The sequence below is a fragment of the Macaca nemestrina genome, chromosome 16 (genome assembly GCF_043159975.1).
Source record: "Macaca nemestrina isolate mMacNem1 chromosome 16, mMacNem.hap1, whole genome shotgun sequence".
Lineage (NCBI taxonomy): Eukaryota > Metazoa > Chordata > Mammalia > Primates > Cercopithecidae > Macaca > Macaca nemestrina.
The window spans coordinates 102,739,310-103,027,667 of record NC_092140.1 but is presented as its reverse complement, the minus strand read 5'-3'; the positions used below and the strand labels follow the sequence as shown (position 1 = coordinate 103,027,667).

The window sequence follows — 288,358 nt, the reverse complement described above, 5'->3', positions numbered from 1 at the left end:
TCACCTCGTATAGTTACTTGTGTGTGTGGTGAGAACATTCCAGATCTACTGTCTTAGCAAATTTCAAGTATACAGTACAGTATTGTTAACTACAGTCATGCTGTGTATTGGATCCCCAGAACATTCATCCTTTACCTGTATTTGGTACCCTTTGACCAACACCTCTTCATTTCCCTACCTGTACAGTTTTCATTCTAGGGAATTAGTTATTTTAGCATTACCTTTTGACTAACGACCAGGTTTAGTAATTTTGTTCTTCTTCTAAAGCGTCTGAGGCAGAATAACCATCAGGAAGGGTAAAGGAGGGTGTCTGCTGAAGCTGAGACAACTGGGTGTCCTCAACAGTCAAGGCCCTGCAGGAGGAGGAGGCACTCAAGGGGGAGCGTCAGTTCTTTCTCTTCTTTCTGAAGGAGGTGGCTGGGGAAACCACTGTGGTTTGTTTCAGATGCAGGCAACAAGAGCACAGAAACTGGTATCTGTTGATGAAGTGTGGCTATATTGGGCCTGTGAGTCAGGAGTGTTCCAGAAACTTTGAACCACAGAACCAGTGTGACAGTGACTCAACTCGATTAACTAGGAGGAGTCTTTAAACTGTAGGATGTGGGTAGGGAGATTTTATCCTTTTTTATTTTTTAAATGCTCTATGGGAAAATACTGTTTTGTAGTACCGCTTTTAGAATAATATTTTACAAAATTATATAAATTTCCAGTTTATTCTGTTGAAATGGCCTAGTGACATATCCCCCTAACTCCAAGAAATATTTGGGTAGCTGTAGCTCAACCCAAAGCTAAAAGTTGTTGGAAAAATTAAAGTGATGATTTCTGTCCAGATAGAATAAATTTTAAAGAATAACTTAAGAATTTTTTTCTGGAATAGGTTAGAGAAAAACAATGTTTACCTAAAGTGTGGTTTGACTCTAGAAATCCTAGGTATCACATAGCTAAGATGAATGAGATAAAGTAGATAAAATAATGTTTCAAGTCTTATTAAGTATAGTCACATGACCACTTTTGGGGAAAATAAAAAAAAATGCACTGCATATAACTTTTAAAATAAATGTATTGAAAAGAGAACTTTCATAGTTCTAGAGAGAAGACAGAGCTTGACTTTAATTCCCAAGGCATTCTATTTGCCTGAAGAAGAGGCAAAATTATTGCTAAGTTTCGTTTTTACATAAATGGTTCTTGACCTTGGCTGCATAAAGTAGCTACCACCAGATCCAGTCATGAGAATCTCTGGGAGTAGGAGCACTGCAGCCAAGGTTAAGAATAGCTGTTTTAAACATCCTAAATTAACTTTTAATAGAAGTGTTATATAATTTATTTCAAAAGTAGAAAAGAATTTTAAAACATGATATAAAAGCTTGGTCAATTTTTTCCTCACTAGGGCTGAGGTTATCAGAGCTGTAGCTTTAAGGTAAACTTTTGATAAATTTGGATAATTCATTCAATATTTGAATGATGACTAAATATGTTACTAAATTTCATGAGGCCCTGGTGGTAAAGCATTTCCTGAACATACCTGGGATTATCTAGATTTTACCATTTCAATTCAGATAGAGAAAACAAGAGATATCATCAGTGGCCTATGTTCTTTCATATAAAGAATAACAAATTGTAAATAAATGTAAAATAATGGTAAACCCTAAGACTTATTAAGATGTCAGAGTCATTTTTGAAACACATTTTCTAAGGCTAAAGACTATATATATTGTGCGGGGAGCAGGGTGTTTACCAATTTATGACTATAAGAAAGTCATTTTTATTTCACTTTTTGTCTTTAAAAGTTTTACCTTTTTTCGTTAAAAATTTTTATTTATTGGACGGGCACAGTGGCTCATGCCTGTAATCCTAGCACTTTGGGAGGCCGGGGTGGGAGGATCTCTTGAGGTCGGGAGTTCGAGACCAGCCTGACCAAAATGGAGAAACCCTGTCTCTACTAAAAATATAAAATTAGCCAGGCGTGGTGGCTCATGCCTGTAATCCCAGCTACTTGGGAGGCTGAGGCAGGAGAATCACTTGAACCTGGGAGGCGGAGGTTGCAGTGAGCCAAGATCGCACCATTGCACTCCAACCTGGGCAACGAGTGAAACTCCATCTCAAAAACAAAATTATTTATTATGGTACATAATGGTTGCGTATATTTAAGAGGAACGTGTGATGTTTGATACAAGCATACAATGTGTAATAATCAAGGTTATTGGAGCATCCAGTCAGGGTCACTGGAGCACCCATTATCACCTCAAGCCTTTATTATTTATTTGTGTTTGGAACATCCCAATTTCACTGTTCTACTTATTTTAAAATATGTAATAAATTATTGTTAACTATAGTCACATTATTGTGCTACCAATTCCTTCTATCTAACTGTACTTTTTACCCATTAACCATCCCCATTTTATCCCACCTCCCCCCATTCCCACCCTGCTGCCATTTCCACATTCTGGCAACCATCATTCCGCTCTCTATCTCCAAAAGTTCTTTTTAAATTAAAACTCCCATGTGTGAGTGAGAACATGGGATATTTGCCTTTCTGTCTCTGGCTTATTTCACTCAATATAATGGCCTCAGTTCCATCCATGATGTTGCAAATGACAGGATTTTATTCTTTTTCTAGCTGAATGATATACAGCTGTGTGTGTGTGTGTGTGTGTGTGTGTGTGTGTGTGTGTGTGTGTGTCTCATTTTGTAATCATTTATTCATTGATAGACACATAGGGTGATCCCATATCTTTGCTATTATGAATAGTGTTGCAATAAATGTGGGAATGCAGATATCTCTTCAATAAACTGATTTCCTTTCATGTGAGTATGTACTCAGCAAGGGGATTGCTGGATCATATAGTAGTATAGTATATTTTTTGCTTTTTGGGGAACCTTTATACTGTTCTCCATAGTGGCTTTACTAATTTATATTCCGCCAAACAATGAACAAGGGTTCCTTTCTTCACATCCTAGCTAATACTTATTATTGTCTGTCTTTTGGATAAAACCTGTTTCAACTGAGGTGAGAAGGTATCTCATCATAGTTTTAATTTGCATTTCTCTGAAGATTAGTGATGTTCATCTGTTTTACTTATACCTGTTGGCCATTTGTATGTCTTCTTTTGAAAAAGGTCTATTCAGCTCACTTGTCCTTTTTTAATTGGATTATTTGTGTGTTTACTTAAAAATTTTTTTATTGAGTTGTTTGAGCTCCTTATATATTCTGGTTATTAATCTCTTGTGAGATGAGTAGTTTGCAAATATTTTCTCCCGTTCTGTGGGTTGCCCCTTCACTCTGTTGATTTTTTTTCTTTGTTGTGCACAAACTTTTTAGTTTGATATTATCCCATTTGTCCATTTTTGCTTTGGTTCCTGTGTTTTTGAGATCTTACTCAAAAAATCATTGCCAAGACCAGTGTACTAGAGTGTTTCTTTATAGTTTTTTTCTAGTAGTTTCATAGATTGAGGTCATGGATTTAAGTCTTTTATCCATTTTGATTTGATTTTTATATATGATAAGAGAAAGGAAGCTAGTTTCATTCTTCTAGATGTGGATATCTAGTTTCCACAGCCAGTACCATTTATTGAAGAGATTGTCCTTTTCTTACTGTATGTTATTGGCACCTTCATCAAAATATGTTGACTATAAATGTGTGGATTTATTTCTGGGTTCTCTGTTCTGTCCAATTTGTCTATTTGTCTGTTTTTATGCCAGTATCATGCTGTTTTGGTTACTATAACTCTGTAGTATATTTTTGAGTCAAATAATGTGATTTCTCCAGTTTTCTTCCAAATGTTCAGCATGGCATTGGTTATTCTGGTTTTTCTTTCTGGTTTCATATAAACTTTAGGATTTTTTATTCTATTTTTGTGAGGAATGCCATGGGTATTTTGATAGGAATTGCATTGAAGCTGTAGATTGTTTTAGGCAGTATGGTCATTTTAACAATATTGATTCTTTCCATTCATAAACATAAACTATCTTTCCATTCTTCTGTAATTGCTTCAATTGCTTTCTGTAATGTTTTATTTTAGAGATCATTTTAGAATTTTCATTTTTGAAATCTTTCATTTCTTTAGTTAAGTCCATTCCTATGTATTTTATTTTATTTGTAGCTATTGTAAATGGAATTAGTTTCTTGTTTTCTTCAAATTGTTTGCTGTTGATATATAAAATGCTACTGATTTTTGTATATTGATTCTGTATCCTGCAACTTTACTGAATTTGTTTATAAGTTTTAAAAGTCTCTTGGTGGAGTCTTTAGGTTTTTTAAAATATAAGACCATATCATCTCCAAACAAGGATAATTTGGCATCTTCCTTTCTAATCTGGATGCTCTTTATTTCTTTCTCTTGTCTGTTTGCTCTGGCCAGTACATGTTGAAGAAAAGTGGTGAAAGTGAGCATCCATTTATTCTTCCAGATCATAGAGAAAAGGCTTCGGGTTTTCCCTGTTCGGTATGATACTAGCCGTGGGTTTATTGTATATGGCTTTTTTTTTAAATTCTTTATTTATTTCTTTAAATTTATTTTTTATTATTATTATACTTTAAGTTCTAGGGTACATGTGCATAACGTGCAGGTTTGTTTTATGTATACTTGTGCCATGTTGCTATGCTGCACCCATCAACTTGTCAGCACCCATCTTTTATTGTGTTGGTGAGAGTTCCTTCTATACAGTTGTTTAGAGAGTTTTTATTATGAAGATATGTTAAATTTTATGGAATATTTTTTCAGCACCAGTTGAAGTTATGATGTGATTTTTGTCCTTCATTTTATTGATGTGATGTATTACATGTATGGATTTGCATATGTTGAACCACACTTACATCTCGAGGATAGTTTCCTCTTGACCATGATGAACGATCTTTTTGATGTATTGTTGAATCTGGTTTGCTATTTTTGTTGTTGTTGTTGAGGATTTTTGCATCTGTATTCATCAGATACATTGACCTGTAGTTTTCTTTTTTGGTGTGTCTTTGCCTGATTTTGATAACAAGATAACATTAACCTTGTAGAATAAGTTTGGAAGTATTTCTTTATCCTTGATTTTTTGGAATAATTGAATAGAATTAGTGTTCTTTAAATATAGATAGATACATTCCTGGACTGAGCCAGGAAGACATTGAATCCCTAAATGGACCATTAAAGAGCTCTGAAATTCAATCAGTAATAAATAGCCTACCAACCAAAAAAAAAAAAAAGACTGAGGAACAGACGGATTCACAGCTGAATTCTACCAGATATACAAAGAAGAGCTGGTAGCATTCCCAATGAAACTACTCCAAAAAATCGAGGAGGAGGGACTCCTTCTTAACTCATTCTATGAGGCCAGCATCCTCCTGATACCAAAACCTGGCAGAAACACAATAAAAAAAGAAAACTTTAGGTTAATACCCTTGATGAACATTGATTCAAAAATTATCAACAGAATACTGGCAAATTGAAATTAACAGCACATCAAAACCTTATTCACCATGATCAAGTAGACTTTATTCCTGGGATACAATGCTGATTCAACATATGCAAATCAATAAATGTGATTCATCACATTAACCAAACTAAAGACAAAAACCATATGATTATCTCAGTAGATGCAGGAAAGGCTTTGATAAAATTTCATACCCTTTCATGTTAAAAACTCAATAAACTAGGTATTGAAAGAATGTACCTTAAATTAATAAGAGCCATCTATGACAAACCCACAGCAAACCATCATACTGCCTGGGCAAAAGCTGGAAGCATTCCCCTTGAAAACTATCACAAGACAAGGATGTACTCTGTCACTACTATTCAATATAGTATTGGAAGTCCTGGCCAGAGCAATCAGGCAAGAGAAAGAAACAAAAGGTGTTCAAATTGGAAGAGAGGAAGTCAAATTATCCCTGTTTGCTGATTACATAATCCTATCTGGAAAACCCCATAGTCTCAGCCCAAAAGCTTCTTAAGCTGATAAACAACTTCAGGAAAGTCTCAGGATAAAAAAATCAACATACAAAAATCGCTAGCATTACCATACACCAACAACAGTCAAGCTGACGGCCAAATCAGAAATGAAGTCCCATTCACAATTGCCACAAAAAGAATAAATTTCCTAGGAATATAGCTAAATAGGGATTTAAAAGTTCTCTACAAAGAGAACTACAAAATACTGCTCAAAGAAATCAGAGATGATACCAACAAATGGAAAAGCATTCCATGCTCATGGATAGGAAGAGTCAATATAGTTAAAATGGTCATGCTGCTGAAAGCAATTAATAGGTTCAGTCTTATTCCTATAAAATTACTAATGACATTCTTCACAAAACTAGAAAAAAACTATTTTAAAATTCACATGGAGCCAAAGAAGAGCCTGAAGAGCCATGATAATCCTAAGCAAAAAGAACAAAGCTGAAAATATCATGCTACCCAACTTCAATCTATACTACAAAACTATAGTAATCAAAACAGCATGGTACTGGTACAAAAACAGACACATAGATGATTGAAATAGAATAAAGAGCCCAGAAATAAGACCACAAATATACAACTACCTGATCTTCCACAGAGCTGACAAAACTAAGCAATAGAGAAATAAGTCTCTGTAGAATAAATGGTGCTGGCACAACTAGCTAGCCATATGCAGAAGATTAAAACTGAAGCTTCCTTACACCATCATATACAAAAAAATAACTCAAGATGGATTAAAAACTTAAATGTAAAACCTAAAACTATGAAAACTCTAGAGGACAACCTCGCCAATAAAATTCTGAACATAGAACTGAGCAGAGATTTCATGGCAAAAATGCCAAAAGCAATTGCAACAAAAGCAAAAATTGGCACATAGGATCTAACTAAACTAAAGCACTTCTGCACAGCGAAAGAAACTATCAACAGAGTAAACAGACATCCTACAGAACAGGAGAGAATTTGTGAAAACTATGCATATGACAAAGTTCTAATATCCAGCATCTGTAAGGAACGTAAACAATTTTAAAAGAAAATATAAATAACCCCATTAAAAAGCTGGGAAAAGACATGAATGGACACTTTTCAAAAGAAGACATATATGTGGCCAACAGGCAGCTGAAAAAAAGCTCAACATTACTTATAATTAGAGAAATGCAAATCAAAATTACAATGAGATACCATCTCACACCAGTCAGAATGGCTATTACTAAGAAGTCAAAAGAATAACAGAAGCTAGTGAGGTTTTGGAGAAATTTACAGTCCCACACTTGGGCATGTAAATTAGTTCAACCATTGTGGGAAACAGTGTGGCAATTCCTCAAAGACCTAAAGACAGAAATACCATTTGAATCAGGCATCCCATTACTGGGTATGCACCCAAAAGAATATAAATTGTTCTGTCACAAAGACACATGCACATGTATGTTCACTGCAGCACTGTTCACAATAGCAAAGACACAGAATCAAGCTAAATGCCCATCAGTGAGACTGGATAAAGAAAATGTGGTACATATACACCATGGAATACTATGCAGCCATAAAAAAGAATAAGATCATGTCCTTTGCAGGAACATGGGTGGAGCTGGAGGCCATTTTCCTTAGTAAACTAATGCAAGAACAGAAAACCAAATACCACTTGCTCTCATTGTTAATAAGCGGAAGCTAAAAGATGAGAACACATGGACACATAGAAGGGAACAACAGACACTGGATCCTACTGTACTGTGTAGGGGTGGGAGGAGGAAGAGGATCAGAAAAAATAACTAACAGGTACTAGACCTAATACCTGGGTGATGAAATAATCTGTACAAAAACCTCCATGACACAAGTTTACCTGTATCACAAACCTACACATGTACCTCTGAATTTAAAAGTTAAAAAAAAATATATCAGTAGTGTTTCTATATGCTAATACTGTACTATCTGACAAAGAAGTAAAGAAAACAATCCAATTTACAATAACTACAAAAGGCACCTAGGAATAAATTCAACAAAGGAGGTAAAAAATCTCTATAATGAAAACTATTAAAATATTGATAAAAGAAATTGTGCAGACCCATACAAATATGGAAAGACAGCCTATGTTCATGAATTAGAAGAATAAATGTTAAAATTACCATACTACCCCCCCAAAATCTGTAGATTCAATACAATCCTGCCAAAATATCAATGACATTCTTTACAGATATAGAAAAAAAATCCTAAAATTTGTGTGGAACCACAGAAGGCCCCAAATAGCCAAAAACATCCCCCCCTCCAAAAAAAAAAAAAAAAAAGGAGGGATCACATTACTTAACTTCAAATTATACTACAAAGCTGTAGTAACTAAAACAGTATGACACTTTCATAAAGACTGGCAGATAAACCAGTGGAACAGAATGGAGAACCCATAAATCTGTGTACAATAAGTCCTCACTTAACATCGATAATTCATTCTTGGAAACTGTGACTGTAAGAAAATCATTTTTTTTCTCATCAATGTTATAAGAAAATGACATTGAATCAAACAACATTTTCCAAGGACTTGCAGCATGTTGTTTCACTTAAAGTCACAGTTTTTGAGACCCATTGACAACACTGTGGGGACTTAATGTATTTACAGCTAACTTATTTTTGATAAAGATGCCCAGAACGTAAACTGGGAAAAAGATAAGCCTTTTCAATAAATAGTGCTAGGAAAATTGATATTCATATGCAGAAGAATGAAACTAAACTCGTATCTCTAGCCATATACAAAAATCAACTCAAAATGGGTTAAAGACTTAAATGTAAGTCATAAAACTATTAAACAACTAGAAGAATACATATAAGAAACACTTCAGGACATTAGTCTGGGCAAATATTTTATGAATAAGACCTCAGAAGCTTAAGCAACCAAAGCAAAAATACACAAATGGGATTACACCAAACTACAAAGCTTCTGTATAGCAATGCAAAAACAAACAAACAAACAAACAAAACCAAAGTGAAGAGACACCTCACAAAAGGGAGAAAATATTTTCAAACTGTTTATCTGATAAAGGATTAATACCCAGAATATACAAGGACCTCAAGCAACTCAACAAAAATGAAAAAAAATCTAGTTAATAGATGTGCAGATGATCTGAATAGACATTTTTCAAAAGAAGACATACAGTGGCCGACAAATATATTAATAAATGCTCAACATTGCTAATCACCAAGAAAATGCAAATCAAAACCACAGTGAGATACCATGTCACCCTAGTTAGAAGGGATATTATCAAAATGATAAAAAATAACAAATGATGGCAATGATGCAAAGTAAAAGGGACTCTTATGTGGTGTTGGTGCAGATATAAATTAGTACCACCGTTATGGAAAACAGTATGGTGTTTCCTCAAAAAATCAAAAGTATGACTATCATATGATTCAGCAATCCCACTGCTGGATACAAATCCACAGAAAAGGAAATCAGTATGTCAAAGAAATATTTGTACTCCTATGTTTATTGCAGCACTATTCACAATAACTAAGATGTGTAATCAGCCTATTCGATCAATGGATGAATGGATAAAGAAAATGTGGTATATATACACAATGGAATACTTTTCAACTATTAAAAAATGAAATCCGGTCATTTGTGGCAACATGAGTAAGCCTAGAGGACGTTATGTTAAGTGAAATAAATCAGACACAGAAAGATAAATACCACATGTTCTCAGTCATATGTGGAACCTCATAAAATTTGATCACAGAAGTAGAAAGTAGAATACTAGATACCAGAGGTGGGAGAGGGTAGGGGGAGGAAAAGATGGAAATAGATTGGTTGTATAGCACTGTAGGGTAACTACAGTTACAATAGTTTATTATATATGTTCAAATAGCTGGAAGGGAAGATTTTGAATGGTTTTTAACGCAAATGATAAATGTTTGAGGTGATGGATATGGTAATTACCCTGATTTCATCATTTCATATTGTACTAAAATATTACACAGTATCCCATAAATATTACATTTATGTAATACATTAGATAAAAAATAGGTAAGAGAACTTCTTCAATCCCTAATGTGTGACTTTTCTGTTATTTCCTAACGTAATATTGTTAGTAATATTGTCACATTGTCACAATATCTACTTGGTTGTCTTATATAATCGTACATCACATGTAAGCTCTCTCTATATGTAGGGCATATATTATTACATATTATATATAATAATTACGCTTACAACTCCATTTAAAGGTAAGATTACTCCCTCATCCTTTAGGGCAAACCTGCCTTGAGGCAGGAGTATTGGTTTTCCCTCTTTCTTTCTCATTTCCTTCTCTCCTGCCTGACTGCTGTTTGCAGCTCTTCTAGGGGATGAGGGGCAGAAGTCCATAGGGAGCATCTCTGCCTTGTCTTGGCTTTGTCTAGAACTGTTGTGCCTGGTTTTGTGCCCTCAGAGCCAGTAGAGTTTAGAAGGAGGTCGTGGACTCCCTCTTGTGTTCTTTGAGGACCTCTGATCTCTGGGACTTTGGTATGCAATCTCCTGATTCAGTGAGTGCTGCTTCTGGCTGGGCTTGTTTACATGAAGATCCTGGGAATCTGAAGTCCACCTCCAGCTTCTGTTGAGATTACATCTCTTTTCCAGATGTTTTTTGGAAAGGACTTAAGACAGTCCACAAGGAAATGTGTTCTTTGTCCCAACCTGACCAAGTGCAGCCGAGGCCAGGCCCTGCCCTGTTGCCTACACCTGGGTTCACCTAGTTCTTTGTATCTGGAGTTTCCAGTCAGGGCCAGGTGGGGATCACCCTGTCTCATAGCTGTAAGGATCACAGAAAATCTTCCTGCAAAGTGCCACTGAAGCTGTTTTCTCTCGATTTAAGTTGCAGGAGGAAAATACCTCTTCTCTAATAAATCCTCTCAAAAAAGTCTTCCTCTTGGATTTGGACTTGTACCTTGGCAAGTTTGTGAACTGGTCTTGAATTTTATATATTTGTATTTCAGTTTCTCAGAAATGTCAGTTAACTATCTCATTGCATATTGTCTGTGTGTGTGTGTATGTAATCAAAATTGCAAGTGTCTAAATAAACCAAATTATCTTTTCATGTAATGCATTATTTAAAGCAGAAAATAACTAATGTACAATGAATCCTATTGAGAAAATTATATCAACTTCTTATCTAGTTACTGTCTGATAAATACTTAAAGGACTACGTTCTTATTCTAGTTAGTAAATGAAAAATCACTGGTGAGGTCTTGCAATGAAAACAGTATGAGATAAGCCACTGTTAAAATTCCAGCTTACTTCAAATATTATAGCCAAAGCCAAAAGAAGAATGAGCTCTTGTTAACCTCAGTGCAATTTTATCTTGAAGGTATTATATTTCATCTTTCTCCTTTTTATTCACAAAAATGTCAAGAAAACATCTATAAGTAGATGAAAATATAAAAATATGCTGCTTCTCCTATCTCCATAGATTTCTACACAAATCCCATCTTATTCCCAATACAGCTTTTCATGTTAGAGTGAGGTTCACTCAAATGTTTGAGTAGCAGAAGCTGCTCTAACATCACGTGAAATCCAGATCTCTTTATAAGAAATAATGGAGAAAATATTTTTTAGAAAGACCAAAGAACAAGAAAAAAAGAAGTAGAATCAGCATGTCAAAAAGAGACCATGAATAGTGATGAGAGATAAAAGACATGTCTAAAAAATATGTAATGAATAACTCCCTTTGACTGATAATGTAGACATTATTAGTGAAGGAGACATTCAAGGGAAGAGAAAAAGTCCTGATTCCCATATTTAAACTAATTGGAGTAAGTCTGTGAAGCGATTTCCAAAGGTCTGCTGCTGTGTGTACAAACCTGTAGGGTCTTTAAAGGAGCCAGAGCTCAAAGCTTTGTGCATGATGTTTGCGTTTTGTTTTGTTTTCATTTGTTTTGTTTCATTTCTTTTATTCATTATGAGATGGTGAAGGCAGCATATTAGGCTGGAAAGGGTGATTTTCAAGAACTCTGGATAGAAATCATACTATTATCATGAAAACTCTACTTGGCCCCGCAAATCTGATGGGTGCCAAACAAAATAAAACAGGACTATTCAGTAAAATTTACTCTTTATCACCATTTTCCCTTTGCAAGGGCCACAGGAGAGCCTTCCTCCTGGTCCTCTGAAGGTTTGCTGAAAAATAAATTCACAAAAGGCAGATGAATAGAAGAAAAGGTGTACAAATTTATGTAACATGTGTACACAGGAGCCCTCAGAATGAAGACCCAAAGACACAGGGGAAAGTGTCTAGTTTTTGCTTTGGTTCAACAAAATATGGACAGCCATGTAGAAATATGACTGGACAAAAAGTGTGTGATCTGATACTAATAGTCTGAGTGGGGATCCCAGCAAGGTGTGTCCATCTAGATTCCCGCTGGCTGCTCTGAGCAGTGTTACCTCCCTCTGGGTGCGGGGCAGGAACCTCTCTGGAATGGGAGTCTTATAACCTATCATCAAACAACCTAGGTCAGAGGATTTCTTTCTGGCCATTTTCACACGGATAGGGCGAAGGAACCTCTCTGGAATGGGAGTCTTATAACCTATCATCAAACAAGCGAGGTCAGAGAATTTCTTTCTGGCCATTTTCACACGGATAGGGCGAAGGAACCTCTCTAGAATGGGAGTCTTATAACCTATCATCAAACAAGCTAGGTCAGAGAATTTCTTTCTGGCCATTTTCACACGGATAGGGCGAAGGAACCTCTCTGGAATGGGAGTCTTATAACCTATCATCAAACAAGCTAGGTCAGAGGATTTCTTTCTGGCCATTTTCACACGGATAGGGCGAAGGGAAGGTTAAGGGAGGAGACCACCCCTCATATTTTCTTATGCCCAATTTCTGCCTCCAAAGAAAGAAGCAGTAAAAACTACAAGGCAGAAATGAAATGCACAAGCAGACAGCCCAGCACCACACCCTGGGCCTGGTAGTTAAAGGTCGACCCCTGACCTAATCAGTTACGTTATCTATAGATTACAGACATTATATAGAAAAGCACTGTAAAAATCCCTGTCCTGTTTTGTTCCGATCTAATTACCGGCGCATGCAGCCCCCAGTCACGTACCTGCTGCTTGCTCAGTTGATCACGACCCTCTTACGTGCAGCCCCTTAGAATTGTGAGCCCTTAAAAGGGACAGGAATTGCTCACTCACGGAGCTCGGCTCTTGAGACAGGAGTCTTGCCGATGCCCCTGGCCAAATAAACCCCTTCCTTCTTTAACTTGGTGTCTGAGGAGTTTTGTCTGCTGCTCGTCCTGCTACAAGGTTAGATCAATAGTTTTAGTTTTGTGGTTGTCTTTGGAGGAAAGGAGTTCTGGTTTCTGTGACCTGCCTTGGAGAAGAGTGTTTCTCATTTCTATGGCTAGCCTTGGGGAAGAATGGGACTGAGAGAAAGGAGGACAGGAAGAGGTCAGAGAAAAAAACCTTTTGCTTCTGAAGGTATTGCAGTGGCCTTCATTTTGGGATATTGTTTTCTGAGCCCCAACACTCTGAATGGTAGACCTAAGAAGGACAAAAACAAGTTCTAGGTCAGAAAATACTTCCTTGGTATTGCATTTGTTGGAATCCAAAATATGCCTCCTCGAAGTATACTTTTTTGGTATATTTCAAGTTGTTTATTCAGAGAAGCTGAATAGTTTTGAAAAGCTATTACTTTGTAAAAAAAAAAAAAAAATTATGTTTATCTATGTTAGTAAAGCAAACAGGAGATAAAAACAGAGGCTTTCTCTTAGGTCACCTTATCCAGATCTAGGAAAGATGAACTCACAGAAAAAGGAGATACCCCAGTTCTCAACAAGTTCCTCATCTCCATCTGAGACCACCTTAGCCTGGATTTCACTGTCTATATCATTATGAGCATTTTGGCCAAGTCATTCAACAATTCTCTAGGAATTTCCGAACTTTCCTACATTTTCCTGACTTCTTCTGAGCCCTCCAGACTCTTCCAACCTCTGCCTGTTATACAGTTCCAAAGTCACTTCCACACTTTTGGGGTGTCTTTTTACAGCAGCACCCCTCTCTACTGGTACCAGTTTACGGTTTTAGTCTGTTTTCATGCTGCTGATAAGGACATACCTGAGACTAGGCAATTTATAAAGAAGAAGAGGCTTAATGAACTCACATTTCCATGAACGGGGAGGTCTCACCATCATGCCGGAAGGTGAAAGACACATTTACATGTCGGCAGACAAGAGAGAATAAGAACCAACTGAAAGGGATTTTCCCTTACAAAACCATCAGATCTCATGGGACTTCACTACCACAAGAACAGTATGGGGGAAATCACCCCCGTGATTCAGTTATCTCCCACGGGGTCCCTCCCACAACATGTGGGAATTATGGGATCTACAATTCAAGATGAGATTTGGGTGGGGAAACAGCCAAACCATGTCAAATGTAATGTCTAAAATAATATGTCACCAGAGTTGCCAGTTTATTATGAAAATGTTCAATCTTCTAAGTATTTTTAAATTATTAAATAATATTTTATATTGCTTTTACCTGTTTATATTAAGCAACAAAAGTAAGTGAGCATATTTTAAAAATAGGAGAAATCTGAATTAACACACAAAGTGGCCAGAAAGGAGTTGCAGTTTTAACCCTACAGGGGAGAGTTCCAACATCAGGAATATGTTGATATTGAAATGACATGGGGAGACATGCATAGAACTAGTCCTCACACAAATTATTTTTTTCATATCAAACAACTTTTTGGGGGCCAATAGATAATATTTTATGACTGACTTTTACATTCCAAAGTAGTTTCCCTTTGCTTTTAAAGCTCATGGGTATAGCACTAAAAAAGTAACTCCATTCTTCTCTTAAGCTTAATTTAATATTTAGAAAGAACACCAGGTAGATGAACACATAAGAAGCTGATAAAAACAGCACCTATTTAGAAAAGTAGCACTGAAAATATTTTCATTTGTTAAAGAACAGTGTTAAATTACTAGTGCTAAAATCAAAGCTATGTGCTCACCAGGTCCTTTCTTTTCCTCCTGGACACATAGCCAAACTACATTTCTAGTCTCATTGTGGTTACATGGGACCATGTAACTGAGTTCTGACCAGTGAAACGTGGGCAATTATAATGTATGCATTTCCAGGGCTTGCCTCTCCTGGAAACATCTAGAGGAAGAATCCACATCCTTGCAGGACTCCCAGATTTTAGGAGGTGGCAAAAGCATACATAAAAGTATCCTGAATCCCTGCATCATTTCATGGTGGATGTTGTCAAAGGATGCCACTCACACTGGAACACCTGCACTAGATGTTGTATGAATAAAAAATTAAACAATTACTATGATAAGCCACTGTGATATTGGGTTTGTTAGAGGGGTTAGCCAATATAAAACTAGCAATTTCTTTTTGCTGTCTTGATATATTTACAAGAATGACTCAGCTTTAAAAAGAAACTAGAGATATGTATCTCAAATGGAATGAATTACATGGGGAGACATACACATATATGTGTATTATTATTTAATACAAGGCTTCCAGTATTATAATTTTTCTTATTTTGCTATTGCTCATCAACTTTTAAAAGTCTTAGCTTATAAGACGAGACCCAGATTTTTGATAACTATGTCTATGCACTCCCAAATCAGAGTGGCATAAGGTGCAAAAAGAAGGGCCCCAGTTGGATTATCTAATCAATTATTTTCAAAGAAGCAGTCTGTGCACTGGCACAGGATTATACCCAATTGCCAAAATTATTGCACAAAGGAATTATTTCTCTTCTCCCTTGAATTCTGTGTCTGGTCACAATCTTAGACTATCCAGAAAGTGGCATGGTGACCACTCGATTTAATTAAAGAAAACATTCTAATAAAGTTCTCAAACATTCCAGCATCTGCCACTCATACTTCTAACAATAGTGGCAGAGCAGAGAGATTAACAAACTGCCCAAATTGTATCATGTCTCACATAATACATGATGCAATACACTGAGATCTGATGTATGTTTCATTTTTAACTACTTAATTTCTACAATTTCTACGATATTTTGTGATGGTAAATATGTCTGGGGAAATCCTCCTGAATTGGATACGAGGAGTTGGCTCACAAATCTGGGCCTGCATCTGTGTGATGAGTACAGTTCCTCTTAAGCATAGAATAAGGCTATTTAAATGCAAGCTTGGGTTTCTTATAGGAAAACCAGGACTGCTTGGAAAAGTGTTTTGATGACGTATGCTCCATGAATCCATCAGGGCAGCCTCGAGTAGGGTGAAGAGTCTGGATGAGATGAATAGCTTGTTGAAGCATAATGCCTGCAGCTGCTGTGGTCTTGGTCTTGGTGGTTGGGTCTCCTCATTAGATGGCTGGGAGCATAAAACCTGCCAGTCTGACCACTGCTAGCCTTATACTTCTTAATAGGGGGCTTCTCCAGAGGTCTTTAAGTGGAAGTGGTTATAATCCAATTGGAAGTTAAGAGTTGTGTCTCCTATTTTTTCAAACTCTTAATTACTAAACTGTTTTCTTAAAAATATGCTTGTGAGGCCGGGCGCGGTGGCTCACGCCTGTAATCCCAGCACTTTGGGAGGCCGAGGCGGGTGGATCACGAGGTCAGGAGATCGAGACCATCCTGGCTAACACAGTGAAACCCCGTCTCTACTAAAAAATACAAAAAATTAGCCGGGCATAGTGGCAGGCGCCTGTAGTCCCAGCTACTCGGGAGGCTGAGGCAGGAGAATGGCGTGAACCTGGGAGGCGGAGCTTGCAGGGAGCCGAGATCCGGCCACTGCACTCCAGCCTGGGTGACAGAGCGAGACTCCGCCTCAAAAAAAAAAAAAAAAAAAATACGCTTGTGTATATACAAGACACCTCCCATTTCACAATGACAATGCATTACTTTATATCGTTACCTTGTTAGATCTTTGTCTTGTTGGCTAGATTATAATTCCTTTAGATTAGGAACTATTGTATATATTACTTATGCTCTAGGGTTTTGCAGAAATTTAGTGATTAGTATAGATTCTAGTTTTGGAATCAACATAGCAAAAATAATAAGGTCTAAATTAGGAAAAAAATAAAATTGGAAGAAAATTTAAAAATTAAAGTTATATAATATCACACCATAGCCTTTCAAAATGTAATCTACTAAATGTGAATTTAATATACAGTTTAAAAAGGGGACTAAATATGTTTGGATAGAGCTTAAAGAGAATATGGGATATTTGATAGATTGACAGCAAATTATGTATTGTTTATGTTTGGTTTTCTTTCATTTCTTCTGTCTGATACAGGTTTCCATATTTGAAAGAAAATGTTTGCTTCCTTTTAGCCAGTTGATGGGGTCAGTAGAATCTAAAAATTATAGCTGCATCTAAGGATAATAACTAAGAATGAGAAAATGACTTTGAGAAACATTTGTGTATAATTTTGAAGCCTATTTCTAATGTAAGATATATACTATAAATAGAATTTCTTTTTAGGTGAGTACTATATTTCTAAAAGGAGTACTGATAAATGTGTGTTAATGCTTTAAAATTTTCAGTTTGAATGAAACTTATATCTTACAATGGTTGTCCAAATGAAATCAGAGAAGACATTCTATAACCAATCATTTAATACTCCTCTATAAAGTGTTCTATCCTTTTCCACTAGTTTTCCTATCATTACACATTCTTTGCTGTCATATACTATCAAAATATCCTCTTCTAAAATTAGGATTTTCTAAATTAATTACAGTATTAATTGCCATAAGGTGTTTAGAAATTATTAATAAATAGAGAGATTCTTTCTACCAAAAATGTTGAAAGCACACTCAAAACTTCAAGTAGCTCAAGGACTCCCACTTAACTAAAGCACACTTTTCTCTGAGTGAATCCTAACTGGACACCACGTGTCTTTGCCATTCCTCTCTGTAGGAAGACAGTTTCCAGTTCTGGCAACTCCTCTGCATATAAGAGTAACAGAAGTATGCATCCATCAATGTTTAAAGAACAAACATGAATCTGAGTGTGTGAGTAAAGTGGGTGCTTAAATATCTTAACTAAATGAAGGAAGTAACTTTTTACTTATTCTGAAGCATCCCAATGAAATCTTCAGCATGAACTTTACCAGAATTCCTTTAGAGAGAGAGAGAGTGTGTGTGTAGGTATATCTTAAGGTAATATTAAGACTAGCGTTTTTTCCAAAAAAGTATATAGGATGAATTAAGAAGCAACAAGACAGTTTTCTCTATTTTCAAATGGCTTCTTATTCAAGTGATTTCTTGATATGACTTTCTAACTTACTAATATTCAACTTTTTATGACTTCTCTTTTAAGGAGGGCATAGTAGATAGTGAAAAGCTATCATTCATAGTCCAACAAATGGAAGAATATAAATGATCAAGATCGTATTTTGAAACACAACGGAGAGGCATGAAAATAAAAAGGACTAAGTAAATAGATAGAAATTTCCGAGAAGATCGAGTTCTTCCTATGTGAGCCGCGATTGGATACCACTTTTCTTCTAGGGACAGGTGCTGATTCTGTGCATGGGCTGAAGATTAGGCTCGCCATAGAAAGGAGGACTCCATTCGGACAAAGAGAAACCAGTGGAGACCTTGACAGCCACATAGGCTGACACTGACCAGTCAAAACTAGATAAACTCCAAACACACGCCTAGTTTCTTGTATGGGCATTTGCTGGATTTTGAGATAGCCTAAGAGTATAGGGGCTGAGTCAGAAAGCCTCAGGACTGCAATCAACTGAAGCCTGTCAGGGCTTAGGAGACAGTCATGCTACAGGAAGCGATAAGTAACAAGTATACAGTTCAGTTTCCCCTTATAATAGCTGCTATATCTCAAATCTGTGTGGAGTAGAATGCCAAACAACTAAACTCTCAATTTCCAAAGGGCAGTGATTTCATGGTGGAAGAGAGACAGAACCATCTGACTCCTCAACAAAGATACAGGAGGGCCAGTCCCAAATGGAAGAGAGAAATTGATGGATCTTGAACTTAAAACATTTGAAAAAAAAGGCCAAGGTTTTAATTAAAGGTGAAACCCAGCCCTGTCCCAACTTAAATTCTGAGGGACTTGTGACTGGTGGTCATCCCTTCACATTATCTGCCTGACAGAGGGAGGGAGAAAACCAACATCGTTTCTGTCCCTAGGAAAAGAACAACATCACTTTCAGCCTCTACACTTATTTTATCCACAATGTTGTCCAAGATATAATAAAAATTGACACTTGCAAAGGGAAAAGAACATGTGACTGGTAATCAAGAGAAAATACAGACATTAAAAGCAGATATGAAATGAGGCAGATACATCCCACTACTGGGGATATACCCAAAGGATTATAAGTCATGCTGCTATAAAGACACATGCACATGTATGTTTATTGCAGCACTATTCACAATAGCAAAGAGTTGGAATCAACCCAAATGTCCATCCGTGACAGACTGGATTAAGAAACTGTGGCACATATACACCATGGAATACTATGCAGCCATAAAAAAGGATGAGAGTCCGTGTCCTTTGTAGGGACATGGATGAAGCTGGAACCCATCATTCTCAGCAAACTATCGCAAGAACAGAAAACCAAACACCGCATGTTCTCACTCATAGGTGGGAACTGAACAATGAGATCACTTGGACACACGAAGGAGATCATCACACACCGGGTCCTATTGTGGGGAGGGGGTGGGGGCCAGCATTAGGAGATATACCTAATGTAAATGATGAGTTAATGGGTGCAGCACACCAACATGGCACATGTATACATATGTAACCAACCTGCACGTTGTGCACATGTACCCTAGAACTTAAAGTATTAAAAAAAAAAAAAAAAAAAAGAAATGAGGCAGATAAATGTGACTGATAATAAAAAAGACTATAAATGAAGATGATTCAAAGGAGGGAATAAGCAAATAAGAACTTCATAAATATGTGAATGAAAACAGAAAAATTTAAGAAAATGAAAGACAGAATTTTAATGAGGAATTGAGATAAAAAAAATGAATTAAATAGAATATTGTAGAATTGAAAATCCAACATTTAAAATTAAAAAGTCAATTGCTGAAGGTATGTAATCACATGTAGAATGTAGAAAAAAATCCAGAATAAAGAATTAAAACAGATGAAAAATACAAAAGCTCCCAGCTACCTATTATGGAGGCTAAGTGCTTGGGTAGTGTAGTTGAGAGGTAGGGATCCTCTGCTTCCACCCAGCTCTTATAACCCACTAATAAAATAGGGATTCTATCTTGTATGCAGTGTGTTGAGGATAATGGAACCCTGATCACTCATGTCCAGACTTGTGAGGCAGTGGGTTCTATGCCAGGGGAGGGAAACAGAGAGGATCCCAGTCTTCTGTTTTTCCCCTAAAAAATGCTCAGCTAGTAGAACAGAGATGTTTGCCTGGTGGTAGAAAGAAGCCGTAAAACACCTCCTAATTTCTTCTGAAAGGGACTGACTTCAGTTGCATCAGAGATTAAAACAGGTACTCAACCCTAAAGGTACTCTCAAGAACAGTTGAGATTTTGGCCAAAAGGTAATTGAGAGGAGGCTCAAGATACTGGTGAAACTGGAGGTCTGTGAGTTTGCAGGAGAGAACTAGGGACTGAAACAACTGGGAGGAGTTCTGCTGGAACCAAAAGAAAGAACAAACACTGACATAGAAACCAGTTCTTCAAGGGAGCCAGAATTTGATTAAATTAGTTTGTGGAGCAGTTTGTGTCCCAGAGCAGTGTTGAAAACAGCAGAGCAATTGGCTGGCAATTAGTAGAGTTTAATAGCTTGGTGTGGCCAAGAATCTAGAGGAAGGGAGTCCTACCAAAACCACTGCAAGGGGCCCGTGGGCTAAACAAAGCTACATTCCCTGAGAAACACCAAAGACTGAACACGTAGATGTCACTGAAACAATCCAGCTGGTCTCTGCTGTGGTTTGAATGTGTCCTGCAGAGTTCATGTGTTGAAGCTTAATCCCCGATGCAACAGTGTTGAGAGGTGGGGTCTGTAAGGGTTGGTAAGTCATGATGGCTCTGTCGTTGTGAATGGATTAATGCCATTATCACAGGAGTGGTTTCCTGATAACTGGATGAGTCTGGTTTTCTCTCTCAGGCACACTCTCTCACCATGTGATATCTCCTCCTATGTTATGAGGTAGTAAGAAAGCCCTCACCAGATGCAGCTTCGTAATCTTGGACTTCCCAGGCTCTAGGACTACGAGAAATACGTTTCTTTTCTTTGTAAATTACCTTGTCTGTGGTATCCGGTCATACTAGCACAAAATGGGCTAAGACAGGTGCCTACTTCACAGCTTTGCTGGCCCTGGAGAATAGTATAATCTTCATCCAGAAGCCATTACAATGGCAATATGGAGAGAGATGAAATTTCCATGCACACCTGCTTTCAAGAGTTTCTAGAAAGGCATCTGCCTTGCTTTCAATCAACCTTTTTCTCTCAAGAGGGATCTTGCCTAGCCTTCAGTAGTAATAATGACTGATACTAATCAAAAACGGTGACAGAGGTTTCCTAAGAGAATTTTTCAGTTTATATGCACATCTCAGCAACCACTATTTATTATAATTCTGGCTTCTTTTCTTTAGATACACAACTGTATGAAGTCTGGCAGAGTTATTACTGCTGTTAGGTAGGAGTGGTGAAATATTGACTTTACCCTGGAGACATACCTCATCTTTACATTATTCAACATCTTGATAATGCCATTTGCCTAGATAGATGATACCTAGGTCCTGACATGATTAAGCAGAGCAGAGCTGTTTCCGTGGTACAGGTGATAAGTTTGTATTGATCTGTCTCATTTTCTCAGTTCTGACAACCATGTACATCAGCATGAGATTGCTGGCTGCAGCCAGTGCCATCTGTGGCCATGTAGCAGCAAGGATCTTGAAAATTCAGATATGGTTTGTGTAAAAGGCTCTGTCTTGTTAATCCCATCCTCCCATCAACCGAGCCAGACAACGAGAAGTAAGCGGTTGGACCCAAACATCTAGAAACTCTCCACTGTAATCATACACTTTCCTCAAGAAGGAACAATGGTTACTGTTTGATACAAACAAAAATAAAATAAAATTTGAGCTGTCAAATTTTATGTAGGCTTTCACAGAAAGAAAATGTGCTCTTTGTCTTAAAGTAATGCTATACTAGGAGATGTATTATGGTCCCACAATATAGGTGAAGTAGGATGACAGTAATCATTGCTGACTTTAATAATTTGAGTAGAACCCCTAAATCCTTTATGCTAAATTCTGCTTTGTAATCACATGTAGAAAAACGAGGTGATTTTGACAAACCAGTTCTCCATTTGGGAACCTTATTCATCATATAATATTCTTGTGAGGCTCTTTTTGAACGTGAGAGAGTTTTAACAGACAGGTGACAGACACAACAGCGTATGGGAGAGTGGTATTTTCTAGGTGAAACCCTACCCTGCAGGGGTAAAGTCTAATACTGTGAAGGTTTCATGGGATTGTTCCATGATGAACATGTTTTTCGTTCTCAAAAACTTAGTTACCACACAGGAATTTACCCATTAATTATAGTGTAAGTGCATGCTGTTTCCTGATGGGGCTGTAGATAACACAGTTGGCACACTAATACACTCGAGCTCTCTGCCAGATACCTACACAATAACAAAAGAATTGTAATGACAAAAAAATTGCATTATTTTGTTTTCTGGAGAGCTATAAGGAGATCTGAGAACGTCAGGTAATGTGGTAATTATGTTTCAAGTAACTTGATAATTAAAAAAATATTATGAAGTAATCTGCTGAAACATGCAGTTATTCTGTGGCCACATGTTCCATTCCCATTATGTTACACAAAATTATGGGTTAGAATTCCTATAGCTTACCTTTCGTACTCTCTCAACAAAAGATGCCAGCCTTAAAACACTGAAGAGGAGGATGAGAAGTTCTTCTTTCCATGCTACAGTTGACAAAAGAGGAAAGTTTCTAGCACAACGAAACATGTAATTTCTTTCAAATTTCTTCTTAAGCCAACATCTAAGCAGGGCAGGAGGCTCTCTGGGAGACTATTTTTCTCAATTTGTAGCTGGCATCATGTTCTGCTGATGGAAGAAGAAAGGAAGAGAAAATGTCATTCAAAGCACTCTTTGTAATGGCCATCTGGGACTTCATCTGAATGTTTTCAGGAAAAAATTCCTATGGCCATCCTGAGAGACTCCAGTTCAATCGGGCCTTCTAGTCACCATGGACACTTGCAGAAATACTAGGTCACAAAGAAATGCAAACTGAGTTTATTGTAAACTGTGATAACACGTGGTAAGGGGATGAATTAGAATTGCATTTGGGAAAGCAGAGTCAAAGGTATTACTATAGACACTCAGGAATTCCAAGGCTGGTTTCTGGGAAAGAATGTGGAAGGAGAGGCAGGTAAAGTCACTTGTAAGAATCTGTGTTCTATTTCGACGTGGCAGGTCAGACGTGTAGCCCTAAGCACAGTATGTGTGCTCGATATCATTGCTGGTCTCGTTTCTAAGGAACAGAAGTATTGGGCGTTTTGGGTTATCTGTTCAGAATCGAATTTCAATTAGAATAGAAGGCTAACACCTGTAATTCCAGCACTTTGGGAGGCCCAGGCAGGCGATCACCTGAGGTCAGGAGTTCGAGAACAGCCTGACCAACATGGAGAAACCCCATCTCTACTAAAAATACAAAATTAGCCAGGCGTGGTGGCGCATGCCCGTTATCCCAGCTACTCAGGAGGCTGAGGCAGGAGAATCGTTTGAACCCGGGAGGCGGAGGTTGTGATGAGCCGTGATCGTACCATTGCACTCCAGCCTGGGAAACAAGAGTGAAACTCCGTCTCAAAAAACAAAAAGAAGAATGTAATTTAACATTAAACACAGGAGAGAGAAAGGTAAATTGGCATGGAGGAGCAAAGCGAAGTCACGCATTTAACAAGGACAACAGAGAGAAACATGCACGAAGCACAAATTTTCTTATAAACGAAAAAGGGATAAATACATCTTTATGTCAGACCCTCGAAGTCCGTGTTTCTGTAGCCCACTGGTGGTGGTTGGTTTTCTGCGAAGTAGTCCTTAGACAGTTTGAGAATGGAAGCAAGTAAATGAGTTTTAATTTTTGCTTCCTATATTTTACAAATGTAAAAGGTCAGATCAATTATGATTTTCACATAAATCTCATTTATTTCTAAAAACATTATGGCACTAAAAGTTTTACATATGTATACATATATACATATGTATGTGTATGAATATATATATAATGTAATTGTATGTATTTAAATATACACACGCATATATACACACACATACCCAGCAGGTTATTCAGTTATCAGGGAATTAGGTTGATGTGGTCACCAATATCTTGATGGTGTTCCCTGCTATTTATAGTTATTACATTTGCTGTTTTCCATTGTTGTGGTTATGATATATTTGTGCCCCAACTTTAATAATATGAATTAATGGCTTAAGATTGTTCATTGCAGCATACAGCTTATTTTTAAAACTAATACTTTTTGAGTATCTATTTTGTGCCAAGCATATTTTTATGCCCTGGCGATAGGTGATGAAGAGGTCAAAGAAGGCATCCACACTAGTATGTTCTAGTTTTATGGTGGTTGGAGACAGATAATAAGTTACAAAGAAAGTAAAAATATTAGCCGGCAGTATGTGTCAAGAAAAAATAAGAAATCATTATAGGTTTAAGTTCTTAGGATTGTGGATAGCCTTAGAGTGGTGAACGAAGGCTGCATTTAGAAGGAGAACTGCGGTGTGGATATGAGGAAGGAGCCCGCAATGGCAATGGCCAGGAAGGTACACCTGACAGAGGGAATGACTAAGAGTTTGGAGGCTGGACCAAAAAAATACACAACCCGGAATTTGGCCGCAAATATTGACACAGCAGAGGACTTCAGTAGAAATACAGAATGGAGATCTTTAACTAAATCTAGTGAGATGTTTTGCAATAGTGAAAAAAATGAAAAGTACAAATGCCAGGATAACAAAATTGGAGAAAAATTAGTGTTGAAATATGTTTGATATTCTATTTGAATATTCTATTTGATATTCTGTTTGCATCACTAGATGACATTAATAGAATTCTTGCATCATTGAACTATTTATAAGATCCTTCTGCTAAGAGTCAACACCTGATCAACGATCAGCTCACTTTCTGCATAGTCACAGAAAAATTACATTAGAAAGCTATTAAGGAGAGCAACAATTTGGTCTAAATGGCAAGATTTGTTTTATAAAATCATGTGTGAACACAGCTGCTGGGGAAAATGGTCATTTGTGACAAAGTGTTTCTAAAAACGACTATGAATTTTGAAGCAGAAGCTGATGTTTCATGTCTTCTGCTATTTGTGTGGTCATTGAAACTGTACTGCTCCCAGAGTAAACTTTAAATGCCAGTGAATATTTTATGCAAGTTAAATGTTGATCACCCTCTTTCTGAGAAAAAAAAATGCAGTACCTTAAAAACAGTTATTAGGTATTTATTATTCTCTTGCTCTCTCATTGCTGCTGGATAAGCTTACTGCAAACTATAAAGGCATCTCTGCATAATACAATAAAGAAATGTATGTCTATGGGTTCCCATGTCCTTGCACAATTCCCTCTACTTTGACCCCGGACTTGCCCTGTGACTTGATTTCACCAACAGAACGTGGTGGATGTGATGCCATGCTGTGTCAATTTCAGGCCTAATTCTTAAACAGGTTTGAAGGCATCCTCTGTGACCTTCGTGGAGTTCTGACACATAAATAGTTCAGATGAGCCTGCTAGAGAAAGAAGCCGTGTGGAGAGGCCTTGGGGAATGAGACACATGAAGAGAGAGAGAGCTTGGGGGAATACCGAGGGGCCATGCATGTAGATGAGAGATCCATCTTGAATATTACAGTGTCCATTCACTTAAATGTAATCATGTGACAGATGCCAAGGAGACCAGCAGAAGACCCCATCAGCTAGTCCCCAGCCAACCCATATAATCATGAGACAGAATAAAATGATCATTGTTTCAACCATTAGGTTTTGGATAGTTTGATCTACAGCATTAGATAATAGAAACAGAAATTGGTACCCCAAAGTGGCGTGCTGCCATACCAGAAATCCAAAGTGTGTAGTGTTGTTTTAGAAACCAGGGGGCCGATGGAAGCTAGAGGTCTCTCAAGAAAACTGTGAACAAGGGTTGAAAGGACAGGGGAGAAATATCAGTGAAAAAAGACCCATTTTATGCAACAGTGGAAAGTATGAAATAATGTCGTCTGTGCTGATATGATAAAAGGAACCTAATAAAATGGTGGATCTCACTTAAAAACTTACTTGTCTTACTGGTCTCAAGTTTTAGAGACGTTGCTATAGTTTCTGTATTTTTGAAATCTTAGGAACAGGTATTTGACAGAGCCTCCTTACAGAGCTGCATCTGTTGAAACCATGTCCCCAGAACATGTTAATCGGAGTATCCTTTATGGTGGCTCCATTTGTAGTCATATCCATGTTCATCTGTGATGCCTGTGAATATATATAAGGAATATCTTATGTAGTTTAAGCTGAGGGAAGCAGCTATTACTGTAGTAGCTAATCCATAGGGATGGAATCAAGTATACCAAAGAGTAGAATTCTGGAATGAGATAATAAGCAGAATTAAAGTCTTGAATTGAGCTTTCAAATCTTATTTATTAACGGAATGAGACAGTCATGTTGCCCAGCAGTTCTTCTCTCTCCTCTCTCTCTTTCTCTGCCTGTCTCTCTCTCCCTCTCTCTCTCTGTGTGTGTGTGTGTGTGTGTGTGTGTGTTGAAGGAGGAGGATAGTAAAGCATTGGCTTCTATTTTTGGTTACCCATGAACTTAAAAACAATGAAAACAGTGACATTTCTTTTAACTGTAGTAACAGTCTCTGACTGTGCTAATAGGCTGTGAAGGCTACCTCAAGGAAGGTGTCATGGCACTGTTTTCAGCCCTGGTCAGATCTGGGACACAGTGTTCAATCTGGCGAGCACCATTTCAAAGAGCTGTTTACAAAATGAGTGTAAGGGATGTGAAAATTACAAACACCATATAGGGGACACGCCATACAGCTGGGGGTATTTAGACAGGATAGGAGAAGACCCCTGGGGAAGATGCTCACTGCCTTTTATGTAGCTGAAGTCCTGTCATGCTGAAGATGTCATAGAATTGTTTTGCACTCTTGGAAGGCAGCACTATGAACAATTGTCAAAAGTCACAAAAGAGCAAACTGGCTTAACATGAAATGGACATTTCAAAGTCTTAGTGCTTCTCCATCAAACAGACCTGAGTGGCTGTTTCTCTAGAATAAAATAGAATGTTTTCCTGTCCAGGTAGGATGTTGGAACTGTGGAGTTTTCTTCTTACCCAGAGTCAGTGGTTTGAAGTCATCTCGGCTTACTAGTGCAATAAGTAATATTTCGTAGTGCATTTGTTGGTAAATAATTAATGATTATAGCTGCAAATTAAAACTACTGCTTGCTTCTTCAAATGGGTTCAACTCAGCTTGATTACTGATAATAAAATCTGCTTCCATATGTGATGGGATGGGCATACGAACCTTTGCTGGAGTTTCCTAATATTTTCTTTTAAAAACTACTACCTAAAAACTTAACAAAATAAACTCGTATGAGGCATTTTATTAAACTTCACCATTGTTAATAAGCATGCTGGCATTTCTTTGAGTATAAAAAGTTGATCCATGAGCTTATGAAAAGTGTCACCACAACTTTATTTGCCCAAGTAAGTAGGAGTCAAGGCAGTTGCCAATGGGAGTATTCGTACTTTTTGCCATGCAGTTGGGTATCTGAAGAAATGTTCTAATGAAATGATGAAAGAAATGCAATGAATTTGAAAGATTGGAAAGTTTCATAAAGGAAGCATATAAAAATATTTTCATATGGTGATGAGGCACTAGGCATCATGTGGCTTCTTTGTCCAGTTCGCCTTGTCTGAGTACTCATCAGAAAGAGAGCTCCCTGTGGAGTTACTGCAAGAAGCATCCCTCGTATCACAGAGAGAGCTGGCTTGAACCTGGAGGATATAACAAATGGCTGTTCCTGAAAATACACTCAGCTAAACATGGAATGAGAGAGTCATGTTGCCCAGCAGTTCTCTCTCTCTCTCTGTTTCTCTCTCTCTCTCTCTCTCTCTCTCTCTCTCTGTCTGTCTCTTTTTCTCTGTCTCTCTCTGTGTATGTGTTGAAGGTAGAGCCCATCCAGGCGGCTAAATATGAGAAATAAAGGCATGCTTAAGACAGTAGAGCTGATACCACGTGATGAAAAGAGTCAATGAAGTATGTGAAGATGATGGTACAACATAAGGAAAAGATGATATACTGGGCAGTGTGACTTTTGATCTGGGAATTCGCTAAAATGACCGTGGAGGTTGGGGGGAGAGACAGTGAAGGGCTCATAGAGCAGTGACCCATGCAGGTCAGTCCTGGAGCAGTGATAGTTAAAGAAACGCACGCCAAGCTCAAATTCCAGTCTTTTCTCGTGTTGTCTTCGAGTATTTTTGGGGGTCAAATTAAGCAGTCCTTGAAAACTCAAAACTCGTTACTCACTTTTCCTTGATCTTCCTATTATTTCGCACCCAACGTCATTCTCCTAAGGCAGGGAAGAAAAAAATAAAATTCTCATTGATGCAGCCTCTTACCTTTCATCCCACCCTATCCCTTATCTCACCTCTCCTTCCCGACTCAGCTTCTTCCCTGTGCTACTTCACACTCTGCTGCGGCACACACAGCACTGCTACACTGTCTCCTTCCCGCACTGGACTTCCGGGTTACCCACTTCCTCTGCCCTTTGCTTTGATCGGTTTCTCATAAGATTTGATTTATGCAAAATCCTGCCGTTGTTTTTCTGCTAGTAGGGAAGGACAGGTAGAGCCCATCCAGGCGGCTTCACTGGTGGTGGTGGTGGGGAATCCATAGATGCTTATGCTGAATAATTCTTGTTTTGTCAGAGGAGAAATGGAACAGCTAAGGTTGGTGCATTTACAGATTGTTTTATGGAAACCTTTGTATATGCTGCCTGGTGTGATTGCACACCAGGTTACAGGCCACAGGACAGAAGTTTAATGTCCTAGATTTTCCATTAACTAGTGGTTGTCCAGGTCTCCTAATCACTCAGGGGTCAAGTTCCCTCTTTATCTGCAAAGAAAAACAAATTTCTAAAATGATCGTGCAAGTTGAATTAGGTTATCAAAAGTTGAATATTCCTTGTAAACAGTAAAAGAAAAATGGTGGTTGTTTTCTTAACGGTCTCAAGTCATTGACCATTCCACATTTCCCTTCCAATATACCCAATGGTACCTGTTATCTATGACCTCCCACTTGTTTTCTTATTCCTGATTATGAGAACAGAGCTTCAAAGTAATAAAATTTCAAAGTAAAGGGGTATGCAATAAAGAGGATTTGGGGTGAAAGCATCAAAACTAGGATAAAATCAAGAAACTTGCGGCTGATATACTGTAATGTAAACTGATCATAAAGCGTAGGTGAGCAGCATTCCTCTATTCATCATTCATGATGTGGCCAAGAAACTAAGTGCTGATTAAACACCAGCTGCTTTTCTGGAGAGAGAATCCCCTTTTCATCCTCTTTGTGCTGTCATGAAGAGGGGATCCCATCTGAGTCATGTATGACCCTCTCCTCTTTCTCCTAGTTTCAATCAAGTGACTTACCAGATTGCCTGACTCAAGTTTCTTCTCTTCTGTGCACCCTGTTTATCCTATTGAGAAAGACTGTGACTATTCAGGGTCGTAATGAGGTGGGCACATTCAGTTCAGAGGAACAATATAGCCAGCTCACTCAGTTAACAGCTCCAAAGACACACTGTTTCACTTAGACTGTACCAGCAGTGAAAGTGATATTTTTAATCTCCATTTGACTGACTGAGCTGGTTCCCTACCACATAGGGAGGGAAGCAGTGGTTTTTTAAATTGGATACCCCTTGCCTTACATCAGGTACTATTCAGAATAAACGTAACAAAATTTGACCTTAAAATATTTTTAATAGGTAAGATGAAAGAATGAACACAAAGATAATTTAAGATAGATGATTCAGAAACCTTGGTTTTGCGTCTCAACTTTACCATTTATGAGCTGTGTGCTTTGGGGAAAGTCGGCTTAACCTCTCTGAGATTTAATTTCCTCATTTGTAGAAAGCGAGTCATAACCCCTGCCTCATAGAGATAAGACGAGGATCAACTGTAATACTGATGCAAAAAGTTTTATAAACTCTAGAGCTAAATAAACTCTTGTGTTTTTATTATTACTATGGGAACTAGGTTCCCAGCTTGTCTTCCTCCTACGCCCACCTGCTCCCCCAGCTCAGCCCCTGTTCTGATTATTTACCGGGAATACCACAACGTTTTTCTTGTCTCCAAACACGCATTGGGCCAATGGCCATGACTTCAAACACCACAAGCTAATGTCCGTGCTCAATTTCATCTCGCATGAATTATCTGTTGCTGTCCTCAGACCAACTGTTGGGTTCTTCCCAGAGAGGTTCCGTGATTAACCGTGTTTCCTTTAGCTTTTTGCCTATAGCTAATTGCCGCATTTCCTGGCTTTGTGCTTTCTCTATCGTCCTAAACGTACCCCTGTTTTCTCTTACTGAGAACCTCATTAGTTACTTGCTATGTATTGGTAGCTGTGTCTAGGATCTCTGTGTCATAGGACTCCTGCTTGTCTTGCTCTTTCTTGAACTCTTAGATTCCCTGCTGGTCACAAAGCCCTGTGGTGGACACGGACCATCCACATTATTTAGACCTCTAGTGTCTCTACCATGAAGGATGGCTTTCATAGAGGTTATAGGCCTGGGCTCTGCAGTCAGACAGCTCCTCCACTTAAAACTGTGCACTCTTGGTTACGTAACTAGCTTTCTATACCTTACTTTCCTCATCGGAAAATAGGGTAATGGTAGCTAGAAAATATTAGAGTTATCATTAAATGAAAACAAATGGGCTAATAATTAGTATAACACCTGGCATATATTAGGCACTCAGTGACATTATTTGTTGTTGTTGTTTTTATCATCAACTAAAATAAAACGTCTTAACAACTCTGTGTTTCTTCCAAATTAGTAGATTAAAAACAATAATGTTCTAAGGGGAACAAAAAATAAGAGGAGCGAGGAGGTTATTAGTCTTTTTTTCAGCCTGCTGTAAATACCTACTCAACAGAAATGAATATGAATCTATAAGATTGGGAGAGATAAATGCACAAAAAGAATAGATGTACACACACATATGTACATATATACATAACTTATATATACCTGCATATAAACCCACACAGGTGTGTATGTGTGTATATATTCATCTATAAATTTATATATAAGGAAGAAATAGGAAGAAACCTCAACATTTTACCTTCTGCACATTATGATACATTGTAATATTCAGAAGATAGACTGTTGAGCTCTCTCCTTTGCTTTTTAAATAGGTGATATATGATGCTTAAGTCATATGAGTTGTAGCGTGAGTTAGCTCCAAATAAAAATTTGTGACCTTTAGACCTTATAATCCAAGTCACTTTTGGTAAAAGCAGCTGAAAGTTACATTTATAGAACTTATTTAGAGATTTTCCAGATAATAAGGATTGAAGAGAAACACCAAAGACGGCCCCAGAATAGCAACTAGGGCATTTCCTTTGACAGCTGCAGCAGATCTAGTGGAACTTTAAATTAGTCTCAAAACTGAATTGAGACTCTGAAACTTGACTAGCTTACTAACAATAGTGTATGGTGCTGAGCAACTACCAAGGGGGGCAAATATATAATGGAGGAAAAAAATCATAAAGCACATTATTCACATAATTTAATGGCATTTATGACCTATTAGAGCGAAAATCCACCAGAAAACAATGTTGTACATTTCAACTCCTTTCTAGTTACAGTCACAATTGTGCTTCTATTATTACTGAAAGTAGGTGCAATTGCAAATACATTTTGAGAATGGAACTACTATTTCTCTTTGTAAACTCTTTTGGATAAAGATACTCATGCCCCATCTACATGAGCTCAGTTATTCCACCTTTACTGTATAATTTGGCTCTGACATCTTCTCTCTTATGTGTCGTTAGGCAGGGTGAGGGAGACGGTTATTGATGACAGAGCGATAACAATCTCTGGATCCACTATGGAAAAAGATTCCATCCTTGACCTTGGTAATGTATGCCAGCATTTATCAATCCTCACTGCCAGGTTTCCCAGCCAATTCCTTTGCTCTGCACCCAGGCCAAATGGGGGTTGGTTAGATGCCACCCTGGGAGTGGGGCCTACAATCCTGGAGCAGATTCCCAAAGACATACATGGGCTCCACCAAGTGGAGGAGCTGACTGGAAGGCGTCTCCAATTTCCCTTATTTTGGCAGTGTCAGTTAGGGGATATTGAGGTTATGTGCAGAGGTATTGTTCAAACAGAATCCAGAAATGAGGTTTCAGATTAGATGCAGAGGTACTGTTGTTCAAACAGAATCCAGAGATGAGGATTCCAGGTTTTAGGAGTACTACAGAGGGAACTGGATTCACTTGATTTTCAAAATATGACAGAAGAAAACATAGGAGAATGTGTTTACGGTTCTGGGCTATGGAAAACTTTGTGAAGAAAGGCTTAAAAATCAGAAGACTTCAAGAAAAAGAAAGAGTTATCTACATCAAATGCAAAATTATTGTTGGGAAGATATACCATTAATAACATTAAAACTTAAGAGTCACTGGCCGGGCGCGGTGGCTCACACCTGTAATCACAGCACTTTGGGAGGCTGAGGTGGGTGGATCACCTGAGGTTAGGAGTTTGACACCAGCCTGACCAACATGGAGAAACCACATCTCTAGTAAAAATACAAAATTAGCCAGGCGTGGTAGTGCATGCCTGTAATCCCAGCTTCTTAAGAGGCTGAGGCAGGAGAATGGCTTGAACCAGGAGGTGGAAGTTGCAGTGAGCCATGAGCCAAGATGATGCCATTGCACCCCAGCCTGGGCAACAAGAGCGAAACTCCGTCTCAAAAAAAAAAAAAAAAAAAAAAAAGAGAGAGAGAGAAAAAGAAAAAGAAAAAAAAAAACTTAAGAGGCATTGTGAAAAAAGTATTTGCAACACAGGATATACATATGATTCATATTGCTAATACTCAAATGGCAACCACAAATCAATGAGAAGGATAAATTGCTCCATAGAAAAAGGAACAAGATAAGAACATGAAACTAATTCAAAAAAGAAAAAAATATATAAAATGTAATAAGCTATAAAATGCCAATTGCAGACAAAGGCAAATTAAAATAATGGGATACCATTTTTATTCACTACATTTCCAAAACTAACAAATAAACAGAGTGACTGTAACATGCCTGTTTGTCAAGGGTATGGAGAAAACAGAGTATAAGATAGTATTGGTGGCACTATTTTTTGGCATAACTTCTTTGGAGGATCATTTGGAGGTTTTTTATAAAATAAATGAACAATCCTATTATTCAGCAATTTTAGTTCTTGACTAAAATTATGCAGAAATATCTACTCATGTGTATAATGATACATACACAAGGGTGTCCAGTCAATACTATTCATGAGGTCAAATGGAGACAATCTAAATATACTTTGTTTTTGTTTTTTTTTTTTTTTGAGACGGAGTCTCACTCTGTCGCCCAGGCTGGAGTGCAGTGGCCGGATCTCAGCTCACTGCAAGCTCCGCCTCCCGGGTTCTCGCCATTCTCCTGCCTCAGCCTCCTGAGTAGCTGGGACTACAGGCGCCCGCCACCTCGCCCGGCTAGTTCTTTTTTTTTTTTTGTATTTTTTTTAGTAGAGACGGGGTTTCACCGTGTTAGCCAGGATGGTCTCGATCTCCTGACCTCGTGATCCGCCCGTCTCGGCCTCCCAAAGTGCTGGGATTACAGGCGTGAGCCACTGCGCCCGGCCGACAATCTAAATATACTTAATGAAGTTATAAGTTAATATGGTAAATCTATACAATGTAGTTCTATGCAGCATTAAAAAGGACCATGGATCAAGGCAAAATTTTCAAGATATATTTTTAAGTTCAAAAAGCAAGTTACATGGCAATATAGTAACACGTTTATAAAATGAATTGTGAGTGCATGCAAATGTGCATACAGAGTAGAAAAAGTCTGAAATGATATCGGCCAAACTTCCAATTCTGGTAACTTCAGTTGGATGAAAATACGTATCTTTCTCTCCCTGTCTAACTGTATGTAAAATAAGAAATATTTTGATGTTTTTCTTCTATTTCTCATATATATAATATATTCACTTCAAATGTGTAAAATATGAATACTTATAAGCTATGAAACTATGAGGTTTTAAAAATTGCTTTTTATAATTAGAGAAAGCATCTCACTGATATTTCTAATATCAGGGTAGCTTAAAAAGGTCTTTGGCGTGATACATACTGCATTATAAATGTATTAAACGTTAAGTCAACAACCATCAAAATAAATAAGAGTTTCCTATTGCGATAATATTATACATCATTTATATAGGACCTATTCATTATAAAATAACTAAAATGGTGTACTGTGAGACATTTAAAAAAATATCTTCTGAAATCAGAAGAAACACATTGAAATATTTTTAGAAATTACTTAGTATTTTCCATTTTGATGATGACAACAGTAGTTGTGTTTGTAGCACAACCTTCTTAAAAAGTTTTATATACATATTGTGGATGCTCTTTTGTTCCCCTTAAGTTCTAAACAAGCATAGAAATGAACTTCACAGGCTACACATGGCAGAACCTTTCCGTGTATCTCTGCCTCATTTCGTATCAATGAAGGATCCAGAGGTGGAAGGATTTTCAGTGAAGGCATAACCTTCACTGAAAGGTCTAGAGATGAGAAATACTCACTGAGGATGAACATGTTTTAACTTCACTAGCTTTACAATATAGTTTACTATCTGGATAGTCGAGTCTCTTCATCCTTTCTAGAATTTTCCTGGCAGTTATTTCACACAGTGAAGGCCATTACTAAGCCTGTGGGAGAGCTGGAGAGGCTGCCCTTCTGTGTCTTCTTAATGTCTAAGTTGCTGTAGACCTCAGTGTTAAAATACTACACCTCTACTCCTAGGAATGCAGTTCCAGAGGAGTAAAGACCTTTTATGCCCCGATCAAAAGGCTCCATAAAGATGCGTGATGGCAACGGAGTGTTAAGGTCTCTGTGGCAGCCTGGGCTGCACAGCTTTGAGGGGCTCACTGGGCTGGGCCAGGCCTGGACGCTCAGTGGCCATGTGGTTTGCTGAGTACTTGTTTTTCTTCACTAACACACGAACTCCTGAGAAGCAAGAAAAATACAGGCAGGCCGGGCGCGGTGGCTCAAGCCTGTAATCCCAGCACTTTGGGAGGCCGAGGCGGGCGGATCACAAGGTCAGGAGATCGAGACCACAGTGAAACCCCGTCTCTACTAAAAATACAAAAAATTAGCCGGGCGCGGTGGTGGGCGCCTGTAGTCCCAGCTACTCGGGAGGCTGAGGCAGGAGAATGGCGGGAACCCAGGAGGCGGAGCTTGCAGTGAGCCGAGATCGCGCCACTGCACTCCAGCCTGGGCAACAGCGTGAGACTCCGTCTCAAAAAAAAAAAAAAAAAAAAAAAAAGAAAAATACAGGCTGAAGCCCGACTAGTCACTGCTACATGCTTTAAGAATATTCGCTGCCCCATGCAAAAGAGAATTGAAATTTGGAAGGTAGTAATTTATATTTATACTCTTTATTCATGAAAGAGGTTATTTGTTCGTAAAAATAGTTGTCAGAGATGAATATATTTACATAAGAATATAGTTTAAAATCACAAAGGATTGCAACTTTCTGGATCATTCTGCTGACGGACAATTTGAAAAAAAATACTTGATTGTGCACACAAATGAGCTTTGGTTTATTGCCACTTGCAGCTCTTACTTAAGTGGAGAAAGACAATTTCCTCACCCCATTTCCTAGTGTTCCAAGCTCAATAGGTCTGCCTCTTGCTCTACTTTTATCATTATGTCACGTATTTCAAAGTTATGTAGTTCCTCTTTGAATGCATGTTTTCCATTTTTCTTCTTATATTATGTTCATCCTATTTCTTACTGTAATGCAAATAAAAATGTATATTCAGGTTAAATTAACTTCTGGTAAGTGTAAGGACCATGTGAGACTCATGTTTTGTATCATTGAAGCTGCAAAATTATGTGAGATATGTGTTACTAGTTTCAAGATGGGAAAATTGAGTCTCATAAAGCAGAACGATGTCTCCAAGTCCAAGAGCAAGTTCATGTTGGAGAAAGACATTTAGGTGGTTCTGAATGAGCTGTGTCTTACTTATCCCTCTGACCTCCTCTCATACCACTTTTCTCTTTCCCCACTAAGCTGTAAGCATAATGGCTTTATTTATCTTTATCAAATACTCGAAGCTCTTTCTCATCCTAAGAACTCTGCATTAACTCTCCCCTCTGCCCGATAATCTTTTCATGATGATCAACATATTGGTGGCCCCTTCCTTTCATTTTGATTCCACTGTAAATATCGCCTCCTCCAATAATTCTTTCTAATCTAGTGCAGTCAGCCACACAGTGCCTTTCTCACACCAATGTACTTTAACTCTCAGCATAGCCCTAAGAAATATCTACTACTATGTTTCCTGCCTATATTTAAAAATAAATCTCCTTTTATAAAAGTACAAGCTCCACAAAGCACAAACATTCTCTTGTTTCTCACTGTTTCCCTCGGCACCTAGAGCATCACCTAGATGGTACCCAGGAGAGGTTGGATGGCTGATTGGTGACTGTCTCTAACTTGCTGAGACCAAGGGGAGGGTGGGCACATGAGAAAAGTTTAAACCCTGGCTCTTGCCCTCAGGATTTGTAACCCAGCACCTGGTGTGTCTTCAAGCAGAAAAACTCCTATACAATTAGATTAAGACTATGGTGTAGATTTATCAGATACTAAAAATAAGTATCTGTATGTAAATTTTGAGGGGAGAAAATTTATTCCAGATATTTAAACTAATTTTATATTGATAACCTAAACTTATGATAATATGTGTCTTTAAAAATACCACATACCAAGGACTTATTACAAAGTAAGTATGGAAGAATAATGTGCCCACGTTTTGAAACCTTTTTTGATATGGAAAAACATGATTATAGCAAGATGCCCAGGAGAAGACTTAAAGGAGTTTGTGATAAAGAGTAAGAAATAGAGACCAAGAGAACAGAGGCCAGAGATCTCAGGCAGTAGACTGTGGTCTCCTTGAAAGTAGAGATTATACAGATATTTCTGAGTCTTCCCATTCCTTGTGATTATACCTCTGGTTCTCACCTTCTCGTTACCCGTGGAAGACAAAATACACATCTATTGAATGGTTGAGAGCCTATGGAATTCAAATCCAAAGGAGATGACATGGTTCTTACCTCCTAAGTAGTTTTCTGTACAAATGATAGAAACAGCATCAATTCCAAATGGAATGTGTATTAGGCACATTAAGGCCTGGGACTCTCCAGGGTCAGTTGGAGCTTATCTGGGGACAGATCGGAAGGGCCCCATTAGGATTTTGCTTTCCTTAGCATGAGTTGGTGGCATGGTTAAATCGAATTTGTGGGAGGCCATTGCTTGGCCTGAGCTTTTGGACTCAGCCCCAGCAGACCAGACCGAACCAGAATAAAGTCATTCATGCCAGGTGTCACATCATCAAACTGGACTTTGAAACAGGCCTGTTTTTCCCAAAACAGTAGATTCACAGCAACCGATCAGACTAGAAGGGCCTAGTCTTCCTGAGCTGGCATGATACGGAAGTCCTTTTGTTGTATCTCTGTAAGGAATGTGACTTGGAAACAGCCAATCCGCTTCGGTTGCCTCTTTCTGCTTTCTTCAGTACTTTACAGCTTACAGAGCCCGTCCCCTTTGCTCAGCTCATCAGAGTGCTTGTGGATCCACAGCTGGAATGCTGCTCAGTTCATGAATTGTGAATAAAAGACAGATTTTAAACTAAACTTGTTGAAATTGTGCTTTTTGAGAGTACTAAAATTGTATTTTCATAATCTTAACATGAATCCAAAGACTAGTGTGAAATTGGTTGTCATCCATCATCATATACTGTCCTATACCTTAATTTATCCACATTTCAGGAAGAAATGCAAAATAAGAATAGTATTTTTTTCTATTTTTTACTAGTCTTATATAAAAGTATTTTGCTTCTATTCTATTTGGATATAATTGTTGTATGTTTGGATTTCTATGTTTTCTTACCATTCTTTTAAAATTATAAGTTTTTCTTGATTATAACTTTTATAATCATGGAAAACAGAAATGCCTTTCACATATTTGCCACCCAAAGAGAACAACTATTTTGGTGTATTTCTTTATATATTTGTTTTACATATGTAAAATCATTGCAAATATTGAATTTTAGGTACTGAAGTCAGATAAATTGGTTCATAAATTTTCAGTTTATAATTAATGCCAAATATTCCCAATAAGAGGAGAAAACAATTTACTTAATTAGTTTGTCAACACTGAACATAGAATAGGTTTATATCTTCCCTTTTTTCACATAAAGCTGTTTTATATTTTAGATTATTTTTAATCTGAATATATGTTGTAAATTTTTTTTTTTGAGACGGAGTCTTGCTGTGTTGCCCAGGCTGGAGTACAGTGGCGCGATCTCAGCTTACTGCAACCTCCACCTCCCGGGTTCACGCCATTCTCCTGCCTCAGCCTCCCAAGTAGCTGGGACTACAGGTGCCCGCCACCATGCCCAGCTAATTTTTTGTATTGTTAGTAGAGACGGGGTTTCACCATGTTAGCCAGGATGGTCTCGATCTCCTGACCTCATGATCCGCCTGCCTCGGCCTCCCGAAGTGCTGGGATTACAGGCATAAATTCAGATTTTTATTGCAGATGATTGCCTTATTGAACAGGGAGAAAGGGTGAGAAAATTTTAAGTTGCTTACATAACTATTTCCAGACTCTTTTCAGAAGTTTGGGACATATATTGCCTCAGCATCGCATACATAAAATTTCTATTTCACATACACCCATCAGCATTAGATAACATGTTAGAAATAGAACTCTAATTTTACGAGTGAAAAAATAGTTTTCTTCATGAATTTCTTTTTTAACATTTCTTGTTTACAAAATGAGATAAAATATTTTCAATATGCATAGTGGACACTCTTTGTTAATTGTTAGTCGCTTTTTATAAATATCAGCACTGCCATTTCTATAGTAATAATTCTATTTTTACTATGAGGATGAAGCAACTAAAGGCCCAGCCTCTTTCCAGAACTTTAACTCATTGAAATAGATAAGAGCACCTCACAGCAAAGACAGCAATGAACTATGCAATTTTACATTATCATCTGAGTTGTGCTTAGGCAAAATATTGCAAGAGTTTTTATTTTTTGTTTGTTTGTTTGTTTGTTTTTAAGAGGGAGAAAAGGTTCGGGGAGTTGCAACAATTTGTCCGTGGTCAGACATCTAGTAAATACTGTACTTAGAGTTTTAAGACTGTAATTTCAAAATTTTCCACTGTATCTGAGGTTCTCACTGATGACATGCAAACCCCTAAGAGAGACAATCTGGGGAGGATGGTGAGCTTTCAGAATAATCATCGCAGTTTTCCTGCCTACCAGCGTATGCATTTTCATAAAATCAATCATCCAGAGCTATGCACCAAAGCAAAAAATATAGCCACAGGTGGCATTAGCTTTCACCTGTTAACGGGCACCTTGGACTAACCAGCAAAGACGTCTTCCAATTACTTGTACCATCTGAGCCTAATGGGATTCTTAGAAGAGAAGCTCATGTATAAGGCTCTGCTCTTCTTCAATCCCTTGATCTGTGTCCGAAGTGCAGAATGCCATCTCTTGCTGATCTCTGCTTATGGAGCTGGTATTTGCTACACATGTTTCAAATGCACATGGTATTTGAAAAATGATCCTTCATCTGAACCAGCTTTGGAGAACTCATTCCACAGGCTGCACACAAAGCTAGGGATATAACGTAGGCCTGGGAGGCACAGGAAAAGAGCAGATGGTTTTTGAGGATCTGATAAAAGCCAGCCAGCCAATGTGTGTTTTCAAATGCTGAGATGACTTTTGTTTTTGGTTGACATCACTTGGACCTTCCCTCAGCAACCTATCATTAATCAAACAATTTGCCCTGCTTATAACTTCATGGGTCTGAGTTGTAAACATTTATGAAATTGTAATGTTTGAAAGTTAACGATTGGCCAGTTGAAGGCCTCTGAAGTTCATAGCATTATTACCAGATGAGAAATTTTCCACAGCTACTTGTGAATATGCTGAGCTGTTTGCATTCACATTTTCTGGGTATCCTGATTTCGAAATGGAAATTATTACGAAAGAAATTGATTTCCAAGTTCGTTGCTCTCAGAGCAGTGTAGCTGATGCTCAAGTTCCATTAGAACGAGGCTATTTAATACATGAAACTCACGGAGAAGGGCATTAAGTTTCAAAAGAGCCACTTTGTCCTCAGTTTTCATTCTTGTTTGGTAGGCGTCCCTCCTGGCGCTGTCTCGGGGTCTAGATTGGACGGGAACTCATATGTCTTGGATAAAGCATTTTTATTGGTTTGTTGTTTTTTGGACGTCTTTATTGAATATAAAAGGGAGACTGGGAAATGCCAATAAAGGGAAATTTGTTAATTGTTTTCTTTCTTTTAAAACACATTTTTTTTTTTTTTTTTTGAGACCGAGTCTCGCTCTGTCGCCCAGGCTGGAGTGCAGTGGTATGATCTCAGCTCACTGCAAACTCCACTTCCCAGGTTCCTGCCATTCTCCTGCCTCAGCCTCCCGAGTAGCTGGGACCATAGGTGCCACCACCACGCCCGGCTAATTTTTTTGTATTTTTAGTAGAGATGGGGTTTCACCGTGTTAGCCAGGATGGTCTCGATCTCCTGACCTTGTGATCCGCCAGCCTCAGCCTCCCGAAGTGCTGGGATGACAGGCGTGAGCCACTGCGCCCCGCCTAAAACACATTTTTAATGTCTTTTAATCTCTTCCATCTTTCCTTCCTTTCCTCCTTCACGTCTTCCTTCTAATTCCACATATCACAGACATTCTTACAGGATGCAAAAACCTGATGATAGTATTAGTGATGACCTGGCTAACTGACAGCAGGCAACCATATTCCTAACAAGCAGGGCCTGAGTGAGCAGAGAACTGTGAGGCTGAGTCTGTCAGTACAGGGGCAGATCCAGTCTTTATTTAAAAGTGGAGCGTTTTCTTCATCATAAACTTTTTTTTTTGCATTTGATTCTTGTAAATGTTGTATTAAATACTATGCGTTTTGATTACCGAATTTACTGACGCCTCTTAAATTCTGTGCTAGCAGCAAATGCCTCGCTTGTCTTACCCTACCATGTCTCTGTTAAGGAGTATGATAAACCCCTGTAGAAACAGGAATACGGTAGATAAAAGCTAGGACAGTCTCTCTATACAGAAATTAAACTCATCTGCTAGAAGCTGCTAGAGAAAAAGAAAAGAAAAAGCATTTCTCCCAAAACCACTTTGGATCCTGGGAGAATAGTGGTGCCATCCAAGTCTCTAGCTAACACTTTAGCCATGGTTACATTTGCATTCATCTCTTACTTTTGAACAGGTTCTATGCCCATTCTACTTCTGTGCTTTTAAATGATGAAATAATTTTTATTCTGAAGTAGCCTATTAATTCAAATTATTTTTCCTTAAGAGATTATTTTGAAATGCGAGGTTGATATTTTTATCAAAAGCGACTATTATATATACACTATCCCCTTAACTATGATTTTCCAATGGCTCAAATAATTTTCAGAATCACATCTTGACTTTTAAAAATCACATTTGTTTAAAAATACCTCTTAATTTCTCCCTCCTGGAGCTATCTCAAGGTCTAGATTGGATAGGAACTCGTATGTCTTGGATAAGCCGTTTTTATTGGTTTGTTGTTTTTGGACACCTTTATTGAGTATAAAAGGGAGATTGGGAAATGCCAATAAAGGGAAATTTGTTAATTGTCTTCTTTCTTTTAAAAGAAGTGTCTGTGTCTAAGATTTCTGTGATGTATCTAAAGCCTTTTTCTTGTTAGCTGTGTGAAGTTTAAGGAGTGAATTGTATCATTACTATATATTCTGCTTAGTTAGTTATCAGAGACTTTTCACTGTATTTGTATAATTCTTCACAGGTTTGGTTGGTGGTATGATTACCAGGCTGAGAGGGTTTTAAATACTTTTATTTCCAAGTACACATCACACCAAATATAACACCATGTACCTGCTATCCCAATTATACACATCTGAAAGGAGGAGTTTCCCGAGGCATAAATCTCTCTCTATAAGTAGTTCATCTTATTTCAGAGAATATCTTTGAGTAATTACTACTTACATTTCTCCAGTAAAGACAATACTCAGTTTATTGGAACAGCTTATTTCTCAGTCACGTAACCCCTTCAGTCTACAGTACTCTCATTTATTCTCTCCCTTACTGCGGAAGAAGTCACAGGATGTGCAGTATAATTAAATATCCTCACGATCTCCAGTGCTAGGATTGAGAAAAACTGGAAGAAACAGAAAACTGGTAGATGGCTCTATGTGGTTCTTTTCATGTAACAGTTCACGGTATCCTTTTTTTTCTTCTCTTTTTTTTTTTTTTTTGAGACGGAGTCTTGCTCTGTCACCCGGGCTGGAGTGCAGTGGCCGGATCTCGGCTCACTGCAACCTCCACCTCCCAGGTTCACGCCATTCTTCTGCCTCAGCCTCCCGAGTAGCTGGGACTACAGGCGCCGCCACCACGGCCAGCTCATTTTTTGTATTTTCAGTAGAGACGGGGTTTCACCGTGTTAGCCAGGATGGTCTCGATCTCCTGACCTCGTGATCCGCCCATCTTGGCCTCCCAAAGTGCTGGGATTACAGGCGTGAGCCACCGTGCCCGGCCCAAGGTATTTATTTTTCTTTAGGGTCTATGATTTGTTGTTAGTTTCCCTACTGTTCCAAATTTAAATTAATTTAAATAAGTCCCATTTGGAAATTCGCAGAGAAGTGAGTCTGAATTGTTTCTCCCAGAGAGGAGTAAACATCTGTCCTTGATCAAGCTCATAATTAGCTCAGCTAAGGCAGAAGATGAAATAAGGTGAAGACGATAAGTAGAAAACAGAACTGGGGTGTGGAGCAAAGGAGGAGAAAAGAGTAAAGATTAAGCAAAAATCCACACTAAGGGCTTAAGGTTTATATACCCCTGGTCCCTTGGTCCCCTTCCTGATGGCCCAGCCAAGAATACTCATGGAGTCTGACTCCATGCATCATGCCACACTGGCAGCTGCACTTTGAGCCCAGATCACAAAGGCATAATGCATGTCGCCTCTTCATGGAGAAACGTCTGCATCTGGCTGGGTCTTGCCCTGGCAGAGGGCACATTCATCATCCCTGGGGAAGTGTGTTTGTGGGAGCAACTGTGAGAGGACACTGCATAGAAGGACCGAGGGGCCTGTTGGTGCATTTGCCAGCTTGGTCTGCTTTGTGGTAATAAACTCCAGGAATGTCTAAACCTGGACTTGTCAAAAAGAAGAAGGTTGTTTTTGTTGGAATGTCTGGGGTTTTATTCATGTTCCCCAAGATTCCCATTTCAGAATCTTTAAATTTTATGAGTATTTTTAAAGCAATAAAACAGTGAGTTCTTAAATATGGTTCTAGGACATAGAACCTCCCAAAAGTCTAGATTTGGTTCACCAGGACAGTCCACGCCACATACTTTGACCGTCATCTGAACCTCTCCCCTCCCCGTCCACCACACTTCAACATTTTCCACTCATAACATCATGACATTGTAACTGTGCTCTCTGGCAATTGTGTCATTGGTGATTAGTAAAACACTGAAACAATGACATCATGTCTATAAAATAATCACAAAAAATGCTGAATATTAGTGACTAAGTCTCAGAATGGAATTTCAGCAACGCCTGTGGTGACTAGGTTCACTTTGTATATTCTGATCTTGCAGAATTCGAAGAGGTTTACTTTCTACCTCCTTCTCTTTCCTAATTTTGCCCTTCCCCCATTTCTCCACTTTCTCAGCTCCTTCCTTTCCCAAGGAGTTTGCAATAAGAAGACCTGTTAAGTTTCAAAATCACCCAGTTTACCCTCTGATCTTTATTGGAAGCGTTTCTTCATTTCCAACTAGAAGCACAGATCTTCTGTAGATACAGGTACTATTTGAGCTTCCAGACACTTCACAGTTCACAAGCAGTGCTTGAGGTATGGAAATTTTAAAGCACACACATTGTCCAGATGAACTCAAATAAAAACCTGTCTTGCCTACTTGGATCATGGAAACCAGAAATACAGATCACAAAAGTTACTGGTATGTAAGAGTTGGAATTCAGTCCAACACCTTCACTGACTGTCTTGAACATTTTAAAAACACAGTAGGCTTTTAAGCTTAAGCCAGAGTGAATTGTAAAGGAAATACCATCCATGTGGTAAAACATCAAAAATGCCCTGCACCATTTGCTACGTCACTGGCTTCTCTCAGTTCATTATTGTTGCTGGGTCTTCAATTAACCTCCAAGTTTCTATCTGTAGAAGAAGTGCATGTACATAATTACAAATATTAAGAACATGTTCTTTTTCTATGCTCATGATAGTACTCTCTTACCATTAGTAGTCACTTTTTTAAAATTTTATTTTAGCAGTGGTCTAGCATTTATGCTCTAGACATATTTTTTGAAGTGGGACATGAAACCCAGGGGTTGCTCAAATATGTTTGAAAGTCTGTCTTGGAATCAGAGCTGGTAAGGAGATCTCCCACTTCTCTTTATTTCACAAGAACTCGCTTGTTTGGATATAAATTTCCAGAAGACAGGAACCTTACTGATGTACCACCCTGTTCTTGGTGCAGAGTAGATGCTCAGTAAACATTTGTTGGAATGAATGGTGAATAAATGCTGTTCTGTATATTTTATTTTTTAAAATAAAGTTTGAAAATCACTATCATCTTTTCATCTTTCACTTCTGTGATGCCTTCACATGATTGCTAAGAGTATTTCGGCTGGCTGTGAACTCACCTAACTCCCCATCAAGATTTCTGAATGTGAGGCACCAACACCCAAAGCAGCCTCATTACTACCCCATTGAAAGGGTTGATTCCTTGACTCTTGTGCTCGTTTTGCATCAGCGAGTCCTGCTACAAAGATCCTTGAACACGTGGTGATTTTAATGGGGCTAATAGATTTTGAGATTTCAAATTAAGCACCTAGAAAAGGACCCAAACTGGGCAGCCTTTTTAACAAGTCTTCCCTGTTCAGTGGTCCGTTTAGCAGAGAAACTTTCTGTGAACTCTGTAGGTGACCTTTTCCCTTTCTTTGTTTCCACTTAATCAGATTGCATGCGACCTTTGGGAGCCCAGGGCTTGGATGTTGAGAAGAGTACATGAAAGGATTAAAAAAAAATACATTTTTTGGTACATTGCCTTTGGAGGCATATTAAAATCCTCTTGAATGCTGTTGTCTTTTTCTCGTTGAAAAATACCCAGTCTGTTTTCTATATAAACAGGCCTTTTCTTTTATCTTGGTGATACTGTTTGACAATCCAACCTTATGGCTTAACTATTTTATTTGTCTCAAAATCATTTTTTTTAGCATGGCCTGATTATTAGAAACAATCTCACTCGTGTTGGAAAAGAATTGTTAGTGATCTTTCTTTCAACTAAGGAGAAAAACAGATACACAAATAGCACTGTTCCCCTGTAGGATTTGCATTGGTTGGTCCGACATACTTTCTCTGATTGTTACCTGAAACTGAAGGGGAACTATGGTGATCTGAGTGTTCCTCCCATCTATCATTTGCATGAGGACTCTTGCCTAGACCACCAACTTAAAAAAAAGAAAAATAAAGATTGCTGCATTTTGGAGACTAGAACAATGCTGCATTAGAACAACGCTGCATTATTTTATATCTTTAAATGAAGGTGAATCAGGAAAAGGCATTAGGACTATAAACAAAAGATCAGGTGATGTATGTTTGCGAATTGGGTTTTGGCGAAATTACGGAGCAGATGATGTTTGCTTTTGCTGTCACTGGGGTCCTAAATCTCCCAGTTTGCTCCTGCCCTGCTTTTTCTTCACTCTCCCTGCCTCATTATCTCATTCTGTAGAGAACTCTTCTCAAATCTCAGTCAATAATAATGTACACTTGGAGTCGGGAAACTTTTTCTGTAAAGGCCGAGATAGAATGCACTGCTGTTAGAGATTTTTCTGTCTTCGTGTTTGTAGTATTTTGTTAGAGACAACACCTTCCCAAATGCAGTGCCTCATTATGAATCCATTTCCTCTGCCTTCAGTTGCTTTCTCTAAGCCAGAGACTTGAATGAATATAGGAGGAAAAGTACTGGTGCAAGTGGAAGAATTTTGATACTCTGGAGGCCTCCCATGCCTCCCCTCGCCCAAATTTACAACCCACAGCAAGGTGACAATCGCAGTACCTCTCTCACATTTCTGAACCATGGGGTTGACAGCCTACATTCTGGCAGCATGATTCCCCTGGTTTCTGGCAGGAAGGCATGTTAGCACACTCTATATTTTAGTAGTTGAGAATTTCTCTTAGATTCTGGCACACCATTTGATTGTTGGCCCTCATTTACAGTGAGAGATGTTAGAAATGTATATTTGCCAGTGTGTCTTTCAAGCTGCTTTGCTGGGAAGTTGAGAGCACAGCTGCTAATCACACCTAACCTGTATTCCTAGATCACGTTTCCAGCTGATGTCATGCCTCTCTGTACTAGATGGTCCAGTCATGCAAATGGAGTAGAAGCTTTGGTGTTGCACCCAAATGGATGTCAGATAGTGTGGATCATTACCTGTAGAGTTTACTGAGTACTTTTTCCAGATCTTGAGTGCCACAATATAGTAATTTTTCTGCAACCTTAAATGGAATAATTACAAGACATTTTTGATGGAAAATTAGCTATGAGGCCGTAAGGTCTTGCTGCAGAAAGATCATTTATCACACTATTTGAAGAAATTTTGAAAACTAGATTTATTTGGAAAGCAGTTTTATCCATCAAATGCTATATGCTTGAATAAAAGCTACCATAACCTAAGTTTTATAATTAGACAGCTGGAAACTCTACATAAATATTTGACATCCCTGGCAGATTAAAATGAAACTGGGTCACTCGGAAGACTGGTAATGGAATCTTGGACCTAACTGAGCCAGGTTCTTTCACATAAGGGAACCTCAGTTCACCATTCAACTTAATTTAAAGATTACTGGCTAATTTGGTTTTAAAGGTACTAAAGGTGAGGAATGGAGGTATCAATTAAAGAGGCTCATGCAAGATCACAAATTAGAGTCAGAGTCTGAACCAGACCCTAAGTGAACTGGATTCCACTCTCTCTGTCCTCCTTTTGCGCAAGGTCTAAATTTGACTCATCCCTTGCTAGTGTAATTCTCTCAGGAAAGGTCTTTTGTTCATAGATCTTTGTAAGTGTACTCAGAATCAAACACAGAACATCAGACACAGTGATTGCTCAAACAATAATTTGTGAGGGAATTTAATTAATTCTATCATGAGCATTTCCTGACCTCCAGCATCTCATACTCCTTTGTTTGCTCATGTACCTGCGTCTAGGTAAGACCTTATGTCTCTGATTCATCCGCAACAACTTTCTTCACAATAGAAACTGTCAAGGTCAACTGTGTGTCACTTAGGTGTTTTAATCTTTGCACAGAAATGTTATTTTTTCTTGCCATTCTGGAAGAATTTCACAAGCATTTCAGAGACTGACTAAATGATTACAGAATTTGTGCATTTCTGCCAAATTGTGTTGAATAATAACAACAAAAATAAATAGCATTAGTCCTGAAGTCATGCAGGAGCAGGTTTAGACAGAGAACAAAGCACGGTATGTGTGAATTGGCTAACTAACATGCTTCACACAACACTGGCTGTATTGTCAGCAATAATAAAATCTGAGAAAAGGTCTTGGCAAGAGTGCTGTACATTTCTTTGTTTTTAAGCTTTGATAATATGTTGGCTGTGATGTGATCTTTAATACACCGAGACATGTAAAATGCAGCTTGTTTTTAAAAGTCATTGCCAATGGCTGACAGATATTTGTTTCAATGGCAGCCATGATCTGAATGTCTCATGTCATTCTGTACTTGCTCACTTTTCCATGAATAACTTACCGTGTAAAGCAGACATGTTTGGACTTATTTGAACTCATTATATAACCCCAGGTTAGTGAAGGCTGTCTTGGAAGACTCAGGGAGAACTGCTGTATCTCTAGGACATTTCACTCTGTTTCAGTTCTATGATTTTGTTCTTCCTATATTGACAACCAAAGCACTTCAGTTTTGTGATAAACTATCCAACAGATCAGCATTCAAAAGTTTGTCCTGAGGCGTTTTTGTGTAAGTTCCACCTATTATAATGGTTTATTTGGCAATTGAGTATTTTATGTGTAATTTTGTTCATGAAATGAGAACCATAAGGACATCCAGTTTTATCATTACATGCAGGAGTCAACTTATCAAAGCCAAAGTAACGGATGCTTAATGCACCCTCAATAGAGCTAATTCCTTAAGGAAAGTCCCCATAAGGAGTCATAGAAGTTACATTTTGATGTAACTTCTATGCATTTTAATGAAAAACCTCCTGGGAAAATTATGGGTTATAGATAATTACCAATATCCTAGGTTTTTATTTCATTAACTCACATTTATCTTTAATAGTTAATTTACATTATTGCACTGAGGGACTGAGTTTCCTGGGGAAGAAAAGAGAGGGCAAAGTCATTTAGGAACATAGTGCATTATCTATGAGGAGCAAAGCAGTGGGGAAAGGTGGAATGAGCGGGTAGTAGTATTAGGATATTGAAAGAATACAAAGAGAGAGGGTCAGTTCTTTGGTTCAGATTCTACTAATATTTCTTCAGAAGACAGGAGTCTCTAAACTCGTGTTTGAAAACTGGTAGTCATGTTTTCTTGAGCTAATAAAGTACTTTTAAAAGCTTTGAGTTTGAATGCTTTTAGGTGAACATGCTGTCTCTGGTACCAGAAACCCTAGTGTTTTATAGTCCAAGGCCCTGAAGACTTTGGAGTTTAGAAACTCAAATTTACCATGCTTGATCTGTAGAGCACTATCATGCAAAGTGCTGTGGAGTTTTAAACAGTATGTGAACTCTGTGTAAAAATATTATCTAAGCTCAGCAGAAAACTTACAAGCCGGAAGGAATTTGGGTCCTATCTTTAGTAGAAACCTATTAGCCGGAAGGGATAGGGGTCCTATCTTAAACAGAATAACTGTCTGCCAACAATTTTGTATCCAGGAAAACTATGTTTCATAAATGAAAGAGAAACAAAGTATTTTTCAGAAAGCAAATGCCTATGTTTACTAAAATCTAGGATAATTGTTGCTTTCTTCCTTCAAAGAAAGTCCCAGCATAGGCCAGCAAGAAAACCTAGGAAAACCTCTTCTGGACATTGGCCTAAGCAAAGAATGTGTGATGAAGGCCCCAAAACCAAGTGCAACAGAAAGAAAAATAAATAAGTGAGACTTAATTCAACTAAAAAGCTTCATATAAGCAAAAGAAATAATTATTAGGGTAAACAGACCACCCACAGAATGGAAGAAAATATTTGCAAACTATGCACCCAACAATGGACTAATACTCAGAATCTAGAGGAAACTGAAATAAGTCAGCAAGAAAAAAATAATAACCATTAAAGAGTGGGAAAATGACATAAACAAACATTTTTCAAAAGAAGTTATACAAATGACCAAGAAACATGAAAAAAAGTCCAACACCACTTCGTTAGGGAAATGCAAATTGAAACCACAATGAAAACAGCATAGAGATTTCTTAAAGAACTAAAAATAGGTCTACCATTCAATCCAGCAATCTCACTACTGCGTATCTAACCCAAAGGAAAAGATATCACTATATGAAAAAGACATCTGCATGCATATTGTTTATTACAGTCCAATTGACAATTGCAAAGATATGGACCCAGCATAAGTGCCCATTGACCAAAGAGTGTATAAAGAAAATATTATATATATACACACACAGCATGGAATACTGCTCAGCCAACAAAAACTGAGATAACATGCTTTCCTGCAACTTGGATAGAGCTGGAGACCAATGTTCTACGTGAAGTAACTCAAGAATGGAAAACCAAATACTGTATATTCTCACTTATAAGAGGGAGCTAAGCTATGCGTATGCAGAGGCATACAGAGTGGTATAATAGACCTTGGAGACTTAGAGTGGGGAGGATGGGAAGTGGATAATGGATTTAAAAAATGACATATTGGGTACGGTATATAGTACTCTGGTGAAGGGTGCACTGAAATCTCATCTCACCAGTATATAATTTGTCCATGTAACCAAAAACCACTTGTACCCCAAAAGCTGTTAAAATTTTTTAAACATCTAAAAATAAAGCAAAATAAAAATGGAAAAAATATATGTAAGAAAAGTTATATTGATGTCCAAGGATTAATTCTAAACACCTGGATGTCAATGAAAAGAATTAACAAGTACATGGTTAAGTTTACCTTCAAAGTTGTAACCCTTTGACCACAGGTCTCCCGTATACAAACTACATTTCCTTTTGTTCTCCCTGGACTCTTTGACAATGCCATTCTTGTCTATTATCTTCCTTTCATCAATTTATCTTCCTTGTCCCAAAGATTTACTATAATATAAATGTGTATGCTTTTAAAATGATAAAACGTAAGTAAAATTTTAAATAAATTATATTTATTTTATTTTCTAAAATATATGAAGTGATGGAATAGTAATAACTATTAAGTTATTACTATTAGTAATTAATATTCCATCACTTCATACATTTTAGAAAATAGAAGTATTGCCCTGCAATTTAAGATTGCACATTCGTATACACATAAACATCCACATTTATATGTAAGCTGCATCAGGGCCGAGACTATGCATCTGAAATAAATCCACTGATTATTTCAGACATTTTCTCATATGTTGCAATTATCATGTAATAAGCACTAACTTTAATGCAACAAATCTTCTTAAGAAAGCTGTCTATTGTATTCTCTAGTTTTTTTCCTCATGCTTATTCTATAATCTACTTAGGGCTAGCTTCTTTCCTCATCATCCTATCTATACAGTTCTGCAAATGTTAATAACCTATACACTACTAAATCTAATGGTATATTTTAAAAATTCTTTTTGCTTAATCTCTTAGCAACATAACACTTGACCAACTCTCAAATCTTTGGAAATGTTTGTCTCTTGTCCTTTGTGACGTTATAATTTGTTAATCTTCCACTTCTCTGATCACTTCTAATTTTTTTCTTCACCATCTCATTCTGTTCTTCTGGAAGCCAAATGTTTAGAATTTATCTTGGTCCAGTCCTGGGTATTGTTTACTTCTTTATATGTACATATCTTTTGGACTTAAGCATGCACAATATTGATTATCAAATTTGAATAGCCAGCCTTGGACATTCGTTTGTTTGAAACCAATATTTCCAACTGTATACTGAAGATTTCTTTTCGGATATCTCAGAGGCATCTAAAATTCAGTATGTCAAAGAAAACCATGTTCAACCCCATACTTGAAGCCAGTGCTGTTCACTGTTCTCAGTAGAAAGACACTGCCCTACATACACTATACATGGTACATGCCAATTCAAAGGTTTTTGGTATTCGATATGTATCTTTTCTTATAAATTCAGCTGGAAATTTTTGGAATTGCACCACTATCTATGCACTGTTGAGCACTGAAGAAATATATAAGCCATTTATGCATTTATTTTAAAAATATTTATTGAGTACTTTCTGTCAACTATGAATTGTTCTGTGTAAAGGGTTATAGTAGTGAACAACATACATCAAAGTGTTTCCTTCATAGAGCTTATAGTCTGTGGACATTTTGCTTCCTACACAATTATATCCAATCCATCATCCTAAACGTTTGTGATTTTACCCCTAGAATTACTCTTTTTTTTTTCCTTTGAGACAAATTCTCACTCTGTTACCCAGACTGGAATGCATTGACACAATCATGGCTCACTGCAGCCTTTATCTCCTGGGCTCAAGCAAATTTGATAAATTTGTAGAGAATTTTAATTTATGGTGTAAGGTAGGGATTAAACTTTATATTTTTGCAAGTGGATGTTCAGTTATCTCAGCACCATTTATTGCAAAGACTCTAATTTTTCCCAATAAATTATCCCAGAAACATTGTGAAAAATAAATTGACCATAAATATTTAAGATTGATATGTCTTTTCATCCTTTAATGGCAATCTGCTTGTGTCTTTGGATCTGAAGTGAGTCTCTTGTAGATAGCATACAGTTTGATCACTTTTTAATTCATTCTTCCAATCTCTGTCTCTTTACTGGAGACTTCACTACATTCACATTTAATGTAAATGGTGAAAATCAACAATTTACTTCTGTGATTTTGCTATTTGTTTTCTATCTGTCTCATGCCTTTTTTATTCCTCAATTCTTCCATGATTGGTTTCTTTTATGTTAAATAGGTATTTTCTAGTGTTCCATTTGATTCCCTTCTTGTTTCATTTAGTATCCATTTTTAATTATTTTCTTAATAATAACATCTTAATATATACTAATCTAGTTTAAATTAACACCAAATTAGATTCCATATTATCCTGACACTTTGGTTTTATATAGCTCTGATACCACTCCCCTCTTATGCTGTAATTGTTACAAATTACATCTTTATGAATTGTATGCCCATCAACATAGATTTGTAATTATTGTTTAACACATTTGTGTCTTAAATAATATAGCAAAATGACAAGGGATAAACAAAAAAAGTATTAATATTGACTATTACATTTACCTATGTAGTTATCTTTACTGGTATGTTTAATTTCTTCATGTGGATTAGAGTTACTCTTTTCCTTCTGTTTACACCAGAAAAACTCTCATTGGAATTTCTTCTAGGGAAGGTCTGGTAGCCCTTGAAGAAAACTCTACAAATCTCTCATTCAGTTTTTGTTTACCTGGGAATGCATTAATTTCTCCTTAATTTTTGAAGGATAGTTTTGCTGGATATAGAATTTTTGATTGACAATTTTTTTTTTTACTGATTCAGCATTTTAAATACCTAATTCCACCACCTTCTGACCTTTATGGTTTCTGATGAGAAATTAGCTGTCAATCTTATTGAGGGTCTTGTATACATGATAGGTCACTTCTCTTTTGCTATTTTTGAGATTCTCTGTTTGTCTTTGGAATTCTACAGTTTGGTTATATGTGTTGGTGTTAATATCTTTTATTTATACTACTTTGAGTTCAATGAGTTTCTTGGATGTGTACATTAATATGTTTTATCCAGTTTTGGAACTTTTCAGCTGTGCCTTTATCAAACATTCTTTGTTTTCTTGTCTTTTCTTCTTCTGAGACTCTCATTGTGTATATGTTGGTGTGTTTGAAGGTGATTCACAAGCCTCTGAGATTGTTAATTTATTTTCATACATTGTTTTTCTTTTCTTCAGACTGATCATCTCAGTTTATCTAATTCAAGTTTGCTGATTCATTCTTCTGCCTGCTGAACTAGCCATTGCATTCTCTGTAAATTTTTCATTTCAATTATGGTACTTTTCAACACTAGCATTTCTATTTGGTTCCTGTTTGTCATTTCTGTTCCTTTATTTATATTCTTTGTTTGGTAAGATATGATTTTCAGTGTTCCTTTATCTTTAAATGGTATCTTTCAGCTCTTTTAGAATACTTTAAATGGTTAATGTAAAGTTATTGTGTAATTCCTCAAAAACAGTTTCTATTAATTTATTTTATTTCTTGCATATAGGCCATGGCTTATTGTTTGTTTGCATGTCTTGTAATTTTATTGGAGAAAGTACATTTCAATTGTATAATATGGCAACTATGAATATCAGAGTCTGTCCTATTTTTTCCTACAAAGTATTTTAGTTATTGTTAAACTATTTTCCTTTGTCTCAGGTGGAAGTAACTAATACATTTGATTTTAAATATTGAAGTGCCTCTGTGGTAATCACTTCAGTCATTGGAGAGTTATGAGTGAAGCAAGCAACTATAGTTCTCTGAAAATAAGATCTCTTCTGTTCTCTGTGATACAAGGTAACCGTATGAGTGATGCAGACTGATTTCTCCAAAACTGCTGCTGAGCTGGGGAGTGTAGGATGAAACCAGAGTAATTTAAAACACCACAAACTCTCTCACAAGGTTCACTGGGTTTTGTTAATGAAGCCAAATTATGGATGCTGTAAGCTTTATTTTTTTTTTAAATTCTGAAAAATTCGATTCTAACAGTTTATTCTGGTTTATTTATTAGTTTTGTGGAGGAGCAGAACTGGAATTCACTCCTTTACCATTTTCACTGATGTCACTCAAGAGTTTTATTTCTGGACTCTTATTTCTATTCCATTAATCTATATGACTGTCTTTTTTTTTTTTTTTTTTTTTTTTTGAGACGGAGTCTTGCTCTGTGCCCCAGGCTGGAGTGCAGTGGCGCGATCTCGGCTCACTGCAAGCTCCGCCTCCCGGGTTCATGCCATTCTCCTGCCTCAGCCTCCCGAGTAGCTGGGACTACAGGCGCCCGCCACCTCGCCCGGCTAATTTTCTTGTATTTTTAGTAGAGACGGGGTTTCACCGTGTTAGCCAGGATGGTCTCGATCTCCTGACCTCGTGATCCGCCCGTCTCGGCCTCCCAAAGTGCTGGGATTACAGGCTTGAGCCACCGCGCCCGGCCTATATGACTGTCTTTATGCCAGTCTTTACTACTATCTTGATTACTGTAGTGTTGTAATAATTTTTGAAACTGGTGTCAGTCCTACAACTTTGTTTTTCTTTTTTCAAGATGATTTTGACTATTACCATGAATTTCCATATGAATTTTAGTACCAGCTTTTCCATTTCTGCAACTAAACCAGCTGGGACTTTGATAGAAATTGTGTTGAATCTTTATGTGATTTGGGAACTATTGCTATATTAACAGTATTACATCTTCTGATCCATGAACGTGGGATTTCTTTCCACTTATTTAGGTCTTCTTTAATTTCTTACAACTATGTTTTGAAGTTTGCAGAGTATGAGTGTTCTACTGTATTTGCTAAATTTGTTCTTAAGTATTTTTTTCATATTATCGTAAACAGAACTATGTTAATTTCACTTTTAGATTATTTATTGCAAAGGTAGATAAGTGTAGTTGATTTCTCCATAAAGTAAATTTTTAAAAATAAAAACATGGTGACACCTGTCTCCCTAAAACATTTCATTATCTTCCAAATGTTCTCAGAATAATAACAGAAATCTTTAATACAGTGTAAAAGTGCCTCAGTGCTCTGGTTTCTATTAACTTCTCTTATCACATCTGTCCCTGATCTTCTCCTCACTATCTGAGCTACACTGTCATGCTTTCCATCCTCAAAATCCAACATAATTATTTCCATAATAAGGTCTTTGCACATACTACTTCCTCTACCTGAAATTTTTTCTCCCTCTCCTGCCACAAAACCAAACAAAAGAAGACTTCTGATTTTCAATTTTGCAGGTAAGGAGATTGGAACTCACCACTGCATCCTAACAATAAATAAAAAGCTAAACAGACTGAAAAAAGTCAGTAACTTTTTGTGGATCCAAAAAACATGAGGACACACAGCAAACCTCTGACCCTAACATTGGCGAGACAGGGAAATATATGAAATTCTGGCATACCAGAATAGGCAGTCATGAGTGGAAACCAGTGCTGGGGTCAAAAATAACTGATGTGTAATTGAAGAATTACTGGAGGCTAGATGTGGGCAAGTCTGACAGTTAAAAAGTCCAGCAGGACTCAGTCATAGAGCCCACTCACACTTTTGTGAATTTTACCTCCAGGAGCTCAACCAGGTTCTTATGGTAAATATCTGAGAAAAAAAAATCGCTTCATGCTTCCAGCAGGGGGAGGAAAATAAACAACCATCTTGAAATATGTTAGAGCACCTGTTCTTCATAACAATACCTGGTCTCAGGAGAAACTTGTTAACAAGAGCCTGACTTGCTGGAGTAGTGTCTGAGCTTAGATGATGGGAGAAAAATACCCAACTTTAGCCAACTCTAGCATTCCATGTAGGAGAAGGAAAATACCTAATCTGTCCAACCCCAACCGTTCTGTTCTACCTAAAACGGGGAGGAAAAATACAATCTACTTCTAAATAACACATGGTTAAAAGAAGAAATATAAAAAAAAAATTTAAAAATATTTTGAACTAAATGAAGAGAAGAACACATGTCAAAATTTGTGGAATGCTGCAGAGATAGTGCTTGGAAGGAATTTTATAGCATGTGAATGCATATATTAGATGACAAGAAATGTCTGAAATCAATAATTTAAGTTTCCACCTTAAGAAACTTAAAAAAGAAGTAAAAATTTAACTCAAAGTAAGCAGAAAAATATATAATAAGTAGATGAATTAGAGCAGCAATCAATAAAGTAAAGAAGAGAAAAATCAATAGAGAAAACCAACAAAACTAAAGGCTGATTATTTGAAAAGAATAATAAAATTGACATACCCTAGCCAGGCTAATTTGAAAAGTGAGAGAAAGGATACAAATCACTAATATCATAAGTGAAAGACGGAGCATCACCACAGATCCCAGGGACATTAAAAGAATAAAAAAGGACACTATGAACAATTCTATGTCTGCGAGTTAAATAATAGGTAAAATAGACCAATTCCTTGAGGACACAATCTGCCAAATCTTACACAAGAAGAAATAGTCAATTTGAATAGGTCTATATCCATTAAATAAATTGAATCAATAATTATTACTTTTCAAAATAGAAAGCACCAGGCTTAGATGGGTTCCCTGATGAATTCTACTAAATATTTAAAGAAGAAATTATACCATTTTTCTACACTCTCTTCTAGAAATAAAAGCAGAGGGAGTAATTCGTAACTCATTCTATGAAGCCAGCCTTAACCTAATACCAAAACCAGCAAAAGACATTACAAGAAGCAAAAACTACAGAACAAGATCTCTCAGGAATATTCATACAAAAATCTTCTATAAGATATTAGCAAATTTGATCCAAAAATGTATAAAAGATTTATCCACCATGGGCCAGGCGCGGTGAATCACGCCTGTAATCCCAGCACTTTATGAGGCCGAGGCAGGCGGATCACAAGGTCAGGAGATTGAGACCATCCTGGCTAACACGGTGAAACACTGGCTCTACTAAAAATACAAAAAGTTAGCCGGTCCTGGTGGTGGGCGCCTGTAGTCCCAGCTACTTGGGAGGCTGAAGCAGGAGAACGGCATGGAACCGGGAGGTGGAAGTTGCAGTGAGCTGAGATCGCACCACTGCCCTCCAGCCTGGGCGACAGAGCGAGACTCCATCTCAAAAAAGAATAAAATAAAGAAAAGATTTATCCACCGTGACCAAGTGGGTTTATTCCAGGTGTGCAAGGCTGGCTCAGCACTCAAAAATTAGTTAATGTAATCAATCACAATAGGATAAAAAGGAAAAATCATGATAATATCCATAAATTTAAAGATGACAAAATCAAGTACCTATTCATGACAAAAACTCTCAGAAAACTAGGAATCAATGACAACTTTCTCAACTGGATAACAAATATCTACAAAAAAACTTATAACACCATTTGTAATAGTGAGAAACTAAAAACTTTCCCACTAAGATCAGGAAAAATGCAAAGAGGTCCCCTCTCATGACTCCTTTTTGAAATCATACTGAAAATTCTAGGTAATTCAATATGACAATAAATAGAAACAAAAGGTTATATAGATTGGGAAGAAATAACTAAAATTGTGTTTGTTCACATATAATGTGGTCGTGTATGTAGAATATATAAAAGAATAAGCCAAAAACCTTTTGGAACTAATACACTATTATAGTAAGGCTTCAGAATACAGTGTTAATATACAAAAGTCAATTGCTAACAAAATACATTCCAAAATAAGATCACACAAAAGTGCAAAAAATAAGATATATATGAGGAAAGCTACAAAACACTGATAAAGGAAATCAAAGAAGTTAAAAAATGAAGAGATAGTCCATGGTCATTAATAGGAAGACTCAATATTGTCAAGATAACAGTTCTTCCCAACCTCATCAATAGATTCAATGCACTTCCAATAAACATCCTAGCAAAATAGTTTGTGGATATTGAAAACCTGATTCTACAGTCTATTAAGAGGCAGAGACCCAAAATAGCCAATACAGTGTTAAAGCAGAAAAACAAAGTTGGAAGATTGACATTACATTACTCAACCTCAAGACTTACTATAAAGCTACAGTAATCAAGACAGTGTGGTAATATCAAAAGGACAGACCAATAGATGAATGGAACAAAATAGAGGTCCCATAAGTATGCCTACATAAATATAGTTAACTGATTTTCGATAAACGAGTAAAGGCAAAAAATACAATGGAACAAAGATAGTCTTTTCAACAAACGGTGCTGAAACAGCTGGACATCCATGTACAAAAATCTAGAAATGGATCTTACACTGTTCACAACTATTAACTCAAAATGAATCATAGACCTAAATGTAAAACACAAAACTATAAAACTTCTGGAAGGTGACATAGGGGAAAACCTAGATATCCTTGTATATGACGATGACTTTTTCAATACAACACCAGAGGCATACTCCATGAGATAAATAATTGATAATGTGGACGTTATTGAAATTCAATTTTGGAACTTTTGACTTGCAAAAAACAATATCAAGACTTGCAAAAAAACATATCAAGATAATGAAAAGACAAGTCGTGGACCAGAAAACAATATTTGCAAATGATATATCTCGTAAGGGACTATTACCCAAAATGTACTGAGAACTCTTAAAACTCATCAACAAGAAAACAACCTAGTTAAAACTTGGACCAGAGATCTTAAAAGACCCATTATGAAAGAAGATAGACAGATGGCAAATAAGCATATGAAAAGATGTTCCATATCGTATGTCATCAGGGAAAGGCAAATTACAACAACAATAAGATACCTATTAGAATGGTCAAAATTCAGAACATTGAAAATGTCAAGTACTGGTGATGATGTGAAGCAACAGGAACTCCCTTCAATGCTGATAGAAATGCAAAATGATAAAGTCACTTTAGAAGACAATTTGTCCGTTTTTTGTAAAACTAAACATATTCTTTACCAAAGGATTCAGCAGTTGTGCTCCTGATATTTACCCAAAGAGTTGAAAACTTTTGTTCACACAAAAACTCATACAAGGGTATTTATAGCAGCCTTATTCACTATTGCCAAAAACTTGGAAGCCACCAGATGCCCTTTAGTTAGGTGTCTACATCCAAAAAAATGGCATATCATTCAGCACTGAAAAGAAATGAGCTACCAAACCATGAAGAGACATGAAGGAACTTTGATGCATATTACTAAGTGAAAGGATCCAGTTTGTAGAGGCTATATACTGTATGATTCCAACTATAATGACATTCTGTAAAAGTCTAAACTATGGAGACAGTAAAAAGATTAGTGGCTGTCAGGGTTTGGGAGCTGGAGGAGAAGGATGAATAGGCAAAACACAGAGAATTTTTAGGGCAGTGAAACTACTCTGTAGGATACTATAAAGATGGGTACATGTCATTACACATTTTTCCGAACTCATACATAGAATGTACACCACCAAGAGTGAAACAATGTAAACTATGGACTTTGGGTGATTATGAGGTGTCAGTGATGCTTGTTTCATCAATTGTAACAAATGTACCACTCTGATGAAGGAGGTTGATAATGGGGTAGGCTGATAGGGGCAGGGAGTATACGGGAAATCTCTGTACCTTCTGTCAATGTTGCTGTTAACCTAAATATGCTCTAAAAAGTAAAATCATTTTTAAAACAAAAACTAAAGCTCTTTATCTAGTGCCTATTACATCTCCAGATTGGCTCACATGTCTTCTGTTTGGTAAAGCCCTTGTGAATAACCAGTCTAGGTCAGCTTCCTTGCCACCTGCCTATTAAGCCCATCTTTCCTTTTCTTTAGAGTCCTTAAGTAGTTTTTAATTGCACATTTCTTAAAGCAATTATGTGATTAATGAATATATATACATTATTCAATATGCTGTTTAGTGAAGGGCCTTCCTTGTATTTGCTGCCTGGGGATTTTCTTCTGCCCAGTGCAATATATACTCAGTATTCAACAAATCGGGGGGTATTGAAGAAGTGAACGAATGAATGACATGTCAAGAAGTTTTATGTATTTTCTCATTCAATCATCTGTCACTCGTTTTAGGTAGGTAATACTCTCTCCAATTTAGAAGTGGAAAAAAATGAGGAGGGTTAGGTAATTTTTCCAAATGATAACAGGGAATCATGGTTATGCCAGGATTCCAAACCAAATCTCTCTTCCTACACAATCTATACTTTCAACTAAACTATTAGATTACCTCATTCAATTCGGGATGATTGTGTACTGTATTTAAAGAAGGCTCGTAATAGAGTAGCTAACGAATCTAGCAAAGAGGAGAAACGTTCACCATCCATGAAAGAAATGTTTGATGAGCTATGAAGGGGATACTGTAATCTCACACAGCATAGTAGCAGGATTTAGGACGGAGAGTAAGGCTACGAGACATTTTCCAGTGTCTCAGATGAAGTAAAGGAAAGGCTCAGAGTTTGGGAAGTAGCATTTGTGAGGAGGGGAAGGAGAGTGGTAGAGTAAGGTGGTACAAATGCCCAAAGATTGTGGTTAGTGGGAAAACAGTTGGAAGCATCAGTGAGAGGCAAAAAGAACACCTACTTGACCTTCTTTTCTTAGAATATTGAGCTGTGGGAGAATGAGCTGATGTACTAGAGGAGAGGTATAGAGAAATACTTTCCTCAGTGAAAAGCTGAAGTTAGTTAAGTCCAGGAGATCAAGGAAATCTCTAAGAGTGTGCATATGGACGGTAGATCATTGGTTCTCCAAAGGCAGTTCCCATAGCTGTATTTGAAGTGTTTGGGCAGTGAGGACTGGAGGTCTAAGTCACAAGTCAGGAAGTGCAGGACATTACAGAATGGACTCATGAAGAGGGATGCAGACCCTCATGGATTTTGTCCTAATGGTCTATTGGAGATTGCTGGATGCAGAATAGTGGACAGAGGTCTTGGCTTATTTACCTTGAGGTTGAAGAAAGCCTTAGCATCTTCAGTCTGAGGTTGCTTGGCCTGGAGTGATGGTGACTCAGTGGGCACAGTGCCCACACATTTTGAGGAGGGGTGACAATTGAAGGGACTACAATCCTGCAAACATTTTGAGTATATCTAAATCTATAATAGGCCTGGTGCGGTGGCTCACACCTGTAATCCCAGCACTTTGGGAGGCCAAGGCAGGAGGATCATCTGAGGTCAGGATTTCAAGATGAGCCTGGTCAACATGGTGAAACCTTGTCTCTACTAAAAATACAAAAATTAGCTTGGCATGGTGGTGCACGCCTGTAATCCCCGTTACTTGGGAGGCTGAGGCAGGAGAATCACTTGAATCTTGTACGTGGAGGTTGCAGTGAGCCGAGATCATGCCACTGCACTCCAGCCTGGGTGACAGAGTGAGCTATGTCTCAAAAAAAAAAAATCTAGAATATTCCTATATAATGCACAGCATTTTTAGAGATTTATTTTTACTATTGCTAGGATACTGGTACTCTTAAAAACATGGGCATGGTGAGATGAATGGAAATTCACTTTTGAGAATACCAGTATGGGGAAATGGGGGACTACGAAAAACAGAATGAAGTATTCAAAACAAATGACTGGTTATAGATGAGTTTGCCAAGCTAGGAGGGAAGGCCTGGGAGAGAGGCATCCGGGAAGACAAGAGTATGGTGCCTGGGAAAACAAGGAAATGGTGAGCTCAACTGAGAGCAAATCAGAGGGGGGAACATTCAGTAAACTGGGCAATTGGACTCAAGTTTTTTGGAGAAAGTTGGTAACAGCAGACAAACTCTCTTTCATTTATGTATCAAAATCATCTTTTGGTGAGAGAGAGAGACTTTTTCCTCATTATATTCATATTTCAAAATGTGCCTTGGAATCTAGTGCAACAATTTCTAAAACCATATTTATCCTTCATATATAATGAAACAGTTTGGGTCAATCTTTGACCTAAAACTTTCCAGTTTACCCTACTTTCAAATTCAAAAATCTGCCACTTCTCCTCACCCCCATACCAAATTCCAGTGGAAATTTTTCATTTTAGACAATGATCCTGTTGCCTATCAGAAAAAAGAGTAAAGATAGTAACGTGTTGTTTTGCTATTTTTACATCAAGGTTCCCAGTTAACTTTGTGACATTTAAATTATAACGTTCTTTAAAAATGATTTTATTTGGTCCAAGTGTGTGTTGTATAAGCTGGTTATCTCTGTCTTCTCTCCCTTTAAAGATTAAAGAAAGGTAGTAATAGTCTTAAGACATTGGGGAAAAGATACAGTTTATTTTGTTTCATCCCCGGTGGCCCACAAAATACCACACAGGGTCACAGAGTGGCAAAAATCTCCATTTCTCAATCCCACAATAATTTGAAGATAAATTCTCCTATTCCTAGGTAAACATGAATACTGCTTACCCGTGTAGTTTATGATCAGCAGAATGGGTTCTAGAATAGTTTAAAATTGAGATCATGTCTACAAATCCAAAGCATCAAATACTTCTTTCAGGGATTTAGTGGTAAAAGCAAAGAAAAAATGTTACCAGATCCCTTTTCTGATCATAGCAGCCAACTATAAAATCCCTAGTCTCTTTTTTCTTTGTTCATTTCCCTTAACGTATTGCATTTTAATCCTGTAAAACGTTGTTTCATGTAAGCCTCAATTCTAGGCATAGTTATTTCTCATTCTCAACTCTCATGATATGATGACTATTACGCTATTGAGGAGACCTTCATGAAAAAATGATAGCTCTACTGTTGAACTGTGTGAAAATGATTCTAAATATATTTTGATATGGCTAGAGTGGAATTTGAGGTATGAAGTTTTAACTTTATGACTGATTCAAACAGCTTTTTACATACATGCAGCAAGTGTTTTTGAGCTGTGAAAAAAAACATTTTCCTGAAGAAAAGTGGCGGTTTAGGTATTTTTTGCTGATAAAATAAAACGATGAGACTGGAAGTTTAGTATTTAAACATCATTAAAAACCATGAGTATTTTTTTTCATGCTAAGAAATTGCAAAGCCAAAGTACTTTTTCCAATTAAAACAGTAATTAATAACAGACTAATTTCTAATTTATGCATTAGACCATGCCAAATGGAAAATTAGGGAGAAAAATAAACAGTGTCCATGCAAACTATTTGAAAAGGCAAAGTAATGCATTTCTTGTTTCTTTTCCACCAAGATTTTATTATCAATTTCCATTATCTCTAGCTGACTTGTTCAGGTTCTGACTCCAAGTCCAATGACTTAAATTGTTTTACCATTACTTCTACTCCAGTGTTCCAAGGCTTCTTGACACCACATTAGAATGTGGCTACCAGATGTTGGCAATGAGCTGCAAAATTAATCTAATTGGTTCTTAATAATGCCATGGTATATTTGAACACACTTGATAACTGGGCCTCCGATTCCCTTTTTTGTTTAATGAAGAGCTGCTGTACTTTGATTATAGGTGATACTAACCTGTAACCTGTCTCATGCGCTTGCTTTGCCTTTCTACTCAGCTGCAAGCAATCTAGATATTCAGATTAATTAATAAACTCTGTAGCCGTATCATCTTCTCCTGCTGCTCTGGCCTTGTTCTCCGTGCTGAGGCCAGAATGCAGCTCTGGAAGCTTTTGAACATGACGTGCACACTCTGACTCTTGGCCATGGTACTCCCTCTGCTCCCCCACGCCCCACTCAATGACTCAATGTTCAGCTACATTTTTTCCTCATGCTTCTTTGATTCTTTTCATCTCCCGTCTCCACTCTTCCTAATTTTTTATCCATCACCTGTGTCCTCTGAGTGCTCCCTTTCAGAGGTGGTATAAATTCCTCTCTTACACCACCAACCTTTCACCGATGTTCCCTCCGACTCTTAAAGAAATCCTGGCTCTATGCGGAAATGTTTCCTTTTCTGTTCCTCTCTGAAAGGAAGGTTTTTCTGGTCTACTCAAAGCCTAGAAGAGGGATTGGTCTTCCTTGGACTATTTGATGCCACTTACAAAGAATTTTTCTTGTGCCTTGATGCCGAGCTGCTTTCCTTCTTGGTTCATGCCACCCAATGTTCTCATCTATAGCCCTTCTTATTGTTAGGATGAAACAACCCATATTGTGATGGTTCTCCTGCAAGTACTGATGACCTTAGCACACAGCTCACAGTCATCCCCTACAGCCCATGTTGTGCCTTCAGACTGAACAATTTCAACACACGGGGCCAATGTAGCCAACACTTCGGCCTCAAGGTTTTTTGACACTGTCAGGTCTGTTGACCTTCAGCATACTTCAACTTCCTACTCTGACTCAATACCGCAAAAAATTTAAACTCTCCCATCACTACTGTTCATCCTCCTATCTTTCTCCTATTTTAAGGTTCACTATACCTGCTCACTGTCACTTGGAGTCCTTCAGTTCCTTGATTCCTCAATTATCCCTGCTCTATTAGTCTGTGCATATACACCGAGCCTCATTCACTTTCTTTCTTCTTGACTGAGTACAGCTGGTGGTCGGATGCTTCCTCACTGAACTCTCTTGCATTCTTGCCATTTCATTGTATCCCATTCAGGAACATTCATCCAGGGAACTGAGGCCTGATGACATGAACAATTCCAAACTCCCCTTTCTCTGAAGCCAAGGTAGTTATAGCTGCATCCATTATAGCTGCATCCGTTATTATCTCCTTGTCATCTCAAGATCAAGCTCTCCTCCTCTTGACCCTATTCTCTCTGGTTTCTTTTAGGATCTTGTTCCATCAAGTAGGCATCTTCTCTACTATATGGTTAATGTTTTCTCCTGCCTCTTTTTTTTTTTAATCTATTCTTATTTTCAGTCATTGATGCCATTATTTCCAGAGTCATTCAAGTTAGAAATTGGGAAGAATTTTGCCTGTTTTTATCTTTCATGCCCATATCTACTTAATAATAGTAGTGGTAATTATTTTCAGTCACAGAGTGACTACAACATGCCAGGCACTGTTCTAAGTGTTCTCTGTGTTAATTCATTTAATTCTCAAAATTATTCTGTGAGCTAGATATGACTCTTATTACCATTTCACAGATAAAGACATCGAGGCACAAAGAAGCTGAGTAGCTTTCCCAGGAACACCATGCTGATAGGTGGTGAAGCAGAGATGAAGCACGAAATGCTGGTTGTAACTCCTGACCGTATTACGAATTTTCCCACTGCAGTCCTGCTGCCCAGCTCCAGGCCCTTACAACTCTTACCTCCATTGCGGTAGCTCCCCAAATGGCCTGTCTGGCTCTGGTCTTGTGCTCCTCAGAGTCCCACTCTGTGACATTTCCCCCATAGATGGCCTTAGCAAAAAAATCTTAATTTGACTTCACTGCTTAATAACTGTGAGTGAATGAAGGAAAAATCATGACTGTTTCATTGGAGTTAATTCTGTAACTGTTTGTTTTTTAAAGATTTGACTTACCAATTTTGAATGGGGCTGAAGAAGGGAATGAAGTAGTTACGTCTCAGATTGAGACTAATGGATTCAAATCCTGACTCCAGCACTCACTGGCTATTAGACATGGGGCAAGTTACTTAACTGCTCTGTGCATCAGTTCCCCATCTTTAACGTGAAATCATAATAATATTTACATCATAAGGTGGTTGTGAGGAATAAATTAAATGATATATGTAAACTGTTTTTAAGTGTGCCTGGTATCGCATAAATTGCTATATCAGTGTTAGCTATTATTACCAACATGTGGAAGCTAGGCAAGCTGGTTGGAGAACAGGATTAGAATGCAAAATAGTCTTGATAAACTGTCATACTTTTCATCAGGAGACAATCATAGTGTGCCTGCCAGAATTCATTATAGTACATATCTGTGATGAGCTGCATAACGTTGCTTTGTGATGGAGATATGAGCTGCAGAACGTTGCTTTGTGATGGAGATATGAGCTGCAGAACGTTGCTTTGTGATGGAGATATGAGCTGCAGAACGTTGCTTTGTGATGGAGATATGAGCTGCAGAACGTTGCTTTGTGATGGAGATATGAGCTGCAGAACGTTGCTTTGTGATGGAGATATGAGCTGCAGAACGTTGCTTTGTGATGGAGATATGAGCTGCAGAACGTTGCTTTGTGATGGAGATATGAGCTGCAGAACGTTGCTTTGTGATGGAGATATGAGCTGCAGAACGTTGCTTTGTGATGGAGATATGAGCTGCAGAACGTTGCTTTGTGATGGAGATATGAGCTGCAGAACGTTGCTTTGTGATGGAGATATGAGCTGCAGAACGTTGCTTTGTGATGGAGATATGAGCTGCAGAACGTTGCTTTGTGATGGAGATCTTGCACTTGGGTTCTGAATCATGCTGAAGCTGTCTTTTGTTATTTGAAGTTGCCCTCCTTGATTTGGAAGCAGAAATAAAGGCCATTGCCAAAGTAATTCCATATAGACATGTATCCTCTTCCAAACACGTGTAAAGTTTCTTTTAGACAAGCATAAGGACTGTAGTCCACATGACATAATTTTCAAGATACTCTGTTAACACCCCAGAAAGCCAAGAAATCAATCTCCCTGCCACCACAGCCCTCTAGGAAACATCTGTTGGACTATTTGCCATGAGAAAGAATAAAAGAAGGCCTGGTCGCCCCAGCTTAGTGGGGGAATCAATCTAGGAGGGTTGATGGAGGTGGCCTGCTGGCTTGGGAATGGAACTTCACTCCAGGTTTTTGAAAGCATAGAAGTATTGTAAAAGATGGTACAGACAATGGTGGTGGTTCATGTTGACTTGTCCTCCAAATCATTCAACTACTGGGAATAGTTATTGTTCAAAACCTGTCTGTTGCTCAAATGCCTATTCCACCTTCTTTGGACTCTAAAAAAACCAGGCCCACTGAACATGTGATTTGTACAAAATTTGTACAAATGTTTATAGTCCAGTAATTTATATTCTGGTTAAAACTGGCCATATTTGGCAGTCAGGTATATGAAGCAGTGCTAGATTTTGAAGTGCCTGATAAAGAAAGAAAACTAAAGTTCAATTCCACCTGACCTTAGAAATAAGTAAGTACCTTACAAAAAGAGGAGGGGGGCATGGGAACCAAAAGAGATGGCTTGACAGCAGACAGAAAATGATTTAACACTCAGACAGGGTAGAAAATTGAGATCCACAACTATGGCCAAAAGATACAACCCGAACGAACTGCTCCGAAATGAGAGCTAAAGGACACGAGCATTACACAGACTTTTCCCATCACAAGATGTAAGCTAATCTCCTTTGCTAAAAACAAACACATTTCACCCCTGAGAGTGTATTAAGAGCTCTGAAAAGAGTCTGAGATTTAATTTGCAAGACACATTTCATCAGATATTCAGCATTTTCACTGTAGAGTTCCTGGCCTCTGGTGTTCTTTACTTTCTGATTCCTGTGAGTTAATGAGAACCACGTTCACTCAAGGAGAAAGTCACAGCCTAACATTTTCCTAACCCTTCTGTTTGCCAACAAGTAAAAATGCTTTTATGTCATTTTTATTTTCTAAATAAAGGTTTCAAAGAATTTAACAACAAACTACCCACATCTATTTTTTATAAATAAAGCAATGAGCCGAACAAGTTAGAAAGTGCTTTATCAATTTCCCTTTCTGGGGTGGAAGTGGTAACTATTGCACCTGTTTTTCTCTAATGGTACCATTGTATGTTCAACTTTACAACATTGAAGAATATATTAGAATTTGAAGAAAACGTCAACAAACGTTTGTTGAGCACGGGTGCAGCCAGTGCTGCTAATCATGTAACATGGCATAGCTATACCGTATTTAGTGTTCCTGCTGATATCGCCGATCATTCAGCGTCTGTTTAAAGGAATTGTGTGTTAAAATGTTGCTTTAAATGACCTCAGAGCGAATATGATTTTGTCTGTGCTCCACAGTCAGAAAGTACGTAGCAATTAGAATAATGGTGAACTGCAAACTCACCGTGTTGATGATTTGCTGTATGCTGACAGAGGTACTAAAAATATTCTGAGGAAGACAATCCGATTATTTGATAGGCCTGTGGTTAAAAAGATGAAAATGCTGGGGGTAGGGAATTAGTGGAAAAACGAGTCATGTTAATCTGAGTGGTGTTTGAAATAATACACATGCCATTTTAAACGGACAGTCATTGACTTACGGCATCATGCTTCACTTATAAGGCCTGTTATAGAGACAGTCTTAAATGATAGCTCAAATTGAATGTGGAATCTGAAAGTTGTCTTTTTCTCTTATTTTTAATTCTTTCCACCTTATCAAATATTGTCCTTTCTAGAAATCCTTTCTTTGGGTGCCTGATCTCATCGCTTGCTTCTGCATGCCTCCTTCAGCTGTCTGTCGTAAGCCCTCATCCTCGCCTGCCCAGACACAGGCAGTAGCTTTCACCCTGCTCAGTCACCCTCCAAAGCCATAATCCAGACCCACCTGAAACATTTCTATGACCACATCATTCTCTTGCTCAAAGTCTTCAGCTATTTTCTAAAACCTGATGATCTAATCTAAGCTGAACCCAAAGCACAGGCATCTCCCCAAAACTGGAGTTAAGGCTGAAATATTGAAGAAAGGGTAATGGATATATAAAAAGTTGGGGCTCAAAGGGTTGATGCGTTGAAGTGTTTAGTACACAACTAAGGCATCTCACTCAATTTGATAGGCAACAGACATCTATCAGTTGGTTTTTTTTTTCTTTAGATCAGTAGTATGCTTTAGGAAAATGAATCTTGCTGTGATGTTTAGCATGAACTGGAAGGAAAATTGACTAAACTACTGCAGTGATTTTAAGCAATAGATAGTGAGGCTCTGAGTAAGGACGATGGCAGTGAAAATGGAAAAGAGGAGAGAGGTATGAGTGGAGCTATCATAATTTGTCACTGATGGTAGGGAAAGAATCAGGAAACAATGAAAAATACAGAGTCAAGCATTTGTAACAATTGCTTGGAGAAATCTTTAATTGCTTAGTTTTACCATCAAAGATTTAGAAATAAGTTTCTGTTCAAGCCTTCTTGGAAGACAGTGATAGTGAGTTTGATTTTCCAAAAGGGTCAAGTAGAGCAAAGAGAGATGCTTGGCGATAGGCCAGCCATAGTCAGAGGGAGCTCCCGGACGCTTTGGCCATGAACTCCTGGCTTCAGCTTCTGTCCTGTGGCCTCTGCAACTTTCCTGAACAAGTACCAGTCGCAGCACGAGAAAGACCTTACTTACTGTCTACAAAGGTCACACCCATCAAAACATTAAAACACTAGTGTTAAGCAAGAAAAGGCACGAGCAGAGAACTGCCACGCATCGGCGACGGTGGCTGAGGGTCTTTCCCATTACAGTGGGCACCAGCGACCACAACAGGCTGGCTCCTGCAATCTCAAAACCCCTCGCCTCAGGGAGGACATTGCAGGTCGCCTTATCAGCTGTGCAGCACTGGGCTAGAATTGCATCATCACCACAAGATAATCTCCCAGGCTACTATCCTAGTCCACATTCTACCAGAGCGATAAACAGCACAAATAAATACCACAGCCATTTACTGAGTTTGCTGTTTCGAAGGGTTTTCAGCTGGGAGAGGACCACATGACCTCTGTACCGCTGTTTATGGGTTCTTTCCGACTGGATGTGAAGCACTGAGTTCTAGAATTCTTGGAAGACTGCCTTTTCCTCTAAGCCTGACTAAGGTCAAGTCCACCTATAACTTCATATAAACGTCTTTGGGCCACGTTTACAGGAAAAGACGATCCACTGGTTGGAAGGAACAACTGAAACTTTTGAACCGTTTCCACTCATAGCAGAATGTGGTTTGCTGGGATTCGCCCACTTAGCAGCCGGTCACTAAGGCATTCGTTGGAAATGAGTAAGTTGGGAGGCAGGAAAGACTGGCAGATTCTGGCTTTCTATCTCCCTCTCTGCTTTTAGACTCAAAGAAACCGTATGCATGTGGACAGAGGTGCCAAGCCCTATGGCACTTGTGGTGAAGGAGGCCATTCTTTGGAACACTTAAAGGCCAAAGTGCTGTTTTTAGAAGGAAAGTACTTCCAGCACTATACTGTGGCCTTTAACTTAATTAGTCAATTAAAGCAAGAAAATCTCTCAAAAGAATCATGCAAATAAAAGGAAGTTGCTTCCAGGGAAAGCAAAGTCTTTTGCAATGCCAGGACCAGAGGTGTGTCTAAACATTTTCCAAAGGGTATTGTTATGTGCTTTAAAAAATTCGTTCTAGGTTCTCAATGGGCTCCTGTCTTGGGATCTGCAGGTACCTGCATTACAGACTTAGGAGATGGGCCCTCAAAAAAGTCTTGCTATTGCAAGTAAAAATGTCAATCTATATTATTCCCATTTCAAAACTTAATTTTTGGTTAGATTAAATAAGCAACACAGTTAACAATATCATCTAGAGGTTCTTTTGTTGTCATTAAGTTAGGACAATATGAAATTTTAAATATTGAAATATATGGTATTTTAAGTTCTGGGATACATGTGCAGGATGTGCAGGTTTGTTACATAGGTAAACGTGTGCCAGAGTGGTCTGCTGCACCTATCAACATGTCACCTAGGTATTAAGCCCAGCATGCATTAGCTGTTTATCCTGATGCTCTCTCTCCCCCCAACCCCGATATTCCCAACAGCCCCCAGTGTGTGTTGTTCCCCTCCCTGTATCCATGTGTTCTCATTGTTCAGCCCCCACTTACAAGCAAGAGCATACAGTATTTGGTTTTCTGCTCCCATGTTAGTTTGCTGAGGATAATGGCTTCCAGCTCCATCCATGTCCCTGCAAAGGACATCATCTTCCTTTTTATGGCTGCATAGTATTCCATAGTGTGTATGTACCACATTTTCTTTATTCAGTCTATCATTGATGGGCATTTGGGTTGACTCCATGTCTTTACTATTGTGAATAGTGCTATAACAAACACACATGTCTTTATAATAGAATGATTTCTATTCCTTTGGGTATATGCCCAGTAATGGGATTGCTGGGCAGAGGGCATTTCTGGATCTAGGTCTTTGAGGAATCACCACACTGTCTTCCACAATGGTTGAACAAATTTACATTCCCACCAGCAGTGTAAAAGCATTCCTGTTTCTCCACAGCCCCGCCAGCATCTGTTGTTTCTTGACTTTTGAATAATAGCCATTCTGACTGGCATGAGATGGTAATTCACTGTGGTTTTGATTTGCATTTCTCTAAGGATCAGTGATGTTGAGCTTTTGTTCATATGTTTATTGGCCACGTAAATGTCTTCCTTTGAAAAGTGTCTGTTCATGTCCTTTGCCCACTTTTTAAAGAAGTTGTTATTTTAAAACTAATATCTTTGCCTTTTTAATGGCACTTGTAAAATGTGGGGATTCCATAGTGCTTTTAATCAGTTCTAAAATTCCTCTACTCTATTGGATTTAGGCACTAACTTTTCCTAAAACACATCTTTAATTGAGAACATTTTTCCAATAATTACACATACTTCTATATTCTAGCTTTTGTTCTCACATAGAACTCGTATTCTAGTGGGGGAAGATAGTAAAGTACTAAGATACATAACATGCCAGTGTTTAGTGCTTTCAAAAAATAGAAAGGACAGGAGAATGTGAGAGGAGAGAAGAGGGAAACTTGTGATGATATCTAATGATGATCGATATATCATATAATAAAAAGGTAAAAAATTAATAAAACATGTCAGGCTATCACCTGAATTATTCAGGCTCTTTTGAACCTGCTACTGGCAAAAACAGAAGACAATTTGTCTTCCAGTTTGGTTTTCTTCATTGATTTAATTCATAAAATGATTAATTAAACTTTTCATTTTGTTTGATCTCATGTGACCTCATGACTTTAATTTCTTCAGCCAAACTTGAGAGTGGTGACAAAATCTCATTTGGAAAGTATTTGGAGAAAATTGTTATTCTCATATGGAAGATGTTTTAATGTCAGTTGAGCAAATACTTCTTCCCTTCTAAGTTTCATTTACTCATTGGGTCTTTCAGACCTATTTGATGTATTTACCAATGCAGTTTCCCATCATACATTTTTCTTTCAGTACTGATACTTATTCACAGTATAAGACAATCAAGCCATTTTGTACCTAAATGATGTTGAGGACTGCCAGGTATTTTTTCAGATATGTGGATATAAAATATAGTTTTTTGTGATACCCTTCTCTCTCACTGAGTATATGGTCACCAGACTTTTTGGGGATAATTTAAGTGGAATATTTCTCACTTATTAACTCAATAGATGATATTACAGAAAAGCTAATTTCCAAGGAGTTGACTAAAATATATAACTTTTTTTTACAGAAATAGAAAAATTTTGGTTAGAAATAGTAAATATTCTCACATGTTAAATGTTATTAACTATTCTTCAATACTGAATTTCTGAAAAATAATTTCCAGATAAGCCAAAAAGCACAGTACACTGCTACCTCTGTGTTCCGTACTTCATAAACTTTCTAAGTCTTGCATTTACTTTTGTGATAATGATTCGTCAATGTCCAAATTTTTTAATTAAAAAAAGTTATTTACCTACCACATGACCTCATAAATATTTTGTAGAAAGGATGTTCTAATCTACTTCTGCACTCTGATTTTGCAGAATCTCTTTCTATGCATTTTATGTGTTTATTTTTTAAAGTATATTTTATGAGTTTTTCCTCATCCTAAGGTAATTTCATGCTTATTGCAGAAAACTTGAAGAAATTATTCAAAACGTTACTCTGTAAGAAAAAAACTTTTAAGGGATGTATTCTTTAATCTTTTGCATAAACGTTTGCATTTAGGGTTTGAAATTTTAAAGTCTTGTAAATTTTCCTGTGTCATTAGGTCTGTATGAATTAAAATAGTAGTCAGCAACGAAGACACCAAAGGGGATAGTTTTACAGGATGTTTTACATTCATTGTGTTTAGTTAGTAGAACACTGTTATCATCCAATCATTCATAGCCTCTCTGATTTTTTTATTCTTTTATTCATCAATTTCACCATAAACTTGACTTGTTTGAACTGTCATAATAAACATTTATTGGTATTTAATCATTAAATTAAATTTCATTGATTTCTACCTCATCTTTATTGTTTTCTTTTTACTTATTTTCATTTTTCCCTTTATTTCTTTTTTTCCAAAGCACGAGGATGCTGAAATAAACAAAACAAAAATCTTCTGTGTATTAGTTTGCTAAGGCTGCTGTAAAAAAGTGCCAATGACTGCGTGGCTTAAAAGAGAGAAATGTGTTACTTCCCAATTCTCAAGTCTGAGATCAAGATGTCAGCCTCTTGGTTCTTTCTGAAGATTGGAAGGAAAGGACGGTTCCAGGCCTGTTTCCTTGGCTAGTAGATGGCCATCTTCTCCCCGAATCTTCACATCATCTTGCCTCTGTAGTGTCTATATCGAGCGGTCCCATTCTGATATACTGAGGATTAGGACTTCAAAATATGAATTTCTGCCCAGAACACAATTCTCTCCATAACACCCCATCATGGAAGCATTTACAAGCTAGTGGGGAGAGGCCTTTGATAAATAAGGACATCAGATAACAATAAATGATATAACAAAACATAAAAGCAGAGGAAGAGTGAGGGCCAGGGCAAAGGAAGTGAACTGGTGCATATAACGCTTTGGCAGTGGGTTAGACATTTCTCTAATGTACAGAAATGTAAGTAGCCAAAGTCAGGGCCACACTGGATGGGCAGTATTGCCAATAGATTGTATAGTTTGTGCTTTGTGGGATGGCAATAACTGACCTTTTTGTGAAGACTTGTCTTTTTATTTGGTGCAGTGGGGGCAGTTTAGAGGGCCCTTCTTTGTGTAAAATTAAGGCACTAAGTCTACTCATGAAAGGAGAGGCTGAGACAAAATAATGGTAAATTACACAAGCAGGAGGCCATGGGCCTGAGGCTGTCTTTGCACTTTGAGTGCCTACGTTACAAACTACAACCTAACTTAGTGGATACACAAACTGAAAACCTATCTCAGGAGTATAAAAAACAGCCAAGTCTTGACCAATCGTGAGCAGCCAAGCTTCAGCCAATCACAGGCAGCCAACTATATCAAATCATTTCCAAATAAGGCAAATGCATGGCTGTAGCCAATCAAGTTATTTTTGTACTTTACTTCCTTACTCTGTCTGTAAATACGTCACTGTTGCAGAGGGGAGTTCTCTAAACCCCTTCTGGTTCTGAGTGCTACCTGGTTCACGAATTATTCTTTGCTCAAAAAAACTTTGTTAAATTTAATTTGTCTGAAGTTTTTCTTTTGACAATGGCTATACTGTTTTTTTAAAAAATAATATTATAAAAGTCTATTTTGAAGGTTAGTAAAGCAGTGGCTCCAGATAAATTATGATAATGTTATGTAATTTATTTTATATCTTTATATAATGGGACCAGTAGAAGGAAGTTGAGGCTATGAGACTCTGGGAAATGAGATGAGAGAGAGGACTCAGGTTAGAAGAAGAATAGTCCCAACACTTCTGAGCTAATGAGGGGGTAGCCTATGGGGGAATTACCTGGGAATTGGTCTTTTATTGGATTTTGGAAAAAGTGATGCCTGAAAAAGAATTTTTTTCTTCTCTGAATTGTGCTTTTCATATAGTATTCACAGGTTTTCAGAAGCTCTTTGGAGAACTGTTGCAGTCTGGCCTTATTTTTTTGTGACAGTGGCTCTGTGTCTTCTTGAACCCAAGTTTTAGGGACCTCATTGACTCAAGGGAGACAAGGCCCTGAGAATGCAGTAGTCCCTGGAGGACCTTGACCAACAGCAAAGGTCAGCGTGGCTCCTTTGCCTACAGGGCAAGCTTCGTAGATCTCTTGCAAAGGAGGAGGGGAGTTCTGAATACTAAAAGAAAGGAACCTTTATTGACTAGTTCACCAGGATGAAAGTGTTGGAGTATTTGTATGTGGTAATAGATTTATCATGGAACATGTGGAGTCTTGAAGACACATGATCGTGCTCTGGAAAGACGTGGAACAAACCATTTCCTTGGCATTCGATTTCCCCGTTGACCTACCAAAAAATACCTTTATGAAATAGCAAAATGACATCCCCAGTATATTCACAAACATTGTTTTTTTAAATCTTATTAGTAAGTTTAAGCATATCTGTCCCATACCAGTAAATGCTTATACAAATTTGTTAATAAATGAATACACATTCTCATTAAATATATGGTTGTAAAAGTCATGAGGAGTCATACTCAAAATGTATATGCAATTTTAGAAATATATTTTTAAGATACTTAGGAGCTGATAGATTTGTTAAAATTTATCAGGTTTATAATTTAAGTGAATGCAAAGCCCTAAAGCAGCAAGCCAAGTGCTGAAATAGCCTTAACCCGAGAGTATTTGCTAATATAGCTGAGACTACGTTTTTGTTTTGAAGGTCTCTTGGGACAAAGGGAAGGAGTCTAAGCCAAGAGCCTACCATCATGGTCAATCTAATAGGAAAAGTGGCTCCCCTGAAGGGAGGATTTCCCCAAAGCCAGAGCTTCAGGGAAAAGGTGAACTCAAAGTAAATGCACCCCAAGTGGCCACGTTTCGGGGGCTGCCCAGAGGCTGCCTTGCTGCCAGAGTTAAAGAACACTCTACAGACCTTGAGACCCAGACTGGCCTTTCACATGCCCGGAGAGTCCGAGTGTACTCAACCTTAACGTCAATTTTAAGGCATTTTAGACATTTTTCCTAAATGCCTTTTAAAATCAAAAGTAAAACTCATCTGTAGGAGTGTACCTTTATTCAAGGTCTTAAATAAATTCCACGAATTTCCTGGAAAAAAAAGGCAGAAGAGTCAACAATAAACATGCAAGAATACAAGGCAATGTAAGAGAAATTTTTTTTGAAAAAAAAAAAAAAATAGAACAAAGACTTTTACGTTAAAATTATTAGGCACATTATAAATCGACTATATTTCTATATTTTAAAGAGTGCTAGGCTTTAAGGATTTAAAGAAACTTCAGGGAAACAGAAAGCTGTATAAAGCAATGTAACAGATTTGAAAAGGAGCCAAATGGAACTTTTAGAAATAAAAAGATTAAACATACAAAATGCTGAAGAGAATAAACAAAGAGTGGTGAGCACGTGGGGGAATCTGAACAATGACTATAAAACTGCAAAAATCATCATGTCCCAAGTTGTTTTAGAAAAGATAGAAACAATGACAGCCAAAATAACATATAAACCAAGGGGATGCATGGAGGTACATTGTTTTAAGGTTCTTATTGTTATCTAGTTGGAGATTAAAAGTATTAATAAATTTTAGATTTTGACAAGTCAATATATTCCTTAGGTAACAAGTAATAGGGAAGGAAATAACTTCCAAATTAAGAAAGAGAAAGCACAAAAGGATACAAATTAATCAAAAAAGTTAAGAATAGAGAGAAAACATAAAAAATAGGAAATTAATACAAAAATACAAGACATAATAATATATTTAAACAGTTATTTTATTAAATGCCATATGGCAATTACATTAAATATAAAGGAACTGAGTACTATAATGCAAGTATTTCCAGACTAGACTTTTAAAAATTTAATTATATACTGTTATAGAAGACATATCTAAAATATATATAAAATATAACATGTACCATGTAAATACCAACTACAATTTTATAGACTATCAATAGTCCTTATATGAGTGGACTATCACATACACATTGATTTGCTGCTGCAATGACAATATACATTGATATAAGCTATATTGATATTAGAAAATTATACTTCAGAGGGACATTCCTTGAGATGAAGTACAGAACTGTATGACCCACTTGCTGAAAGATAACATCATTCATCCTGCATGTAGCATTCCCTCAGAATACACATACAAAATCTCTCATCCACAATGATGAAATTCACAAAGCTCTGAAAATTGAAAGACTTGCAAATTTGCTGCCAAAACCTGAGCTGAAATTATGTAAGGTCATTTATAGTCTTTATTTCATTTCACATGAATAGTGGTGGCTTTGCTGTAGAATATTAATGTGTTTCAATACAGGATGCTGCTCTGACCCTTCTCCACAGGTTACATAATTTGCAGTACATGCTCTGTATTTCAAAATTGTTTTTTCCCTTTTATTCACAATCATGATTATAGTGGCAGATTTTTAACCAATCTATTTGGGTAATATATAGAGTCTTCAAAGAAAAATTGCCATTAACGAGTTTGGCCAAGAGAGAAAAAAGAGAGAGACAGAAGGGGGGACATGGGGGGAAGAGAGAGAGAGAGAGACCACTGAAAGAAGAAACAGACAAAGATAAACCCATGATCATAATGATGGCAAAAGATTTTTAACCTATCTCCCTAAGTAATTGATAGAAACTTCAGACAAAAATTATGATTCACAATCTTGGTTGAGTATATAAATGGCATGTAAATGATATGGTGCCCAACTACTACCGAAAAAAATATTCTTTTAAATGAACATGGAACATTTTTTCAAAACTGAATATATAAATCAAACTTCTACAAAGTTTATAAGATTGAAATAATACCGAACATGTTTCAAAATGGAAATATAGGTTACAAAATGGCAAGAGAAAAAACTAATTATTAAAAAAGTAGGGATGGTGGCCCCTTCAGAGGGTAGAGGGATCCATGCTGAGAAAGGAACGGGGGAACTTTTGATTTACTGGTAGGAGAAAAGGTAAAGCAAGTCCTACATCTCAGGATTTTCATATTAAAAAAGCCATAAAAGAAGCATTGGTGATATCATCAATGGTTAACAAAGGGTCAGTTGTTTGCTTGAATCAACGCTATAATATTTTATGGTATACAATAATCACTTAGAAGCAACTTTTGATTATAAGGTATCACTGTGTAGAGTTGACTCAAAAAGCATTCATGTACACATTGCGTTCACAGTCCTGCACTAGATTCTTTCCTATATATGAAAGCACAAGTCATTTTTTTTTTTTTTTTTTTTTTTTTGAGACGGAGTCTCGCTCTGTAGCCCAGGCTGGAGTGAGCGGCGCCATCTTGGTTCACTGCAAGCTCCGCCCCCCGGGTTCCCGCCATTCTCCTGCCTCAGCCTCCCGAGTAGCTGGGACCACAGGCGCCGACACCTCGCCCGGCTGATTTTTTGTATTTTTAGTAGAGACGGGGTTTCACCGTGTTCGCCAGGATGGTCTCCATCTCCTGACCTCGTGATGCACTCGCCTCCGCCTCCCAAAGTACCAGGATTACAGGCGTGAACAAGTCAGTTCTTTAAGGAGCTTAAAACTTATGAAAGAAAACACATGAAAAGATAATCTGAGCACAGAAAGCAAACATAAAAGCTGTTGAATATATAAAGCAGCACCTACTGTTTCTGGGAATAGCAGCACAGAATTGATCATATGAATTAAACTAACGGAGACGAAGTAGTTTAAGGAGAACCAGAAGTCACACTGGACACTAAGAACAGGAGAATTTTTGCAGACAGAAAGGAAATTACAAAGGTGACGTTGTGGACAAAAATAACCTGAGCAAATGCAGGAAGTAGAAACCTAGAAGTCTTTTATGTGAAGAAATTCATGTTGGAAATAGTAGAGAAAGAAAAGAAATCGATTGTTGAGTTGGTTTTTATGTGGGTTATATATTCTTAAAAGGCTGGATAACAGTCTAGATGGATTTAGATGTTATACTATCTATCAAGAAAAGACTGGGTTTTTTTCAGCTGTGTAATTCTATATATATTGAGAGAAAAGTAAAAACAAACTACAACTAATAATTTTAACTCTTCTGATTTTTTGCTGCATAGGAGGAAGTACTATTAACTCAGGATTTTGCAGAGTTTTAGTTGTTTCTAGAACCAGGCAACAAATTAGACAGGGTTAAGTATGTCTTCTAAAAGTTACCCGTTGCATCATCATATCACTAGCTATGTCATTTTGCTAGTAACATTTTTTATTGTTAGTATTTATTAGCAAGTTCAAACAAAAGGAAAACTAAAATCTCAGGTTTGAAGATTAATTCCTGAGGCCCCCCTCCACCCATGGAAAAAAAGAGAGAGTAGAGAGGGAAAGAGAGAAAGAGAGTGAGAGAGAAGGCAAGGGGAGAAATAATTAACTTCCTCTAAATTTATTTCTGCGAGTACTTACCAACACTTAAGGAGGTCCCTTTTATACTGGAGTTTCACAAAACCTCAGAGAACCTGAAGTCAGATCCTCCAGTCAAGCCTTTCTACAGTCCCTGTATAGCTGTGTGTTCTTTTAATTTATCTGAGGCACATTTTTCCTAAAGACATTCTCACATGTCTGTGTGAGCAGAGAGCCTGGGTTCAAGTCCTAGCTACCTCTACTGTTTGTTAGCTGTATGATTTAGAACATGTTTTCTCATTGACAAAATGGAAAAAAAAATAGTATCACCTACTTCCTTAGAGTTATTGAGAAGACTAGACTTGGGCCTGGTGTATAGTAAGTACTATTTATGTTTCAGCCATTATCCTTTTTTATTCTTTGAGATGGAGTTTCGTTCTTGTTCCCCAGGCTGAAGTGCAATGGCGTGATCTCAGCTCACTGCAACCACCACCTCCTGGGTTCGAGCAATTCTCCTGACTCAGCCTCCCGAGTAGCTGGGATTACAGGCATGTGCCACCACGCCTGGCTAATTTTTTGTATTTTTAGTAGAGACTGGGTTTCTCCATGTTGCTCAGCCTGGTCTTGAACTCCCAACCTCAGGTGATTTGACCACCTTGGTCTCTCAAAGTGCTGGGATTATAGGTGTGAGCCACCATGCTCAGCCTCAGCCGTGACTATTAAAGAAGATTATGGGTAACATCCAACATGAAATTGTGAGTAAATAAGATATAACATATACCACCTCTATGAAAGCAAGATTCATTCATTTTATTTATTATTTTTTAATTAAAATATTTGAAGAGTTTTATTTTGAGCCACATCTGAGGACCGTGGTCTGTGACACAGGCCTCTGGAGGTTTAGGAGGTTCTGAAAACCCAAGGTAGTTGGGCTATAGCTTTGTTTTATACATTTTAAGGGGACAAAAGTTACAGGTGAAGACAGAAATGCTGTAGTTAAGATAAAAGGAGGTTGTGGAAGCCAAAGTTCAGAGAGAATAGATGGTAAATGTCACTCTTTGGACCTTAAAAGGTGTCAGACTCTCAGGAAAAGACCTGGTAAGGGAAGGGGATTCCCTACAGAATGCAAATTTTCCCCACAAGAGACAACTTTGCAGGGGCATTTCAAAATGTATCAAAGAAATAGATTTTGGGTGTAAAATATTTGGTTGTGTTTTATTTCTGGTTCACCACTTATAGCCAAGCTGGCCTGGCAGGGGCTGGGACCAACTTAGCTGCACACGTGGTCCCTCGGGTGGAGGACGTCCTGTCACACCACGATGTCGGAGTCATTGCAGGAAACTTCGGGTTGGACCGTGGTAAACAGAGCCCCAGGAGATGCTCAGCGTCTGCACACATTGCATTGCTCACATCTCATTAGCCAAAGCAAGTCATGTTGTTATGCCTCATTTCAAACGGTGTTCTAAGTATGGATAGTTGGAGCAGTGCGAGGAGAATGGAGAGATGTGTGATAACTGGGAATGCTATCCATAATTACCACAGAGGCTAAAGCCAGATATACTCAGGCTCTCACAGTTTATTTTGTTAACTTTATCATAGCAAAGTGTAAGTCATGACTTCTTTAGACAACTTTTTCTAAATTTCAATCAACTGCTTGGTAAACATATTGGGAAATATGCTGGTACCTTTGTGACTTTAAGATAGCTGATTGTCCCCAGTGCTTCACAGGTACCATCTGACCACCTAATACCCTCTCAGTATTACGTTCCAATGAGAGATTCATTGAGGCTCAGGTAAGAACTAGTTAATGGTTCCATGGATTAATTGAGATTTTGGAGTCAGATTTCATGAACTCAAAATTCAGATGTTTTTCTGTTTTTGAGACCCCAGGCTGGAGTGCAGTGGTGTCATCTCGTTTCACTGCAGCCTCGACCTCCCTCCCAGGCTCCAGTGATCCTCTCACCTCAGCCTCCCAAGTAGCTGGGACTACAGGCGTGTGCCACCACACCCAGCTAAGTTTTTGTGTTTTTAGTAGAGATGGGGTTTTCTCGTGTTGCCCAGCCTGGTCTCCATCTCCTGAGCTCAAGCAGTCCACCCACCTTGGCCTCCCAAAGTGCTGGAATTACAAGTGTGAGCCACCATACTGGGCATCAGATGTGAACTTAATAACTGTGATTCTAGGTATTTACTCCCTACTCCAGGGAGGATTTCCATATTGGATATAGTACATACTTAAAACACAGGATGTTCGGAGGATAAAGCGAGATGGCTTTGGAAAGTGCTTAGTAAATTGTCCTTATGGACAAACACTAAATGCTCCTTATTACTACCGCCACTTTGAGGCCCCTGGAAAACAGGACATTTTTAAATAGAAGCTTTATTTTTCATATAAGAAATAGAAATTGGTATGTCAAATACTACTCTGAGTTTAAGGATTCTGCAAATTCTTAAAGACAAGTCATTTCAGCAATGATGCAGTGTAGTCAGTCAGCCCAAAGAAAGACACAGGGAGAGGAAACTGAAATTAGATTTGAGGAGGGGGGACATTATTACATGTGTATGTGTATCACATGTATATATGGACATGTGTATATATATAATGTTTCTGTATTATATGAATCTTGGCATGAATAATATATTCATCCATTTTTATGTAATCCAAATAACAAGTTCTGTACAAATTAGTGGCATATGTTAGTCTATCAAGAAATGGAAGTAGTTTTTCAGGATAAGCATTTTAACGTACTTTTTAGTGAAGTTGGTGACAAAAAATTGTATGTTCTCACTTATGTTGTTAGTTTAACAATTAATAAAACTCTTCTTGTGAACAACATATGAGACTCAGCAAAGTTAAGGTAATAGGAGAGAGTGAAAAAAAACATAAACAGATAATCTACTCAGGATCAAATATAATTTTGAAGGCCACTTCATGTAGATTAAAATCCATGAAAACTCATTTCATGCTTCTATAAAATTGCTTTCAATTATTTTGAAGGATTAGTAAATACTGAGAAAAGTGAATAGAGCAGCCCAGTGTAACAAAGATTTAACAGGATGACTAAAATTAGCTTTTAAAATGAATACTGCATTTTTGAATTAAGAATTTGGACAAAGTCCTACTGAGGCTTATCTGGGTTTGGCTTTGTGCCTGCAAAAGTACTTATTATGGTCAACCTCTGCTACTGAAACATTTATTACGGCTGGATGGAGTTGAACTTGGTCAACGAGAACGATGCTTTTAATTGCATTCACTCATGATGCTTATGTTTTTCACAGTATTTTAATTCAAAATAGTCCATTTTACTGCAGGACAGATTTTTCTATCCCATTTACCATGTGTAATTTTTTAAATAACATTTTTATTGAGGATGTGTAGAGCTAGATTAAGCTTTAGAAAATAAATGTTTATGTACCAATGGTCAGATCAATACATAAAATAGACATTAGTTGCACACAAGAAGCCCTCCTCATGCTCCATTCCTCTGTCTACTCCTGAAAGTAACCACTATCATGGTTTATAATAACATGTATTAATTTACCTGTCTTATAACTTGGTAGAATAGAATTTTATATTATAGACTCTTTTGTTTCAACATTATATTCTTAGATCCAGACATGTTTTGACATGTAGCGATACTTTATTCGTACTCATTACTGTATAGTATTTATTCCATCAATATATCACAATTTATCTATCTGATAGTCTATTGATGGGCATTGGGATTTCAAGTCTAGGCTATTATGGATAGTGCCACTATGAATTTTTAAATATCTTTTGATGAATATGTGTATGCCTTTCAGTTATTCATAGTCTAAAACATATCCTAGAACTTGAATTCCTGTACCTGTTGACCAACTTCTCCCCATTTCTCCCACTCCCAGCCCCTACTAACCACCATTCTATTCTTTCCTTTTTTTTTTTTTTTTTGAGACGGAGTCTGGCTCTGTCACCCAGGCTGGAGTGCAGTGGCGCGATCTCGGCTCACTGCAAGCTCCGCCTCCAGGGTTTACGCCATTCTCCTGCCTCAGCCTCCCGAGTAGCTGGGACTACAGGCGCCCGCCACCTCGCCCGGCTAGTTTTTTGTATTTTTTAGTAGAGACGGGGTTTCACCGTGTTCGCCAGGATGGTCTCGATCTCCTGACCTCGTGATCCGCCCGTCTCGGCCTCCCAAAGTGCTGGGATTACAGGCTTGAGCCACCGCGCCCGGCCCATTCTATTCTTTCTATGAATTCAACTTGTTTAGATTCCATATATAAGTGAGATAATGCATTATCTGTCTTTCTGTGTCTGGCTTTTTTTCACTTAACATAATGTCTTAGGAGTTTTCTTTATACATATATATTCAGGAATATATGTATATTCAATAACATATATATGTTGTTTTTTAAATAACATTTTTATTGAGGATGTGTATTTTTAGTAGAGACGGGGTTTCACCGTGTTAACCAGGATGGTCTCGATCTCATGACCTCGTGATGTGCCCGCCTCGGCCTCCCAAAGTGCTGGGATTACAGGCATGACCCACCACGCCCAGCCAAGTATTTATTTTTATACTGTAGTAAATAATATTTTTTAATTTCATTGTCTATTTATTCTTGAGATGTAAAAAAAATTATTTTTATTAAAATATGCTGGCAATTTATCCAGTAATTTTGCCAAATTTACTTTATTTAATTAAAATATTTAGCTATAGATTTTGGGAGGATATTCTGTATATATAATCATCTTAACTCTGAATAATGATATCTTTTTATTTATATATATACACACACATAAATATATATATATATATTCAGACTTAATACATACCGCCAAACAGTTTTGCAAAGAAGCTATTACAATTTGCACTCCCATCAACAGAGTATGAGTTCCTATTATTTAAATTGTTGTCAGCACTTGTCACTGTCTTTTTTTCAATTTAACCATGTAAGTCCTTCAATTTTGTTTTTCTCTCTCAAAACTGCCTTGGTTATCCTTAGCCTTTGCATTTCCATGTAAATTTTATGATTAAGGTTGCAAATTTTCACAAAATCTGCTGTGATATAGATTGGAATTGACCTGAATCTATGTATTAATATAGAGAGAATGAACATATTTCCAATAGTGAGCCTTCCTGTTCACAAACATGGTGTACCCTTCCAGATACATTGACGTCATTTACAAGTGCTCTTAATAATGTTTTCTCGTTTCATTGTAGAGGTCCTCCACATTGTTTGCTAGGTTTATTCTTAAGTATTTATTTATTTATTTATTTATTTATTTATTTAGAGACGGAGTCTCGCTCTGTGGCCCAGGCTGGAGTGAGCGGCGCCATCTTGGTTCACTGCAAGCTCCGCCCCCCGGGTTCCCGCCATTCTCCTGCCTCAGCCTCCCGAGTAGCTGGGACCACAGGCACCCGCCACCTCGCCCGGCTGGTTTTTTTGTATTTTTAGTAGAGACGGGGTTTCCTCGTGTTAGCCAGGATGGTCTCGATCTCCTGACCTCGTGATCCACCCGCCTCAGCCTCCCAAAGTGCTGGGATTACAGGTGTGAGCCACCATACCTGGCCAGCATTCTCTTTCCTAACCTTCAAATGGGAACTTAGGTTATTGATTTTCTATCTTTATTCTTTTTCTTCTATATTCCTTCTGTATACTTCCTTCTAAGTAGTGCTTGATCTGTATACTCCATATTTTGATAGATATTTCATCAGTTAAAATATTTTCTAATTTTCATTTTTAATTCTACCTTGACAGAGGAGCTATTTGGAAGCTTCCAGCTTACCCTCTGAATAGTTGGATATATTATATTTAGCATTTCATTATTTACTTCTATTTTAATTACAATGTGGGAAGAGCATATACTCTGATTTATCTGAATATTTGAAAGTGTATTAATATCAGTTTTGGTAAATTTATACATGCTATTGAAATGAAGTTTTATTCCATTATTGTTAGTTGTAGTATTCTGGTAGTATTCTGTATGTTACAATTAGAATGAGTCATTTAATATTGGCCAGTCTTTTGGTTGCCCTTCTTTTATTACTTATTGAGAGAGAGATGTTAAATTCTCTATGATTGTAGATCTTTCTCTTACTTCCGTCTATCTTTACCTCATATTTATTTATTGTATGATTCATTTTATTTACAGAATTTATAGCCTATTTATATTATTTATATTCTATATATTTAAAATATTAACTGGTACATAGACATTAATATTTGTTGTACTTTCCTGTTTATCATAATAAACTATCCTTCTCTATCTCTGTTTATGCACTATTACTGTTTTTTGCCTTAAAAAAGCAGTAATTTTTCTACTTTGCCTGATACTATATTGCGACACAAGCTTTCCTTTAGTTAGTGATTGTATAGTATACCCTTTTTCTATTCCTTTACTTGCAAACTTTTGCATGCATCTATTACAATGATTCTCCTATAAGCAAATATAACTAGATATTGTTTATTTTATCCACTCTAAGAATCTTAGATTTTTAATTGTAATATTTAGTCTACTCACAATTAATCCAATTGCTGATATATTTGGGTTTATGTGCATCATCTTACTTTTCATTTTTCTGTGTGACCCATCTGCATATTGCTATTCCTTTTTCTCTTTTTCAAGTGTGTGAATCAACTACTTATTAATTTTCCTTTTCCCCTTTATTAAGTGGTTACCTATGATTCTCCAAGCTTACTATTCCCTGAGACATGCGATCCCTGACATTTTACCACCTAACAGGGTTTAGGAACTTTTCCCTTTATCTGACCCTTTTGCATTATTGTTATCTTGTGTTTTAACTCTATTATTTTTTAAACTCCAGAAGACTTATCATTTATTACTGTTGTATAGGTCATAGGTATTTATATTTACCCACGTAGTTACTCTCTCATTATTCCTTATTCTTTCTTGCATTTCCATGTTCCCATCTGAGGCCATTTTTCTTTTTCCTGAAAAACTCATTTTATTATCTGAGTGCAGTTGTCCTTTCTCCATTATGGCTTTTCTTAAAATGTCTTTATTTTGTGTCTATTTCTGAACGATTTTTGATGGATATAGAATTCTAGATTAGAAGCTGTTTCAGCGCTTAAAGATAACTGTGTTTACACGATGAAATGGAAGTCTTTTTGCAGTTTTAGTTGCTTCTGTAAAAAAAGTTGTGTCTTTTTTTCTGACTGCTTTAAAACTTTTTCCACTTTGTCTTAGGTTTCTAGTGTGTTCACTAAGATCTGCCTTATAGTATCTTTCTTACTATTTCTTCTGTATAGGTTGCCTACACTTCTTGAATCTGAAAGTTGATGTCATAAATCACTTCGGCAACAGTCTCAGTTTATCTGCTTTTATATTATTTTTGTCTCATTTTTCTCCTTTTGCTCTTTCTGAAACTGTATGCGTATTAAAACATTTCATTAAATTTCATGCATCTCTTTTATTTTGTTCATTTTTAATTTTTTTGGTCTTCTCTTTGATTCAGTTTTTCTGATTCAGCTCCTCTCTATGATTCAGATCAATTTTCTATTGATCTGTCTTACAGAATCCTCTTTTCTCTTATAAACCAAGCTATCAATTTATTGATTTTGGTTATTTTGTTTCTTTTCATCTCTAGGATTTCTACTCAATTCTTATTACAGATAGCAATATTCTGTTAAAATTGCAACCTTTATTATATTCTTTATCTATTTCTCCATCTTTCTCTTTATTTCCTTTATTTTAAAAACCAGAAATATTTGCAAAACTTTGTTTCCAACTCCGATATTTAGATCACCTGTAGGTCTATTTGTTTCCATTAATTTTCCCCTTAGATTTTGTTCTAAGGTTCCCTTTCTTAAATTTTCTAGAAATTTTTGGTTAAATATCAGTGTCTTTACAAATATTTATAGTCTCCTAATTATTTTACATCCTGCAGAGAACAGTCACTGTTTCCTTGGCAAGGTAATTGAAGGAAGGAAAGATCATTTTAATTTAACTCAATTTGAGATTAAACTGACTCTCAACTGGACTGCAGACTCCTAAGTTTTCGTCTGCTTTTGATGTGATCATACTCTTGGCAGAACCTGCTGAAGGCTTCCAACTCAGAGCCTGGAGAATTTCCTGGGGCCTTTTCTCCTGGTGAGGTCTCTACTGCAATTCCTAGACCTGCACTGTTCTGCCTTTCAGAGGTTCTCTTCTGCTTAAACTTGCTGCTTCAGAATTCCTCAAATGTCTTTAGGGAAAAAAAATACACAGGGGATATATGGAAAACGTATGTATCTTCTGCTCAGTTTTGCTGTGAATCTAAAATTGCTCTTAAAAATAAAGTATATGTTTTTTAAAACCCCCAAACAGTAGCAGGCTTAGTTTTTTACTCTCCTTCCCACTGACATGCTGGCCTTTCAGGTTTCTAAATTTGTCTTTCCAGCTGAGCTCCATCAGACTACCAGAGTCTCTGCAGGTTCCTGTGTACTCAGTGGCAGTCCTCTGGCAGGGAAAACCCTGCATTTTTACCTCCTTCCCTTCGTCTAGATAAAGCTAATGCCTCCAGAGTAAAAATGTTGCAGAACGTCCGTCATCCAGCACCCCAGCAGCGTCACGTCCCTGGGATCTTAATCCCCGGTGATGTCTGATTTAGTAGCTCTTCCCAGGCTTTACACAGATTTATCTGTGTGTATTTCATCCAATTTTTAACATTTTGCTTTTCTTGTAAGGAGTATAGGTCTTATCCCAAGCTATTCTGTTATACTTGAAAATGGAATTTCTCCTAAGTAATGTCATTATGATTATTATCTAATACACAGATCTGTTATAAAGCTTTTTTGTTGTTTATGGAGTTAACCTTGTTTGTTTAGAGGTACATAGATATAGTTTAACATGAGATTTCCCCTAAGAATTTTACCCATATAAATAAGCTGCAGATAAATACTCTTCTTCTTGAACAACTAAGAATAAATTGTGAAGTACATGAAAGAGAGTCATAAATTACAAATATTTAGTATAATTAATGTTTAAATGTTTTGGTAGAGATTTTAACACTAAAGAAATTTAATTGATCTTGTAATTTTTACTTAGCACTGTGCATAGGTTCTAGAAGAAAACTCTAACAAAATGAATAAACAGTGAATTCTGATTAGTTTTTTTAAATGTCATTAAATTTTTTTTGTGGGCTGGGTGTCTCGTGCCTGTAATCCCAGCACTTTGGGAGACCGAGGCAGGTGGATCACGAGGTAAGGAGTTAGAGACCAGCCTGACCAACATGGTGAAACCCCGTCTCTACTAAAAATACAAAAAAAAAAAAAAAAATTAGCCAGGCATGGTGGCATGCTACTCAGGAGGCTGAGGCTGGAGAATCGCTTGAACCCAGGAGGCGGAGGTTGCAGTGAGCCGAGATGGCGCCAGTGCACTCCAGCCTGAGAAACAGTGAGACTCCATCTCAAAAAAAAAAAAAAAAAAAAAAAAAAAAAAAAAAAAAAAGGCCGGGCGCTGGTGGCTCACGCCTGTAATCCCAGCACTTTGGGAGGCCAAGGCAGGTGAATCACGAGGTCAGGACATAGAGACTGGCTAACACGGTGAAACCCTGTCTCTACTAAAAAAATGCAAAAAATTAGCCGGGCGTGGTGGCGGCGCCTGTAGTCCCAGCTACTCAGGAGGCTGAGGCAGGAGAATGGCGGGAACCCGGGAGGCGAAGCTTGCAGTGAGCTGAGATCTTGTGAATACACTCCAGACTGGGGGACAGAGTGAGACTCCTTCTCAAATAATAATAATAATGTTAATAATAATTTATGAATACTGATTAGGAAACAAGATTTTGACTGAGAAAAATAAGCCAATAACTATGAAATAAAATACTTTGGTTCCAATTTGATTGACAAAATAAATAACGGTATTGCATTATTACTCAAAACATAAATATCCATGAGTCCGTACTCATAAATAAATGATAGAATAAATAAATAGGAAGTGGACAAGTATCCTGTGCAGAAGAATCTCAAATACTTTATACAGATACCCTTAAAGAAGCAGACTGTATCTCCCTATTCCTGAAATGTGGGCTGTGCAGAGTGAAATCATTTTTTCAATGAGTACAGTATGGAAATAGTGAAAGAGTAAACCTTCAGTGGAAAAAATCTGACAAATACCACCTGAGCCGGATGATCAGAGTCAGCCTCGCCAGTGATAATTCATATTGACAGCATGTACTATTGATCTGATATAAGGAGAAGGGCACTTTACTTCTGCAGTCTTCTTCCCAAAATACATGGCCCCAGTCTTAGCATAAGAAAAAGATGAGACAAACCCCCCAGAATGGGCATAGTACAAAACACCAGGACTCCTAGAATATGTCAAGGTCATCAAAAACGAGCGATGTCTGAGAAAGTGTCACATTGTACTGGGGCCTACAGAGACATAACAACTAAATGTCACACAGTATCCTGGATGGGATCCTGGGGCAGAAGGACGACATTCGGTGAAAAATCAAGGCTATATGAATAAAGCATAACTTTGGTTAATAATAACATATGAATATTGTTTCAGTAGCTGTGACAAGCATACCCTAGTAATGAATGATGTTAATTATAGGGAAAAACTGGATGCAAGGTATATATATGAGGGCTCTGTACTGTCTTTGCAACTTTGTTGTCAGCTAAGAATATTCTGAAGTTTTTTAAAAGTTTGTTTTAAAAAAGTTTGCTTTCACTGTGTAAGATAATGGCATATTATGCCAGTTTTCCCTATTCCCAGTACACATAACGTAACTTAAATTTCTGAACAGCTAGTTGCAAGACTAAAGTGAGTTTCTCATTACAGGTTGAAGTAGTCATTTACTAATTGTCAGTAACTCTGAATAAATTATATAAATATAATGTATACAAGACCAAAGCCAAACAAAATTGATTATATTTTTACTCTAAATTTAACCTATAATTTCATGAAATATTCTTCATACCCTGAGTATGTAGGCAATTAGATAAAAGTGATACTTGGGTTGAGGAAAAATTTATTGAAGTATGTTAAGTTTGCAAACATTTTTAATAGAGTCCTACCTAGATGCTGTTTCTAGCCTGGCAATTATTTATCTCACCATATCACCTCGCTTCACAGTACACTTTGCTATGTAGAATGAATAAAGTTTTTGGTAAAAATTCCGTTTGTCTTTTACAAATGTATAGTATATTCCAAGAGCAAAATCTAAGTTGATTACTTATTTACTTATTTATTGTTTATTAAAACAGCATTGTTTTGAATTAATCACTCAACTGTAATGACAATTGGGATGACAATTTTGTGACTAAGAATTTCAGCACCATTGTTCTTAGTCTAATCACTTACTTTAATAATTAGTAAATCATTAGATCACTTCCTTGTCCAGTTAGATTTTTGTTCATTTTTATAACTTACAAATGCTATTTCAATAAAGATTATAAAACTACTTGAATTTACAATACACATTTGACATTTAAAAACACAGAAAATATTTATAATTTTTACTACACGTGCAAACTGCCTGGCTGAATTTGCACAAATCTGATATTTTCTGTCTTAGCTCTATAGTCACTTGTCTCCAAACTCTCATGACCTTCTTTTTATAGATTATGCCTAAGATACCATCTCTAATTAAATTTCTGTGTAGTGTGAATAATTCAATTTATCAAACTCTTGTCATTGAGACAACCAGTTCCCCATATTCGATGTAGTTATTAATTTCAATTCCTCTCGATAACATCTTCATTGACAGACAGCATCCCTTCATTTTTGTGGACCTCACAGATAATTTACACAGGAGAATTTGATATGTTTTTGTTTATTTTTTCCTCCAGAAAAAGAATCCTAAAAAAGATCCTTGTGAAAGCACTAGACACAAAGATGTTGACATGTTATGCCTCTAAGCAATGTAATTTATGTTTGGGGGAAACGCCCAGTGTTGGGTTCTGACCATCAATATTTCTGAAAAAAAAAATATAGACTTTACAACAAAACAGTTTACTTTTTTAGTATAGATTATCAAATAAAAAGGATGGGTTGAGCAATTACGCAGCCTGTAGCAACTTATATCAGAAATAGAAATAACCCAGATTCAAAAATAACTTACAGGCCCATCAGTCAATCAAATAAGGGTGCTACTGAAAAAAGACCTAAATATCTCAGTCACAACAAGGACAACTATTTTCAGAGAGGGCACTGTAGACAAAAACACTGTTTGCAGCTGCAACCCAGCCCTACGGAGGGCTACAGACTGGGTTGGGAGAGAGGCCGGTAATGAGCAAAACGAACTCTGTCGCCTAGCTCTCCAGTGAGAAATGCAGGCCAATCAGACCATTTTTAGCCTGCCACAATTGTCCAGGGAGCCTCAGGGCACAAAGGTTGCACAACTGCACCCTTGAATAAACACATATTTGGATTAGTGTCATAAGAGCATGCACGATTGGCTTTTCTCCAAAGCCCCACATTTTGACTGCTGGGACAGGGAATAAAGCAATGTATTATACGGTAACCAGTGGGCCCAGGGGAAAGAGAAAGAATCCATCCAAGCGTCTCAGACCACAAGCCATAAACCTGCCTGCTGGAACTGCAAGCATCCACAAAGAGCCCATCACTCCTTCGTCTGCCTGAGAAAACTTTCAATGCCTGGTGCTAAGAAGCAGAAAGAGCCACACTGGCTAGGAGGGGGCTAGTGATAGAATCGGAGGAAGATGAATGAACCACATGTTAAGCTGCTTCACTGTGGAGCCCAGTTTCAAAGCCCTGGTAAATAATTTGCCATCCACTGTTACCTGGAATAGGATGAAAGGCACTGTGTGAGTCGATCCATTACACTACTTAAGATAACTTTGAAAACATGGGAAAACAAAGTGATTCCATTGCCTTTGAAAGTAATATAATCTTGCAAAACTACTTTGGTTCTTAAATAAAATATAAATTGGATGTTGGCATTTGCAATATGAACCGAAGAATTATGATGGGAAGAGTTCACGTGACTGCATGCATCATCAGTCATGGAAGAATAGGAACAGCTTTGGAAGACAGCATGGAGAGGATGAGGCGCCAGTGCTTTCCCATCGTCAGAGCCCTCAGGCTCTGAAAGAGTGGCCCTGGGAGCAATCTGGAGAAAGGTGGCACTGGCATGGCAATGTCATCTGTTTTTCATATGCCCCTAAGTGAGCTCCAAGGCTGGAAAACCATAATTTGGGAACTTCTCCAGGCCTTCTAAAACCATGGTGCATAAGTTTCTGAGAGTATTTATAAGTGACAGTCATACTTCCAAGTACCATTAACTAGAGTACTCTATTCATGACATATCCTACTTGGTTTAGATATGATAACTCACTCAGCAATTCATTTACTTATGCACTCATTTATTCACCTAATGTCTATTGATTATTTAGAATGCATCAGGCACTTGATCCAGCTGCTCAGAATACAAGATATACACCTAAAGTCTGACTTTCATTCATTAACAACCACATGGATGAAGAAAACATAAAAAAAGAAACCATTAAAATATAGCTGGATTATAACCTAGCTCGCATTTGCACAGAGAGCTATAGAAGTCAGCAGCTAACAGTTAGCTTTGGGACAAAATTCATAAGATGAATGCTTCTTAGGACATGTCACTTATGCAAAGGTTCAGTATTAAATACTTCAAGTCTTGAAACTTCTGAGGACCTCTACAGTTGCTTTACAAAGCAATATGTGGGCTCTGTTAGTAGAAATATTTATCAGTTACTAGTTTATTGGCCCATATACTTTGTACCTCATCCCAGGCCATTCTTCTCAGCCTGGAGGAAATTTGATAGTTATTAAGGACATACAATGTAATAAAGTGTATATAGGTGAGAATGTATTTCCTTTCTCTGTCAGCTGAGAGGATCCAGAAGCAGTAACACTCCAGTAGCAATTAGCACAGCTCCTGCCCAGATCATGGCTTCTAATACCATTCTCCAACAAAGGAAGCCTAAGCCCCTTGCAGAAATAGGTGATTCTAGGGCTAAGGCAGAAAAAGGAGGATGAGCCTGGGGCATCTTGTAGTGTCAGTAAGTAAGGCAGCATTTAAAACAAACAAAACACCCCAAAAACCCACCTGACGACGATGGGGGTTATGTCCAAGGGACACAAGAGCCAACTGAAAGAGCCCAAATTGCCACATACACAGCAATTTGAGCAACCGAAAACTAACACAGGATTGGATCATAACCCAGAGTTGATTACCCATATCCACGTGTCCATATTGTTATCAATTAATGGTTGAATAAATAAATACCTGAGAAAGAAGAGATGCAAATCCTGTGCAGAATCATTCCATTTAATGTATAATTTACATTCTCTTCTCCCTCCAGGAAGTGGAGCATCACATCTCACCCTGCTGTAAGTGTGAGCTATACAGAGTGCCGTTCTGCTGAGGAGTGCATGTGGAAAGGTGAGGAAAGCAACCACAGCGGATACAGTTGAGAAACTCTACCTCAGCCCCGCGGCCAAGGGCAGCATGAACAGTGACACATTACGTTGGTGGCATATACTCACATGATGTGGTGATGAGAAGAGCATTTCCTCCCCCAAACCCGTAACCCCATTCTAATAATGAGAAAACTATCAGAAAACCCCAAACTCAGGCACAGAGTGCAAAGTGCCTGACCAGCACTCCTCAGAACTGTCAAGGTCGCCAAAAAGATGGACAGACCCAGCAACTGCCACAGCCCAGAGGAGCCTAAGATGAGATGAATAAATGTCGTATAGTATCCTGAATACCATCCATGAGCAGGAAAAGGACATTGGGTGAAAACCAAGGACATCTGAATAAGGTATGGACTTTAGTTAATAATAAGGATCTGTATTGATTCGTTGGTTGTGACCAAAATACCGTAGTAGTATATAAGGTGTTAACAATAGGGAAAACTGGGCACGGGGCAGGTGGGAACTCTTGGTATTAATTTTGCAACTTTTTTGGTAAATTTATAACTATTCTAAATAAAATATTTATTCTAAAAAAGGTAGAAACTTAGAATTCCCTCTGGTAGCCTCTCTGCTGTCCCCTTTATGACAAAGGTGAGAAGGGAGGAAGGAAAGGGAGGTCCTTGGATGGCAAAGGTGAAGGGAGTGAAAGCTCCATTCCTCCTTCGTCCGTCTGTGAGAGTAGGGCCTCTTACCGTCCGGGGTGCCTGAGTCTGAAAGGCACTGTGGCTCTGAGAGGGCATTTGGCTTGTACACAGCAAGCAGGGAAGTGGGAATTCACAGGAGGAGCCCTGAATCGGCTGCCGGAGCTGGGGTGCCTGTTCCTGTAATGATTGCACTGAAATTACTTCCATCCCGAATGGAATACACATATGCTCTCCCCAGAGAAAGGGGCTGGTTTTTTATGTGAGACTTGTTTTTAAAATCATCACTTGCTGTTGATGCGTATGCAGTGACATCATGGTGCTGGTCATAAAAATATAGTGAAAGCAGGAGAGACATATCATCTTTTGTCCACACTTAGACAAACAACGAACATTTAGAAAATTCCAGGTTGTTGCTGTCAAGTACCAAAGCCACCACCATCTGCAGAAGGCATGGCAACCCAAGGTGAAACCCTAAAATGGAATCTCTCTGAGTCAGGGTCTCTGCCCACTGAACCAGCCTGAAGGTTAAGCAAGGTCAAGAAGCAGCTGCAGGGGATGAATCACCAGCTTCCTCCTCACCAGCAGGGACTCCAGCCTGCTCGGCATCTGATGTTATGTCTGTGTACCTGCTTTCTGGTCTCAGGCTACCTCTGCTAGCCGTGACATCTTGAACTCTCTTGACATGAGTGTGCCTCTTTGCTGGTCCCTGTCCGAGTTTGTCCTCTCACATGAAGGGTGATTCTGTCCTGGCAAATCAATCTTTTCAGGTTTGATTGCCGGATCCTCTTTTATTAGGAAGTATATGGCCTGAAAATGCATGGATTCAAGCACTTTTCAGAATGTTGGACAGATCTGCAGAGATTAAAGGGCGGGTGTCCACACTCAAGGGGACAGTTGTTTGCAGAGCTGGATGTCCTTACTGAACTCTGGAGGGTTGGCAGCAGGTGAGGTTTGGTGGAGAGAGATCAGGATCATTTAGAGTGCCTTATACTCCCTGCACATGCTCTTGGAAATAATGCTATACTCTCTCCCAAACAGTGGGTGTTCAAACCCCCCACATAGGGAATACTGTTGATGTGAGTCGCTGTTACTTGTGACAGCTTCTTACTCCACAGAAGTGCTGAACACAGGTAATCGGGCCACATTCCTTGGTGCAGAGTGATGCTTAAATATCACAGTCCCTCCATCGTGGTTGGTAACCAGCCACTCTTCTGAGCCTCGATGTGACTGGACGCTCCCCCTTCTCTCCCAGGCCCTGCCTCACCCAGCCCTCCCCAAAATTCAGTGGCAACAGATGCCTGACACAGGATGCAGTTGCAAGGGTGCTGAGGGTCCCTGCTTCAGTGCCTCAGCCGCTGCTGTCACTGGGATATCTCAGCCGCTGCTGTCACTGGGATATGCCAGAGCATATGCCAGCATTTAGGGCGTCACTGCTGGCTGTGCTGAAGGTAGGGAGCTGCTGCAGATAGAATGAACCAGAACCTTTGAGGGGGCTGGAGCTTCTGTATTTTTTGATGACTTGTCCAATTGGGAACTACTAACCAAGGCTTCACTATTCCTGTTTGCTGAGTATTTGTTGGTAAAGGGCTAAGTAATTGTGTGTGTGTGCGTGTGTATGTGTGTGTGTGTGTGTGTAATTGCAGATTTTTACTGTGTGTGTTGAAGTAGGAGGAGGTAAGGCAGTTGCAAAAAATATAACATGCAGACATCAAGAAAGATGGCAATTTACCTGAAGCACATTTTATGCCATCATTGAGCTTATCCCTGCCTTTTAAAATTTGTCATTAGCTGAACAGACACAGTAAACATCTTTGATCCATTCTTTCAATTATTTGGCTTCCTAAGTATGTTTGCAAACTTGCCGCCTCATCTTCATTCCCTTTGTCATTGATTTTTGAAGCAAGGGTGGCTTCAATAAATTTCTCTTTGCATCTCTATGTCCAATGTCTCCCTCCCCGAGGCCAATCTCCTCCACAGCCATCAAAGTGATGCTTACAAGACCCAAAGCTGATCAAGCCTTCGGCCGCATAGATTCTCCAGGCACTCTCTATCATGTCAGTGTAATGCATTAGTCTCTCAGCGTAACCAGGAGGTGTTGATGATGTGATGTGTCTGTTCTTATCTCTTAGCACTGCCTTCGCTCCGCCCACATATACAGGCCTCCTTTCAGATGTATCAAATATTTAAAGTTGTCTGAGCAAACCATGGTCTGGTTGGGGACCCTCTCCCTGCACAGACCACTCCCTCTCCCTGGGAAGCCTCTTCGGCCTTTCTTTCCTTCCTGCTGCCCACCCGTGTCCCCAGTAACTGTGCTGATCCGGTTGACCACTTAGCTTCAGCCTGAACCCTTGGTCACTTCTGGTGAAGGCCTGCTCTTGAAAAACGCAAGGCCTTCTTGTCTTTATAGGCCAGTGTATGTACAACTCAGCCATGCAGTCATCACCCAAGTGTGTCACACCTTAAGGGAATTCCAGGCCCTCTGTACAGCACACGGCAGGTAATCAGCTGGCGATCATCGAATACACAAATGAATGGTGAGAACAGAAGGAGCCGGCTGGTGGAACAGGCCCAACACCGTGTGGAAGTTGCCAAGGCTTGGGCCTTGCACCCTCTGAAGCAATGGCCCAAGCTGAACCTTGGCCCCTTTCAGTCACGGCTGTAGCTGGAGTGTCTGGGTCATGGAGCACCAAGTCCTGAGGCTGAACAGAGCAGCGGGACCCTGGGCCAGGCCCACAAAACTATTTTTTCCTCCTGGGCCTCTAGGCCTGTGATGGGAGGGGCTGCTGCCAAGATCTCTGACATGCCCTGAAGACATTTTTTCCCATCGTCTTGGTGATTAGCATTTGGTTCCTCATTACTGATACAGATTTCTGCAGTGGCTTGAATTTCTTCTCAGAAAATGAGTTTTTCTTTTCTATCACATTGTCAGGCTGCAAATTTTCCAAACCTTTATGGCTGCTTCTCTTTTAAACATAAGTTTCTATTTCAGATGACCTCTCCCGAGTTCAGAGTTCCACAGATCTCTAGGTCAGGGCCAAAATGCCACCAGTCTCTTTGCTAAAGCATAGCAAGAGCAACCTTTGCTCCAGTTCCCAAGAAGTTCCTCATCTCCATCTGAGACCACCTCATTCTGGATGTTATTGTTCACATCATTACCAGCATTTTGGTCAAAACCATGCAACAATTTTCCAGGAAGTTCCATACTTTCCCACATCTTCCTGTCTTCTTCTGAGCCCTCCAAACTATTCCAATCTCTGCCCATTACCCAGTTCCACAGTGACTTCCACATTTTCAGGTTATCTTTATAGCAGTACCCCACTCTCTGTGGTACCAATTTACCGTATTAATCTGTTTTCACATTGCTATAAAGACCTACCTGAGACTATGTCATTTATAAAGGAAAGAGGTTTAATTGACTCACAGTTCCGCGTGGCTGGGGAGGCCTCAGGAAACTTACAATCATGGTGGAAGGGGAAGCAGTCACCTTCTTCACAAGGCGGCAGGAGAGAGAAAAGCAGGGGAAACCACTGCTTATAAAACCATCAGATCTAGTGATAACTTACTCACTATCATGAGAACACTGTGGGGGAATCTGCCCCCCATGATTCAGTCAGCTCCCACCAAGTCCCACCAGGTCCATGACCTATAGCTTTATCATCCCTCTATGATGTGTGATGGGCAAACATTCTTTAGAGATAAACGTTTCCTGTTAAATATTTGGAAATATATTTAGGAAATAATGCTGGTGCACCTGAGAAATAGGTGCACTGTTTAGTGACTTCATAGCCCGTGTCCCTCCTGGAACACATAACCTCACTGTCTCATTCTAGACTAGGGAAAAGCTGACCCATCCCCCACACAGCTGCAGAGGGATCTTCCTAAATAAGATGTTATCACCCCTCTGGCTTAGGAGAAACAAAACAAACTTCCTATGACTCTCACTACTTTGAACAAATGCTTCACAAAGCCTTTTGCTGTGGGGCTCAAGCCTGCTGCTCCAGAGTCATCTCCTTCTCTTTCTTCCCTTCTGTGCACCTTCAATTTCAGCAACACTGAACAACTAACCTTTCCCAGAACATTCTACATTTGGCCATGTCTTTGTGCCATTGCCTAGCAAGTTCCTTTTGCCTGGGTAGCCTATCTTTACCTTTTCATTTACTCAGGCCGGCACCTTGATCTTGGACGTGCAAGCCTGCAGAACCATGAGAAATAAATTTATGTTGTTATAAGCCACCCACTTTATGTCATTACAGTAGCCAGAATGAACTAAGACGTGTGTGAATGTCAAAATTTTGCTCTGCCCCTTACTTTGGCATTTCAATAGTTAAAATGAATAAAAGGTAGGCATGCCTCATCAGCTTGTGTAACAACTTAAAATGTTTTCAAACAGGCCTTCCAATCCTCCAATCTAGTTCCATTCCTCCCACTTCCAACAATTTCTGGACTCTCCAAAGAGAGGATCAGCGTGTAGCTCAGGGGCCATTCTGCCGACTGCAGCACTATGCAATATATGCCCTGGTTATTCTCTCCTGCTTTAGTTTTAACAGAAGCATCACTGCTGCCACTAGCAATGGTGCACTCACACCATGTTGGCATCTCCTAAGAGCCACAAAGCCATGTTCATCAGGATGTGAGAATGGGATGGGAGGTGGCATGTGGTTGCCTGTGTCCCAAGGTGGGTCGGCCTGTGTTCAGGATCTCACAAAATATCTCATGAAAATAGTTGTGGGCTTCAGACTCATTCCTTGCTCCCAAATCAAAGTTTAACACAAATCATGGGCTCTTGTGTGGCTCTGGCATGGTTCGTCCTTTGACCCCAAAGCCAATGTTCTTTCCACCATCACCTACTGCTTTACACATCCACAAAGGAAGTGACACACAAGTCTGTCTAAATACAAAACCACAAATCTGTGATTCTTGTTTGTTTGACCTGAGAGCATGCTCAGTAATACTTGCCCTGGATCATCCGTTCCCTAAATTGTCTATACCCAAAAGCGTCATAGGCAGAGCTCTGGTGGTTTTAGGAACTTCTCCCAAGTCATCCTTCACCCCACTGACTTGCCATTGTCAAGGTTGCCTGTTACCTTCCAGTGGCCCATCCAATGGGCGCCCTGGTCCTCCTCCCATTGCCTCACTTCTCAGCATCCCACACAGGTGGTTATGCTCTTCCTCAGAATACTGGCTTTCATGACACCGTAGCTTTCCCCACCTTTGTTAGCCTTACCTCTGAGCTCCACTGAGTGCTTCTCAGGAGCTTTTCCTTTGGGTTTCTAATAAAAATCAGATTCCCCAGGATTGTCTGTGTCCCCATTACTTTCTTTCTCAGACTTCAGCTGGATGTCTGCACTCCCCCTCTCGGCTCTGATACCCTCTGCCTGTTGAGAGCTCCATATTGGTGTGTTAAGTCCAGGATTTTCTTCTATGAGCAATCGTGTCTCATCTACCTTGACACCCTCAAAACCGAGCTTCCCGTCCCACCCTTCTAATCCTGTTGCAAGAATAAGCAAGACATCATAAGCCACAGTCTGAGATGAGATTTAACTTAGAGAGTCTTTCTTATCTGTTTAAATAATGTCACAATCTTCAACTTTCACATTCAGTTTATGGTAAATTCTGTGTAGTGAGTCTTCTGAACATACTTTGAACCCACCCCACATTTTCTATATTCAGTGCTTCTACCTAAATCTGAGCCATTATTATCAGATGTCTTCTTTTCTCTTGGCCTGACCCCTAACCCCATTCAAGGTCAATATACCACGTGGAGTCAAACTTTTCTTGATTAAATATCATTCTACCATTCTCTGACTTCAAGTGCTGCACTAACTGCATTTTCCTGGAGTTAAATCTCATCTCAGACTGTTGCTTATGATGTCTTGCTTATTCTTCTACACTTGCCTCGGCTTACCCCTTCATTCCCACACTCTCCTCTATCCTCACTACACTGACCTTTGCAGACTCTTGACCAACTTTTCCTGACTTAGAGCTTGCATATGGTGTTCTTTCTACCTGGGATACCTTGCCCCTTGTCCTTCACATGTGCTTCCCCTGATATTTCACCTAAATAGGATCCATGCACAGCCCTTCATTAATGTTTTACCTAAGCATGGCCTTTATAGCATATTTCTAAGTCTGTAATTACCTATTTGTGTATCTGTTTATGATCTGTCTCCCTCTACTAAGTTATGTGCTGTGTGTAGAGAGGGCACCATGTTTATTTTGCTCTGTATTGTTTATTCATGATCTGTATAGAGCCTGCTTGGCTGAAATTTTTTAAAATAATGAATTTGAATATTTATAGTTGACATATTATAATTGTACCTATTTATGGGGTACAGTGTGATGTTTCAATGCATGTACATGATACTTAATGATCAGATCAGGGTAATCACCATATCCATCACTTTAAACATTTATTGTTAAATAATAGGAAATGATTCAAATCATTAGTCATTATATCAGGATATTATTTATCATTTAAAATGATGTAAGGATGAGGATTAACATACAAAGTATTTATGGAATACGGTTACTAAAAAGCAGGTTGTAGAGCAATATGGTTTAATTTGATCTTCTGTGCCAATCTATCCACATGTCTGTTCATTTGCCTATTTGTTCTTCCATCCATTCACCTTTCCTCTCACCCATCATCCCCCTATGTATTTTAAAGGGTGACATATATCTATATACACATACATATATATACACACACACATACACACACATATATATACACATACATATGCATACACATATGCATATGTATGTGTATATATGTGTTATATATACGCATATATGTGTGTTATATATACACACACATACATATATGAATATGTATGTATATATGTATATGTATGTATATATGTGTGTGTATATATGTGTGTGTATATATATCACCCTTTAAATTTACTAAGGGAAGGAAAATAGATCCTGGTGTAGCAACCACAATGTCTCGTGTATATATATATCTCTCATATATATATGTATGTCTCATATATATGTCTCATATATATATGTATGTCTCATATATATGTCTCATATATATATATATATATATATATATATATATAGTAAATTTTGTCTAGCAATTTATAGATGGTCCACTCAAGCCTGTGAGTTTTAGAAGGAGCTAACTCCGCCTCTGGTCTCAGGGGTGGGTGACTGATTAAGACCTAAACTGGTATCAGTGTAACCCCATCACGTGGCTACAACTGTGGATTCAGAGGCGAACAAGTAAGTCCTTTCAAGGAGTGGGATGAGGAAATATGCTTGCTAAGAACTTGTGGTAATGACAATTCTTGCTCTCCTAAGATAACTGCCATAAGTGACTCTCAGTTTCTCTCCTTGAGCATGAGTGTGCCCCACCAGTGCTCAGGACCAATCCTGATACCATTAAAAAAAAAAAAGAGACAGGCTTGGATGAAGCCGATACCATAGGAAATAGAATAGAGCGGGGAAACTTGGCATCGCTAAGCCGCGGCATCAGTAAACCTTTAACCTACCCTGCCTGTGGCCTCAGATCCACACAGACCCCCAATCCCCTTAGTCATTCAGATCAATTGATTTTAGTGGGCTTTTCTCTTACCCAAATCAAATGTACCATGATTTGGTGTGCGTGTGTGTGTAAATGTATGAGCATTGGCAGATAGAGAGAGACCTACAGACATAGAGAAAAAAAGTCTGAAGTGACATCCAACAGAATGTAGCAATGTTCTGGGTTACAATGATAGTTAACTTTTTGAATCATATTTGACCTTTCAAATTTTTTTTCAATAGGCCTGAATTACTTGTTTGATCAGAGAAAAACATCAACAAAAGCAACAAACCATTTAGAAAACAAAAATCAGGCAGTTGCATTTGGAGAAAAACAGATTAAGTTCAGAATGTGGTAGAAACGGTGTGTGTATGTGTGTGTGTGTTTGTGCATAATTCTCATTATTATCTGTGACCACAAGTACCAAATGAGCCAAAGTATGATACGTTAGCCAAAAAATACATATGAATATAGTACAAACTTGTTTTAAATAAGACAGTGTCAAGGTCAAGGGTGTTAAGAATGCCACTGTTCTTTGCTGAAGTCGGACCACACTTGAAGCATCATTTTCAGTTTCGTTGCTACGTGAGTTCAGGAACCGGCTGACACATTCCAGGGATACTGGAAAAGGATTTATGCATTTGGAAAGAGATGGAATTTTAAGACTTTTGATTTTTTTTCCCATTTAAGATTCTATAGTTCTCCGATTTTCATGTTGCTGTTGGACATTAAAAAAGCAATCATATTAGAAACAAAGAAACCACAGACCAGAGAGCTTAAGTGACGTGCCAAGACCATACAATTGGTTAATGCCAGGGTTTTGCCCAGAAGCCACTTCGTAACCCGCACACTTATTAAAGAGGAGCAGACAGACGAGATCTGTCCGGAGGACAGCGACAGGGATGACTTGGGCAGCACAGATCATTTGCAAATGACTCACGCGTAAAGAACCAGAGAACCTCGTGAGGGCGGGAGAGCATAATGTTGTTATCAAATAAAGCTGTCATGGAAAGAAGAATGCCACTTGTTGTGATTAGCTGAAATAAAAAGAACCACACAGAGTTGATGGAGAGCTTTCTTTTTCTTTCTTTAAGAATATAAGTAAGGATTTTCTGACATGGAGAAGTGTCTATAGATGGTCTAAGGTGACTCGAGAGCGGGAAGGGAAGGTGGCAAAGACTTGTCGCTGCTCCGTTCTTCCATGAATAGACGCCATGGCTTTTAAAAAGCTAGGCACCTGGCTGCCCAGGTGGGGAGCACGTCGCCCTGTCCCTTGGCAGTAAGGTGTGGCTTGTCACAAAATAATTTATTCTCTTTACAAATTAAAGGTTGGCAGCCACATAATGAGTTTATTTGCTATGTATTGCAGGGCTTATATGATTCAGAAAACAGATCCACACTGCCTGGGCCTCACTTTTGAATGGCTTCACACCTAGAGAGACTGCAGCCTTTATTTACCGTTCAGTTGTTAGGGGTTCAAGTAATTGCTGAAAGTGAACCACAGAGAGACTTAGGAAAAAAAAAAAAAAAAGGAAAAGAGGCACACATGTGTTATCTAAAGTTACAAAGACAGGGAAATTAAAATAGAAGTAGAAGTTTGTTAGGAACTTAGTTAAGGTAAATTCTCTCGGGCCATTAAAGTAAGCCAACAGGTAATGGGTATAATGCATTAATGAAGATTGAGGGATAAAAATTCATATTTTCAGAGAAATGGAGTCACTGCCAGGGGAGACTGCCAAGCTAGTGAATAGTGGTTGCCTATTTGGAAGTGGAGCTGGGTGGGGTATGCATGAAGCAGGACATTCTTGTTTTCAATTTTAAGTGCTAAGTACTATTTTATTTTTAAATATGAGCACACATTAGTAAAAATGCATGCGCGCATGCACACACACACACACACACACACACACACACAGCTCTGGCTCTGGTTCTGAGGATGCTGAATGATTTTTTCAAATGTGGGTGGAGTCTGCACACAGTCTGTAGATGGGGCCTCAGTACGGAATGGATGGGCTTCTACCTGGAGGCTAGAGGGTTTTGAAACAGACAGAAAATGATGCTGCCTTCGGTCTGTTCCGTCTCTGACTGTCACGGGAGTCACGGGAGGCAAACATTCTCCTCTTCAGCCCAGCGCACAGAGAGTGCTTGTGACTTGTACCCAAGCGCTTTACTTCAGCATGCTGTTCTCAGGTTTCCTCATAAAAAGTTATTGGGGCTTTCAGAATATTAGAACATGAGTTTTTCTATTACATAAAGATTTAGCTTAACACAATTAAAAAAAAAAGGATATGTATGTTTTATTTGAAAATTGTCTTGCAGTCTACCATTTTACTCCCACCAAAGCAACATGTTGAATGTTTAAAAACCTTTGTCAATATGCATAGTACAGCACTCAACCATGAGAGAGTGAACTGCTGGTTGCTCATGTGAAAATCTCCACTATGAGTATCTGGCATTTTTCTCAAGACCTTGTTGAAATTGAAAACTACAGAAAAATAAATGTTTTTTGTTTTTTGTTTTTTTACTGCACAAAACCTCTTGCTCACCCTCCCCATGGTAGTTCAATATGTCAGTACATCGTGTCTTCAAAGCCATTTTCCTTCAGCATTCTTTCTTTTGTATTGCATGAGTCACAAATCAACCTTTTGCTTTTCAACATCAGAATCACAGCTTTTCTCCTATTATTGCCAAGCTGAAGGTACAGTGGAGCAAAATAACATGTTTTGTACACCCAGCTCTCTAAAGGGTGGAGGGGAGTGGTGCTTCAGGCCCCAGAAGAATATGCTGCTTCCCGTGGAACGGGACTGCAGAACCCCATCCAGGAGCAGTCAAGACGCATCTGCGGGAGGTTCCAGGGCTCAAGACATTTGGCAGCACTGCTGACGTGGACGTTCAACTCAGAAGACCAGATCTTGGCTTAGCTTCAAGGAGAGTTAGGTCGTTGTTGTGCTTGGATGGAAACTGGCAGGGCTCTTTGATAGGTGTGAGGGTTTTAAGGGAATGAAATAGTAACATTAAATTTGCAACAGTTATTCTGCAAAATCTTCAAATCCATAGAAATAGCTCTATTTCTGCTACAAAATGAGTTTTGGACAAGGAATGAATTACCTTGGCATCACTTTTTCATTTGTGCCCTTATATTTGGTTTTTCCATTTTTTTCTCATTTTGGCTTCTGTTTTTTAGGGTTCAATTTTAAATGATTGTAAGAGGTCAAGTCCTGGGTGAATAATTTTCAGAGCCCTTTGATTGCTTGGAACTTCTTTCTAACATAGAGAGCCTTTCTTGGTAACATTCATCATCAGAATTCTAATATTCTAAAAAGAATTTTTTTTTTTTAAATATGGGGTCTCACTCTGTCACCTGGTTGGAGTGCAATGGCGCGATCTTAGCTCACTGCAACCTCTACTTCCCGGGTTCAAGCAGTTCTGCTGCCTCAGCCTCCAGAGTAGCGGGGACTGCAGGCGCACACTACCATGCCCAGCTAATTTTTGTATTTGTATATATTTTGTATTTTGTATTTGTAAAAATATTAGTAGAGATGGGATTTTACCCTGTTGGCCAGGATATGTCTCAATCTCTTGACCTCGTGATCCGCCCACTTCAGCCTCCCAAAGAGCTGGGATTACAGGTGTGAGCCACCATGTCCGGCCTCTAACAAATGTTTTCATTTAAATTAGGCTCTGGGAATCTCTTTTCCACACGTCTAAATAAAAGAATCCTAAATATCATTTTATATTTTTTCTCACTAACAAGAATCCTTTCGTGTGGTGTTAGGAAGCAAGGCATGGACTGTATTGTGGTTTCTGAGGTTTAATCTGTACAAGTCCAAGTTGTTACTGTTAGTCACTTCCACACGTCTTTGAAGGTTCCACCTAGACCTGATTCTGTGCTGAGATAATATACCTGCTTTTTTTTTTTCCCGAGGGAATTTGGTATTTCTTTCTGTATTCACATTTCCTGTCACTCTGACTCTTGCATCGGACTCCAGCCAGGAATGAGCCTAACACATTTCCAAAAAGACTTCACTGTGTCTGAAAACATAGATGTAATTGAGTTCTATGGATGGTCTGTGGATTACCTAGTTATTGGAATGAATGCTGTCCCAAAACTGTACTGGCTCTTACCACGGCCTCACAGAACCACAGAGAGCCAGGGATTTCTGTCCCTACTGACTAGGCCTCCCAGCCACTTTATGTTAACTGAGCTTTAGAAGAAACGTGCACAAAAGAGGTAGAGGGGGCCCGTAGCAATGGCACAGGTTGCATCATTGCATACTTACTGTTTCTTGGGAGCCTACAACAAAGGCTTTGTACACTTTTAATAAAAGCTAATGGTGCAACGCCAGTTGCTATGGCTCTAGGGTATTAATGAATATAAATATTAGGTCTTAATTATGCATGCCACTTAATATATTGCATCTGAGGCACTGATATTCTGAAGATATACGAGGTAATCGGATATTTCTCCCAAAGCTAAAAAGAGAGACTTGCTAAACATTTAAAAAATTGTCTAGATTTTTCTTTTCCTCTCTCCTTTCGTCAATCCTTCCTATATTGTATTTCTCCCAATTTGTTACTGCCAAGCTTCTGTGGATATAAAGACTAAATATCAAAGCTTGTGAGAATTATTCATAAAGCAAGAACATAAAGGTTCTGATCAAGGAATTTTAAAATAATTTCACAGACTCTGTAATGTTCATTTTAGCTTCTTAGAAGTCAGCCCCTCCCCTTTATTTTGTGTGTTTCCTTATTCTTGACTAAATTCTCGATCAAATACATGTAAATTGTATTCCATAATTCTACAGAGGTGCTTAAGGGGTAGCTTAAGAGCCACTGTAGATAGGAACGAAGACCCTATTTTTCCTGCTCCCCATCCAACTATATTGTGAATCTGCGTGTGATTAGATTTGTTTTAAAATGTCCATATTGGTTGAACAGATTGAAAAACCGGTTCTAGAGAAGGTAATACATAGTTAAATTGCATATAGATAAGTAGATCAATCTTGTGATATATGCAGCGGCTGTAATGAATTCTTCCATTGAGTGATAGAATCGGTAGAATTATAGACAACACAAAACTACCCAAACCACAAAACTCTTTGGACAAAGAAAAGTGAGTGATGATGAAGATTTACAGGTGTTACAAGTTGATCTTAAAAAACTGAGATTGACTAGTCTTTGATGGTTTTACTGAATTACCTCTCTCTTAATATTAAACCCTTATGAATTTCAAGAAAAATTTCATCCATGTGTTTCTGATTCAATTACTATTAACTCATTAAATGTTTTTTAAAAGCTATGTGAAATTTGAGAAGCCTTTTTATGAGCTTTAGTAATCCTTTCTTCTTCGAATTAGGAAGGAGAATTTTGCCAAGAGTTAATGGTACTTGAACCTCAGTACGCCTAAGGGGATTCTAAACTTAGCAAAAACTCCAGCATCCTGTCACGACCAATGACACTCGTCCTTGCAAACTCTCTGCCACTTGCTACCTCCTTCCACATGCTTGATGATGTTAGATCATTTCTTTCACATATGACAATGCTAAACAGCTATTGCTACTAAAGAAGGATAACCTGTACAAGTGAAGCACAAATCCCAGTTATCCGCACGCTTTATAGAAAGCTAATTAAATACGAATCTAACATTCCGAGAAGCCGAAATCACTACTCTTTTCTTTGTCTCTTACAGTTACAGATCAGAATACAAGGATCGTGTAGGTTAACTCTGAGCAGCTAGCATATAAGAGTTGAACAAAAAGAACAAAGAGAGTAAAACATTTTGTAGTTTAAGAAACACTAAAGCATTCAAATACAGTGTTTGCAGAAGTCCTCAGAACACGAACTAAAAAGAACTATGTTTATGCAGAGAACTCAGGCTTGCTGAATAATATGTTCCATTAACATGATATAAGTGCAAATTCAGTAGCTATAGATTTTCTTCACATTTAGGTTATTCTTTTTTTTTTTTTTTTTTTTGTACTGGAATCAGCAGTGGTGACTTCTAAGTCATCAGGAGATGGATGACAAGATGCAACATTGCTCAAACAGCAGTGGAGAAACGCTCTCTGTACCTTCAGAATGGGAAGTTTTTGTCGAGTAGCTTTCTGTTTGTTTATTTCAATAAGTTGAATCGTGAAAACTATTCCGAAAAGAAAAGAAAAATCATTAGGACACTTGGAAGCCACGCTCTAGAGCTATGGGTGTGGGAATGGAACTTCAAGAACAGGAGCAACCAGCAGGGTCCTTAGAAGCTGCAGACACCATGGCCCACGTATATACAAGGTTTTGAAGAGCTCCTGAGAGAAATGCACGGAAAAGCCAACAGTGGCAGGTATGTGATGGCAACAGCTACTGCCTTTAATCCCAAGACGGAGGATCATAAGAGCACACAGGTTAAGCTACAAGTATCTTTAGTTCTCAACACTATACCCCCATGTAAAACACTATATGATACAGAGTTGAATCGCACAGTGAGTTCTTGTGAGTAAGGAGAAAGAAATCTATTTTGGGAGATCCAGTAAGACTTTTCTGCCACTGCTCTTCGGGAAGGTTCCTGTGTGGAGGAAGCTGTATTATGTTCACTCAAGTGACTGAAGGTTTCCGAGGAAGCAATACAGAACAACTTCAAAGATCAGGGCTTCCGAAAGTGTAGAACTAAACTTCAAACACACACTCTCTTAGTTCCATTTGCTTCCAGATAAACAGAAAGTTTGTACTGCATTGGCAACGTTTATCTTATTTTACTTGTCTGGTAGTTGTACAAGAAGGTCAAGGATTGCTTTTGAATGAAGGTCATAATTGTTTGCACAGTACAAGCATCTACTTAGAAACACATGTTTTCAAATAAAATTTCCTAGAAAAACTCATTTTAATGAAGAGTAAGGGTGTAAAAGAGTCTCTTGAAAGTTTTACAAAACCTTACACCCCATGAAATAAAACTCCTAATTATAAAATCTATTCAGTGCCTCTGCAACTACCTTCTGATTGAAGAGTTGATGACATGAGTTTATACAAGGAAATAATGGTCTGTCTGCTAAGTTCCACCTGCATCGACCTGCTGAATTTCTCATCTTCAAACCCTGCAATCAAGGGAAAAATTGTACTAAAGATTATTTAAATTTAAAAAGTATACTCAACAAATGAGGCATTTAGAGACAGGGATTACTTTTAAGGAGGAAAATAGATACCTGGCATCTATTTAAAATTCCTTGTCAGCACTATGACTTATATGTGCTGTAAAAGAATTTTTTTAAAAGGCCTACTAGCAATTTTGCTCCATTTCTTTTCCTTTTTTCAGTCTTACCCTGTGCTAAGATCTGAGTGTTTATGTGTCCTCAAAATTCATATGTTGAAATCCTAACCCCCAAGGCAACAGGATTACAAGGTGGGGTCTTTGGGAGGTGATTAGGTCATGAGGGTGGAGCTTGGGGAGCTCTCTCTCACCCCTTCTGCTATGTGAAAGCACAGCAAGAAGATGTGGTCCGTGAGCCAGAAACCAGGCCCTCACCAGACACCGAATCTGCCTTGATCTTTGAACTTTCCAGCCTTTAGAACTGTCAGAAGCGCATTTGCATTATTTATAAGCTCCTGGCTTTATGCTGTTTTGTTACCACAGCTAAGATGTACTAGGACAGCCCGTGACATAGACGGCGTGGAAGAACCCCCACTAGGCTACCTGAGGGCGGATGCACGTTCCCTCTCAGCTCAGAAGAATAATGTGGGAAAGACAGTCCTCTGGCCAAAGAGGCAGACACAAGAAGCTTCCAAAAACAAACATAAGATATATTTGTCTTTCAAAAAGAGGATCCAAGTTTTCATGTCAATATAGATAATCTGCTTAATAAAATATTGAATTTTGTTATTTTTCTTTTCTTCTACTCAAACGTAGGAGTCGTACTGAAGTATTTGAAGTATGTGAGGTATTGGAAAAATAAGCTCGCATGGAGCAGAGGCACAGATGGTTTGTGTGTTTAATGCTTTTCCTTTTTCTTCTTCTTTTCATTGTGTTTTTAATTTTGGTATTTGTGGTTGCCGCCCTTTGCTGGCTGACACAGCTCTGGGTCGTGTGGGAACCAAGGTCCTTTGGAGATCATGGAAGTGGTGTGCAAGCTTCAGTTCTTAAATGCACTCATGTCCATGGGGAGAAACTGCCTTGCCCTGCTTCAAAGCCAAAACAGCGACTCAGCTCATCTTGATTCTTTACCTCTGGCAGGGATTTTAATTCATTGCTTTCTCAAAGAACTAAAATTAAGTTAGCTTTATGTTTGCTTACATATACTTTAAATAAATCCCTTGAAGAGGCCTAGGAGGTGAATAAAACTGAAGACAGGATCCAAAAAGTTTGGTACCTTCTTGGTTTTATTTTAAGATGTCATTTTGTTCTTCCTTTTCTCCTTTCTTGTTTGGGCATATACTGAACTCACTCCAGTGATAGCTCAGAACAACTCCCAGAACAGTCCGAGTATAACATCCAATCCTCCAAACATAAGGCCAATCTTTACTGCTAATGTTCATTTAATGTATCGGTAAGAAACTGGGGTTAAAGTCTAGGAATTAGAGCAGAAAAAAGAAAATAATGTGGTATACGATCATTTGAATAAATTTACAGGCTCTAGTTCATTATTTCCCAGCCAGATGTGTCTGTCACCACGCTAAGCACAAGAGAAACAGAGACGTGTAAAGCACGGCTGCTGCTGTGATGCAGTTGGGCAGAATGCAGAAACGGACCCAGGAACACATCGTGGTGTGCTGCAATCAGGTCCTCTCAGGCTCCTGTGGCAGAGCGTGGAGATGAGGGCCGGCTCAGGGAGCAGGGATGCTCAGGGAAGCCATTCTGGAAGAAGTGCTTTTTATGCACAGGTCTTAGTCCTTTTGGGTTGCTATAACAAAATACCATAAAATGAACAACAACAGAGATTTATTTCTCACAGTTCTGGGGGCCGAGAAGTTCGAGATCCAAGTGCTGTCAGATTCAGTACCTGGCCACGGCCGCTTTCTGTCTCATAGATGGTGCCTACTGTCTGTGTCCTCACATGTTGGAAGGGGTAAATAAACGCCCTGACGCCTATTTATTTTAAAAGGTGCTAATCCCATTCATAAAGGATCCTCCCTCCTGACCTAATGACTCCCCAAAGCCCCTCTTCCTAATCCCATCACCCTGGGGGTGAGGATTTCAACATACGAATTTCGGGGGCACACACATTCAGACCAGAGCAGCCCAGAAATACTTCTCTCCTTTCTGCTGCCAGTCCCTTGTGCCTATTCGGGCTGCACCACCTGCCCTGAACTATTGCAACAGGCTTCCAAGCCCTTCAGCACCCTTCCGTTCCTTGTCACTTTTCACTCAAAGACAACCAGTTGCGCTCCTTCTACTCCACACGATTGAGGGAGTATGTTTATGGTCCTTTATGAAGGAAAAAGAGGGCAGAAACCCTCAGCAAAGGATTAGACATACACTCTGAAAAGCAAGAAGAGGTCATCATTTGGTGTTGAAGACATTTAAAATGCCCCGAGTCATCTCCTGGATCATCTGAGAGGCCTGGCTAGGGCCCCAGTAAGGAGTTTGTGTTCTTTTATTCCAGGGCCCGTAGGTCTGTCTAAGGCATTAGAGTTTGGAGAGAAAAGGAATCCGCTCACCTTTACAGTACTGACTGCTGTGGCCGCAGAAAAGTGCAGAGTTGGGGTGATGGAGGGTGCATGCCGTGAGGCTAGGGCCAGTGACCAGCCCAAACTCTGGAAATGTGTAAGAATGCGGGAGAGAAACTGGGAAGTTGTGGTAGCGAGGATGGATGGAGGCCAGGCAGAGCGCTGAAAGCTGCCATGTTCCCCATAGCACCTCCTCTGGATTCATCTTGAGAATCAAGAAAACTGGGAGACACTTCCACCCTAACACTGCCTTTTACTACACTTGTTGTCAGCGCCAGCTCCTCACATTCTCAGCCTCTGCCTCAGAGTATTGCTGGTGATGGGTTGACGAAGACAGGAACACAACAACGTCACACTGGCATTTCCTGCCTCACTGGGCTCTCCTTGATCTATCTGGAGGTGGAATGCCCAGTCTGGTCCCTCGAGATCTGGGTGATTTATTTTCTTTATTTCGGAGATCTTTACCTTTCAGACTATTCTCAAACACGATGGGCCCTTTTCAACACAAAATGTCATTCCAGTTGTCCTGCGGGATTCTGGAAGACACAGAGCCCCATGCCCTAATTACATTTTAGAGGTAACACCCCTATCCCTTTGCTGATCAATTTTGACCTGTCGTCTGTCAGAATTCAGGGCGGTCAATCCTCAGCTCCTGCCAGCTTGAGTGGTTATACAAGGAGCACCTAGGAGGGGAAATGCATTCAACTTTGGATAGTACAGGCATGGTAAATAAAGCTTCCAGTGGCTTTCATTAGCCAAACATTTATACTTTAGAGTTGTGCTGTCCAGTACAGTAGCCAGTAAACACATGTGACCATTTCAAATTAAAGTTAATAAAAATTAAATGCAATTAAACATTCAGCTCCTCAGGTACCCACAGTCAAGTGCTCAGTAGTCACTCGAGGCCAGTGACTGCTGTATTGGGCCGCACAGAACAAGCCGTCGATGCAGGACGTTCTATTGGCCATCACCTTAGAGAGCTCCTGTTGAATGTGGTTGTAGAATCTCGCTTTAATTGTCCTCCAACTGGCACCAAGTCCTATTAAAAAAAAATTCTTTTGAATTAACAATCTCATCCACCTTTTATTTTTATTGTGAGTACAGTTTAAGTTGTGTTTTATTTTTTAATTTGATGATAAGAGGAGAGGCTTTTTTTTTAAATTCTGGTTCTGTGCTTGGAATTTTTTTAACTTTTTAAATGATAATAATTATCACAATGAGATTTAAAGTGGTACAGAATGTCTCTATGTTTAAGGAGACCTGCTTTGTGAACAGAGTCGTCGTCAGGGCCTGTTATGTTAGGTTGTCACTGTTTGAACTTGCATATTACAGAAAAATGAGATAAAACGATATTTTACAGCCTGCAGTCAGCAATAAGCTAACAACACTTTACATTCAGACGAAAATATTTTCCCCATCTCAGTTTTGATGGAGATTATTTTGGGTTAGCATTAAACACTCAATGTGAAAATCTTCTGAGCAAATACAAGTGTTCAGCCCAGTGCTGAAAGTCCGTCTGGTCTCAGAATCGCTGGTCTTAAAGGAGAGGAAGGTAGGAGGTGGCAGGAGACATTCACATTCCATTTCAGAATAGCTTCCCCCGGAAGCCTACAGGTGAAAGAATAGGTGTCTATACAGGCAAGAAAAAGCAGGGCCCAGTGGCTCACACCTGTAATCCCAGCACTTTGGGAGGCTAAGAGGGCGAATCTCTTGAGCCCAGAAGTTCAAGAACAGCCTGGGTAAGATAGCAAGATTCTGTCTCTACAAATAATTTAAAAACATATTAGCCAGGTATGACGACCTATGCCTATGGACCCAGCTACTCTTGGCACTAATGTAGGAGGATTGCTTGAGCTCAGGAGTTTGAGGCTGCAGTGAGCTGTGATCTTGCAACCGTACTCCAGCCTGGGCAACAGAGCAAGACTCTGTCTCTAAAAATAAATAAACAAACAAACAAGCAAGCAAGCAAGAAAAGCTGAGTATAGAACCAGCAGCATTTGAATACTTTTTAAAATTTTTTTATTATACTGTATGTTCTAGGGTACATGTGCACAATGTGCAGGTTTGTTACATATGTATACATGTGCCATGTTGGTGTGTTGCATCCATTAACTCGTCATTTACATCAGGTATATCTCCTAATGCTATCCCTCCCCCGTCCCCCCACCCCACGACAGGCCCTGGCGTGTGATGTTCCCCTTCCTGTGTCCAGGTGTTCTCATTGTTCATTTCCCACCTATGAGTGAGAACATGCAGTGTTTGATTTTCTGTTCTTGCGATAGTTTGCTGAGAATGATGGTTTCCAGCTGCATCCATGTCCCTACAAAGGACACGAACTCATCCTTTTTTATGGCTGCATAGTATTCCATGGTGTATATGTGCCACATTTTCTTAATCCAGTCTGTCACTGATGGACATTTGGGTTGATTCCAAGTCTTTGCTATTGTGAATAGTGCCACAATAAACATACGTGTGCGTGTGTCTTTATAGCAGCATGATTTATAATCCTTTGGGCATATACCCAGTAATGGGATGGCTGGGTCAAATGGTATTTCTAGTTCTAGATCCTTGAGGAATCGCCACACTGTTTTCCACAATGGTTGAAATAGTTTACAATCCCACCAACAGTGTAAAAGTGTTCCTATTTCTCCACATCCTCTCCAGTACCTGTTGTTTCCTGACTTTTTAAATGATCGCCATTCTAACTGGTGTGAGATGGTATCTCATTGTGATTTTGATTTGCATTTCTCTGATGGCTAGTGATGATGAGCATTTTTTCATGTGTCCATTGGCTGCATTAATATCTTCTTTTGAGAAGTGTCTGTTCATATCCTTTGCCCACTTTTTGATGGGGTTGTTTGTTTTTTTCTTGTAAATTTGTTTGAGTTATTTGTAGGTTCTGGATATTACCCCTTGGTCAGATGAGTAGATTGCAAAAATTTTCTCCCATTCTGTAGGTTGCCTGTTCACTGTGATGGTAGTTTCTTTTGCTGTGCAGAAGCTCTTTAGTTTAATGAGATCCCATTTGTCAATTTTGGCTTTTGTTGCCATTGCTTTTGGTGTTTTAGACATGAAGTCCTTGCCCATGCCTGTGTCCTGCATGGTGTTGCCTAGGTTTTCTTTTAGGGTTTTTATGGTTTTAGGTTTAACATTTAAGTCTCTAATCCATCTTGAATTAATTTTTGTATAATGTGTAAGGAAGGGATCCAGTTTCAGCTTTCTACTTATGGCTAGCCAGCTTTCCCAGCACCATTTATTAAATAGGGAACCCTTTCCCCCATTTCTTATTTTTGTCAGGTTTGTCAAAGATCAGATGATTGTAGATGTGTGGTATTATTTCTGAGGGCTCTGTTCTGTTCCATTGGTCTATATCTCTGTTTTGGTACCAGTACCATGCTGTTTTGGTTACTGTAACCTTGTAGTATAGTTTGAAGTCAGGTAGCGTGATGCCTCCAGCTTTGTTCTTTTGGCTTAGGAGTGTCTTGGCAATGCGGGCTCCTTTTTGGTTCCATATGAACTTTAAAGTAGTTTTTTCCAATTCTGTGAAGAAAGTCATTGGTAGCTTAATGGGGATGGCATTGAATCTATAAATTACCTTGGGCAGTATGGCCATTTTCACGATATTGATTCTTCCTATCCATGAGCATGGAATGTTCTTCCATGTGTTTGTGTCCTCTTTTATTTCGCTGAGCAGTGGTTTGTAGTTCTCCTTGAAGAGGTCCTTCACATCCCTTGTAAGTTGGATTCCTAGGTATTTTATTCTCTTTGAAGCAATTGGAATGATTTCGCTTCATTGTTAATGAGGCTTAATATGTAGCAAATGATAAATCTGAAGGACACAGTGGTTAAGACACCTGGGTTTGGATGCATACAAACCTAAGATTGGGTCCTGGATCTGTTCCTACAAGTGTGTGGCTATAGGCGATGTCAGTTTCCTCTCTATAAACTCAGGTTACCACTTGAACATACTTAATATTGTTTGAGGACTCAATGACATAATGCGTTTTATGCCCTTAGTACAGTGCCTGGGTATGCACAAAGTACCCAATGCCTGCTATGATAATGATGAGGAGGATGGTGATTAAAGTTTAAAAATAAAATAAATTTAATAAAATCATAAGATGCTATGCTGATAAGCTGGGCTCCAAAAGTGTATGTGTACATGTGCAATGCACAGGGTAGCAGGGATAGAGCACTATGGCTGCACATGATAGGCATTCAATGTGTTTTATAAATACAGTAACAGCAAGAAAATATTTTCTAATTTATCTCTGTAAGTTGTTTTTATGGTCGTAGTCTTTTAAAAAATTGATTATATAAATGTATCTCAAATAATAAAGTATAGGAGAAAATTGCTTTAGTCCCCCGCCACCCCCAGTCAGTCAGCACAGCTTATACTGGTATACTATAAGGATTTGCCATCTTGAAAAAGCTACCTGAGCCCAGCTGGAGCTTCTGTATCTTTCTGACATAGGATGCCTTCCTTAATGAATTAGCCGTGCATCTGTATTTATGGCTGATTCATGTGAAATCTCTCTCTGAAACATTCACACATCTTCTTATTTGTCTCTACAGTGGCCTTTGTTTCTCCTGTGACTTGTCACTCTAAATTTCAGGTTTGAAAAGGCTGTCGATAAAATATGGCCAGTAAATGAGTAAACGAAATATGTTAGTTTTTAGCAAGAAAACAATAGTAAGTGCAATTATAATTTTAGAGACAAGCACAGTAGAAACCATACAAGTGGATGAGTTCCTCAAAGTTTATTCTCACTGTTCAAATTGTTACCAATACAATTTTGATGAAGTGTTCAAAGAGCTTTCTTTATTAGAAGAAAATTATAATTATAGTTAAGAATTATCACAGTTGAGATAACAAATAAAAATAAACAATAACAACTGAAAGCACTTCATTTTTAAGTATTTAAATACAATATAATATTTTTCAGTATTTAAATACTGCAATACTATGTAGAAATGTACTGTCAAATGGTACTAATACATAAGCACATAGGTTAGTTATAGGAAATCACATAGATAGACAAAATAAAAATGTTTAATGCTTTTTCTTGTGAATAGAAAATATAGAATATAGAATTGATATAAAACAATCATTTCATAGAGAATTGATAAATCAGATTACTATTTCATCATGATTTCATTGTAATATTATGTTTTATAAGTGTATTTCTATGATATTGAATCCAGCCAAGGTCTCCAAATGACTTTAGATTATCTGGAAATTTCTAGTAATTGTGGAGTATTAATTATGCCAGAGTTAAACTTCCTGCTAAATGAAACTGTCTTCATGTTAGAAACAGATGGATGCTAAAGGTAAAAGTTGCTTTATTTTTCTTATTTAGTGAACATGTTACAGCAGGTTGAGACTAATGTTTATATTTTTAAAATAATGAAAAAAGTCCTGAAGTAAATAGTGATGTTTACTTTGGATTTCAGGTGAGTTTAGGAAGCTGTTTTCTCACAGGGGCTACCCATGACCAGGGTGCATAAACAGCCATGCATGGTTAGCCAATAATGCACTGTTATTTATTTTTTTTTTTTTGTATCAACATTTAAGCAATATTAAATTTACATGAAAAGAAAACAGTAAAGCAAATGTTATGACATTTTCTTACTATATTAATACTGGTGAAAATTTGAGCAAGAATTAAAGAAAAATGCATGTACTGGTACAATGAAATAATTTAGACTTCTCATGAATCATTAATCACTACTTAGTATAATTCTAGTTTTCCTATTTTTTGCTTTAAATATGATTAACTCACTATAAACCTTTTAATCTAGAATCAGAATCTTTCCAGAGTGAATACAGAGCTGTGGAAGATTTCTTCCCACAGGTCCTGTACAGTCTTCATATGTCACATTTCTTTAGCTTTTGATCTTCTCCCTAAAACCAGAAACCAGACCATTTCCCATTTAACCAAACAGCAAAAACCATAGTGCTGCATGCAATCATAATTCCTACATGTTTCATTTTTACTGGAAGAAGGGCAAAGTGAAAATTAAAGTCTGCAACATCTGTAGTTTTGCCAGTGTGAAAAACTGTGATCGTTTCCAACTAAATAATACCCAGTGATCCCAAAGCATGAACATAAAAGACAAAAAATGATAAATTGAAGTTCTACCAAACTAAAAACTTTTGTTCTGTGAAAGACCTCGTTAAGACAAAATATAAACTACAGACTAAGAGAAAATACTTGTAAACCATAGAGCTGACAAAGAACTTACCCCTAAAATATGTAAAGAGTTCTCAAAGCTCAACATTAAACAAACAGCCCAAGTAGAAATGGATAAAAGACATGAAGAGAAGTTTTACCAAAGATAATATACAGTTGGCAAGAAAGCAGATAAAAAGATATTCGACATCATTAGCCATTAGGGAAATGCAACCCAAAACCACAATCAGACACCAGTATACCTATCAGTTACCTATGAAAATGGCTAAAATTAAAAATAGTGATAGCAACAAATGCTGGGAAAGATATGAAGAACTTGATCTCTTACACATTGCTGGTGGGAAAGTAAAATGGTACAGCTTCTCTAGATAATAGTTCAGCATTTTCTTGTTTGTTTTTGTTTACAGTAGCTATATTTCTTTTCTTTCTTTTTTTTTTTTTTTGAGACGGAATCTCACTCTGTTGCCCAGGCTGGAGCGCAGTGGCCGGATCTCAGCTCACTGCAAGCTCCGTTGCCTCCCGGGTTCACGTCATTCTCCTGCCTCAGCCTCCTGAGTAGCTGGGACTACAGGCGCAGCCACCTCGCCCAGCTAGTTTTTTTGTATTTTTAGTAGAGACGGGGTTTCACCATGTTAGCCAGGATGGATTCCATCTCCTGACCTCATGATCCGCCTTCCTCGGCCTCCCAAAGTGCTGGGATTACAGGCGTGAGACACCGCGCCTACAGTAGCTATATTTCTAATAGCCAAAATCCAAAAAACAAACCAACAAAGAAATGTGTTTAATTAACATGAATGGTTAAACAACTGTGGTCCAAACTACTTAGCAATAAAAATGAATAAACTATTGGTACACATAACAATTTGGATGGATTTCAAAGAAATTTAAACTGAGTAAAAAATGCAAATTGCAAAAGGTACATATTGCGTGATTGCATTTATATAAAATTCTTTAAATGACAAAACTACAGATACAGAAAACAGATTAGTGGTTCCAGGGGTTAAGGGTGGGTAGAGAGAGGGCCTGAAAATAAAGAGAGTAGCACTGGGGAACTTAGGAGTAATGACACAGTTCCTTATCTTGACTATGGTAGTATTTATTTACACAAATCTACAAGTGCCATAAAAGTAAATGGAACCACACACACACACACATTTGGGTGCATTTATGAATGATAACATCCGAATAATATTAGTGGATTGTGTCAATGCCAATTTCCTGGTTTTGATATCATACTACTGTTTGCAAATCCATACGAATTGACAATTATTTCAAAATTAAAAAGCAAATATATTAACAAAAAGATCTACACATTTCCTTTTTTTTTCTTCTTTTCTAAGAAAGAGACACTACGTACCCATTAGGTAATGACAGATCTTAGTGTGCAGTTACAACGTGAAGACGTTAAGCATAACTATACCACGTCTACAACATTTACAGCTTGATTTCTATTAAAACATTTGTTGTCAACCTTTCTTCCCCTTGAAGACACTTGAGTACTTCAAGTTCTCGGTACTTAGGTACTACAAACTGCCATTTATAAGAGTGGCTTGCTCTTGCAGTGATTCTAAAAAGTAGGACATGATCTTGAAAAAAAATTATTATCCTGCTCCTCATCATGACTTCCCAGTTGAGAAATCCAAATTACAAGTAAAAGAGTAATAAAAGTTTTAAGAACCTTATTTGAAAACAATACTTGTGAAGGCATAAAACTATATGAAATTTTGCATTTAGAAACTTAGGTGTTTTCTTCTATATGGACAATCATAGTAAGACATTAAGTTTGATTACAGAAGGTGGATTTGTTCAGTGAGTCATTCATTTATCAAATATTCATTAAGTATTACATTATTTTAGCTACCATCTTGGGTTTTGGAAATGCAAACATTTTTTTCTTTTGGAGTACTCTCAATTTAGTGAGGAAGACTGAAATGCAAGCAATACATGAAAATCTTAACCTTGTTATAGAATCCAACACTTGTGTGAGTATTTGTGGAGATTTAAATATAATGCCTTTAATTGATAAAAATGCATGATGAAGTAGAAATGGATATTTAATTAAGTGACTTATTACACTTGACAATCATGTAAACCACTCAAAATGACAGAGTTATAATTATTCTTCGAAAAGTAAGTTGGAATTTAATCTTTAATTTTGAGAAATTAGCTAATATAATACAATGCATAATGTTTAGGGCTAGTGAGCTATTTCTTTTTTTTTTTTTAATCCAGGACTTCTAATGGAGCACTTCAGGAACTAAAGATAGAATTTAGTAAGTAAGCCATATATGTGCCATCTTAGAGAGGCTCTCGTCCTCTTTCAGCTTTTCCACATTAGGTCCTAACAAATTCTGTCTGAAATATCTCCTTTGCTTTACTTTACAATTATGTGTTCACTTAGTTTCGGTTACTCCAGTCTCTTCCCGGTGTGATCTTCACTTCCCTTTTACTAAAGAGAATGGCCCAGAGAAACCAACTGAGTGACAGTAAAAGGAAAAGGGGGCTTGAGTTAGTGAGGAGACAGAGCACCTGATCAGGTTTGGATGTCCCCTCCGAATCTCATGTTGAATTGTAATACCCAGTATTGGTGGTGATTGAATCATGGAGTGAGTTTCTCATGAATGGTTTAGCACCATCTTCTTGGTGCTGTCCTCGGGATAGTGGAGATAATGAGTGAGTCCTCGTGAGATCTCAATGTTTAAAAGTATGTGGCACCTCCCCCTCTTCTCTCTCTCTCTCTCTCTCTCTCTCTCTCTCTCTCTCTCTCTCACTCTTGCCCCGGCTCTGGCCATGTGGCATGCCTTCTCCCCCTTTGCCTTCTGCCATGATTGTAAGCTTCCTGAGGCCTCCCCAGAAGCTCAGCAGATGCCAGCATCATGGTTCCCATAAAGCCTGCAGAACCATGAGCCAATTGAACCTCTTTATAAATGAGTCAGTCTCTGGCATTTCTTTATAGCAATGTGAGAATGATCTAACACACCACTCTTAAGCGCTCATTCATCCTGCCTTTTGTGCTTACACCAGAGTGTGTCGTCTCCTGTCTCTTTAATTCAGCAGAAGTTACATCACAGAAAAGGATAATTTTTTCTGATATATGATGTCATAATTACAAATTATTATGATAGTACTTTCCATTTACTTAGAACTTCAGAACTTATGTTCACACATGGTTCCTTTATCTGACCTTAGCTGTCTTTCAAGGCGGATGTAACTGTTCTCTTAAGAGACGGAAGCTCAACAGGTGAAGTTGCGTGCACAAAGCCACACACACATCAAGTGCAGTCTTGACCAGGGCTGTGGTCATATCCTGTGATCCAAACGAGGTCTCTTGCCACTGTAGCCTATTTTTATAAGTCATTTTCAGTTTTGAATTAGTTTTAAAACAATTTTTTATTGCTGATTGGTCTTGAACATGCCATAAGTAAATGAGGTATCTTCCATCTAAAAGCACAGAACAGAGATTTTCTTTGATTTCCACTCTTCGGAGAAGTCTGTCACTCTGAGAATGTGAGAGTCTTTCCTAGCACACACTCTGTAAGGTTGCGTTTTAAATATATCACCACTCCACTCTTTCTCTTCCTGTCATTTCTTTCTTCCAAAACACAGGAACTGAAATCCATGTCTCATCTCCACAACCAGCTGTCAAACCTCTGAATCATGCCCCTCAAAGAGTATTTTTAAGGAACTCTGTTTTTGAGGTAAATGTATCTTAAAGTTTCTTCCTCATCTCCGATGGCCTGGAGCCTTCATCCAGCCCCAGTTTCTGTGAACTTGAGGTTGAACTGACCAAGGCTTTGATTTTATGTCCCTTATCCTTGTTTATGTTCATAATCCATGCTCCTCCTCTATCTACGTTTTCTATCGTTTTCCTCTTGAAAACTCATTGAGAGTTTTTGAAACATTTACCCGCAGTCCCAATGTTATGGTATTTGTCTCACATCACACTTGGGAAGGATTTTCTTCCCTTGTATTAAATTTCAGGGCCACTGAGAGTTAACTTTGTCTCAGCTCTGCTTGGAGACATTTCTTGGATGCTGCTGTTCAACCTATAGTGGTGATCATTTTAACATTCTTAAAATCCCAGACATTCAAACCAACACTATTCTTGCTTCAGGACAGAACCCAAAGAAAGGGTTGAATATCTGAAGATGCTATCATATGAATGTGTTTGTGAAGGGGAGAAATGTTACATTTGTCAGCACTATTAACTACAAAAAGGGTGACCATAAGGACCATTTCCAGCCTGTCAGTCTGCACTATGTGCACTGTATTGAAGGCCGATGTCCAATTATCTTCAGCCAGACTTGGATCAGTATGACTGGGGAGAACCACAAATGCCTGAAATGCACCAGGAGTCTGATTATAGTCAACAGAGAATCAATGCCAAGCCTCCATGGATCCACAAAAACCTGTCCAAGTTGGCAATTCACCTTACATTTTTCTGCGCAAGATAAATCTTTGGCTCTCTGGAGTGTTTGATCTGACCTGTAGATGGGAAATGCAATCAGTCACTGTCCTTATCTATGTTAGATTTTGTGTACTATCTATATTGCTAGGTTTCTCCATGACGCCAGACACAATTGCCCTCTATTGCATGTTTTGATTATAGCGACAGCTTTGGGCTTCTATGAGCCAACTTGAAAATTCCTGTTTGCTTACCTAGCTCATTCACAAGCTCAAGCAATTTATATAGACTTATACATCTTACGTATGATATTTTCTGTTTTCCCACCTGATGTTGCCTCTAAGAAATGAGTCATTTTTTTAAAAATTTATTTATTATTATTATACTTTAAGTTGTAGGGTACATGTGCATAACGTGCAGGTTTGTTACATATGTATACTTGTGCCATGTTGGTGTGCTGCACCCATCAACTCGTCATTTACATCAGGTATAACTCCCAATGCAATCCCTCCCCCCTCCCCCCTCCCCATGATAGGCCCCGGTGTGTGATGTTCCCCTTCCTGAGTCCAAGTGATCTCATTGTTCAGTTCCCACCTATGAGTGAGAACATGCGGTGTTTAGTTTTTTATTCTTGTGATAGTTTGCTAAGAATGATGGTTTCCAGCTGCATCCATGTCCCTACAAAGGACACAAACTCATCCTTTTTTATGGCTGCATAGTATTCCATGGTGTATATGTGCCACATTTTCTTAATCCAATCTGTCACTGATGGACATACATGTGCATGTGTCTTTATAACAGCATAATTTATAATCCTTTGGGTATATACCCAGTAATGGGATGGCTGGGTCATATGGTACATCTAGTTCTAGATCCTTGAGGAATCGCCATACTGTTTTCCATAGTGGTTGAACTAGTTTACAATCCCACCAACAGTGTAAAAGCGTTCCTATTTCTCCACATCCTCTCCAGCACCTGTTGTTTCCTGACTTTTTAATGATTGCCATTCTAACTGGTGTGAGGTGGTATCTCATCGTGGTTTTGATTTGCATTTCTCTGATGGCCAGTGATGATGAGCATTTTTTCATGTGTCTGTTGGCTGTATGAATGTCTTCTTTTGAGAAATGTCTGTTCATATCCTTTGCCCACTTTTTGATGGGGTTGTTTGTTTTTTTCTTGTAAATTTGTTTGAATTCTTTGTAGGTTCTGGATATTAGCCCTTTGTCAGATGTGTAGACTGCAAAAATTTTCTCCCATTCTGTAGGTTGCCTGTTCACTCTGATGGTAGTTTCTTTTGCTGTGCAGAAGCTCTTTAGTTTAATGAGATCCCATTTGTCAATTTTGGCTTTTGCTGCCGTTGCTTTTGGTGTTTTAGACATGAAGTCTTTGCCCATGCCTATGTCCTGAATGGTACTACCTAGGTTTTCCTCTAGGATTTTTATGGTATTAGGTCTAACATTTAAGTCTCTAATCCATCTTGAATTAATTTTCGTATAAGGAGTAAGGAAAGGATCCAGTTTCAGCTTTCTACTTATGGCTAGCCAATTTTCCCAGCACCATTTATTAAATAGGGAATCCTTTCCCCATTTCTTGTTTCTCTCAGGTTTGTCAAAGATCAGATGGCTGTAGACGTGTGGTATTATTTCTGAGGGCTCTGTTCTGTTCCATTGGTCTATATCTCTGTTTTGGTACCAGTACCATGCTGTTTTGGTTACTGTAGCCTTGTAGTATAGTTTGAAGTCAGGTAGCGTGATGCCTCCAGCTTTGTTCTTTTGACTTAGGATTGTCTTGGAGATGCAGGCTCTTTTTTGGTTCCATATGAACTTTAAAGCAGTTTTTTCCAATTCTGTGAAGAAAGTCATTGGTAGCTTAATGGGGATGGCATTGAATCTATAAATTACCTTGGGCAGTATGGCCATTTTCACGATATTGATTCTTCCTATCCATGAGCATGGTATGTTCTTCCATTTGTTTGTGTCCTCTTTGATTTCACTGAGCAGTGGTTTGTAGTTCTCCTTGAAGAGGTCCTTTACATCCCTTGTAAGTTGGATTCCTAGGTATTTTATTCTCTTTGAAGCAATTGTGAATGGAAGTTCATTCCTGATTTGGCTCTCTGTTTGTCTGTTACTGGTGTATAAGAATGCTTGTGATTTTTGCACATTAATTTTGTATCCTGAGACTTTGCTGAAGTTGCTTATCAGCTTAAGGAGATTTTGGGCTGAGACAATGGGGTTTTCTAAATATACAATCATGTCATCTGCAAACAGGGACAATTTGACTTCTTCTTTTCCTAACTGAATACCCTTGATTTCTTTCTCTTGCCTGATTGCCCTAGCCAGAACTTCCAACACTATGTTGAATAGGAGTGGTGAGAGAGGGCATCCCTGTCTTGTGCCAGTTTTCAAAGGGAATGTTTCCAGTTTTTGCCCATTCAGTATGATATTGGCTGTGGGTTTGTCATAAATAGTTCTTATTATTTTGAGGTACGTTCCATCAATACCGAATTTATTGAGCGTTTTTAGCATGAAGGGCTGTTGAATTTTGTCAAAAGCCTTTTCTGCATCTATTGAGATAATCATGTGGTTCTTGTCTTTGGTTCTGTTTATATGCTGGATTATGTTTATTGATTTGCGAATGTTGAACCAGCCTTGCATCCCAGGGATGAAGCCCACTTGATCATGGTGGATAAGCTTTTTGATGTGTTGCTGAATCCGGTTTGCCAGTATTTTATTGAGGATTTTTGCATCGATGTTCATCAGGGATATTGGTCTAAAATTCTCTTTTTTTGTTGTGTCTCTGCCAGGCTTTGGTATCAGGATGATGTTGGCCTCATAAAATGAGTTAGGGAGGATTCCCTCTTTTTCTATTGATTGGAATAGTTTCAGAAGGAATGGTACCAACTCCTCCTTGTACCTCTGGTAGAATTCAGCTGTGAATCCATCTGGTCCTGGACTTTTTTTGGTTGGTAGGCTATTAATTATTGCCTCAATTTCAGAGCCTGCTATTGGTCTATTCAGGGATTCAACTTCTTCCTGGTTTAGTCTTGGAAGAGTGTAAGTGTCCAGGAAATTATCCATTTCTTCTAGATTTTCCAGTTTATTTGCGTAGAGGTGTTTATAGTATTCTCTGATGGTAGTTTGTATTTCTGTGGGGTCGGTGGTGATATCCCCTTTATCATTTTTAATTGCGTCGATTTGATTCTTCTCTCTTTTCTTCTTTATTAGTCTTGCTAGTGGTCTGTCAATTTTGTTGATCTTTTCAAAAAACCAACTCCTGGATTCATTGATTTTTTGGAGGGTTTTTTGTGTCTCTATCTCCTTCAGTTCTGCTCTGATCTTGGTTATTTCTTGCCTTCTGCTAGCTTTCGAATGTGTTTGCTCTTGCTTCTCTAGTTCTTTTAATTGCGATGTTAGAGTGTCAATTTTAGATGTTTCCTGCTTTCTCTTGTGGGCGTTTACTGCTATAAATTTCCCTCGACACACTGCTTTAAATATGTCCCAGAGATTCTGGTATGTTGTATCTTTGTTCTCATTGGTTTCAAAGAACATCTTTATTTCTGCCTTCATTTCGTTATGTACCCAGTAGTCATTCAGGAGCAGGTTGTTCAGTTTCCATGTGGTTGAGCAGTTTTGATTGAGTTTCTTAGTCCTGAGTTCTAGTTTGATTGCACTGTGGTCTGAGAGACAGTTTGTTATAATTTCTGTTCTTGTACATTTGCTGAGGAGTGCTTTCCTTCCAATTACGTGGTCAATTTTGGAGTAAGTACGATGTGGTGCTGAGAAGAATGTATATTCTGTTGATTTGGGGTGGAGAGTTCTATAGATGTCTATTAGGTCTGCTTGCTGCAGAGATGAGTTCAATTCCTGGATATCCTTGTTAACTTTCTGTCTCGTTGATCTGTCTAATGTTGACAGTGGAGTGTTGAAGTCTCCCATTATTATTGTATGGGAGTCTAAGTCTCTTTGTAAGTCTCTAAGGACTTGCTTGATGAATCTGGGTGCTCCTGTATTGGGTGCATATATATTTAGGATAGTTAGCTCTTCCTGTTGAATTGATCCCTTTACCATTATGTAACGGCCTTCTTTGTCTCTTTTGATCTTTGATGGTTTAAAGTCTGTTTTATCAGAGACTAGTATTGCAACCCCCACTTTTTTTTGTTCTCCATTTGCTTGGTAAATCTTCCTCCATCCCTTTATTTTGAGCCTATGTATGTCTCTGCGTGTGAGATGGGTCTCCTGAATACAGCAGACTGATGGGTCTTGACTCTTTATCCAGTTGCTAGTCTGTGTCTTTTAACTGGAGCATTTAGTCCATTTACATTTAACGTTAAGATTGTTATGTGTGAACTTGGTCCTGCCATTATATTAACTGGTTATTTTGCTCATTAGTTGATGCAGTTTCTTCCTAGCCTCGATGGTCTTTACATTTTGGCATGTTTTTGCAATGGCTGGTACCAGTTGTTCCTTTCCATGTTTAGTGCTTCCTTCAGGGTCTCTTGTAAGGCAGGCCTAGTGGTGACAAAATCTCTAAGCATTTGCTTATCTGTAAAGGATTGTATTTCTCCTTCACTTATGAAACTTAGTTTGGCTGGATATGAAATTCTGGGTTTAAAATTCTTTTCTTTAAGAATGTTGAATATTGGCCCCCACTCTCTTCTGGCTTGGAGAGTTTCTGCCAAGAGATCTGCTGTTAGTCTGATGGGCTTCCCTTTGTGGGTAACCCGACCTTTCTCTCTGGCTGCCCTTAAGATTTTTTCCTTCATTTCAACTTTGGTGAATCTGGCAATTATGTGTCTTGGAGTTGCTCTTCTCGAGGAGTATCTTTGTGGCGTTCTCTGTATTTCCTGGATTTCAATGTTGGCCTGCCCTACTAGGTTGGGGAAGTTCTCCTGGATGATATCCTGAAGAGTGTTTTCCAACTTGGTTCCATTTTCCCCCTCACTTTCAGGCACCCCAATCAGACGTAGATTTGGTCGTTTTACATAATCCCATACTTCTTGCAGGCTTTGTTCATTTCTTTTTCTTCTTTTTTCTTTTGGTTTCTCTTCTCGCTTCATTTCATTCATTTGATCCTCAATTGCTGATACTCTTTCTTCCAGTTGATCGAGTCGGTTACTGAAGCTTGTGCATTTGTCATGTATTTCTCGTGTCATGGTTTTCATCTCTTTCATTTCGTTTAGGACCTTCTCTGCATTAATTACTCTAGCCATCAATTCTTCCACTTTTTTTTCAAGATTTTTAGTTTCTTTGCGCTGGGTACGTAATTCCTCCTTTAGCTCTGAGAAATTTGATGGACTGAAGCCTTCTTCTCTCATCTCGTCAAAGTCATTCTCCCTCCAGCTTTGATCCGTTGCTGGCGATGAGCTGCGCTCCTTTGCCGGGGGAGATGCGCTCTTATTTTTTGAATTTCCAGCTTTTCTGCCCTGCTTTTTCCCCATCTTTGTGGTTTTATCTGCCTCTGGTCTTTGATGATGGTGATGTACTGATGGGGTTTTGGTATAGGTGTCCTTCCTGTTTGATAGTTTTCCTTCTAACAGTCAGGACCCTCAGCTGTAGGTCTGCTGGAGATTGCTTGAGGTCCACTCCAGACCCTGTTTGCCTGGGTATCAGCAGCAGAGGCTGCAGAAGATAGAATATTTCTGAACAGCGAGTGTACCTGTCTGATTCTTGCTTTGGAAGCTTCCTCTCAGGGGTGTACTCCACCCTGTGAGGTGTGGGGTGTCAGACTGCCCCTAGTGGGGGATGTCTCCCAGTTAGGCTACTCAGGGGTCAGGGACCCACTTGAGCAGGGAGTCTGTCCCTTCTCAGATCTCAACCTCCGTGTTGGGAGATCCACTGCTCTCTTCAAAGCTGTCAGACAGAGTCGTTTGCGTCTGCAGAGGCTTCTGCTGTGTTTGTTATTGTTTACTGTGCCCTGTCCCCAGAGGTGGAGTCTACAGAGACAGGCAGGTTTCCTTGAGCTGCTGTGAGCTCCACCCAGTTCGAGCTTCCCAGCAGCTTTGTTTACCTACTTAAGCCTCAGCAATGGCGGGCGCCCCTCCCCCAGCCTCGCTGCTGCCTTGCCGGTAGATCACAGACTGCTGTGCTAGCAATGAGGGAGGCTCCGTGGGCGTGGGACCCTCCCGGCCAGGTGTGGGATATGATCTCCTGGTGTGCCTGTTTGCTTAAAGCACTGTATTGGGGTGGGAGTTACCCGCTTTTCCAGGTGTTGTGTGTCTCAGTTCCCCTGGCTAGGAAAAGGGATTCCCTTCCCCCTTGCGCTTCCCAGGTGAGGCGATGCCTCGCCCTGTTTCAGCTCTCGCTGGTCGGGCTGCAGCAGCTGACCAGCACCGATCGTCTGGCACTCCCCAGTGAGATGAACCCAGTACCTCAGTTGAAAATGCAGAAATCACCGGTCTTCTGTGTGGCTCGTGCTGGGAGTTGGAGACTGGAGCTGTTCCTATTCGGCCATCTTGCTCCGCCCTCCGAAATGAGTCATTATCTCATCTTGACCGCGTTATTACTTTTAAACATGAAAAGTGTCAGCCAGTCATCCTAGAGAGAACTACTGGACACTTCTCAGCCTCTCAAGAAAGGGTCATGAGCCAGCCTCAGAGAGTGCCACAGAAGCCCAGGAGGGATGACTCTTCGAGGGCATTCCTGGACACAGGTGTTTAGTTGCCTCTTTTTTCCAGTTCAATGCTGCATTTTCACTTGACGCATTTTCTCATTTTCATTTAAAAAGTTTATGGGTACTACTTTGGAGCCAACTTGTCTTATTAATGGAAAATTCAGACTAGAAGCCAGGAAATCTCCGCCTGTTTATTCATTCATTTTCTTTTCCCCAAATCAACTTTTCTACACTTGCTCACAGTGAGACATAATAGAAATCCATAGAGTAATAAATTGTAAAAGTTCACTTTTTATTAAAATGTGATTATATTTTCATGGATTATGTCACTCATTGTCCAAGCAGAGTTGCTGCAATATTGAATCCAGGAACTACCAAGAACCCTGCTCTATTGTCAAGAACATCCTTCCCCCAACAACACATACACCTGTCAATTCCAGGCCACCAAGACTGCTATTAGGAAAACTCAGAAGGCACAGTGGCTCACGCCTGTAATCCAAGCACTTTGGGAGGCCGAGGTGGGCGGATCATCTGAGGTCAGGAATTCGAGACTAGCCTGGCCAACATGGTGAAACCCTGTCTCTACCAAAAATTTAAAAATTAGCCAGGTGTGGTGGCGTGGTGGTGAGCGCCTGTAATCCCAGCTGCTCGGGAAGCTGCGGCAGGAGAATCGCTTGAGTCCAGGAGGTGGAGGTTGCAGTGAGCAGAGATCGCGCCATTGCATTCCAGCCTGGGCAAAACAGCAAGACTCCCCTCTCAAACAAACAAAAAAAACCCTCAGATTTGGCGGTAAATCTAAATATTATACCTAAGTTCTGAATTAGAAACTTCCAAGTTTAAAGGCCAAGTAGCTTAGTTTTGAATAAACTCAGTGGGGATTTTGCCTCAAATGGGAGGAACGAACGATGCTGTCACATAGGTGGATTTAACGCTGCTGTCTAGAAGGCGTAGGGTGCAATTTACAAAAGGGAAACGGAGTTTAGGGAGAAAGGATGGAGGGAGAATGACAAAGAGGAGGAGGGGAGGAGGACACAGCCCTATCTGAGGATGGATATCTACCGGGTCCTCAGAAATGGTGCCAGGTGGCAATATTGGCCCAGAGTCAAGGTGTCATATTTTATTTCTTAAGAGAAGCCAGGGATTCCAATTTTATCTAATATGTTATCATGTTTATATTTTTACTACTTGCTTTCTGTGTGAAATTCAATGAGGGTCCCAACTTCCCAATGAGTTACCACTTTCCAGTCTTTGTCACAGAGTCAAAGAAAAGGTATTTTTAATTTACTTTTATTATTTTCAAATTCCTTATTTGGAATTTGATGCTCATCTTCTAGGTTTTTTCCCTGTACTCACCTTCCCTCTATGCTGAAATTTGGGCGTGTGTAAAGAATAGATTACCTAAGTTCTGAAAATGAGAGGAAAACTGCTTGTTAATTCTTTTGAAGATGAAATCCAAATCCACTAGAAGATTCATGGGACGTAGTCCTGGAGATCTAGCTTCTTATTTCAAAATTAGACTCCCCATCTTCCTCTTTTGAGGTTGGCTCTCCTATTCAAGTAGGTAGAGCATTAGGCAGCTAGAGATAAACTAAGTGTAAAGAGACTTTTTCTCAGAAAGATTTATTGCTGTGAGAAGAACATTTGCACTGTGGAAGGCCTGCTGATTGAACTTCTGAATTCTTCATTAAGTCTAGGAAGGAGACTTTTTGTCGAAGACTCCATTACACAGTATTTTTCACAAGGCTCGTCCTGCTGTTCAAAGGCCCTTAATACGAGAATAGACCCAACAACTTCCTCTTTCCACTAGGGACACCCCCACCCATGAAGCTGGCACTACTATATATTCAAGCATATGTCACTCTAAATTATGTACCCATATGACCCAGAGCACTTGAAGGCAGAGACTCTCCCTGAAAAGAGAAATAAAGGAATCTTGTTTAAATAACCTCTATCTCTAGGTGATTTAAAATACTTTGACAGATACATATTTTTATTTGAAAAAATGAATCAAAAATAATTCAATCAGAAGAGCAACATCTGTTATTAATCAATAGTCTTGCAAAAGAATTAAAATGGTCTTTTTCTCTCCCCTGAAATCTACTGATAAGTTTTTAAATCCTGTGCCATTCATTGAGATCAGATGCATTCACTCTGTGTCAGATCTTGCAATTACATAAATAATAAAGTCCTCAAGGCTGATGGCATGGGAACAGTGGAATGTGTAACAATATAATCAAGGAAAAAAATCTATATTTAATATAAGCATTCTAACACTGTAGAGTAAGATGAATTTTAAACCTCTTTGTTCTCTGAGGCCAGGTTGTTCCATAGCTAATGTTCTTTACTGGTATTAAATCTTGTGCCATTTTATCTGAGATGATGTCTTATTTTCTTTGTTTATGACTTTGGAAATTATTATAACAAGAAATGTAAAAGAGGCAACGGAGCAAGTACAAATGGATAAAACAGCATTCACTACCCAATGCAAGTGTAGATGGGGCCAATAACTTTTTAACTTGACAGTCTCTTAATCTTTTCTAGTGAGCTCAGTGATGATTTTTCTTGTTTCAAAACCTGTCACAGCATTCATTTGTGACCATTTTTATTGCTGGGATTAGTTGAGGTCTATCAATTCTAAAACTCCAGCTCAGCCCAACGAATGTCAACTTTAATCACCAAATGCCAAGCAATATAAGAATTCCAGTGTGTACCTTTGTGGTTATTATTCCATTTTAAAAGAGCGCTATAGTTCATGGACTGACCTAAGCCAGCAAAAATTCTAAATATGGGAGGTCTCTGAAGAGGGACCATGCCTTTTGTTCTCTCTAAAACCTTGAGCTACATTATTTGCCAGCTCCTAAAGTCAAAATAGAGAGCAATGGTGTTAAACTTACCAAAGTGGTTGTAATTCATATGTACACACTGACCACCTGCCCATGTCCTTGGCTTGTCTGGATGTGAAAATGTTTTCGCTGGAACCTCACTATTGAAATCTGGCTTACTGCTGACATTTAATTTGCATATTTACCAAGGCATGCTATCAGATTTGTATGGCTATTCCTAAAGCTGGATTTACAGATGTCTCCTGGCATATTGAGGAGGTCATCTGGTAGAGATTTAGAGAATATACCAGGTGCCTTTTGATATCTGCATTTGGATAATGTTTAGAAGGAGTGATGGTGTTTGCCCTGCTCCACCCAGGAGGGCCAATTTGGAATATAAATGATTGCTTTTAGACAAGGGAAGCTTATGGGCTTCTGCCCTGTCCTGCTGCTCAGCAGAGAAACAGAGCTGGGAATACAATGCTTTGTGGTGAACGTAGAGTGTTCCCAGAAATAAATTATCTTTTGAATGAGCTGGAAAATTTTATAATTCCCTCTGAAAGTTTAGCAGAAGCACTGCACCTGGACTGGCCATCAGAGTCTCCAAGAAGAATGGCCGTCAACTTAGGTGTGCAAGAGGGAGAGTCTTTTAAGACACTGACTTGCTGCAGACTTGTAGCATGAGCCCGTGTTGGGAGAGGCCGGTAGAGGCCAGGTATCCAGACACCCAGACACGTGCACACATGGGACTGCCAACCAAATAGGGTTGCCAGCCAGCAGAGTCAGAGAGACACTGCCACCAAAGGTATTTGTGCACCATAAGGGGCTTCACACGACTGAAAGACAGTGGTGGTCTTTCATGTGGAGGTGGGCTTGTTCTAAAGGTGGTGTTCCTCCTCCTCTGGCTCCTGAGTCACGCCTAAGCTTTTGAAGCAAATGTCTACCCCAGGCTCAGTCCTCATGAATGTGAATCTGTGATCTGGGATAAGGCCTGGGCGTTGTTTACTAAGTTTCAGTGATGATTCTGACAATGCAAGCTGAGTCTGAGAACCACTACCCTAAGGCATAAAGTTCCCGCAGAACATCATGTATTAGAAGAATCAAACCAAAACAAAACAAAAAACAAGCTTTAGTGAGTGGATTGAAGAGGCTATGGGCCAGATGAGAGGAGGAGGGAGGATAAATGCGCATAGATTCCTAGGAAATCAAGCTATGATTAAAAACAAAACAATGGCTTCAAACATTGGGATCCATAAAAAATCCCTGAGAAGCTTGTTTAAAATACAGATTCCTTGGCATATGTCCAGAGACTCTGAATTAGTGGATCTGGTCTGGAGTCAGAAATCTGATTTTCAAAATATGCATATTCCAGTAGAATCTGATGCAAGCGTCATAAAGTCGACACTATATTTACCAAAATAATAATAATAATAATAATAATAATAATGTAAGCATTTTCTTATTTTTCAAATTGTCAGAGCGTGTACCTACACAGAGGACATATGTATTATCTATATCCCATATAGACATCTATATCCCATAGGTAAAATACAGTACTGCAATAAAGATTTCTTCCTCATTTAGGTTAATCATATAGGTCATTCAAGGAATGCCTTACAATTCACTAAAATATTGCCCACATATGGAGTATTATTATGAGATGGACCACAAAAACAGTATTCTACTAGATGTTGTGTTTTTATTTCTGATTCTGTCATAAATTTTTGAACTAAGTTCCAGTGCATAATTTATATTGGTTAGGTGAGAACTTCAAAATCTATGGTGAGGAATCCATTCAAAAGAGAACTTCAAGAGTATGTACATCTAAGTTAAAATGGTCATCATTAGTTTGTCAACTTCTGCATGCAATGAACTCTTTGGTAGAGTTAAAATTTATTCAGAAAACTTGACCCACCCCATTTGCCTTACCACTAAAAAAATCACCAAGCAGGCCTTCAGAATGATTGTAAAACATGGCCCTGCCATTACTGTGACACCTGTTCATTCACTTCTAGAATATTTTGTTATTTTTCCGAACTAGCTGGGGGGTTTGGAGAGGCTAAAGAAAAGTATAAAAACAGGTAAGACCTGGATTTGTTCCTTGAGGATATTATAATCTAAGTGAAAGATAAGAGTCACATGTGTGAAACAATTGTGAATAATTTACAAGTATAATTAAGTATATTATTTGTAAGTGTAATTAAGTGCTAAAATAAAAGTTACTACTAAATCAATTGAGACAGAAGCTACATTATATATGGAGCTCACAGTGCAAGAAAGGTGAGTAAAAGCTGGGTCATTCAAGCAAACTTCCTGAAGGAGGCGGGGCTAGAGATGCCATCGGATTTCTATTAGCCACTTACTGAATGCATGCATTGTACATAAATGCAAATCTCAAATAACTCAATGGACTTGAATCTTTTTTTTTTTTTTTTTTTGAGACGGAGTCTCGCTCTGTCACCCAGACTGGAGTGCAGTGGCACGATCTCGGCTCACTGCAACCTCTGCCTCCTGGGTTCAAGCGATTCTCCTGCCTCAGCCTCTGGAGTAGTTGGGATTACAGGCGCCCGCTGCCACCCCCGGCTAATTTTTGTATTTTTAGTAGAGACGGAGTTTTGCCACGTTGGGCAGGCTGGTCTTGATCTCCTGACCTCAAGTGATCCACCCGCCTTGGCCTCCCAAAGTGCTGGGATTACAGGCGTGAGCCACCACATCCGGCCTGACTTGAATCTTTGAATGAGTTCCTAACCATTCCTATCTTGGTCAACAGGAGCTCTGCACATGTTATTTACTTTATCTATCATCATAGATATCTTTGATATTATCGATGTTGGAAATACTAGGTCACCTGCTTTTTGCTAATGACCAGAAATTCCTGACTGGCTAACTCCTGCTTGCCTTCTCATTATTTTAGGGCTTGCCTCCCATTTCTAGATATTTTACTGTTCGTTCCCTGTCTCTTCAATCCTGTGGCCCTTATTCAGCCTCCCTGATATCAGGGTAGAAGAGTATAAGAAATAGAAATTATTTAGCAGAGCATTCTGGCAAGTATTAAGCAGTGAGTGTATCTACTATTAACTCTTAGTAAATGTGGCTAAAAATACATACATTTAACACAGCTGTTATCAATGGTCAGTGTGGTTTGTTGGGGAGCTTAGTGAATAACAAGAGAGAAGGAGAAATTCATCAAGTCCCACTTCCTTAGGGGTTTTACATATGGCATCTACTGCAGTGTTCAAAACTACTGATAAAAGTAGAAAACCCAAAAGCTCTTATGTAAGAGAAACCCAAGGTTCAGAGAGAAGAAGCAAGCGGGCATGGTCATATCGGAATTTGTACTCAGTGCTATCTGACAAATTCCATCCTCATTCTGGTGCATCAACACACCTAGTGACAACCCAAGGAAGCACCCCCAGGAATCAGCATTCTGCAGTTTCGAAAGCACTTTTTAATTTTTTTAATTTATTTTTTAAGTTTCAACTTTTATTTTAGATACAGGGGGTACATGCACAGATTTGTTACATGGGAATATTGCATGATGCTAAGGTTTAAGGTATGAATCTTTTCACCCTGGTAGTGAGCATAGTACCCGATAGGTAGTTTTTTAACCCTCCTCTCCACCCTCTAGCAGTCCACAGTGTCTGTTGTTTCCATATTTATGTTCATATGTGCTCAGTACTTAGCTCCCACTTACAAGTGAGAACATGCAGTATTTGGTTTTCTGTTTCTGAGTTAATTTGCTGAGGTTTATGACCTCCAGCTCCATCCATGTTGCTGCAAAAGATATGGCTTCATTCTCTTTTATGGTTGCATAGTATTATGGTATATGCGTACCACATTTTCTTTATACCACGTTTTCTTTAGTCTAACATCGATGGCCTCCTGGATTGATTCCTTGTCTTTACTACTGCGAAAAGGGCAGCGATGAGCATACAAGTCCATGTATCTTTGGTAGAATGATTTATTTCTTTTGAATATATACTCAGTAGTGGAATTACTGGGCCAAATGGTAGCTCTGTTTTAAGTTCTTTGAGAAATCATCAGACTGCTTTCCTTAGTGGCTGATTTTACTGATTTATAACAACAACCACAAAAAAAGAGGAACCACCGATGCTCTATTTTATTTTATCTCCATTTTCCTGATGAAAAAATGAAGGCTTAAAGATGTTAGGAAACTTGGTTCAGTTGTGAATTATTCAGAAAAGGGCAAGGATTCAAGTAAGAGTCTGCTAATGCCAAAGTTAATGTTCTCTTTTCCACTAGATTGTACTGCTAGCAATTCAGTTGGACTTGAGGATGACTCAAGTCCTCAACAGAAGAAAGTTATTTCCACCCACTGAGCTGCTTGAAATTTTATCACTGGAGACTTGTCATTTGGGTTTGCTCTTATCTTTAAGAGTTCATGTGTTCCCCAAAGATGTACATGCACTATTGCTCCTCACAATTTTGTTTAAATCACAAGTTATATGTTACTGCTTAACAATTAATTCCAAACATAGTGTTTGAAAATTATGATTGATTTATTTAAGATTCCTCCATTTGAGCCAGATGTAACTGGGCTGGGCAGTTCTCCTGATGGTCTCTCCTGAGATTCTTCATGTGGCTGTAGTCATTGGACAACTTGACCAGGGCTGCATGATTCAAGATAGCCTCACTCATATGTCTGGCACTTTGCTAAGACAATGACACTCCAGTTCCTCTCCAAATGGTCTCTCCATCAGATTTTGTATATGGTGGCAGCATGATTCCCAGAAGACAAACCTCAATGCTTGAGTGCTTATCCAGTGTTAGCTTGGATTACATTTGCTGATGTACCATTAGCCAAAGCAATTCATGGTGGACAGGATAATGCCTTCTCCCCAAAGATGCTCATGTACAATTCCCCCAAACTCATGGCTATTTTAACTTACATGGTGAAAGGGACTTTACAGATATTATTAAGTTAAAGATGTTGGAATGGGAAGGTTATCCTGGATGATTTGGGTGGACCTTATAAAGGTCCTTACAATAGGCAAGTGGCAGCAGGGTCAAAGTGACAGAAGGAGACCTGATGACAAGAGCAGAGGCTAGAGTAATGCAGATACAAGCCAAGGTACATAAGTGGCCTCTAGAAGTTGGAAAATGCAAGGAATGAATTCCCCCTTAAAACCTTCAGAAGGAAAGCATCTCTGTTGACATATTGATTTTAGTCCTGTTAGAACAATTTTCTATTTCTCACATTAAGAACTATAAAATAATATATTTGTGTTGTTTTGAGCTACTCAGTTTGTGGAAATTTGTTATAGCAGCAACTGGAAACTAATTATACACATTACATATCCAAGTCCAGAAGCAACATGGAAGAGGACCATCCAAGAACCTAAAAGTTAGAAGATGTGATTCACTGAGGCTCATTAATGTAGCAATCTACCACACAGAAGGTCTAAATTTTCAATAATGGGGGATTTTAAAAAATAAGAGTATTTACTGATGATAGAATACTACACATTTTTCAAAAGGTAGTTAAGTCCGGCTCAAATGGAGGAACCTTAAATTTATCTCCATATGTGCATTATAATAACAATGATAATAGTAATAATAATGATGTTATAATAATAACGATAATAGTAAGTAAAAAGATAAGTTGTAGAAGAATGACATCATACATTGTTCACATGATGTTAAATTTCAAAAGCAAGCTACAGAACAGCAGCTACAATATAAATTCATATTGTTAAAGGAACATAAATAAACATCTTACTATCAGAAAGAAAAATAGATTAATAGGTAGATAGAAACTGTGTGTGGGTAAATATATGTATTAAGTTCTAAGAACTAGAAGCATACATGACAAAATATATATTGAAGTTTATGGGTAATGTTTTTTCTTTTATTTTTTCCACATACTCTCAAATATTCTGCAATGATGAGGATTTGTATTTTTGTCACAGAAGCAACATAATACTATTATTTAAATATAATACCTATTTTTGAAGAAAACAAAAACTAGTAATACTTTTGGGAGGGCTTTAGTAATCGGGTGTACTTTTGTTGGTGTACATTGTGTTATCACTTTGAAAAAATAAAGGCGTATAAATGTCTTCTTTTGAGAAGTGACTGTTCATATCCTTTGCCCACTTTTTGATGGGGTTTTTTTTTCCTGTAAATTTGTTTAAGTTCCTTGTAGATTCTGGATATTAGACCTTCGTCAGATGGGTAGATTGCAAAAATTTTCTCCCATTACGTAAGTTGCCTGTTCACCCTGATGATAGTTTCTTTTGCTGTGCAGAAGCTCTTTCATTTAATTAGATCCCATTTGTCAATTTTGGGTTTTGTTGCAGTTGTTTTTGGTGTTTTCATCATGAAGTCTTTGGCCATGTCTATGTCTTGAATGGTATTGCCTAGGTTTTCTTCTAGGGTTTTTATGGTTTTGGGTTTTACATTTAAGTCTTTAATCCATTTTGAGTTAATTTTTGTATAAGGTGTAAGGGATATAAGGGGTTCACTTTCTATTTTCTGCGTATGGCTAGCCAGGTTTCCCAGCACCATTTATTAAATAGGGAATCCTTTCCCCATTGCTTGTTTTTTTCAGGTTTGTTGAAGATCAGATGGTTGCAGATGTATGATGTAATTTCTGAGGTCTCTGTTCTGTTCCATTGGTTTATATGTCTGTTTTGGTAACAGTACCATGCTGTTTTGATTACTGTAGCCTTGTAGTATAGTTTGATGTCAGATAGCATGATGCCCCCAGCTTTGTTCTTTTTGCTTAGGATTGTCTTGTCTATATGGCTCTTTTTTGGTTCCATATGAAATTTAAAGTAATTTTTCCTAATTCTATGAAGAAAGTCAATAGTAGTTTGATGGGGATAGCATTGAATCTATAAATTACTTTGGGCAGGATGGCCATTTTCCAATATTGATTCTTCCTATCCATGAGCATGGAATGTTTTTCCATTTGTTTGTGTCCTCTCTTATTTCTTTGAGCATTGGTTTATAGTTCTCCTTGAAGAGGTCCTTCATGTCCCTTGAAAGCTGTACTCCGAGGTATTTTATTCTCTTTGTAGCAATTGTGAATGGAAGTTCATTCATGATTTGGCTCTCTGCTTGTCTATTGTTGGTGTATAGGAACGCTTGTGATTTTTTTCACATTGATTTTGTATCCTGAGACTTTTCTGAAGTTGCTTATCAGCTTAAGGAGTTTTGGGGCTGACATGATTGGGTTTTCTAAATATTGAATCATGTCATCTGCATACAGACAGTTTGACTTCCTCTCTTCCTATTTGAATACGCTTTATTTCTTTCTCTTGCCTGATTGCCCTGACCAGAACTTCCAATACAATGTTGAATAGCAGTGGTGAGAGAGGGCATCGTTGTTTTGTACTGGTTTTCAAAGGGAATGCTTCCAGCTTTTGCCTATTCAGTATGGTTTTGTCTCTTGGTTTGTCATAAATAGCTCTTATTATTTTGAGATATGTTCCATCCATACCTAGCTTATTGAGAGTTTTTAACATGAAGGGATGTTGAATTTTATAGAAGACCTTTTCTGCATAGGACAAATACCTAATACATGCGGGGCTTTAAACCTACATGAGGGGTTGATAGGTGCAGCAAACCACCATTGCACATGTATACCTATGCAACAAACCTGCACATTCTGCACATGTATACCGAAACTTGAAGTAAAAAAATAATAATCATAAAAAAATAAAGGGAGAAGAAGAGCTTCTGCCCTTGCAGAAAGTGTAATCTACTGCCCTTGAAGATGATCTATGTTACTCAAGGAAGCAAAATATGCACTTATGAGAAAATTAGGTAATATAAGATTGCAGTAATGTTTGGGTGACAATCAGCTGGGTCGGGAAAATACGTAGAGAAGAAAGGGCCACTTACCAAAGCCTGGTGTTGGGGGCAGGTAGCTTTGAATTGATATTGATGATAAGTGAGGATACATGTGCTCATGGAACAAAGGACAAAGTTTGCAGGGATAGGCAGAACCAGCAGAGGAAACAGTCCTAATAGAGACATAAACAAACTCAGAATATAGAGTGGGCACACATTTACCTGAATAAAACAAGAGGTTTGTGTATTGGAGTAAAAGATAGCTTAGGGTGAAATCATTGAGAGAAGCAACAGAGGAAGAGAGCTTCAAAAACTAAGCTGAAAAAGTCAGAATGAAATTTAAAAATAGATATTTTGTGTGTCTTTGCTTTATTTTGTTTTGTGTTTAACCATCTTGACAGCAGAAAAGGTAAACACTAAGTTGTTGCTTTCTTGTTTTGTGTGTGTGTGTTTTTTAATTATTCCTTTGGAAAAAAATATTTTTTAATTATTTTAATGGCTCCAGATCTCCTACTAATCTGATACAAGTCTGGCCAGGCCACGCTGTGTGCTATTTCGGGGCCCTGCCAACATTAGAAAGATACCTACTTAAACCAAATTTTATTTAATAGAAAACAAAAAGAAAAATATTTTAGCACTTCATAACTCATTGCCCCAAAGATAACATCATGACATTGCTCACTTGCCTACTCTTACTTTCGGCTTTTTATAAAGCTTACTCTTGCAATGAAGAGATGCAAATGACCAAACCTACTTTCTCTGCTTGTCTTATAATGGGAGCACAATAGGTACAGAACAAACGCTGGTGCAGAAGTTAAGAATGCATTGAACCCTGGGCTCCAGAGGGGAGGGGAAGCACATCTAGGAATTTCCCATTTGTAAACCAGACTTTGAATCTAAGACACTTGGGAGTTAAGGTGGAAAAAAAAGAGGAATGTGACACTATTCCCTCCAAAAGATTGTTTTTAAGTGTTAAATCTCCCACCAAGAAGGCCTGATACAATTAGGGTGGAAATAAAAGAGGCATCTGTTCTAGTTCATCAGACAGACCACCTACCACACTTTACTTTAAGCCTCCCAGCCTCTGACATGTCCAACTTTTTCTGTTTCAAAGGAAACATTACTAGGTTCAGCAGCCACAGATGGAGCCCTGACAATTGTGATGTGCCTGCTGTCACTGTGCAAGTCAGGGTCATCTATCAGTGGTGTTTTAGTCCTGATATTGCCTCAAACTAAGGGACTCCACAGGGTAGAGGCTCTAGTGAGTAGGGCAGGAGGCAGAGGACCCTTGTTCTTGTCGCCTTCTGTCCTTAGCATTTACAACAGGTGCCGTCGGGCAGACAGAACAAGGGCACTTCTCACCTCATCTTTATCCTCTGAGAAGCAAGAAGTGGACTTTGCACGCTCTGATGTGATTGACAGATATTTTTAAAAACTAAACTGATACTTAATTTTTATTTTAATTTGATGTTTGTGCATGTTTGATTTTTTTTTAAAGTCAGATCAATTAAAGCAAACGTGCTTCTGTGGCAAAGCATGTGAAGTGAGAAAGAAATGGAAACAGTGATTCCGTCGTATTTCACTACTCAGATCCATATTTCTCTCAGTGCAATTTGGAATTTGGAGAGGGAATTATTGCCTATAAAGAGATGGTCGTGCCTGGGGCTCTTAGCCTGACACCTCCCGGTGCTCCATTTCCTCAGAATACATTTCTCCAGCTGCTTTTCTGTTTTAACTGTGATTTAGCTATTGTGCTTATGCTTGATTGTTATAGTGAAAAGAGATTCATTATTATAACTCATATTTGAATTTTTGAGCAAATTCTGTGGTCGCAGTTTGAATTCTTTAGAAGCTAAGAGGAGTCCCTATTGAACAAAGGCAGCACAGTTTATTGAGAATATTCAGAGAAAATCAGATTTTAAATGTCCAATATCTTACGCTTTGACATGCATTCAAAACTTAAAATTATTTGAACCCTGGAATAACTGATTTCTACCACAGAGTAGCGTCTGTTATTTTAGATGATCTCATCTTTGGGGAGGGTCTGCACTTACTCCAGGGGCTCCACAGGATCTTCTCAAGCCGTTTTCTGGAACACAAAAATAGGGCGCCGCGCCGAGGAGCGCTGCGTGAGCCCGGGGCACTGAGGCCCTGCTGCCTGCCCTGCCCGTTCCCGCCCAGCGCGGCCTGGCAGGGTTAGGGCTATAACTATAACGGTGCATCCCTCCAGACAGGCATCTTAAAAATACACACAGGAAAACCACATCATCCATTGTCCCGTTTTAGCTTTCGCTCAAGGGAAAGTAGTATTTTCAAATCATGTCAATGGAAAGCATCCATTTTAAGGTCAGATAAAATATCTTCCTTTAGATTGAAGAGTGTTCCAGGCTATCTGACAGCCCGCTGCCAGGCCATGCTTTCACTTGTCCAAGGCCACGGGTGATTTTAACCACTCCGCTTGCAGGCGGGGCCTGTGTGGGTGTCCGTGCTCGGCTCTTCGGGGCTCTGCTAAGAAAGTGGTTCTGGTGGAGACTTCTCGTGGCCATATGATGTGAAGTGCTGAGGTCAACACGGGACAATCAGTTACTGAACTCTTAGGGAAAATTCTGTATATTGCTATGAATATTTATGCCAGAGGAAATGAGAACCTGCACAGATTTTACGTGGTAAATGCTCGCAAAAATAGCGTCTAGTCCTCCAGCTGCGTTATATGGTTCTGAACCAGCGTTTTCAAGAAAGAGAGGAACTCACGGTTTCCACACATTGAGAGGGAAAGGCTCCATCAGAGACGAATCAATGCCTCATCCTCTTAAAATTCTCTTACAGTCAAACACTGTAAGACTGTAGACATCCATAGTATGTCCTCACTGGCTGCTAATTTCAGACAATTTGATTTCCAAAACATCTGTAGAAGACAAAATGTGAGATTCCCTCATCATTAATATAATATATTTCTTTGTAGCTAAGTTGAAAGAAAAAGCATAAAAAGAATTTTAAAATGACTCACAATCCCATATCCAACAGGTAACACTATTGTTAACACTATTGACCTGCAGGCGTATTCCTTTCCAGCTTTAAAAATAATTTGTGCATATTTGTACATTTTCTATTACAAAGAAATTTTTTTTTTTTTAAAAGCTGTTTTCAATACAAACTAGTATCACAATAATGGTCAAGTACTGAATGTTAAAAAACATTCAACAAAATTCTGTCGAACTGTAAGTCACATTTTCGATATCTTCTTCTTGCCTTAGTGGGCTGCTCTGAAGCTGGGGAAAGAGCCTCCTTTGCATTAGCTATGGCAGCATAAATGCTGCTTCGCCCGCACAGATCGGGTTCCTGTCACCTGGCTCAGCTTAATTATTAATAGACTCCTGTCTCACCCTCAAAGGTATCCCAATTGAGACAATAAATTATATGGTCACCCTCTATGAAAGGCAGGCTGCTTTTAATGCCTCCACACACTTCATGGGAAATTAAGTGTTCACCTGGGTATTGGATCTGCTTATCCAGGGAAAAATCTTTTTCTCCTGTAGAGGGTTTTGTTGGTGGTCTCTTACCCAGACTGTCACTGATAATTGCCTCTCCCTAGAGCAAAAGAACCATTTAGTCAACTTTGCTTTATTCAGGGGCAGGGGGGTCGGGTGTGGGGGTTAGGGGAAGAAAGCCCACTGTAATCCAGAAGAGTTCTTTTGAGGAGACGGGGTGGGAAGGGGGAGGCAGGATGAATAATGTTGAAGTGTATACACTGAGAAATGGATGGATTGGGTTGCTTGCACCGGAGAGGTCATTTTTCAATGCTGCTGAGTGCGTTCAGTCCATCAGCTCATCTCTTAACTTTGTCTCCACTTTAAATGTTTTATGGATCAACCCAAGGGTAATGAACCAGAAAATCCTATGGCTATTGTGTTATGAATTCCTGTTCCTAGGAGTTTGCAACTCAGGTGCAAAAAACAGTTGTTCTGACTTGAAATGACTTGAAAATTGAGGTAGGAGGTTCACACATGGGGGCAAATATTTTCTTAGAGGCTGCCTGATGAATAGCTAGGATAGGAAAGTGTCAGGAAATGTGATATTTAGATCTTTTGAATTCTAATACAAATGAACTTTGGAGAGAAGTAAGGGAAATGTGCTAACTATCAGCCATCAGCTTCACTGTTGGTTTTTGTTTACCTTAATTTGATTCATAAATTTATTTGTATACTTCTCTGGTTGTTTCTTTGTTCCACGCGTGTCTTTTTCCTCTGGAAAGAGTTTCATGAAGGTGGGTAACTTTTCTCTGTGTCAGTTTGCTTTTCTTTTCTTTTCTTTTTTTGAGACAGAGTGCTATGGCGTGTTCTCAGTTCACCGCAACCTCCAACTGCCGGGTTCAAGCAATTCTCCTGCCTCAGCCTCCCAAGTAGCTGGGATTACAGGCATACGCTACCATGCCTGGCTAATTTCGTATTTTTAGGAGAGATGGGGTTTCTCCATGTTGGCCAGGCTGCTCTCGATCTCCTGACCTCAAGGGATCCACCTGCCTCGGCCTCCCAAATTGCTGAGATTACAGGCATGAGCCACTGTGCCCGGCCGATGCCAATGCCTTTGTAAGTACCCAAAGCATCATGGGTTCTTGTATGTTTATTGAATTCCCAAGCCTTGGCTGAGACTGTTTATGGAACTGGTACATAAGCAGAGTCCCCATTGTCTGGTATCAATAGCCTTAACTTGACCATTTCTGTTCATTCTTTCTCTTTCTCTCTGTTTTTTGTTCAGATCTCAAGTGTCCAGCATTGAATTAATCATAATCAATGGCTAATGACACACACAATCACACTATAATCCTGGGTCCACGTGTAGCCCTCTTTTACTCATTTACTTTCATTTATTCATTCATTTAATAATATATCAAATTCCTGTGAACCACTACCTCATCAAAGACCTTCCCATTCACGTACATGCTCTTCCCCAGCCCATCACAAATTGGCCTAAATAATATGTTGTCTACCTTTTAATTTGTTTCAGGGAATTATTCTGAATGTCTCTTCTGATATTTTCTTTTTGACCGAATGTGACTTTACAGAGATGTATCTATGTTGTTGCATGAGCTGCCATTCTTTAATTTTCACTGCTCATGACATTCCATTGTATGTGTCTTAATTTCTGTGAACAGGCATTTGGGTTATTTCCAGGTTTGGGTAGTTAAGGTAATTAAGGAAATGGTTTCTATGAGCATTCTTGGAATGTCTCTTGATAGACACATATCTGGGTGTTCTGCTAGGCATGGAATTCCTGGCTCACAGAGTGTGCTAATGTTCAGTTTCACAAAGTAGTGCCAAAATGTTTTCCATGTGGTTGTACAATTTGTACTCTCGCTAGTGATGTATGAAAATGTCCACCGATCCACATCCTTTCCAACATTTGGTATTGTCAGACTTCTTAGTCCTCAACAGCTAAAGGGGTTTAAGATGGCACTTTATTTGATCTTGATTTGCACTTCCTTGATCAATGCCTTTGAATGTCTTCTCATGTTTGTTACCATTAGTGTTTCCTCTTACGCAAAATACCTGTTCTTGATTTTTGTTCAATTTTCTCTTGTGTAGTTTGTCTTTTTTCTTATTCCTTCGAAAATGTGTTTCTGTTTGTGCGTGTGGTTGTTTTTTGCATATTCTTGATACTAACCCTTTGTCACTTTTATGTGTTCCAAGTATCTTCCCCCAGTTTGTACCTTGTCTTTTGCCTTGTGTAAGGTGTCTTTTGATGAACAGATTTTTAAAAAGTCACTATCATCAAATGAATAATTCTTTTTTGTTGTGTTTGGCACTTTTGGTGTCATGTTTAAGAAATATTTCCCTACCCTGAGGTCATAAAGCTGTTCCCTTACATTTTATTCTAAAAGTTTTAAAGTTTTACTTTTGACATTTAAGTTCTTAATCCATCTGGATTTCATTTTTGTGTATGGTTAAAAGTAGGAAATCCATTTTCATTTTTTTCCATATGAATAACTGATTTTTCCAGCTCCATTTGTTGAACTATATTTTTCCCTTTATCAATGTCATAGTAGCTCCAAAAAAAATTCAGGAAGAACTCCCAAGAGTTTCTTCTCTCCAATGTTAAAAAATAATAGTAAGTAAAAATCATCACTTTGAATCAGTACGTATGAGGTAGCGCAGCAGAAAATGTTATGCGTTTAATCACAACAGATGTATTGATTAGGTATGCTATTTATCTACATTTTATAGAGAAGCCAAAGAAGGCTACAAAATGTTAAATGGAGGGCTGGACGCAGTGGTGCACGCCTGTAATCCCAGCACTTTGGGAGGACGACGGGGGTGAGTCACGAGGTCAGGAGATTGAGACCATCCTGGCTAACATGGTGAAACCCCGTCTCTGCTAAAAAATAGAAAAAATTAGTTGGGCGTGGTGGCGGCACCTGTTGTCCCAGCTACTCGGGAGGCTGAGACACGAGAATGGCATGAACCCGGCAGGCAGAACTTGCAGTGAGCCGAGATCACGCCACTGCACTCCAGCCTGGGCAACACAGCAAGACTCCGTCTCAAAAAAAAAAAAAAAAGTTAAATAGATGTTATATATGTATAATAAAGGTAAATATTTCCCAAGGTCCTGCAGCTGACTGGGGCAGAGCAAAGATTCTTGCACTGGCCTAACAGTTCGTGCTTTCACCATGTCAACAGAAAGGGAATTAAATTGAGCCAGTTGTTTTCTTGCTCTTTGTCCACCTTTAAAAGTAAAAAAGAGGGATTGTCCCACTAGTAAACTGCCCTTTGGAAACTGACTTTTCCTTCTTTTTCACAAAGCCCATAAATTGACAATATCCATTTCTCTCTTTGCTACCACATGGTGTACATTCTTCCAGTGTACCATGTTCACTGGAAGAATTCTTTTTTCCTAGAATAAGAAGGAAGTATTGCAACTAGAATATGCAAGCGCTGAGCCGAGGCTGTGGAGCCTTGTCTAGAATGGGCGCTGAGCTGAGGCTGTGGAGCCTTGTCTAGAATGGGCGCTGAGCCGAGGCTGTGGAGCCTTGTCTAGAATGGGCGCTGAGCCGAGGCTGTGGAGCCTTGTCTAGAATGGGCGCTGAGCCGAGGCTGTGGAGCCTTGTCTAGAATGGGCGCTGCGCCGAGGCTGTGGAGCCTTGTCTAGAATGGGTGCTGAGCCGAGGCTGTGGAGCCTTGTCTAGAATGGGTGCTGTGCTCTCTCTTCCCAGGAAGCACCTGCTTGATCCTGACACCTGGGTGATCAGCATTTGTGTAAACGAGCGATTTTCTCATCACTCGTTTAATACTGCGACAATCTCCTCCTCAAATATGCTCTGTGACATATAAGTAATTTTGAAAGAAGGAGATAGCGCGTATTTTAGAAAATTGTTTCAAATGTTTTGCAACTTTAAAGAAGATACTCAAAATCAGTGTTGATGTGGAGCCATGGAAAATACCTACTTAGAATCAATTTGCTACAGGTTAGAATCCCAGCCTTCTCCTTCCTAGCTACATACCTTCGGACAAGAAATCTAAATTAAGGGTGGCCGCACGTTTTCAGTAAAGGTCTAATAATAAATATTTTATGCTTTGTAGACAACACAGTGTCTGTCACAGCTACTCAACTCCGCTGTGGTAGCACGAAGGCAGCCTTAGAAAGATACATTTAACAATGAGTGTGCTATGTTCCAACAGAAATTTATTTATAGACACTGAAATTTGAATTTTATTTAGTGTATCACAAAGTATTATTAAAATTCTTCCTAATCATTTAAATGTAAACACTTTTATTTCTTGGACTACAAGATACAGGTATCTGGCCAAATTTGGCTCTAAGACAGTAGGTTGCTGAATCCTGATCTAAACTGTCTTCAGTGGTCTCATCTGTAAAATTCACATTACAAGAGTTGTGTCTTGGCATTAAGTTGTGGATGGTGTGAAATCAGTGAGCTGCTTCATTTCACCAAGTGCTATCTCCAAAGTAGAAACTCAATAATTTTTTAATGTAAAAGTTATAAATTATTATTGCAGTTATTAATTGCAATAAAAGGTTGTATTAATTGTAATAAATAGCTTTTATTAGTAATTGCAAAAATGGATGTTTGATAAATATTTATTGTCTCTGAGTGTCTGATACTGTTGTAAGTGCTGGGGGTGCAGGAATCACCATGACACACAAAGTTCTTGTCTTTCTGATGTTGACCTTCTAGTACAAGGAGAAAGATGTTAATACGATAAAAAGGTAGGATTTATAGCATGTCAGGTTGTCATAAATATGAGGAAAAATAATCAGGGAAGGAGTATAAAGCGAATATTTAGTCTGTGGTTTTAGACTTTGAGTCATCAGCACATACATGGAACATCAAGCTATCAGATTTTGAGATCATCAAGAGCGTGAGTGTAGATCATGAATGAGAGAGGTCTTCATTTAGAGCAGGGACTACTCTGTTATTTAGCTGTCAGGGAGGTCAGGAGGAAACACCCGAAGAGACTGACAAGGGGGAAGATCAGGAGAGCATACTCTTCTGATTGCCAAGTGTTAACAAAGGCTGGGGACAAGAGGAGGGAGATATCACCACATCAAAACTCTTATTTGGTCAGGCAAGATGCAGCCTGAGCAAGGATTTAAGGATTCAGTAACACAGAAGTCACTGGTCCTCTTCACAGCTTAGGTAGAAGGGTGGTGGTGGGTGAGGGAGTATCATACAGCCTGACTTGTTTCCAAGAAAACAAGAAGAAATAAGCAATTGGAAAGCAGTAGAGACATCACATTTAAGGATTTTCCCTGTTAAGCAAAGATGAAAATGCACCAATAACTGGTGATGGAAGGGCGGGTTCGGATGAGATGGTGTTGAGAGCTTTGTTTGCCTATTTTAAATTACTTTTTTAAAATAAGAGAAATAATGACTTGTTGGTATGCCAATGGGAAAGATTCAACAGAGAAGAAAACTAAATGATGCAACAGAGGGACCAGCAAATCACTGGAGACCAAGACCGTGATGGTCCAAAACCACTTGGAGATGAAGGAGTTGGGCTTCACTAGGAGCACCAAGAATCCTCCATAGAAACAGCAGAGCAGCCGAGTAAACAGACAGAGCCAGGTGGGTGTGTGTACTGGTAGGAGCCCGTAGGAGACCTCTCCTGGCGCCTTCTATTTTCTCAGTGAAATAGGGCCGCAGCAGAGAGTGACAATGAGTGCCTGAAGTTGGAGGACAAGAGAAAATCTAAATAATCATACATGATCATTGTTTCATGATTGTTGGGCATTATTTACAGCAGAGTTTCTTAGGTGGGGTACATGGATTTAATAGTGTATGGGTGGCCTTTAGACCCTCCATAGATTCCCTGCAAAACATATAGGTGGATATTCTCCAAATATGCATTTCTCTGGAAAGGAGTTCATAGCTCTGTTCAAATTATCTAATGGGTTTATGACCCAGACAAATTTAAAATATATATATATATATATGTGTATATATATGTGTGTGTGTGTATATATATGTACATATATATGTATATATACACACACACATACATACACACACATATATACACATATATACATATATATGTATATATACACCGTGGCCAGCCTCAGTTTATTTTAAATACACATCTATGGAAGAGTAAAAGGTAATAATAGGTTCAAAACTGAAACACATTTTATATATATATATATACACACACACACACACGCGCACACACACACACGCACACACACAATAAACCTACTGATGAAAGATTGCAACCAGAACCAAGAATCAGGAACACTTCTGTACTTCTGCTCGATGTCTGGCTGTTATGATGGGAAAGCTGACAATCACCTTGCCTTGGATGCTGGTTTCCTTATGTGGAGCAAGAAAAGTAATTATGGCTGAAGCCCAAGTGCTATGGTCCAGCTATGGAATCATATTCAAAGGAAGTCATCAGAAGGAGACAATGCCCTAGGTTGCTCCAGCTATGGAATCATATTCAAAGGGAGTCATCAGAAGGAGACAATGCCCTAGGTTGCTATCAAGAGGAGACAATTCAAACATGGGCCATAGAAATTTAGGTCCAGGTGAAAAGTCTGAAGGATCAGCTGAAAGCCACAAGCTTAGCTCTGTAGCTCTCTGTCAAACCCCATCCCTCCATCATCCCTGGCCCTGTTACCTCCGCTTGCCTTTGAGAATGATTTGCAATGGTGAGACCATATTCAAACCACAGAGATTCAGGACAATTTAATTTCCTCAAAGTTATAGAATCTATTTATTTATTATTTTTTATTTTTATTTATTCTTTTTTTGAGATGGAGTCTACCTCTGTAGCCCAGGCTGGAGTGCAGTGGCGCGATCTCAGCACTGCAACCTCTGTCTCCTGGGTCCCAGTTCAAGCAATTCTCCTGCCTCAGCCTCCTGAGTAGCTGGGATTACAGGCACGTGCCACCATGCCCAGCTAATTTTTGTATTTTTAGTATAAACGGGGTTTCACCATGTTGGCCAGGCTGCTGTCGAACTCCTGACCTTGTGATTCACCCACCTCAGCCTCTCAAAGTGCTAGGATTACAGGCATGAGCCACCGTACCCAGCCTCAATTTATTTTAAATACGCATCTATGAAAGAGGAAAAAGTAATAATAGGTTCAAAACTGAAACACATTTTCTATTTCAGATTATGTAGTATTGAATGACCCATTAGAGTAATCAAATTAAGAAATTCTTTGGTATTCTTTTAGTTTTTTGTGTTACTTAATTTAATAAATTTTACACTCCCCAAAGACACTCTGTACAAACAGAGAAGTTATTTTATGTAGAATAATGGTCATATAGTTTGGACTAAAAATCTAAATTGTGATGAAGTTAAATTGTGTCACCTATAAACTAATCATTAGAGAAACTTAATCTTAAATTTTTCATGAAATTAAAAAAATGGCAACTTAATTATTCAATTAGTAGCTCTTTTTAGTTAAAAGTAAACAAAAAATCCTCTAAGCTGATCTTTCTTTGACACTCATACATATCTTCCTAACTTTTACTTCAAAGCCAAAGGCGGGGGGAGAAAAAAAAGCCATTTTGCCTGATTTTTGCCTTTGGTATTATTAAAAGGAGGGGAGAAAGCCTGTCCCAGGCTGAGATGTTATTTACCAAGTTAAAGTATAAAGCCAACTGTCATGTCCAAGTTATAAAGTCCTTATGAAAACAGCAACTTATCATGGAAATTTTGACCCACTTAAGCTCTGGTAAGGCAATGTGATTCAAGAATAATAACAATAATAATAAATCTGGTTTTCCTATATTCAAACTCATACCACATTCTTGGTGTGAGGAAAATCAATTTATATTTCCAGGGAGGAATTCCAAAGTAGAATTGGGTATTTATCATGACTGAAATGAACTGAAAACTTCTTCTCATTTTATTTTGGAGATTTTCTACATGTTTACATTTGTTATTTTTAAAGTTAATAATTTAATGAAAAATATTTTCTGTTAAAATTGACCTTTCCACTTGTTCCTAAAGAAAGTTACCACCTTTTTAATTAAATTAGGTATGACTGAAATTCATTTTATTAAATATTCCACTTAGAAAAAAAAAACACCTCTCTTTCATAGCAAAGTATGCACTTGCTTTAGTCTTGGCATTTTTCTCTTTAGCTGCCGTCATCCGATTGAAGCATTTGCTTTGAAATCCCTGCCAAATATTTTTGCCCAATACCACAATAACAATGTAGCAATGTATGAGTGATTTATCCTAGTCAGTTTACAACTGCCCGGCCAGGGTGGATTACTCTGGAGTTCAAATACAAGGTTTGCTTTTCTCTCTTAAATGACAACTAGACTCTAACAGTGTGTTTGTGTGCCAGGTCTGACAAGATGTGCCCTATGCAGGTGTAAACACTGTCAAGTAATTAATTGGTAGTTTTAACTGGAAAAAAAAAAAAAAAGATGAGAGCACAAATATTTATGTACATGTTCATCCATGACTGCATAGATATGTACTACTGCATATACATCTACATATATTACTTTTTTACTCATTCCAATTAAGAGTTTTATTATGGACAATTTAAAAAGTAAGTGAAAACATCATTTCTTTACTTAAGTATTTTAAAACCCCATTTTTATTCATACCATTCATTAGTGTGAGCATGCCTTCTTTGCATTGCCTATTAGACTTTACTGAAAATAACCAGAATGGATGTATTTTCAAATTTGTCTCTGGTTTTACTTCTGTGTGTGGCTTTTGAAAAGATCCACAACAAAGGAAAAAATGCTTGTACTCTGCAGTTCCAAAGGCTGAATGCTTATTTAGAAAGGTCGCTGTATCCAAAGGACAGATTGCCAGTTCTTTTGAATTTTCCTTACTTGCCCCTTCTATGGAAACAGAAAGAAACACGAATCATCAGCTGGGAGGCAATAGGTAGAGACCACCCAGGGCAGAGCTCATTTAGCGTCTAGTGACCTTCTGTTAGACACACAGCAAAGCACGGAGGAAAAAATCCAGACGCAATCCCCACAGAGTCCTGAAGTATTCTCTACTTCATCTTGCTCTTTCAAGACTTCAAAGACACAGAAGCGGCTGATTATTTTAAAAACAAAGCAAGACCAAACTGATCCTGACCCTGCAGAGAGCTTCAGCCAGTGTTCTCTGACCTCCTTCCTCCCACATCACTTGCCCTGTTCTGGAGAACTATGATCTGTTTTCTTTTCTGAAAGAGCTGTCAAGGAAGTGGTCTCGTGAAATATTCGGTCACTAATGGTGGACTCTTGACAAATAAAAACGTACCTCTATACCCAAGTACTAGGCCTGGTGAAGCAAATTCTTCAGCTCTGTGCAATGACTTTTACGTGATGCAGCTCTGGGATAATGACTGGGACGTTGGCAAAGACTCTTCGTGAATTAAACTGAGATCCAGCAAGACGAATGGACAAGGTGCTGTGCCTGGAACTACTAGGGCAACATAAGTTTGGTTAAGAAGTTTGGTAGTGACATTAACTGCAAGAGGAAGTTAGGTGATTTCAAACACACTTCACATTTTTCAGAATGTTTTGTGGGAATTTTTAAAAATACAATTTTGTCTGTGTGCATGTTTGTGCTGGTATCAGTAGTTGATTTTTTTTTTTTTTCAATTTATTACATAGCTTAATCAGTGGACCTCCTTGGAAAGGAACTGGTTTAGGGTTTGGGTAAAGAACATGATTATTCTAGGTGCAGGGTGGGGAGAGTTGGCAGGATGGTGGCAAATAGACAACCAGATGGATAAAAAGCAAAACTGTGGGTGAGACTTGGTGATAGTACAGATAAACAGGTTTAAGGTAGACAGTCATTTCTTGGGTCAACAATATTTACTGAGTACTTTGCATTGGTTAGCTACCGAACTAAACTCTGAGAATTCAAAAGACAAATGAAGCAGAGCCCCACCTTCAGTGAGCTTAGAGTGTAATGGAGAAGACAAGCCTACAAACCAGAGTTTTATCTTTAATGCAACTAACACATTCCATTTATTACCAGGCTGGCAATTAGTGGGTAATCAAGAAATGTTTTTGAATAAAGGAATGAATTGTCTAGCACAGAGCATTCTTTAGTAGGTAACTAATAAATGTATGTTTCCTAAATAGTTCAATATTTGTTTTGCAATATTTTTCATGTGTGTGTTTTAAAAATGTTCTTGTTACTTTCTTTCTCCCCCAAAGTCAGTAAGTTCACTGAGACCAGACACCATGTTTAATATTTCTTGTCTGGGGCTTGCTGCGGTGACTGAGGTCTGTCTGGCAGTGAGGATTACATCCTGGGAAGGAGAAGATTTCTTTAGGTTTCATTTTCTGTCTTTAAAAGTCATGTGCATTTTACATATATGACTTTTTGAATATTAAAATAACTTATTGACACTAAAATGTTTAGTGATTCACACATTGTTGTCTTAAAGTCTTTTGATTTCAGAAATCAGGCTGAATTGAAGTCTACGAACAGCGTATATCAGACTCAGCGCTGGGTAATTTCTCATCTTTAATCTGGTGTCACAGTATGTTAAGAATCCAAATATATATCTTCAGACTTCAACACAGTATGCTGCCTCATGGGCTCCTCAAACTCCTAAGGTATCACCATGTATCCCCAGGGCATACACCTAGGATGAGACATGGTGCCTTAGACCTGTGGCATTGTATAGTAATCAATCAAGAGTGATGCATCTGTTCTAGTCATTCACCGGTCTGCTCTCAGATTCGACCCCATTTTCCTCTTTGCTCTGCTCTGTATTCGGGGTGTTTCACTCTAGAAACACTTTGTCAACTGATATTCATCTGCGTTTCTGAAATAGAAACCCTGGTGTGAAACTGTAGGTTTCAAAGGAGAGCGATTCCAAGGGACTAGCCTTGTCTCTGTTGTCCATTCTCCAGCAGTGGTTGTGATTCCTTCGGAGTCCACCTCCTGCCAGGAAGCCCTGGCTCCTGGACTCTGGTAACAGCACGTTCTTCCCATTTTTCCTCCAGTCCTTGAATGGGTGGTAGCTTCCTGTAGCCCTTCTTAGCCCTCGTAGCTTTTCCGATAGTTTTTTTTTTTTTTTTTTTTTTTTTTTTTTGAGACGGAGTCTCGCTCTGTCGCCCAGGCTGGAGTGCAGTGGCGCGATCTCGGCTCACTGCAAGCTCCGCCTCCCGGGTTCACGCCATTCTCCTGCCTCAGCCTCCCGAGTAGCTGGGACTACAGGCGCCCACAACCGCGCCCGGCTAATTTTTTGTATTTTTAGTAGAGATGGGGTTTCACCGTGGTCTCGATCTCCTGACCTTGTGATCTGCCCGCCTCGGCCTCCCAAAGTGCTGGGATTACAGGCGTGAGCCACCGCGCCCGGCTTCCGATAGTTTTATCATGAGTTCCTCATATTAAATTCCCTCTCTTGAAATACCAGGCCTGTGCTCTTTTCCAGACTGGACACTGAATGAGATTAAGACTTTGTTTAGAAAAACCTTGCTGCTATTTCAAACCATTTACTGGTAAAATTTCCAAAGAACTTACTTCACTCTATACTATTCTATTCCATGAGAATGCTTTCATAACTTGGTTCATGAATCTACTTTCCCTCATTTTCTCCTTATAAAACAGTGATGAAAGAAGAAGCAGTTTGATAAACATTTGTCTTAGTCTACATGGGCTGTCATAACAAAATACACAGACTGGGTGGATTAAGCAACAGAAATCTGTTTCCTCACAGCTCTGGAGGCTGGAAGTCCAAGATCAAAGTGCCAGTGGGCTGGCATCTGGTGAGGGCTTTCCTCTTGGGTTGCAGACTGCTGCCTTCTTGCTGTGTCCTCACAAGACCTTCGTTGGTGCGTGCACACAGAGAGAGGAAAAGTGAGCTCTTAAGTGTTCTCATAAGACCACTGCAACTGTCAGATCAGGGACCCACCTTATGACCTCATTTAACCTTAAGTACTTCCTTACTTCAAATACAGCCACACTGGGGGTCAGAGTTTCAGCATATGAATTTTGTGGGGAGGCATACATTCAGTCCATAACAGCATTCACACAGCAAGTTATTCATCCAGAGATTATTCCTTTTACATGAAAAACATAAATGAAGTAAAACATTTGCATTATTTTAGATTTATTTGGCAGCAAAGGAAAGGAAAGATAATCTTTCAGGATAGCGCATAAACGATTACATGCTAGAATAGAATAATGCTAACCTGAAAGGCTATCTTTCTTTTCCTTTGCTGCCAAATAAATCTCAAATGATGATGATTCTTGTATGTAATGGTTTATTACATATTAGCAATAATTACAAATATGTAATAAACAATTACATTCTGGAATAGAATAGTGCTGACACAAAAGGCTATCTTTCCTTTCCTGCCTTTCTTTTATTTGCTGCCAAATAAATCTAAAATGATGTAAATGTTTTACTTAATTTATGTTTAATATTTACATCATTTTAGATTTATTAGTAATTATTAGTAATTAGTAATATACTTATTAGCAATACTTATTGCATATTATTAGACATAATTATTGCATATAATAATTATGCTGCATAAAATAATTATTGCATATAAGTATTGGCAATAATTTATTGTGCATAAAAATCATAAATAATTTACTCATTTAAAAAAATATTTATTGTTAAACAATTAGAGCAAAAAATAATCAGTAAGGATGATGGAGAATCAGAAAAATCTTATAGGCCAACTTCATGTTATTGCTGTGTACAGAGCATAATTCCTAGTAACTGCCAAACACACACTCTGTTCCAGTGCCAACAAGCTATTTACCAAGGTGGACCATATGCAGGGATATAATAAGGTCTCAATAACTTAATTTAAAAAATTAAATTTCTACTTAAAAATGTCCCACAAAGAATACTTCAAATCCATATGATTTCACTGGTAAATTTTGAAAAATTAAGGAACAAATAATACCCACCTTACGCAAACTCACTACCATATTATGAAAACCAGAATACGACATTAAAAATATTAAGAACAGCTCTCCTTATGACTGTAGAAGCAAAAATCTTTAACAGAATTTTAACAAATCTTATCAGGATTATATAAAATGTGTACCAGATCCAGATTAAGTAGAGTTGTTCTAGAAATTCAAGGTTGGTTCAATATTGAATATCCATCATAGAATCAAATCAATAGATGCAGGAACAACATTAGAGGAACTTAAACTCTCATTTATCTTAAAAACTTCTCAGCAAACAAGGAATCACAGGAAACACCTGAAAACTGCTAGAAAGCATCTATGAAAACCTTGCAAACAACATACATAATGATGAAAAACGAAATTGAGGAGACCAAGTTGAGGAGAAAAGCTAAGATTTCACTTTCAATCCTTACCAGGGCAACAAAATAAGAAAAGAAATGAAATGCATAGGGGTGAGGAAGAAGACAAATGGACCAATCTGCAAAAGACATGGTTATCAAAATAGAAAAGCCTAAGTAAGAAATATGTAAAAAAAAAAAAAAAAAAAAAAGTACCAGAATTAATAAGTGAATTAGGTATGGACATAAGAAACAAGACCAATAAAACCAATAAAAAAAAATTAGTTAATTTTGTATATAAAAGCAACAAAAATTTAAGAAATACAATTTTTAAATGTCGTTTTAAAAACATGAAGTACTTCGTAAGGCGGAAGACCTAAAATAGCCAAGATTATTTTGAAAAGTAAGGCAAAGTTTGATGATCTAAACTATCTGATTTGAAAACTTAATATAAAACTACTGAAATGAAGACTATGGAACTGGCATAAAGTTAACCACAAGATCAATGGAACAAAATGGAGCCATGCTGTTGGATATAGTGACACGGTAGCCACTAAGTCCCATGTGGCTAATCATCCCTTGCCATGCAGCTGATTTTAATTGAGATTTGCTGTAACAGCTGGTATAAATACACATCAGATTTTGAAGATTGTATAAAAAATGTAAACTATCTCATTGACAAAACTATCAGTTGTGTTTATATTGACTGCATAATGAAATGATAATATTTTGTATATATTAGGCAAATAAAACATTTCATTAAAAATAATGTTACCTGTATCTTTTTATGTTTTTAATGTGGCTACTAGAAAATGTAAAATTACATGTGTGACTAACATTGTGCCTCATCTGTTAATTCCACTGGACAGTGGTGAAACAGAGTTAAAACTATGATTAATTGATTTTTTTAAATGTCACCAACATGATACTACTGGGAAAAGATTGAATTTTCAACAAATGGTGTGGATCTACTGGGTATCTGTGGTTGAAAACAATTTTAAAAAGACTTGACCTCCACTTCAAGCCATATTTGAAACTTAATTTGAAATGAATAATAGAGTTAAAATTTACACTTAAAACTATAATGCTTCTAGAAAAAAAAAAAATAGGAAAAAAGCTTTGTAACCTTAGTGTAGTAAAAACTACCGGAAAATCACTAATCACAAAAGAAAAAAAAATGCTGACTTAGACTTCATCAAAGTTAAAATCTGTTTTTCAGGCCAGGCGCGGTGGCTCACGCCTGTAATCCCAGCACTTTGGGAGGCCTAGGTGGGTGGATCACGAGGTCAGGAGATTGAGACCATCCTGGCTAACATGGTGAAACCCTGTCTCTACTAAAAATACAAAAAATTAGCCAGGCTGGTGGCAGATGCCTGTAGTCCCAGCTACTCAGGAGGCTGAGGCAGGAGAATGGGATGAACCCGGGAGGCAGAGCTTGCAGTGAGCCGAGATCACGCCACTGCGCTCCAGTCTGGGTGACAGAGCGAGACTCCATCTCAAAAAAAAAAAAAAAAAACTTCTGTTTTTCAAAAGATACTGCTAAGCAAAAGGAAACACAAGTCACAGACTGGAAGATAATACTGTTGGTACACATATCTGACAAAGGACTTGAATACAGCACATATAAGGGACTGTTAAATTCAGTAAAAAGAAGAGAAACAGCCAAATGCAAATGGGAAAAAGACTTGAATACACCCTCACCAAAGAAAATGTAGGAATGGCTACAAAGGACCTGATGCTCAACATTACCAGCCTTCAGGGAAATGTAAATTAAACCACAATGAGATAATTGCATACTAGAATGGCTGAAATTCAAGTGACTGACAACATCACATGTTGGTAAAGATGTGAAGCTACTAGAATTCTCTTACGTTGTTGGTGAAAATGAAGGTTGTAAAATAGTACCACCAGTTTGTAAACCAGTTGAGCAGTTTCTCATAACTCTGCAATTTCACTCCTTATATTTTACCCAAGTGAAAAGTAGTCCACAAAAGAACTCTGCAAGAATGTGTATAGCAGCCTTGTTTATAATAGGCAAACACGGGGAGCAATGCATACGTTTATTAAAAGATGAATGGATCAACATTAATTTGTCCATGCTACATTCACAAAGGAAAATTATTTGGGACAAAACAGTAGTGTATTACCGACATGCATAACAACGTAGAGGAATCTCAAGAACGTTATGCCGAGTGAAAGAGAAGAGGCAAGATACAAGAGAGCATTCTGTGTAATTCTGCTTATGTGAAACTTTCTAGACTGCAAAACTAACTTACAGTTAGAGAAATCAGATAGTGTTTGCCTATGCAAGAGGCATTGATTACAAAGGATCACAGGGGTTTTGGGGTGATGTGACTTTTTAAATCTTCTTTGATATCTTGTTTGAGGTTGTAGTTATAAGGTTGCATCAATTTCCAAAACTTATTTCACTATATACTCAACGTCGGTACATTTTATTGAATATAAATGACTTTTCAATAAAGTTAATTGTATGTGTTTGTGTGTGTGTGTGTGTGTGTGTGTATACAGCAGATTAAGAGCATATACTTTTTATTCATTGTACACATTTGTCAAAGAGGAAAAGTAGAATTAAAATCCCCAAGAAGGCATTGTCAGACACTACCCTGGCTGTCTCGTTAATGAGTTACAATGCTTCGAAGTATAACTAAAATGTTAGATTCGCTTTTTCTAGAATTTGACGTATTTTATTTTATGATTTGAAAAAAAAGTATTTGTCTTTTAAAATTATCTATGTTGTGAATCCTAAACTTTTTGCAAATAGTTTATTTCCTGTAAGTTTAAAGAGCCAAAGAAAATATCCCAGAGTCAGGTGAAGGGGGCACCGCGTTGTAGCTGTTTTTTTATTTGGGTGTAGGCTATTAAAGACAGGTGACAGAAAGATGATTTCTTCGTCCTCAGCAAGGCAATGCTTCTTCCAAAAGCACAGGTCGCTTTTCAAAAATAACGCTTTTCTCCAGGGAAAAGTTTGCACATTTAAAACAGCTCAGTGGCATCTTTGTGTTTCCTTGGTGTTGACTCATCTCCTAGTTTGTTTTGTGGTGTTTGTCTCGGTTTCTGGTCTAAGGTGATCTGATATGTGCTTTGGTTTACCCAGTTGGAGTGCTGCCTACAGAAAAGCCTGAGGCATGGGGAACATAATTTGGATTTCTTTTGAGATGTGCCTTATTTTATAAAGCAAAATTGGAGAGGACACACTGGAAACCCCACGCTGTACAGAAAGTGTGTCACAAGAACCGAGACATAGCGGCCGAGCTCGTGGGGTGCCCGTGTCTAACTCTCTCTGACGTGGGCGCCTTTGGGAGGCGGTGCTCTGCAGCCAAAGCACTATCTTGATCCTACCTGTTATCTTGGGAGTCTGTGGTATGAAACATGTCATAATTTTGCAGACTTTTCTCCTAGTCTGTTTCCTTTCATCACCTCCTGACACCTGTGAAATCAGTCTGCCCAGCTCTTAGAACTATATATATAGTTACATCTTAGAACTATCTATCTATCTATATATATATACAGTTTTTACTACTAGCTGGAATTTTCTGCTTGGCTCTGGAGACCTGGTATATTTTCTTTTTCATCCATGAATCTCTCTTTAAATCTTGCTTCCCTTAACATGGATGCCAGTGGGAAGAGTTGGTAAACATGAGAAAAGAGATAATTTGTCAGCAAATGTTCTCCAATAGCAGTCACAAGCACATTTTGAAAAGCCTGGAATCCTTAGGGCTTTGTGTGAGGATTTTTGTATCTCCATTCCACACCAAGGGTGATGTCTTTTTTTTTTTTTTTTTTTTTTTTTTTGGCGGGAACAGGGGGGTGGCTTAGTCTTTTTTGTTTTTTTCTTTTTTTTGAGATGGAGTCATGCTCTGGCACCCAGGCTGGAGTGCCGTGGCGCCAGGGCCTTAGTCTTAATTTTAGTCTCTCTGTTGGGCAAGCAAGCAGAAATCTTCCTTAGCCCTAAATCATAATTTTGAATACAGTATCAGTGAATGTCCAGCAGGTGATGGTGACCTGCCCAGTCACTAGCTTGAACTTGACACACAGCAGCGTGGCAGGGAGGAGGCTTCTCGTGGGAATTCCTGCACAAGGAGTCTTGCAATTCTGTATCACGTGCTGTTAACCAAATGTCTGGTTAGGCACTGCACATGTTGGGCCGGGCGCGGTGGCTCAAGCCTGTAATCCCAGCACTTTGGGAGGCCGAGACGGTCGGATCACGAAGTCAGGAGATCGAGACCATCCTGGCTAACATGGTGAAACCCCGTCTCCACTAAAAAAAATACAAAAAAAAAAAAACCAGCCCGGGCGGCACTGCACATGTTCCCATGCATTGAGTCACACAGGCCAGTTACTGCATGGTCTCCTCCTATGGGGAGTGAGCGACAGGGTGGTGAAGTAACCTGACTAAGTTTGCATGGCCATCAACAAGTGAAGCAGGGAATGAGACCCAGCTCCAGCATCGTGTCTGTGACAACAGCGCCACACCTGTCACCACGTCCATGGCAGGTGAACTTCATATCAGTTATTTAGTTTGAATTAAAAAACCATGTCATTATTTTAGGTCCAACTTAAAGCAGCTGTAGCCACCTACAACAAACCTTCATCGCAAGTAGACAAAACTCTAAAGAGCCAGCATATGTTTCACACAGAGTGTACAGAAGTGTTAAGTGAAATAATTCATGAAAAGCACTTAGAATAGCTTGGTATATGGCAAGCATTCAATAAATATGAGCTAATATTAATGCTAATAACAGGAAACACAAGTCAACAGTGGTCAGAGGGCTACTTCCTAGGGTGGTGGGGGCCAGTGCCTGATCACAGATGAGCAAACAGTTTACATATCAGTGGTTTCAGATTTAAATCTAGAAGTGATCAATATCAGAATATATAATCGGGAGGTCAGGAAATAACAGCAGGGTAATCTTTCTCGGTAGCTGAAATTGTAAGATATAAAGTGTGGGCACTGACATTTTACACTCTTGTTTTCAGCCCTGTAGCCTAGAGAAGCAGAGTTAGTCTGCAGAAGGAGAAAGAATGAAACAGATGTGTTGAGAGAAGCAGCCAGGAGGACAACCCCCAGTTCTGATAGAGATCCAGGGTCCAGTTCATCTCTGAGACTTGGCTATGCCTTTTTCCTTCTGGTTTTTGGAAACCTAGCATCTTTTCAATGTGCAACAGAGGCCTTCTGTGACTGCCCAAGGCAATTTCAACATCTACTTAGCCTGCTTTATCTTTCTTCTAGAATGTACCTATCTTTTACTGATATTAGACTACATACTGTTCACTGTCTGAATGACCCATAAAAAGACAGAGACTTGGCCCCCTCCTCTATCCCCAGAATCTACCACAGTGCCAGATTCAAACACAGTGCTTGCTGATAAACTCAATGGTATGAGTGAAATAATTTTTCTTTATATCTAAGCTAATTTTAGCTAAATTTCTAATTCTTGTAAACTAGTATCCTAGCTGACTGCAAGAGTAGCAGTTACACTGAAATGCTTAGACAACAAAAAGAACCTAGGCCAGGATGGTGGGTAAGAGGCAGTAGAGGTGAGAGAGAATATGCTAGAATAAGGAGTCACACACATTATTATTATTATTATTATTTTTAATGTGCACCAGATCCTAGATCTGGCCAGCAACATCCTACAGTGAAACCTACACCAAGTAGTGATCCTCCATGTCAAAAATCTAGGATACAGAAACAAGACATGATTCTCATTCCAGCAGATGTATCCATTTACCTGTCTGTTGAAGTGGCAAACAGAAGTCAGCCCATGGGAAAGGGGAGTCATGGCATTGTCTATTCATGACCATCCTGCCTTTACTGGAGAGGGTCTTGGAACAAAGACGTCTCCTCAGTGAATTCCGATTCCAGGATCTGGAAGGATCAGGGGAACCAGCCTCCAATATTTCAACATAGGTTCTTTTCTATTTTCCCTATGTGTCAGCTGGTCTGAGAAATAAAGAGGAAGAGTACTACAAAAGAGAGAAATTTTACAGGTGGGCCTCCGGGGGTGACATCACCTATTGGTAGGTTCTGTGATGCCCCCTGAGCTGCAAAACCAGCCAGTTTTTATTAGGGATTTCAAAAGGGGAGGGGGGTACAAACAGGGAGTAAGTCACAAAGATCACATGCTTCAAAGGGCAATAGAAGATTACAAGGGCAGAAGGGCAGAGCAAGATCACCAGGCTAGGGAGAAATTAGAATTACTGATGAGGTTCCATGTCCTGCTGGGCATGTATTGTCTTGATAAACATCTTAACAGGAAACAAGGTTCCAGAGAAGACAACTGGTCTGACTAGAATTCGCCAGGCTGGAATTTCCAATCTTAGCAAGCCTGAGGGCACTTCAGGAGACCAGGGCATATTTCATCCCTTATCTTCAACTGCATAAGGCAGACACTCCCGGAGCGGACATCCATAGACCCACCCCTGGGAATGCATTCCTTTCCCAGGGTTATTCCTTGTGGGGAAAAGAATTCAGTGATATTTCTCCTATTTGCTTTCTGCAAGAAGAGAAATATGACTCTGTTCTGCCCGGCCCCACAGGCAGTCAGAACTTATGGTTATTTCCCTTGTTTCCTGAAAATCGCTGTTACCTTGTTCTTTTTAGGGACGCCAGGATTTCATATCATTCAAACACACATGTTTTACAAACAATTTGTACAGGTAACACAATCATCACAGGGTCCTTAGGCGACATACATCCTCAGCTTACAAAGATGACAGGATTAATAAAGACAGGCACAGGAAATTATGAGAGTATTGCTTGGGGAAGTAATAAATGTCCATGAAAGCTTCACAATTTATGTTCAGAGATTGCAGTAAAGACAGGCGTAAGAAATTATAAAAGTATTAATTTGGGGAATGAATAAATGTCCATGAAATCTTCACAATTTATGTTCTTCTGCGGCGGCTTCAGCTGGTCCCTCCGTTCAGGGTCCCTGACTTCCCACAACATCGAAGAGCTAGAGAAACATAGTTATGTTATTGACAATACTATCTATGCATTTGATGCTCATTGATGCTAATGTAATAACTCTAAGTAATTGAGAAAAAAATGAAATCATGTTCAGTATCGTCTTTAATCAATGAGGGAAGTAAATACTATATTTAGAAAATTTCATCCTGTCCAACTGTTAAAATTGTATAAAGGAGTTAGTCCATCAGTGGAGAAACTGTTGGGTGTCCTCCAATGTCTTTCTCTTCTCCTATGATAGAACAAACCTTTAACTTTTAGCTGGTCACACAATTATCCAAGAAAGACTACATTTACCTCCATCCCTTCTACCTGAGTGTGGCCACGGTACTAAGTTCTGGGCAATAACTTGTAAACATTCGTGGCAACTCCTGGAAGGGAGAGAGAGATGTCATGCCCTTTCCCCGACCTCCTTTTCTACTTGCTGGAATGAGGACATAATGTCTGGAACTCCTCTTGGTCCGTAAATTGTCTTGGGAATAGAAACCTCAGAGGCCAGGGTCCTTGACACTTCAGGTCCACAGTAACATAGCTGGACGACCTTCTCCTGGAACTTTAAATGATAGAGAAATAAATTCCTAATTTCTTTAAACTATTGTTGAGTTTCTTGACATTTGTGACCAAACCAAGCAGACAAATGTACCCCCTACTAAGGACAAATAAACAAATTACTGATACAATGGCTGTGTCTGTATATGATTACCAAAACATGCTTTAACAATAAATCAAGTTACACAAATAGATCTGAGCAATAGTAGTCATACGACCAAATTATATTTTTTCTCTCAATTATTTCACCAAGATCTTAGTACAAATGTGATGCATCAAAGAAAAGTTCTAAACCCAAAACAGCTGCATCTTGGCTTTTGGATTAGCTTACTAACTTCCTTCTATGAAAGACGTCTTTCATGTGTGTGTCTTGCCTGATTGGTAGCTGGCGTTCATCAGGATCCTTTGTAAGACAGATATTTGCCATGATAAAACTGAAAAGATTATTTTAGTACAGACCAAGGAGATATTCAAAAACTCAACAAATGCAGGATCACATTGCCAGGTTTGGAAGGACAAGTTGCTAGTTGGACTGGATTACCTGTGTTTTCCCCAGCTTGTAAGCCAACAATCCAGGGAGTCATCTGAAAAATGGGCCAAGGACATAAAAACTCTCACGTGAATATTCCCTAACTGATCCATCTAGCACTGCTCAGGGAATATCAGCCATTGTTAAGCAAATTCTTGCTGCTAATTGTGCCACATACAGCTCTCCATAAGAGAGGCTGCCAGGATAATGCATGCATTCATGTACACAGTTCAGAGGGCCTGCTCTTGTAATGTTGATTGGGACCATATCAGTGAAACCAATGTTTATTCTCCCTGTCTTAAAATATATGGCATGTTTATTTTATTAGATATTGTCTGTGGTTATCATTGTACCTCTATAACCAATAATAGTTTCAGAAAAATTACTGCTTTCTCTTTGAGGTTTTAAAATAGCATATTTTAAATAAAATCATCACCAACATAACCATCAAGTTTGGCAAAAGTAATGTCGGCCATTTTTGTGTGTGTGTGATCTGCTAAGGAATAGAAAACATATTCAACTTGTACAGATTAACTTTATTTTCTTGTAGTATACGGTAAAGAACACAGCCTTGAAAAGCATATTAACTAAGATCAAAGCTCTACTTTGACATATTTTTCTGGCTGTATTGTATTAGTAGAAGTGAAGCTGAAACATAATTTTGTTTCCTGCAAATGAAATAACAGGTAATATTTACTGAGTGTTTACTACATATCAGATATTGTTCTGTGTTTCTTAACTTTGTTATATTATGTAATCCTTAAAAAAAATCTTATGAAGAAGAGGCTATTATTATCTTTAATTTACAGAAGAAGAATTAAGCCATAGAGATTTGAAGTAATTTACCATATCAGAGTTAATGTGTTTTAGGCTGACCTAGAAGTGAAGAGCAGATGTCAAAATGTACAGTGATAATGAAAACACGTAAGCCAGAGACAGGTCACTCAGTTAGCTAGGCTATTGATCAATACATCAGAAGTGAGGAGATCTGACTTGGAAGAAAACATAATCATAAAAACATAAATAGAATTTAAAATGTATGAAAGTAAGTAGAAATTGGCCTGAAGGTTGTATGTTCTTACCTACTATATTGATCAATATATCAGAAGTGAGGAGATCTGACTTGGAAGAAAACATAATCATAAAAACATAAATAGCACTTAAAATGTATGAAAGAAAGTAGAAATTGGCCTGAAGGTTGTGTGTTCTTACCTACTTGGACAGAATCCAAGACAAGGTAAACCAAACATTGTGCCTAACGATGATCTCCAAGTCCTTACAGGTCTCAACTTTAATGAAAATAAAGAACATCAATAACCAAGATAAAAGCAGGAAGCCATTCAATAACCTCAACGGAATGCAAGAAGTCTGTCTTCTAATTTAGAAAAATGAAACAAAAAGTAAACAGATTTTCACTGCTGAGAAAGATGGAGTAGACCACAAGTGTTCCTCTCTCCTATTAGAGTGACTAGAGACAAAAATGACTAATTACAAACATCTTATTGTTAAAAGCACTAGAGACTTGCAGAAGCAAAAAGGTCTAGATGAACTAAAAAGTTCCAGAGAGGGAACAGCCATTTCAAGGTGCGCTGACAACTAAGAGTCCTTCTATTTCCTAGAGGCAATTGTGATGCTGGAAAGGGTTGATGATTGGGCTTGGTAGAGAAAGAGGAATTCTACTGGAGAAAAAAGACGCAGACCACTGGACAGCCGGAAGACTTGTAATAGAGAGGAATTCCCAAGTGCATGTCCTATTTTTCACATATGATGTTTGCTCAGTGAGACAAAATTCTGGAGGTGCTAATTGGAAATGCAGAGTAAAATCTCTCCCAGTCTCACATTGCCTTGGTGACGGTGACCCACTACTGCAAATAGCCTGCAGTGAACACAAATTACATCCCCCTACAAAATATTTGCAGGAATTTTCTGCTGTTTGTTGTATAATACTGAAATGTTACACTTGAATCTTCAAAGGGCAGGCAAAATCTTTTGGAGTATTTAAGGAATGAGGAAAGAAAAATATAACATCCTCTCCATCAAAGGCTAAGATAACCACTCCAAATGAAAAAGGACAAACATGAAGTGGACTGAGTCTAAGTAAAACTGCAACCTAGCCCCAATCCAGCTACATTTCTAAGCACATTGAGGTGATTATCCCCTTACACTATCTGCTTAACAGATCGCAGAACATATCCATTTGGGATGAAAATAGATCAACTTCATGCCCTGCAGTTATTTTACACAATATCAGGCACACAATAGAATTCATGAGATATGCAAAGACACAAGAAAATGAGGCCAAAAATAAAGAGAAAACAAAATAGAAGAAACGCAGACTATTCAAATATTGGAATTACAGGCAACGTCTATAAAATAATATTTAAAAAAAATTTTTTTTTTTTTTAGATGGAGTCTCGCCCTGTCACCCAGGCTGGAGTGCAGTGGCATGATCTCGGCTCACTGCAAGCTCTGCCTCCTGGGTTCACACCATTTTCCTGTCTCAGCCTCCCAAGTAGCTGGGACTGCAGGCACCCGCCACCACGACTGGCAAATTTTTTCTATTTTTTAGTGGAGATGGGGTTTCACTGTGTTAGCCAGGATGCTCTCGATCTCCTGACCTCGTGATCCACCCGCCTCAACCTTCCAAAGTGCTGGGATTACAGGCGTGAGCCACCGCGCCCAGCCAAGAAAATAAAATGGAAGAAATGCAGACTATTCAAATATTGGAATTATCAGGCAAAGTCTATAAAATAATTATTATACATATAGTAAGTAAATCTCTTACATCATTAAAGAAACTATGGAAGTCAGAAGACAATGAATTGACATTTTAAAGTACAAAAAGGAAAAAATTCTATCAATTTAGAGTTGTACATCAAAGCAAAAATACTCTTCAAGGTGGAAGAAAGAATAAAAATGATATAAGAAAAATAAAAGTTGATAGCTGTGTATTAACAAGAGATGCTAAAGCAAGTCCTTGAGGTTAGCGGAAAATGATAACAGATGGCAATATAAGACAGCCAGAAGAAAATGTACCAGAAAAGGTAAATTTGCAGGTGAATATGAAAATGAAGTAGTGTTTGAAGCAACAATAATGATACTATCTTGTAGGCTTTATAATACGTGGAAGTAAAAATGGAAGTCAGCAGTGTAACAAAAGGCAGGAGGGATGTAGTTAGAATTAAAATGTTAGATTATTTTTTAAAATACAGATTTAGGGGGTAGAAGGGCAGTTTTGTTACATGAATATATTCTTAGTGGTGAAGTCTGGGTTTTTAGTGTAGCCATCACTCAAACTGTGTACACTGGACACATGAAGTAATTTTTCATCCCACACCCTTTTCCACCCTCACACCTTCTCACCATTTTGAGTCTTCAGTGTCTATTATTTTCTTCTCTAGGACAATGTGTACACAATTAGGTCCCACTTGTAAGTAAGAATATGTGATATTTGATATATACCACCATACCATAAGTGATGGACACTTATATTCTTTCCATGATTTTTCTCTTGTGCATAGTGCAGCAATAAACATACAAGTGCATGTATCTTTGTGATATAATGACGATTTCCATTTCTTTGGGTAGATAGTAGGAGGATTGCTAGATCGAATCATAGTTCTAATTTTAGTCCTTTGAGAACTCTCCCTACTGCTTTCCGTAGACGTTGTATTCATTTATATTCCCACCAATACTATGTAAGTGTTCCCTTTTCTCCACATCCTCACCAACAACTGCTGTATCTTCAAAAAGTTGTAAACATTCTTATTTACTACAGACTCTAAAATGCAAACACATACATCCTGAAAAATAGACCAAGTGTTTGCTGATGATGTAGAGCCACTGGAACGTGCATACGTTGTTATTGGGGCTATAAATTAATATGTTCACTTTTGCTAACTGACAGTATCTACTAAAGCTAAGTATCTATCTATTGTATGCCCCAGCTATTTGACCTCTAAGTCCACACCCAGGAGTAATACTTACATAAGTCCACCAAAAAACATGTACAAAATTTCTTATGGTAGCTTTGTGTTTAGCAGCCTAATTTTTAACAGCCAAAAGCTGGAAACAACACAAATTTCCTTCAGCATCAGAGGAAATAAATAAACTTTAGTGTATTTATATTATAGAATATACACAGCAGTATAGCAAACGTTTTATACTAACAACCTAGACAGATGTATAAAAGAAAAAAAAGGATGAGTGAGGCCAGGTGCAGTGGCTCACGCCTATAATCCCAGCACTTTAGGAGGCCGAGGCGGGTGGATCACGAGGTCAGGAGATCAGAGCATCCTGGCTAACACAGTGAAACCCCGTCTCTACTAAAAAATACAAAAAAATTAACTGGGCATGGTGGCGGTCGCCTGTAGTCCCAGCTACTCAAGAGGCTGAGGCAGCAGAATGGCGTGAACCTGGAAGGCAGAGCTTGCAGTGAACCGAGATCGCGCCACTGCACTCCAGCCTGGGCGACATCTCAAAAAAAAAGACTCCATCTCAAAAAAAAAAAAAAAAAGATGAGTGGAAGAATTCAGAAACAAAAAGTATATATCATATATAAATTTATTTATATAAAGCTCAAGTACAGGTGAAATAAATACATAGTGATAGACGTTAAACTATTGATCGCCTATGGAAATTGTTACTGAATGAGATGGAGAACTAGGAAATTTGCAGGAGTACTAGAAATATTCTATAACCTCATTTGAATGGTGTTTAAACTTGCTATGTACGTGTAAAAAGTCATGATGCTTTATACTTTAGTTCATTTTATTGTATGTATGTATAGTACTTTTTTTTTTTTTTTGAAAAATAAAAATGTATGTTTAAAGCATTTGGACTCCAGCACAACCAATCACTGTCAGTCTCTAGCTAGGCAGTGGAATTCTGTATTTAAGAGATCACAAAGTGAAACTGATGTGCAGACTGTGGAAGGAAGGATACAAGTATGAATAAAGAGTGCCTAGAGTAAGGTTGTAAGATACAAAAATCAATGGCATTTCTATAAAGTAACAACAAACTACCTAAAAGGAGAATTAACAAAACAATCCCATTACATTAGCAACAAAAAGAGAAAAAATACTTAGGAATTAACCAAAGAGGTGAAATACTGAAATTTCAGTGTACATAGAAAATTATAAAAAACTGATGAAGGAAATTTTAAAAGCTATAAATAAGAGGAAAGATATCCCATGTTCATAGACTTAAAGAATTATGATTGTTAAAATGTCTTTACTACCATACTACCCAAAGCAATCTACAGATTCACTGCAATTCCTATCAAAATTCCCATGACATATTTTTACAGAAATAGAAAACACAATTTCAAAAGTCATACAAAACCACAAAAGACCACAAATAGCCAAAGCAATTTTTTTTTTCAGACAGGGTCTTACTCTTTTGACAAGACTGGAGTGCAGTTGTATGATAACAGCTTGCTGCAACCTCAAACTCCTAGGCTCAGACAATCTTCTCATTTCAGCCTCCCAAGTAGCCTGAACTACAGGTACATGCAACCCCACAGAGCTCATTTTTAGTTTTTTTTGCAGGGACAAGGTTTCACTTTGTTTTCAAGGCTTGTCTTGAACCCCTGCCCTTAAGTGATCTTCTTACCTCAGCTTCCCAAAGTGCTGAGATTACAGGCATGCATACCACACCCAGCCCCAAATCAATCTTGAGCAACAAGAACAAAGCTGAAAGCCTCATACTTCTTGACTTTGAATTATGTTACAAAGCTATAGTAATCAAAACAATATGATTTTGGCATGAAAACAGATACAGACCAGTGGACCAGAAGAGAGAACCCGGAATTAAACTCACACATTTGCAGTCAATTACACTTTAACAAGGGTGCCAAGAACACTCAAAGGGGAAAGGACAGTATCTTAAACAAATGGTACTGGCAAAACTGGGTATCCAGTATCTCTCACCACATACAAAAGTCAACTCAAAATGGATTAAATATTTAAACATAAGTAAAGCCTGAAACTGTACAACTCCTGGAAAAAAAATAAGGAAAAACCTTCTTGACATTAATCTTGGCAACAATTTTTTTGGATATGACACCAAAATCATGGACAACAAAAGCAAAAATAGAGAAGTAGGACTACGTAAAACTACAAAGCTTCTGCACAGCAGAAATGAAAAGGCAACCTATGTTGCCTATATGGGAAACATATTTGCAAACCATTTATCTGACAAAGGGTTAATACCCAAAATCTGTGAAGAACTCATACAAATCAATACCAAAGATACTTATAACTAGATTTGAAAATGGAGAAAGAACGTAAACAGACACTTCTCAAAATAGAAAAATGATCAAGTGGCTAGCAGGTATCTGAAAACGTGGTCAATATCTCTAATCATCGGGAAAATGTAAATCAAAGGCACAATGAGCTATCAACTCACACCTGTCAGAATAGCTATTACCGAAAGACAAAAGAGTTGGAGAGGATGTGAAGAGGAAACCCTTGTATACTGCTTATGAGAATGTAATCTAGTAAAATAATTATAAAAATAGGGTGAAAGTTTCTCAAAAAACAAAAATAAAATTACCAGCCAATCAACTTCTGGGTACAAATCCAAAAAATAAAAATAAAATCAGGATCATGAAGAAATCTCTGCACTCCCATGTTTACTGTAGCATTATTCACAATACCCAAGATACGGAAACAATCTAAATGCCCTTTGATGAATGAATGGATAAATAAAATGTGGTACATGCATATACACAATGGTATATTACTCAGCCTTAAAAAAAAACCCTCCATTTTTGACAGCATGGATGGAGCTGGAGGACATTATTCTAAGCAAAATAAGCAAGGCACAAAAAGACAAATATGGCAGATGTAACTTATCAGTGGAACCTAAAATAGACCAATTCACAGAAGCAGAGAGTGGGATGATGGTTGTCACTACACAGACACACACACACACACACACACACACACACACATATATTGGCAATCATGTAGAGATAATTGATATGTACATTTTTTGTTTGTTTGTTTGAGAAGGAGTCTCGCTCTGTTGCCGTGCCTGGAGTGCAGTGGCGCAATCTCAGCTAACTACAACCTCCACCTCCTGGGTTCAAGCAATTCTTCTGCCTCAGCTTCCCAAGTAGCTGGGACTACAGGTGCTTGCCACCACATCCAGTCAATTTTTGCATTTTTAGTACAGACAGGGTTTCATCATGTTGGCCTGGCTTGTCTCAAACTCCTGACCTCAGATGATCCGCCCGCCTCAGCCTCCCAACTTGCTGGAATTACAGGTTTGAGCCACTGCACCTGGCCACATTATGTTGATTATAGTGATTATTTCACAATGCATATGTTTATCAAAACATCATATTGTACATCTTACATATATACAATTTTATATCAATGATACCTCAATAAAGTTGTCTTATAAAAAGGGTTTGGGTATTGAATTGGAACCCAAGCCTGCAAAGAGGGGGATAAAGAATCAGAATTTAAGGGAGAGAGTAGGTTACATTGCCTTCTCTGATAAAGATTTCTTCAATCTTGCATGTTTAGGCCAAAATTAGAATTACTTAGAATAACTGGAAATATTTCATGCAAAAAGCAGCTTTGCAACTGGTGTCCACAGATGTAAGTTTGACTCAATGCTTATGTGACTTTGAAGAAGCACTGTATTTTCTTGTAAAAATAAGATTGCTTGAAGGCAGGCCAACATTCAAATTCAGGAAATCAGAGAACACCACAAAGATAGTCCTCAAGAAGAGCAACCCCAAGACACATAATTGTCAGATTCACTGAGGTTGAAATGAAGGAAACAATGTTAAGGGCAGGCAGAAAGGTTGGGTTAGCCACAAAGAGAAGCCCATCAGACTAACAGTGGATCTCTCTGCAGAAACCCTACAAGCCAGAAGAGAGTGGGGGCCAATATTCAACATTCTTAAATAAAAGAATTTTCAACCCAGAATTTCATATCCAGCCAAACTAAGCTTCATAAGTGAAGGAGAAATAAAATCCTTTACAGACAAGCAAATGCTGAGAGATTTTGTCACCACCAGGCCTGCCTTACAAGAGCTCTTGAAGGAAGGACTAAACATGGAAAGGAATAACTGGTACCAGCCACTGCAAAAACATGCCAAATTGTAAAGACCATCAATGCTACAAAGAAACTGCATCAATTAACGGGCAAAATAACCAGCTAACATCATAAATGACAGGATCAAATTCATACATAACAATATTAACCTTAAATATAAATGGGCTAAATGTCCCAATTAAAAGACACAGACTGGCAAATTGGATAAAGAGTCAAAACCCATCAGTGTGCTGTATTCTGGAGACCCATCTTACGTGCAGAGACACACATAGGCTCACAATAAAGGGATGGAAGAAGATCTACCAAGCAAATGGAAAGTAAAAAAAAAAGCAGGGGTTGCAACCTCAGTCTCTGATAAAACAGACTTTAAACAAACAAAGATCAATACGACAGAAAGGCCATTACAAAATGGTAAAGGAATCAATTCAACAAGAAGAGCTAACTATCCTAAATATATATACACCCAATACAGGAGCACCCAGATTCATAAAGCAAGTCCTTAGAGACATACAAAGAGACTTAGACACCCACACAATAATAATGGGAGACTTTAACATTCCACTGTCTATATTAGACAGATCAGTGAGACAGAAGGTTAACAAGGATACCCAGGACTTGAACTCAGCTCTGCACCAAGCAGACCTAATAGACATCTACAGAACTCTCCACCCCAAATCAACAGAATATACATTCTTCTCAGCACCGCATCACACTTATTCTAAAATTGACCACATAGTTGGAAGTAAAGCACTCCTCAGCAAATGTAAAAGAGCAGAAATCACAACAAACTGTCTCTCAGAACACAGCGCAATCAAATTAGAACTCAGGATTAAGAAACTGACTCAACACCGCTCAACTATATGGAAACTGAACAATGTACTCCTGAATGACTACTGGGTACATAACAAAATGAAGGCAGAAATAAAGATGTTCTTTTAACCAATGAGAAAAAATCCACAACGTACCAGAATCTCTGGGACACATTTAAAGCAGTGTGTAGAGGGAAATTTATAGCAGTAAATGCCCACAAGAGAAAGCAGGAAAGATCTAAATTTGACACCCTAACATCACAATTAAAAGAACTAGAGAAGCAAGAGCAAACAAATTCAAAAGCTAGCAAAAGGCAAGAAATAACTAAGATGAGAGCAGAACTGAAGGAGATAGAGACACAAAAAAACCCTTCAAAAAGTCAATGAATCCAGGAGCTGTTTTTTTTTTAAGATCAACAAAATTCACAGACCGCTAGCAAGAGTAATAAAGAAGAAAAGAGAGAAGAATCAAATAGACGCAATAAAAAATGATAAAGGGGATATCACCACTGATCCCACAGAAATAAAAACTACCATCAGAGAATACTATAAACACCTCTATGCAAATAAACTAGAAAATCTAGAAGAAATGGATAAATTCCTGGACACATACATCCTCTCAAGACTACACCAGGAAGAAGTTGAATCTCCAAATAGACTAATAACAGGCTCTGAAATTGAGGCAATAATTAATAGCCTACCAAACAAAAAAAGTCCAGGACCAGACAGTTTCACAGCCTAATTGTACCAGAGGTACAATGAGGATCTGGTACTATTGATTCTGAAACCATTCCAATCAATAGAAAAAGACGGAATTCTCCCTAACTCATTTTATGAGGCCAGCATCATCCTGATACCAAAGCCTGGCAGAGACACAACGAAAAAAAGAGAATTTTAGACCAATATCCCTGATGAACACCGATGCGAAAATCCTCAATAAAATACTGGTAAATTGAATACAGCAGCATATCAAAAAGCTTATCCACCATGACCAAGTCGGCTTTATTCCTGGGATGCAGGGCTGGTTCAACATACAGAAATCAATAAACGTAATCCATCACATAAACAGAACCAATGATAAAATCCACGATTATCTCAATAGATGCAGAAAAGGCCTTTGACAAAATTCAACAGCCCTTCATGATAAAAACTCTCAATAAACTAGGTACTGATAGAATGTATCTCAAAATAATAAGAGTAATTTATGACAAACCCACAGCCAATATCATACTGAATGGGCAAAAACTGGAAGCATTCCCTTTGAAAACCAGCACAAGGCAAGGATGCCCTCTCTCACCACTCCTATTCAATATAGTGTTGGAAATTCTGGCCAGGGCAATTAGGCAAGAGAAAGAAATAAAAGGCATTCAATTAGGAAAACAAGAAGTTAAATTGTCCCTGTTTGCAGACGACATGATTGTATATTTAGAAAACCCCATCATCTCAGCCCAAAATCTCCTTAAGCTGATGAGCAACTTCAGCAAAGTCTCAGGATACAAAATCAATGTGCAAAAATCACAAACATTCCTATACACCAATAAGAGACAAACAGAGAGCCAAATCATGAGTGACCTCGCATTCACAATTGCTACAAAGAGAATAAAATACCTAGGAATCCAACTTACAAGAGAAGTGTAGGACCTCTTCAAGAACTACAAACCACTGCTCAGTGAAATTAAAACAGGGCATAAACAAATGGAAGAACATTCCATGCCCATGGATAGGAAGAATCAATATCGTGAAAATGGCCATACTGCCCAAGGCAATTTATGGACTCAGTGCCATCCCCATCATGCTACCAATGACTTTCTTCATAGAATTAGAAAAAATTACTTTAAAGTTCATATGGAACCAAAAAGAGCCCACATTGCCAAGACACCTAAGCAAAAGGAACAAAGCTGGAGGCATCATGCTACCTGACTTCAAATTATACTACAAGGCTACAGTAACTAAAACAGCATGGTACTGGTACCAAAACAGATATATAGACCAATGGAACAGAACAGAGGCCTCAGAAATAACACCACACATCTACAACTCTCTGATCTTTGACAAACCTGACAAAAACAAGAAATGGGGAAAGGATTCCCTATCTAATAAATGATGCTGGGAAAACTGGCTAGCCATATGTAGAAAGCTGAAACTGGATCCCTTCCTTACACCTTATGCAAAAATTAATTTCAAGATGAATTAAAGACTTAATTGTTAGACCTAAAACCATAAAAACCCTAGAAGAAAACCTAGGCAATACCATTCAGGACATAGGCATGGGCAAGGACTTCATGATTAAAACACCAAAAAGCAATTGCAACAAAAGCCAAAATAGAGAAATGGAATCTAATTAAACTGAAGAGCTTCTGCACAGCAGAAGAAACTACTATCAGAGTGAATAGGCAACCTAAGAATGGGAGAAAATTTTTGCAATCTACCTATCTAACAAAGGGCTAATATCCAGAATCTACAAAGAATGTAAACAAATTTACAAGAAGAAAACGAACAACCCCATCAAAAAGTGGGCCAAGGATATGAACAGACACTTCTCAAAAGAAGACATTTATTAGCCAACAGACACATGGAAAAATGCTTATCATCACTGGTCATGAGAAGAATGCAAATTAAAACCACAATGAGATACCATCTCACACCAGTTAGAATGGCCATCATTAAAAAGTCAGGAAACAATGACTTGTTTCTCCAGATGCTGGAGAGGATGTAGAGAAATAGGAACACTTTTACACTGTTGGTGGGAGTGTAAATTGCTTCAAACATTGTGGAAGACAGTGTGGTGATTCCTCAAGGATCTAGAACTAGAAATACCATTTGACCCAGTGATTCCATTACTGGGTATATACCCAAAGGATTACAAATCATGCTACTATGAAGACACATGCACACGTATGTTTATTGCAACACTATTCACAATAGCAAAGACTTGGAACCAACCCAAATGTCCATTAGTGATAGACTGGATTAAGAAAATGTGACACATATATACCATGGAATACTATGCAGTCACAAAAAAGGATGAGTTCATGTCCTTTGCTGGGACATGGATGAAGCTGGAAATCATCATTCTCAGCAAACTATCACAAGGACAGAAAACCAAACACCACATATTTTCACTCATAGGTGGGAATTGAACAATGAGAATACTTGGACATAGGGCGGGGAACATCACACACTGGAGCCTGTTGGGGGCTGGATGACTGGGGCAGGGATAGCATTAGGAGAAATACCTAATGTAAATGACGAGTTGATGAACGCAGCAAACCAGCGTGGCACACATTTACCTATGTACCAAACCAAACCTGTACATTTTGCACATGCACATGTACCTTAGAACTTAAAGTATATTAAAATAAATAAATAAGATTGCTTGATACACATCACAGAATTAGTATGAGGTCCAACATACGTGGACTAGAAAGCATTTTATAAACTCTGGAGCCCTAGTAAAAGGTGGGAATTATTACTATTATTAGCATCATTCATAAAAAAAAAATTAATTGTCTTAAAAAATACCTTTTGTTGTATATACTTAAGGTATACAATATCATGTTATGTGATAAATTTTGATAATTAAAATATCTCACCCAAAATAGCTATTAGACTCTACTGAGAGCTAATCATTGGGTCACCTGGACATAAAGATAGGAACAACAGACACTGGGGACTAGCAGAGCAGGGAGAGATGGAGAAGGAGAACAGCTGAAAAACAGCTATCAGGCAGTATGTTCACTCCTTGGCTGATGGGATCCATATCCCAAACCTCAGTATCATGCAATATACTGACATAACAACCTGCACACGTGCCCACTGAATCTGAAATAAAAGTTGAAATTATTTTTTAAAAAAGGAAAAATTCACTGGATACACTAAACAGTAGACTAGACATTGCAGAATAAAAGAATAATTTCAAAACAGTGTAATCAAAATCTTTTGAACTGAAGAACAATGAGGGAAAAAAAAAATGAGGAGGCCAGACACAGTACCTCATGCCTGTAATCCCGACCCTTTGGGAGGCTGAGGCGGGCAGATCACTTGAGGTCAGGAGTTCAAGACCAGCCTGGACAACATGGTGAAACCCCGTCTCTACTGAAAATACAAAAATTAGCCGGGCATGGTGGTGTGCACCTGTAATCCCAGCTACTTGGGAGGCTGAGAAAGGAGAATTGCTTGAACCTGGGAGGGGAAGGTTGCAGTGAGTGGAGATTGTGCCACTGCACTCCAGCCTGGGCAACAGCGAGACTCTGTCTCAAAAAAAAAATTTTTTTTAATTTAAAAATAAAAAAAAAAACCAAGGAGACTCAGCAACATGTGGGACAATATCAATTGGTCAAACATGTGCAATAGAGATCCAAGAAGGAAAGTGCAGGCCCAAATAGTTGAAGAAATAAGGATAAAGTATGTACCAAAGTGCATGAAAATATATTCCACGGGGCCTGGAAGCTCAATAAATGCCAAGAAAAATACGTACAAGGAAAACCATACCAAGACATCATAACAAAAAAAGTAAAAACTAATAATAAAAAGAATATCATAAAGGCAGTCCACTTCATACAAAAAAGGAATAGCTTTAGAGACAAACAAAGATAAGAGGGACTGCTGACATCAGAAACCATGCAAGGCAGAAGGATCAAATGACTCCTTTAGTCTAAAAATAAAAATAGCAACGAAAGAATGGTCAACCCATAAATTTAAACCTAATAAAATTATTTTAAAATAAACAAAAAAGTTTCAGATAAAATCTGAGTAAATTTGTCACTAGTAGATATATACCACAAGAGATTTTATAAGAATCTCTTCAAGCTGAAGGAAAATGATTCTAAGAAGACTTCCAATCTATACAAGGGAATGAATAGAACTAGAATGATATACACATGGGAAGGTATGGAAGATTTTTGTTTTTCTGTTTTCTAAATCTATTGAAAAGATAACCGACTATTAAAAAGAGAGAGAACAATGCTGCCTGTGATTTATATTACCTGTGGAAGTCATGTCTGACGGTGGTAGACAGGTGGGGCGTCGCCTCCAGGTTTTCTCTGATTCCGTAGCTGTGGGGTGGAGATTGAGAATTTATAAATTTAATATGTTCTCAAGAGATGCTGCTTCTGCTTACCTGGGAACTATTCTTTGAGGATCACTGAACTATAGATTCAGTGCTATCCCAGGACAAAGCACAGCAAACTTTTTAGAAAAGAAATTGACTAATTATAAATAATTTTTGAAAAATTAAAAAATGTAGGATAGCCTGAAAATTCTTGAAAGAATAAAATTGGAGGACTAACCCTAACTAATTTCAAGATGCATTAGATAAGGACAATATGCATGATATAATGGTATTTGTGTAAGGACAAGCATATGAACCAACAGAACTGAAAATAGAGTCCAAAAACAGACCAATGCATGTAGTGCCAATTAATTTTCCACCTACTTTGTTAAAGCACTTCAGTATGGGAAAGACGGCCTTTTCAACAAATGCTGCTGAAACAACTAGATATGCACACAGAAAAAAAAAGTGAACCTTAGTCCTTAAGTCATATCGTAGATTAAAGTAAGATAGAAAAGATCACAGGCTGAAATATAAAATACAATATTATGAAAGGAGAAAATAAAAATAATATTGGGATAGGCAAAGACTCTTCAGATATGGCACACAAAAAATGCAAACCGTAAAAGAAAAAATTGATCGAGTAGACTTCATCAAAATGAAAAATATTTCCTTCTCAAAAAAAAAAAAGGTAAGAAAATAAAAAGGCAAGCCAATAGCAGGGATTCTCAATTCAGATATTTGAATAGTCTTAATTCAAATATTTCACAAAGTGCCTTTATCTAGAATAAATAAATAACACGTTAATAATAAGGAAGGCAGCTCAATTTTTTAAGAGACAAAAGCATTGGATAAACTCCCTGAAAAAGATGTGTGAATGGCCAATGTACATTAGAAAAAAACGCTCAAAATTATTGGTCAGTAGAGACTTGCAAAAACCACAGTGATATATTACTATATCTCAAGTGGAACAGCAGAAATTTAAGACTGATACTGATTTACATGGCTATCCTTACACAATACCAACTTTGGTTAAGGATGTGAAAAAACTAGATCTCTCCTTCTGTGCCTCAGTGGGAATGGAAATACAACTAGTCTGAACGGTTCTTTGACAGTTTTTGTAAATTAAATATGCACTTTTCATACCACCCCAACATTCTACACCTATGTATTTACCTAAGATAAATAATATCAGATAATTCTATATGAATGTTGATAGAGGCTCTATAAATAGCCCCCAACTATAAACAAGTCAAATGTCCATCAACTGCAGAAGAGAACAAGGTGCCTTTATAGCAGCATGATTTATAATCCTCTGGGTGTATCCCCAGTAATGGGATGGCTGAGTCATATGGTACATCTAGTTCTAGATCCTTGAGGAATCGCCATACTGTTTTCCATAATGGTTGAACTAGTTTACAATCCCACCAACAGTGTAAAAGTGTTCCTATTTCTCCACATCCTCTCCAGCACCTGTTGTTTCCTGACTTTTTAATTATTGCCATTCTAACTGGTGTGAGATGGTATCTCATCGTGGTTTTGATTTGCATTTCTCTGATGGCCAGTGATGATGAGCATTTTTTCATGTGTCTGTTGGCTGTATGAATGTCTTCTTTTGAGAAATGTCTGTTCATATCCTTTGCCCACTTTTTGATGGGGTTGTTTGTTTTTTTCTTGTAAATTTGCACACGTATGTTCATTGCGGCACTATTCACAATAGCAAAGACTTGGAATCAACCCAAATGTCCATCAGTGACAGACTGGATTAAGAAAGTGTGGCACATATACACCATGGAATACTATGCAGCCATAAAAAAGGATGGGTTTGTGTCCTTTGTAGGGACATGGATGCAGCTGGAAACCATCATTCTTAGCAAACTATCACAAGAACAGAAAACCAAACACCGCATGTTCTCACTTATAGGTGGGAACTGAACAATGAGATCACTTGGACTCGGGAAGGGGGACATCACACACCGGGGCCTATCATGGGAGGGGGGAGGGGGGAGGGATTGCATTGGGAGTTATACGTGATGTAAATGACGAGTTGTTGGGTGCTGACGAGTTGATGGGTGCAGCACAGCAACATGGCACAAGTATACATATGTAACAAACCTGCATGTTATGCACATGTACCCTAGAACTTAAAGTATAATAATAATAAAAAGAATAAATAAAATAAAAAATAAAAAAGAACAAGGTGCTATATTCATGCGATGGAATATTACACAGCATTTCAAAGGAATAAACCACTGATACACTCAGCATCGTGGGTGTCAACAATATTATGCTGAACAAACAAAGCCAAGCAGAAAAGAGTGTCACACAGCCTGTAAGATTCCTTTTATAGGAAACTCTAGGGAAAATATATTTAATTTATAGTGATGGAAAACAGACTGGGGGGAAATTTTGAGGATATGAGGGAGGAATCTATTAGCAGTGGTGGACATGTTCTAATGTCTTGATTGGGGAGGTAGTTACATGGATGTATGCATTTTTCAAAACTCACCTAATTATACACTTAGAGTGGCAGTATAATATTGTTGATACCGTATACCTAAATATAAGTTATTTTAAAATACTATATACATAGGAGTATTCGGTAGCACCCCTATTATGTAAGACATAAATACTACATCATTCTTTCTGGGATAACTAAACTTTATCTTAGTGTAAGTGTTTGTGGATGATTATTTATGTTACATCTTGGGGAATCTGTTCTGGAGTGCAGTGGTGTGATCATGGCTCACTGCAAACTGGATTTCTTGGGCTCAAGTGATCCTCCCACCTCAGCCTCCAAAATAGCTAGCCCACACCACAAAGCTTGGCGAATTTTTTAATTTTTTAGTAGAGACGAGGTCTCCCTGTGTTGCCCTGGCTAGTCTCAAGCTCCTGGGCTCAAGTGATCCTCCTGCCCCAGCCTCCCAAATTGCTGCAATTACAGGTGTGTGCCACCACGCCCAGACTGTTCGCTTTTTAATGACATATATTTTAGTATCTGTAGTCTGTAATATATATATCATTAGCTGTGGATACTTAAGAAAATTTGTTCTTATCAGCAATTTATGTGTAAAAAAGCGTATATTTGTGTAAAAGTAGGCACCATTCAAGTCTATCACAGTTGTAAGCCTATTATATCTTATTATGTAAGTATAAAATACTACTCAATCTATATTTTGATGATTTTTGAACTCCATCAAACCATCCAATAATAATGGCTTCCAGTGACAAATTTTTTATTATTTACCTAATCTCTTTGCTGCAAAATGTAATTATCATCAATAATTATAATCCAAAGGTTTAAAAAAAAGGCTGAAGAACGACCAAATGGTTATCTGTCACTAGGATGCTCTTGAGTTTACTTTTTGCTTTGGTTAAGTGAAAATAGTTGATAGATTTTAATTTCATTATAGTCCATTAATTCTACTGTAAATTAATCTTTTATGATGGAACGTAGTCATTTTTAATAATTCTGTCCTTGTCTTTCATTGGAGCTCTGGTTCTTAAGACCTTTTGATCCTGAGATTAGGCTTTGGCAAATTTCCTTCAGATGTGCAGACAGACATCTTTCATCAGATGCAGGATTAAGCAGGGTTCGCGGTCTTTCAGAGGCACGGCCATCTGGGTTTGTGTTTTCTGCAGTGCTCCTTTCTTGATGGATTTTAAGGAGATGTAATATGTGAAATATGGTTAGTTCTTTGATTTATGATTTCTTTAAAACCTAAGAAATGAGAACAAAGAAAATGGGAGTGAGGAAGGAAACTGAAAACATTTTTTAAGACCTAGAATGTAAAACTAGAATCCTGAATTTGAAAGGAAATAGAAATATTCAGCAAGGTGTGAAGAGGAGGATAGAGGGAGGATTTTCTGTGAAACAGTATCTTCCATGAAGAAGTCACTACACACCTTGCTTTAGTGGGCTTTTTGTGCCCAACATGTGTAATTCACTAGAAGGAATTTTGGAAGGAGTACATTTGCCAAATACATTCCATAGGATTTGCCGTGAAATCCCAGGAAAGAAATGTGTGGGCTCCCCTTGAGGTCGAATCATTTCTTCAAATCACCAATAATTTAAATCTTGGGAATGGAGCAGAATGTTTCGCAGTTCTTGTTATCTTTTGTTTGTTTAAGCCTATTTTTAAGTTGCTCTAAGGTGAAAAAGGAAGTTGTCAAGACTCCTAATATCTTGGTGTTTATCTGGTTCTAACAAGTATTAGCATTGTTACTATTCAGACAGTGTGGTAACAGTGCACGTGCACAGTATGCACACACACACATGCACACACTTGCGCACACCCAAGGTGGCTCAGCAAAAGACAATAGGCAGTCCCAAGGGGAACTCAACACAAGCTAGAAGGGCCTGTGCCCTTGTGACACTTCTTGGTTTCATGAGCAACTCAAACTACAGCAAGGATCAAGGAAGGTGGCAAGCAAGCAGTCTCTGAGAAGATGCCATTTCCTCCTTGGGCTGAAGAGCTACATATGAGCTAATAATAAAGTGACTTAAGCCTATCTCCATATAGGCATTCTCAACAAAGACGTAGGTGGATCACACAAAAGATCCTCACCATTACAAACTCTTCCTAGAATTTAGACTGGAGCAATACAGCAACACGTGCGTCCACATTGTGTGATGTGGAGAGGACAGTGGGGAGGTATCACGGTGGATGAAGAGAACAGATCGGGAATGATGTGACAAAGCACCTTATAAATGGGGCCCTCTCTCCTGTGTCATCAGTTTCTGCTATTAACTCATTCCCTTCAGCATACAAGTTTGTAAAATTACATTAAACTTACTTTGTGTTCCAGCTATAACTCCTTTCCGGTCCTCCTCTTTACAGTAAAATAACTCTAAAAGAACTCTATCATCTATGTATGTATGTATGTATGTATGTATGTATCTATCTATCTATCTATCTATCTATGTATCTATCTATCTATATCTATCTATCTTTCTGTCTGTCTGTCTACCTACCTACCTACCTATCCATCCATTCTGGTGTACCTACATACGTATGCATATATGCATACATAAATACATAAACAAATAGAAAGAAAAACTTAAACATGTAAGTCCAAACTTACTGGTCTTAACTTTTTCACCTTCTATTTCTCATCTTCTTTCTTTACTTTGCTATTATGCCATACAAATTTCATTTTAACCAGCTTCAAAACTAAATGTTTATCCTACAAAAGTTTACAAATGATAGTGTTTATCTACAACTCCAGCTACGAGGAGAAATGAGGTCCAGCCGCTGCAAAGCTGCCACGCTGTGAGCCGAGGAGCGCGCAGATGTATGCACTGCACAGCTGTGAGTGTGGTAAGGAGGTGGCCGGCTCTGAGGATAAACTCCAAAACCATAAAAAAGTACAACTTTGTTTGTATCCTGATTCAAACAAACCAGTTCTAAAATGATACCTGCATATGGAGATCATATTAAGCAATATTTTGTTAGGCATTTTGAGAACTATGATAAACAAAATCAAATATCCTTATCAGAACATTTACAGGTGAATACCATGATGCTTTATAATAGGGATATAGATGAAATAAGATTAGAAAAATAATGATAAAGCTTGCTAATCGAGATATGAGAATTCATTGCACTAAACTCTGTTGAATGGTTGAAAATTTCCATCATACAAAGTGAACAAAAATCATGCAAAAAATAAGGCATTCTTTCATTTTTCCCCATATATTAAACATAAATGAAACTTAATATATGCACTTAATAAGAAGTGAATTCCTGAATTCTTATTTGGCATTCAGTAGTTATTCCTAAAAGAAACAGAAAATGTCTATTTATACCAGGAAGTCAGGTTTGCTGTACATTATTCCACACCGTAGGTACACATACTGATAGAGACTAGGAAAATTAAATGTCTATAGTGACATAATTTTTCTTGAAGTAAATCTTAGTATTTGATTTAGTTACAAAATAATTTTAACATATTAAGTAAAATATATTCTAAGTGAATTTAAATTATAAATAGCATAATTTATATACTTATTTGTGGTGCTACAATTAGGTCTCTGCATAAAAATACAAGATATTAAATGAAATAAAACTCTCAGCAACAGAGACTACATAATGTTAAGTATTTAAAAAAAATTAAAAATTGCTAGTCACTAACCTCTCTAAGACTACATTATATTTAGATATTCATAAGTCAGCTATTCATTGATACAGTGATAAAGTATGTTTACTCGCAGGTTACCTTATGACACTCACGTTAACTGGGTAAGACCTGTGTAGCTTCCTGCCAAAAGAGTGGGGGAGTCATTTAAATTCCTAGCACAAATCATAAGTGAACATTTGGTTTCTGAAATATGCATATCAACTTATTTTTATTCAAAGGATTAATATTAAAAAATAAGTCTTTGGATTTATAATTTGTACCTTCTTAGAGACAAGGGCAATGTCCAATACAAATATAACACAAGCTGCAGATGTAAGTTTTTGTTTTTGTTTTGAGATGGAGTCTCACTCTGTTGCCCAGGCTGGAGTGCAGTGGCGAGATCTCAGCTCACTACAAGCTCCACCTCCTGGGTTCATGCCATTCTCCTGCTTCAGCCTCCCGAGTAACTGGGACTACAGGCACCGCCACCACGCCCGGCTAATTTTTTGTATGGTTAGTAAAGACCGAGTTTCACCGTGTTAGCCAGGATGGTCTTGATCTCCTGACCTTGTGATCCGCCCACCTCGGCCTCCCAAAGTGCTGGGGTTACAGGCGGGAGCCACCGCGCCCGGCCCATGGTCTTTCTACTAACGTAGTTGAGGCAATGAAAGTGAAGTTTGGCTAACACCAGTTTTTATGATAGATTCTCAAATAAAAAAGGAAAATAAAAAGTATTTCAGACTTTCCAGCCTCCCAGAAAACAGCTAGGCACATTAATTTTGTGAAAATTAATTATTTTAATTTTTTATAACATTAACCACAGATAACAGAAACGAAGGCTTCAAAGTGTGTCTAGTACCTGTACTTTTATTTTTTAACTTTATTTTCATTTTGAGTATAAAATATTTGTGTTTGAACGAACAGTAGTTATTTCTTTTAAAGTATAAAAATATCCTACTAATAAATAATTGGATCTTTCCAGTTGTATTTCCCAGCTCGGAGTCATGGTCTCGTTTCAGACTCTCAAACTGATACGGGGCACCTTTAAGCCGCAGATGCCCCACTAAATACAATCCTAGTGACATGCAGATGCAGTTTGCCAATTGAAATGCATTTTTTTCCACAAACATTGTAACATGGAATCCCTTCTTTGTACCGCATCCTATATTATTTTTAATATTCCTCATGTCTTTTATTACTTATTCTAATTCCAACTTCATGCAGCCCCACACTTCAAATATTGCTGAACTACAGGATACTGGCATGTTCCTTAACCCCAGCAACTTCCTGCGGTAACAAAAGTCGAACACATTTTTAGTACATGGAGTATGCCCTGCACCGATCTAAGAATGTTACATGTTCCAGTCTATTTCATCCATCTCCATGAAGTAGGCAATATCATCTTTCCATTGATAAATATGGAAACTGTCATACAGAGAGGCTAAGTCAGTCCCCCATTGCTTCACAGGGGAAGTGGTGATGCTGGCATCTGAATCCAGGAGCCTGGTCTTCCAGAGCGTGCTCTCCCGCTGCTCTGTTCTGCCTTGCTGGAAGCCTTTGGCCCAATCTCTTGACAGTCACACCCTGCAGTCAGCTTCTTTCTTTGGAGTAACAGTTTGTTTGCCGTGGCTGGTCTCATTATTTCAGGAAACATAAGTAGATCCTGTCCGTCTGGACCATGTCTTAGGGAAATACAGAGTGAGTGCTTCAGGCCAAGCTTCCTCTTAGCCCAGATTCATCGTAGAGGCAATAGTTGCCACAAAGTCAAAGGCTGGCCATCGGCCTCCAGAGCAGCAGCCTCTGTTACCAAGGGAAGCGGCCACAGCAGTGCTCTTCTTTCTTTAACTCTGGATTTAGGAGTTTGACTCCAGTATTAAGATCCGGGTGAAATGCTCCTGCCCTCTGACCACAGTGTCCCCGAATCAGTAATACCTTAAATTTGAGTAATACCGAAGGTGACCTCTTGTTCAATGGCTGTTCACCTCTGTCATCAATATACCTCTGTTTGCCCTTTCTATAACAGATTCTCCATGTTGACTGGTTTTCAGACATTGGCTCTTACCACATCTATAGATGGAGACACACCTTTTCCATTATTTGTAAATATTATGCCGATGGTTCATTTGTTTCTGTATTGAGAAAAATGATAAGTGTTTTTCCCCAAAAAAATTCTGAATAGCAGTAAATAATTATAATTTTTTAAACTCATAGTCCTGCCAATCACCATTGGGTGGGTAAATATCTCTAAAAACCTACGGCTGCTGCTAAGCACACTAACGCAGAAACAGAAAACCAAATACTGCACGTTCTCACTTTAAAATGGGAGCTAAACATAGGGTACACGTAGACATAAAGACAGGAACGATAGACACGGGGGTCTCTTATAGTGGGAAGAGAGGGAGTTTCTGAAAAACTACCTCTTAGGTACTACGCTCACTACCTGGGAGACGAGTTCAATCAGATCCTAAACCTCAGCATCATGCAATATACCTTTGTAACAAACCTGCACATTTACCCTTGCTTCTAAAGTAAAAGTTGAAAAAGAAAATTTAAAACCTACTGCTAATAGAGGTTTTTGAGAGAGGACTTTTTCTGCCTTCATATTTTAAATGCACTTTTTTATTGCTGTTTTTTTTTGTGTTACATTTCTTTAAAATACCAACGTAAGTCAGTATTTCCCAAAACTGCTATTCGAGTTAAGTGACATTTTTGTTATAGCTTTTCACATGAAATAAATAATCTGTATTTCCTGTGTGTCGTGTTTTGCCCATGATCCCTTTTACATGGCTCGGCTCTGCAGGAGTGGTAGTGAATAGGCCTGTGGGTGTGTCTGATGGGCATAACTGATGGAGAAGAAAAGCCAGAGGAAGAAGCTGGGACTAGAACACACCTATCTTATCATGTCACAGCAGATATGGTCTGAATCTGTGCTTTCTCAAACATTCCCCAATAAAGTTTTCCATTCACTGAAACTTCCAAAGACCCCCAAGATCTTACTGTGGCAAATCCAGTGATTAATATGAGTCCTTGTTACTTACATTCTTAGCAACACTTGTCAAAACTGATCATATCTTCCTTTAAAAATATGATGACTAAGTTTGTAGAACACTGTTTTTCACTTTTCCTGACTCCTCTGCTGACTCCTCTTCAATTCTCTTTGCTGTGTGCCACCTTGACTTCTCGATGGGGAGTGCTCCAGAGCTCTGGCTTATCATTTTATCTCCCCATATTCTGCAGGTGATCCCATACAATCGTATGCTTTAAATATCATGTATTCACTGATGACTCAGCTTTCTCTCTCTAGGCATAATCTCGAACTGGAGCTCCACTCTCCAATCTCTGGCTTTCTACTTAAAATTCACTTAGATGTTCAAATTTAATACATCCTATACTAATTTTTGATTCTCCTCCCCAAACTTGCTTCTCCCATTTTTCCTTATCTAAGTAAATAACACTTTATCCAGTTGTTTAGGCCAAACACCTCAGAATCACTTTTTCCTTTATTCTCCTACCAGTCTTTCATCGCCAGCAAACATTTAATTGATTAGAGAATGCTACCTGTTCCAGATTCACAATATATAGTACATCTGACCATGGCACCCTGATTTTCCCTACTTCCCTTGCAACAGCATAGGTCAAACACCGTCATCTCTCTCCCGAATCAGTGGCATCCTGACTGAATTCTTACACTTCTCTCTTGCTACTCTGCAGACTTCCACAAAGCTGCCAGAGAAATCTTTTAAATTCATTGTATATTTCCTATGTAGTTCTGGTACAGAATTGCCTCCAGAATGTTTGGTCTTGTCAATGGTTATGACTTTCCCGTCATCAAGGAATCTATAAATTAGGGAGCCTGAGGTTTCAGAGACACGTGTCTATTCACTGCTCAGAGGTGTAGTGAGGCCTTCTCTGAGCTATTCTTAAAGATCTGGGTCATTCCACTCCGGGTCCTGTGAGGTGTTAAAGTTGTACAACTGAACATTGACCCTCTCTACTGAAAAAAACCTATGGAGAATATTGCTGGTCATATCTTACAACAAGGCAGGGTCATTAAACCTGCAGCTTAGTGCAGTTACTAGGAAATTTAAGTGTTATAAAACACTAATAATAATAGCTCAAAACAAGAAATACTTATGTAAATATATCACAAAATATGATCAAGATTTATGTTCTTGAATCTAAAAACACTGATAAAAGAACATAAAAGATATTGAAATAAATGTAGAGACATATCATGTTCTTCTAGCAGTCATTCCTTAATTATCAAAAACACAGACCTAGGTAATCCCTATTATACTTTCTGTCTCTATGAATTTGCCTATTCTGGACATTTCATGTCAATGGAATTATATGGAATATGTGGCCTTTTGTGACTAGCTTCTTTCATTTAGCATAATATTTTTTAGATTCACCCATTTCTTAGCATGTATCAATTTTTTATTTTTTTTTATGGCCAAGTAATGTTCCACTGAATTGATATACTGCATTTATTTATCTATTCATAAGTAGATGGAGATTTGGTTTTTTCCCATTTCGGGGCTACGATGAATAATACTGCTGTGAACATTTATGTACAAGTTTTGGTAGGAACATATGTTTTTACTTCTCTTGTGTTTTCATTTCTCTTGAGGCGTATGTTTTCAATTCTTCTTAGGAAGAGTATTGCTGGGTCATACGGCAACTCTATGTTTTACGTGTTGAGGCACTGCCAGACTGGTTTTCCATAGTAGCTACACCATTTCACGTTCCCAGCAGTGATGTGCGAGGGTTCCAATTTTTCTACATCTTGATTATGACCTTGACAGTGGGTGTGAAGTGATCTCATTGTGGTTTTAATTTGCATTTTCCTAATGGTGTTGAGCTTCTTTCATGTGATTATTAGCCATTTACATATCTTCTTTAGAGAAATAGATATTCAGATCCTTTGCCTGTTGTTTCAAAGGGTCCTTTTTTTCTCAACTGTAAGAGTTCTTTATTGAGATACGAGTCTCTTATCAGATACATGATTTGTAAATATTTTCTTTCATTTTGTGGCTTCACTTTTCACTATCCTGGTGGTGTGTTTTTGTAGCACACGTGGTTTTAATCTTGAATGAAGTCCAATTTACCTATTTTTTATTTTGTCACTTGTGTTTTTGGTGTTAGATTTAAGAAAACTTTGCTTAACTCAAAGTTACAATGATTAATCCTCTATTTTGGTAGGAGTTTTATAGTTTTAATTCTTACATTTAGGTCTGTAATCCATTCTGAGTTAATCTGTGTATATGGTGTGAACTAACTTTATTATTTTGCATGTAGATATACAGTTCTTCCAGCAGTTTCTTCCATACAGGAATAAAGACTCTTGGAGGAAAAGAAAGACTAGTCTTTTCCTCATTCGTTATCTTAGAAGCTAGGTCAGAAATCAACTAATCTTAAATGAGGTTAGTGAGGATAGATTGTTGACTCTCACTTTTATTTCGCTGATCCATACTTCTAGCCTTATACTGGTGTCATACTTTTGATTACTGTTGCTTTGCAGTGATTTTTGAAATGAAAAAGTATGAGTCCTCCATATTTATTCTTGTTTTTAAAGATTGTTTTGGCTATTTGGGGGTTCTTTTTTATTTTTCATTTTTTTATTTTATTTTTATTTTTTTATTTTTTTTGAGACGGAGTCTCGCTCTGTCGCCCAGGCTGGAGTGCAGTGGCCAGATCTCAGCTCACTGCAAGCTCCACCTCCCGGTTCCCGCCATTCTCCTGCCTCAGCCTCCCGAGTAGCTGGGACCACAGGCGCCCACCACGCCTGGCTAGTTTTTTGTATTTTTAGTAGAGACGGGGTTTCACCGTGTTAGCCAGGATGGTCTCGATCTCCTGACCTTGTGATCTGCCCGCCTCGGCCTCCCAAAGTGCTGGGATTACAGGCGTGAGCCACCGCGCCCAGCTGGGTTTCTTCCTTTTCAAGATGACTTCTAGATTCTCCTTGCAGGATTCTGCAAAAATGCCCGCTAGAATTTTGGTAAGAATTGTGTTCAATATATAGATCAATTTGGGCAGTATGGTCATCATAACAATAGTAAGCCTTCTGATTTATGAACATGAAATATCTTTCCATTTATTTAGGTCTTCTTTAGTTTTTTTCAACAATATTTTGTAGTTTTCAGAGCACAAAGTTTTTACTTCTATTAAATTTATTTCTAAGTATTCTATTATTTTTGATGCTGTTTTAAATGGAATTGTTTTTCTTAATTTATAGGTTGTTCTTTTCTACTTTAGAGAATTATAATTGATTTTTGTAGGTTGATCTTGTACTCAGCAATCTTGCTGAATTTGTTTGTTACTTTTATGGTTTTTGTAGATTCCTCAGTATTTTCTATATACAAGGTTATGACATCTGTGAGTGGAGATAGTTTTATATCCTCCTTTCCAATCTGAAGGCATTTCGTTTTATTTTCTTGCCTAATCTCTCTGGATAGAACCTTCAGTACAGTGTTGAACAGAAGTGATGAGAACGGGGGAAAGCATTGAGTCTCTCACCTTTAAATATCATGTTAGCTGTGGAATTTTCATAAATACCCTTTATCAGTTTAAGTTCACTTCGATTCCTATTTTGTTGAGTGTGTTTTTCTTTTTAATCATAAAAGAGTTTTAGATTTGTTGAATGCTTTTTCTGTGCCCAGTGAAATAGTCACGTGTTTTTTGTTATTCTCCTAATATGGTGGATTACATTATTTTCAGATGTAAACTCCCTCTTGCATTCCTGAGATTGATGCCAATTCATCATAAAAAGTATAAAACATTTTACATGTTGATAGATGACATGTTGATAAAAATATTTGCTTGTATTTTGCTGAAGATTTTTTACATCTATAATCATAAGAGATACTAGTCTATAGTTTTCTTTTTTATGATAGTATTGTCTACTTTAGATATCAGCCTAATATTGGCCTCATAAAATGAGTTGAGTTCTCACTCCTATACTTTTTAATAGAATTTTGGGAGAATTGATATTAATTATCAATTGATATTAATTATTTCTTTAAATATTTGGTAGAATTTACTAGTGAAACCATTTGATACTGGGCTTTTTTTTGTGGAAGTTCTTTGATTACTAATTGAATCTCTGCTCATTATACTTGTTTACTTGTTATGCTTCACTTGTTATTCAAAATTGTATTAATGTTTTTTTGTCAAAGCTGTCTATTCTAATTTATTGAATTTGTTGAAATACAGTTGTTCATATATTATCATAAATTATAAATATATATATATAATTTTTGCAAGAGCTACACTGACATCTTTTATTTCATTCCTGATTTTAGTGAGTTTTCTCCCTTTTTCTGGGCCAGTCTAGCTACAGGTTTGTCCATTTTGCTGATATTTTTGAAGAATCAACTTCTGGTTTTATTGATTTTCTGTATGAATTTTTCATTTTCTATTTCATTTAATTCTGCTCTAAACTTTATTTCCTTCCTCTTGTTTGCTTTGTGTTTATTTTGCTCTTTTTCCAGTGTATAAAAGTGAACATTTAGTTTATTGATTTGAGTTCTTTTTAGACTTACTTAGCCAGTTAAAGCTATTAATTTCGTTCTCAACTCTGCTTCAGCTGCATCCTTTAACATTTGCTATACTGTGTCTTTATTTTCATTTTGCTCCAAGTATTTGCTAATTTCCCTATGATTTTTTGACCCATTTGTTATTTGGAAGTAGGTTGTTTAATTTTCAACTACTTGTAAATTTCCCAAATTTCTTTCTGTTACACATTTGTAATTTTATTCCATTTTGGTCAGAGAACATGTTTTCGTATGATTTCAATCACTGTGAATTTAGTGAGCTTGTTTGATGGCACAGTATATAGTCTGTCCCAGAGAATGTACCATGTGCACTTAAGGAGAATGCGTGTTCTGCATTGGTGTGTTATGTAAATGTCTGTTGGGTTTGTTTACATATAGCGTTGTGCAAGTCTTCTATTTCCTTGTTGATTTATTGCCTACTTTTTACATCTATTACTAAAACTGGCATACTCCTATCTTCAATAGGTATGTCACTGATTTGTTTTATGCGACCACCAGAGCAGGCGCCAGAGAAAAGACAAGTAGGCGAGGTAAAAAGAAACTTTATTAGCTAGCCAATGTGAAGGAAGAAAGGGCGAGGTTCACTGGTCTCTGGCGGTGGAGGCCGAGGAAGTCGCTCCGGCGTTCTCGGGGAGGTTCCTAGGTCCGCATATGAGGAGGGGCCGAGGAAGTTCGTGCCGCACGCCTGCCGGGAGTGGCTTTTCTGTCTAAGGCTTGGGAGTGGGAGGGCAATTGGCGGGACACGGGCGAGTTGGGGGCATTCCATAGGTGTGGCCAGGTGAGTTTCGGTTTCCTCGATCGGACGCCATGTTGCGCCTGCGCAGTTGGTCTGTATTCTCCCGGGCCGTGGGCTGCATTTTCCCGCGTGCGGGTAAGTTGGTGATGAAGAACCCGGAAATGCACCATCTTAGTCGTCTTTGTCCTCTCCCTCCATCCAGACCAGTCACATTATTGATTTCTCCCTTCAGTTTAATCAGTTTTACCTTTAGATATTTTGGGGCTCTAGTGTTAGGTACTATAAGATTACAATTGTTATATCTTCCTTGTGTATTGAAACTTTTATCACCACAAAATGTACCCCTTTATCTCTACTAACACTTTCATTTTAAGTGTATTTTGTCTAGTATTAGTAGAGCTGTTCCAGCATTCTTATGGTTGTTGTTAAAATGATATCTTTTTGTATGTATTTACTTTCAACCTATTTGTGTCTTTGAATATAAAATGTGTCTCCTGTAGACAGCATATATTTTTGTTCAGTCTGATAATCCTTGCCTTTGATTCAATTTTTAAATTCATGGGCATTTAGTGTTATTATTGATATAGTTGGATGCATGTCTGACATTTAACTTTTTTTTACTACATGTGTCATACCTCTTTTATTCCTCAGTTCTTCATTTCCTGCTTCCTTTTACATTAATTAGTATTTTCTATTGTAACATGTAAGTTCCTTTAATGATTTTTAATATTCTTTTTTAAAGTTATGACCGGCTGCTCTATGGCTTATAATATGCTTCCTAACTAATTAGAATTACCAGCAAATATATACTAATTTAATTTCATTAATACTGTCTGGTAGTGCACATTCCACTGCTTCCTCCAGGTACATAGAATATCAGTATATGTTAAAATACATCGACATACTTCTTAATTTAAATAAGTTTATTCCTTTTAAATCAATAGAAGCAAGTATATATTTACTGAGTTTGTTACATTAGCCATTTGTATTTACAATTTCTGATTCTTTTCACTTGTTGCTCTGGATTTGATAAACCATTTTGTGCTATTTTCTTCTTCTAATAGAACTTTGCTCCCACACATCTCCTTTCTCCTCTTAAAGACATTACATATCTATATTTTAGAGGTTCAATTATATAAATATTACTTTATGTAACTATTTTTAAATAAGTTAGCAGAAGAAAGAAGAGATGTGCAGTGATATATTAAATGATTTAGGGATAATTACTATTAGCAGTGCTCTTTTTCATGTAGACTTGGATTATTGTATGAGGTCGTTCGCTTTTACCCTAAGGAACTTCTGTAAGTATGTCCTGTAAGGTGATATGCATCTAACACATTATTTCAATTTTTGTCTGAGGAGAACTCTGTCAAATTGTGAAGTATTACTGAGAGCAAAGCTTAAATACTCCCTCATCCACTGAGGTTAACAAAGGAAATGCAACCATTTAGTGTGAGTTACCCTCACACACTAAACGCAGAAAAACAACCAAGAATCAAGATGGAAAGAACAGATGGGGACAGGTATTCTACAAACCAAAATTTTAGAAATGACCAATTTTGGGTAATAGCTGAATGCCATATGTGTATGTTGATGGCAGTGGAGGTCAGTAGGGAGAGGTGTTCATGGAGGTAGTCTCTATCCAGTAGGATGTACCTGGAGGAAGCAGTGGAATGTGGGCTCCCAGAACATATTAATGAAGGTGAGCAGGAGCTGACCACACTTAGAGTAGCAGCAAGATCAGCAAACCAGTATCATTATTAAATTACTTCCAACTCTTTTCGCCTGGTCAATAAGGGATTACATTTGTTTGTTTGTTTTATCTGTAAAAAAAAAAAAGTCAGGCATTTAAATGGGATCATCACGATGCTACCAAGTCTGTATACCCACAAGGTACTACCCTGGGCTTCTTATTTTCATCTACCAAGTATTTTTATGAGTGTCTGAATGGTTTTCTGAGTCAATAAATCTAACCCATCAGACATGTATGTTGGACGGTAGGGAGTGAAAGGGGCCTAAGAGAGAGGGGTTCATGAACACCTCCCAAGTTGCAGGCATAACCAATTGAGGAAATGAATATGACACTTATTGGAATTGGAACACTGAATAAGGAAATAAAAATCATATCAGGAGAAAAAAAGCTCTATCTACAAGCCATTTTGACTCTTTTGAGACTTGAATGGGATAATACATGCGAGGAGGTCTAATAAAAGTAGCATACAATACAAATATTGATGATGGTAGCAGTCAGGGGATTGCAATGCGTACAGAATTTCAGCATCACTTCCATTACCTTCAACTATGTATTGAACATTGCCAAAATGTTTCTTGTTTTCTAGCATATGTTTTGGCCCTAAATATAAATGTTAATGTTAATTCTATTTTACTCCCTGGCATCTCAATCTTCAGCTCTTTCTAATTTCACTCGGATAAACATAGCCAAGTATTTTCTTCCAAAATACATCTACACTACATCCAAGGGTTTTCCTACAGACAGATTCCCAGAACACCAAGCAAAAACTAAAAGTAGTAGTATAAACAAAAGCAACTTTATTTACAAAAACTCCACTTCAGATCTAACAGAGGAAGAGTGAGTCAACACTGCTCACCATCAACAGATGTTGTTAGAGGTCATAGTGGTTGTTTTTAAAATCTCTCAGTTGTTTTCAAACCTTAGTGTGCATAAGAATCACCTGGTAGGCTTACTAAACTGAAAATTCCTGGGACCCACCTCCAGAGAATCTGATTCAATGATTGGAATGAGTTACAGGAAATTGCATTTTTAGCAGAATCCTAATATAATAGAGAAGTACTTTTGTCCATGGGTCACACATAAAATGTCCATTGATCATTAGCATTGGGTATGTTTGTTGTCTCTCTGCCTATTTTTGAAGATTGCAACTGTTAGTAAGAGGAAGCATACCATGATGCCTAATGTCACAGCTGGGTAAGAAAACCCCACCTTCCCTGAATATCTGTAGATTTCAGCCTCTTCCTGTTATTGCTTCCAAGGAATGCTCAGGAGTTGCCTATTTGCTCATACAGCTGCCTTACATAGAAAATAACTCAGAAATGTTTCTAACGAGGCAAATCTGGTGATCAGTTATTTTCAAAACATTTGAGAAACTGTTCACCAAGAAAATGTGCAGATTTAAGTCTGACTTAATGGGGTTTGTTCAGAGGAGTATCAGGGCCAACTTTTACATAACTGCTTAAGATTTCCTTCTGTGTCATTCAGCTCCGTCTCCTTGAAGAAGGTTCATATGGGAAAAAAGAAAGTGTTGTCCCAACCTTCATTTCCCCTTCTCTTATGTCTTATTGGTGGAGAGATACGAAGGTTATAGCTATCAGAGAGTTACACACTTGGGATTGTGTGAAGAGGAACACGGTAGCTTTGGGGAATCACAAACTTTGGACATTTCTTCACAGGATATACATCCAAGCTGTGATGCTGGAGCTCTCCCATCCGGCAAAAATGAAGTAGAATGAACGTTTGAAAAATCGAAAGTAATGGAAAAATTATAATATTATAACCAAGTGGACTTTACAAAGAGCCTTTCATAATTCAACCTGATAGTTGATGAGAAGCACTTCTAAATGTTATTAATTAGGCCCAGATTAATTTTCTTTCATCCTGTTTTGTTTCTAAGTTTCTTCTATATCAATAATTATGCCTGTAATTATAGTTTAGTGGTGATTTCCAAGGCAAGTGTAAGTATTTAGATAAGAGAATCTTGTAGGAATATCTTGTAGGGATATGGATGGAATGTTCTTAGGTGGATAGACAGATATATCTAAATAAGGATGTAGGTATATAGATATATGGACATATATAGTTTTATAGGTATATATCTGGATAAGGAAACACCCACACACACATATAATACATAGATATTATATATTATATAGAGATATATATAATGTATATTTATATATATATTATATGTAATATATAGATTAATATGTAACATTAAATATTATATATTATATAAACATATGGTGACTTGAGATAATGAAACTGCTATTATATATAAGATATATAGATATTACAAATATTAATATATATAGACAATTATATGTGTGTGGGTGTATATGTTACATAATAAATATTATATATAGATATTAATACATAATTATCATACATATCTCTATATGATCTTGGACAAATATACAAAAATAACTATTTTGTTAGGTTATGGGTAGTACATATAAAGCAATTACTTTAGTCCTAGAAATACAGTGGTTGCTCATTAATGGTAGTCATTTTTATTACAGTAATAGGAAACAAAAAATAAGCCTTTACAAGAGCTAACACTAGAATATATTGTTTCTAGCTTTGGTGGGATCTGAGCTTAAGAAGTATGAAGCAGTATAATATGTGTATTGTAAATAACCTTAAAGTAAAAACAGCAACAACCTCACCATTTTCTTGAGTGTGATGCTGTCCTTTGATGTACAGTGTAGTGTTTGTTAATATTGCAAGGCTCCTTGCAAGGTGATGTGTGCCTTAGCTTCCTGGTGGCTATGGTGCACAGTTAATCCAAGTAGATTTCTGGAACAATGTATGCATGGTTGTCATTCTTAGTAATATAATAGTTAGCATCTTTACCTCAGCAGAAAAAGAAGAAATTCCTAGGGCCATGAGGGAACATTTGCAATCATTTCAAGAACACTGAGAAAGTAGCAAGTAACTTTAGAGAAAGGTTTTAAGTTCCAAATACCTGTTTCATTATTATTATTTTAGTACCCTGTTATTGTAGATAATAAATATTTGATAAATAAATTAAATTCCCTGATTATATGATGATTTTGATTGCCTTTCTCTACCAAAATATTTCTAGGTGTTTACCATTCATCATGTCCTTTGGAGACTTCTGCTTCTAAGTGCTGAGAATATGTCAGTGGGGGAAAAAAAAAAAAAAAAAAAACTAAAGCAGGCAAATATTCCAGTCTTCCTATGTTGGGGTGATCAGACCCAACACCAGGCCGTGGGGACTATGAAGTCTGGTAGAGTCAAAGGAAATGGGACAAGACAAGAGAGAAACTGGGACCAGGGGGCCAAGGCTAGTATGGAGGCTGAGAAGGCCCTGAGCTCTGGGATCCCACGCTATTTATTGGTGATCAAATAAAGAAACAGGTGGTGAGGATATGGGGGTTGAAAGGAAGCAGCATATCCTGCGAATGAGCTACAGCTGTGACGGTTTAGCATTTTCTTTGAAATATATGGCTTCTTGAGATAATGAAAATGCTAGAAGCAAGGAACCAGCAAGTCTAGACACAGTCCAGAGGCCATGAAGGGTTTTAGACCCTGGACCCCATATATGTTCCAAACCCTGCCTCAGCTTCTCTCCCAATACTCAGCTTTTCTCCCAACATCCTAGAGTTAACTGTCCACCTGGGGAGAGGTGAAAGGGGATTAAATGCATAGAAAAATAATAAATATGGTAAAGAATATGGTAGAATATGTTATTCCAGAAAGTGATCAGTATCATGGATGAAGAAAAAAGAAGAAAGTAGAGTTGGGTGAAGGGAGTCAAAGTATCAGGCTAGAGAAGGGTGAGGAAGGATGTGTTTCAATAAAGTGATTAGCATAGATTTCTCTGAAAAGGTGACATCTAAGCTAGGAGTTGAAAGAGATGAAGCAATTCACTATCATGTACCTGGGGAAAGATGTTCTAGGAAGAGTAGGCAGCCAGGGCACAGGCCCGACAGTGGAGGGGTACCTGGTGCTCCAGAAATGGTCACGAGGCCAGCATGGCTGGAGCAGAGTGGGGCAGGGCAGAGTAGGACTATGGTGTGGAGTGTGTAGGGTCTTGTAGGTCTGCGAGGGCAGGGTTAGGGAGAGCTTTTTCTTCACAGTGAACATTGTATTTACACTGAGGGCCAGGGGGAGCCTGTTGAAATATCTGGTATGAACTGGTTAACCTTTTGAGGTATCTCTCTGGCTGCTCTGTTGAGAATGGATTGTAAGAGGCCCAGGGTGGACACAGAGTGAACACAGAGTGACTGGTTATGAAGCCACTGTAGTGTTCCAGGTAAGACACAGTGGGTACTCACATCTCATGGTGGCAGTGGGACTGGTAGGAAGTGGCCAGCATCTTTGCCTCTGGCTCTGATGGAGAAGCTTTTATAAGAGTAACTAGCATGCCTGGAACACTGTAAAAAGTTGCAAAATTAAAACAGCAACAACAGCCTTCTGAAGATGATAGAGAACAGCCAAGATATCTGTAACTTGAGTGGCCAAGATGCCGTGAGAGGGGGAAATGGCATTGAGGTGACCCCAACATCACCCATCACTTCTCTCATTCAGACACCAAGTTCTAAGGGGCACAAGCCTCCAAAGACCAAATGAAAGCAGTGGTGGAGACTTCCAGCAAGCTTACAGATTAGGGGAGACAAAGTTGAAATGTAGAGCTACCTAGGCGGCCTGGATTTAGGAGGAGCCAAACCTGTAGGAAAGGTAACCATGGACAGGTGAGCCTGAAATTCCCTATTTGTAGGCTGGATGAGAGGGAGGGAATATGGTGCAGGTGAGAGGCCAGGAAGTCAAGCAAAGCAGTCACCAAGCATCCACCGGAATGCAAACACTGGAAATTAAGGCAAGACCAAGAGAAAGGCGCTGCAAACACTGACAAGCTTTCAGGTAAGGCTCCCAATGTATTATTTTCTAGGAGAGAAAGCAAACTAGAAAAAGTTTATCCTTCACTGAGACAGAAAGCGCATTGGAAACCTCTTCATTCCAGAAACGATCAAGTCGATCTGTACCTAGTGTAACAATCTTCCAGATAAAGGGAAATAGTTCCTAGATGAAGTTAATATGTTTCAGAGATACTGTCATAACAAGCAAATGTTTTTTCAGAGGTATTGTAACAAGCAACAGTTTTCATTCAGTGATTTACTATCAGGCTTTGAAAAAATATAGAACCAGGTGACCAAACACCAAGAGAAAAAATAGAAAATAGTAACAACTCCACAGATAATAAAGAGCCATCAGATTCATATGTTTAAATCAGTAAATGGTAAGACGGACATTTTCACCAGAAAATAAGAGTCTATGAAACAGAATTAAATGGATATCCTAAAGCTGCAAAGTAACTGAAATTAGCAACTCAATAAAGTTTCAACAGCAGGTCAAACGCAGGAGAGTGGGTTAGTGAGCTGGAGGACAGATCTGTAGAAAATATCCTTATTTGAAACAGAAAGAAATATTTACAAAAAGAGAAAAACGGTATGGAAAACGAAGGAGATTTTGAAAGATATAAAATGTGTATAATTGGTGTTCTAAACAGAAAAGAGAGGCATGGGGTGGAAGCAGTATTTGAGGACATAATGGCTGAGAATTCTCCAAACAAAGGACCGAAGTTAAAGATTAAAGAAAAACTACGGACCACAAGCAAATTAAATTATGAAGAACAAAATGAACAACTGCACATTTAGCAGCATAGTAAAACTGCTAAACGCCAAAGAAGAAAGTTTTCAAGGCAGCCAAGGGAAAATAGGCACATTATCTTAAAAAGAGCAACAGTGATGCCCAGAACTGAATTCTTAACAGAAATTATCTGAGCACAAAGAAAATGCAATAACAACTTTAACATGCTAAAAGAAAATAATTGCCAATCCAGAATCCTTGACTTAGCAAAAACAATCCTTTGAAAATAAAGATCTTTATAAACAGAAACTGAGAGGATTTATTGGCAGGAAATATGCAATGAAAGAAATAGGGAGTTCTTCACACAATAGGAAAATCCTGAAAACCTGGAAGGAACAAAGAATTTAAAAGTGATGATATGGGTAAATCTAAATATTTTCCCTGTGTAACAATGTTAATAATGTCATATGCTTCAAAATATATGTAGAAGGAAAGTTCCTGACACTAATAATAGCAAAAATAGGGTGAGGCTAGTAAAATTCAATCTTTGTATTGATGAAGAAGTGATGGAAAGTATCTGTTTATAGAGAGGCCCTAATCAGTCAAGAATTTATATTGAAACCCCTAAGGCAATCATAATGATAATGATGAAAGGCTATATTACTAATAAACTAATAAAAAAGAAATAAAAATAGACTCATAAATGTTTCATTAAACTTAAATAATTCCAGAAAGGTACAAATGAACCAGGGAAGACACACTGTAAATAGTGCATAGATTTAATGTCAAATATGTCAGTAAATGTTTCCATTAAAAAAACACAGATTCAGGATTTTTAAAAATCTCAAACATAGTGTTTTAAAGAGATATGCCTTAAATGTAAGGGCATAGAGGTTAAAAGTAAAAAGACGTAAATGATTTAACATGTAAAAACTAATGAAAACAAACTGTGATAGCTCTACTGACATCAGACAGAGCAGACTTAAAGGCAATGCTCATTGTTAGAGGCAAAGATATTTCCTAATGATAAAATGGCTAGTCCACTAGAAAGATAGAATTGTGAATTTGTTGGCAGCTAATAGAATAACATTAAAATACATAAAACTAAAAGCTGAAAGAACTGAAAGGAAAAACAGACAAGTCCGCACTTACAGTGAAACACTAATATCCCACTCTCAATAACCAATAGAAACACTAAAAAGAAAAAAAAATGATGCATGGAATATTTAAACATCATGCTTTACAAATTTGGCCTAATTGGCGTATGCAGATCACTGCACTTAGCTTTTCGAGTGCACATGGCCTGGACCATAAGGAAATATTACCAAATTTCCCATCATTCAAATCGTACAGTGTAGTCTCTGCTACAGTGGAACTAAACTAGATGTAAATAACAAAATTGAGACTCATGAATTAACCATAGACAAATATCATCCAATGCTATATAAAAATGTCAACATCAAAGAACTTGAGGAAAGAAGTAGAAAAAAAATGACCTCAGAAGTGAGGACAGAACTGGAGGTGGCAGGAAGGCCAGTGCCTGTCTAGCACGCATGAGGGATTCTTATTTCCCTTCTTCTCACTGAGCACTGTGTACCCAGGACTGAACGTGCCAGAGAGAGGCCCCCTTTTCCAATTTGTACAAAGGCACGTAGAGGTGACTTCTAAAACCTCAAAGGAAAACAGGATAACACAGGTTTTTTTTTTTTTTTTTTTTTTTTTTTTTTTTGAGACGGAGTCTTGCTCTGTCGCCCAGGCTGGAGTGAGCGGCGCCATCTTGGCTCACTGCAAGCTCCGCCTCCCGAGTTCCCGCCATTCTCCTGCCTCAGCCTCCCGAGTAGCTGGGACCACAGGCGCCGCCACCACATCCGGCTAATTTTTGTATTTTCAGTAGAGACGGGGTTTCACCGTGTTAGCCAGGATGGTCTCGATCTCCTGACCTTGTGATCCGCCCGCCTCAGCCTCCCAAAGTGCTGGGATTACAGGCGTGAGCCACCGCGCCCGGCCAACACAGGTTATTTTTAAAGTGTTCTTAAAGCATAAAAGCTAACTGGGTCGAAGACGAAAGGATCGGAAAAGATTGTTCTTATGAGCCCTTGGGAGTGAACTGAGGGCGTTTTCTGCAACTGGTAGAGCTTTCAACCAAACCAACAAAAAATGGGGACACTGCCCTGCAACAATACGACGGATGATAATAAATATTTGTATGTATCTATATGCAACTAAAAGAAGTGGGGTGATGAAGGAAAAGACGTCCGTGTTATACTGAAAAACCAGAAAAGTTACAACAAACAAAAATAAGGAGGTACAAAGATATTGAGAAGTAGAGATGGTCTCATCTCTAAAGCTGAGTGATAAAGATCATAGATCATATAATGCAGAAGTCAGGTAACAGAAGTAAAAGGGTAGACACTGAAAGAGATTGTGTGTGTGTGCGTGCGTGTGTGTGTGTGTGTGTATATGCACATTTTTTCCAAGACAGAGTCTCACTCTGTTGCCCAGGCTGGAGTGCTGTGGTGCAATCTCGGCTCACTGCAATCTCCCCGTCCCGGGTTCAAATGATTCTCTTGCCTCAGCGTTGCGAGTAGCTGGGATTACAGGTGCGCACCACCATGCCCGGTTAATTTTTGTATCTTTAGTAGAGACAAGGTTTTCCATGTTGGCCAGGCTGGTCTCAAACTCCTGACCTCAGGTGATCTGCCTGCCTTGGCCTCCCAAAGTGCTGGGACTACAGGCGGGAGCCAGCGTGGCCCGCGAGATGTTATTTTTGTGTAAAATTAGCTGATAGAGGACAGGAGGAGGAGAAGGAATATGGAATGTGGTACTTTTAGAAATGCTTATAGTTCAGAAAATAAAGCATAACTAAAAATATTTTATATAATATAAATGTAATAGGAGTTACCACTAGAACAAAAATATCGACTTTCCAAAATATCAAGACCATAAAGAAAAAAATCAAAGAGAAGAAACAGATCACATTATAAAATGGTATAAAATAAATTCAATGTTTGATAGCAGAGTAGAACAATACTTAAAAAAAAAAATTGGGCCAGGTGCGGTGGCTCACGCCTGTAATCCCAGCACTTTGGGAGGCTGAGGCAGGCAGATCACAAGGTCAGGAGATGGAGACCATCCTGGCTAATATGGTGAAACCCTGTCTCTACTAAAAAATACAAAAAATTAGCCAGGCGTAGTGGCGGGCACCTGTAGTCCCAGTTACTCGGGAGGCTGAGGCAGGAGAACGGTATGAACCCGGGAGGTGCGATCGTGCCACTGCACTCCAGCCTGGGCGATAGAGTGAAGACTCTGTCTCAAAAAAAAAAAAAAAAAAAAAAAAAGAAAAGAGAAATTGGACTTGTATGATGAAAATCCTGAGTACCCTGTCTTCACCACCACATACTATGTACATGTAAAAAATGTCTCAAGTACCCCATCAATTTTGGCAAATTTTTAAAAGACTACAAATAGACATCTAAAACAAAAACACAACAGTAATGGCCATAATATACATAAGCTAAAGAAGCCACGTCCACATGTTAATTGATTTTTAATGAGTAATTTTGTAAATCAAAGTTATTAGAAAGATTGAAAATGAAAAGATGGGCAAAGTTACACAAGACAAATGCAATAGAAACAAAGCGGGTCGGGTGCAGTGGCTCAGGCCTGTAATCCCGGCACTTTGGGAGGCTGAGGCGGGCAGATCTCCTGAGGTCAGGAGTTCAAGACCAGCCTGGCCAACATGGTGAAACACCGTCTCAACTAAACATGCAAAAATTAGTTGGGTGTGGTGGTGCATGCCTGTAATCCCAGCTATTCGGTAGGCTGGGGCAGGAGAATCGCTTGAACCTGGGAAACGGAGCTTGCAGTGAGCTGAGATCGCGCCATCGCACTCCAGCCTGGGCGACAGAGCGAGACTCCGTCTCAAAAAAAAAAAAAAAAAAAAACACACACACAACAAAAAGAACAAAGCAGAGGTGTGTCATCTTACTAAGTAACCTGGTGAAATGCAGGTTACACACACAGTAGAAAGAAAAAAAGAAGAGTGGAATTTTTAATGCTGAAGGGTGAAATTCAAATGAGGATATGAGAATAAGCCAAATATCACAAAATATAAAAATGTTTAAAAACAAAACTGTAGGTGATACCAGGAGAATCAGATGGAACACATTAGCAGTGCAAGATTTAAATACAGTTTCTCAGCCTGCGGCAAATCATGAGGAAATAAAAGTAAGGCTAGAGAAGATGGTGAAGATAATTTTAAAAGTAGCAGTTTTCCACCTATCCATCTATTTGTGGTGAGCCCTTTAAAACGATCCCCAACATTCCCACATCTTGGTCTATAAGTGTCTTTCTGGAACCCCTGCTGCTGAGTACCCACAGAATCTGTGACCTAATTCTCACCAATAGAATATGGGATAGGTTGCCAGGCACGGTGACTCACGCCTGTAGTCCCAGCACATTGGGAGGCCAAGGCGGGCGGGTTACTTGAGGTCAGGAGTTTGAGACCAGCATGGTGAAACCCCAACTCTACTAAAAATACAAAAATTAGCTGGACATGTTGGTGCACACCTGTAATCCCAGCTACTCCAGAGGCTGAGACATGAGAATCACTTGAACCCAGGAGGCAGAGGTTGCAGTGAGCCGAGATCGTGCCACTGCACTCCAGCCTGGGCAACAGAACAATACTCCTTCTCAAAAAAAAAAAAGAAAGGAAAAAAAAAAAGAATATGATGTAGATGAGGGCTGTCACTTCCTTGATTACGTTATGATACGTTAGGCCAGTTTAGGAGACCTAAACAGAGATTCTCTCTTTTTTTTTTTTTTTTTATTGAGACAGAGTCTCACTCTGTCGCCCAGGCTGGAGTGCAGTGGCATGATCTTGGCTCACTGCAAGCTCCGCCTCCCGGGTTCACGCCATTCTCCTGCCTCAGCCTCCCGAATAGCTGGGACTACAGGCGCCGCCACCATGCCCAGATAGTTTTTTTTGTATTTTTTAGTAGAGATGGGGTTTCACTGTGTTAGGCAGGATGGTCTCGATGTCTTGACCTTGTGATCCACCCGCCTCGGCCTACCAAAGTGCTGGGATTACAGGCGTGAGCCACTGCGCCCGGCCTTACCAGAGCCAATTCTCTATTGGTTTGTTGGCTTGAAGTAAAGGCCCAAGTTGAGGAAATCTAAGTGATAAGCAATAAATACATGTATGTATCTACGGTGTACTCTATCTAGGACCTGGAGAAAGGCTTTAGGGCCTAGGGGTGGCCTTTAGGTCCAGGAAGGAAGGCTCTAGGATTTGGGGATATCCTCTAAGACCTGAAAGAGGCCTCTGAGACCTATAGGTGGACTTTGGGACATTGCGGGAGGCCTCTAATATCTGGAAGAGGCTCTTGGGCCTCAGGGAGGCTCCTGTGAGCACCATCTGGGACCTACCTGTGACCCCTAAAACCTGGGGGCTTCCTTTAGGACCTGGGAGAGGCCTCCAGGATGTTGAGAAGGCCCCGGGGACCTGAGGGAGGCCTCTGGGACCTGGAGTGTACTCTAGAAAATAGAGGAGGCCTCCAGAACCTGAGGGAGGCCTTTAGGACTTGGGAGGGGCCTCTGGAACTTGGAGTGTACTCTCAGACCTGGGAGAGGCCTCTAGGATTTGGGGATGGCTTCTAGGCTCTGGAGGAGGCCTTGACAACCTAGAGTGCACTCTAGGACCTATTTGTAGCTTCTAGGACCTGGGACGCCCCTCCAGCCCACAGCCAGCAAAAATCCTGGGTGCTAAGCAGGGGATTGAATTCTGCGGACAAGGGAAGTGAGCCTGGAAATAGATTCTTCCCCCAAGAAAAGGCTCCCAGGGAGAACACCGCTTGGCTTACACCTTGATTACAGTCTTAGCAAAGGATCCGGCGAACCTGGGCCTGATCCATAGAAAATGCGAGATCATAAATGTGAGTTGTTTTAGGCTACTAGATTTGTAGTCATGTTTTACAAAGCAATAGAAAACTCACACGCTAGCTGTTTATTTCTACATACATTCAAAGGAGTGAGTCCAACATGAGAGTTAACAAAATGGGATATATAATGAGCAAGAATAAAACAATAAATTCAAAAAATATAAGTAGCATTGAAACAATTATCTGATCACGATGCCATAAAACCGAGAGGGTAAAATAAGAAAACAAAAGGCCATTCCTCCTATAAGCTAAAAAAAAAAAAAAAAAAAACAAAAAACCTTTCTGAAATACCTTTGCTTACAATATAAGCCTGAGATAAATTGCTAATCGTTTTGAGCAAAATGGAATTTATTCCAAGAATGTGTGTGGTCTAGTATTAAGAAATCTATTAATATCATTTAGTATATTGATAGAACTAAGAAAAATATTACCATAATATTACCATTCCTTATTTTTTGTATTTATTAACAAAATAGATACCAGTGAATACTTTCTTAACATGATGAAATACATGGACTCCAGCCAAAGAAAGGCCAGCACCTTATTAAATGGGTCTGCAAAAGTCAGAAAGGGAAGGAAGGGAAGGGAAAGGAAACGGAAGGACACAGGAAAGGGAAGGAGTAAGAAAAGGGAAGGAGAAGGGAAAGGGAGGGAAAAGGAAAGGAAAGGAAAAAAGAAAAGGAAAGGAAGAAAAAGAAAGTAAGCAAGCTGCCCTTTCCCCACCACAAATGAACATCGCGTTAGACACATTTCTCAGTTCAGTGGGAGAAAATAGAGATAACTGGGTGCTATGTCTCATGCCTGTAATCCTAGAGCTTTGGGAGGCTGAGGTGGGAGGATTGCTTGAGGCCAGGAGTTTAAGATCGGACTAGGCAACAAAAAGCTAGACCTCATCTGTACAAAAAATAAAAAATAGCAGGGCACGGTGGCACCTGTAGTTTTGTCTATTCAGGAAGCCGAGGCAGGAGGTGGGAACTTCTGGCTTGAGCCCAGAAGTTCAAAGCTGCGATGAGCTGTGCTGGCTCCACTGCACTCCTGCCTGGGCAACAGAAGGAGATCCTGTCTCAAAAAAGGAAAGGAAGAAAGGAAGGAAAAAAAGAAAGAAAGAATTAAAACTAAGAGATATACCTAAATAACCCAATAGAATGAATTAAAATTTTGTATAATCATAAGACAACTCAGAATATACACTGAATGGATGGAAAGCTACATCATGGTTTTGTATAGGAAATCTCATCGTAAGTATGTCAGTTCTCTCTAAACAAATTTGTAAGTTTAATGCCATCCCCCCAAAAATACCAGTAGCGTTGTTTCTACAATTTGACGAGCTAATTCTAGAAATCATAGAGAAAAATCACCAAACACAAATAACCAGGTAAACTCTAAAAATGAAAAGTTAGGAAAGTGAGATTTTTTTTCTAGTTATTTTAGCATATAAAACCTTCATAATAAATTCAGTAAGATACTGTTGTGTTATAGGCAAATAAAATTGCTAAGGGAACAGTTTAGTGTTTTAAAATAGACACAAATACACAACGGAATTTAATGTACAATGAAGGAAGGATTTCGAATCAGCACAAACAATAACAGATGTTCAAATAAATAGAATAGGAACGACTGTGAAGATATCCAAAAAAGGTAAAGCTGCATTCACAGACAATAGCAAACACCAAGATGATCAAGGATTTAAATATAAAACAAAAAATTCAAACTAGCAAGGTACAAAACTAAAAAAAGTGAATTCCTTTATAGTCTTTAAGTGGGAAAGGCTTTTGTGACTTTGATTCAGAACTCAGAAGTCATAAGCTAAAAGAGTGATAAAAATGAATCATTTAAAAATTCACAAGTGAAGTGAAAAGGGAGATGAAAAACTAGGAAAACTATTGGCCATTTATATCACAGTCAAAGAGCCAACATCCTTGATATACAAAGAGCTCAAAGAACTTTAGAAGAAACAGACTGACCACAGTAGAACCATCGCAATGACTAGAAAATTAAAGAAAAAATATAAACAGTTTATAAACATATAAAAATTCTCAGTTTTACTCATTGAAAGATAAATGCAAAATACAACTAAATAGAATTAAAGTAAAACACCATTTTTTATCAGGCAGATAGGCAACAAAATCCAAAGATTGGTAACACAGTGTTAGTAAGTTGTGATCAAAATAAGCACTGTCACCCTTTGCTGATTGGATTGTAATTGTTGTAACCATTATGGAGGACGATTTGCAGTATCTACTAAAATTATATATACACTTACCCCTTTGACATAATAATGCAATTTCTGGAAATTTATGACATTCTTCATTGTGACATTGTTTAGAAGAGCAAAATATGGGACCTAACCTGTGAATACATCAAGAGAGTTTAATGAAATATGGTAAAAAGGAGAAATATCTTTTATGATACAGAATAATCCCCAAAAGTGTGGTTAGCTAAAAACAGATGCAGAATGCTAAATAAAGCATTCTATCATTTCTGTAAAAGAAAGGGACGGAGGATAATAAAAGAGTGCATATTTTCTCCATTTGCATAAGAATCTGAGGAAGGATTAGGGTTGCCAGACAAAATATAGGACGCATAGTCAAATTTGAATGTCAAACAATGACTTTTAAATATATGTATGTCTCTTGCAATATTTTGGAAATACTTAAAAAGCATTAATTATTTATCTGAAAATTAAACTTAATCAGGAGTCCTATGTTTTTATTTGTTAAACTAATACACCCAAGTAACTTGTAACAGGGTTTAGCTGTGTGGGTGTAGAAAATAGAGTCCTCAAGGGCAACATGAGACAGGGCTGGATGGTGAGTTTTTCCTGTATGCATTTTATGCTTTCTGAATTTTAGAAGATGTAATTGCATTACCTATTAAAATAATGTAAAGACATAAAAACAAATATGAATAAAGTTAAATATTCCTATAAGTGGATACTAGAAACCATGTATCATTCATGGAGATTTCTCTTTTATATTCTGTTTTTAGTGAAACCAGACTCCATCTATCACATTATAATTTGAAAATATAAATGTCTGCAATTCAGTGAAAGCTGAAACATTCTGTGATTTTTATGTTTTTTAAAGTATCCTAACTGCACCTATCCTTCTTGTTGCCACTATTTCAACAGTGAAAAAAAAAAAAATCAAACATCTGAGGTTTGGGATTGAGAATGGAAGTGTCATAAAGTATTATTCTTGAGAAAGCAGGCTCAGCCAGGTTTTTGAAATCTTCCCAAATTTTCTCAGCCTTTTGACAGCTTCTCAGATAACTCAAATGGCCACTCAGACATGTTGCTGTAGCAAGTACCAGCTGGGGAAAAAAAAAAAATCAAAGGAAGAGTGTACCTTGGGACCTGTTAGTGTGGTGAGCCTCACACCTGGTAGACGCACGCACGCGCACACACACACACACACACACACACACACACATAAATACATGCGCAGATGAGCCAATGTAGAGAAGTAATTTAGGGTTTTCTTGGTGGTTAAAAACATGGGTTCTTATAATATTATATATAATAACTCAAATGATGAGGACAGTTTTTAAAAATTAAACAACTCTGCCTAGCTATGGTCTCTAATAAGAAATAATTTTTAAAAAATCATAAAATTACACAATGAGATATTGATGTTTTGACATAAATATTCTTATTGAGTTACTTATTTTAAAATTAATTTTCCCCCTTTTTTATGTAGGAAATATGACAAAATACACAAAGTGAAATCCCGGGCTCCTGAATTTTAATACATCTTAAAAAATTTTTTTTCTCTTACTTTTTTAATGTAAGTAAATGACTTGTTTAGGGGTTCAAGTAATATGAATGGGAAGGTATATTTTAAAAGGTAAACAATTTCTGAAGATATCATTGCTTGGAAAAATTGTAGGGCAGCCAAGGTAGAGTTTTTCACTGTCATTTTGAAAGTCGAATTTATAAAAATGTCCTCAGCCATGGTCATAATCAGCTGAGAGATTCCCACCCTCCCACCCATGCCAGCTGGCTCTTGTAGCCACAGATTTTTTTGGCAAATGGTCAAATACAACACACATTTTAAGCAGCTGGATTAACCTAACAGCCCTTTCATCTGTTTTACAGAGATAGAAGCCTGCTATTTAATTACAATCTAATTGGAAAATACATGTCCATGTATTCCTAATCAATAGGATTAATATATAAAAATGTAACTTTGAAATTCCAAATAAACATTGTTATTAAAAGTTCCTGAAGTTTATAATTTTCTCCTTTTTTTTATTTTTTATTTTTTGGCTATCATTTTATTTGAAGAACACATAAAAGTCAACTGTTATCCTCCTGTATTAATGGACTGTCCTTTAATGTAAGAATCAAAATAACAACACAACACAGAATATAAATTTTTTATAATAAGATATGGGGATTCTTAGCTTAGGATGTGGGGTTTTGTGTGTGTGTGTGTGTGTGTGTGTGTGTGCGCGCACGCGTGTGTGTGTGTGTGTTTTGTTTTGTTTTTTCCTGTCTGCGATTATAATCAAAACAGTATTGGCCTTTCTTAACATTTTAGTCTCCATCAGGATGATATTTGCAGTGTTCTAAATGAGAACCATATGCTCTTCCCTAACCTATTTAACTGTGGTAGCCAGATGTTTGAATAAATTGTGAAGGACAGCTCTACCAGTTTACTCTAACAGTTAAGCATAAAGCTGACCACTACCAGCTCTCACACTCTGTCCTCGCCTTAAGTAACAGGAAAAACAAAAGGGTCTAAATTTTGTAACATATGTGACTGTGCCTCATTATTTTGATCAATGTTAAATGGTGACACACTTTCAGTGAAACAAACAAAAATATCTTTTAAAAAATGTATAGGGTTCAAATGTATTATAAAAACTAGTATCCTGGTTGCAATTATACTAAAGTAATGGTGAAATTCATAGTAGTTTTATTATCAGCTATAGTCATAATTTTTCAGTGGACATTCTTTTTTTTTTTTTTTTTTTTGAGACGGAGTCTCACTCTGTCGCCCAGGCTGGAGTGCAGTGGCCGCATCTCAGCTCACTGCAAGCTCCGCCTCCTGGGTCTACGCCATTCTCCTGCCTCAGCCTCCCAAGTAGCTGGGACCACAGGCGCCCGCCACCTCACCCGGCTAGTTTTGTTTTGTATTTTTTAGTAGAGATGGGGTTTCACCGTATTAGCCAGGCTGGTCTCGATCTCCTGACCTTGTGATCCGCCCGTCTCGGCCTCCCAAAGTGCTGGGATTACAGGCTTGAGCCACCGTGCCTGGCCCTGGACATTCTTTTGATTCTGCACATTTATTATAGTAACGTATTCCTTAATGTTAAAGACTTTTGCTGTCATGGCCATACCAAGCAGATAAAACAGACTAGATACTATCTTTTGAAGCAAATGTTTTAAAGTATCGAATTCACTATGTAACGTATCTGGAGTGACACTCTTTTCTACATATTAATAATTGGTTTACTTGAAACTGTAACTAATTGTAACTAGTTACTTATTACAGTTTTGAGGGAAAATTCACATATTTAGCATACACTTTTACAATAAACACAGAAGCAAATACCCTTTTATATGTACTTATAAATATTTCTGGACAAGTAAGCTAAATCTCTTACAGTGATTTCAGATTAAAACATAACAGCAACAAAAATATGTGTCTATTCAAAGAATGAAGAGAAATAGAAATTGTAATTAGGTGGAATAATACAAAATCTTTTAAATTTGGAAAATATCTTTGAATGGAATTCTTTAGAGGAAGAACAATATCATACAGTCTGTATGCAATATGTAATATATAAAAGTCAGTTATATGTGATGTGGTGTAACGTTATATGAAGGTAGAATGTGGCAAGCTAAAATTACATTTGAAGGATGAAACCGCTGAAAATGACATGAAGATATAAAAAGTTAATAAGATAAGATGGATGCCAAAAATATTCAAGGAAAAAAAGCTAAGGGAAAATAAGAAAAAAAGAATAAAGTATTATAGAACTAGTAGAAAACAAATAGCAAGATGGTAAATTTAAAGCCAACCATGTTGAAAAACATATTAAATGTAAATGGCCAGACACTATAATTAAAAAGCAGAGATTGTCAGAATGAATAAAAAAACAGGCTCTAACCATATGCTGTCTATAAAAATTAAAAAAAAACATTTTAAATATACAAACCTAGATTGATTATGAGTCAGATAATGTCAGAAGATATATCATACAAACACCAATCAAATAAAAGCTAAGGTGGCTACATAAATGTCATAAAAGTTAGTTTTAGAAAAGCAGATATTGGCCGGGCACGGTGGCTCAAGCCTGTAATCCCAGCACTTTGGGAGGCCGAGACGGGCGGATCCCGAGGTCAGGAGATCGAGACCATCCTGGCTAACACGATGAAATCCCGTCTCTACTAAAAGATACAAAAAACTAGCCGGGCGAGGTGGCGGGCGCCTGTAGTCCTAGCTACTCCGGAGTCTGAGGCAGGAGAATGGCGAGAACCCAGGAGGCAGAGTTTGCAGTGAGCCGAGATCCGGCCACTGCACTCCAGCCTGGGCGACAGAGCAAGACTCCATCTCAAAAAAACAAAAAAAAAAACAAAAAAAAAAAGAAAAGCAGATATTATCAGGATGAAAATCGATATAAGTATAAACGTGTCAATTTGTGAAGAAAATAAATGTGAAAGAAGATAAAAAACACATTCAAAGCACCTGCAACAAAACTGATAGAACTTAGAGTATGTATAGAAAAAAAATGTGTAAATTTTCACACATTTCTGGGTTTTTTAAATTATTATTATACTTTAAGTTCTGAGATACATGTGCAGAACGTGCAGGTTTGTTACATAGGTATACACATGCCAGGGTGGTTTGCTGCACCCATCAACCCATCATCTGCATTAGTTATTTCTCCTAATGCTATCCCTCCCCCAGCCTGCAAGCCCCCAACAGGCCCTGGTGTGTGATGTTCCCCTCCCTGTATCCATGTGTTCTCATTTTTCAACAACCACTTATGAGTGAGAACATGCGGTGTTTGGTTTTCTGTTCCTGTGTTAGTTTGCTGAGAATGATGGTTTCCAGCTTCATCCATGTCCCTGCAAAGGACATGAACTCATCCTTTTTTATGACTGCATAGTATTCCATGAGTATATGTGCCACATTTTCTTTATCCAGTCTATCATTGATGGGCATTTGGGTTGGTTCCAAGTCTTTGCTATTGTGAATAGTGCTGCAGTAAACATACGTGTGCATGTGTCTTTACAGTAGAATGATTTATAATCCTTTGGGTATATACACAGTGATGGGATTGCTGGGTCAAATGGTATTTCTGGTTCTTGATCCCTGAGGAATCGCCACACTGTCTTCCACAATGGTTGAACTAATTTACACTCCTACCAACAGTGTAAAAGCATTCCTATTTCTCCACATCCTCTCCAGCATCTGTTGTTTCCTGACTATTTAATGATGGCCATTCTAACTGGTGTGAGATAGTATGTCACTGTGGTTTTGATTTGCATTTCTCTAGTGACCAGTGATGATGAGCTTTTTCGCATATGTTTGTTGGCTGATAAATGTCGTCTTTTGAGAAGTGTCTATTCATATCCTTGACCCACTTTTTGATGGGGTTGTTTGGTTTTATTCTTGTAAATTTGCTTAAGTTCCTTGTAGATTCTGGATATTAGCCCTTTGTCAGATGAATAGATTGCAAAAATTTTCTCCTATTCTGTAGGTTATGTGTTCACTATGATAGTTTCTTTTGCTGTGCAGAAGCTCTTTAATTTACTTAGATCCCATTTGTCAATTTTGGCTTTTGTTGCAATTGCTTTTGGTGTTTTAGTCATGAAGTTTTTGCCCATGCTTATGTCCTGAATGATATTGCCTAGGTTTTCTTCAAGGATTTTTATTGTTTTAGGGTTTACGTTTAAGTCTTTAATTCATCTTAAGTTAATTTCTGCATAAGGTGTAAGGAAGAGGTCCAGTTTCAGTTTTCTGCATATGGTTAGCCAGTTTTCTCAACATCATTTATTAAATAGGGAATCCTTTCCCCATTGCTTGTTTTTGTCAGGTTTGTCAAAGATCAGATGGTTGTAGATGTGTGGCATTATTTCTGCGGCCTCTGTTCTGTTCCATTGGTCTATATATCTGTTTTGGTACCAGTACCATGCTGTTTTGGTTACTGTAGCCTTGTAGTACCGTTTGAAACTATATTTTCACACATTTCTTAAGTGAAAGTAGAAAATATTTTGAAATAAAATAAGGTAAAAGCAAAACACAGCAAAAATTTGTGAGATGCTGCTAAGTATACATTTAGTGGGAAAGATCTAATATTAAAGCTGGAATCTTTTACCTTAAGAACCTAGAATAAGCATAGTAATATAAACCCAAATAAATAGAATAATAAATACATATACAGAAATCAATACAACAGAGAAAATTTATAGAACCAAAAGCTGTTTCTTTTAAAGGTCCATTAAATCAATAGAATTGATCAAGAAAACAAGAGGCATAAAACAAAGTATCAACATCTTATAGATTTTATGCCAATGAATTTGATAATTTAAATGAGTAAATTCCTTGAAAGATACAAATTACTTAAATTGATGAAAGGAGTAATAGAAATCTAAATAGGCCTATGCCCATCAATGAGGTTAAATTCATAAATAAAAGCCATACATAAAGAAAATTCCAGACCCAAGCAGCTTCAATGGCAAATTCTACCAAAACATATACGCAAGAAATTTTTTTAAAACCCTTATAAGTTCTTTCAGAATATGAGAAGAATGGAATACATTTCAAAAGTCATTTTACGAGATCACCATTACTTAGATAGTAAAACCAAGGGAACTTACAAGAGTATAGTACAGACCAAAAGTGTTCATGAACATATATGAAATATCCTGAATAAAATGTTAGTAAAACCAATCCAGTAGTTACCAAAAAGCGAAGCTATATTACTCTAATGTTGCTTATATGTTATATGATTGCATAGTTTTAACGTTTCAAAATAAGTCACATGACTATATAAGCAGGTGAATATATGTATTCAGCTCAATATGTGCAAAACACAAGGTTTTGATGTATATCCAACATAGATTATTAAAAAAAAAAAACCACAGGTGAAACCTTGTCTCTACTAAAAATACAAAAAATAGTACCACGGTTTCCTGATGGCTCTGTTTATTCCTTTGCAGTCTTGATTCTTTTCATCTCCCTATTAGTGTTTTTTATTTCTGTATTATCAAGGTTACTGGTCTTTACTTTTGCTATCAAACTCAAACTGATAATAACCCAATTATGTATATTTTTAAATTCTAATGCTGTATTTTTATCTCTAGATACTATATATCTTTTGTTTTTTGGACAGAGTCCGACTCTGTCGCCCAGGCTGGAGTGCAGTGGCATGATCTCGGCTCACTGCAAGCTCCACCTCCCAGGTTCACGCCATTGTCCTGCCTCATCCTCCTGAGTAACTGGGACTATAGGCACCCGCTACCACGCCTGGCTAATTTTGTTTTTGTATTTTTAGTAGAGACGGGGTTTCACTGTGTTAGCTAGGATGGTCTCGATCTCCTGACCTCGTGATCCACCCGCCTCGGCCTCCCAAAGTGCTGGGATTACAGGCGTGTGCCACCACGCCCGGCCCAACCAATTCATTTTTAAAGTAATAAAGCTACAATTCTAAAACCATTAAAATTCAATAATTTAGTTTCTGTGTAATTCAGAACAATCTCCATTTACTCACAAATTCATAAATTATGATTTGTATTTTTGAAAAGTAACATTATGCTTTGCTAATGATAACAACATGTCCCTTCCCATTAATTACACTGGTCTCACACTATATTCATTTGGAATCAATAAGTTAAAGTTAAAATATACATCATTTGAAACAGAGTCTCACTCTGTCGCCCAGGCTGGAGTGCAGTGGTGTGATCCACTGCAACCTGCATCTCCCAGGCTAATTTTTATATTATTAGTGGAGATGGGGTTTCACTATGTTGGCCAGGCTGGTCTAAAGCTCCTGACCTCAGGTGATCTGCCCACCTCGGCCTCCCAAAGTGCTGGGATTACAGGCATGAGCCACCGCATCCAGCCAGACCTACTTTTACAACTGTATGTGCAGTGTACATATAAATTTAATCAATAACTATGATTACCAAACAAACACCTAGGGTGAAAAAGATGAAAAAGAAAAGAACATTAGAAAAGTTAATAGGGTCAGCAAGTAATAGAATCACATAAGATGGAATAGAGCACATTCGCTTTATGATCAAAATGGTTTTCCACATCCTGTATATTTTCATTTCTAATTTGGAGGTGAACAGACCACCCTCTAGTGGATAAAGAAGCATGTAAATTAACCAAATTTAATATGCTTTGTCTTCAGAAGAAAGCAACAAAACATTCTGCAGGATGTTTTTTAATAATCTTCCTTTAAGAGATTTTAATTCAAATTTAAGAGATTAGCTTAGAATTTTCAAAGTTTTACATATTTCCATGTCTTAGTGTTTTATTCTTATGTAATATTTGTAATATAGATAGAACAGGAATTCATAATTCTACTTAAAAATATCAAAGCTGAGATTTGAACGTAGCGTGATCTACCTGGATAAGCTATATTAATAGCCAAGTGATGGTATTAGAACTCAAACTCTGATGTTGGCAGTGAGGTTCTTTGTATCAAGATAACAATAGTAGAAGTTTCTAGAAGACAGAGCTACTGAGACTGCTCTTAGATTGTTAATGACTATCATGTTGCAGAATGTCCATTTTCCTCATTTGGGAAAAACTTGTCCAGATATTGTAGCATGTAATCCTGATAGTAGTTACTAAGATCATTGCAGAGAAATAAAAACAAAATCTTCATAATTTATTAAATGAATTTTCATTTCAAAATAACACAACCAAATAGCACAGATATACTTCCTGAAGATAAAATTGCCAAGAACTTCTGGAAGGAAAGTTTTCAATGTATGAAAATAAAAAAATTCTATCCTCTTAGTTGTATCATTTTCCAGTAAGTACTAGAAAATGTCCCACTTTGAGGGTATTAGGGAAATTCCTAAATGCCTCTTTGGTTTTGTGGTGTGAATTTATTTAGAATCTCCATTAACTTTCTGTTTTGCTGAGAAACTATTTGGTCCCATTTATTCATTGTGGATTTTTGTTTTAGTGACTAAGATGGAGATGAAGACTAACCCAATCACCTAACTTCTAATTTTATCTCATCACCTCAAAAACATATTTTTACACTTATTACCTAAAGGGTAATTAGAGGGAATGGTAGTGTGGTTTAGTGGTTAGAGACTTGGGCTGAGAATTAAAGAACCTAGTCTCTTTCCTCCCACTGCCTGCGCTGACTCTATGGCATTGGGCTAACCCTTGCCCTCCTATAAATGCAGAGTTTTCAAAAGAAAAAACCAGCACTTCACCAGAGGTGATGAAGCTAGCGTTTTTCAGAATAGAGCTGTTATGTAATTGTCTTGGACAGCTACAATTTATTTTGAGATTTTATAATTGTAGATTTTTAGTTCAGCTATTAAGAGATCATGATCTGGAGGGAGCAAAAGGCACGTTCTCTGGCTGGCCTTGGTTTACTATTGCATGCCCATGAAGGCAGATGGAAATCTGGAAGACCTTGATTTTAGAGAACAACCCAGGTACTAACAAAGGTTGCCGGTATCAACTTTATTTTGCTGTTGACCTAATCCACAGTGCTCTCTAGATAATAGTATGCGATTGTGGCTGCTGTTCATTCCTAAGTACTAGCAGATTAGGAGAAAAAGCAGAGTGTGTCTCCACCCCAACCCCTACACACCTTCAAATCCAATGAAAAGAAATAAACAAAAAAGGAGAAGATAATTCATGCACACTAAGATTGGGATAAGAGCTAAGTTCATACCTCAAACTCCAGAAAATATTAACTGTCGGTAGTACAATTTGAAGCAGGTTGAGGAAGAACATTAGGAACCTATCAAAAACATTTGAACACAGTAAGCAAAGACAAACATTTTTGACAAATGCTACCTGTATTCCCCTAAAATGTATTTTAATCCACACAATTGTTGCTGTTAGAAATTAAAGAAAAAATGAATTCCCTGGCATAAATATAAGACAACAGGATGACATAAATGAGAATTGACATATAAAAAGGACAAATTACAGGAGAAAAATAAAATATTAATACATAAAATGAAACATTAGCAGAATTGACCCTGGAGGAAATAAAATTAATAACATTATGATCTGAAACAATTAGAGCAAGCATAAAGAGCTCTTACAAGTCAACAACAGACAGATAAAATTTCCAGTTTAAAATTGAACAAAGGATTTGAATTGACTTTCTCCAAAATAGGTATGCAAATTGCCATAGGCATATGTTTAACATCATTGGTCCTCAGGGAAATGCAATCAAAACCTCTCCAAAGAAGGTATGCAAATTGTCATAGGCACATAAAAAGATGTTTAACATCATTAGTCCTCAGGGAAATGCAATCAAAACCACTTTAAAAAACCACGTCAAATCCACTAGGGTAGCTAAAATTTTTAAACAACACACAAGTATCAATCACGATGTGAAAAAATGGGAACCTCATACATTGTTTGTGAGAATGTAAAATGACAGTCACTTTGGAAAAGAGTCTTACCCAATTAAGATTAGACCCAGCAATTCTACTCCTCAGTATATACCCAAGAGAAATGAAAAAGTAGGTCCACACAAAACTTATACACAAATGTTCACAGCAGCATTATTCATAATAACCAAGAAGTGGAAACAGTTCGAATGCCCATCAAATGATGAATAGATAAACAAAATGTGGTGTATTGCATATTATTCATCCTTAAAAATAATGAAATGGGAGGAGGGAGAGATCAACAGTTGGAGCACAGAGGATTTTTCCGGAAGTGAAACTCTCCTGTATGTGATAGTATAGTGATGCACACATGTTATTATACAATTGTCCAAAACTATAAAATGTACAATACTAACAGTGAATGCTAATATAACAGTGGACTTTGGGTGATTATGGTGAGTCAGTGAAGGTCCATCAGTTGTAACAAACGCACCACCCTAGTGTGGAATATTGATAGTAGGGGAGGCTGTGCATGGGTAGAGGCTAGGGGTATATGGGAAATCTCTGTGCCTTTTTTTCAATTTTGCTATGAACCTAAAAAATTGTCTGTGAAAAAATTAAAAATAAATTCTGACATCTGCTGCAACACTGATGAACCTTAAAGATGCTATGCAAAGTGAAATAAACCAGACACAAAAGGACAAATGTTGTATAATTCCAAATAAGGACACATTCTGAGGTTCCGGATGGACATCACTTTTGGAGAGACAAAACCCTCTCCATCTCCTACCTCTGTGACCTCACTTTCTATTGCTTTTTTTTTTTTTTTCTTTTTGAGACGGAGTCTCCCTCTGTCTCCCAGGCTGGAGTGAGTAGCAGGATCCCGGCTCACTGCAAGCTCCGCCTCCTGGGTTCACGCCATTCTCCTGCCTCAGCCTCCCGAGTAGCTGGGACCACAGGCGCCGCCCCCACACCCAGCTCATTTATTTTTGTATTTTTAGTAGAGACAGGGTTTCACCGTGTTAGCCAGGATGGTCTCGATCTCCTGACCTCGTGATCTGCCTGCCTCGGCCTCCCAAAGTGCTGGGATTACAAGCGTGAACCACCGCGCCCGGCCTCTATTACTGTATTATGGTCACTTGATTTCAGCTTGGCTGTTTTTTGCCCTTCCTTTAACATACTAAGCAAGCTCTTGCTTCAAGGATTTCATGCCTGTTTATATTCTTTCCTCAATTCTTGAGTTACATGTCACCTTCTCAGTGAAGACTTATCTGATTAATAACAATTGCACACCTGCTCAACTCTCCTGATTATCTTTCCATGTTTTATTATCAGGATTTTTATTTTTGTACATTGCTTGGTTAATAGAGTAAGTGAGAAGAAATCAATCATTCATATAGATACCCAAAAGACAGTTGATAAAATTCAACATCAAACTTCTCATTCAAAACTTAGCTAACATACGTTTCATTCCACAACAAATAGATATACTTATTTAGCATATTATAAAAACACGCAAAAATGCATAACTGACCTAGCAGAAATAAAGTGTAATCTCCAGGAACCAGAAAAAGGAGGGAATCTGTAGCCCAAAAGCAAGCCAGCAAGTTAATGATTCAGTCGTTCAAAGGGATATTTCAGACGTGGACATAAGCCCTTTTTCTGTGCTTTTATAATTATACTGTATTCTTGAGAAATTTTAAGCCTAGAGGAAGAGGAAGACATGCAATTAGCAATACTACAAAACATTAGTCTCTAAACCAAGTGCAAGTTGTAATGGCAAATTCCCTGCTCTCCGAAGGCAGGCAATATATTATGTAGCCGTGGCTGTTTAAGCAGCAGGCAATGGAGGGAACAGAGAGGCAAGCTGAAGAGGGTGGCCGATATAAGATATTTAAAGTAAAAATGGGAAACAGTTAAAAATGGGAAACAAATCAATGTTATCTGTAGTTGAATGAATGTCTGGATGGCTTTGACTTCTAAAGACCTAATTACAATAGCATAGGGAAACTCATCGTTTCTTGATGGTTTGTCACTGTCAGTCCTGTTCAACATGTGTACCAACCTCAGACAGCAAATGAGGACTCCTTCCACTATGCTGCGTCCCCCTCCCCGCAACCTCCTCATGTCAATTATCTAATTAAAATCCATGTTCTCTAAGTTCCCTCACGCAAATTCCTGGGCAAACCACATGACAATGGAATACAAACAATATCTCTTGCCTGTTTAAAACATGGTATGAACCCTTCAGTATTTAGAAAAATAGGTACCCTGATTTATTTACTTAACATCACAGGTGTTTTTCAAATTATTTAACGTTTATTTAAAATCTATGTATGCCAGGTCTATTCCAAATGAGGGATAAAATGGCAGAACGAAAAGGAGAGGTGAAGGCAGCCACTGGCCAAAGTGACCAGAGTGTATGACAAGAATTATGAAGGCAATTAGTAGAGATCATTATCACAGAAAAAGAGCAGTACCGGTGGCCTGTAATCCTCTTAGATAAGGGTTGTCAGGAGAGGCCTGAAGTTGACCAAAAAAAGGAAACAAAAAATCTATGTTCCAGGTTGGTTTAGGTCTTGTTTTCACATTAGGTCAATATGGCATTTTAGTATATTTGAATTCACTTGGTTGTTCAGTGTTTAATGTTGTTATTAAATGGTCCTAATTACAACTCGTAAACTTAGCACAATTCTATCTATAATTTAAATGATGTTTTTGAACGTGATTATTTGTCATCTGAAAAATTACACCTGCTAAAATTGCTCATAATTTTTTTTAAAAATTTTTTTAAATTGCTGGTCAAAACCTACAAAATGTGTAGTTACCATTTTCCCTCACAGTGGGGCAACACATGAATTGCAGTTTCTTCAAACTGCACACACCAAATTGAACTAGCTTTGAAAATAAATCTCTATATACTTAATGCAAACCTTTTTTAAAATCAAATCATCATCCTGGGGCTTGACTTACACATTCCTTTAAAGTAGAATAAAAATATAGCGGCCGGGCGCGGTGGCTCACGCCTGTAATCCCAGCACTTTGGGAGGCTGAAGTGGGCGGATCACGAGGTCAGGAGATCAAGACCATCCTGGCCAACACGGTGAAACCCTGTCTCTACTAAAAAAAAAAAATACAAAAATTAACCAAGCCTGGTGACGAAGGCCTATAGTCCCAGCTTCTTGGGAGGCTGAGGCAGGAGAATGGCATGAACCTGGGAAGCGGAGCTTGCAGTGGGCCGAGATCGCGCCACTGCACTCCAACCTAGGAGACAGAGCGAGACTCTGTCTCAAAAAAAAAAAAAAATATATATATATATATATGTGTGTGTATATATATATATATATATATAGCAAAAATATGCATATTTAGGAATACAGAAATTATAATAAGTGATAGAAAAGTGAAATCAAAGTAGTGTCCCCACAGTTTCAAAAGATAGTTTTGGTAACCTAAAGTAAATAAATGTCAAGGAAAATACTGATTCATGCCATAATAATCACATGGAAGAGTCGGGCCAATTTTCCAAAGTGGGCTGTGAAGTTCCCGTTTTTATAACACATTAGAAACCTTAATTTTATCTTTCTTGAATTTTATATATATACTTCACACAAATAGAAAATTTAATACATAGAAAGCATACATGTGTATGTTGTTTAATTATCCAGAATGATGATACATGCAAGAGCTTGGTTTATAATCTGTGCATATATAAAGACCAAAGATGTTGGTATAGTGTTTCAAGTAACCCATGGGTCACCAAGGACAAACAAAAGTCTAGAGGGAAGTGACAAAGATAAACTGAATCCTTTACACCTCATTATATTTTGCTGGTGAAAATCAAATGCTCAAGGCTGACATCCTCTACAGGAACCTGTCTCTGTACTTCCTCCTCTGGAAGCACTATGGGCCAGCATATTTCATCATGCACCTCCCCCACAAAAAAAGCAATAAACATCTTTGAAACATTAACTCATTCGTATGATTTATAACTTTTTGAGTAGGAGGAAAGAAAAAGCATCACATTTTAAAAGTCTTATTTTTTGTCCCGAAGATCCCAAAGTTCACGTTATGTTTTCAGCATTTGGGAACAAATTCGAAACTCTGTAGGTCCTAAAGCATTTGGCTAATCTCTACTTGTACCTGAAGGCAGAGTAAGAAGTATGAGAAGAACACAAATAATTGATATTCACAAATTGGTCCTCAGAGCCCCTCTATAGAGGCCCCTCCCACATGAGCCGCTGCCGGGCAAAGCCACTGCCAGGCAAAGCCATTTTACAGGTATAAAATGATTCTTAGTGGTGATGGCTTTGTGTCTGTGTTCATATCACCAGCAGTGCCTGGCTGTGGTTTGAAAGCACCCAGTCTGCAGAGCTTTGAGAACCCACTTCTGATGCCCAGAACCTGGTGTCCCCATAGCAGGCACCTCTGGATCCAACCTCATGGGAAGCCATGGCTTAAAAGCAGGGAATCACTCTTTGTGCTGGAGTGTCAGACGAGGAACACAGTGGCAAAAGGAGAATGGCACAGACTCAGACACTAGGCCAGCCACTGCCGTCACCCCAGGACAGAGTTGGGGGAATGGCACCTCTCCTGATGCTCTGTTCCTACCCTTCTCCCGTCTTCGGTCCACAGGAGCAGCCCGTACCTTCTTCCGTTGAGCTGTATACTCTGAAGATCTGCCCTATGCTCAAGCTGTGCTGCCTAGATGAGCCCACAGAAACACGCCTTGTAGCTTCAACTTGTCTTCTCATCCCCTGGATGATCATAATCGGACTTCTGCACACGGGAGTTGAGATGCTGGCTTGAGGTAAGCAGTGCCCTGTGCACGTCATTCCTTACGGGTTGATAACTGGCTCGATAGAAAGGCTCCTTGGTGGTTGTCACTCTTCCATGACATAAAACAGCATGTGCCAACTTGTTCCCTGCATCAACCTTGCAGAGCTGGCTCCCTAGCAGCCCCCTGGAACTCCTGTGACCCCCACAAGCAGTCTTTCTCAATCCTTTTTCATTGGAGAGGAGTCAAATTGGAAGTCTAAGGGAAGAGGCAAACGGGTTGTCTGAGTGGCTCTTTCATTTATTCTGTGTCTATTTGCATAGCAATATGTCTTTTCCACAAGTCAAACCGTCTTCTTTTCAAGGGAACAAAACCAAACAAAGCAAAATAACCCAAAACTTTAAAATCATCTAGAAGCCCAGTTGAGCATGAAATGGATGTTGGGAAGAACATCAGTAATTGTAAGAAGTGTTGCAAATGATCCAGAACTGGCATGTGGATTAAGCTAAAACTATTAGTTTTCATTGTAAAACAGTCAACATCATTCTGTTCAAGCCTTTGTTTAAGCAATCCTTAACCAGGGTAAACTGCAGCTTGAGCTTGCTGGGAGCTGACACGGCAGGTTGCGAAGGGTGGACGGTTTCCCGACGTCCCGGCGCTATGCTTTGAGCTTTGAGCAGGAATGTGTGCAGCCCGCAATCCCACAGGAAGCAGGGGATCTGCAGAAACAGGAATTGAAAGGCAATTAGCTGGCATCGGACTGGCACAATCTGTTCAAGGGACTTGTCCGCCGGCATGGGGTCAGTGGGAGAGGGAGCTGAGCTGGTAACAGATCCTTCCTTCAGCCTCAGCAGTTCCCAGAGACACCGACATGTTCTTGCCAGGACTTAGGGCCAGCAGAGCAGAGGGCTGCAGTTTTCAATTTTTTTTTTTTTTACCCATGCAGAGGATTTTTATATCCAGACGGGGAGGACCTACATTTTTATAAAGCAGTATGCTTTGGGGATATTTATAATCAGTAATTTCCCTCCCTGCCTCTCCCCTGATATGCTACATTAGATGAACAGTTACTATATTAGCCACAGTGCAGGCATGAGGAAAGGGGAAACATGCAAAAACAAGACTTACGCGAAGGAGAAAATAAGAGTCTACATAGACAGCAATGTGAATAGATTTCTACTTTGGAACTCCAGCTATTTCTGTTTCTGTTTTCGAAATCCAACTAGTATTTTTTCAAGTGAGCATACATCATTCTTTGTATAGCATTACTATGTTATTCTGGGTAAAAGACTTAAATGTACAAAAAAATACAGCTCTAGGAAAGAGGGCAGGGATGTATTAATGAATTAGACAATCACAGAGCCTTCAAGCCATGATGCCTTAAGTATTCCTTCAGTGACTGAGGTTTGAATCTTCTAGTGCGTATTGCAGAAAGCTTTTAGACATCTCTTAGCAAAGGGGAACGAGTGTGCAAGTTTGAAATAAGTATTCATCAACTGGTATGTACTTTTATTCAGTATATATGGTTTTATATAGTAGGGCAAATAGAAGACAAAGAAGCAATGACTTAAGGACTGATTTGAATAGCATTTATGGAATACATGTTGTACCTATTTTCTACAAAATATAACCTCATTAACAAGGAATAGCAGAAATGGGGCAGTTAATCGTTACGTGTGTACTGCACTCTTTTCCTCCATAATGACAATAAACAAACCTATGAATTTGAGAGCCTACTATGCCAGGCATAACCCACCCAACCATTATGTATAGAGATAAGATTCCCATTTTCTAGATGAGCGGGTTGAAGCTTTATATTAATTTTACCTAAACAAGTCCACCTGGAAAAATATCAGGTGTGTTGTTGAATAAAAACTGTTTTTGTTGAAGAGTAGATATAGTTGGTTTGTAAGCACATGCGTTAAAAATGTGAACTTTTACTTGTTTGGATTTTTGCACTCTGGAGAGCAAAGAGATAGAAGAAGAGACTTTTAAAAATCCTTTGAATTATATTTGCGTCTTATTTATTATAATACCATAAGGAAAAAAAAAGGAAGCCTAAAAGCAAATGTAACAAGCTGAAGGGACGGCACATCACCAACAGGTTATTATTATAAAAGATGGGCTGGGCGCGGTGGCTCACACCTGTAACCCCACCACTTTGCAAGGCTGAGGCAGGCGGATCACTTGAGGTCAGGAGGTCAGGAGTTCAAGACCAGCCTGGCCAACATGGTGAAACCCCATCTCTACTAAAAATACAAAAATTAGCCAGGCGTGGTGAGATGCATCTGTAGTCCTAGCTACTCAGGAGGCTGAGGCGGGAGAATAGCTTGAGCCCGGGAAGCAGAGGTTGCAGTGAGCCAAGATTATGGCACTGCTCTCCAGCCTAGGCAACAGAGCAAGACTCTGTCTCAAAAAATAAAATTAAATAAAATAAATTAAATTAAATAAAATAAAAATGACTACTGACCAATAGAGAAAAATTAGACTTTTTCCACCTCTGAAGTCAAACCAGGTAGCACCATAGGCAAATGCTTCATAATTTCCTCTGTTGTTGTTGATGTTTCTTTGTTATATTTTCCTGCTTTCAAACCTTTATCACATTTCTGCCTGCAATTCCTAATAGTTTTGGAACAAAAAGAAAATTTTCACTTTTGACATTTAAGTGAAAATGTTAGGTTGTAGACACTGATGAACTTCATTTCAAAAGGAGTGGCCGGTCCAATTCTGGTCATGAGCAAATAGAAATAACACCATGTCTGCATATCTCTCGGCCAGACAGGTTTTATGGCTCTAAAGGCTGTGATCCTTCTGAAGTATTCCCAGGAGGACAGCTTTTATCAGAGCATTGCATTAGTCATGGTTACTTTCAGAGGGAGCAAACTGCTTTCCAACACACAGAGTTTGGACAGAAAATAATCTCCTGCTTTCCCCCTTGATATTTTGTGAGATTGTTACTGGCACAAATATATTCCAAGTTACCAAAGCAAAGGGCGGAAATAGATGAGATGTTTACAAGGATTCCAAAATTTGGGGTGGAAATTCTTAGTGAAAATGCCTTTGAAGATAAGAGAAGATAGAAGCCAAAATCCTTGACAACTCAGGGTCAAACTGCTTTCAGAGATGCCACTGAAAGGTCGCAAGACCACAGCCACGGCCATGGTGAGTGCAGAGCTGTCTAAACAGCACATTTGAGCCTTCTGAGAGGATGAATTCACCTTTCCCTGCTCTCTCCACATTGATTTCAGGTTGCTGTATTTGCTCACTTCTTTTGGTTTTATCATCAGTGTATGGATTCAATCCCCCAAGGAGAGTTTAGTAAGAATAAGAAGGAAACTTGCTAATAGGGCATTCTCTCCCCTTTTGGATTCAGGACGTCAGTGAGCTACAGGGAGTAGATCCCAGTTGACTTCTGGCTCAGGAATTTATTAACTGGATGGCCTTCGCCTGCCCAGCACTCACTTTTCTCACAGTGAAATCAAGGGGCTTGAACTGGATCAGAAGAGACAAATAACTTTCTTCAGTTTAGGAAATGCTTTATGAAACATTGCAAATGGGATTTAATTAAATGAAAGATCTTCTGTACAGAGGAGGAAACAATCAACAGAGTTGACAGACAATGTGCAGGATGGAAAAAAATATTTGCAAACTGTGCACAGGGGACGAATATCCAGAATTTACAAGGAACTCAAACAACAACAACAAACAACAATAAATAATCCCATGAATAGTGGGCAAAGGAAATGAATAAACATTTTTCAAAAGAGGACAAAATGGCCAAAAGGCATATGACAAAATGCTCATCATCACTAACCATGAGAGAAATGCGAAGTAAAACCACAATGAGGCATCATCTTACTCCAGTCAGAATGGCTGTTATTGAAAAGACAAAAAATAAACAGATGCTAGCGAGGACACGGGTAAAAGGGAACTCGTATACACTGTGAGAAGGAATGCAAATCAGTTCAGTTTCTATGAAAACAGCATGGAAATTTCTCAAAGAACTAAAGATAGAACAGTCATTTGATCCAGCAATCCCACTTTTGGGTATCAACCCAAAAGAAAAGAAATCACGTCAAAAACATACCTGCACTTGCATGTTGATCGCAGCACAATTCACAATACACAATTCACAATAACAAAGATATAGAATCAACCTAAGTGTCCATCAATGAATGACTAGATAAGCAAAATTATACATACATATCTATATATGTATGTACACACACGCACACAATAGGAAACTATTCAGCCGTGGAAAAGAATAAAACTTTGTCTTCTGCAGCAACATGGATGGAATCAGAGGCCATTATCTTAAGTGAAACAACCCAGAAACAGAAAGACAAATATTGAATACTCTCACTTATAAGTGGGAGCTAAATGATGTGTCCACATGGACCTAAGAGTGTGGAATGATAGACGGTGGATACTCAGAAGGGTGGGGAGATGGCGGAGAGTAAGGAATGAGAATTACTTAAGAAGTACAAAGTATGTTAGTCCAGTGATGTGCCCACTAAAATCTCTGGCTTCATCACTGCACAGTATATCCATGTAACAAAATTGCATTTTGACTCCATACATTTATACAAATAAAAAATTTTTAAAAAGAAAATGCCATCATTTAGAGTAAACAAAGATAAGGCATACACTTCTTAAAGCATTTTTTCTCTGAATCAGCCTGCAAGGACTTGGAGGAAAAGCAAGGCTCATAGAATGACAAAGTCTGAGCTCTTTCAATGCTCCCAGTGAATGCTTGTCTCTTCCACTGCCTTCCACTCAAGTGTGGTTCAGATTTAAAATCATTCCTTAGAGTTTTTCTTGCTTAACACCCGGGAAAGTCTCCTCTCTGACAACGTGCTTTACATATTAAAACATATGTTGTCACTATGTCACCTGTTATATTTCCAGCCTGATATATCTGGTAGGATGTCTGAAGATGTTAATTACAGTGATAATAGACATGGAAAATATATGATTTGTGAATTTTGATTTTAGACATAATAGAGAAATAAAGTCAGATATTCCAATAAACCATCAAGGTAGCCTTTGTTTATCCTAAACCCAAACTGAAGAGGGGATTGCTGGTGAGACTTTGAGTAGCCCATGGATGCCAAGTCATTCACTGTCATAATTGGTGGAAATGTAAGCTGTTTGAGACTTACAATAAGCTCTCATGTTTATTTGGCCCTTTAAAGACCATACTATAAGGCTTCACATTTCTTTCATTTGCCAGAGGAGGTTCACACCCATTTTATGAATGAAAAGTAAGTGGAGGAAGGAAAGATTAATTGATTGGCCTACATTCGCTCATTAAGTTTGTTAATGGTACTCAGGATGAAAATTGTAAGTCACCTGAAAGTAGGATTTTATCGTGCTTATCTCTACACCAGTGTTTTTCTCAATAATCTGGCTAGGGCCTATAATAAGAACATTTTACAAGTGACCTAATAAAGATTCACACCCACAGAACTCAAAAAAGAATTTCATGGAACAAATTTTAGTCTTTTTTCTTTTTTTTTTCTTCTTCTCCTGCTTCTCCTTCTCCTCCTCCTCCTCCTCCTCCTCCTCCTCCTCCTCCTCCTTCTCCTTCTTCTTCCTTTTATTGTTTGTTTGTTTGTTCTCTCTCACTCTTTTTCCTTTTTGGCGCAATTTCAGTTACTTTTTATTTAAAACCGTAATATTTATTTGGACTCATTAATTGATTTCCCAACCCTCTAAGATGTCAGGTACTCAGATGGAAAAATACCCCTTTAAATTGTAGGCCCTCACAGGCCTTTTTGGTAGCAGTCTTGTTCTGCTATGAAGTTTTAGAAAAATAAAGCAATAAGAATGATATTGTCAATATAAGTTTGGCAGCAGAACTTTCTAAGGAAAAACTCTCTTTTGTCTGACAACAAATTCCTACTACTATTTTGCATGGGAGTCCCACTGCTTCCTCACCCCAGCCACCTTTCTTTTTTGAAACGATGATACTATCTCAACAATAATTTTTGTTTTTTAACACTTCTATTTAGACATAATTAAACAGTTGCCAATTTTGTATAAGGTCTCTAAATTTTATTTGTTGTTGTTAAAAGTTTTGGTTAGTATTGAAATGGTGTTGTCTGTGGATATTTTTAGGTACTTGAAGTCTTGCTGCCTGAGAGCAACTAAACACAACCGTAGTATCTCCCTGCTGCTGCTAGCGTGGGACCCTCACACGCCTCTAGTTCATAAACGTGTCTTGAAAAGCCTGACTTTGCCAAAAGAATATACTGTTCTTTTTTTTTTCTTCAACTTTTATTTTAAGTTCAGTGGTACATGTGCAGGATATGTAGGTTTGTTACATAGGCAAACATGTGCCATGGTGGTTGGCTGCACAGATCATCCCATCACCTAGGTATTAAGCCCAGCATCCATTAGCTATTCTTCCTGAGGCTCTCCCTCCTCCCACCTCCACCCTCTGACAGGACCCAGTGTGTGCTGTTCCGCACGTGTGCACATGTGTTCTCAAGAATGTACTGTTCTTTCAATCAATTGGAAATAATTATTTTTTAATTCAGAAAAGCGAATTTTCCTAAGAAATATTCAATATGGTGAGGTTTACACAGTTTTTTTTACTGTTGGTATAGACCCCTGTTTAAATCTGTTGAAAGTTCTAAATCAGGGCTATCCAAAAAATTAGACACTAGTCCATGTGGCTCATGAGCCTTTGAGATGTGGTTAGCGTGACACCGGGAATGAATTTTTCAATTTGATTTTATTATGGTTTATTTATATTTAAATTTGAAAACTGATACTCGACGAGTTACTGGAAAATCTTTAAGTATATTTGGAACAATGTGAGTATGTGACTGTACTTTTTATAAAACAAAAATACAGATCAAGTATTTACAATGAAAATGTGGCATTTGAATTGAGATGCACTGTAAATAGAATTCACTCTGATTTCAGAGACTTAGAAAAACAGCGCAAAATCGGTGACTAATAATTACGTGCTGATTTCACAATGAAGTGGTATTTTGAATATGTTAAGTTAAATAAGGCAGTGGTCCACAACCTTTTTGGCACCAGGGACCGGTTCCAGGGAAGACCATTTTTTTCCACAGACTGGGTGGAAGGCGTATGGTTTTGGGAGGAAACTGCTTCACCTCAGATCATCAGGTATTAGGTACATTCTCAGAAAGAGTGTGCAACCTAGATCCCTGGCTTGTGCAGTTCGCAATTGGATTCTTGCTCCTATGAGAATGTAATGTGGCTGCTGATCTGACAGAAGGCAGAGCTCAGGCGGTCGTGCTCACTCACCCACCACCCACCTCCTGCTGTGAGGCCTGGTTTCTAACAGTCCACGGGCTGGTACTGGCCCACAGCCCAGGGCTGAGGACCCCCTGAAATAAGGTATGTAATTAAAATAAACTTGACAGTTTCTTTTAACTTTCGCTGTAGCTGCTAGACAACTGAAATTACATACACTGCCCATATGATATATTCACTGGACAGTGCTGATCTCAACCTTTCCCTCTTCCCAGTCTCCACACGTGCCCAAACATCAAAACGATGCCTACAAATTCAGGATGAGTAGACTCTCTGAAGCATCATCGTAAGTTCCTGTCCAGTCATCTCAAGTAAAAAGCCGTCAATGTATTATTATCATCTCTATTGTACAGAAGTGGAAACTGGATCTCTGGAAAGTTTAGTGACTTGCTGTAGGTCAGCTAGTAAGTGCCAAAGCTGGAGTAAATCCAGGTTTAATTACTTCCATTAATTTCCTCTTTATTGGCACTTGCATACATAAATTCCCATTTTACCTACATGTATTCATTATCAACTTTTCAAGTTAGTTTCTGTGAAAAGCATAGATACATACCAGACCCAATAACACTTAAAAATGTTGTGAAGACTTTGAAAACAATTATTCATATGTGGACCCTACATTACCAAGGCCACAATTAATACATTTAGATTATATAAAAGTGAATTGAGTATTTTATTTACCAAAGGATATTATATTCCCTATTTATATAGTCTAATGTATTCCACATATAAAAAGACTATTACTAACAATGGTTACCATATAGTGGATGTTGACTGTGTGTTAGGAATGTTTACTAATGCTTTAAATATATTATTTCATTTAATCCTCAAAACAATTAACCACTCAATAATAATTTCATATAATCAATAATAATTTCACCAGGTTGTTAGGAATTTTATATACAGTCCATAAGATGAAAAACTTTATGACAGTAAGTGAACTTACCCAGGTCACATTAAGGAAGAGCTGCCAAGCTTTAACCAAGGTCTCTCCAACTCCAAGTCTGATCCTCTTAATCCTGCTTGCATGCACTACGTGTTAATAAAAAATCTCTTGACATGCAGGCTCCATCTCTGTACCTGTGTCAGTCATCTAGTCTTAAAACCAGTAGGAAAAAGTATATGTGGGAAATAAACTAAATGGGATGATTTTAACTTATCTTGTGTGATAGAAAGCTTCTGTAGAAGAAATAAGCAAACTTAATCAAAAGGAAATTGGCATTTCTATTGTTAGAAATACAAATGGCTGGTTGTGATCATTCAGAACATTTACCTATTTAATGAATTTGTGTTCTAATTTTAAGATGGTAAAGGAAAACGGTCTCTGTGTAGATTCTGATTCCTGATCTACATGATGGAATAGAATTATCAAATGAGAGAAAGATAAGATAAAGACATACAGAAGAAGATGATAGATTAGAAGGGGAAAATAAAGCTTTTAAATAAACTATGGCAACATTTAAAAAGTCAAAGTATCAAATATGTGACATTAAATTAGTTCAGTTTCCTCTTCTGTAAAATTGGCATTTAATATATCAGTCTCAATGCACACTGTACTCAATGTCAGCTTTTAGCTTAAACTTTAGTACTCACAGGGCTGTGCTCATGTGACTTTAGTGTTAGAGGGTATCACACAGTGGAGACACAGGTGATTAGCTACATGTTCTCCCTAACTGCCCCCAAAATTGTGTTCAAAAAGTACAACAGGGTCTGGTCAATCAGAAAAGAGACAGAAAGCTAGAGGAGATATACAAAGAAGATTGACTGTAGAGGTGGAGAGGTGGCTGGAACTGAGAGCATCCTTTGTTCCTGGCAGATGCCTGCTTCAAATGGCAATCCAAATATGTCCAGGAAGTAGCCACATTATGTGACCTCTGTAAACAGACTTTCTGGGTACAAATCCCAGCTATTCACTTATTAGTCGTGTGTCCTTGAGTAAGTTATCTAGGCCTTGGTTTCCTCTCTTGTAGATTGGACTAATAATAAGCAAGTGGCATTGGGCTGAGAACTAAGGTTGTGGGTGCTATCCAGATGTGCCATAGAGATAAAAATGGTGCAAGAAGAGGACACACACTTGTGAATCCATCAGATGGAGAGGACTGAGGAGCATGAAGGCACTGAAGGGCCCTTGGGGCTGCAATACGGAGTGTGGCATAGAAATAACATAGCTGAAGCTGGAGAGGCAGGCAAAGCCACATATAGATTGTGGTCAGGATTTTATCCCACACCCAAGAAAAAGCCAGGAAATGCACTCTGAGTTAAGACCCCTTTGTCTCTCACCAGAACAATCAGTAACCTCCAGCCCAGTTTCAAAGACTTTAAGCCTGTCCTCTACTAATTTTATAGGCTGCTGTGAGATTAATCCCAAAGTCATGCTGTAATTAAAACATTGCCCTGCTTGGTTCAGCATTCAATCAATGCCTTGGGTAGACATTTAAGGTTAAGTCAACTCCACCTGACATTTCCAGAATTATTTCTCAGTGGTTTTTCTTTTAATACACCTTACCATGTTCTAGAATTCACTATTTTGTAGGCAGAAATACCAAAAGCTGGTTCTTGGAAAAGATCATTAAAATCATTAAGGCTCTAGCCAGGCTAACTTAGAAAAAAATGGGAGAAAACACAAAATACTAATATCAGATATGAAAGATAAGCACTATTACAAATTCCATGGACATTAAAATATAATCAAGGAATCCTAGAAACAATTTTATGCTCACAAATTTGATAACCTACCTCAAATGGATCAATTCCTTATGAGACACAATCTGCCAAAACTCACAGAAGAATAAATATACAATCTACTGAAGAGACCCACCTATATTAAAGAAGTTGAATCAATAGTAACTTTCCAAAACAGGAAGCAGAAGGTCCAGATAGATTCACTGGTGAATTCTCCTAAACAGCTAATGAGAAATTATAGCCAATTTAATCTCTTCCAGAATACAGAAGAAGACAGCGTACTTTCTAACTCACTATGTAAAGCCATCATCACCTTAATACCAAAGCCAGATCAGGACTTTACAAGAAAATAAAACTACAGACGGGTATCTCTCATGAACATAGTGTAAAAATCCTCAACAAAATATTAACAAATCAAATTTAACAAAATATAAAAATGATTACACACCATGACCAAGTGCAATTTATACCCAGATATGAAAAATGTATTCAATATTTGAAGACTGATTAATGCAATTCATTTTATCAACAAGCTAAAGAAGAAAAATCATATTATCATATCAATCAATGTAGTATTTGACAAACCAGCAGTCATACATGATAAAATCTCTCAGCAGACTAAGAATAAAGGGGAACTTCCTCAACTGGATAAAGGACATTGCTATGATTTAAATGTCTGCCCTCTCCAAAACTCATGCTGAAATTTAATTGCCAATGTAATGGTATTGGAAGATGGGGCCTTTAAGAGGTGATTAGACCATGAGGGATCTGCCCTCCTGGCTGAGTTTAATGCCTTAAAAGGCTTTCAGGAATGGATTTCCTGCCTTCCCCTTCTGTTGTTCTGCCATGTGTGTGACAGCATCCGTACCCTCTGGAGGATACAGCACTTAAGACCCTATCTTGGATGTGGACACAGGGCTCTCACCAGACACCAGACCTGCCAGCACCTTGATCTTGGACTCTCCAGCCTCTAGGACTGTAAGAAATAAATTTCCATTCTTTATAGATTACCCAGTCTGTGGCATTCTGTTGTAGCAACATAAAATGGACTAAGACAAATAATTACAATAAACCTAGAGCTAGCATTATATTTAATGATGATAAACTAGAAGTAGCTTTCCTTCTAAGGTCAGAAATAATACAAGGCTGTTCTTTCTCATCACTTCTTTTCAAACATTATACTGGAACTCCTAGATAATGCAGTAAGGCAAGAAAATTAGATAGATAGATAGATAGATAGATAGATAGATAGATAGATAGATATAGAGATATTGAGAAGGAAGAACTAAAACTGTTTTTATTCACAAATAACATGATTATTTATGTAGAAATCCTGAAAGGCTTGACAAAAATCTCCTGGAACCAATGTTACTGTAAGGTTGTAGGATACAAGGTTAATATCCAAAAATCAATCATTTTCCTATATGCCATGAATGAGCAAGTGGAATTTGAAATTAAAAACGCAATACTATTTACATTAGCACCCCCAAAATAAAATACTTAGATATAAATCTAACAGAACGGATACAATATCTGTATGAGAAAAATTACAAAAATTATCAAAGAAATCAAAGAACAACCAAATAAATGGAAGGGTATTTCATATTCATGGATAGCAAGAATCAATGTTGTAAAGATGTCAGTTCTTCCCAACTGGATTTCAGGTTTATTGCAATTCCAACCAGAATCTCAGCAAGTTATTTTGTGGATGCTGACAAACTTATTCTAAAATTTACATGTGTATTAGTCAGGGTTCTTTAGAAGGACAGAACTAATAGGATAGAGGTATATATAAAGGGGAGTTTATTAAGCAGTGTTAACTCACATGATCACAAGGTCCCACAATAGGCCATTTGCAAGCCAAAGAGCAAGCAAGTCAGTCCGAGCCCTAAAGCTGAAGAACCTGGAGTGTGATGTTCAAGGGCAGGAAGCATCCAGCACGGGAGAAAGATGGAGGCTGGGAGGCTAAGCCAGTCTAGTCTTTTCATGTTTTTCTGCCTGCTTTTATTCTGGTCACGCTGGCAGCTGATCAGATGGCGCCCACCCAGATTGAGGGTGGGTCTGCCTCTCCCAGTCCGCTGAGACACACGTTAATCTCCTGTAGCAACACCCTCACAAACACACGCAGGAACAATACTTTGCAGCCGTCAAATACTGAGTTGACAGTATTAACCATCACAGCATGTGTATTAAAATTTTTTGAAACTTTATACTTTCCCTAAAATAGGCTGTGAACACCCTGCCCAGGTGAGCAGGTGCACTAGTTAATAAAGAGTGGTCATTGCCAAAAGTGCCCCTTCTTGCCTTTCCCTGTCCGTGACCTAAGATCACTCAAATCCATCAATGAAATCCCCTCATGTCTTTGTGTGCTCCCTCTGACTCCTAAGAAAGGCACTGGCTCACAGATCCTGTCTCCTTTTTGGTTCCCAACCTGCCTGGCTAAGCTTGCTCCCCTGGCACTCCTCACATATGGCGCCCTGCATGGTCCACCATGCCACCCTCTCCAGGATCTGTGAGTATGCTGAGTACTTTAATTTTGCATGCACCTTAAGTGTAATTTCCATGGCTGCGTTGTTATGATCCTTAAAGACCCCAAAAAAGGGGCTTGCTCCCTCATTTACAACATAATATGGAGAGTTAAAAGACCCGGAAGAGCCAACACTGTATTAGGGAGAAGAACAAAATTGAGAGAATGACACTACCTGACTTTAAAATTCAGTAAAGGTATGGTAATCAGGATGGTGTGGTATTGGCAGAAGAAGGGAAACATTATCAATGAAACAAAATAGACACTCCAGAAATAGATTAATACAAAAATAGCAAACTGATCTTCAACAAAGGAGCAAAGGCAGAATAATGGAGAAAAGATCGTCTTTTCAGCAAATGGTGCTGAACTGACCTGTACATGTACCCCCTGAACAAACAAAAACAGGACATTCACATAAAAAAGAGTCTAAGCATAGTCCTTACACTTTTCAAAAAAAAAAAAATTGAAAATGCATCATAGACCTCAATGTAAAATGCAAAATTATAAAACTCTTAGAAGATAATGTAGAAGAAAATCTAGATGACCTTGGGTTTAGCAATGACTTTTTTAGGTAAAAAAACCAAAAGTATGATCCACAAAAGAAATAGTTAATAAACTTGATTTCATTAAAATTAAGAACTTCTACTCTGCAAAAGACAATGTCAAGAGAATGAGAAGACAAGCCATGGGCTGACATAAATACTTATAAAAGACATGTAATAGAGGACTATTATCTACCATATACAAAGAAATCTTAAAACTTAACAAGAAAATGAACAACCCATTAAAAATGGGGCAAAAGACATGAACAGATAATTGACCAAAGATATACAGAGAGCAAATGCACATATGAAAACATGCTCAACATCATATGTCTTTAAGAAATGGCAAGTTAAAATAACAATGAGATGCCACTACACACCAATCAGAAGGGCCAAAATCCAGAACATTGACAACACCAAAATGCTGGTGAAGATGAGGAGCAAAACGGTACAGCTGCTTTGTGTGGAAGACAATTTGTCAGTTTCATATAAAACTAAACCTATTCTTAACACGACAATCCAGCATTTGTGCTTTTTGATCTTTACTCAGATGAGTTGAACATTTATGTCCACACAAAAACCTGCACATGGATGTTTATAGCAACTTTATTCATCATTGCCAAAATTTGGAAGTAACCAAGATGTTTTCCAGTGGGTGAATGGATGAATAAAGTGTGGTGAATCCAGACGATGGAATACTCTTCAGCACTAATAAGAAATGAATTATCAGCCAGGCGCAGTGGCTCACGCCTGTAATCCCAGTACTTTGGGAGGCTGAGGTGGGTGGATCACCTGAGGTCAGGAGCCAACATGATGAAACCCCGTCTCTACTGAAAATACAAAAAATTAGCCAGGCGTGGTAGGAGATGGGGGGTCCTGTAATCCCAGCCTACTCGGGAAGCTGAGGCAGGAGAATTGCTTGAACCTGGGAGGCAGAGGTTGCAGTGAGCCAAGATCGTGCCACTACACTCCAGCCTGGGCAACCAGAGTGAAACTCCCTCTCAGAAAAAAAAAAAGAAAGAAAGAAAAAAAAAAGAATTATCAATTCATGGAAAGATGTGGAGGAACCTTAAATGCACATTACTAAGTGAAAGAAGCCAATGTGAAAAGGCTACATATTGTATGATTCTACTATATGACATTGTGGGAAAGGCCAAATTACGGAGACAGTAAAAAAAATCAGTGGTTGCCAAGGATGAAGGGAGAGAGGGATAAAAGGGGAAGCACAGAGGATATTTAGGGCTGTGATGCTATTCTGTATGATGCTGTAATCGTGAAAACATGTCATGATGCATTTGTCAAAACCCATAGGTTGTACAAGACTAAGAACACTAATGTAAATATGGACTTGGTGTGATATTAATGCGTTCATGTTTTATCAGTTGTAACAAATGCACCACTTTAGCGCAAGATGCTGATAGTGGGGGAGGCTGTATGTGTGTGCGGGCTGAGGTATGCAGGAGCTCGCTGTACCTTCTGCTCAATTTTGCTGTGAACCTAAAAATGCTGTGAAAACATAAAATCTATTGAAAAGGACCAAAGAAAAGAAGCAAATGATATATAGAAGGAAGAAATTAGCATGATAGTTATAATAGGAAACTTTAATACACCATTTCCAGATAAAGCATATAAAATAGTTGTGATTAATAAAAAGATTTACCAATTTAATGTAAACATATATAATTGTATGAATATTTGTGGCTCTTAGCATGTTAATAATATATATTCTTTCCAGTCATACAGAAAACATTCTAAAAATGAAGCAAACACAACAAAATAAACTTTATGCATTAGATCACAAAGGAAATCTCAATAAATCCTCAAATACAGAAATAATACTCTTCAAGGACCATAACTGTATAATTTCAAAAGTAACAGAAAAAGATGCAAGAAAATGCCTAAAATTTGTTTAAAGAAAATTTAATAATAACCAATGTTCTAAGGAAATTTTTAAAATGAAAGTTATAAAGAATGCAGAAATTCATGAACAAGAAACTATTTAATATCAAAACCTATGGAATACCAGCAAAGTGGATAATATGGTCTGATAATTGTAATTATTAAAAAAATTTTGTGATGAAAAAATAAAAACAGAATGAACAATGTTTTAGTCAAAGAAACCTGAAAAATAGCAATGCATCCAAGAAAATAGAAGGATTTAATAATAAAACAAATTTTAAAAGAAAAAGAAGTAAAGTTGATTTTTTAAATGAGTTATTTGATAACTTTGAAAACATCAGAATTTAAAACTCTAAATAACAAAAGGTACTACAAACAAATTTAAAAAACAGAAAAAGTTGTTGACAAAAAATCTGTAACATACAAAGGAAAAAACAGGTAATACCTTATTAATAACATTGCATTGGAGCATTTATGACTCAATAAGGAAAAGACAATGTAATAGAAAGAGGCACAGTCTGTGAATACACAACTGGCAAAGGACAAATAGAAATAGTTGATAAGCATTTTAAAAGATGCCAGTCCTCACTAGCAACCAGAATAATTTAAAATTAAATCCACAATGCCAAACTTTTTTTTTTATTATACTTTAAGTTCTAGGGTACATGTGCACAACGTGCAGGTTTGTTACATATGTATACATGTGCCATGTTGGTGTGCTGCACCCATTAACTCGTCATTTACACTAGGTATATCTCCTAATACTGTCCCTCGCCACTCCACCCACCCCACAACAGGCCCCGGTGTGTGATGTTCCCCTTCCTGTGTCCAAGTGTTCTCACTGTTCAATTCCCACCTATAAGTGAGAACATGTGGTGTTTGGTTTTATGTTCATGCGATAGTTTGCTGAGAATGATGGTTTCCAGCTGCATCCATGTCCCTGCAAAGGACATGAACTCATCCTTTTTCATGGCTGCATAGTATTCCACGGTATATATGTGCCTCATTTTCTTAATCCAGTCTATCATTTGGTGGGACTGTAAACTAGTTCAACCACTGTGGAAGACAGTGTGGCGATACCTCAAGGATCTAGAACTAGAAATACCATTTGACCCAGCCATCCCATTACTGGGTATATACCCAAAGGATTATAAATCATGCTGCTATAAAGACACATGGCACATGTATGTTTATTGTGCCAAACTTTTTTACTCATCTGATTGACAAATTTGCATTCAGTAACATCAATATTGGAGGGTGACTAGAAACTAGCATACTAATGGACTACTCAGAGTATTTAATTTTATTAAGTTATTGATCCAAGATTATTTGAAAGTATATAATTTTTTTGAAAATCATGTTATCTAAACCAACAATTTTCTTTCATTTTTTTAAATAGCTATCCTACAAAACCACTGGCAATCATAGATAAATTTATTTCATGTTTGGTTTTAGTGGGAAAAAATAATTTACAGAAAATAATCTAAGTGTCCAATAGAGGTAATTATTATATAGGATATAATACAATGCAATATATGTGATAGAAAAGAATGTTCTATGTTTATTTCTTGACTTCAAAAAAACTCAACCCAATTTTTTGAGTCAAAAAATGAATATTGTAGACTTAATCTGACATACAATATGACATGCCTGTAAAAATACATTAAATATTATATATTATAGTATTTTTATTTCCTTAGCAAATTATTTATTATTAAATTTTTGTATCAATACATGTTCAGGCTTTTTTGTTCTATAACTTTGTTAATTTTGAAAATTACATCTATCTACTAAAAATTAGATATAGTATATGTACTACATATATGTGTGTGTGTTGTGTGTGTGTGTGTGAATATATATATATATATAGTGAAACCTATATAGAAAATTACGTAGTCAACTGATAATGGTTACACGGAAAGGACTGATGTTCAAGAGAGCATGTATTTTATTTGTAATGTCTGAATTTTTTACATTGAGCATCTACCCATGACTTTCTCATATACTTAAAAATAAAATGTAATAAAATTAATAAGAAAAAAGAAATAACTTAAAATTTTAGTTTTGCATTTATAATAAAAACTAAAATATATTGAGTCTGTTTTACATGTTAAGCATTATTTTAAGTGTTTTTGCAGATGTTAATTTATTTGATAATCCTCAAAACAATACTGTGGCTCAAGCATTATCACCATCCCCATTTTAGAAATTAAGAAAGTGAGGCACAGAGAATTTGAGTATATTTGTGAGGATCAAAAGAGATATCAGTTTATGCTGCTAACCCATTTAAGAATGAAAGGAGTTTTATAAAAGTAGGCAGGTAAGTATAAAGAAATATGCTGCCGGGCGCAGAGGCTCACGCCTGTAATCCCAGCACTTTGGGAGGCCGAGACGGGTGGATCACAAGCTCAGGAGATCGAGACCATCCTGGCTAACACGGGGAAACCCCGTCTTTACTAAAAACACACAAAAAAAATTAGCCGGGCGCGGTGGCGGCGCCTGTAGCCCCAGCTACTCGGGAGGCTGAGGCAGGAGAATGGCGGGAACCCAGGAGGTGGAGGTTACAGTGAACCGAGATCGCGCCACTGCACTCCAGCCTGGGCGACAGAGCAAGACCCCGTCTCAAAAAAAAAAAAAAAAAAAAATGCATTGAGTCATCCTTAAGAAACATCAACAAACATCATAGAAAAATATACAGTCCAAATGGAAAGCCCTAAATCGTTTTTTGCCTTGATGATTTATTATAATTTAAACTTTGGCCCAGCTCTAGTGGTAAAGGAAAAAAATCTCATGTGGCGCCGACCATCAAAAGCTCTGTCCACATCTCTTTATATGTTCTGTCTTTGTATTTAGCTTGTTTAGAACGCATCAAGAAACCCTGTGATAATTTCCATTCTTACATTAGCAGTATTCTTCAAATTTTATTCACTGGCATCTGTCAGCTAAACTAGAGAATCAACTTACCTGCAAAACTCTGATAAGCAAATGTGGGCCATTATTCTGGTGTTTAGTAGGAGAGTCCATCCTGATAGAAACAGTTGCAGGGCATGCACTCCAATTCCCCAGGCAACTCTTGTAAATCTCTCTGCTTCTGCTTTTGCTTTGAATTCTTTTCCATTATCTCTGGGCTTTTTGCCATTAACATCTCTCAAATTCTCCTTTCCAGGTCTAGCTCTCCAGGACCCACTCTTAGTAAACCTTTTAGAGTAGGCTCCACCTCCTCTAGTACTCTCCCTTCATTACCTCTCCAGTGTCTCTTAAGAGAAATCTTGTTATGTAGATTCTGTGAAACATTGGTGGAGTAAAGGAATGAACAGAAATTTTATAAATTTTCTTTTGTATCCAGCCAGTCTTATCAACAGTAGTAGCTTTGTAACTACCCACTTGTAAAAGTTATTTGCATTATACCTTAACCTACATGCTAAGCAACCGGTATTGACCTTTTTTACTGTGTGCAAGGCACACCATCAGTATCTGTGAGAGATAAAAATTTTTTTTTGTAAAGATCCTTTTTGTAAGGAAATTCAAATTTTTGAAACAGATAATTGACAGATGAGCTACAGATGTACAAAAATTACTATTATACAAGGCATAGACCGTTAAGTGTATGAATAACATGAAGTATACTCTTCTTGGACTCTGCAAACATTTCAGTTTTGGTTTACCATGTTTTCCATAATAACATGTTACTCTATAATTAGAGTTTATTACACATGGTTTTTGAGAATTTTGTAAATTTATAGGACAATAAATAAAAATTAATTGAGCAAGGACAAATAAGTCTGCAGCAGAATTTCCCCTGGAATGCGCATTTACACCAGTTTTCATTCCAAACCACATCGTGCATATGATTCTTTTAAAAGTTTGTGAAGGAACCAAAACAACAGGTTAGTCTGGATATGATATTGCTCTTGGAGGGGTTTACATGATTTTTCTTTTACTGTTTGATCTTAAATCAAGTTCACCAATTTTGAATCCTAGAACAAAACTAACACAGCAAGAAATGTTTCATAGTTGGAATATATATTGATAGTTTATAATGTTCTAAAAATCTTTTTTTCTGATAGAAAATTTTGTTAAAGAAAAAAATAAAAATCCAAGTACTATTGGTGAATTGTAGCAACATAATAATATGTTTAAAAAATAAATTCAGGGAAAATAATAAAAATAGAGAAAAATTATTAACAAGTTAGTATTTAATTTTTGGTCTCAGTCATTGAAAAACAAGTATGTTTTCAAAGTAGAGTTGTTACACCTTTGTCAAAGATATATTGACCATAATTACTTGAGTTTATTTCTGGGCTTTCTGTCCTGTTCCATTGGTTCATATATCTGTTTTTAATGCCAATACCACACAGTTTTGATTACAATAGCTTTATAATATGTTTTACAATTGGGAAGTGTGATGCCTTCAACTTTGTTCTTTTTCTCAAGATTCCTCTAGCTAATTGGGATCTTTTCTGGTTCCATACCAATTTTAAGATTGCTTTTTCTGTTTCTGTGAAAAATGACATTGGAATTTTGATACGAATTTCATTGAATCTGTAGATTGCTTTGGGTAGTATGGATATTTTAACAATATCAATTATGCTAATCCATGAACACAGGATATCTTTCCATTTATTTGTGTCCTACTCAATTACTTTCATCAGTATTTTATGGTTTTGAGTGTACAGATTTTTCACCTCCTTGGTTAAATTTACTCTTATTTTTTGGTACTATTTTAAATGGTATTATTTTCTTAACTTATTTTTCAGATAGTTTGTTGTTAGTGTATGGAAATGCTAACTTTTCTGGTGTTGATTTTGTAACCTGAAACTTTGATGAATTTGTTTATTAATTCTGACAGCTTTCTGGTGGTGCTTTTAGGGATTTCCGTGTAGAAGATCATGTCATCACCAAACAGACAATTTCACTTCTTCCACTGATATATGGATGCCTTTTATTATTTTTGTTTTCTTGCCTAATTGCTCTTGATGGAACTTCCAGTTCTATGTTGAATATAAGTGGTGGGAGTGGGCATTCTTGTCTTGCTCCTGATCTTTGTAGGAAAAGCTTTCAACTTTTCACCACTATGGTGATAGTTGTGGGCTTGTCATACATAGCCTTATGTGTTAAAGTATATTCCTTCTATGCCTATTTTGTGAAAACGTTTATATGAATGAATGTTGAATTTTGTTAAATTCTCTTTTTGTAGTTATTGAGATTATCATGTGGTTTTTGTCTTTCATTTTGTTAATATGATGTATCACATTTATTGACGTATGTATGTTGAGCCATTCTTGCATCCCTGGGATAAATTCCTCTTGATCATGGTGAATGGCTATTATCAGGAAGATGAATGATAAAAAGTATTAGTAAGGATGTGGAGAAAAGGGAACACTTACACACTGCTGGTGGTCATGTAAATTAGTATAGCCATTTTGGAAAATGTAAGTTCTTCAAAAAGCTAAAATAATTATCATGTGATCCAGTTATCCCACTTCTAGGTATATATCCAAAAGAATCTAAATAGGCATGTCAAAGAGATGTTTCCACTCTCGTATTCATTTCAGTATCTTTCACAGTAGCCAAGATAAGGAAGCAAACCTATGTGTTCATCAACAGATGAAAAGATAATGTGGTATATATACACAATGGAATATTATTTAGTGTTTAAAAGGAGGCAGATGCTATCACTTACGGCAACATACATAGAACTGGAAAACATTATCTTAAATGAAATGCACAGAAAGACAAATACTGTAAGATCTCAGTTATATGTGGAATTTACAAAAGCAATTTCATAGAAACAGAGAGTAGAAAGGTAATTACCAGAGGCTAGAAGGAGGGGAAAAGATTACAAAAGGGAAAATGTCAGTCATAGGGTACAAAGTTTCCATTAAATTGATTGAATAACTTTTAGTGATCTGTTGCACTGCAGGGTGACCACAGTTAATAATAATGCATTATATATTTCAAAATGTTATTTATTTATTTTTATTATTTATTATTATTATTTTTTGAGACAGAGTCTCGCTCTGTCGCCCAGGCTGGAGTGCAGTGGTGCCATCTCCGCTCACTGCAAGCTCCGCCTCCCAGGTTCACACCATTCTCCTGCCTCAGGCTTCCAAGTAGCTGGGACTACAGGCGCCCGTCAGCTTGCCCGGCTAATTTTTTGTATTTTTAGTAGAGATGGGATTTCATCGTGTTAGCCAGGATGGTCTCGATCTCCTGACCTCGTGATCCGCCCACCTCGGCCTCCCAAAGTGCTGGGATTACAGGCGCGAGCCACTGTACCCAGCCTATATTTCAAAATTTTTAAAGTAATAAATTGTTAATGTTCTCACCACAGAACCATAATAATTTGGTGATGTGATGGATGTGTTAATTAGCTTAATTGAATTTTTCTACAATATGTAAATAGATCAAAACATCAAATTTACCCCACAAACATACACAATTACTATTTGTCAATTAAAGCAATAAAAATAAAAAGCAACTTAGAGCTGCTAAAGATGAAATTGTGATGGGGAAATTTTGTTTTTGATGTTACAGTTCTCTAATTTTGACTGGGCTTTTCTTTATCCCTTGTTAGTTAGTGCTGTTCCTCTGTAGAAAACTTACGTTAGGAAAACTATTTATTTCATTGCTTCAGTTCACACATATTTCAGCAAAGCATTATGCAAGTCATTGTGGGGGATGCAAATTTGAACAATGCATAGTGTCTGTTCTTGTAGAACCGCCAATATTACCTAGAAAAGTAGGTGGCAGTTCCATGCAACAAGTGGAATATAACCCATGCAAACTCTGTTACTGAAAGGGTTGTTTCTGGGAGAATGAAGGAGAAGACATCATAGAGAAAGGTAAACTTCTGCAGAATCTCAAAGAAGAATCAACTGCACTGTGTTAAGCAGATATACCATAAATGAATGAATAAATATATTCTTCATGTAAGCATTTAATATTAAGCATTATTATTCCACGTGGAAAGAATAGCAGGATAAAGCAATATATTTCAGTAAAGGTTTTGATGAATATAAATCATGGGAAACTAGGATACAAATGGAGAGCACTTCAGTTTTTGAGTAAAGGTTTTATATTTGAGGGATACATAGTCTGTCTTAGGGAAGCACTGAAGCTTTCATAGGAGAAAAGTAACACTATGAATACTGTTTTTGGAAGATTAACCTCAGCCCTATAAAATGGATTGAAGCAAGAGAAAATTTTGGAAGAGCAGCCATTTGAAAGGCTATGGAGACAGCTAGTGCAGGAGCTGAAAAACATTGAATCAGAGCAAATGTGGCAAGGCCAAAGTAAATAGTCTGTGAAAGAGAAACAGAAAGAAGATTTGACAGAATTTAGCACTGCTAAAGTTCTTTTCCAATTGTTACTTAATAATGTCCCTATTCATGTCTCTGTCATCTTTCATCTTCCTCATCATATGTAATTTGTTAACAATGGTCTTCAGCATTTCACTGCAAGTCCACTCTTTCTACTCCCAATTGAGCATCCTACTTTAATGAAACTTGATTTTTATCATCCCATCTAAGTCTCCAAGTCGTTACCTAATCCACTCACTTTCCCAGCATTCTTCTGCCCCACTGAAATGTGTAGATCCATCTTTTCAAAAAAACAACTCCCCATCCTTCCGATTCTATAGCATACTTCTTCCCATCCTCATATGTGTTTGTAGTTGTATTTGCAGACATTTATTGGTGCTGAGTGAATTCCCTATCCTTTCACTTCAAAAGTCATATGAGAATAGGGCTATTTTTATAGCCAATACTTGAACAAGCCACAAGTGCATACCCACTATGTGGGATAAACACATCTTTAACTGGTAAGCAGAAAATTATAATGAAAAGACGTCAGATAAAAATATAAAATACCATCTTTTTTTTTTTTTTTTTTTTTTTTTGAGATGGAGTCTATCTCTGCAGCTCAGGCTGAAGTACAGTCTCAGCTCACTCCAACCTCTGCCTCCCAGGTTCAACCAATTCTCCTGTCACAGCCTCCTGAGTAGCTGAGGCTACAGGCACACACCACTATGCCCAGCTAATTTTTTGTATTTTTAGTAGAGATGGGGTTTCATCATGTTGGTCAGGCTGGTCTTGAACTCCTGATGTCAGGTGACCCACCCGCCTCGGCCTCCCAAAATGCTGGGAGTACAGGTGTGAGCCACTGCACCTGACCTAAAATACCACCATGTTTTATATGTCTTTTGATCTGAGAGATATTATTCTGGTTGCCCATTCAATAAGTGCTGGACTTGGTTGAATAATATATTCCTAAAAACACATCTCAAACGAGATGTGAGAAATTTGAACTGAAGACTTCAAAGTCAAAAAGGGGGCTCTATTCCGAGAGAACTAAAATATGTTAGAAAAATCCCTACTTTATTTAGCATCTTAAATTTTAGATATCATATTCAGGAATACAATTGTAGATTATCTTGTATAGTGTTTAACTGTGTTCCTTCACTTTAACACTAAGCCATTGGCCTTGATTCCAATGAGTATCCAACTATGAATAAATGGTTTTTTTTATTTTGACACACCTAAAGATGTCCTTATATTGCTCATGTGACCTATGTTACCCACTAATACTAGCACTCTTAATGTTTTTGTATGCCATTTTATTAAAGAATATTGCATTAAAAATTTTGATTCATTGGGCAATTGAAATTTTATATACAAATATGGCAATTGTGCCTCAACAAAGCTGTTGACTACTAGATGGTAACATCAAGCGATTTTGAGCAAGACTGGTCTTCAAAGTCTACAAAAGGTCTAATTTTGTTTAAGGATAGGATTTTTAAAGAGTATCAGTGTATAATAACCAATGTCTAGGTTGTGAACAAGTTAAACATTCAAAAAATAAGACTTCTCCCTGAATAAACATGGCCCACATTGTCTTGGAAAAATGTGTTACCTGTGACTCAAAGAATGATAGACACAGCTAGAAATCAGCTCTCACACAAAACCCTGCTTTGAGAAGGAAGACAGAGGAAGCCAGCAGAGCTGCAGTAATTGATACAACATAATGCACTTTACCATATGTGTCATGGATGTATGCTCATGTAGATGGGAAGAACAATGTTAGCTACTACTTTATACCACCCAACATGGTGCCTTTGAACATACAACTTTGATTTTTTAAAATTGTGATAAAGTACAGCTAACATAAAATTTCCTATCTTAGCCATTTTTTCTAAATTTGATTTTACGCATTCATGTTTTGAAACTTTGCCATAGTGCCTAAGAAAGTGAACCTGGGAGATGGGTACCATCTCTAATTCCACACATTCCTGCTAAACAGTGTGCAATACGTATTCATCCAATAAGCAAAGAAGTGTGCTGGGTGTTTGGCTGCAGGGTAGGAAAGGCAGCATCTGGAAAACAATTCTGAACTCTGGTGAACTCAAATTCTGTTTGAGATACACTGGTACCACAGTAAATACAATTTGGTTTTGCAGGGAAACACGTGTCATTAACCCAGGGCATGTGTATTACTGGGCATCTTCAGAATCCTCTTTTCGGCCCTTGCCCTACTGATTTAAATGGCTAAGGAACAGTGAGAACTTCTGTTTCCGAGTTCCTACATTTGGGACTGAACAGATCATGTTTTGCTGATGTTCACTACCTATCACAAAGACCTCTAAATAATAAACTACAAAGCATCTGGTGTTTTCAGAAAATGAAACATTACATTTCCTTTAGTCCACTGTTCAAACATGTGTTTAAAAGTTTTAAGGTGTTCAAGTTTGCAAATGCATCAAATGTATTATCTGTAGGTTGTTATAAATTGTAGCTTTTTTTTTTCTGAAGTCTTTAACTGATTTGCTAATGTCCTGTTCCATTGGTTTCTGGCCCCCAGTGATCAGTATGATGATAGGCCTACAGCATTATTTGAATATGCAAGGAAAGTCCTGCATGTTATTTAGGTTTCACTGTGGCCAACTGATCTCAAGTTGCATAGTTTTAGTTAGGAGTATTTTTTAAATAAATAAGTGCCTGTGTTTACTAAAATGTAGGATAATTGTTGCTTTCCTCCTTCAAAGAAAGTCCCAGCATCGGCGGGGTGCAGTGGCTCACCCCTGCAATCACAGCACTTTGGGAGGCCGAGGTGGGCAGATCATGAGGTCAGCAGATCGAGACCTTCCTGGCTAACATGGTGAAACCCCGTCTCTACTAAAAAAATACAAAAAATTAGCCGGGCGCGGTGGCGGGCGCCTATAGTCCCAGCTACTCGGGAGGCTGAGGCAGGAGAATGGCGGGAACCCGGGAGGCGGAGCTTGCAGTGAGCCGAGATCCCACCACTGCACTCCAGCCTGGGCGACAGAGCGAGACTCTGTCTAAAAAAAAAAAAAAAAAGTCTCAGCGTAAAGTAATTTTTTAAATTCAATATCTTCTATCTTGGAAGAATGACATTCAGAGTAGTTTTAATGATGTCAAAGTACAAAAGTTCAAGAGTTACTTTGAAAGTTTGATTTATACCTATGTAAAGACTAATGCCAGGTTTGAACATGAATACAGCTCAAGGAAAACCATACCAGCTGTGACAACTTGGAGATTAGGTCCATTATAATTTAGTTTTACCAGTTTATCCGCTATTTGGCAAGAACTGAATAAGTTCCCTCCAGGTTTCACCCATATCTTGTGCTTTCAATGCACAGAAACTATAGTTTTAAATTGAGAAATATACGAAAATTAATCTGTTTAAGAAGAGGAGGCCGGGCGCGGTGGCTCAAGCCTGTAATCCCAGCACTTTGGGAGGCCGAGACGGGCGGATCACGAGGTCAGGAGATCGAGACCATCCTGGCTAACACGGTGAAACCCCGTCTCTACTAAAAATACAAAAAATCAGCCGGGCGAGGTGGCGGCGCCTGTAGTCCCAGCTACTCGGAGGCTGAGGCAGGAGAATGGCTGGAACCCGGGAGGCGGAGCTTGCAGTGAACCGAGATCACACCACTGCACTCCAGCCTGGGCCACAGAGCGAGACTCCGTCTCAAAAAAAAAAAAAAAAAAAAAAAAAAGAAGAGGAGATATACTGGCTTGATCCAAGCACCTTGCAACTTATATTCTATTAAATATGTAAGTGTTTTGCAGTTGTTACTTGGCATCTTATTGGGTTGCACTTTAGAACCAACTTTTTTCTCCTTTTGTAATCAAATATTTTTATAAATACCTGAAACCTCTAAGAAATATTCAAATAAATGTTTCCATTTTTAAAAAGTACTTTCTCTGTTAAATTGATTTGCTTTTTGACCAAAGATCAATTGACCATATTTATATGGGTCTATGTCTTGGCACTTTATTCCATTGCATTGCTCTATTCGTCTATTATTTCACCCGTAATACACTGTCTTGATTACTACAGCTTTCTTGTGGTTTGTTGATTTTCACAAAGTAACTTGCTAGTATTTTGACTGGGACTGTGTTGAATTTATACATAAAATTGATAACATGTTGACAAAATGGAGCCTTCATGTCTATGAACCATGGAATTGCTTTCCATTTATTTAGGTCTTCCCCCCCCCCCCCCCCCCGGAGACAGAGTCTCGTTCTGTCGTCCAGGCTGGAGTGAGTGGCGCGATCTTGGTTCACTGCAAGCTCCGCCTCCCGGGTTCCCGCCATTCTCCTGCCTCAGCCTCCCGAGTTGCTGGGACTACAGGCGCCGCCACTGCGCCCGGCTGATTTTTATATTTTTTTAGTAGAGATGGGTTTCACCTTGTTAGCCAGGATGGTCTCGATCTCCTGACCTGGTGATCCACCCGCCTCGACCTCCAAAGTGCTAGGATAACAGGCGTGAGCCACCGCGCCCGGCCTATTTAGGTCTTTTTTATCAGAATTTTTTCTTTCGTCAGAATTTTGTGGCTTTCCTCATAAAGATCTTGTGCGTATTTTATTAAACTTAGATCAAAGTGTTTTCCGGTGCTAATATAAATGGTGTTATGTTTCTAATTCCAAGTTTCAGTTATCCATTGCTGGTATGTAAGAAAGCAACTGACATTTGTCTATCAGCCCACATCCTACAACCTTGCTGTAACTGACATTTGTCTATCAGCCCACATCCTACAACCTTTTGCTGTAACTGCCTGTAAGTTCCAGGAGGGTTTTTGTTCTACAATAGAGCTTTCTACTCTAATTTTTATGATTTTTTAGAGTTGTTTCAAGCATAAATTATTTCTTCTTTCTGTAATTCTCTAAGATGGAAGCTTAGATTATTGACTTTAGATTTTCTTGCCTTTTTTATTATCATTCCTTTTAAAAATTTTATTGAGGTATATTTGACTAGTAAAAATTGTATATGCTTAAGGTATACGATTGGTGATTTGATATACATATCCACTGTAAAATATCACCACAATAAAGCAAATTAACATCACCATCACCTCAGCTTTTTTTCCTAATATAAGCATTTAATAATGTAATTTTCCCTCCAAATAATGCTATCAATGCATTCCACATATTTTGATAAGTTGTGTTTTAATTTTCATCTGGTTCAATTTTTTTAAAAAAATCTATCCAGAGACTTCTTTTACCCATCTTTTCTTTAGAAGTTCTTTGTTTAATGTTCAAATATTTGGAAATTTTCCAAATACCATTCTGTTTTGTAGTTTGTAGTTTGATTTAATTGTGGTCAGAGAACATATTCTGCATAATTCCTGTTTTTTTTTTTTTTTAAACTAGTTACGGTGTGTTTATGAGCTAGAATGGGGTCTGTCTTGTTGCATGTTCCATGTGAATGTGAGAAGAATATATATTGTGGCGTCGTTGGATGGAGAATTCCATAAATGTCAATTAGGATATGCTAATTATAATGCTATTGAGAGCAACTGCATCCTACTGATTCTCTGCCTGCTTGATATATATATGTTAATAAAAGAAGGGTATTGTATTCTTCAGCTATAGTAATAGATTTGTCTATTTTTCTTTGCAGTTCTATCAGTTTTTGCTTCATGTATTTTGAGTCTGTGTTATTAGGCACATACAGATTAAGGATTTGTCTTCTTAGAGAATTGATCCCTTCATCAACATGTAATCTCTCTTTTTTCTCTTATAATTTTTCTTGCCCAGAAATCCGCTTTGTCTGAAATTAATACAGCTACACCAACTTGCTTTTGATTCGTGTTCATATGATACATCTTTCTCCCACCTCTTTAGATTAAACCTGTGTCTTTCTATTTAAAGAGGGTTTCTTGTAGAAAATTTATAGTAGGGTCTTTTTTATTCCAATCCACTCTAGCAACCTGTCTTTAATTGAAGTATTGAGACCACTGACAAAGTGATGATTGATAGTTGGGTTAATATCTACCATATTTGTAACTGTATTTTATTCATTGCTTTTCCTGTTTTTTTTATTCACCTTCTTTTTTTTGAGACGGAATTTCGCTCTTGTCACCCAGGTTGGAGTGCAATGGCACAATCTCGGCTCACTGCAACCTCTGCATCCGGGTTTCAAGTGATTTTCCTGCCTCAGCTTCCCGAGTAGCTGAGATTACAGGCGCCCGCCACTACGCCTGGCTAATTTTTTGTAGAGACATGGTTTTGCCATGTTGGGCAGGCTGGTCTTGAACTCCTGACCTCAGGTGATCTGCCCACCTTGGCCTCCCAAAGTGCTGGGATTACAGGCCTGAGCCACCGCACCCAAACTTTATTCACCTTCTTTTGTCTGGCTTGTCTGATTTTAATTCAGTATATGTAATTCTATTTTCTCCCTTCTCTTAGCATTTCAGTTATATGTTGCTTTTTAAAAACCTTATTGTTTGCCCTAAAGTTTGCAATATACATTTTATAACTAACATAAGTTTTCTTTAAAATAAGTTTATACTGCTTCATGAATTTTGCAGGTGCTGTAAAGTATTTCAAAGTTCTCCATCTAATTACTTATAAAGTTGCTGCCATTAATTTTACTTTATCACATGCTATAGTCACATAATACATTCTTATTATTTTAAGTAAATATCTCTTATCAATTAAGAATAAGATAAACAAAGATTTTACTTTATTTTCATTCATTCCTTCTCCAAAGCTTTTCTTAATTATGTAGAAAATTTTTACATTTTCTTCATTTTTGAAGATTAATTTCTCTGAATATAAAATTGTTTTTATTTCAACACTTTAAATACTTCACCCACTTTCTTCTCATTTGCAAAGTTTCTGATAAAATGTAACATAATATTTGTATTTTTTCTTTATAGATATAATGTTTTGCCTCTGGCTTTTTTCAAAGTTTTCTTTTGCTTTGGTTTTCTTTTGTTTGGATATGGTAAGCTTGGAGATATATATATATATAAAATATATATACACACATGTACACATATATATAATATACATATACACACTAATGTGGATATATATACACACATTAATTTTATAAAATTCTCACCTAACAATTATTGCTTCAAATATTACTTCTGCTCATTTTTTCTTCTTTTAGTATTGCAATTACATGTATGTCATATCTTTTAAAAATGTTCCACAGTTCTTGGATATTAGGTTCTGTGTTTTCATTCTTTTTTCTATTTACATTTTAGTCTGGACAGTTTGTAATGGTATTGCTTCACATTCACTGATTCTTTCGGCCAAGTTCATCTTACTGAGTCCATCAAAGGCATTCTTCATTTCTATGACTGTGGTTTTAAATTCTAGCATTTTATTTTCATTCTGTCTTACAGTTTTCATCTCTGTGCTTATACTACCAATCTATTGTTGCATGTAGTCTACTCTCTTCATTAAAACTATTAGCATGTTAATTATAGTTATTTTTAAATCCTTGTCTGAAAATTCCAAAATCTCTTCCATTTCCAAGTCCAATTCTGATGCTTGCTTTGGCATCTGCAGACTTGTAATTTTTTAAGCATGCTTTGTAATTTTTCATAGAAAACTCTATATAGTGTATCGAGCAAAAGAAAACAGATAAATAGGCCTTTAGTGAGATATTTTATGTTTATGTGGCTATAAGATAGGTTATATTTATTGTTTCCTGTGGCTGTAGGTGTCTGAAACTAATATTCCTCTGGTGTCCATGGGTTATCTCCCCTGCTGTATTTAGATTTCCCTAGAGACTCCTCCTTAAGTGGAGTCTGACAGCTTTATCTACTTTTATTATAAAAAGCGCTGTTAATGTGGTGGTAAGGAGTGGCAAAGGAAAGGCATTCTATATTCTTATAATGTTATCTCAGTCTCTTTATGTCCCTCTGCTGTGATTTTCACAAATATTTCTTACTATTTTTTTCTCCCCTTCCTAGATGTGACAGAAAGGTTGGAGTGGGCTGGAGTTGGATGATTACTCTTTTACCTGTGTGAGATTAGGCTCTGGTGAACTCTTTTTTTTCACTCAAGAGTGGGCCTTTGTCATGGAGAACACATTGGGCATATTTCAAAGTACTTATTTTTATCTTCTCATACTAAAGACACGAGGTGATTTTTCTTGAATACTATTATGAGAACCTGCTGGCATTTTTTTCATACAAAAACCCATGAAATATGAATGTAAGTGGACTGTAGCCTCCAGCAGTTATTCATTATCAATCCTGTCTAAATTCAGCATCACCACTTAAGTGTGCCTACCAGATTACACCTCCAGTGACTTCTATCCCAGGTAAAATGATCTCAGCTATATTTCTCCAAATTTGTCTGTCTCTTTAGATTTTAGGGTGGCAGTTTGCCCTGCAATCGTAATTCTCTGTTGGGTGCAAAAAAAAAAAAAAAAAAAAAAAAAAAAAAGTCATTGATTTTCATTTGTTTAGTTTTTTCCTTGTCATAAGGATAAGAGTGACAATTTCCAAGCTCCGTAAGTGTTGGAGCTGCAACAGGAAGTCCTCTCCATTTTTTTAAGTGTAGCATATTTCAAAAGCACTGACATTGTAGTTAACATCTGGTTACTAGATTACAATTTTGTGGTTAGGAAAATATTTTTTTAAGTACAAGGCTGAGAGATCAACTCATAAAACTTTGCACAAATGAACAAGTGTTCTATGGATAAAAATCCCTTTAGCAATTGTATGGGAGGGTAATCATAAATCCCCTCTCTTACAGGCAATTTTACTATTTCAGCAGATGAACATGCAGTTAAAAAAAATATGTCATCAGAACAAACTGTTTTTCTATTATTTGAGTTAACTGAGATGTTGCTGCATTTTATTATAAAGACATTTATCTTTTTAGGAAGGGGGCTGGAATTAATGTTAGACAAGTAAAGCATTTCTAGGAGCTCATAATTTAAGAGGGACCAAAAACTTAGTAATCAAGATAAATTATATTTTTAAATAATACTTTTTAAAAAATAAATATTAATGAAAAAATTTTACAATGAAGAAAATATCAAAATTTACTTAAAGGCAGAATTAGAAACAGTCCCATGTACAGTCATACTGGAGACTAAGGCAAAAGGGAAAATCTTGATTGCTGACTTTTTTTGTATTTCTTTAAATTGCACACCCTACGCAAGTGGCTCCTTCTACTCCAGCCCTAGTAGGGGAATGTTCAGTCATCAGACACTGGAAAAATGCACGTAAATTTACATCTTAGAGAATAAAACATTGAAGTATGTCAAATATAGGATGATTTTCTTCCATACATAGTTCAACATATCATGTGAAATTCAATATAACTAAGTGAAAAACAAAAGTATTGCCGATTCCTTTAAGTAAAAAGCTACTATTTCATTCGGTAGCTCTTTGTGATTTGACAATAATACTAATATATTAAAGGTTAACATATTTGTCTCTTCACACACAAATGCATATACACATACACATTTATGTACACACATACAAATATTACAAGAGATTGAAAATAGGCATCTCCATAAAAAAGTATCTCTTGGGCTGACTTCCCACTGAAGCTTCCGGGCTAGCCATGATTTTGGATTCCTGCTTTCCCTTATGATCCCTCCATCCCTATTCCCTTCTCAGACTTTTCCAAACCTTAAAATAATTGCTATTTTAAATACCCATGTGTCTTAATTTTTTACTGTAAATCTTTAAGGTCTACAATATAATATTTTGATATATATATGTAAATGACCACTATAGTCAAGCAAATTAACACATCCTTCTTCTCACATAGCTTTTGTTTGTTTTGTGGTAAGAACACCTGAAATTTACTCACTTTAGCAATTTATTGGACCACTTCCTCTCTTCCTAACTAAAGAGACTTGAATTTGTGTTCAAATACAGTTTCATTTATATAAGGCATGTTATTAAGTACGGTACATATAAATATGCATACCCTTTTGTTGGATACACAGGGTAAAATAATTCAAGTATATAATATGTAATATTAAAATACCAGAGAGTATGTGTTTTTACTAAAACATTCCTTCTTTTCTTTTGATCCCATTAGACATGATCAAAATACATTTGAACATGAGGGTTGCTACTTAATGAGCTGTGGTGGTTAAGAAGTGAACAGCTGTTCTACCGACGAGATGGTTGGTGGGCTTGACACACTGAGCACATCTGAGCACAGGGAACTCACCAAATTTCCTGGTGATGCGCAGGTGTTGAGGAACAAGACAATGACAGAGAACATTCTCTTCTAATTGTGCCCAGATGATGATAATCGGGACAATTTGGGACTTCATATTTTTCAGAACTTTAATCTTCATAAAATTTTCAACAGGAACAAAGAGAAAAGGCTGGAATTATCTGAATTGTATAGGTAGATAAAGGACCTAGAGTCCTTCAAGACTTACACATTGAGTCATAGATAATATAATCAACATACATATATATACACATATATATATCTATGGAATTTAAATTGTGGTGTGGTTTTACAAATCAGATGGAAAGGGTCACATTTGTAACTAGAAAAATTCAGGTCAGGTCTCTGTCAGTACTCAAATCTATTGCTTTAATTCCACATATCGAACATTATTTTGTCTCTATCTCATTTTGTTAATGTCCTGTAAACAATATGCTGGTTTTCTACTTCTCAGAAATGTTTACTGTGAGGCCAGTCTTGCCATTATGAAGGAAAATGTAGGGGAAGACTAGTCCTGCACATGTTGTATTATTTAGACACATGAACAATAGAATATGTACTAAAATCTCGTCACAATCACATCTGAAGGCCAGGGAACAAAGAGATTTATTGCAAATATTGAATTTCCTGCTTAATTGTTTTTATGGTCAAAAGTCCTTGTTAAGCACACTACTTTTAGGACTCTCCACAATCTCCACAAGTGACCTAAAGACAAAGTGTGGGAGACTAGTACAAAGTGGTGGGGCCTGAGACCCAGAATAAAATGAATACATGCGAGAAGAAATCACGTCTAGAGCAGAGGCTTTTTCACTTCATAAATTACTATCTTGATGGACATTCGATACTAGCAAATTCAATGCACAAGTAATGCAAAGAATTTTCGTGGGTGGAAAAGGCTGAAAGAAGAGATCAAGCAACAGCGTCGGTAGCTCTGGATGGTTTGATAATGGTCCCAGATTTCAAGCAGATACTTAAATACATTCTTCACATAACTTAGAGTACCCGGGTGTTACATCTCACAGAAATGGTATACTCATTGTGCTGTTTTTATTTCTAAGTAGAATCTTGAAAGATCTTTCTAAGTAAAATGTTGGCAAAGAAACAATCCCATCACTAAATGTCCCTGTCATTTCGCTTTTTATGGGATTGGTTGCAGATGTTGCAGGGTCTTTGCCTCTCCACCTAGGTCTGTTCACACTCAGCTCAGTCACCAATTGGGATAAATACTGAACACACCACTCCACTGTTGTGATTCAGCTTTAAAACTTACTTTTCAATTTTTCTTTTTCTTTTTTTTTTTTTTTTTTTTGTCTCAACTTACTGGTGCTTTTTGTAGAGAAAACTTTCAAGTGGTTTTAGATTATAAAATAAGGCAATGATGAATTACTTCGGAACTTTATTAAACATGAGACTAAACTTTGATCAACACATTTTTGTAGAAAAACAATAAATATCAAATAGAGACAAATCTGAGATAAAGTTCAATTCAAAATAGATTGAGACTGGAAGAGCATTAATGTTACTTAAATCATATATTTAATAGAAATATACAAACGAAGGTTCTAACAGCTGGATGTTTTCATAAGTGAAGGAACATCTAAAACTAACTTTTAGAAAATTAATAGTATGTACCCTGGAGGCTACTGTATTACTTATGCAACATTTTTTTTTAAGTATCATTTTGTATCCTATGTAAGATGACAAAAATGGGTTTTGTTTTTGTCATTGTTGTTATACAATTAAAAGTTGTTCACAAAACGAGGTGTAACCATAATGTAATGTGCTGCTTAACTGTAAGGAATATTTGCATAGTCATAGGAATGTAAACCCTAAGTATTGATTTAATTTCAAAGGGTGATATAAGTATATTGGAAGAATGAGGGGTAGTCTGTGTGAGTTTATAGCTAGCAAAGATTTTATAAAATAGATTATTTCTCAACCTCAATAAAAGGAAAGTAATAGATACCATCTAAAGGTTAAAAATCAAGAAACAGCTGTCCTAACATTTGATTTGGAAATGGGAGGTAAATGACATTAGAAACAACTATAAACAAGTAGAAAAAAAATTGGGAGAATGGGCAAAGGACCATTGTTTCTTCTTTTTTTTTTTTTTTTTTTTTTTTTTTTTTTTTTTTTTTGAGACACAGTTTCGCTCTGTCATCCAGGCTGCAGTGCAATGGCATGATCTCGGCTCACTGCAATCTCCATCTCCCAGGTTCAAGTGGTTCTCCTGCCTCAGCTTCCCAAGTAGCTGGGATTACAGGTGTGCACCACGATGCCCAGCTAATTTTCTTTGTATTTTTAGTAGAGACAGGGTTTCACCATGTTGGCCGGACTGGTCTTGAACTCTTGACCTCAAGTGATCCACCCACCTCGGCCTCCCAAAGTGCTGGGATTACAGGCATGAGCCACCGCGCCCGGCCAGGACCATTGTTTCTTCTTGGACAGTTATGTTACTAATTACCACCCTGCTGGTACTTTTTGAATGTATGTGTGTTATTCCTTTGATAAAATTAAACACCTAAGAGTTTTATAAGAAATTAAATCCTATTTTTAAAAAGAAAACATTTTTTTGTTGGAGGGGAAGAGTACTTCAACATTTCTCTTTAATATAGAAAAGTGGAAATGTTAATTAACAAAAACTATTCTTTCTGGCCAAAATATTATAACACCTTTGAGAGCGATCAACATTAAAAAATACACTCTGCAATCCTGCTTCCCCAATAAACAAAATTATCTTCATAGTCTTATTCAAACTTGTATACCGCCATAGCATAGTGACTAAGACCAAAGGCTTTCATTCAGACTCTCTTGGTTTGAATCCTGGTTGTGTAACTTTGATCTAGTTAGTTAACCTATTTAGTAAAAACATGCATCACTGCATTGTTTGAGGGTTAAATAAGATAATAAATGCAAAGCACTTACCATGGTGCCTAGCATAGATTCACATTCAATTAATGTTAGTTTTTCTTTCATCCACAGTTGAAATCACGGCATAGATATATATTTGTATCTCTCCACATAAACTCAATTCCTCAGCCACCTCCCCTTTTCCCACAATGCAGCCCTCTGTTACACCCCTCCTGTGCTAATTCTTGACCATTCTTCAGAAAAGCCTTCACTAATTGGCACTATGTAAGCCCTATTGACCCTTTTTGACTTTTCTCCTCCATGGTATCTTGCTTATTTCCTTAATAGCACTTCCTAGAACATAAAATAAATATTTCTGAGTATAATTATTTATTTAATATCCATTTGTGTCTGACAGTAGACTTTAAACTCTTTGGAGCAAAGTCTACTTCTATCTCCGTCTTTATTAGATACTTAGTTCCTAGCACACTGTTTGACTCATAATAGGTGTTCATTAAATGATTGGCCTAAAGGTTGATTGTGACAGCATAGCTTCCCATTAGGTTGCCGAGCTATATCTTCCTTAACTGTTGTGTTACTGAGGTAGGGGGCTGGCAGGACCTGTTTTCCAGTCATGGCCCTGTTTATCAAAGCAGGATCTGATCAAAACAGGATGTAGCAAACAAGTGGGCCAAAACCAGCAGATGGCTATGAAAGTGACGTTTAGGTGTCCTCACTGCTCATTAGCATAAAGACACACCCACCAGCACCTTGACAGTTTACAAATACCATGGCAGCAGGCCATGGCAATGGCTAGAAAGTTACCTTATATGGTTTCTGGAACTCCCAACCCTCTTTCCAGAAAGTTCTGAATACTGTGCCTCTTAATTAACATATAATTAAAAGTGAGTATAAGTACAGCTGCCAACAGCCTAATATGCTTCTATATCAGGGCACACTGCCAGTACTGCAAGGAGCAGTACTGGTTCAATGAAAGTTGCTTTCTCTTACCACCAGCTTGCCCTTAAATTCTTTCCTGGGTAAAGCCAAGAACCCTCCCAGGCTAAGCCCCAACTCTGGGGCTCACCTACCCACCTGCATCATTACTATTGGGATACTTCTAATTTTCAGTTACTTCCACTTGTCCATAGTGCTATAATGAATATGATAAGAATAGGGATTTTTCTTCTTTCTGATTATAAACATTTAATAAACACATCCAAAATGTGAATACTTCTGTCTAAATTCTCTGATTATGTTTTATAGCTCCATATTCTCATAAGCAGCTACTCAAATGATCAACATATCCTTGAATGTATAAGTAAATTCATGAAGGAAGAGTTAAGACCAACAATTGATCAGTTAGGACTTTTCCAGAAGTTTACTTTATGTCTGTTCTTAATACTTCTACTTCATGTTGTTTTTCTTAATCCCACTCCCTAGTTGTCAGATATTTAGCATGATTAATGCCTCATCTTTTGAAAGAAAAACGGTACATTTGGAGTGCTCTTATTTTTTTCTTTTTTAAAAAATGCATATCGGTGATTCTTTCTAAATGCTCACCTGCCTCCTTCCTTGGTATGATTTGATAGCTTCTTACTAAAAGGTGACTCGCTAGAAATATTTTTACAATCTTCTTTTATGAGTAACTTTGTTTGAAAAAGCCTTCCTTCATTAATAAACAAGTTATTTGGCTTTGGCTTATTTTCAGTTTTATTTTATTCAGATAGTAAATAGCATTATGTTTCTTTTTACAGAGGTAGAGACTGAACTTTTGAACATACAAGTAATTAGTCCAGGCTCATAAAGTAAAGAATGATGGTTCCTGTTGTCTCTGGAGTCTACGTTCTCAACTCATATACCACACAGCCTCCATCCTCTACTTCTATGGTGGTATCTACTATTTCTACACTTCATTATAATTCTGTGAAGTCACATATCATTCCTCATTCTCAGTTTTATACTTAACACCTATCACAGGGCACAACAGGTCACTCAATGATAATGAGGTTTACTAAAGTAAAATTTATGCCATTGATCATTGTGAGTGGGGTCAACCAAAATGAAAAAGAAACAACTCGGGCAATTCAGGTGTAATATGTAGAAATGTTAATTACTGTGAACTCTTAATTAACATTAAGTTATTCCTCCCCCATGCCATGATGTATATGCCACCTTCTCCTAAATCTACACAGCTGAATAGTAGCCATCTGAAGACTTAAGGACTATGAAAGAATTGTGAAACATTCACATAGTAATTTTCTTTCTTTTTTAACTATACTTTAAGTTCTGAGATACATGTGCAGAACGTGCAGGTTTGTTACATAGGTATACACGTGCCACGGTGGTTTGCTGCACCCATCAACCTGTCATCTACATTAGATATTTCTCCTAATGCTATCCCTCCCCTCGCCCCCAAACCCCTGACAGGCCCCTCTGTGTGATAGTACCCTCCCTGTGTCCATGTATTCTCATTGCTCAACTCCCACTTATGAGTGAGAACATGCAGTGTTTGGTTTTCTGTTCCTGTGTTAGTTTCCTGAGAATGATAGTTTCCAGCTTCATCCATGTCCCTGCAAAGAACATGAACTCATCCTTTTTTATGGCTGCATAGTATTCCATGGTGTATATGTGCCACATTCTCTTTATCCAGTGTATCTCTAATGGGCATTTGGGTTGGTTCCAAGTCTTTGCTATTGTGAATAGTGCTGTAATAAACATACATGTGCATGTGTCTTTTTAGTAGAATGATTTCTAATCCTTTGGGTATATACCCAGTAATGGGATTGCTAGGTCAAATGGTATTTCTGGTTGCAGATCATTGAGGAATCGCCACACTGTCTTCCACAATGATTGAACTTATTTACACTCCCACCAACCATGTAAAAGCATTCCAATTTCTCCACATCCTCTCCAGCATCTGTTGTTTCCTGACTTTTTAATAATGGCCATTCCAACTAGCGTGAGATGGTATCTCATTGTGGTTTTGATTTGCATTTCTCCAATGATCAGTGATGATGAACTTTTTTTCATGTCTGTTGGCCACATAAATGTCTTCTTCCAGGAAGTGTCTGTTCATATTCTTCACCCACTTTTTGATGGGGTTGTTTGGTTTTTTTTCTTGTAAATTTGTTTACATTCTTTGTAGATTCTGGATATTAGCCCTTTGTCAGATAGATAGATTGCAAAAATTTTCTCCCATTCTGTAGGTTACCTGTTCTTTCTGATGATAGTTTCTTTTGCCCTGCAGAAGCTCTTTCGTTTAGTTAGATCCCATTTGTCAATTTCGGCTTTTGTTGCCATTGCTTTTGGTGTATTAGACATGAAGTCTTTGCCCATGGCTATGTCCTAAATGGTATTGCCTAGTTTTTCTTCTAGGATTTTTATGGTTTTAGTTCTTACATTTAAGTCTTCAATCCATCTGGAGTTAATTTTTGTATATGGTGTGAGGAAAGGGTCCAGTTTCAGTTTTCTGCATATGGCTAGCCAGTTTTCCCAACATTATTTATTAAATAGGGAATCCTTTCTCCATTGCTTGTTTTTGTCAGATTTGTCAAAGATCAGATGGTTGTGGATGTATGATCTTATTTCTGAGGCCTCTGTTCTGTTGCATTGGTCTGTATGTCTGTTTTGGTACCAGTACCATACTGTTTTGGTTACTATAACCTTGTAGTACAGTTTGAAGTCAGGTAGCATGATGCCTGCAGCCTCGCTGTGTTTGCTTAGGCTTGTCTTGGCTATATGGGCTCTTTCTAGGTTTCATATGACATTTAAAGTAATTTTTTCTAATTCTAAAACTAATTCTGTGAAGAAAGTCAATGGTAGTTTGAGGGGGATAGCACTGAATCTATAAATTACTTTGGGAAATATGGCCATTTTCACAATAAGTGATTCTTCCTATCTATAAGCATGGAATGTTTTTCCATTTGGTTGTATCCCCTCTCACTTCCTTGAGCAGTGGTTTGTAGTTCTCTTGAAGATGTCCTTTACATTCCTTGTAAGTTGTATTCCTATGTATTTTGTTATCTTTGTAGCAACTGTGAATGAGAGTTCACTCATGATTTGGCTGTCTGTCTATTATTGGTGTATAGGAATGCTTGTGATTTTTGCACATTGATTTTGTATCCTGAGACTTTGCTGAAGTTGCTTATTAGCTTACGGAAAAAATTTTGGGCTTAGATGATGGGGTTTTCTAAATATACAACCATGTCATCTGCAAACAGACACAATTTGACTTCCTTTCTTCCTATTTAAATATCCTTTATTTCTTTCTCTTGCCTGATTGCCCTGGCCAGAACTTCCAGTACTGTGTTGAATAGGAGTGGTGAGGGAGGGCATCCTTGTCTTGTGCCAGTTTTCAAAGGAATGCTTCCAGCTTTTCCCCATTCAGTATGATATTGGCTGTGGGTTTGTCATAAATAGCTCTTATCATTTTGAGATATGTTCCATCAATACCTAGTTTATTGAGAGTTTTTAGTATGAAGGAATGTTGAATTTTATCAAAGGTCTTTTCTGCTTCTATTGAGATAATTAGGTGGTTTTTGTCATTGGTTCTGTATATGTGATGGATTTTGTTTATTGATAATTCGTATACTGAACCAGCCTTGCATCCCAGGGATGAAGCCAACTTGATCATGGTAGATAAGCTTTTTGAAGTGCTGCTCGATTCGGGTTGCCAGTATTTTATTGAGGATTTTTGCGTTGATGTTCATCAGGAACACTGGCCCGAAATCTTCTTTTTTTGTTGTTGTGTCTCTGCCTGGTTTCCCTATCAGGATGATGCTATGCTGGCCTCATAAAATGAGCTGGGGAGTAGTCCCTCTTTTTCTATTGTTTGGAATAGTTTCAGAAAGAATGGTACCACCTCCTCTTTGTACCTCTGGAAGAATTAGGCTGTGAATCCATCTGGTCCTGGGGTTTTTTTGTTTGGTAGGCTATTAATTACTGCCTCAATTTCAGAACTTGTTATTGGTCTATTCTGAGATTCGACTTTTTCGTGGTTTAGTCTTGGGAGGGTATATGTGTCCAGGAATTTATCCACTTCTTCTAGATTTTCTAGTTTATTTGCGTAGAGGTGTTTATAGTAGTCTCTGATGGTAGTTTGTATTTCTGTGGGATCACTGTTAGTATCCCCTTTATCATTTTTTATTGTGTCTATTTGATTCTTCTCTCTTTTCTTCTTTATTATTCTGGCTAGTGGTCTATTTTGTTAATCTTTTCAAAAAAGCAGCTCCTGGATTCATTGATTTTTTTGAAGGGTTTTTGGTGTCTCTGTCTCCTTCAGTTCTGCCCTGATCTTAGTTATTTCTTGTCTTCTGCCAGCTTTTGAATTTATTTGCTCTTGCTTCTCTAGTTCTTTTCATTGTGATGTTAGGGTGTCGATTTTAGATCTTTCCTGCCTTCTCTTGTGGGCATTTAGTGCTATTAATTTCCCTCTAAACACTGCTTTAGCTGTGTCCCAGAGATTCTGGTACATTGTATCTGAATTGGTTTCAAAGAACTTATTTATTTCTGCCTTAATTTCGTTATTTACCCAGTAGTTATTCAGAAGCAGGTTGTTCAGTTTCCATGTAGTTGTGTGGTTTTGAGTGAGTTTCTTAAACCTGAGTTCTAATTTGATTCCACTGTGGTCTGAGGACCGTTTGTTATGATTTCCATTCTTTTACATTTGCTGAGGAGTGTTTTACTTCCAATTATGTGGTCAATTTTAGAATAAGTGCAATGTGGTACTGAGAATTACATTCTGATGATTTGTGGTGGTGAGTTCTGTAGATGTCTATTAGGTCTGTTTGGTCCAGAGCTGAGTTCAAGTCCTGAATATCCTTGTTAATTTTCTGTCTCATTGATATAATATTGACAGTGGGGTGTTAAAGTCTTTCATTATTATTGTGCGGGAGTCTAAGTCTCTTTGCAGGTGTCTAAGAGCTTGCCTTAGACAAGAGCTAAGGTGTCTTATTGAGTGCATATATTTTTAGGATAACTAGCTCTTCTTGTTGCATTGATCCCTTTACCATTATGTAATGTCCTTCTTTGTCTTATTGATCTTTCTTGGTTTAACGTCTTTATCAGAGACTAGGATTGCAACCCCTGATTTTTTTTTTCTTTTCGTTTGCTTATTCCTCCATCTCTTTATTTTGAGCCTATGTGTGTCTTTAAATGTAAGATGGTTCTACTGAATACAGCACACCGACTGGTCTCGACTCTTTATCCAATTTGCCAGTCTGTGTCTTTTAGTTGGAGCATTTACATTTAAGGTTAATATTGTTATTTGTGAATTTGATCCTGTCATTATGATGCTAGCTGGTTATTTTGCCCATTAGTTGATGCAGTTTCTCCATAGTGTCGATGGTCTTTACAATTCGGTATGTTTTTGCAGTGGCTGGAACCATTTTTTTCTTTCCATATTTAGTGCTTCCTTCAGGAGCTCTTGTAAGGCAGGCCTGGTGGTGACAAAATCTCTCAGCATTTGCTTGTCTGTAAAGGATTTTACAATCTCCTTCGCTTATGAAGCTTAGTTTGGCTGCATATGCAATTCTGGGTTGAAAATTATTTAAGAATGTTGAATATTGGCCCCCACCGTCTTCTGGCTTATCGGGTTTCTGCAGAGAGATCTGGTGTTAGTCTGAGGGGCTTCCCTTTGGGGGTACCCAACCTTTCTCTCTGGCTGCCCTTAACATTTTTTCCTTCATTTCAACCTCGCTGAATCTGATGATTATGTGTCTTGGGGTTGCTCTTCTCAAAGAGTATCTTTGTGGTGTTCTCTATATTTGCTGAATTTGAATATTGGCTTGTCTTGCTAGGTTGGTGAAGTTCTCCTGGATAATATCCTGAAGAGTATTTTCCCACTTGGTTTTATTCTCCCCATCACTTTCAGGTACACCAATCAAACGTAGGTTTTGTCTTTTCACATAGTTCCGTATTTCTGGGAGACTTTGTTCATTTATTTATTTTTTTCATTCTTTTTTCTCTAATCTTGTCCTTTTGCTTTATTTCATTAAGTTGATCTTCAATCTCTGATATCCTTTCTTCCGCTTGATCACTTCGGCTTTGATACTTGTGTATGCTTCACGAAGTTCTCGTGCTGTGTTTTTCAGCTCCATCAGGCTCTTTATGTTCTTCTCTAAACTTATTCTAGTTAGCATTCCTCTAACCTTTTTTCAAGGTTCTTAACTTCCTTGTATTGAGTTAGAACATGCTCCTTTAGCTTGTAGCAGTTTGTTATTACCCACCTTCTGAAGCCTACTTCTGTCAATTCATGAAACTCATTCTCTATCCAGTTTTGTTTCCTTGCTGGCAAGGAGTTGCGATCCTTTGGAGGAGAAGAGGCATTCTGGTTTTTGGAATTTTCAGCCTTTTTGAGCTGGTTTTTCCTCATCTTCATGGATTTATCTACCTTTGGTCCTTAATGCTGGTGACTTTCAGATTGGGTTTTTGTGTGCACGTCCTTTTTGTTCATGTTGATTTCTGTTTGTCAGTTTTCTTTCTGACAGTCAGGCCCCTTTGCTGCAGGTCTCCTCGAGTTTGCTGGAGGTCCACTCCAGACCTTGTTTGCCTGGCTATCACCAGTGGAGGCTCAGCTGGAAAAGCAGAAATCACCCGCCTTCTGGGTTAATCTCGCTTTGGAGCTGCAGACCACAGCTGTTCTTATTCGGCCATCTTTCCTAGTCTCCCACATGGTAATTTTCTAGTGGACTAGATCTAGAAGAAAAATGGTTTATTAAAAACTCTTCAGATTTAGCTAAAACTGGCTCAAAGCTCTATCTCATTGTTTCCATGTTCGTCAAGATTTCTGTGGATCCCTGTTGCTTGAGTTCCCCTAGTCTACAACTCACATCCCCTGTTACTGCCAACGTAAGGCTGACATCAAGTAGACTTCACAGTGAAAGAAGCAAGGGATTACATTGCTATAATATCTGACAGCTTAAATTTGATTGACTGTCCCTTGACCATTTCTCACCAACACAAGTTGTCGGCTGCCATGGGAGCTCAGCCACTCTCTTCTCTCCCGCTTCCCCTCCTCTCTTTCTAGGCTCATTCCTATTTCAAAAAGCCTCTTGTGCCACCCACCCCTTGTTACTGTCCTGGGGCCTCGACATCTCACTGTGTTCCCTTGTCACACCAGGGCTACAACTTGTCAAGGTATTTTTAGACTAAAGAAGGTTCTTCTCTCATTTCAGTCCCTGAAATACTCTTTAATTTCTCCGACCACACAGTTGTCCAGCATGTCCCCCAGCTGGTTCCGCGTGTAGATGGCCTCCTCTTTCTTTGCAATAACAGGTCTGCAGACTTCTGCTCTGCACAGCAGCGGGAACATATGCGACATTTCTGTCAGGAAAGCCAGAGATATTAATTAACATTTCGTCAAATTACATCTAAACTGCCAGTTATTTCTTTTTCTTTTTGGTAGATGCATAGAGATGGAGTATTAGTTTTTTAGTGTTGGATGAAAACATCATTGCTTATTAAGGAATTCTGCATCTAGATGTTGGCTGTCAATTAGGTTTTACATAAAGGTGATCATATATTTATATTCATAAGTCTATATATGTATTTATATAGTAATACAATTATATTTTATACTATTATATGTTATATATAAATGATATATAAATATTAAATATCAAAACTAATGTACATAAAATATATATAAATATGCATATATAAATTTATGTATACATGCACACACATATTCACTATGTATTAACTGTTATATGCACAAATATATGTGCACAATGTATATGTGCATGGCTACATAGTAAGATATATATGTAATCTATCTCTTCCATTTTATCTCTCCTATAAGGTGCTTCAAAAGGAGGAACTTCACCTTGTTTATCCATATATACATTTGTTCACAATTCCATATATGCTGTCAGGAAGCAGGAATGTACTCAATAATTATTCAATAACTGTCCGTTTCCCACTGTTTTTATTTTGGCTGGTGGTTTCGAAATCACGTAAGGAAATGGTGGAAAGATGTGGAGTTTATCAAAATCACATTTAACTCAGAAATGAAACTTAGATGTGAAGTTATACACACGAACGTCCTGTTTTTGGTTTGACACATTATGAGTAGTTGTCTTTCCTTCCTCAAACAGTGGGAAAGCAGACTTGTCTTCTAATGTCATTCCAGTCTCCCTTTTCTCAGAAATTGATTATGCATACGCACACATATAGTCAAGGTGGTTCTTCATTGTGGCAGACTATATACTTAAAGAATCTGACATAATTTTTCCATTTTTCATCCTTTTGAAAGCTTTAATATTATTGCTGTAAATGTGGTTGTACAAAGCTATAAATTTCTCACTTAATCCTTTTTAAATCCTTCTGACATGTGACCAGGAGTTGGAAATACATAAATGTTAAATTTTATGTTTTTTTCCGTGTTACCATAGCCTGTTATTCTATTATAAACTGTCAGCTGTTACCCAATCAAAGTAAAATGGGTAAGAAAAGCTTATGGTAGTCCAAAGAACATTCCTTCTTGCATGAATTTGCCAATCTTCATCAGATGTAGGCTAATTGATGAAACTTGGAGTTTTCAAAAATGGTAGCACAGAGTGGGAAAAGAAAATATCTCACTTCTTCCTGCTTTGCTTCTTTCTAACTTCAGTATAAAAATATCTCTCTGATTTGCGATCTGTGTTTGGGTACATTTTGTCACTAGAAGTATTTCTCTTGTGACTTAAGTATATTTCCTTTGGATTGTTTTATAATTTCAAACTCAAACTCAACCATTACAGCTTTTCATCCCAGAGGAAGGTAGGACGTGTTTTGGTCAAAATTTCAGATTTTTTTTTTTTTCATAAGAGAGAGGGCTGGCACGTCAGTTTCTGCAAAACAATTTTACTATAACTGCCTCTCACTGTAGTGAATTTTGGCTCTCCAACAAAATCATAATAAGGAGTGTGCAATATTTTGCTTTGGTTCATGTGAGGTGAGGCGAATCAAGCGTTGAAGCTTAAAAGAGTTCTAGGTCAATCTGGCTCCTTCCTTCAGGAGTGTAAGATCTTGGGCAATTACTTGTCCTTTTACTTAGCTATCTTCTCATCAACAAAATGGCAATAATCACATTCACTACAGAGGGTTGTTTCTAATGTTTTGAGGCTGAAAAGAAATTTGGTATTTATGTCAAGTAGCACACAGAGGATTATCAGTCACTGTTACCTACTCATATCAAGGGTTTCCAAACTAAGTGTGAATTATCATTTTAATATCTGTCAGGGCTCCTTGAAGAAGTGGTTGATTTCCAGATGTGGGCATGGAGAACACAAGATAGACTTGGAGCATCTTGCGGTGCCAGAAAGTGAGATAGTCCTCAAGAGAGAATGGGGGCATCTTAAGAAGGCACAGAAGCCAACCTGAAAGACCTTCCAAAGGCCAAAACTGGAATGATTTAATCAATAAAATAAATACAGTACTGAATTACAGCCCATAGAATAAAATGAATATCCATACATTTGAAATACCGATATAAGCAATAGATTGAATAAACTAATAAATAGAGAAAAAGAGAGCTTTTCTTTGTAGAATTCCAGTTAATAAAAGAAGAAAGAATGCAGCAAATACACAACATGAGAACAACACAGTAATAACTGTTGCAGGAAAGATTCATCAAGAAGAACACGAGTCACAATTTAAGCCAAAACAGAATAGCTGTATAGTCACAAAATACCTCCCCCAAGATATTTATTAATTAGTTACAAGTGGAAAAGAGTACTCGTATCATGGAAAAAACCCAGACTTTGCTTCAACTAAGTGATCAAGTTAGTGTCACTGCTAATAAAACTTTCAGGCATCATCTGGCCCTGATATGATGCACCAAGAAACACACAGCACTTCTGTGATCTTGTTCCCCTAAAATGCATAACTTTAATGTAGTAATGAAAAAATACAGAAGAAAACAAATTTGAGGACATCCTATAAAGTAACTGACCAGTACACCTTGAGTATCAAGGTTATGGAAGATAAGGGATAACCTTATCCTCCTAAGGAGATGAAGGAAATATGACAGCTAAATTTGATATGAGTTCCTGCATTGGACTCTGGAACAGAAAAAATGGCATCAGTGGGAAAACAAGGAAAATCTAATAAAATTTGTAGTTTATTAGATAATGTGACACCAATGGTAACGTCTTAGTTTTGGTCATTGTACTGTGGTGATATATGATGTTAATGTTAGGGGAAGCTGAGTGAAGGTATATGCAGTATTTCCATAAATCTAAATTTATTTCAAAACACAAAGTTAAAAATATATGTTAGGACCAAGTTATAATTCTCTTTCATAAAATATCTAGCAATATCAATGAAAAGGACTTATCTCTAATTCTGCAAGGTTTTCAGAAATTCTCTGACTCTGTCCCTGGTTGTATGCTTTTTTCAAAGCAAAATACTGTTGCTCTTCATCAATTCTCTGTTTAAAATGTTTTCGTTGGGTAGCTTGCTTCTTCTCATTTCACATGTGTTTGCTTCTCTCTAAACAACTCACAGTCACAAGGTGATATGGAGAGAACCAAACACATATGAAATCTTGGATTAGAATCTGAACTTAGAGGTGATATGTGGGAATTTTCTCAACACTTCTGTGCAAAGGCTGCTAAGTGAGCAAAGAAGTACAGGCTGGAATGAACCACTGAGCTTCATTTATCATTCTACTCTTCAGACTCTCACCTTAGGTCTTCATCTATTTGAGGACTAAAAAAGTACTTGATTTATCTTCAGAATAGGCATAGTATAGAAAGCACAGTAAATGAGAGCAAACATCAACTTCCCACATAATTTCCAAATATCCCAGAGACTAACACAATTCTTGCAGTGATCAGAAATGTAACAGAACTGTTAACAACGCAGGAAAGAAGGCATGGTCATTGATAAATTACAGGTTCACTTCTTGCAACATGATGGAAAATAATAATAACTATATTTTTTATCAAAATTAAACATGTCGCAAACTTGTTTCTTTTACATGATTCCACCATCTTGCCTCAGTAGTCACAGAACCTCTGGATTGCAATACTATACAAACTTTTTAAAAAGAAACTTTGACATTTTATTAGGCACATCAAATGTGGGTAGTTTATGATTCATTTATGATCCATAATGGTGTAATTACAATAGCCATGTTTCTTAAATGATACTACCTTGTTTTTTTACCACATAAAAATGTGTGGTATTTCTAGCAAAAGTCAAAACATGTGGACATGGTTGTCAAAATGCTCATTTCAATGTTAACGATACTTACAAGTGTGGATCACGGCCACAGGTCTCTCCTAGCTTCTCAAGAGTGGTGCCATCTAATTGGTGAAAAGGTTGATAACACCTAGTATATAACCCCATTTTCTGCTCTAGACCCATCCACAGGAAAATGAACACTGGAATGTGTGTTTTACATAGGATGTTGGACAAAGGAATTTCAGATAAATAAGATTAAGAGCAAAATAATATATTTTTATAAAATGTGAATTATGTGAGTATCTAGGAAATGATGAACTAAACTTCATCCCAGTCTTGTGTTTCTGGATAATTAAAGGCACCTGCTTGGGAAGCTCTGCACCTCAACTCTTCCGGAACACGGAGAGACGTGACGTGCTCGAGTGACCGCTCTCTCTTTGGTTCCAGTGATCTGGCATGTGTTCTTTCTTCACGCTTAAATGCAGCGATCCTTAATCTTTTTGAAGTGATAAGCCCCTGTAAGAATATAAAATGTATAGATTGTGGAGGGGAAAGGTGTCTGCAAAATCACACACAATTTTGCTATTTCAGGCAGCTCTGAGCTCTCATGAAATCCCCCCACTGGCTTTAGTTTAACAGCTTCTGACAAAGCATGTTTTAGTTTTACTATAACTGTAGCACAACAGCTCTAGACAAGTGGGAAGCAGGAATATTGGTAGGCGTCATAACCCTGGCCTTCAAGGAAATCACAGTATAGTTGGGGAGCCTACACATTCATTCATAAAAACACAAATGGTGTTTCCTGGAGTTTTTGCCACGTGCTTAGCATGAGTTATTTGATTTAATTCCCAAACTAATTCTATACAAGACCTGCTGCATAATTTATGGGCCAAAAGGTGGGATCCCTTGCTAAAAAACAAACAAAAAAAAAATGCAAGAAAACCTGCCTTATTTAATGGTACGGAAGCACAGAGCCTTAGCCCTTCCATGTCCCCTCAACCATTCCTGGTGTTTTCTGCCTGCTCTTTTGATATCGCCCGCTCTCATGCACAGGCCGTTCACTGGGTACGGGCAGATCCTCACAGGTGTCTAGGAGCGGGCCCCCAGCAGGGGCCCCACCCCACGCTGGCCCCATATTCATGCACATGCATGCCCTCTTCCCAGGGGCCTGCAATCCCAAGCATGGTGGATGGCCAGCCCCTAAGAGTGTGGCAACGTCCATGCCAGTGTGCGCTGGGGCGAGCACCTGGACCACCCCCACTGAGTCTCCTGCTGAATGGACAGTTGCACTGCCAGCTGCCGTGGGTGTAGCTGAAGCAGCAGTCCCTGGAGCCCTGTGCGGGCCAGGACAGGGGAGGGCCAGCATGCCCTGGGTTGACCATGGAGAGTGTGGGCGAGGTGGGTAGGCAGATAGCTGGAAACCAGTCCTGGGAAGATGAAGGAAGTCAAGGAAAAGACCTGTGTGAGCTGAGGCTCCAGGTCGTGCCCACTCCCCAAACTCAATTTTCCCACTGCACTCCACAAAATGCAAATATGAAAGTTAAAATTATGAAAATTTCAAGACGGGAACCACAAAGCCTTTAATTTCAAGCATGGGGTGCTTCCAAGTTCAGGGCCGTGTGCCCCTGGGCCCCTGAATCTCTTCTTTGGGATGGACATTTCTTCCACTTTACCCGTAAAGAAGCTGAGGGTGTTGGAGCAACTCTCCAAGGTACACAGCGCTAGGATTTGTGGTGCTGGGCTTCAAACCCACGTCTGACTGTTTCAAAGCCAACTCTTAATGACAAGGTGCAGCGAGACGGTGATGACAGACGTGGACCAGCAGGGACACATCCAATAGGGAAGCACAGCACTTGCACCTATGCAAGGGAAGGGTGCTGAGACTGGGAGGATCTCACAGGGGACAAGTCATAGCAAGGACCAAAGGAAATAAAGAAGGGGAAAGACCCTTGGATATAGTGTTTAGGATTCCTGAAAGCAAGGGGCAGTGATGACTATGGTGAGATACATGGCACCATAGTGAATAGCAAATGGGAAGCAGGCTGGAGAAGAGAGTAAGCGTTGTCTAAGGGGTCTTCCATGCACAGGCATGAAAAACAGGAGGAGGAACTCAGAATTCATGGAAGAGACCACAGGGAGCCACTGAGGAATGAGGAGCCAAATGTCAGTCATAGCCCAAGTCACTGGATCCAGGTGGCTTGAGAGGCCCTGGAACATTCTAGATGACTAGTGATGAAGCAAAGAAAATGGACAGTGGTGAAGGAACTGGCAAGTCCTGGATTATATTTGGAGTCAAAGACAGCAACTCTCATTCAGAGAAGAATGTCTAGGTAGTACAAGGATTTTAATAACATGCTTTTTTCAAAGCACGAAAATCTAAAGCCACGGCTGAATTGTATTCATTCCAATTTAACCTCTACACTAACTCTACCAATATTGACCGGACAGAAGCACTTTCTTCCCTGGCAGGTCTCACTGCCGTTTCTCCACATTGATAAATTAATCTGGAGATTATCTACAGCTGTACACAGTTTTCCAAGACCCTCTTAAAGAAAATGAGTGAGGAAGACAGTGGAGATGCAAACCCTGGTACACTGGAGGAAACTTGTTGCAATAGTTTCAAAACTGCCCCGCCACCACCAAGCCTAGGAGTACATCCCTGTTTTTCGTTGGCTACATGTTTTGGGGTTTTTTGTTTGTTTGTTTGTTTTGGTAAGAAAGACAGGAATCAGACAATTACTGGCACCACAAGTAAGTCACCCAATCAGAACACCTTAGAGTCACACAGCCTCCATCTCTACCCCATGCCCACCCACGGACGTGAAACGTGAAAAGTTCTCTTGTCTCCCGAATTCTGGGAGTTCTTGACCGGCCTGATTAGGGTGGAGGTTTTTGTGTGTGTGTGTTTTGTGTGTGTGTTTTGTGTGTGTTGAGACGGAGTCTTGCTCTGTCGCCCAGGATGGACTGCAGTGGCGCGATCTCAGCTCACTGCAAGCTTAGGGTGGAGTTTTTAAAATTCTGTGAAGGGAAGCAGAGCCTTGTACCTGCAGGAAACAGAGAGGTGGCAGGGTTTTACAAAAGAGGCAGACCCCACAGTTTTGCACACCTTCACACTTGCCTTCCAGGATCTCAGGGGAGGTCCTCAGTTGAAACGGGAAAAGTTCCTTTGTTCCCCTCGCAGGGCTTGCTGTGGGGGAGTGGAGTGGCTCGCTACTTCAGTGCCCTGATGCTCAAACCTCTAGGGGAGCATACAGATGGGCAGGCTGTGGGGCTCCAATTCCATGGCAGGGTCTAGGGGTGAGTTTACAGCTCCTCCTAAAGCCCGGTGGGCATGTGTTACAGGGTACTGTTTTAGTTCAGCTGGGTATGCACAGCTCATGTTAGCTCAGTTAGACCCCTGCCTTATCGCAAGGATGGAGAGCCTTGTGTATCCCAGGGTTCTTGCCGTGGTGTACCAGAAGTCGGATCACACCATGGGCTTGGAGAATGAGCACAAGGTTTTATTGAGTGGAGGTAGGAGATGGCGGAAGCCAAAAGGGGATGGAGTGGGAGGGTTTTCCCCTGGAGCCCAGCAGCTCAGCAGCCTGGGCTCTCCTCTGACTGCCCCAGCCTGCCCCAGCCAAACTCCATGTTGTTGTTCTTCTGCAAATCGGTGGCCTGCCGGCATGCAGGTGCCTGTCACTGTACTCCTCTCAACGTCCAGCCACCCATGTGTTCCTCTGCCTACCTGTTCCTCTCGATGTCCAGCAGCTTGTGGGTCTCAGGGGGATTTATAGGCCCAGGATGGGGGCGTAGCAGGCCAGGGTGGTCTTGGGAAATGAACCAAAAATGCCTGTCCTCACCTAGGTCCGTAAGGATGGAGCCTTAGCCAGGGACAATGGCCTTCCTCTACCCAGCACTTCCCGCATTCCCTATCGTTTAAAGGTACCACGCCCTGCCCTTCCCAGCACTTCCCTTCCATATCGGAAGCATGGTGGAACGGCCTCATATAGAAGAGAAAAGAGCTTAACTGTGGCTGAAACCAGTATCTTTGCTGCATAGCACTTGTTTTAAGGTTTTTCTTTCTCAGCCAAGTTTGTGCATTTCAGGGCGGTGCATAATGCTGCCAACAAAGCTGTCTGGATGATTGCTAGTGAATTCAAAGAGTTTCACATTGCCAAGTCCAATTTATCCATTTCAGCCGTTCCACCGAAGTTACCTTATCCTCAAGAAAGCCATGTCTATGCTTAGAAGACTAGTTGACTACAAAATAGAACTCTGCATTCTGCAAAGCATGCTCAATGCCTATTGCACTTGGATAACGCCTTTCTTCATAGTTACCCAGCATGCTCCAGCTCTCTGCCACTCCTGGCAGTGTAGAATGTCACAGTGATGTTCACAGCCAGATCTCCACAAGAGAGGGTTAGAGCTCAACACGTTAGCCTCAGATATTCCTCATAACACAGACACAGGTAGGCACTATATATGAAGTTTAACTTATCATCCATGCACGCAGATGCATATACATATACAGAGATGATAGCCAACGACAAAGTAAAGGCAAAGAAATACATATGTTGGTTTTATAATCTTTTTTATGCAGATTTCAAAAAAAAAAAAAGAAATGGAGTTTAGTATTAGTACATAGTTTGCTAGGGCCGCCATAACAAAGTACCACAGCCTAGGCAGATTGCACAGTAGAAATTTATTGTCTCACAGTTCTGGAGGCTAGAAGTCTGAGGTCAAGGTGTCAGCGGGATTTGTTTCTTCTGAAGTCTCTCTCCGTAGCATATATACGAAATGCTGAAGATGGTCATCTTCTCCCTGCGTCTTCACATGGTCTTCCCCTTCTATGTGGCTGAGTCCTCATTTCCTCTTGGGAGAAGGTCATCAGTTAGATTAGATTAGGGCTCACTGGAATGACTTCATTTTACCTTGGTTAGCTCTTTGAAGACCCTGTCTCCGAATTCAGTCCCATTGTGATGCACTGAGGGTTAGGACTTCGGCATATGAATTTGCGGGGGGCGAGGAACAATGCAGCCATGACAGGTCGTATCCCATATAATAACTTTATTTTATGAGATACAGTCTGGATGTAACTGTAGGAGTCAATTCAGGGTATGATGTTCACACCTCAAAAGTGAGTTTCCAAAATTTAATTGATTTGACTTTGCATGATCTCTCTCTCAAGGAAAGACTTTTATCTGTTTTTGCTCCCCATCACTCAATTAACTGTTAATTCAACACTCATTATACACAAGATGCAGCTAACTTGCTATGAATAGTCAAAGATTCCTAGATGTCTAAGACACAGCCCTCATTGTCAACATCGTTTCAAATATTAATTGTTAACTCATGAGATTGTGTAGTTGGCATATGATAAATGCCAGAATGTAAGCAGCCCAAGGGCAGTGACCGGCACAGAGTTGGTGTTCATTACATGCTTCGAGTAAATGTTATATCCATACAGTTATTTTTGCAGTATTTATTTGGCATCTGAAGAGGGTAAAAGTGAAGGTGGTACCATATTCCCAAAAATGTCTTTGTGACACTTTCCCAGTGACAACTGAGAGTTTAAAACTAGAGATGGAACTATGTCTGACATGAATCAAAACTAAAAATTTAAAGTCAGCAGTTAAAGACCACCACCTGTGAATCAGTCTTTCCAGTCTGTTCCCTTGAGGAAAGTTTTTGAGGATTCCTCGAAAAAAAATAAATATGGAGAATTGATTGGGAAGCTGAGGCAAAGTTTTCCAAGATTGTATCACATTTATTAAATGTCATATGCAGCTTGATTACATGTGAATCCTTTATTTGATTAGTGTGTTTAACTGGTCATAGTTAACAGAACTTCCTCCCCTTCAGACAAGAATTCTCCAACTTTCAAGATACATCTTTCTTATTTTCTCTGTGGAAGACAGTCTGAGTCAAAAACACAATTTAGTCCGTTCCCCCCTTCAAATATTATGGAAAATATTTTTTTCTAGATTGATAGCCAACATATCACACTTTAATCCTTATGGAACTTTCTTGTGCCAAAAACCAACCTTTAAGCACAGTTGTTAATAGTGACCCAAGCAGCCTTCTCTGAACAGCCCACGGCTGTCACACACCCATTGCTACAATTTCTACAGACTTGAGGCTAACACTTCAAGCTAACACACAGTGTTTTTTAAGATCTTGTGTTAGTAATAAAAAAGTCATAAATAATTCCTGTGAAGCTCTCTAGTTTTCATCAGTATTTTTGACTTAATACAAAGGCATTTTAGAAGTGAGTCCTATTACTGTCTGTGAAACAATGCAAGGCTGTGGTAGGTCTATTTGAGACAAGATTTTACAGCTATGTCATAAAACATATCTGAGTAAAAACACATGGTTTCTTGATCATTAAGATTTTTCCAATTGAATGGGCCAAGCTTCACAATATAGCAGAATTTAGTTTCTGCTTTGATACCTGTAATGAATAACCAAATAATCCCAGAAGACCGTGAATTTTAACAAAAGATTAGCAGTTCCTAAAACCTAGTATGTGTTCACTGAAGTATACAAATAAACCTCTTTTTCTGATTTAGTCCAAAATAAAATATGACCAGGAATGAGTGCTTGGATTCATTCAGTTGCTCACAATAGCATCTATCTCTGGATATCAGTGCTGATTTCCTATCCAAATCTCCTCTTGATGGTATGAAAATATTTTCTCCAAAATAATAGTGATGCAATACCTTGAAAATGAATCAGAAAAGTAAATCAAAAAACTTCAGGTTCAAAAACCATTGGCCAAAATTATTTCCTAAAATTCATTTTTACTCCATAATCACCAAGAAAACATTTTTTCTTAGGACTTTGAAAGAACCTGGCAAATTTTCAGTACACAAAGCAATAGGATTACCTCTCGTCCTCCTGCTCTCCATTAGCTCTCTAGGCTAACTTATCCTCTGTAACGGCAAGCTCGTACTCTTTGACTTAGGTACATCTTCCATTTCCTCCCCCTCCCCACCCCTGGTAACCACCTTTCTAAGCTGTTTCTGTATATTTGACTTTTTTAAAGATTCTTCATAAAAGTAAGATCATACAGTATTTTTCTTTCTACGTCAAAACATCATGTTGTACACCTTAACTTTATAAAAATAAAAAAAGAATCTGGAAATACATGTAACATACACTTAAACGTTTCAGATTTCAGATTCATGGCCTGAGCTCAGTTTTGGTTAAAGGGAGCACAATGCACTTAATAATGATTCATCCCTCCTTCGTTGGCATTCCCACTGATTTATTTTAAAAAATAGTCACTGTGACCAACAGGCCCAGAAGATATATGTGACTATTTCCCCTCGATATGCAGGTGGTTGAACTGTCTGAACTTCACACTCTTTTCACAGCCCAACTATTCCCCCAGGCACAACCGTGGACCCTGGGCCCATAACAGCATGCTGCCATAGGGGGAAGTGTGATCCCTGTAACTGTATCTCCGGCCAGGGTCCTAGTAACACTCCCTCCACACCCACCCTTGCCCGTATTCCAGCTTCGGCTGCATAGTTTCAAGATTCAGGGAAGCCCTGGGAATAAACCATAGGATGGAATCATTCAGCAAGTCCCTTAAGCTAAGTGTTTTTAATGCTACTTGGCTTATTCCAGGTTCTTAAGTTACATTCACTCCCAGTGTGCTGTTCTGGCCGTGGGTGGCCTGGGTAAGTCACCGGCAGCCCCAGCTCCACTGCACAAACTGGCCTCTGACACAGAGCCACTCCCTGCCCCGCTCTCTGTGGTGGAGAGAGGTGCAGAGCTCCCTCCTGGTCACAAGGAACAAACAGGCCAAACTGTGATCTCAGCGCATTAAACACGTTCCTAGGTTGGAACTCAATGTCTGTGGCATACTCACATTTCACCTAAGAGACCAACCAAACAGTTTCATAACTTATGTACACACACACACACAGCAAGAAAGAATAATTAACAAATCACCTTTTACATTTTAAGCAAATAAGCTCTTGGATAAGAAACACATTGTGCCTTTATGACTAATCATTAGTAAATAAAACTGATTTTGGATTTCGGCAGTATATTTTAAATTTTGTATGTATTCATAACAAATTCATAACAAGAATGAACACATGAATCATTAATTACCAAAAAACATCTAGCTTTTGTGTTTGAAATAACAGGTATTGATATATATTGAGTGACTGCAAACACTGTTCTAAGTGCTTTGCTTTTATCCACACAGTAGCTGGATGGGATAAATGAAGACCTCAAGGGACAGAGAAATTATGTGACTTTTCCAGGGACTCATAGCCAGCAAGCTGACGACCTTCAGTCTGATTCCACAAACCAAACTGAAACAGTATGTCCAAAACCCATCACAAAAGAGTGTTTGGGAAACAGTAACTGCTCCAGGCCTGTTTGCTACTATGATAGTAATGTCACTAAAATTGCAAGAAAAAGAATTCTTGTTGCTAGGTTGGTAAGCATTTGTGCAAAGAAACAGGATGCTCAACCTGACTGAACTAGAAAAACAAATATGGCCTGTGTCTTCTGGCATAATTTATTCCCCCCACCCAAAATTTATTAACTTTCCAATTTTGACATTGTTCATTTGAAATTGTGAACTTCTGGGCTGATAAAATATTAAAATATTAAAATTTTAAGTTATGAGGATTTGGGGAAAAATTCAAAGTGAATTATTTACTAAAGCTATTTGGACAATAAGATATTCTTATAAGTAGAGTCTGATTTTTAGTCTCTTTAAAAAAGTTTATAAGTTCAGTATTATTTTCAATATTAAACTTTTATTGATTACTTGTAAGTCAAAGATACACATCACTAAGTAGAATTTTCATCGATCAACAAATATTTCATATATCATAGGAAGAAAGTCTCTAAAATATGTGGTAAAGAGAAAATGTTTTTAGTCATTGTGAAAAATCACAAGCTTTGTGCCTGAAAGAGCTGGCTTTGGAATTCTCATTATAGATGTGTCCCTGGGAAGGTTTACACAACCTTGAGTTTCCATTTTCTTGCTTTTGAAAGGCTGTGTAGATTATATGAGATAATGCATTTAAAGCTCCAAGCATGTCTGGCATATCGTATGCACCCAGTAAGTGCTAGTTTTAAACAGTCCTATGCTTTCGGGGGTGAGGAACTTTTCCATGGGAAGAAGACACAGCAATGACGTATCTCACTAGGCAGTGTTCATGGCAATTGTTCGGTCAGCAGCATAACTTCTCCATTTTCTTTCATTTTGCTGTGGGCAGGAGCAACTGTGTAAGAAGGCTGTGAACTCTGAACATGGACTGCTGTGGCTGTTGGGAGGGTGGGTGAAGGTCAGAGAGGCTAAGAGTGGTGTGAAGGATGCTACCTGGCTGGCTGAGACCCAAGGTGCTGCAGAGCAGCCCAGGATGTGCAGGTCACGTGGCTGTCTGGGAGACGTGAAACCTGGATTCCAGGCTCAGGCATCTCACTGGGTTCCCTCCCTCCTCCATCCACCATCATGGCACACACACCGCTCGGTGTGCACATATCTCAGCACAGTCCTGGAAGACTTGTGTCCCGGGTCTGAAGAGAGAATGCAGATTGGCCATTGGTCCTCATGAGGGTACCACACTATCTCCTCAGCAGTCAGATTTGGACCAAGGCTGAGAAACAGGGGATGGAGTGAAGAAGATGAACAGAGCTTTGTGGGCACTAAAAATTAGGTACATGACAGAAAACAGAGCAATGTAAAGAATGAGAGGCAGACGCATGTTCTAGAGAAGACACAGGAGGCAGAGTCTCAGAGGATGCTCTGTGAACTGAACCCTTCCACTTCCAACTTCCTTTCACTTCCGCTGTCCATCTGAACCCTTCCACTAGGCTTCTGCAGCTTCCTTTCACTTCCGCTGTCCATCTACTTCTGAAAATTGGAGTGAATTATTGTCTCCTACTTATAATTCCCACTAAGAGATCTGTTTTTATGTTTGTTTGTTTTTTGTTTGAGACAGAGCCTCATTCTGTCACCCAGGCTGGAGTGCAGTGGCGCAATCTCAGCTCACTGCAACCTCCACCTCCCAGGTTCAAGTGATTCTCCTGCCTCAGCCTCCCAAGTAGGTGGAACTACAGGAACCCACCCCCACAGTCAGCTAATTTTTGTATTTTTAATACAGGCAGAGTTTCTCCATGTTGGCCAGGCTGGTCTTGAAATCCTGACGGTCAGACGATCCATCCACCTCGGCCTCCCAAAGTGCTGGGATTACAGGTGTGAGCCACCGTGCCCAGCCTGTATTTTATTACACATCCCATCCATACAAAGAACTTTCCTAGCAATGAACAACTACCTCTTAAATTGTTAATAGTTTTGCTTTTATTTCTTCAGATTATTTAATGGATATTTATTGTGTTTCCTATAGCAGAGAAAACAAAGACTTTGCTGGAAATACAAAGATGTGTGAGACATTGCCCTGATCATCTGAGACCTGTCAGTCCAGTGTAGAAATCAGAGTCAAATACAGAAATAAAGAGCACAGAAGTGGGAATCTGCACAGATTGTTACGGAAGCGGGTGAGGGTGGGGTCCCAAAACCAGTCCATCCGTCCAGGGTGGTCAGGAGGCATTTTTAACTTATTTTAAGTAAAGGAAAAAAAGGGGGGGGGAGGGCAGGGACAACTTACGCCAATCCCTTTTTCTTCATTTAGTGTTAGGTGTTATAACATAGTTGATGGACTTACCAGAAGAAGGGAGGTACAAAGAAGACAAACAGAGGAGAGAGAAATTTCCAGCGCAGCGTGTCCAAAGTGACACATGGCCATGTGCTGCACAGACGCAGAAATCCCAGACCTGGTAGTGGTCACAGAGCATTACACACAAAAAACAGGCCCACAAAAAAAAAAAAAAAAATACTCTGTGCACATCATTCCTTTGCCCAATTTAAAATGGCATTTATTTGACAGCTGTCTTAGTCTGACTACCACCTGGTGGCTGTGGCTGAGTCAACGAAGGACTCTCAGCTCCCAGCTGCTGCCTGATGTTTTAGCCACACAGCACTTAACCATGCAGGGAGCCCATAAGGTCCTGCAAGAAAGTTACTCTCATGCCCAAAACAACAGCGGTAAGTCTCGCTCTGTTTCTCTTATTTGTCTAATTTCGCACATTAAAATATCCAGACCTGGAGCTCCCTTTATTTTCTCTAATAGTTTCAATCACTGTGTATTCCAGCACGGGCTACAGAAAATCATAAACACAGGATCACAAGAAGGAGGTTGCTATAGAGCAGTTCTACTTTTCCCATGAATTTCTTTCAGTCTCTCTCAAACCCCAAAACCTTTCCCAGACACTTAACTACGTATATATGTGTCTGCATGTATATACATACATATACACATATATATACACAAATACGTATGCACATATACACATACATATACATACACACACGTGTGTGTGAACATATGCCTATATAATCATCATACTCGGGGTGTTATTATAACTAAATGCAATAACTTCAACATTATTTAGAAACACTCATTAGTGCCTCACTCATATTGCTCCAAAATTGCTCAGAATACAGAATTAATGACTTTCACAAATGAAGAAATGGAGCATTTGAGTTATTGACATGGGTTCATCCAAGCACTCCAAAGTAGGGGTGGGGAAAGAATTAATGATTTTTTTTACTCTGCGTTTTGTCTGTTTCTCTATTGCTCTGTGAAGGAGGGAGCCTGCCCTCTCCTATACATAGGTGTATTTTGTGTTTCCTCTTGACTCCTAGGTAGAGCTGGTTCTGTTCAATACCCCTTCACAATAATGATCACAAAGATTAAGAGTGAGCCTTTTGGAAGACATAGTGCTATTTCCATAGAGAAATCTACCTTGCGATGTGGGACTTTTTTGTTTCCATTACAAAAATGACAGCTCGTGGCTGTGAAAACAGCTGATGAGACGTTTTAATCGTGTTGTGTGAGCTCCTGGTAATGGTGCCATTAATCTTAGCATCATTCAGACTTGAGCAGTCTCTAGCAGGTCGTCTGCTGCGTTGTGAGTGTTTGATTTCATTATTTTTGAGCCATCCCTGATTAGATGGGAGGCGGTGCAATCGCAGATGTCGTCCAAGGCGGCCTTCTCCGTAAATCATCACTCACTCCTTCTGCCCCACAGCTCCTGGGCTCTCTATCAGCTCTCTGGGTCTCCCTGCCTTAGAGGCGGGCTGAACTCTGCTGCCCGTGGGTTACCATGCAACAGGAGCTGGGACCAGTGCAGAGTCCCCAAGTGTATCTGGTCACGGGGGACTAAAGAGCAAAGGTATTTGTACTCTATGTTCTCTGTCCATCCTTGGAATTTTTCATCAATTTTTTCACTTACCCTGAATCCATTCTGGAATTCAAAACACGTAATAATGATGCCATGTAAAGGAATTATTGCAGATGTCTACATGATCCCTTTGAAACAATCCTTTACATTTTAGAAAAATATCTTCCTTTGAAGAAGAGATGCCCATAAGGGCCTATTGGCTCCTACTGACCTACATATTTTTGATTTCCTAATATCATACTTCAGGCCCACTTTTGGCAATCCACCAGGAATTTGGAGTAGAGAGACTTTGAGTTAGATACTTTCATACAATAAATTTTATCTGACAAGTCAAGCACTTGCTTTTATTACCGTGTCTCATTTTCCCAGGCATATACACTTTACAGATTCAAAGGGCCTCTCCACTACCCCAGCCCTGGGTAGTACCGTGTGCTCTTTGTAAAACTTTCTTTAAGTGAATTAAAATGAGACCATTTTTTTCTAATTACATTGTGTGTGGAAAATTTACTTTTTAAAATACATGGCTACAAATTTCTGAGGCAAATGCCACTAATAAGAATATTCATAAAGCCATCTTTATACCATTTGAATTTTATCTGTAATTGTTTGACTGTTTTTATACAAGGCTATCAAATCAGTTTTCTTCCTCTCATATAAATATCGTTGCTGATGGAGGGAAGGAGAGCCCAGGGTGTTTTAATTAGTTCAGCGATTTAAAGGTCATCCCCTTTATGTGTTTGTAAGTATTAAAAAGCTTTTCTGGATTATACTCTTATGGTACTGTAATCTTACTGCAGGGAAAAAGCCTATCACAGTATCCTTTATCCCAGTGGAGAACACATTTTACACTGCTGGCTACAATTAATTGCCTTTCACTGTGCAATACTGAAAGAGAGATTGAAAATTTATATTATCTGATGTCAGGCAATCGGGGACGTGCCTTGTGGGGTATCACGTTAAAACAGCAAAATGAAAACCACTGACTGCCCCTCTTAAACTGAAGCTATAAACTCTTCACCCAGAAATTCCCTTGGCTCTTCAGCAACATTTCCAAGCCCCATTTCTCTCTGCGTTCTTTTTGCTGCAGAGTGTGTATGAAGGAGAGCTTGTGTCTGTGCCCTGTATCCTGCTTCTGCATTCATTCATTTCATAAGGAAATCGTGAGTTTCTGGCCTCCCCCAGCCACTGCGTTTGGAGTGCTGTTGTGAAAAAGCCAAGCACGCATAAATCCTGGCCCGACCACTTTTGAATTCTGAGACGCTGGGCAGCTAACTGACTTCACTTCTCTGTGCCCGATTGTCCCTGTCTGTCAAACAGGGACCCTAACAGTGCTTACCTCATGTGGTGACAGACAGAAGATGGAGAAAGTGGTTTTACTTTCTAGAGAAAGTGGTTTTACTTTCCAGGAACGCAGAAATGCAATGGGCACACGTTTACGTTTCTGTGTGTGTGCTTTTTTTCCTAAGGGTTTTTACATACATGATCTCTCTGTATCCTCCTGCTAGCTTTGCAAGGTGGTTAAGTATTATCTTTATTCTATTCAAGAACTGAGGAAACTGAGGCCAGAAAAGGGTCACAGATGAGCCTGACATCCCCGCCGTGTCCCTCAGTATGTGATAGCACTCCTAGACACAGTTTCACAAAACCCATCTCGCAGAGAATTACCTAATGACCAAAAAATATATTAAAGCTAGCAGCCATCAGCCTATAGTCTTGGAGTCATATTCTTGTTTGTAGTAGACAATTGTGTGTGGGTTCTCTGAACTGCCTGGCCAACTACTTTGATACAAATGCACTGAGGCCAGAAATCCCAATACTAACAACCCTTCCTTGAAGTAAAACATTGACCTTTTCCTCTAATATTTGTCAAAAATGTGCATAGACCCGTAAGTGGGAGCATTTTTAGTCTATAATGCTTCAAAGTGCATGATTCATCAACCTAGTTCTTGAAAAAGCTGGGTAGAAAGATCTGGAGTCTAGGGAAAAGAGAAGTGGCATGAAGAGAAGCAGAAGGCAATGGTGTCAGCCCTATAGCATCTTACTCGCCTTGACTTTTCAGCCTCAGGGGAAGCCCTACAGACTACCGATGGTGGCATGTGTCGCCCGGAGTCAGAGGGAAGTCAGCAAAACACGCCCAGTTCAGCATTCCAGACACAGTCCTCAAGGCTTGTTATCTGACCTAATTGGATCGGTTGAATCTAATTTACACTTTTATTTTTTTTTATTTTTATTTTTTATTATACTTTAAGTTCTAGGGTACATGTGCACAACGTGCAGGTTTGTTACATATGTATACATGTGCCATGTTGGTGTGCTGCACCCATTAACTCGTCATTTACATTAGGTATATCTCCTAATGCTATCCCTCTCCTCTCCCCCGCCACAATAGGACCCGGTGTGTGATGATCCCCTTCCTGTGTCCAAGTGATCTCATTGTTCAATTCCCACCTATGAGTGAGAACATGCGGTGTTTGGTTTTCTGTTCTTGCGATAGTTTGCTGAGAATGATGGTTTCCAGCTGCATCCACGTCCCTACAGAGGACCCAATTGGATCTGTTGAATCTAATTTACACTTTCATTAGTACAAGCAAAGCCACCGCCCCTTCTGGGTGTGTGCATAAACCTACACTTGCGTCTTGATTGATGCTGATCCTTTTAGGATAGCACCAAAGGAGGCTTGAACTTCTCTACTTTTTTTTTATTTAATGAGGTGCTAAACATACAGTTTAATTATAAGCACTTAAATTACAGTGATGTCAGTGTCTTTGCTGCTGAGGGACACCCACGGAGGAGACGGTCGGACCTGGAGTGGTTCTCATTCCACAGGAACACATGGGCTCAGCACAGGGGCGTGTGGAAGTGGCAGGGGGACCTTTAGGTAATGTCTAGGAATAGCTGGCTTCCATTCGAGATTTTGTGGAAAGAACAAAGCAAGGCAATAGAAATTTCTGGAAAGGTGAGGCGTAGTAGTTTAATAGACACAACAAAGATTACTGCTGTGTGTGTGAACTCTCTTCTACTATTTTAAACAAGCTTCATGGAAAAGTTCAACTGACAGACCAGTTATTAATAGATTCAATAGGTTCCAAACTACACGGAAATTTTTTATACTTAAAATGAACAAAGTATGCGTTATTTTATTTTTTCTCTTACATAGAGTTTTCAAAAAAATTGCTTTCCACATTTCAAAACTAAACATGTTTGCTGTAGATAAAGAAGCCAGAAACAAAGCATTGATCAATTATTAGTTTATAGACCTGTATTGTTTATATCTGTGGCACACAATTTTAAATAAAAAAAATATAGGGAGCATTTCTGTTACTTTGTAATAGTCTTATTCACTATTTTAATTGATTATCAGTATACTAATTTGTGAGTATGCCATCATTATTTTTTAATTTTAATTTTTTTTTTTAGAGAAGGGATTGGCTCTGACACCCAGGCTGGAGTGCAGTGTCATGAGCATGGCTTACTGCAGCCTCAACCTCTGGGGCTCAAGCCATTCTCCCATCTCAACCTCTGCCAAGTAGCTGGGGCCACCAGTGTGCGCCACCGTGCCTGGCCAATTTCATTTTTATTTTTTGTGGAGACGAGGTTTCACCATGTTGCCCAGGCTGGTCTCCAACGATCCTCCTGCCTTGGCATCCCAAAATGCTAGGATTACAGGCATGAGCCACAGCACCTGGCTCCATGACTTATTATTTTATTTTATTTTATTTTATTTTATTTATTTTTTCTGAGACGGAGTCTCGCTCTGTCGCCCAGGCTGGAGTGCAGTGGCCGGATCTCAGCTCACTGCAAGCTCCGCCTTCCGGGTTCACGCCATTCTCCCGCCTCAGCCTCCCAAGTAGCTGGGACTACAGGCGCCGCCACCTCGCCCGGCTAATTTTTTGTATTTTTAGTAGAGACGGGGTTTCACCGTGTTAGCCAGGATGGTCTCAATCTCCTGACCTCGTGATCCGCCCGCCTCGGCCTCCCAAGGTGCTGGAATGACAAGCGTGAGCCACCGCGCCTGGCCGATTTATTTTTTTTAAATACCAAATATGGAGATTTCTGTACAGGCAAATTATTTATGTAGAATAAACAAAGTCATTAACAGTATATTTAAACCTCGATGCTATTTAAAAATAAATTCCTAAAAAAAAAAACTACATCCAAAAGTATGCAAATGTGTAATGCTCTGCAATTATTAGCTGAGCATTGCAAACTCACCAGACCCCACAACGTTTGTAGCGAGAAGTCATCAGTAAGAACTGTTATAAATGAGTGCCATTTTCTTTTGCACCTTGCCAGCCCCTTAAAGTATCACATTTTGGCATTGGAAATTACGTACGAAAAACTTACATTTAAAAAAATTTGAAATTATGTAGTCTTGGCCGGGCGCGGTGGCTCACGCCGGTAATCCCAGCACTTTGGGAGGCCGAGGCGGGCGGATCACGAGGTCAGGAGATGGAGACCATCCTGGCTAACACGGTGAAACCTTGTCTCTACTGAAAATACAAAAAATTAGCCGGACGTGGTGGCGGCGCCTGTGGTCCCAGCTACTCGGGAGGCTGAGGCAGGAGAATGGCGGGAACCCTGGGGGCGGAGCTTGGAGTGAGCCAAGATGGCGCCGCTCACTCCAGCCTGGGCCACAGAGCCAGACTCCGTCTCAAAAAAAAAAAAAGAAATTATTTAATCTTATTCTTCAAATTGCTTATTTATTTTCTTTTCTTACTTTTCTACTGGGTATTGAACATTTTCCAACTTACTAATAAGGACTTTTTATGTACTTCATGATTAACCCTTAGTCATGTATATTTTTCTTTTTGAATTTTGGTATGGTAAACTTACAGACACAGAAGGTTAAAATATACATTAAATACATAACATACACAATCTTTTCCTGGGAGTTTTACCTTTATAGCATGCTCATTAAAACTTTTCCCAGCCGGGCGCGGGGGCTCACGCCTGTAATCCCAGCACTTTGGGAGGCCGAGACGGGCGGATCACGAGGTCAGGAGATCGAGACCATCCTGGCGAACACGGCGAAACCGTCTCTACTAGAAATACAAAAAAACTAGCCGGGCGAGGTGGCGGCGCCTGTGGTCCCAGCTACTCGAGAGGCTGAGGCAGGAGAATGGCGGGAACCCGGGAGGCGGAGCTTGCAGTGAACCAAGATGGCGCCGCTCACTCCAGCCTGGGGGACAGAGCGAGACTCCGTCTCAAAAAAAAAAACTTTTCCCAATTCCAAAAGCATGGAAATAATTTTTTAACATTTCCTCACATAAAATTTATTTGAAATTTTATTTAGTAAGATAGAAGCTTTAACTTATAAACGTTTTAAGTAGTTCATCAGTTGCCTCAATATCATTTATTAAACATGCTACATTTTCCTCACTGATTTGCTAATTTGTGAACTATATTAAATCCCTACATACAGTTTTTCAGCATTTATTATTCCAATTATTCCACACATATGTGTGTGTGTATATATATATGCACAAATACTTATATATGTATATATAATTTAAATAAATTTAATGTAAAATATAAATATATATACAGGTATACACAAATTTGTACATTTATACACAGATATTTAAGTAATTGTGTTCTAGTGTTTCTTTCTTAAAACAGCTAAGTCTATACCCTAACATATACATCAATCAATATAAGCTAGTCTAATAATCTTTCAATATCATGCAGAATTTATTGACTACTATTTAACTTATGGTTTTTACACGTGGTTTTATTAATGAACTGGCCTGTACTTGAGAGAGGCAAGACGGTGTGAGAACATGACTCTGAAGCCAGACTTCTTCAGTCTGAATCAGGTTTCTCTTTATGGCTCCAACCTTGAAGATATTT

At 38.2% G+C, this 288,358-nt stretch overlaps 1 long non-coding RNA gene across 1 annotated transcript; it reads left to right on the top strand.

Moving 5' to 3' along the window:
- The first annotated feature begins 69,514 nt into the window (after positions 1-69,514).
- On the top strand, positions 69,515-228,350 carry LOC105490265 (uncharacterized). Its single transcript, XR_011614984.1, has 3 exons — positions 69,515-69,825; positions 93,260-93,721; positions 222,668-228,350. It is a non-coding gene; the product is annotated as an uncharacterized lncRNA (long non-coding RNA).
- The last annotated feature ends 60,008 nt before the right edge of the window (positions 228,351-288,358 follow it).